Source organism: Uloborus diversus, chromosome 5, assembly GCF_026930045.1.
Source record: "Uloborus diversus isolate 005 chromosome 5, Udiv.v.3.1, whole genome shotgun sequence".
NCBI lineage: Eukaryota > Metazoa > Arthropoda > Arachnida > Araneae > Uloboridae > Uloborus > Uloborus diversus.
The window spans coordinates 88,310,534-88,598,891 of NC_072735.1; the positions used below are offsets into that span (position 1 = coordinate 88,310,534).

General features: G+C 32.9%; 3 protein-coding genes across 4 annotated transcripts; 1 reads left to right on the forward strand and 2 right to left on the reverse strand.

Moving 5' to 3' along the window:
* Positions 1-3,977: 3,977 nt before the first annotated feature.
* LOC129222585 (T-complex protein 11-like protein 1) lies at positions 3,978-26,387 on the reverse strand. The gene is made up of 8 exons (XM_054857099.1): positions 26,272-26,387; positions 21,256-21,376; positions 20,690-20,910; positions 18,759-18,895; positions 15,736-15,902; positions 12,065-12,249; positions 7,585-7,760; positions 3,978-4,296 (listed from the first exon to the last, which is right to left on the reverse strand). The coding sequence occupies exons 1-8, from the start codon at positions 26,337-26,339 to the stop codon at positions 4,100-4,102; spliced, it is 1,272 nt and encodes a 423-aa protein (XP_054713074.1). The 5' UTR covers positions 26,340-26,387; the 3' UTR covers positions 3,978-4,099.
* Positions 26,388-60,414: 34,027 nt separating this feature from the next.
* Positions 60,415-134,661, forward strand: LOC129222999 (Golgi resident protein GCP60-like). Its single transcript, XM_054857563.1, has 8 exons — positions 60,415-60,607; positions 67,047-67,188; positions 73,557-73,697; positions 75,508-75,642; positions 121,491-121,578; positions 123,167-123,350; positions 127,578-127,859; positions 130,695-134,661. The coding sequence occupies exons 1-8, from the start codon at positions 60,415-60,417 to the stop codon at positions 130,913-130,915; spliced, it is 1,386 nt and encodes a 461-aa protein (XP_054713538.1). The 3' UTR covers positions 130,916-134,661.
* A 1,406-nt stretch (positions 134,662-136,067) lies between these two features.
* LOC129223414 (SUMO-activating enzyme subunit 1-like) lies at positions 136,068-207,386 on the reverse strand. Of its 2 annotated transcripts, XM_054858010.1 has the most exons (10): positions 207,331-207,383; positions 207,163-207,253; positions 203,858-203,969; positions 180,062-180,121; positions 169,878-170,134; positions 159,019-159,091; positions 153,239-153,332; positions 150,320-150,464; positions 141,295-141,364; positions 136,068-137,088 (listed from the first exon to the last, which is right to left on the reverse strand). In XM_054858010.1, the coding sequence occupies exons 2-10, from the start codon at positions 207,249-207,251 to the stop codon at positions 136,981-136,983; spliced, it is 1,008 nt and encodes a 335-aa protein (XP_054713985.1). In that variant the 5' UTR covers positions 207,252-207,253; positions 207,331-207,383; the 3' UTR covers positions 136,068-136,980. The 2 variants fall into 2 exon arrangements, with proteins under 2 accessions (XP_054713985.1, XP_054713984.1); XM_054858009.1 differs by having other exon boundaries at positions 207,163-207,386.
* Positions 207,387-288,358: the final 80,972 nt, after the last annotated feature.

Here is a 288,358-nt window from a genome sequence, read left to right on the forward strand (position 1 = left end):
ATGGATGTTGATATAGATTTCAAAGCTTCAAATGGATGGTTTGAGAAGTTCAAGTAAAGGCACGGACTCTCTTTGAAAAAGCTATGCGGTGAGAGTGCGGAAGTCGATACTGCAACAGTCAACGGATGGAGGAAAGAATAATTGAAAACTTTACTTGAAAAATATGAGCCAGACGACATATTTAATGCAGATGAAATGGCTCTCTACTACAAGCTGTTGCCTGATAAAAGTCTGGTACTAAAAAGTAAAGAAAATGCGCACGGAGGAAAACGTTCAAAGCAGCGGTTGACAATACTTCTTGCGGCAAACATGACGGGAACCGAGAAGTTGTCTCTTTTATTAATCGGAAAGTCGGCAAACCCAAGGTGCTTTAAGGGCGTGAAAACTTTACCGATTGAGTACAAAAACAACCAAAAAGCGTGGATGACTAGTGCATTATTCGAAGAATGGATTTGAAAACTTGACCGGAAGATGGCTGCAAGTAAAAGAAAGATTTTGCTGATTGTTGACAACTGCACTGCTCATCCTGCAATTGGCTATTTAAAAGCCATAAAATTGGAATTTCTCCCTCCTAATGTCACCGCAATACTTCAACCCTTAGATCAGGGAGTTATACATTGCTTCAAATCCAACTATCGAAAAATGTTAGAAGAATGATTGCCGCTATGGAAAACAAGAAGACGTACGACATTGATATCCTAGGTGCTACCCATCTAGCCAAATCAGCATAGAATGATGTTCCACAAAACACAATAGCACATTGTTTTCGTCATGCCGGCTTTAAAACGAAAGAAGAATTTCAGAAAGAGTTGGGAAATCAATCAGCTGAATTTCGACCGCTGCCGGAACCCTTATCGCCCGGTGCTCCTGTAGATGAAACTCCAGACACTAATGAAATGACCCAGCTCCTCAGTGTCAAATTTCCGGATCATCAATTATCTTTTGATGAGTATGTTGTGGTAGAGGAAAATTTACAGTGCTGCAAGGAAAATTTGAATGAGGACGATTTTATTGCCCGTATTACCGGAAACAAAGAAATCTGCGATTCTGACGACGGAGAAGAAATTGTCCAAGTTTTTGAAGAAGTGAATGAAAAAGAAGCTTTCAATGCAATCAATGCCTTGCGTCAATATTTTGAAGGAGAATTTAATTCTGAAGATTTCCTTCAAAATCTAACGGATATGGAATCAGTTATAACGAAAAATTCCCAAATGAACTTGAAACAGGCGTCAATCAAAGACTTTTTTTTCAAAAATACAGTAATGGAACAAATAAACACTAGAAGTGTTCTCTAGGTATGTACTGTCGGATCATTTCTTTGCTCATTTTTTAAATTATTTTTTCAATTTGTTACAACGACCTTTCGTTATAACAAGGGCCGTCCGAAGAGCTGACGGCGCCCGGGGCGAATGTTTCTAAGAGACGCCCCCCCCCCCTACACACAGAAAAATCAAGTTAGTTATAACATCAATGCATCACTCGCGTGACTGCGTCATACTTGTTACGCATCAAACATTTTTTAAATATTAATAGACAGAACAATTTTAGGGCTGTAGATCATATAAACTATAACGCAAGCAATGAGTATGTTTTTATTATTTATTAATTAATACCCTGAAAACGATTCAAAAAATGGAAATGTTAAAAATTTAAATATTTATTTTGCAAAATGTTACCCCACAAAATAAAAAAAACAAACAATTAAAACTGAATTACTTTATCATATTGATCAAATTAAGGACACGAATAAATAATTGTAGATTATGTAAAAAGGAAATGTGTGTCTCTCGAAACAAATTAAATCAAAATTACATTTCGATCTGACTTTTTCAATGATTCTTTTCAAGAGTTTTTTGCTTTTACTTGTTCTAACTTAATACCAGCATTGATATGTGTAGAATCAAAGAACGTTTTTTGCATCAAAATTTTATAAGTTTCTGTTCTACATAGCTAGGTTCAGGGTGCCCCAAAAGGTCGGATCCAGAAAGTTTTCAAGGAAGGGGCGGTTCATTTTTATTACTTACTTTTTACAATGTTTTCTGATTTAAAAATAGTGATCGCAAAGGTTTTGGACTTTTAACTCCGAAACAGTTTCGGGATAGGATCATAAACCCAAACCCCATTTCTCCCAACATCAATGAAACTCGTCTAAATTTGCGTTTTTTGAACTTCATTTTCAAAAAATTACCGATGAAGAGTCTCTCAAGGGAGAGGCGATCACCCCTCCCTTCTATCCGTCCCTGGTGCCTCATTACGAATAAGAAAGATGCGACTCAGATTGCAAAATTGCAATTTTTAGAAGGAGCGTTTTCAAGTGAGTTACTTGGTGTTTCAAAGCATTTGAGAGGGGATAGGCACCCCATCCCCCTTACATTTGTAATGAGTTTGCTGAACAAAAATATGTTACCTAATTTGTAGTTTTAGCCGACAGTACCGAACCATCACAAACTGAATAATTTTTATAACTGGCACAAAATAAATCAAATTGATCGTCCTTGGTTTAATATGCACATTAATTTGTGGAGAAGAAAAAAAGTATATATCAATGCGTTACTTTGCTTGTAATTTAAAAGTAGAATGTATATTTGCCATTTTATATTTAAAAAAATTATATCTCAACCACGACCTTAAAAAATACCAAAATGAAGGCTCACTAGCAGAATGGTAATGGTTTTTTGGCTGCAGCCTGTTGCAATCACTGGGGTGAACTGAAAGTATTTTCTTCTTGACGTCATGGGTCAACCTAAAAACATCTTCTGTCTTGTTCCCAATCATGAGCCTCCCCCCCCCCCTACCTCCTGTAAGCAGTGGCCTGCACAGAAATTTTCGGGTTCGTAACAAATGACATTTACGGGCCCCCCTCCATATTGTTTACCTCTACGTCTCTACATATATTTCAGCCCTCATTTTTAAAATCTCGGGCCCCCTTCAGATTCAAGCCCGGGCCAACAGATGTCCCTTCTCCCCCCCCCCCCCCTGTGCAAACCCTGTCTAATAGCCCACGCAGGGACTGAATTCTAAGAAATTTGGTGAGAACTATTCAATTTAGAAGTGCCTTTTGCTTTATTTTAAACAGGTATTTTCTCAGAATTTATATATGCTTCAATAATAAAAAGAAACGAATGTTTTGAAACCTGGGAGAGAAAAATATCTTCGTTCACTGGAAAAAATAGAGAATTATTGCAATGATTCTCTATTTTTGCGGCGCCCCCTCATTTCGTGGCGCCTGGGGCGATTGCCCCGCTCGCCCCCCTCTTCGGACGGCCCTGGTTATAGCCTTATGATGTTGGTCCTGTAGGGGGTCGTTATACCGAGGTTCTACTGTAATAATAATTTCTTTAAGTATACAAAGAAATCAGTGTACAGTGTACTGTGTACATTTCTAAGGATGAATTATGTAGTTACAAAATTGTCACTATTCTTGGCTTGTAGGGATAAAAATTGTTTTAAATTGGGGAATAACACTTAATCAAAGTTGTGCATTTTTTAGTTGCGATATTATCATAGCCAATGTCTGATTATAAAAATGTTTAAAGCGTGATATTTTCAGATGCTGATATAATGGGAAAATTTGCACATTTGGAATACAAATTTGGAGATCTTGAGAGAAGTTTTAGCATGTACGAAGAAATTCTAGTTAAGTATCCTAAAAGAAAAGATCTTAGATCAGTCTATGTGCACCTTTTGAAACAACAAGGACAAAATGAGAGAGCTAATGTTTTAACAAATTTTGTATAAATGTTATTTATTAAATATGTAAATAAATTCTTTTACAAGTATGATAAATATTTTTTGCACTACAATGATTTGCTGCAACACAAAGTTATTGTTTCTGATTTTTAATCATTAGTTAAGCTTTTAAACGCATTAACCAAGTGTACACAAAAGAAGATTTTTGTATTGCAAACTTGTTTTTCAGTAACAAAATTGTTTAGTATTATTATTTTGACTGCAAAACTTCATGCTACAAGATTGAATTAACCGGATACAAAACCAAAGAAAGGTCTGTTACAAAAATACTTTTTTGTGAATGTGTAGCATTTATGAAATTGATAATTCATATCGCCATGTCACCAAAAAGTTTAATTAAAATGTATTACTATAATTTTATGTGTTTTACATCATTAAGAATTCGATCGTAATACTCAATAAAAACAGCAGTATTGTGGCGAACTAAAGACAAAAACTGCCCAGCAAATGATGAAAGTTCTTTTTGTAATGAAGAAAGGCCAGGAGGTATTTTCAGCATTGTTGAAGAATGTAGTGTCAACTCCAAAAACTCTAAAATGCGCTTTGCTAAAAGAAAAAAAAAAGTCATTAGTTACCATATATAAAAAAAACTAACTATCAACAGTCTTTCATGCTTCTTTTTTTTTTTGAAGCAACGATTTAGTGAATGTAGAAATATACACCCACTTTAACTTCATAAATGCAACATCTATATATTTAGACATTCCTATTTCTTTCAGTCCCCTTCCAACTACATTAAACATTTCAAGGTCACTGAGACCTGAATAGTTGAAATATGATTTTACATCTGCAATCTTTGCTTGCGTAAACAAGTCATCCAGAAAATTTTGTTGGAAAAAAACTCGTCTCTCCACTCCTCTACATGATGGATTTAACCTAACATGATCTGTTTCAGTTGCTCCATTTGCTGCATATGTCTGTAATCACCATTTGGCATAATGAGCGATTATTTTTTAATAGAAGTAGGCTATACCTTGAAATAATTTAACAGAAGAGTTACAAAGTTGTAGAATGACAAATTGAGAAAAAGTTCAGAAAAAAATAAATAAACATGTTTGAAGCTGAATAAAAGAATAAGTTTTTAACATTAATACAATAAATTTAATTCAACAGGAAATAAATAAATTTACACTAAATATCCTTCAAATGCATTACATCACTGGAATAAAGTGCCACATTCAAGACAATTTATAGCACAAAGTCAACAAGGCATATCAAAAATTATATAGGGTAGAACCATCTCTTTTCAAGTGCTTAACCCTGCTCAAGCTAAACCATGACGACATGAACTGAACACAGGGTTCGTACGGGTCATGGAAATCCTGGAAAGTCATGGAATTTTTTTAAACAAATTTCAGACCTGGAAAAGTTATGGAAAGCAAATATTTTCATTAAAAGTCATGGAAATTTATTTAAAGTCCTGAAAAAATGTTTTGGGCAATAAGAAAATTACAATAACTAAAAGAGCGCTGGGAATATTGAGCGATTTATTAATATTGGCATATAAATTAAAGGATCTCAAAAACAATTTCGAGTTTTGGAATCCAATTTCATCCGCTTCTGTAACAGCCGCTCGCCATTTTTTGTAATGTGATTTTGCTGCTGGGGCATCATTAACTTAAAACTCACCATTATTTTCAGCATTTCTTATATTTTATTTTCTGTAGTGGTGGACATGCACGTTCTTGATTTTGCCACGCGCCCTCAAAAAGTGTAATTCAATCACATCCGAGTTCGTTTCAACTACTTGTAAAAAATTCATTGTTAAATTTATCAGAGTTAATCTCAATATTTTGAAGGCTGTAAAAAATGAAGGCTTTAGTCATGCAATAGAACATAGTAATAGAGGAATTCTAATACTCAGGTGCCCAACATACAGCTTGCAAATCTAATCCTTGTGGCCAGCTGAAATACATCTGGTTTAAAAAAATGAATTTACTAACAACATGGCATTACTTTTTTACAAATGTACAGTCAATAACATGGGTGATTAGATGCACTATTGACTCCAAAAGGCAATGTTTTTATGAAAAGAATTTATTATTGAAAACTTAGTAATGACTCATTCAATTTTTGTCCAATTCATTACTATTCTGCCCTATTTATTAAATATTTAGTAGACATTTAAACATCAGTGTATTGCATTCATTATATTTTTACTTTACTTAAATTCATATGATAGTGACGAATAAGAATAATTTATTACTTTCTACAGCGTGCACTGATATTTTTTGAGTCACAAGTAAGTGCTCCCATAAGGTAGTGACATTCACATAAAAGTTTTTTTAAAGCCCATTTCCGAAAATTGGCAAGTTTGACATTATAAAGTACTACATTCTTCGTGTAACATTGTCATGAAATTTTTTATGAAGTCATGAAAAATCTTGGAAAAGTCATGGAAATTTTTTATCTAAATTGAGTATGAACCCTGTGAATAGCACATCACAAAAAGTAGAAATCAAGCAAGCTAGAGCATGTATATGTGAGACTTTTAAAACCTTCTTCCCACGTGAAAAAATAATCTTATCATTTATGCGAATAACTAAGTACAACTCTTACCATACAAAAAAACTTTGAAGAATAACAGAATTTCTATAAAATACTAAGCACTTTTCATAATGCACTCAAAAGGACAAAATTACTTTTCTGGGTCAGAGAGGACAATATTTAAGTGTTCCTGTAGTTTTCAATTATTCCAAGAAAATGACTCCACAAATGAGGAAAAGTACAGATCAAGTCAAGTAGAGAATTTTTTATCATTATCTTACTTTCTGTCATAAATTTGAGTGCTGAAACATGCATATTTTTCTGGGAAAGTTTGGTTTGAAATGATTTAAGCTGCACTTTTCCTCGTTTGTGGAGTCATTTTCTTGAAATAATTGATAACTACAGAAATGTTTAAATATTGTCCTTTCTGACCCAGAAAAGTTATTTTGTCTTTTTGAGTGCATTATGAAAAGTGCTTTGTATTTTTGTAGAAATTCTGTTAATTTATTCTTTTTAGTATAAATGTACTTCAGAAATAGAATAATATTACCATCACGAAATTTCACCTTTTTTTTTTATACAAATGCTTCATACTAAAAGGGGGAAAAACTACATATGTGTCTAAAACTTTAAGCATTTGGCGCTAAAAATTAATCTTTGTTCCCCTCTAGGATTTGTTTGTGTGCTAATTTAATTAGAACCATTTAAATATAAAAGGTTTGCAAAATTAATTCATATTTCACGACATACAAGTTACTCCTGATAAATATCCTAATATGCGTCTTTACTTAGCCCCATTTTCGATATTGGTATCGATGATGATAAAAATCCTATGAAACCAATAATAGTCAATAAATTTCATGCTTGCTCCAGAAAAGCCTTGATTCAAAATTTTTATTATGATTACTATTAATATTGCTCTTGTAAAGCAATAAAGTTTGTAACAATAGGTTTTATATGAAAACATTTAATGGGGAAATTGCATGAAATTTGTTGTTTTCCAACATAACCGAAGTAATAATTTTATTTTAGAATTGAACTTTTTAGCACTATTAAGCAAATCGTTCAGTGAAATCCTCAAGTCTCTAAGTGGTCTAGTTGCTGAGATATAAGGAAAATGAGGCCTCAGATTTTTCCGTGACAATCAGGCCAAGTATAATAAAAGTGATTAAAAAGTGGGTTTCTTAGAAAGAGCAAGACATATTTGTTCAGAAAATTTTAATTTTGCTTTTTGATTTTTAATGAAGACATTTTTAAACCAATGAGTAAAACACATTCCCTACGCTTTAAAAGAATATTCTTGAACTGATTCATTAGAAAGAAGATGACAAAATCAGTAATACTTACATAGTAATTGTCGAACACTATGATCTTCTGTAGAAATTTGTTTTATTAGTGATATCAGTGTTTTTTCTTTTTCTTCTTCCAGGGCTGTGTATCCATGTTGATCTAAGCATAAATTAACATCTTTCACAACTTGCAGGGCTACTGTTTCCATTTTTTCTTCCAACTGGCCTACAGAACTAAGTAAATGAATTAATTATGTTAGTTAAAATGGAGACACAATTGGAGTGAAAATTGGAAAGAAAAAAAAAATTTATCACATAAAAACCCACAATAAGTAACAAGAATAAATGAATCAAATTAAAGAGATAGATGAAAGTTAAAATAAAAAAAAAAATTTAACTTTGTTTTTGACAAACGATTTCTAAATTAAGGTATGGAATTTTGAAACATTTACTTATTAACCTTCTTTTTTTCTTTTCCAACTCTATCTTCTGCAGTTGATTACTCTTATGTTTTTAAAAGTTCATTTAATAAATTTCAGACTACTTTTAAGGCTTTTTTATTTACTCTTAAATATTGTACGAAAAGAATACTACTAAATTTAGATTTCATGGTTATGCTAGAATAAGGATACTAAAAGCAGTTCTTTTGTAGCAAATAAATTATTTTATTGTTTACAAACTGGTATTGATGAACATTTTTATGAGTATACTTTAATAGGTATGGAATAAAAATAACACATTTGAAACATTCAGTACCTGCATTTGATCATAAGAATCCTGAAATGGTATTGTGAAATTTGTTTAGTGAAATATAGAGGTCCATACACAGTAGAATATAATCACACAATGATTGTTATTTATCAAAATATTTTTTCTCTAAAAAATATGAAAAAGTAGCATTGCGAAATGCGGCTAAGATTACCCTGACCTTCCTATATGGGACACTAAGTGGTAAAAAATTGCCTCTCTCCTTCTCCTCGTTTGCAAAAATATATTTTGGAACCAACAAGCACTGTGCAACACAAGAAATTTACTGATTGTGAAAAAAGTGACAATTGAGAAGAGTAAAAAACTCTCAAGACGCAATAGTTAAATTTCTTGATAAAAAGATGTGCAAGTTGTTATCCTTCAATTTGCCTCTCACTATAATACTACATGGTAAAAAAATTACAGCAGAATGTTTCAATTCGCTAATTTTCTTACTCCAGTGATTCCCAACTCATCCATTTGTTAAAAGGTATTGAATTTCCAATTGATGAACTGGCCAATTTTACAAAAATGCATATACACAGACATATTTTGAAAAAATGAGACATTAAAGAAAAGTTTAGAGTTTAAATAATGTTTCTATTACAGTAAGTTTTGTCACAGCTTGAATGTAAAATATTTTCTTAGATATCTGATGAGTTTGACATGTGCTTAGTATGTAAGATCCTGAACTTTTTAACTGAAATTTAAAGATATATCAAAATATTGAAAAGGTCAGCTAATTTTGAACATATTCATAAATTATTATCATCAATTAGAGAGCATGTGCAACCTGGGAAAAACTTAAATGTCATTATCTTTCAAAAACCTACAAGTCCTTGGAAATAGGGATAATGTGGAAAAATTTCTGTAAAATTCTTGATTTTTTTCCCTTCTAAATCCTACCAGCCAAGCACATGATGTGGCTAATGTAGGAAAACAAGTGACACATAAAGCTGTTCCCACAAAAGTTTTTTTTTTTTTTTTTTTTTTGTCAAGGGTGGAAATTATCCATATAGACCATTCTGACAAAAATACATTTTCCCAGTTTCTATTAAAGTGGCAAAATAAGTTTCTTACAATATTAAATATGAAGTCAATTTATTGCAGTTTGAATACTGTAATTATGAGCGGCTATGAAACAGGCTTTCACCCTTGTGACTTTGGAGTATCTACAAAAAACACTTCCGAGAACATGACACAGAATTCAGCTACGTTATGACATGGATGGTGTTCATACCAGTGTTTATGACTTTTGAGATTTCGAGGTAACTCGATATAAAAGACATAAAAAGACCATAAAAAAACAAAAGAAAATAAAGGATGGGAAGTGGAGGAGTATATCCACTTCCAGACAATCCTATACATAAGTTTTGTTTTCCTTTTAATTGAACACACTGCATGAAAAATAATTATTAAGGTGATCTGCAACACAGTAGTAAAGTTATGATCACAAAAAGCAATAATTTCAAAAAAAAAAAAAAAAAAAAAAATAGAGAGATTATCATACTTCTTACTACTATTATACATGTGAAAGTTTGTCTGTATGGATGGATTAATATATAGATGTTTGTTACTCTTTCACACAAAAACTGCTGAATGGATTTTTATGAAACTTTACAGTACACAGCTTAGGCACCAGAATAACACATAGGGTAGTTTTCGTCCCGTTATGGAGGGCAAAACCCCCCCACAATGGGGGGGGGGCCATAAAACACAATTTTTGTATAAATTCTCTAATATCGGGATGAAAAAATACTTGCACATATTAACATCATATGTCCATTGAAAGCTCTGGTTTTTCTGCTGAAGATGGCACGTGTTCAAAATTTCTAAGTGGAATAAAAAATGAGTTATGAGCTTTTTAGTTTCATGTTCGAAGGCTTTCCTCAACCCCAATACAGTATTTAGTATATCATCTCAACTCCCTGTCGATAGTGGCAATTGTTGTATTGTTGACTATTTTTGCTTTTCGTCAGACTGTTCACAGCTTTTCTCAAGTCAAATCTTAAAGTAAGATTTTTGCATAAGATTGATGAATAATACATGGATTTGGCTGATTATTTTCCAGTTTAACACAACTTTGAGGCAATTAATGGGGTTTATTTTAATTTGTGTTGACTGGGTATTTGATCGACCAACAGGAATCTCGCCAAACTTTTTTTGTGGAATTATTTTAATAGCTAAGGCATTTGGCAACTTTTTCAATTGTTGCTGTTTTTGAAGCAAAGGACTACTCAATACTGTTTCTCAGTTTTCAATATGTAACCAAGATATCGCAATTTCTTTAGTATTTCTTTCTTTATTAAATCATTTGTTAACATGTAAAATAATCTGCCAACTAAATTAAGCAAATCCATAAACAGCACAAATTTAAGCACAATTTCAAACAATTGACAAATGTTATCACTTATTTCGGAAACATTTCGAATTGCATCATTTTATGGTCACCAGAAGTATTGGCGTATTTGGCAACACTATCTCTTCGATGAAAATTAGTAACACACAGTTTTACAAATGAGCGTTCAAAAACATTGGCGCTACAGCCATTACTAAAGTTGCATTAATATGTAAAAATTTCGCCAGATAAATTTTGGTAAAAAGATCATTAAATACTATGTATAAGGTATTGAAGTTGAAATTAATCTGCCAAATTAGTGAAACAACACACTCAAATAACATTAAAACTACTATTAAAATGTAAATTAATCCATCCATTTTTATCCCCAGTCTCACCAGGCAACTACGTTAGTGCTTTGGCAAATTATTTTAAATTTTAATGAAACTTTGAATTCTCTTTTTCTTTTTTGTGTGTTTTTAAGGATTTATGATGCTAATTAGGATTTTGTGGAATTAATGTCCCTACTTTAATGGCGACAATGGAGAATATTGTTCTTTCTTTCTTTTTGTTTTTTTTATTTTTTAATGTTATCGGACCTGTACTGATGATTTTTGGAATTAATCATGACGAAGATCTTCAGAGGGAGATGTTATTTGAAAACGCTGATATCACCATTCTAAAAGAGACTTTAGGGAATGTTTCTCTTTCCGAAACGAGAAGTCCTCATTTGAATGGGAACTTAAAAAAAAAAAAAAAACTGTTGTGCTTACTCTGATTTTAATGGTATTTTTACTCTTAACTTTTTGGTATTTTAATCAGGACCGTTTACGTTATTTAGAAACAGTTGATTTCCTTCTGATGGGGATTTTAAAGGTTTGATGTTCTCAGTCTAAAGGGGCATTATTAGAATTAGGATTTGTATTGACTGTTGACCCTATTTTGGGACGATTGCTCCAGTAAGAAGCTACACAATAATTTAGATAGCCGGTGTAGCGCTGGACATCATTTGACGGGGATCAGGATTATAAGGGAAATGTTAGACTTTATTTAAGAATTGTTGACCTCATTCAAATTGGAATTTTGAAGAATTACCCAAACTAACTTCTTTACAACTCCTGAATGTTTTCCTGGTTCATATTGTGTGATTTTTTGGGTGTCTTCTAGCTTCGCCGATTTTTCATTTACCCCCCCCCCCGACTTTCAGTTTTAATCATATCTTTCGATATATTAAAGGGGGAGGCTTTTTGAAATGTCGGTAAAACTGGGGACAAACCATTTTTTGGTAACTATTTGAGCTCCGCCTCTTTTGACCATTAACTTGAATCAATTGAAAAAAACTACATCAATTTGAGCGAAGCCGCAGGTAAAAGCTAGTTATCTAATAATTTTAATAACATTAATCATAATCACAGTAAAATAAAGCTATGGTATTTACAATTTTATACTTTACCTAATTTTTTTTATATCCGCAAGAAGTATCTGGACATGGCTTTTGAGAAGTTCTTTAAAATCTGTAATTCCCTGGATAGCAGGACCAACATTAGAATAGGTAACAAGTATCACACTGGCAGTCAGTATCATCACAGTTAAATTTTCTTTCATTTCAATGAAACGAGCATGATCAAGATGCAGTGTCTGAAAGTTTAAATATGAACTTCAGTAAGAATATGGCAAAAAATATATCATTCATTAGAGTTTTATTTAAGCATGCTAGTTCAGAAGTTAATTTAAATATTAATATGATATCAGCAAGAATGTATTTTATACAACAGCAATTTTTTCCATATAATTTTAAACATTACTTTCAAGTAAAGCAATATGTACACACACATTAACATGCATATGCCATGAAAATATGAAGTGTGGTAAAATGTCAACATTAGCCGGTGAATATCAACATTCATATATTAAAGACATCAGTGAAAGGCTGAATATGGTGAAAGGCAACAGTCTCTAATTTCCATCTATCAAGGTAACAAATAAATGGTAACATTCATGCTAATTTAAGGTAACATGTTTATCACAATACATCCAAACCTCTTTTTATGCGATGGATAGGGACTGCATGAAAAAAGTCACGTAGAAAATAACCCACAATGTTATATTTAAACAAAACAGGGTGGCGATGGGAACAGGAAAAAAAAGTTCCCTGACTTTTCCCTGATTTCCCTGATTAAGTTCACCAAATTTCCCTGATTTACATTACCAATGATAATGGTTTTCTTTCTATGCCCTACCTGAAAGGCATTGCATAAAATATTAAATAAAATGCAGTGTTTAAAATGGTTTAAGCTGTTAATTAAAAATACATTTTGAAAAGATGCTTCTTCTTTTTGGTAAAAATAGTTATTAAATTATCGACAGAGAAATATTATAGGAAATCTAAAACAAATACTTCACTTCCAGGAACCAGTTAACATAAGAATTCTGAGAACTTATACAAACCACTCTTAAAGACAAATGTAATCATGATAAAACTAAAAAATTTAAGTGGAAATAATCTTGAACTGAACTTTCTAGTAGTATAATTGTTACTACAAGAGTAACAAGTGATAGTTAAAGTATAGAAGTAATGTAGTTTTACTTACGTAAAAAATACTGCACCGTGTGCAGGTAAACGGCAGTATCTGCAGAAATTAGTTTTCGAGATATTTGAAGAAATGCGTGGTAGATTCGGTATTAACAATGGGAAAATGTTGGAATTAAGACGGTTTTTTTGCGCCTCTTTTTCAGCGGAAACCAAATAAGCGACTTGTACAATAAAGGTAATGATGACGAAAATGCAAAAAGAAAACTGTGCAGTTTCTGCCCTTTATCCTGCCTTTTACCTGCACATGGCAGAATAAACATATTTATGTAAAACAAATTGAAATCTTCCAACAACCAGTCATATTGAGCTATTCTCGAATCAAGAACTTAGGTTTTAATGAATGAATACAGTATTTTAACTATTAAAATATAATAAAAATATTTACTTATGTACACAACTCGATTTCAAATGATTTCATTAGTTGTCAAAAAAAATCTTAGATTACTTTAGTTACAAACAACATTGAAATGCAAAACCAATTATTAATTTAAAAATGTATTTGGTTTTAAAAGAAGAGTTTTAAAGTCTGGAAAAAAAAAACCTTCGAGTAATCTGAAGTAACAGGGAATAATAACATGGCAAAAAAAAATTGATTTTAAGTCAAATTAATTTTAACAATCAAATTAAAAATTCAAGTGATAACTTTAAAGATTTTTTCAGCATTAATTTAAAAAACAAAAATCCTCTTGAAATCGTGATATAACAGTATGCTAATTACTTCAAGACAATGAGTAAAAGCAAGGGAGCAAAGTCATTAATGACGACTTCCTCTTTGCCTGTAGGGTTGTTTATTTTACATAGCATGGAATGGGTGAAGGAAAATCCAAGCTACGTAAAATAAACAACTTTACAGACACAGAATCAATCTTAGGAAGCTCATCCTAAGATTTAATACTTTGACATTGAGGGAAAAAATGCACAAATATTCAGCACTGTATAATCACACCTCAATAATTTTACTTTTTTAAAACAAATAATTGGCGGTAAATTCGTAGGGAATCAAAGTACTTCATTTTTCAAAGAAAATTTTTTTTTTTTTTCATTTGATCAATTTTCCCTGACTTTTTGTTAGTTTTTCGAAATTCCCTGATATTTCCCTGAGTGATAAAGTTCCCTGACTTTTCCCTGATCTCTCTGATTTCCCTGATCTGTCGCCACTCTGCAAAATCAAAATAAACCAAGTGATGATAATTTTGCCGACTCTCAAAAAATTTCCCGAATAAAGAAATTTTTGGGAGGTCACAGTGACTTCCCATCAGGATGTCCCTGTCGTCACTTGAAGATACTACCTTGCACTCGCTTTATAAATAATTTTCATAAACCACACAAAACAAAATCGCACAAAAAAAAATAAGATTGGATGTATGTATTAAAATTCAGCCTTTTTTCCCTAGAATTTAAGATTACAAAACTGACGTAAATATTTACAGCTGATAATTAGAGGTTCAATGAATAATTTAAACAGATATATATGTTTTCTTTTTGTTCCTAAAAAGAAACAAATTTTGCTTACATATTTTTTTTCATATTTAAAATTCTCTTTAGAAAAAAATCTTATAATTGTATTTTAGAGGCCTATGATAAACATATCATTAATATCTATTGACACAGTCAAAGCAAAAATAAAATTAAACCATCGATTCCGCATTTTAATTTTTGACTCATAAAAGAAAATGGAATTCTGTTTAAGAAAACTTGAAATAAGCGTTGTAACACAAATTATTACCGATAAGGCCAAGAGGATCTTTTGGTCTTGCAGGGTGCCATTGGTAATAATTGGGGTTTTTCACCAAAAATCTCTCACTGGGTTTATACTAGAGTAATTGTACCTATGGTTACCTATGGAGCAATTGCATGGAGGGGTAAAACCTGAACTGTAACTGCTGAGGGTTGTATCACCAAAGTACAAAGGATGGCCATTATTGCAATCACTAGTGCTATGAGAACAACTCCTTCCCATAGCGTTGAACTCCTTGCAGGCCTACATCCTCTACATAAGCAAGTGGAGATGGAGACGATCTTGTGTGCATATTTCTTTTAAAGAAACAAACAAGCATTGTATTTATTTGACAGTAATAGCTATTAATCCCTAGCAGGAGTATCACAAGAGCGTCTTTTTTTTTCCTTTTTTTTTTTTTTTTTGTAAAATTAGCAGATCTTGCATAAGCTGATCTCTCTAGCTTAATTTTTCTAAAGATTCCAAAAATTATCAGTTTATACATGGAAATATGTTATTTTGATTTCATATTTGCTCTTTCAATAAACAATTTGTGAAAGATCCATTTTGATTTATCAGAATTTTGAAAAGGGTCCGTTATGGCTGATCAGAATTTTGTGAAAAGTTCTTTTGGTTGATCGAAATTTTGTGAAGGGTCCCTTAATGAACCCAAATTTCCTCTGGCCAGACCCCTAGTATCAAATCAAATTATTAGGAATCATGTTTTAGACAAAATAGAAATAAGTTTGAATTAAGATTTGAAATTGAATGCTTAATTTATGTGCACAAGTAATAGTATTACAGTTAAAATTACCTCAGGAAAATTATCAGTATCCTTCCATTGTAAAATTTTAATGTAAGCTTTTCGTAAAATTAAAGAATTTGGGACCTCGGAAGCATTTGTTTCTTTTGAAATTTCTTGATAAACATTTTGCAACCAAATACGGGTGAATTTAAGGCCATCCACAGGAACAGATAATCCTAAAAAATAACATTTTAAAATTATGATATAATTTAATACTAAGTAAAGTAATATGCATTGCAAAAAGACAATTCGTCAAATAGATTTAATCCTTTAATAACTGTTTAGAATGAATTTCTAGTCTTTAGTTTTTTCAAGTCAAAGAATAACGAAGGTTATCAGGGAGCCTCAAACAAATAGCAAAACTAGAGAAGTTAATAGAGATTTCCTTAATCAGCACTTGAATCAAATTTCTGTTTTTAAATTTTTATCTTCCATTTTTTCTGTAACTTGGTTAAATATTTACTTTGACAAAAGCACTTTTTTCTTAAACTGTTCAATCAAGGATATCTCTTGCTAAAAATATATGCCCCCCCTCCCAATATATGCCAGCTTTCTGGTGGATAGAAACATTTTCCGTTTATCAAGGTACCAAAAAAAAAAAAAAAAGAGTCAGGTAGGTCACTCATTGTTTCGGTAGCCAGCAAAACATTAATTTTTCTTACTTCTTTTTTGTTGTACGAGTTGGAATAGACCTTAAATCTGCATTTACGTTTTCTGCAACTAAAAAGATTAAAACTTCTTTAAAATACAATTACAGAACAGTATCGAATCTAGGAGGGGAACAAGCCTTGGGTGGCAATTTCTAGAGGGCGACAAAATCACCCTATTTCTGTGTTTTTATATTGAAACATGATATAAAATGGGTAAGGGTGCCATTTCAAGATTTTGCTCCAAGATCTGGAACTTACAGAAAACAAAACCAAGGCCTACAACAGAAAATGAGACATTATGAAGTTAATCAGCATGCCTTCTGGATGATAAGGTTGTCACAACACATAATTTAGCTTTGAGTGATCATGCATAAATATTGTCCTAGTAGTTTTTTAACCCCAGACTCACAAAGGAAGGGGGTTATAAGTTTGACACATCTGTGTATCTGTCTGTAGCACTCTAGCACCTAAACGAATAGACCGATTTTGAAAAAAAAAATTTCAAAAGGAGAGTTGATTGAGAGTGTTCGTAGCCAGGTTGAATCTTTGGATGATACTAATTAAAGAAGATATTAATTAAAAACCTCTATAAGGTTTTTTGCCATTTTTACAGTTAAAACATAGTTAAAAATTTTAAAATTTAATACCAAAACTAGCTGCATGCCCGGCATTGCACGGGCTACTTAAAAAATGAAAGAGATGTCCAACTGATGTTTTTGTATTACTCTGACATCAGTTTCTAAAGCGCTAAGGAGTAAATAAATACGCGTAATGCAAGGTTTGCAAAACACCAGTAGAGCATATTTTTGTCAAAAATCTCTTTAACGTCAATCATAGTTATCAATGATACAAGTTATGAGTATTTTCAACTAGCACAAAAGATGAAAATATATGCATCATCAACTATAATCTGTGCTCACGTTAAAATGAATTACATCTGATAGACTATATCTGAAATATTTATATACAATTACAATCAGCTTTTTACATAGAATGACATACTTTTTGGTTAGTTACATGAAACTAAAGCACCAAGACTAAATAACTACCAATAAGCATTAATTTAATACCAAGTCATCAGATTCCAATTTAGCTTTAGTTAAAATCCTTAAAAACAATCTTTTTTGTGAAATTCTGTTTTACAAAGAAATCCAAACAATCTTAATTTAACATGTCTTTTTAATGATATAATCTGTATTTTAAAAATAGAAACAGGAAGGAAAAAGAGAGTTATTACAATTCGAAAACTCAACCATGTGACGGAAAAAAGTCCAACAAAATAAACATAAATAGTCGCCATCCTAAGTGTGCCAAAATATGAGGCCGGTCAATGATAAACTTACACTACAATCAATAAACATAGCTAAAGAAACAACTTTCATATGCTGAAAAGAGTTAAGAACGTTGAATGTAAAAAATAAAAAAAGGACAGACGATAAAATAAAGGCTATGTCCGAAAAGGGCAACCAATTTTAAACTAATTTAAAATGAAATTCTAGATGGAAATGTTGTTTTAAGATTCGGACAGCAGCCGAAAAATCTCTTTTAAAACAATTATTGGAATTTTACTTGCTCACCCATATGCAAAATGGCAACAGGAAGAAATAAAAATTCCTAAATAACGTTATGTTAATTAACGTTTTAATTAATATCTCCACTAATTAAAGTCGCACAATTACGAGATTGGTCCTATTGTTTTCTTTGGAAAATTTCGAATTTATCGGTATCTGGTTTGACTCTCGACTCGCAGCGGTTCTCGAGAAGATCAATCTTCAGACAGACAGACGGACGCGAACAGATTTTAATATTATAGTGGATAAAGATAATTTTTTTCTGCATTTGATAGAATGTGTTTGGAACTTCAATGTTTCACAGAATTTGAGTTATAACGTTTTTTAAAAGCAGATTTTAATAACGGCTAAGCCTTTATTCACGCGCTTGATAACCAAATTATTATTGGCTGACAAGGAAATAAGATGCAATGATTTAAAATTTTTATCTGTTTCCAGTTTCTATTTAATCACAAATAAAATACTTGACATAGATTTTTAATAATACAAGACTTTTAAAAGGATTTTCAATTTTCCCTGTTGATTCTACAGTTGCAACTCAGTCGGGGGTTTCTAAAATTTTTAATTTTATCGTTGCTTGTTAAGTTACTTTTACAGTAGATTTCTGCTGCCATTTATTTTGGCTTTCAGGTTGAAAAAGAAAAGGGATAAACTAACTTAAATTACGGTGTCTCATTATAAATAATCATAATGTTGTATGAAATATTAAGTAATTAAAGTAAAATTTGTTATTGACCAAAATTCACACAAAAAGATCATGCATAAAGCATGGTGAATCTTAATTTTCAAAGCACCTAATGAAAACAAAAACCTTCAAGAGATTTAAGTATTTCTTCAAACTTATTCTTTTCATATTCAATAGAATGTCTCTGTATATGAGGTCGTATGTTGATTAGGGTGTAATTCATAAAATCTATCTTCATCAAGTCCAGAGTTTCCAATATTCCTCTAAAAAAAAAAAAAAAAATCAAGGTTAATTTAAAGATGATATTTTAAGAAAAATTATGCATTGAACAAAATATCCACATGGCATAAACAAAGCTCAATGTATTATTATTTAAACATATTATAATGAATTATTATTTCTCTTGTAAGAAATCTAGTTGATGGTTTGCTTCGCATTAAGTTTATTTGCAGTAGGTACTGTTGACACATGATAACGAAAATAACATTAAATGATTTGAAATGAGGGCGGGTGAAAATTCAGATTTTTTAGGAGGTTAACATTAAAATATGATGTCAGAAATAGGAAAGAGGGGGGGGGGGGTCATGAGCTAAAAACTCAAGCAGAAATACGAGCTCTGGGGATTTTCCATGCTAATTTCTTGAATTTGAAGATCTGGAAATGCAGTTTTAGCCTTTTATCCTTGCTTTAAAAAAATTCTTTTAAACTATGTTTAAGACATCATTCCAATTCAATTGTAGCGAGTAAATATATTTACTCATGACAGGAGTTGCAAAAATCAAAAGATTGGAAAGTAATATTTTTTAACGGAAATCAGCGTCATATGTGGCCACCTGACCCAAATAAATTTATGCTTGATTTGGGAAGAAAAAGGTTGATTTAAAAAAAGTAGTTCCATATTTCAAACTCAGTGTAGTACGGAATCATTACACAGCAAGTGCCACATTTTGCATGGTATGAGGAAGTGAAGCAGAATGACTGGAGTTTTTTCGGTCTTTGGAAAGTACTTCATTCGTACAGTTATTTGAAATATTAACTATAATCAATCAAAATCCACAGCACTTATGCTTCTCATAAATAATTGTCAAAATTTATGATTTTAACTATTCATTTTTTCAAAAATTTTGAACTCATAAGTTGTTTTTTGTGTTGGCCTTTGAAAATATTTAAAAGTACTTTTAAAAGTTTCTTACAAAGTACAAGAATTATGTAAGATAAAAATATATTAGTAAATGTTAAACAGGATATTAAGCCATGCAACAATATTCCTATACCCCCTCCCCCCCCCAAAAAAAAACAATATAAAAAATGATAAATCTGATGTTTGAATAGCTGTTTTCTATTTTCAGTAGTGTTCTTAAGATAAGAGGCAATGAGAAGCAAAGGGTTGTAAGTGCACATTTTTAAGTTTTGAGTAAAACGCATTTAAAGTTCCAGTCATTGAAAAGTTCTAATTCATGCTGTATAGCAGCACCTACCCAGGCTACTAGCAGTGGTGTTCCCATAGGGTATACTCCATATACGCTGTATACTCTCTAATATTTTTTAGACAAAGCGTATACCCTCAAGCTTCATAAATTTTCATATTATGACATACTATGTAAATCACATACACAAATTGTGCGTAATGGATTACTGGGATATACCCTCAGAAAAATTGATGGGAACATGACTGGCTACTAGAACAATCTCTTTTCCCAAAACAGAGGAGAGGCTCCCCTACCATTTGTACTGGTTATCTCCAAATTTTTCATTTTGGCACTTACATCCCTTTACTTCTCACTGGCTCATATATGTTCCTTGTAGCATAATACAAAATCTTTCCACAGTGCAATTTAAGCCGAAAAATTGAAATGTTGCTTAAACTGACATTTGTTCGGTGCTGGTATTCTACACAGCTTCCTTAAATCATATCATAATTAAAAAGTATTCAGTGATTATACTCAATACTCTCTTATTTGAAATAACCTCACATTTTCAATTCAAACTAATATATATTTCTGGCTTAATAAACAGCTTAAATAAAAATCTTGATTACATGTGTAAAAAAATATTACTTGTACAAAGGGACGACATCATTCAGCTGCCGGAGCTTTTGAATATTCTCATCTCTTGCTGGGGCACACAAACGAGCCATCGTCGAAATGATGAACTGGGCGTAACTCCCAATGTCCACTGTCCCTTTTTCTGCCTGCTGTTTCACTAAATCCACATCCAGCACATCATTGATCTCATTCCTCAAACGGGTGCTGTGCGGCATAAGCAAGGACAACAAAATCTAGAACAATATTTATGAAAAGCGCTGAGAGACATTTTTTGAAAAAGTTATGTAAGGATATGTAATGTACGAAATGGCTCATTTAAAGACAAAGTTTACTATTATTTTTCAAAATAGACAGACATTTTTAGTCTCATGATTTTTAAAAGGGCTCTGAGATTTTTGCACTTAAAGCTTTGGATAATATTGCTTAATTATTCTGAACATTTCTACGATTTTAAAAGTTTTGAATGCAACTTGTTATATAACACTTTCCATCTCATATTCGACTTTCAAAACTTATATGTTATGAAAAATTTATTGAAATTAAAAATTTCAAATTTTTGAGCAAAACATTCAACAAACCTCTTTAATCTCTGCTAGTAAAACAATGGCTTGGGAACAATCTGGTGGTGTGCTAGACAACTGTTCTTGCAGAATGTCCCAAAAAGCTTTGTGAAAGATTTCGGTAATTTTTGCTTGAATACTGTAAATCAAAAAAGTAAAAAATTAGGTAATTTTATAAATTAAAACAATAACTATAGCTGGAGTCAAACCTAACCTAGCAGCCAGCATTAGAAATCAGTAAAAATTCCTACTGGTCTTTCGGACCAGTCAACATGAATGTGTACTGGTCCGCAGAAACATCACTGGTCCGTTTTAAATTTAACAGTACCATGTTTGCACTTTATGATTACATTTATTAAGTTAAATACAACTGTTTCATTTTCAACTAATTTATTAAACATTAAGTAAAACACTAAATTGTGGCTATTAATATAGGTATAAGTATGGATACTTGAAAGTGCAAAATTACTGTATTGCAAATTAAGCTCAAAATGGTAATGAAAAACAAATAAGCAAATTGTAAAACATTCTTCTACTGATGAGATATTTTCAATATACTTAATGTTACAAAATTTAAAAATTTTTGTTTGGCAAAGTTTGGTAATAAAACATTTAAATCTGGTGTCTTAATCAGTGAAGTGTAGAGTTAGAAAACCAGTTTCATTAAGCAACCCTTAAAATCGACTACCAAAAATTTGAAAATTTAATTTGTCCATTTTTACTTAGTTTCAGGTTCTAATAAATAGCCAAACATTGGCTGCTAGACTAATGATTTTGAATTTTTTCTAGCCAATTGTGATCAGAAATAGCCAGCAGTTGGTGGTCCAACGAACCACTGATTGTTTTTTATGGTGGTCTGAGGCAAGTTTCACTGGTTCTACTGCTGATCCACTGGTCTCAGCAGTAATTTCTAATGCTGCTAGCAGCATTATGAAGGCTTTGCACACTTTAAGCCTAACATTATGGCAGATTTGTCCCAAGTATAGGTATGAAAAATTTAATAAATAAGAACATTCCACTAACAATTTAAAAAAAAAAACTTTCAAATTTTCGTTTAATGATTGTATAGTCGAGTCTTGAAACTCCAAGGTAATTGTGGCTTACACAACCTTGGATTGCTAAAAATTCGGATATATCACAATTTTTTTCTCTTTTTCAAATGTTACACTGTTAGAGTAACATAGGAGCGTGTACCTTTTGATTCCTTCTTCAAAGATAAGAAGTATTGTCTTCATGAAAAACCTATTTTAATTTAAAATAAGTTCAATTTAATTACTCTTAAGCAAAGCTTGACTGTTTTTCTCTTCCTTCGTTTTTATGACATTTGTACGTATTCATAGGCGAATTTGTAGGAAACAAAAGCAGTGTTTCATTAGAATTACCGGTTATTCCAGAGGGGGGAGGGGGAGAGATCTTATGACAGTTGATGACTTCAGTTGTTTTCATATAACAATCGGCTAGCTCGTGGCTCTATTAGAATGGTTGGTGCTGGTGAGCCCAGGTCGATTGATCATTTTATTCTAACCCAGTCAAACAAATGCTTTTTGCACTAGTATGTAATGTTATGAAATAATATTTCATGTAAATACAATTGGTACTGAGTCAAGTTGTCCATCTCATTTTTGATTGCAATAGGATATTTAGAATGGGATATTTAAATATTCTTTTCGGCAAATCAGAGTTAATTTCAAGTCCTTAACTCAAGTTTTTATTTCCTTAATCCATATGTTATGATGAATAGTTCATGCCACATGGTGGGTGTTAATGATGCCGACCTCTTAATATCTTAATATTACTTATTGCACATGGAAGTTTTAGTATTCTCTTTTTCTATTAAACAGTAAAACCTAAAATATATGCAAAGCACCTTCAATTAAGCAGAACCACAAACTTACAAAACATTACTGTACTTAAGTTTTAACTATTCCCTCTCCACAAATACCCAATTTAAAGAGCGAATATTAGTCTCAGGAAACTTAAAAAGGAACAAAAATGATTTAGTGATTTAGAAGAAGAATCTGATTGGTTTTACTCCTAAATATTTCAGAAATTAACAATTTTTGTGTATTTACATAGCTTATTTATTTTAGTTATACCTTAGCACCAAGAATATTTGATTATTTTTGATACGTACATTGCTAGTTAAATCTTATGATTTCTAACAAGTGAGATGCACATTACTTTATTTCTTTTTTAGCCTACTTTCCCAGTAAAAGTCAGAAAAAGAAGAAAAAAGCATGAAAGAAGGCTTAATGCATCTTAAAAATATCGCGAAAAACAAAAAAAAGTCAAAAATAAACAAAATAATAAAATAAATATTGAAAAATTAAAAATTGGAAAGTAGGGTATTGAGATGGGGAAAAATGTCTGTCGGTCTGTCTGTCGGTCTGTCCCCCCCTAATAACTTTCGAATGAATAGTCCGATTCGAACAAACTTTTTTTTGTTCGAAAGGTCTCAGCGAGGACACCTCATTCCCATATTTCACTTTTTGATTTGAACTATTTTTTGTTTAATTTTAAACAGTTCAAAAAAACTTAACATTAGCGCCTATGGGGAAATTCAAGGCAATTCCGAACTGTGAGGCGAATTTGCTGCAAACAAACTTGGTAGGAAAAAGCTTTTGATGAAAAACTTGTATATAAAATATCTTTTTGATTTGAACAATTTTCCGTTCAATTTTGAACAGTTCAAATCCCTTAACATTAGCGTCTACGGGGAAACTGAAAGTCAATGTAGATTCCGTACTTGAAGACGGTTTTACTTTAAACAAATTTTGTTGGAAATAGCTCTTGATGCCAAACTCCAGACTTCGACTCCGAGAATGTAGGGGCACTTGACTCCGACTCCTGTGCCCGACAATTAATCGGACTCCGACTCCCAGACTTCGACTCTGACTTCGCAGCTTTGGCAAAAATTTATACACGAAGGACAAGTGACTGACTCCGATTCTTAGATATTCGACTCCGACTTCTTTACCCCAAAATGAGATTGACTCCGACTCCGACTCCGCAGCTATGGTTTTGACTGTGAAATAATTATTGTTGATCTGACTTGGTTTTTATTTTTCGCTAAAGTTTTAATTTAGGTATTCGGTTTTCGGCGAATAAACTCGAAGTCATTTATGCTTCTACATAAAGTTATGCGCAGACGTTTTTTTTTGACAATGAAAATTATTTCTTTAAGTTGACATTTTATTGTTTTTATTTATTTTAGTAAGTGCATTAATTCATTTAAAAAATTGTTTTTGGCAACCGGGAAAAAGAAACGATTTTTTTTTTTTTGATATGCTGTATTTATTTTAATGAGCTTATTAATTTTAATTATTATTTTTTCGTTTTGAAAGCTATCAAAGATTTTTTAATGGAAAAAAGTATTAGCTGCTTTGTTTAAAAGTTGCTGCTATTTTATTTGTTCAGTTTTTTTTTTTTTTTTTTTTTTTTTTTTACGCATCTAATTTTTTAGATGAGTGAGGAATATTTTATTCCTAGAAATCAGCTTAAAGTATTTTAAAAATATGTTTGAAAACATTTGCGATTTTAGCTATTTTTGAGAATATTGATCAGGTACTAGAAAGTAGTATGGGTATACGGGAAAGTAGGCTCGTCTAGTTCTAGACAGAACTTCTTGTTAATGCACAAAAAAATCTTCTTATATTACTTATTTTTAACTGAAAAATGTAATATATCAATATGATAAAAATTTCAAGTTATTTTGTCATCAGGATCTGTTCTCCAATGCTCCATTCAAACTATTTCTACTTTTCACCCAATTAAGCAAGTCATGTTGCGAAAGTGACCTACCTCCCCTTTATGAACTGTTAAAGCGCCTTCTCGCGGATGAGCGAGAAAGCTCGGCAGTATGAAACTTGATTTCATAGAGCACGAACATGAGTTTTGAAGCTTGATTCTATAAGAATAGGACTTTAGACTGGAACTTGATTCCATCAGTCTTTTCGATATTATATATTTAATGTGCTTTGTGTATGTGTGAATTGGTAGGGTATTTTAGTGTTTAATCGTTCATTAAAGTATTGTAGAAGTTAATTAGGCTTCATCACTGGACTCAACATGGAAAATATATGCATGACAATTTAGAACAATAACGGGCTACTTTCTCGGAAAAAACATCCAGATACAGAAGTACGGGGATAGATCAGGTAAGAACTTTTTATCTGACTTTCATTTATCCAGTGCTATAAAGTAGGTGCATACGTTAAAAGTCAGACCACTCGGTTTATTTTAATCACTTTGTTAAATTCAGTTAAAGCAAGATTGCTTCCTGTGCTCAACTTCAATAATGCACATCCTTTCAAGTACTATAATGCTGTGAAAAGGTAAAGCACAGTATCAGCAAATTTTTATTTATTTATTTATTTATTTGCATTTTTGTCATCTATTGTACTGTAGTTTTACCGTACAAGCTTTCTTATTCAGTTTCTGCTGAAAATAAAGCACAAAGAAAAAAAAAGGCAAATTTCAACATTTCCTTATTGTTAATATCAAATCTGAAACATGTTTAGTTTCAAATTTCTCAAAATCTCATTTCTGCAGATCCTGCACTTTACTTTCCCATGACAGTATAGAGCACCCAAGAACAAGAAATTCCCCCAAAAATATGAAGAAGTACTTCTAAAACACCCCTGAAAATTCCAATGGAGCAGTCTTTGCCATGTCCGTCCCCCTCCCCCTCTGGTGGACACCCATGATGACAGAAAAAATTCCAATCTTAAAAATTTTACCCTTTGCATTTGATAATATTATTCCTGTGAAACTGGACACATACTTATTTATTTTAAATTAATTTTTGCAGAAAACATTGTTTGACATTTTTTTTTGTTTTAATAAATACAAATGTAAGTTACTTAGCAAAAAAAGTATGCTTTTTACTTTCTCTATTTTCATCTTGAAACTACACGATAATCTTTTATTCAAATTTTATAAACTGAAATTAATTTTTATGACAAATGCATTGCAACAATTACATTAAACCCATTCAAATTTAAAAAAAAAATAAATTAAAAAAAAAAAACTCACTTTGACTCAGGGAGCTTTTGCTGCAGTTTGAAGTCACTATTGACGGCTATTTCATGAGCCAAAGCCATGTTGAATTCTGATTTTGAAACATCTTCCGCAACTTTTAGGATCTCTTCCATGGATACAAAAGAGGGTGGAGATGCTAAAATCAGAAATAAAGTTAGTAAACTGCTGCATTCTTAGAAGATAGAAAAAAAAAAAAAAAAAAACTATTGAGGCTTTTGAAAATAAACAGAATAACACAAGTAAGGATGTTCCATGAAAAGCTTGAAGCAATTAAGCAAAGATAATAAATGAAATTATGTGTGCATTTATGATAGAACTAAAAAGTAATTGAAATTATTTTGAACTAAATTTTCAAACAGTATAACAATTGTTGCAAGAATAACAAGTAATAGTGAACGAATAGAAGTAATGTAGTTATTCTTATAGAACTAATTGACATATTTATGCAAAAAAGATGAAACCATTTGACATCCATTCATAAGGAGCATTTCTCTAATCAAGAATAGATTTTAATGAATGAATACAGCATTTTAACAATAAAAAAATAAAGATATTTATTTAAGTACACAAGTTAACTCTATTTCAAATGATTTCAGTATGTAATGAAAAAAAAATCTTACATTGCTTTTGTAACAAACAACTTTGAAAGTCAAGGGAAAAAAAAAGAAATAAAAAAGCAATTATTTAATTTCTAAATATATAAAAGAAGAAACAACTTGGTTATAAAATAAAAGAATCACTTAAGTCCGAAGAAAAGAAAACCTTTATAATCTGTGGTGACGACAAATAATATAACGACAAAAAACAAAGTTTTTTTTATTGAAAGTTCAATTTTAACAATCAAATTAAAAACGCGAAGAAGTAATAACTTTTAAGCTTTTATAGTATTAATTCAAAAACCAAAGATTTCTTCTTGAAATTGTGATTACAGTATGCTAATTACTTCGAGACAATGGAATAAAGGCAAAGGAGCTAATGCATTAAAGAAGGCTTCCTCTTTGCCTGTATGGTTGTTTATTTTACGTAACATTGAAAGCGTAAAAGGAAATTTCAAGCTAGGTAAAATAAACAACCTAACAGACACAGAAGCAATCTTAGGAAGTTCATCCTGTGGGGAATAAGTAAGATTCAATACTTTGACGTTGAGGAAAAAAGATGCACAAATATGCGGCAGTGTATAATCACACCTCAGTAATTTTACTTTTCTTTGAGCAGATAATTGGCAGAAAATGCATAGGGAATTAAAGTACTTAATTTTGTAAAGCAAAAAAAAATGTTTTTTTTCTTCATAAAATCAATTTTCCCTGATTTTTTATTATCTTTTCAAAATTCCCTGATATTTCCCTGACTTTTCCCTGATTAATAAAGTTCCCTGACTTTTCCCTGATCTTCCTGATCTGTCGCCACCCTGAAAATAGCCGATTTGCCAGAATTGAATGATCCAGTGTAAACCAAAGTACCTAAAAATGTACTTTAGTTTACCTCCTTTAAACTTGGCTTTGCTATTGAGTCAGCATTTTTTGAAATTAATTTAAGTGCATTTGTTTGTGAAATCTTAACTACTTCCTTCCGTACAAGGTTGTAATTGCCAACCACAAAAACCAAAATTAATATTCCCCTTCAAAAAAGGGGTAATTGTTATTCTTGTTGGTAAGAAATATGAATTCTGTGCCAGATGAGGCCAGGAGAAAAAAAAGAAAAGTCCCTTTTACTTATCCTTGGCAATAAATAAGGTCATCCCAACCCATTTGAAAACATTTTTCTATAATTTGGTAGACCTGAGTGAGTTTGAAATTAGAAAAAAAAAAAAAAATCGGCCAATGCTGAACCTTTTTTTTTAACTTTTACATTTTTGGGTCATTCCATACAGATTTAATGGATGAGTACGCTCGACCATTTTAAACTTTTTTGAAACTCATATCCCAAAAAGATGCATATGAATGACGCTTAAAACCACTTTTATTTTTTCTCTAACCTTAACCCTTGATTTTTTAGAGGTCATCAAAAGTCATTTTCGTAGTCAAAAATGGTACTTTTAGACCTTTGCATTTTGGCCCAAATCTAATTGAATAACAATCATGGCAGAACATTTTACATTTTAATGTTAAAGTACATAAGGTAGTAGTCTCACACACTGAGTTTTGTCGCTGTAACTTAATAATTAAAATAATGGCAGCAGGCCAAAGTTCAAGGTCAAATGTAAAGTTTTTACTCATTTCAAAGGGTCATAACTCGCTTAAGGGATAAAAACACAAAGTGAAATATGGCAAAAACTAATCACTGGAGTCATACTAATGAGAAAATATAGCTGTAATTGTGTGTTTGTGTACCCTTTATAAACTACAGCCCCTCAAAGATCAGAAAATTGAGAAAAATGACATTTTTAAACCCCTGTAAACCAAAAGGGGATAGAATTAAAAATGAAATTTCTTGGCCAATTGAATATTACATTTAAGTACTATTCATGTTATATATATTGTTTTGTGTATTTGGTTTTTAAAAAAGATACAGGTCTTTGAAATTGAGCAATTTTGCTAGTTAATTCACACACTAAAACAGAAATAAAAAGTGAAAACTTCATTGCGCTTTCTTAAATTACGTATAGTGTGCTCTATGTAATATATTATACTGGAAAAAGATATTTTAAGTACAAAAATTATTATTTTAATTAGATAACTTAGAAATATTTGGACATAAATGAGTAGTTCATACATGATTGACAGCTTAAGTAGTTAATTTATAGACTACACACACAAATTTTCAATAATACAAACATACGCTCTGTACATTAACTTATGTAATTTGCCTAAACACCTGCAAAAGCATTATCTACATAGTTAAAAGGAAAAAAAAAAGGTGCGTTTTTCATTTCTTGCTTCAATGTAGTTTTAAGAAAATGAACTCACACAGTAGCACTATAGTTCTGGTGGTGACACAGCATGTGGCGTACTGAAATACTTCACTCAAATGCACAACAAAAATAGAAAGAAATTTCTTAATTTATGTAATCACGAAACGGATGTCAACTTGAGAGCTGAATGGCATTTCTATGCAATATCACACAGTAATGGACATTGTAACAGAATCAGAAGAACCGTAAAAAGAATTGATACTACTAAGACTAGCTTGCAAAGAGCTACTAGAAGTCAGATTTTAATTCCTACAGAAATTTATACCTTCTGCATTTTTGCTACTAAACATTGCATGTATCCTTGTGAGCATTCAGTATATTAAACCAGCTGAAAAAATGCAGCAAGAAAGGTTTGACTCTGAAAATAAAATTCCCAATACAACATTTAATCACTGCTTTATGCCACCGTATGTACATATTATATCTAAAATTATTGTCCCCTAGCAATAGGTATGAAGAACAGCGTGTAACTAAAAAGACTATCAAAAGAAAATGCCCATTTTTGTCAGAAAAAGTTATTACATAGCTTGTGTTGATCACTAAATTTAGAACCTCTGTCATTGTCTTGCTCCTAGTACATTTTCAAAGTATCAAATTATGAATGTGCCTTGGTAAAGCATTCTAAAACGCCATATACTTGAGTCACCATTACAACTATAGGACTACTAGGTGAGTTCATTTTTTCAAAACTACACTCAAATAAGAAATAAAAAATGCACTTTTTAAAATTTGAATTTTGTATATATAATGTTTTTGCATATGTTTAAGGCAATTTAGACACGTTAATATACAGAGCATATGCTTGTGTGTATTGAAAATTTGTGTGTGTAGATAATCTATAAATTAACTACTTAAGCTGTCAATCAAGTATGAACTACTCATTCATGTCCAAATATTTCTAAGTTATCAAATTAAAATAGTTTTTTTTTATACTTAAAATATGTTTTTTCAGTATAATATATTATATAGGCCATTTAAGAAAGTGAAATGAAGTTTTTACTTTTTATTTCTGTTTTAGTGCGTAAATTAACTAACAAAATTGCTCAATTTCAAAGACCTGTATCTTTTTTACAAACCAAATACACAAAACAATATATATAACATGTATAGTACTTGAATGGAATATTCAATTGGCCAAGAAATTTCATTTTTAATTCCATCCCTTATGGTTTACAGGGGTCTAAAAATGTCATTTTTCTGATCTTTGAGAGGCTGTAACCAATAAAGGGTAAGCAAACACACATCAACAGTTACATATTCTTATTAGCATGGTTCTAGTGATTAGTTTGTGCCATATTTCATTTTGTGTTTCCGTCCCCTATGCGAGTTATCCCCCTTTAAAATGAGTAAAACTTTTTCATTTGACCTTGAACTTTAACCTGTTGCCATCATTTTAATTATTAATTTACAGCCAAATAACTCAGTATGTAAGACTATCATCTTATGCACTTTAACGTCAAAGCGTAAATTTAACTGCCATAAATGTAATTCAAATAGATTTTGGCCAAAATGCAAGGTCTAAAAGTCCCATTTTTGACTGCGAAAATCACTTTTGATGACCCCTAAAAAATCAAGGGTTAAGGTTAGAGAAAAAATAAAAGTGGTTTTAAACATCATTCATATGCATCTTTTTGGGATATCAGTTTCAAAAAAATTAAAAATGGTCGAGCGCACTCATCCATTGAATCTGTACGGAATGACCCTTTTATAAACTTTTTTTAATCCTTTTTTTACATCGTCGTATTTTTTTACATTTTAGTTGCTTTTAGGCTGAAATAGTAGCAGTTTTGTACGAAATAGTCATTTTTGCCTTAATTTAGGCTAAAATAGTCCTCATAGGTTGCAACTATTTAAAATAGTCGCAATAGTCATTTTTTTAGTCGTCAGTGGCAGCCCTGCTAACATAAAAGGGTAGTTCTCAAAAGGTGGGAATAAAAACGATAAATTCTGTGCCAATTTTGTAAATTCTGAAGTTTGACATCAATTTTGTTTTTATTGCATAGTATGTATATCTAGAACATCATATACAAGCATAAAAAGACAGCAGATATTTATAAAAATTAATAAATAACAAATTTAATGATCAGTCTTTAGTAACAGATTTTAAACATAGTTGTCCAGTTGGTAACAGATTTTGGACAACATCATAATGCAAGTTTCAGTTTTTGAACTTTTCCAATCAAAATGTTATCTATTTTTTTATATTATCTATTTTTTATTTTATCTATTCTGCAATGAAAAATAGAGGATTTATGACGTACTTGAATGATTTTGTTAACTGATTTTTAAATAATAAAACTTTGTTATGGTTTCTTAGAAACCAAAAAAAAAGCCATCCATTTTGCCAGCGCAGGTGATAAAGTCGCCAAAGCTGACGCTGTTCGTGAAAACAGGAATTCCCCGCTGGTAACCCTTTGCTTATCGTACACTGTGAGTTGTTGAAAATCAGGATTTACTTGGCAATTTTTGTGCAAAGAGAGAAATATCTAAATATTGGAACATTGAAAAATTATTAAATAACTGCTGTTTAGATATTGATTTGTTGCCATAATTTGAAAACGTTTTATCCAAAATATCAGTAAGATAACAGATAATCATGTTTGAAATGTTGCAGAGTTACGAGCTGCCACCGTTTTGTTTATTTAAATGCGTTCGTTACAATTGAAACTTGTGTTTCTACTGTTATTTATGTAATGTTCAATGCATAAGGTATTAATTGTGCAAAATACCAATCGATTAAAGAAATGAACATTATAATAGCCTTTTTTTATTAAGGGTACAAGACAGAAGGTCATTTATAATAATGAATAAATGGACAGAATTATCAGCATCTAGATCGTAACGCAATTTGGATATCTCACATGATGATTTTGCTCCAAAGATACTGCATAAAAACATATGAAAACACTTTAAAATAATTAAAAATTGATTTTGAGGATCGAAAAATGCCTTTAAAACATATAAATCATATATTCAATTCTCAAATAATAGCATTGTCCAGATCGTAACTTTTGGACATACATCAAACTTCCAACTTTCTTTTTTTCTAAAATCATAGAAAAAATAAAAGATATGTCTTTCCTTTTGTTATTTGTGGGAAATATTATCAAAAAATTATTCAGTTTGAGATTCATACTGTTACTGTCTTGCAACACATTTTTCTACTTTGTGAGCCATATTGTCTACGCAGTAATAAAAAAGTTCCTGTCATTTCATCCATTTATGTTGTCCTCTAAAAGCATTTTTGAATCAACAGTTACATTGTTGCAGTCATTTCCTGTAGAAGGCATCTTTGCCGCAGTCTCGGAATCTTGAAGTTCTTCTGTTATTCCTTATTGAATCCATTCCTTAGAAACTTTATCATATTTTTCTCGAATTCCTATTTTTTCTAATTTTCTACCAGTAGATTCAAGACTTTTCAACGATAAATTATAATTGTCGCTCAGAATAGCATTATCCATCTTCTATGGTAAATTTACTTCGTATCTGCCATCTTTGTTTTGTTTGACAGTTTTTTGGAAATAATTCCTTACTGCTTTACATCCACCTTCTTCAGAATTTTGTTCATTGGGATCTCTCATTCCGATACTCTCTAAATCCCATGACTTGGATCCTAACACTTCATTTTGTGACAGCAGCGATCATAGTTAAGCTTCTTTTATCATCTGATTTTACAACTGAAGTTTGCAAGATATCCTCTTTGGAAGCCATAGAATGGAACGCATCAACATGTTTCTCTAATTCAGTCATTATCTTCAGAATTTTCCCTAATCTCATTTCTCTTAATATCGGGACACATTATCTCATAATGACGTCTTGAACAGATGCAGCATTTTATGACGCTTCTACATTTATTGGCTAAACCTCTTTTATTAAAACAAATGAAACAGCAACCTAGTTTCATCAGAAAATCTCTTTTTTGATTCATTTGTTTCATCTTAAATTCTTTACTATCTCGTAATAAATGTTTATCATCTTCACAGAAAAAACATTTACCTCTCTTAATTTTTGTTTCGTTCAACAATTCGGACGCAGTTGAAGGGTAATTTTTGCTAGTTTTATGAGACAGTTCTTGAGAATCACGTTTACTATGTACAGGGGGGAAGTGCTCAGTAGGGTGGGCCGAAATAAGCCGAAAATTTTTTTTTCTCGAAATCAATTTTCGGATAGCACGCAAAAGTTGCGTGATGAGCTAATTAGAGCTCACAAAAAATTTCTTGGATATTAAAAAATATCTAGCCGGCGCTATTTGACACTAAAATACGGAAAAAAATAAGAAAAATGAATTTTTGTCAAATTTTTTTTTAAAACTAAATTCCAAATATTTTGCTGGAATGCACCGAAAATGTTATATAATGAGCTAGTTCGAGCCCATAAAATGTTTCATTGATTTTAATGAGCATTTAACCGCTCCTTTCGGACATCAAAAAATTGGAGAAAAACGAAAAAATATTGAATTTTTTTAAAAACCATTGTGAAAATTATTTTTCAAAATTAAATCATAGACTAATTAATTAAATAGCACTATTAATCATAGTAATTATTATCACGCAATAATATCATACATTTTCTAGAATTACATATAAAGATATTAAAATTTTGAAAAAGAAATCTTCAAATTTGATTTATAATACCTCATGATAATGAATATTATTTTTTGGAATAATATTGTCCCTTGTTATCAAATGATGGAAGCTCTTTCCTAGCTTGAAGTTTGGCACGAATGTATCCATCTTGTGCAGTTTCACCACGAACTTATATTGCAGCTTCGGTTATTAGTTTCACACAACGTTTCACAGCTTCCGTGTGACAGGGAAATTTCTCGAAACAGCTGTAAGCTGTTCTTTGCACATTTCTTTCGATTGTTGGTCTTTTAGATGCATTGTAAGAGGTGGCTCTGTTGCAACACAGTTTGCCCAATGAACTAAATCAACATAATCAATGGCTTCAAAATTGAGTTAAGGACGCTTAAAAAATCGTAACCATCCGAGCTCTTCGTCTTCTTATTTCTAGAGTTCAGAATGCACCTAACAGCTAATTCCCCGAATGTATTTTCTGGAGTCAAACAACATTGTCAACAGTAGCTGTTCAGGATGAGCGAAATATGCATTATTTGTTACCTTATCCCCTTTTCCAACAGCCATTTTTCTTACTGTCCTTTGATCAATTAGAAATTGTTTTTCTCTATCAGGGACTTTTGCTTTTTTTCTGCAATTACACGAATATAAATCTGCGCATTTGCAGGCACAAACGTCAAACTAAGTCGTAGCCTCTGCTTCAAATTTGCCTAGCTTTGATTGTAAAAGTTGCGTCTATTTTTAGCATTTTTTGTTGCGCTATTATATTTAGAATAATAAGATAAAATCATGGCAATCACTCTTCTTATCGAAACAAGGGGAAGGGAAGCACGCCCCCTAATATCAATAACTTATTTTGCAACTACAGCGGCCACACTTGCTGAAGATGGTTGTTTACTTCCTTCTCCCTTTATTTGCATCTTAGGGATTTAATAACATCTGATAATGTCCTCATATGTTGGAAGAAATAAAGCATCGGGAGGAGACAAATCTCTTACAGATCCAAATAGAAGACTACTTGTGCTTGCTCGCGTTACTTTCTTTTTTGCACGTTTCTACATAACAGTCGTGTTGTATACCAAAACAAAGATAATACAAATACAAAAGTGACGACCAGCAACAGGCTCTGGGCCCAGCTAGAATGGTCCTAGTCAATTTACAATACCCAGTGAAGATCAATGGCCCTCTTAAAACTATCTACTCCCTTGCTCATTACCACCTCTTCCGGTAAACTGTTCCAAGGTTCCACTACCCTGCTAAAATAATAATTTTTCCTAACATCCATGTTAGCCTGAGATTTAAATAGCTTAAAACAATGACCCCTTGTCCTGCTTTCAGTGCTAAACTTCAGCCCCGTAACATCTTTCATGCAATGACATTTGAAATGTCCGGCTCCCGTTTAAAAAACTTCAGAGGATTCACATTTTTTTAATACTCAAGGGCTCTATTTGTCAAACATATATAAATAGTTATAATATAATCTTAGGAATAATAGAAGCAGTTGAGCGCCGTTTATTATCCAGGAGAAACAATTGGAACCGAAGAGTAAAAAATTAGCATCTTATGTAACTCTTTTTTATTTGAGTGTGTGCATTTTTGAAAATTGGCGAACAAATGTCGCATAGAATTGAATCGAATTTTCACTGTTTTTTCTAAAAAACGTATTGCGTGACATTTCAGTATTTACTTATTTTGAAACTACTTTAATTTTTTTTTTTTCATTTTTCCCATGTGTCGGTCTTAAAGGAGCGTAGCTAAATATTCTACGAAATGTGTAAAAAAGGCTTTGAGGATTTCAACTAATTCACTGACAGATACTTCTAATGTTTGCTGAAACTAGCTTCAAACTTTTATTTTTAACACCCCCCCCCCCCCATTTTCTTTTTTTTTGAAAAAAGTGCATTTTTGCCCTTTTTTTCAGTTTTTCAAGGTCAAATAGCGCCAGCTAAATATTAAACAAATTTAGCCAAATTTTTTATGGGTAATAACGGGTCCATATAGCAACTTTTCTGCACTATCCAAAAACAGATTTCCAAAAAAAGTTTTTTCGGCCCACCCTAGTGCTCAGTGTTCTGCGTACTTGAACTTGAAATTAAAGTTGAGGCCTTTTCCCGACTTATTACTTCGGCTTTTAAAAACTTCATTATTTTTGAAAGCTTCCATTCATCATCTGTGTTGTACTTCTTAGTTATCTCCAATACTATATCGTTTGGCAGTAATCTGATCAGAATCAGACAAAGTAGGGTCCCATAGCTATCTTCTGTTACTCCCAGCGATTCCAAATTTATTATTTCAGTTTGACAAGTGTCAAATAATTTACGCAAGGAAACAACATCATTTGATCTTTTTACTGCATTAAGACTAAGTAACTTATTCAAATGAGAGTTAATAACCATGGTTTTCTTGCCAAAACGGTCTTTTAAGGTGTCGATAGATGATTGATAATTATTATTGGTCAAGCTAAATCCTTTGATTGCATTCGAAGCTGCCCCTTTCAAATATGAACGTAAATAGTTGAATTTGTCTATATTAGAAATATCGGTATAATGGATTGCAGACTCATATTGGTCCCAGAATCTTTGCCAATCTGATGGATCACCATCAAATTTATCGATAATCAGTCGCGGTAGATTAATGTGAGGAGTTTCATTTTCCCGAATCACAATTCTTTGTTCTGTTTCTGAACCATTTAACGTTGCAGTCGGCTCAATGAAATTGGCAGGAACTTCAAATTTTGTTCTGGCACGTTTTACTTTTGATCGCCAAATTACTATGTTAGAGTTGTATTCATCGCATTTTAAAATTTCGTCTTCTAAATCTTTCAAATCAATCGTTTTTTGAATTTCAGTGTCAAGACAATTAAGATCTTTTTCTTTCAAATCTAATTCCGCAAAAAATTGGTCTAAATCCTCTTCATTTATGTTACCTTCTATAAATTTGGCATCAATTTTGTTGATTAATTTTGTTGTTTGCGTTCTAAAAACAGTGCGCTTAACCGCATCCATTATCTATGTATTGCAGTTATCTTAAATCAAAACTTCAGCAAATAAGCACAATATCTTTTATAAATTCAAACAAATCGTATTTTCTGTTTCTTAAAGTATAGTAAGCAATGGTAACTTACTTCTTTTCATCTTGCAGAGGATAACCAAAAGTTCATCCGTCAAATTACATTCCATGGCGACCACGTCATAATAATTCCATCTGTATTACGGAATAGACAAAGCCCACCCGGGGGCGCCAAATGTTACCATCTCGTAACACATTCTTAACTTTGTGAGCTAAATCGTCTACGCAGTAATATATAAAAGTTCATGATGTTCTTCAAAGAAAAAGCTTGAATTCAAAAACACATTTATTTTAGACTATTTACAATATTTACATCTATCTTACTCAACTTCTACTAATAAAAAAATGCCGAATTCTTATCATGTCACCTTCATCTTGATAAACAAAATCTTATTCTATTTTTATGCTGTTGCCACACGTCAAAAGTAAATTTTTTGTTTCCTCGAGGTGGAAAGGATGATCACTACTTGGTTTCAAGGCTTATCTCCATCACATACCCTTAATTTTTTTTGAAACAAATGGAAGCAATTAAAAAAAATTTTTTTTTGATGGAACATTTGCTCAGTTAGTGTTTTGAATGTCCAAAATTGTACCTTTTAGCAAATAATATATTTTTAAAGGGTATTTTAAGAGTATTTTGTCTATAATTTATGTCAATTCTCATTTCTATACAGTATTATAATTTAACTCAAAAATTTCTGAGTTAATTAAAATGAAAGTTATTCGGTGTTAAATCTTCAAAGTTGAGGTCTGTGTTTGCTCCCACCTTTTGAGAACTGCCCCAAAAAGATAATTTTACGGGTTTTCAGTAAAACTGAACTGTTGGGGACAAGTATGGTGTAAGGTTCACATTTTGAACTTACTTTTAACTAATTCAGCAAACTAAGCAATTGTGAGAACATCTCTTTTTCCTTAATCAATGGTATTGCATAGTTTTTAAAAATTATTATCTTCCCATCATCGCATGGATACATGAGAAAGTGAGAGGAGGGTGGGGGGGGGGGGGGGTCATGACTGAGAATTGAACACTGTTGATGCTGGTCATAAGTTTCTACTAGTGCCTTACGCTCATAAAACAAAATTAAAGGTATTCAGAGGCTAAAGTTAAAGAAGCCGTGTGATCTGCCAGAAGGAAACAAATACTTATTCCATTTAGTAAATAAATAACATTTATTTCAAAAATTGATATGTAAACAGGTAAATAAGCTACTGATGAAAATTAATTTCAACTTTGCACCCAAATCCACACTAATACAAAAGTATTCCACATTGATCTGAAACGGAAAAAACGCATCTCTGAAAATGACTAGAGATAAAATGTCACCTCACAGGTATGTCCAAAGTTGGTCAGTCAGTAAACACTAAAAAAGCTTTCACTGAGGAGCACCAAAAGTTGTAATCACAATCAGAAATATAAACAATCCAGCGAATGCAGGCTTTCCCTCATAGCTTCCTTATATCCAGTAAAACAAGCGTCCAAACAGACAGGAGGTTCCGGCCAGGGAATAACACAAGTCATCTAGCAAACAAGAGCTGACAACACCAGAACGCATCAGGGCAGAGAAACAAACACTCCCCAAGGAGCAAACAATAATGGAAAGAAGCAGGTTACAGGAACTGATGCACAGGATTCACGCTGAAAGGCTTTCACTCACTGTCATTTAGCCAGCTTGAGAGGACAACACCGGAACATGGCAGGCCACAGGAATGAACATCCAAAGAGCACACCATTTTCGAAATTGCACGAAGACAAAATTTAACTTGACATGATGAATCTCCAGATACACACATTGCTTGACTTTCTAACAGTGTATGTGAATATGAAGCTTTCGGTTGCTTAAGTCAGGATTCACACTAGGGAAAAAAATAAGGTGGGATTTCCCACTTAGGCCCGAATTTTGAGTCGGATTTTTTAGAATTGAAGTGGGATTTTTAAATTAATTTTTACTTTTTAATTTCTATTTATTTATTTATTTATTATTGCTGTTTAATTTTATATTGTAGCGTTTTAGATAAATATTTATTCAAACAAAATACATGCATATTATGAATCACAAAATTTTTTGAATGAACAAAATGCTGAGAACAGAATCAAGTTTTCCAGAAACAAATTACCACCCAAATTAACATTACCTAAACATTCTTTGAATGTCTGTTACACAGGCAGTATTCTTTTCCTAACCAAGCCATTTACAAAATAGTGCACTAATGTTGCAGTCTCAATTGACACTAACGTTAAGTTACCATCTCAATATTTCAACAACAAAAAAAAGTTTAAAAGTAGTGATCTTGACAAAGAATGTGTTTTGGAGTAGCTTTGGCATTAAATGGGTTAAAAAACTTGATTTGTTTGGTGTAACTTACAGCAAGAAATAAAATCTTAAAGTTACAAAGGCGATTAAACGATCAGTAAAGCAAAGAATAACACTATTCTTGATCTTACATAGATTAACAACATGGCAGTTGAATATTATTTAGCCATTCCATTTATACTTGCCGTCTTCATGAAATAATTTTAAAACATAGAAAAATTTAAGTTGAAATATTTTGTAATCTTTTTCATGCATGTCCACTATAATGATTTTTTTTTTGTGTAAGATTTCAGAAAAAGTTGCGGGAATCCTGCAATCCCGTGTCCTAGGACAAATTTTGGCTTAAAGCTATGCTTTATGCTAGTTGTCACTTGCTTCAATACTACAACAAAAACATAACAAATCACAAGGTTTGGGACATGACCCTCTTTCAGGGGAAAAAAAGAATAGCTGAAACATAATAAGTATCTTAAAGAGAATCATTACAATTTTGTTTAGATATTATAAATAGGATATAAATTGATTTATACTAAATACGTGTGAGCAAATGTATAAGCAACCAAAAAACAATCAAGAAATATTTTGGAAGTCAAATTACAAGGGACAAAAGCCTGGAATGAATTCCCAAGGAAGCTGCCGAATGGCGTATTTCGGCTTTCTGCATCGTGACGAGGAACTGGTTTGGGCTCACTTGCACAGTCTTGCTTTGTTTTTTCCGAGTTGGAATCTTCAGCAAACTCTTTTGGATTATTATCTGCCATGCTGCAGCTGAAATGTACAAGATGTCATTAAAATCTGACACAGATAATGAAAATTTATTTAAAAACAACTATTCCAAATGTATACGTAATTCACTTTTTATTTTGACCTTTATCATATACTAGGGGTCCTGAACTTGTTCGGGTTGAAAAAATCAAAAAATTATATCTTAAATAAATATTTTGCAAATTTTTTTGTTTAAAAATAGCATGGTATACATGTTATCATGGTATACTCGTACACACTTTTTGTTTTGATTTTATGAGGCTTTGAAAGAAATTAACTCACTTCATTTCCAAATCAAGAGAGACCAACCTTTATTCCCCGTGAACAATATAATCTTCCCATACATAACGTTGTACGTATGACCTTCAGTTTTGATGATGGGGACGGGATAAGAAAATTTCCTTGGAAATTGCAATTACCTATATTAGAAATGGAAATGTGCAAGGACCATGAGATTTCGAGAAATATTGCTGCTGATCCAGTAAGAACAATGCGGTAAATCATATTAGTCCGTATTATTTTACTTGGGGTCCAGTTCCATTCCATACATGAGACAAATTAAAGTTTTGTAACAAAATTATTATAATACCGCCTTTAATTTTAATAGAATGAATACGGGCTCTTAAAAGTATTCTTAAGATACAGAAATAGTACAGAGTCCCTAAAAGGAGACGACTTTAAACTGGCTTAAAGTATATCCAGGGGTCTGTCCAGGATTTTTCACAGGGTCCGTTTTTTGTGAAAAATCAAATAATTTTGTGAAAAATCAAATAATTTCGCAAAAAAAAATTTTTTTTTGTTAAAATGAAATTTTAGAATGTAGAGATGGCACAAACTGCATCAATTAAACTTAAAGTTGAGTGTTTGCCTCTTCTATGTCGAGAAAATCATTCTGGAGTGGTCTGATATTTGGCGGGGGGGGGGGGGGGGGGACATCGCTCTCTCAAGTATCAATATTTATATACCATTCTACATTATGTTAAATTATACTAGAAATATTTCGGTACAGTATTTAAAATAATTGTAACAAAAAATAAATTAATAAAATAAAATTCAGAATAGGGTTCAGCATTTAACTTTTTGAACCAAGACACTCTTAAAAAGCACAGAATTTCGTTTAAAACTTATAAATTCCGTGATTTTAACAAAAATAAAAAGATATTTTAATTGTTTACCTCTTAACAAAGCGTAACAATCATCAAAAATTCTAAAAATCGGATTCCCGTAGCGGATGCAAAGAGATCGCAGTTATCAAAGTGAAGGCATCAAAAGTATAAAAACGGCTTGTGAAAGAAATATTTTTGATAAAATTATTTTAAAATTGCATTTTAGAGTCCTATGATAAACATTTCATTAATATCTGTGGACACAGTTGAAGCAAAAAAAATAAATAAATAAATAAAATAAAATAAACCATCTATTCAGCATTTTAATTTTTGACTTAATAACAGAAAATGGAATTTTGCTTTAAAAACTTGAAATGAGAGTTCTAACAGAAATAAAAAGACTTTTCATTTATTTGCATCCTAATAAAGCGAAGTTAGCTTGAAAAAAGAACAAAATATGATTCTCATATCGGATGTTAAAAGATTGCATTTTAAAATGTAGACATCTAAAGAAAAAAGAAACGGTAATTAAAAGAGTTTATTTAAAGTTAATCATCCTTGTTAGCATCGAAAAATCAAAACCCATATAATTTTCTCCCAAAATAACAATTAAACATCGCACCGCACCGTAAAAACGCAAATATTGACAAGCTGGCAAAATGATGAGAATATTTTCTAATCAAGTCATTATAAAGGTTCAACGCCAGACGCTAAGCGGTGATAATTTTGAAGTTGGTAACACTATCTGAAGCGATCATATTTTTTCCTTACCCTTACTATCCCTTTGCAGTTCTAAGTTCATTTCGCAGATATTATTATTGTTTATTTAATCATGAGCGGAGAAAAGTGCTAACAAATGACTTTTCAGAAAAGTTTACAAAAACACCGCTGCTAATTAGCTGTGATAAAACAAACCATTATATTTATTTGGCAGTAGCAATTATTTATCGCTTGAAAGAGCATCGCAAGAGTGCCGATTTTTTTTTTTTTTTTTTTTCAAAATTAGCCGATTTTGTATAATCTGATCCCTCTAATTTGACTTAAAAAAAGGTTCAAAAAATTAGCGGTTTATACACAGAAATATGCGTTATTTTACTTTCAGATTTGCTCTTTCAATAAACAATTTGTGAAAGACCCGATCTTGTTTATCAGAATTTTGTGAAGGGTCTGTTTTGTTTGATCGGGATTTTGTGAAAGGTCCGTTTTGGTTGATCGGATTTTTGTGAAGGGTCCGTTTTGGTTGATCGGATTTTTGTGAAGGGTCCGTTAACGGACCCAAATATCCTCTGGCCAGACCCCCGTATCTGCACGCGTTTATCGAGAAAACCACAGGAATAGTTTGGTAAGAGTCACTGGTAAATGCGAAGATGACACCTCTCTCAATGTTGTCTTAATCTTTTAGTTTGTTTAGAAGCTATAGCTTCTATATACAAACAGTGGCTCATGGAACATTCATAATATATTATGTGGCAGACCTTTTGAAGATGCTATCCAAATGGCCCATTTTTTTCTTATGGAATGTATGGAGTCTTTCTGAAGGGAGCCATTCAAAGTATTTTAAACCTAGATCTGTCAGTTTTTCGATCACTAAGAAAAATTGCTGCAATCAAGTTTAAAAAAAATAAAAATAAATAAATAAACACATCCTTAGTCTGCCTGTTGATTTTGGTTACATTTTTTAAAACTTTTTTCAGTTCCACCAGGTATGCCGATAAACATTAATTTGCTTTCTAGTATCACAGATGAATCGCTGATTGGTTACTAATGGGCAATTCCATTGTGATGGGTGTGACGTTGAGACGCTATTTTTGAGAGTTGTATCTGAGTTTTACCCAGTTAATAACTTAGTAAACACCAACAAAGTTTTAAATGATGTTAACCTATGAATTTGCTTAAATAATTAAGCTAAAATGAAACTGTGGAAGTTTTCAATTTTTTTTAAAAAATATTTTAAATTTTGTGACGGGTGTGACGTTTTTGGGACATGAGTTTTCACTTACCTTTGCATTTGTACAATTTCCTGTGAATTTTTTAATGTTTCATTTCTGTAGCATTTTTTTCTTTTGAATGAGATTCAGATGAAACTTAAAACACAAGATTTATAGCACAATTAAATTTGTTTACCTTGTAGGAATTTTTTTTCTGGCATGATGGGTGTGACAGAATTTGTGACAGGTGTGACAGTGTGCGAAGTTGTGAATTTGAGAAGCTAATTTTTGAAGAACAGTGATCAGTACAACTATTAAACTGGACAATACTTAACATATACTTACATTTTATTGGAAATAACACCTATATAAACATACATACAACTGTTTTAGAACTTTCAGTATCCTGTACTTGTTACAAGGGCTTGTGGAGCAACTTTTTAAAGAAGAGTACAGACAAACAGAAGAATACATACAAATAGTGAGCTTGACAATAGTTAATATTTACTTACATTTTATAAGAAATTAAATCCTATACCTATATGTACCATTGTTTTAGAACTTATAATGGCCTCTACTTGTTACAAGGACTGGTGGAGCAACTTTTTTAATAATTACCGATATTTTTTCAGATGAAATATCTTCTTTTTCTGGACAAATCCAATGAGGTCCACTAGCCTGCATATATTTTAAACTTACTTCTTCTTTCGTGATGTCAATGTCCAAAACAGTAGCATAATAAAATTTATTTATGCAGTGCTTCATACTGCTGCCTGTGGTGGTAAGTGAAACCAAAACAAAATCACCAATTGTAAGCTCAGGTGGTTGTAGGATCCTGCTAGGAGGAAGATCTACTGTTTCAGTTGAAGTGACAGCTACTTTTTTTCAACGTAGACTTAGCAGTCTTTCCAATTAAAAGATTTGTAGAATCGCATACCCAAAAGTGGTGAAACGATTTTACGCCTTCTATTGCGAGAGATTTGTCCCATCTTGATGACAACATTGCCTTTGACTGTAGTATTTGATGAGCTGTGACGTAAAAAGATGTAACATTGAAGAAAAACAGCTTCTGTTGTAGGAAAGAAACTTTGATCTCTTCACCATCAGAATCACAAAAAAACTCTCACAAAGAGATAGAGTTATATGAGATAAAGTTACAGTTTAAAAATGTAAACCACATTTAATTCTATGGCACAGTTATGTCTATATGAAATTAATCTTATAATTTGTATTTATCAGAAAATTTATGAAGAATGAAAGAAAAATGAAAAACTAAATAATTACAATTCTTGCCAAATTCAAATGTTTTGAATTTCAGGATTTATTACTATTTTTTAATCTTTTAATTTTTTGTGAAAAAGAAGTATGTAAACTGTTCTATTAAATTTAGGAATTATTTTGAAATTTAGAAAGTGTTTCAAGTGTTGTCACACCCGTCACAATGATTTTGTCACACCCGTCACAAACTTTTTGTCACACCCGTCACGCCAAAATTTTCATATTAATTTTTTTTAATCAATTTTTTTTTGTGTCATACTTAATCAGATGCACAATAATTAGACTTTTATGAAATTTCATGCTTTTTCATGGAATACTGCATTTGCTATGCTATATTAAGCATCTTTTCTGTGACGGGTGTGACAGACAGACCTTATAAGTATATTTGTATTACAAATGTTCTTTAATGTATTTTAGCAAATATTAAGTACTTTAAAAGATAGTCAAAGGTCAGAAATGACAATAAATGTACACAAAATAAAAATGCTACTGTTTGAAGTATTGTTTCAGAGAGAATGAAAGTACCCTATTTTTTCAAACTGAAAGTTTATGTTGCACTAATTTTAAGCCCCAAAAAATGAAAAACAGTAATTATAATGAAAATATTCTTTATAGTTTCATAACCCTCATATTATTACCTTTAATTTGACATATTATTTATTGCAAAAGGACAATTTTGAAATTTTTACCCTCATGTCCACTTTTTTCGTGGAAATGCCCTAATTTAATTGCTTGATTGGAAGTGTACTCATTCTGTAAGTTGCAATCATGTATTAATCTTCTCTGGAACATATAAGCATACAAAATAAACCCTCTCTCCTTATAATATTAGTACAGATAAAAAACCTGAAATGCGTGCAAAATTATGCTTTTAGAATCACGGATTAACATTATCTATCTGCACTAATTGAATTCAAAAATTAATTTACTCGATGTGAATCCCAGTTATAATTCATTTGAATAAATTTTGACGCATTAACATTTCTGCGAATTGAAATGTTTTGTGATGTCCAAGGTTAATAGAATGCGTTACCTTATCCTCTGCAGCCTGAAATCCATGTATAGGTTATGGCAGTTCTTATGCCATCATCGTTATTTTTTCACTAGTTTGTATTTCTTAGCATTCAGTTCATAGTGAACCTTCAACAATTTTATTAATGCCAGTGCGAGACAATCCATGCTTGTGTTTACGTATATAACAATAGATCAGTACGAAACATAAACTGGTAGCGAGGACAAGCTATCGGTTTTAAAAAGTAGTATAAGTACATATATGCATAATTTATAGCCTATGTCACTCAGTAAGAATGAACCTTTCATATAGTGAAAGAATTTTTCAAATAGCTCCAATGGATCTGGAGATTGCCTCGAACATATAAGCACACAAAAATCCGCCCTCTCTTTTTATAATATTAATATCGATTTGAATAAATTTTGATGCATTAACATTCTGCGAGTCTAAATGTTTTGCGATGTCCAAGGCTAATAGAATGCTATTTACCTTATTCTCTGCAGCCTGAAATACATATGCAGGTTATGGCAGTTCTTATATCATCATCGTTATTTTTTTTCACTTGTTTCTATTCCTTAGCATTCAGTTCATAGGAAACCTTCATCTATTTTATTAATGCAAGTGCGAGACAATCCGCGCTTATGTTTACGTATATAACAATAGATCAGTAAGAAACATAAACTGGTAGCCAAGACAAACTATTGGTTTAAAAAAATATATATAAGTACATATATGCATAATTTATAGCCTATGTCACTCACTAAGAATGCACCTTTCATATAGTGAAAGAATTTTTCAAATAGCTGCAATGGTTCTGGAGATTGCCTTGAATATATAAACACACAAAAATCCGCCCTCTCTTTTTATAATATTAATATAGATTTGAAATAAATTTTTGATGCATGAACATTCTGTGAGTCTAAATGTTTCGCAATGTCCAAGGCTAATAGAATGCTATTTACCTTATTCTCTGCAGCCTGAAATACATGTGCAGGTTATGGCGGTTCTTATATCATCATCGTTACTTCTTTTCACTTGTTTCTATTCCTTAGTATTCAGTTCATAGGGAACCTTCAACTATTTTATTAATGCAAGTGCGAGATAATCGCGCTTATGTTTACGTACATAACAATAGATCAGTACGAAACATAAACTGGTAGCCAAGACAAACTATTGGTTTAAAAAAAAATATAAGTACATATATGCATAATTTATAGCCTATGTCACTCACTAAAAATGCACCTTTCATGTAGTGAAAGAATTTTTCAAATAGCTGCAATGGTTCTGGAGATTACCTCGAACATATAAACACACAAAATTCCGCCCTCTCTCTTTATAATATTAGTATAGATGAAGATTATTCCCTGGAAACATTAGTAGCCAAAATGATGTAGGTAGCCCTAGCTACAGAAAATGAAAATAGCATCTATGAAATAAAAAGCTTTGTTGCTTTATTTTACCTGTCGGGATTTACCAAAGGGGGCTGTCCGTCAATGATATCATTTTTTTTCAACCTTTTGACCCGGCCCCGCCACTCTGTCACACCTTAAGCCTTTTTTTTACAATATTACGATATTTTTCATTAATATTTTGATAAAAAAATGCATGATATCATACTTCTTGTTCTTCCTCTCTCTCTCCGTTGGCACATACTTACAATTTCACAAATTCTCTTCCCCTGAAAGCATGACATAGTTTGTGAACAGCCCCAAAGACCATGTGTTTGCAAGTTGTTCCTCAATATTACACATTTTAAACGAAACCTACTGTTTGCCAGTGGTCAAAATTCAACCATAATTAGCACTAAATATTTGAGGAAAACATATATGAATGTTTAGGTTTCGAACTTTTTAATTTCTACTCTTATACATTTGTTCATTACACATCTCGAAACACAATGTTATGCATACCTACAATACAAAACAGTAATATTTTATTAGATAAAACTTGGCCATTTGCCAGTTCCAAGCTCGGATGAGAAAAGAGGAGGATGCTTAAAGTACCATAGCATGACCGATGCTGGCACAGTCAAGCCCGCTTATTGTTAAAAAGTATTATCCCGATTAATGCAATAAATTTTCAATGTAGCAAAAGGTAGTAATTTGCCATTTTGATCCCGCATTTTGGAAAATCCTGCTTTAGTTTATCGTAGCTATTCCATAAAGTGAGCTTGATTTTAAGTTGAGCCAGAAGGCTCTCGACCAGCCACAAAAGGCAGTCCAAATCCAAGGTGTAAAATACATGCTGAACAGAAGACCATATCATGGCAAACTGGGATTCAAGGTTTTCACAAACGGTCCACATCGTGGTCTGGCGAAATACCATTATATGTTGCCGTCCGTCTGTATTGAGGATTCATTCAGGCAGTGAGAGTTCACCTACTATACTCAACAGCAAGCTTACTTGACAATGGCAAAATAAGCAGAGGCAAAGCAAGTAAATAGTTCCTAGCCCCTTGTCTGGACATTCGGGTGAAATTATGCTCTTCAGTTTAGAAATTGGATTAGTTAGTTAAATCCACATATATGTAACCTTTTTTTTTGTCATAATTTCTGTCAATCATTTAAAATATTTTTAATTTTACCAGCTAAGAGGAGCTCAGCATTTCATCCATTTGAACCAAACAAGCCAGCAATAGCAGCTTATAGACAGGTGGTGATCTCCTCTTATGCATGAAGTAGGTAGGATAGGTAGGATAGGACGTTTTGTCTGTTAACTCAGTTTTTCTTCAGCTCATTGTGACGTCATTGTCAACTTGAGTTGCAAGTAAGTACTCAGTAACATTTGTCATGGAGAAAAGACAAACAAAACCACTGGTTTGGACCATATGGTATTAAAAAAAGCACGAACAAAATTATTCTTTCAAAAGTATTTCACCAACATGAATCTTGATAAAAATTAGTTTTCCAAGACAATCTTTTTTGAAGTGCGAAATTTTTTTTTCTCTTATTTACTTTACTTTTGCATTGTTTTTGACCTTGATATAGGAAAATTAAATGTATAAGGATGACTCAGGTTTTTATACATTTTTTTAACAATGAAAATATGGTGACCACCAAAATAGAGTGAACTGAAATTCCCCCTGTGCCAATGTAAAGCTAAAAACTAAATTATATATTCTAGGTAGAGACTAAATTTACTCCAATACAAATTTTTTTGTATTCTAGGGGGCACCCCAATGGGAGGTCACTGTGACCTCCTAAAAAATTTTTAATTTGCCAAATTTTATCAGATGATTGTCAAAAAATTTGGAGACATAGTTTGCAATACAGTCGGATCCCGAGTTACGCGGGGGGATGCCCTCGTGCAAGTCGAAATTTCGCGTTGTGGAACAACGTAATGTTTAGAAATTCTTTATAAGAATACCCAATTATTTCAGACATGTGTAAACACCTCTCAAATTGTTTCAAACCATTTCTTAACTACATATTCAAGTATTTTTTTTTTATAAAGAACCGACTTCTTACTGTATTTTAGAAAAAGCGTTACTATTTAACATAAACTGCTGTTATGTAGCACAAAATCATTGATTGATGAGTGACATGAAGTAAAACAGTAGAGTACTTACATTATAATAGCACTGAACAGTAGATATTGTAAACTTAATTATAATTATTTAAAATGATGAAGATGATGGTTTATGCAGTGTGGGAACACCCCTCTCTCTGGCCTGTTTGAGCGACAATGAAAGAGCAGCTTCTATTTCCATGATGTTTGTATTTCTCTCAGACTACTCTGTGAGCTTCAGTATTAAAACTAAGTTCTGAACGTTCATGGATTTCCTTTTCTTGACTTTAAGTTGTTTGTATCGCAGATTCACTCATATCCAATTGTCCTACTACTTTCGATTCACTTTTAATTGTTCAAGCATATTGAGAATCTTGACCTTTTTTTGATGGTCAGAATCTCTGGTACAGATGTAATATACCCCCCCCCCCATTTGGCGACATCCGATTTTTTACACAAAATTGAAATATTTTTCTCGCCAATGAGGCAATAACTTTTAAGCATGGCATCTCTGGCTAAACTAACCTGTGTTTGGCAACTCGAAGGCAATCTTAGATCTGTTCAAACTTGTTTACTTGTTAGCGGTCCACGTTATACAGATTCCTGTTTTTCGTGCAAGATATCTTATAGGAAAGCTTATTTTGTGTGTTGGTTTAGATTCAGTAGTTATGTTTTGATGAATAAATATTAGAAAATGCCAGTTTCTTCAAACTTGACCATTAATTAAGAGTAAAATCCAACTTGGGGTGTGTCTTGGTAAGGCGCATTGTTTCATATGTTGTGTTTCAGACTGAGTGTGAGGATTTATACAACAAAAACATAAATTTTTATTTTAGAATTAAAAAAAAAAAAAAAAAAAAAACTCACTTCCGAAATTTTTTATGTTTTTACAAAATCTTGAGGGTTTCTTGCAGTTTTTAGTTTTATATTTACTGCATGTTTGATTGATTGATTTGACTTTTGTTGATTTGTGCCTATCCCGGTAGGGAGGCTTATATCACGGCAGGGAATATCGGGTCGACCCTGTGGGGACAAGGAGCAATAATAATAATTAAAAAAAAAAAAAAAATTAATTCAAAATGTCAAAAACGGCCAGAACGGGACACAAACACGCCGAAAGCGCGAACAGACGAGAAATTGGCACAAATGAGGGAGATAACTAAAGGGAGAAGAGGGACACTCTAGAAAATTTTTAGGGACCGAAAAAGGGACTGACGAGGGAAGTCAAGCGCCGGACAGTGAAGGATAAAATGTTCTGCAGATTCCTCTTGTTTACAGTAAGGGCAAAGGGGGGTGGTTGAACAGCCGAATCGAAACATGTTTTTGTTCACTTGAAGAGTTCCAGTACGGAGGCGAGAAATAAGCACCCTTGTCCTCCTATTTGGCGTCCAGTTAATATACTCGTAGATACTGTTAAGATAGTTCATATTAATTTTATATTTGCTGTTGATCCAATCATTGATTCTTTTTTCTTTAATTTCATTAGATTTCAGTTTAATGATGTCTTCAGTGCTAATATTGTATGGCAGTGACGCAGTGAAAGGTCTGTCTTTGGCAAGTTTATCAGCAAGTTCGTTAACAGGGGATCCAATATGGCCAGGGGACCAGATAATTGTAATTGAATTCGCACGATGGAGAGCTTCAAAGATAGCTTCAACAATGTAGAAGATAGCCGAATGAGATTTGAGGTTAAAAGCCAAAAGAGCTGTGACATTTGACTTACTATCAGTAAATATGACATAGTCTTTGTGGTCGGTAATAAACTCGATAATGGCTAGAGAGATGGCAAGAGCTTCAGCAGTAAAAATAGTAGAATAATTATTGATGAGACACCCTTTGCCGATATTGTCAGAAATGTTGATCGCAGCAATACTGGTCGAGTTGGCACTTTTGGAGGCATCAGTGCTAAGGATGGTGGCATTATTAAAGCGATTCTGAACATAATCGTTGAAAAGAGTGATGGCCATAGCTGGATTAATGTTTTTATCTTGGAATGGAAGACCGTCTGGAATGGTTTTAAGATTGTTAATGGTATTTAGGTCATCCTTGAAATTCTTTTTGATTATGAGGTTGCTGTTAATGTTGTGTTCTGACAAGTAGTCATACAAAATTGGAAAAATATGATGATTGTCTTTTTTATATCTGGTATCTTTAATTATTTCTTTAGTTTTCTTGATGATGGGAGACATGTGATTGAGAGAAATGTGGCGAAGAGTATATTTGATAATCATTAGCGAGCGTCTGTCATTAATTTTACTTGCGTCAGCTTCTTTGTATAGAACTGGGAGTGGAGTCCATCCCGGAAGTCCCATGGGCCATCGGAGACCACTGTTGTAAATGATTTCAAATTTATTAAGGCTAGACTTGCTGGCTGCATCATAGATAACACCATATTCAATTAGACCTCTGATAAGACTGTTGGCTATATTAATAAGATGTTTAGCATTTGTACCTCTTTTATTATTGGCTATGGTTTTTAAGTAATTAAGTCTTTGAACAGCTTTTCTTTGAATGTTATTTATATGAGTATTAAAGAGGAAGTTACTTGTAAAGGTCATCCCTAAATATTTGAATTCGTCACTCCACGGAATTGTATTATTGTTGCATTTGAAGAAAAAGTTAGGAGAATAGTGTTTTCTAGAAAATATAATTGCTGTGCTTTTTTCAGGAGCAATGTTAAGTTTCCAATTCTGAGCCCAGTTAGCAATATGATCAAGGGTTTTTTCTATTTTGGTTTTGGCCAGTTCAGGAGTGTCAGCGCTTGCATAAATAGTAATGTCGTCAGCATAGATTAAGATTTTGGCACCAAAAAATAGGTTTTCGAAAATGTCATATGTATAAATCATGAAAAGGAAGGGAGCTAAAACAGATCCTTGGGTAACTCCAACATTCAACTTGAAGGGAGAAGAAGTAACTCCTCTCCAACGAACTTTAATTTTTCTATTGTGTAAAAGATGGTTGATGGTATTAGCGATTTTGCCACTTATTCCGCATTTGATGAGTTTCCATGTAAGTCCATCTACCCAAACACTTTCATAGGCCGATTTGATGTCTAGTTTGACACTAAAAATATATTGTTTTCTTCTCCGGGCAGTTTGAATATCTTCTGAAAATTTAACCAGACTAGTGTTACAGTCTCTAAAAGGAAGAAGCCCCTATGATTATTGTGGAAATTTTTTTTTTTAAGGACCATTTGATGAGACAATCTAGTATGAGCCGTTCAAAAAGTTTTGCAGTAGTGGATCCTAGGGAAATTAGTCTGTAGGAGGAAATATTATCAGCAGTTTTATTTGGTTTCTTGATAGGGAGGATGATATAGGAATTCCAGTCTTCAGGGATGTTGAAGTTATTCCAGATTTCATTGAGATTATAAAGAAGATTATTGAAAATGTTATCAGGAAGATTTTTAAAATTTTTTGCTGGAATATTGTCTTCTCCAGGAGTAGAATTTTTCATTGAATTAATTGCCTTCTTAAGTTCAGTTTGGCTGAAATTTTTGTCTAGCGTATCATTGCTATTTGTGTTATAATCTAATGGGATGCCAGGGTGGGTGGGTCTGGAACTATAATGAATACAGAAGACGTTAGCTTGGGCTAGAGCAGACGTGATGGACTGTGTGCCGCTTTTTATTATAAGATTGGAATTTGGGATTTCTGTGGATTTGTTTAACGTAATTGCTTTGATAAGATGAAAGGCATTCTTGGAAGATCCCAAGTTGGTGCACTTCTTGTCCCAATAGTCTCTGGAAGCTTTTTTAATTTCTTTTCTGAGTTTGGCAGAGAAATGTTTATAACGAATCCAATCTTCACGCGAGATTTTTTTTTTGGATTTTCTAAGGAATCTTCTTTTTTGGCCCATCAGGAATCTACAATTTTTATTCCACCAAGGAGGGAATTTTTGTTGTGGAAAATTTTTAATGTTGCTATTATTATTAATGGAATTGGTGAAAAGGAGATGAAGATCTTCATAATTAGGGTCCTTTTTAAACTTGTTTGTAAGATCATTATTGACATTGTTCCAGTTTATAAAAGTTTTATTTTCCTTATTCATTTTATTCACATTATAATAGGGGTCTGAAATTTTAATTATAATTGGATAATGGTCTGAATCAAATAAGTCGGGATGAACATAGTAGTTGAGGTGAGGAAATAAATCTACCGAACACAAAGACAGGTCAATTAGGGAGTGGGTGCCGGAGGGGGGTTGCCCTATGGGTCGGTATTTTGTTATTAATGATGCAAATATTATTGTCGATAATAAAGTTGGCTAAAATGCCAGAAAACTTAGAGTTTAGGGTGCTGCCCCAATAGTTATGATGCAAATTAAAGTCTCCTAAGATAATAAACGAAGGGGAGAGTTTTTTTTAAAATTTGTTAAGCCAATTCAAAGAAATTTTTCCTTTAGGGAGGTAAACGTTAACAATGTCAATCTGGTTGTCTTTGATCCAGACACTAATGCCTAAAATTTCTGTATCTGAAGATCTGAAGAACTGTCCAAATTAATGACCCTCGAGGGCAGGAACCTTGGAACCATAGTCATAAGGCCCCCACCCGCACCCACTTCTCTATCTTTACGATAACTGACCAAATTTGCCTAGGAAAAAGATTCGCCTTTTAAAAAAGTCTCTTGAAGTACAAAACTGTTGTCTTTAAGAAAGGGAGAATTATTGAAATAATGGCGCTTGTTGGAGATACTATGACAGTTCCATTGGGTCACTGAGAAGCCCACAGCAACGCAAAAAAGAAAAAACAGGGGAAAGGTCCTCCGGACCATGGGGAAACAAAGCGCCAAAGAAAAAAAAGAGGACAAAAAAGAGAGGGCCCGAAGTCATGGGGGCCCAGAAGAGGGGGGAGGGGAGAGGACCGGGGGAGAAGGGGAAGAAACAGAAGGAGTAGCCGAAACAATTTTTGGGGGGCAAGGGGTTGTATCCATAATATTAGTCGAATTAGATGAGCTAGCAATTTTTCTAGGTCTTTCAGGACTTTGTGCCATATTGGCAAACGCCGTGGACAACATGTTTTGTACGCTGTTGAGTGTAGTAACTATAGCTTTTTCAAACATGGAGGTCTGAATTTCTAACACTTTAGTAAACCTCTCCTCCATCCTATTCAGGGCCCTTAATAGGAACTCCTCCATTTTTGACTGAAGATTTTCTTGAGGGGATAAGTCTGTTTCTACTCTAACAATTTGTGCTAAAGATTTTTTTTGTTCCATTCTAAACCGGCGTCTAGCCTCTGGGAATGAGAGACAGTTCTCGCATTTAAACTTAAGAAAATTTTCTTCTTCCTTATATGTCGGACATCGTTTATCAAAAGCCGAATGATTTCCCTCACATCTGGGGCATTTCACGTTCGCACTCCCACATGAATCACTATTATGATTGCCACTGCAGTGATCGCATATGGGGTCGACTTTGCAGGTGCTTGAAATATGATTAAATTTATGACAATTTTGGCACGATCTTGGTTTGTCAACAAAAAGTTCAATACTTTGTCTGGCATACCATATTTTAACATGGCTTGGAATATTGGTCCCATATATGGTGACCAAAACAGTTTCACTTGCTTTTCGCGATCCCTCTCTAGTAAAAAAAAATCTTCGAAGTTCTTTACTATATATGCCCTGGTCGTAAAGTTCCGCTGCAATTTCATCAAGTTTCGTTACTGTGGAGATGTTCTTAAGTAAGAATCGGGTGGTGGTACCGTCGTTGAGTAATTTAGAATCTATGTCAATTTTAAGAATTTCATTTTTTCCTAGAAGTTCTTTGGCGCAAGCAGCGTTGTACGTTTTGATTATGATTTGGTTTGTCCTCGTAAATTCAATGGATTCAATGGATTTATATAGTTTTTTCTAATTCATGTTTGATGTCTTTTGGTCTGTTACGGGGTAGTCCTGTATTTACACTGTTATTAGCCTGATAAAGAATACTAAATGATTTGCCACCATTCCCTGAAATAGCGTCAATTACCGAAAGCTTGTCAGAAATCGTAGAAAAATAACTAACAATTTCAGTGTCCGCCATGGTAAAGTTATTATCATGAAGGCTGGACGACATCTCCAACAGAAAAAAAGAGCAAAAAAACCTTACCTGAACAGCATAAACGGAAGCACGAGGACACGCACAAAAACTCAAAACACGTGGGAGCAGAACGAACGAGAAAAAAAAACTAGTATGCCCCAAGAAGCACAGGAAAAAAACCAAAGCTCTCCCAGTAGAAACAGGTACATTGCATACAGAGCACAGACACCCTGAGAGCAAAAAGAAAAAAAAGAAAAAAAAATCAAAAAAGAAAAGAAAGCATCATGCTCCCCGTCCCGGGAGGGTCGACCCAATGCTCGTGGGTGCAAAGAACGAAAGAGAAACTACGAAGGAACACACGAGAGTTCTCGAATAACAAACAGTTACAGTCACCGGCATGCAACCCGACATTTACTGCATGTAAATTTATTTTACAAAAAAAGTACAGTTATTTTATTCTAAAAGTTAATTTTTATCGATGCCAGGAACTATTCAAGCATATTCTGTAAACGTGCGTCCTTTAGGTACCTACTGAATTTCTGAAAATAAGTTGACTCTATGACTTTATAAAAATATGAAGGTGTTATTTTATGTAAACTATAGTAGATATTTTTAGTAGGTATTTTGAATAGCAAATTAATGTATGGTATTTTTGTATTGTTTATGTTTGGGATGTTTTGTTGAGACATTTTTACTTTTTATACATAAAAATTTGAATAACTAAGTTTTTTTTTGGCTGAAATAGTTATATTTTGGGGATGTTTTTTGCTTTAAACATTACATATTGAATCGCTTGATCTATTTTAGTAGAGTATGAGAATTGTTTTTGTTCGACGAAATGCATGTTGGAAAATAGCTTTTATTTCTATTGGTACATATTTATTTGGTGAGTTGTGATAGTAATTTGTTAATTTAAGCATTTTAAATACCTACTAAAAATTTTACTCTGTGTACAAAAACTTTCTAGTTTCTGGTATTTTTGAAGCAAATATTCGCAATGTTTTTTGCTGTGGTTTTATGTTGTTTTTATATATATTGTCTTCGGAAGTGCTTTCATCATGTTTTTTTATCTGAAGTTTTCCTGTTGGTGCTAAAAAAGCATTGCTAAGAACGATGTATGACATATGTCGTCATGCATTGTTTTCTTGGTGACGCTTTCATAGCGCCAAGAGGAAAAAGTTGCCAAGGCTGGGGTATATGACATTAGTTCCGAATCTCTTCCCACTTTCGCCAACTTTAGATGCAAAAGCGCGTTTGAGAGTCATTCTATTATATCAACATTCATACATAAAACGGAAAAAAAAAACAACGATAAGAATCGGAGTGGTCATTTGCATAAACTACGGCAAAGCGTTGTTACAGTGAGTGAACTTCCACTTTCAGTGATGCTAAAGGGATGAAAGTCCACTCAAGACTTACAAATACAACAAATACAAATACAAATGTGACGACCAGCAACAGGCACTGGGCCCAGCTAGGCTGGTCCTAGTCAATTAATTAGTCCCCAATGAAGATCAATGGCCCTCTTAAAGCTATCCACTCCCTTGCTCATTACCGCCTCTTCCGGTAAGCTATTCCAAGTGCCCACGACCCTGCTAAAGTAGTAGTTTTTCCTGATTTCCAAGTTAGCCTGAGATTTAAATAGCTTAAAACAATGACCCCTTGTCCTGCTTTCCCCGCAAAAATTTAATCCATTTACATCTTTCATTTTGATAAATTTAAATAACTGAATCATGTCCCCTCTGACTCTTCTTTGCTCCAGGCTATACATGTTAAGCCTATTAAGTCTGGTATCATAATCTAAATCTGAGAGTCCCCTTACTAATTTAGTTACCCTTCTTTGAACTCTTTCCAATACAAAAATATCTTTCTTCAGATAAGGCGACCAAAACTGAACAGTATACTCCAAATGAGGTCTTACTAAACTCCTATATAAAGGCAGAAGAACTTTCTTAGATTTGTTTGAAATAGATCTATTGATGAACCCAAGCATTTTGTTGGCTTTGTTACTAGCAATACTGCACTGTTGACTAAACTTGAAGTCCTGATTTATAAAGACACCCAGATCCATAACATTTTCTGCCTGATTTATGACTGAACCCTGTAAACGATATCTCATACGCTTATTTCCATGACCTAAGTGTAGCACTTGACATTTCCCTACATTAACTGCCATACCCCATTTATCTGCCCACTTAGTAATATGATCTAAATCCTCTTGCAGCTGTTTTACTTGTTCTTCATTTTCGACAATCCCCATAACTTTTACATCGTCAGCAAAACAATTCATGCTTCCAGAAATATTTTCATTGATGTCATTCATAAATATAATAAACAAAAGAGGCCCTAAAACTGATCCCTGAGGAACCCCACTTAAAACATCACTCCAATTAGAATGATTTCCTCTCACAACTACTCTTTGCTTCCTACCAGTAAGCCAATTTCTAACCCAAAGTAAAGTTTTTCCTCCTATTCCAATGTCAGTTAACTTGCTGAGAAGAGCAACATGCGGTACCTTGTCAAAAGCTTTTTGAAAATCAATATAAACAACATCCACACATTTTTTGTTATCTAAAGCTGAGGTAACCTTGTCGTAGAAATGCAATAAATTAGTAGTACAGGATTTACCTTTCCTGAAACCATACTGCAAACTAGTCAACAGACTATTAGTCTCTAAGAACATCATGATCTTAATTTTGATCAAAGTTTCGAAAATCTTACAAATCACCGAAGTCAAACTTACAGGTCTATAATTCCCAGCAATACCTTTAGACCCCTTCTTGAAGAGTGGCGTTATGTTAGCCAGCTTCCAGTCCTCTGGCACCGTCCCCGAGTTATAAGAAGCATTGAAAATATTCAAAATAACATCCACTAATTCCTCTGCACATTCAACTAAAATTTTTGGATAAATATTATCTGGTCCCGGAGCTTTAGTTGCTTTAATCTTTTTCAAATGAAATAAAACCTCCTCCCTGGAAAATACAAAATCCTCAAGCTGTATAATAGCTTGTGTCTTGTTAGTGTCAACTGTTGAAATACAGTTATCGTTAAACACACTGGAAAAAAAGTTATTTAGAACATTTGCAATATCCCTATCGTTTTGGATTAAATTTCCATGCTCATCAACCAAAGGCCCAATTTGACTGTTTCGAGCTTTCCCAGAATTAGCGTAAGCAAAAAACCTCTTAGGGTTCCCATCAATGTCATCTGCCAGCCTTTGCTCCAATTCCCTTTTCTGAATCCGTACCAAATACTTAAAATTTCGCCTTGCCTTACCATACTGGAGCCTATCCGCACTCTGACCAGTTTCTTTAAACTTACGAAAAGTGGCTTGCTTATAATTAAGAGCTTCTTTAGTCTCCCTGAAGAACCACATGGGCCAAATTTTGGTACTAACACCTTTTCTCCTAAATGGAACATAGTCCCCAACGGTTTTAGCAAGTTTATCCTTAAACTCCGTCCACTGCTGATCTACGTCGTTATTTTCCAACCCTGACGAAAAAACCTCTTTCAAGCTCTGCCTAAGTGCAACAAAATTGGTATTTCTGAAATTGGGCACAAACCTAAAATTATCATCTTTGCACACTTCAAATTTAACCCGGAACCTAATGCTGTTATGATCACTATCTCCAATATGCTCCCCTACACTCAACCCCTGAACAAAACTACCTATGTCACAAAAAACTAGATCCAAAATAGCCTCCTCTCGAGTTCCCTGAGTTACAACTTGATCTAAGAAACAGTCACCAATTACTTTTAAAAATTCCTCTTCTTTGCCATTACCAGGATAAAAATTATTCCAATCAATACCCGGAAAATTGAAATCCCCCATTATGATAACGGATCCCTTACTAGACATGTCACTAATAATACGGTACATCTGTTCATCTTGTCCCTGGTTTGAATTAGGTGGCCTATAAATGTTTCCAAAGCGTAGCTTTATGCCCTTACTGCTCATCAACTCCAGCCAAACCATATCAATATCAGTAGGCTTATCATTTATGACCAATTCATTGCAAATAAAATTGTCTCTAACATAAAATAAAACCCCACCACCTCTTTTATCTACTCTATCCTGTCTGAATAAATTATACCCAGCAATATGTAATAACTCTGCATCAGATTCGGTAGCCCATGTCTCTGTAATTCCGATAACATCCAACTTCTCATCCATAACTATGCTTTTCAATTCATCCATCTTGTTCCTAATACTGCGAGCATTGGTATAGAAAACTTTAAGCATGCCTAAGTTGCTTTTATTTAACACCCTGAAATTTCCTAAATTACAATTGCTAACATTACTACTCTTGTTTGTCACTTTATTTCCATTTCTAGCAATACCCAAAAACATTTCATTCTCTCGATACCTGGTGCTTGAACCATGCCCCCCATTCCAACTTAGTTTTTTGACTCCGAAGCCCTTAAAATTAATCCACTAACCATTTTGACCCCTGTAGAGCTCAGATGCAGGCCATCCCTAGCAATCCAATCCCGTTTACAGTGACTCCATACATCAATGAACCTGATACTGCGCTTTTCGCAAATTGACTTCAGTAGCAAGTTCATACACCTCGCACGTTGATTTAGCCAGCTCCTATGCACTCCATACCTGGGAAGCAAACCAACCACTTGGACATTCGTCGAAAAGCTGGTTGCTTTATCCAACAGGGATTCCCATTCCCTAGAAAACTCCTCATTTTTACTGTGGCCTACATCATTTGTTCCCACCCACAAAGTAACCATGTCCTCCTTATTCAATACTCCCTTCTTTTCAGCAACCATATTATTCTAACGCTCCGCCGCTCCAAAAAGTTTCATGTTGGAGACGAGCAATTTGTGTTTATAATAAAAAATGAAAACGCATGAAAAACTCGCGTCATAGAAATTTCGCGTTAGTCGGATCCGACTGTATTAAAATTTTTAAATGCCCCCTATTCAGTTAGATGTACTTATGTGTGCATACGCGCATTTAATCGTTCGGAAAATCGAGAATTTCCTCCCTCCCAAAAGTTTTTCGTTAGAGGAGCTGCTGGTTTGTATCACAGGAGTATTTATTGAAATAAGCCTAAAAAATAATGCAATAATTATGTTTAATTCAAGTACAGATTTAGAGAAACAAAATGCGGTAATCTAAACCCGTTTTCTCTTAAAAAAGCAAAACTTTACGTTTCACACAGGTCAAGTAAAATTGCCGTAATACATCAAATCAATATACAGTATTGAAATTTTTTTAAATGAAACTGATTTTTTACTTTACTTCCTATCAAAGTACCATCTTATTCATTTTTATAATGATTTCGAATCAATTGTTCAGAACTTAAAAAAAGAATTTTGACCAAATTTGGCTTTTTTCACAATTTCACAACAGACAAGAGAATTGATAGAAGCAGTACAAGTTTCTGTTTCTCAAACCAAATCACTGCCAAATCCAAATTATTAATTTTCTCACTGAGGCATCGAATCATATTCTTCTTCCTTTTTAAAATAAACTATAAGTATTTCTTTCTATATTATAACAAGTTTTTTTCAATAAAGATTTTGTTCATCAATTCTGTAGGACTCACAGATCCTTCCATTGCAGAAGCAAAAAAAAAAAAATGTTTATTTTGCTTTAATTACTTTGTTTAAGTTGGCAATAAAATAATAGCTAAAGATGGCCGCCACCGTGAACGGTGTTGTTGACAGCGAAGAAAACTGTTCTAAAAATGACATTTGTGATACGGAATCAATTACTTGTAACTCATTAAATTCCTCTATTTCCTGTAATGGACTGGGTGATGAGTTTTCAGTGTCATGGGGGTTCAACATTAATGAATTATTTGCATTAGCAACTACTTTTTTAAAAGGTATGTGCCGTGTTTACCGATGATGTGGATATCATGAGTCGGCGATAAATACTTCTTCTGTAGTGCAATTTTTCCAATAGTAATGTTTTGTGATCTGTCATCATAATTTGTCATTACAGCGTGTATTCTTTTTTTTTTTCAATGTTCTTCCAATTCATGTTCTCCGATTAACACGTCAATTTTTACTTGTCAAATAAATTTTGTACACCACATTCAATGTATTGAGGAATCATTTTATTCACTTTGATAAATGCAAAAATTGTGATAAATCAAAATAAATTGTCGTTATTATCCTGGATTTTGTTTCAAATGTTAACAATATCTTTTTTTGTTGTAAATCTGAGTAAGTAAAAGTATCTCTATTTATTAGTGAAATGTTTCCAGATCAATATTAAAAAAAAATATTTCATTGAATGTTTTTCAATGTTCGGTCTCCACTGTTCCCTAAGAAATATTTTCCACCAGAACCTATCTCCTGACAAAGGCTGGGCGGCTATAACCAAGGCCGTCCGAAGAGCTGATGGTGCCCAGGGCTAAAGTTTCCTGACGCCCCCCCCCCTTAATACACACAGAAAAATCAAGTTAGTTATAACATCAGTGCATAATATGCAAGAACGCATTATACTGGATTTTTTTTAACATATTAATGAATAGAACATTCAGAGGGCTATGCATAATACATATAATTATTTATCCACTAGATTAAAAAAAAAAAATAATTAAAACTGAATCAGTTTTTTATATTGATCAAACTAAGAACACAAATAAATAATTTGCTGATTATAAATAGAAAATATATTCATCAAAGTTAAATGCATCAAAATTAAATATCAATCTGGACTCATTGAATGATTCTTTTCAAGAATTTTTTGGTTTTACCTATACCAACTCAATACCAACTTCTGTATGTGTTAAGAACAAAGATGTCATTCCTTTGCATCAAATATTTGTAAGTTTTAGGGGAAAGCCCACAAGTACTCAACAATATCGAAAATCACTCAGAATTGCGTTTTTGGAGCTTTCCGTTTTTCGATTTCGAAAAATCACTGGTCCTAATATTACAAAATATGGCCTTACAATTACGTTTTAAGATTTGAGTTCAATAAAATATTCATGCAAGGGTCCCCATATGGTTTTTCCTTAATATCACAAGCAATAAGTTTTTTAAATGACACTTACATTTAAGTGGAATAGTCCCTGAATGTAAAACATTGCTTAAATTTTTTTAAGCATAATTTTGAACAATTTTCCAGGGAAATGCTCCAGATCCTCCTATCCATTAAATCTTCGAAGTTGGTCTAAAGTTTCATTTTTAGAACTTCAATTTCGAAAACTGCAGGGGGTTAAAGGATTGATTTCAATCTGTTTAGAAATATAATCGATCAGAAACAGTCTCTGAACTCCCTCCCTTACCCTAATGTCAATAAACATGGCCTATAATCGCGTTTTTAAGGCTAAAATTGGGTTTTTAAACCTAAAAGTTTCAACATTTTGGCCGGGTACCTTTGGACCTTTTTCCTATCCAAATGAAAAAAAAAAATTTTTGTTTTTTGTTCTTTCAATGTTCCCTCCTAAAACTTTTTTCTGGTTTTGTCACTGTAAGCAGGGACAGAATTCAAGCAAATTTGGTGGGAACTAGACAAAGGAGAAGTACCTTTTGTTTGATTCGAAACAGTTATATTCTGAGAAATTGTATCTGCTTAAATCATACAAGGGCAGTTCTCAAAAGGTGGGAGCAAACACAGACCTTAACTTTGAAGCTTTAACACGAAATAACTTTCATTTTAATTGACTCCAAAATTTTTGAGTTAAATAATAACACTGTTTAGAGACAAGAATTGACATAAATTATGGAAAAAATGCTTTTCAAATACCCTTAAAAAAATATTTTCTTTGCTAAAAGGCACAATTTTGGACTTTCAAAACGTTAACTGAGTTTTTAATTATTTCCAAACGTTTCAAAAAAAAATTAAGGGTATGAATCTCAAACTGAATATTTTTTTGATAATATTTTCTACAAATTAAAAAATTAAAGACAGATTTTTTATTGTGTTTAAAGTTTTAGAAAAAAAGGAAGTTGGAAGTTTGATGTATGTCCAAAAGTTACGATCTAGACAATGCTATTATTTGAGTACTAAATATATGATTTATATGTTTTAAAGGTATTTTTCGATCCTCAATATCAATTGTTAATCATTTTAAAGTGTTTTCATTTGTTTTTATGCAGTATCTGTGAAGCAAAATCATTTTTCTTAAACATATATGTGAGATGTCCAAATTGCATTACTATCTAAACGCCGATAATTCTGTCAATTTATTCAATATTATAATATGATCTTCTGTCTTTAACCTTAATAAAAAATGCTATTATAATGTTAATTTCTTTAATCCATTGGTATTTTGCACAATTAATACGTTATGCTTTGAACATTACATAAATAACAGTAGAAACTCAACTTATGATCGTAACGAATAGTAAACAAAAGCGGCAAAAATCGCCAAGCAAACACCGATTGGCGACAACTCACAGTGTACCATAAGCAAAGGGTTATCAGAGAGGAATTCAGGTTTTCGCCAACAGCGTCAGTTTTGGTGACTTTATCACTTGCGCTGGCAAAAAGGATGGTTTTTTTTTTCGGATTCTACGAAACCATAACAAAATTTTATTATTTTAAGACCAGTATATAAGATCATTCATGTACTTCATAAATCCTCTATTTTTCATTGCGGAATTTAAAAATAGATAAAATTTTCATTGAAAAAGTTCAAAAACTGAAACTTACACTATGATGATGTCCAAAATCTGTTACCTACTGGACAACTGTACGAGGGGGGACCCAAAAGAAATCGGACTAATGGTGCGATGCCAATCCTAGATGTAGTAGAGTTCTCCAGCTAGATGGCTCAAGTAGAAACCTTCACAAACCAGCTGTGCAAGTGGCGTCAGTTTAATTGATACCGTCTGATCGTAGGGTTGTTTTTCTTAGGTGCTGTTTCTTTCCGCTTGCGAACTCATTACATGGCAGATTTAAAAGAACAAACTAAACTTGAAATTTTGCTTCTCCTGCTTGAAAAGTTGGCAACCGATTAGCTTACCAAATGTTTCAACAAGCTTTCAAGACTGATGCTATGAGCTGTACATAAGTTTTCAAGTGGTTTGGGCGCTTTAAATGCGGTAGCATGAATGTTGAAGATCGAGCTCGCTCTGACCGCCCTTCAGCGTCTCGAAATGTTGAAAACGTTGAAAAAATCTGCCAAAAAATCAACAAGAGCGGTCATTTTACGATTTACGAAAATTTAGAAGAAACAAGAGTGAGTTGAAGCTCGCTAGGGCGATTGGAAGGATGGTTCCTTCACAATGATAACGCTCCCGTACGCACATCCTTTACTATTAACCGCTAATTGGCCTCTCAGCGGTGGCCAGTCGTTCTTCGACCCCGGTATTCAACAGACCTAGCCCCCTGTGATCTTTTTCTGTTCTCGAAGATGAAAAAAAATCTGAAAATGAAGCGTTTTGATGATGTAGAGGCTGTAAAAACTACTTCGCAAAGGGCACTGGACATGGTCAAAGTTAGAGAGTTCCAGGGGAGGTTCTAACAGTGGAAAAAAGGAATTAACAAGTGTATTGCATCTAAGGGTTAACACTTTAAAGAAGACAAAAGAAATTTTGTGAATAAACTAATATATAAATATTTTAGAACAAAAATCCGGTTACTTTTGGGTCCCCTTTCGTATGTCCAAAATCTGTTACCTACAGCCCGATCGTTAAATTTGCTATTTATTAATTTTTATAAATACCTGCTGTCTTTTTATGTTTGTGTATGATGTTCTAGGTGTACATGCTATGCAATAAAAGCAAAATTAATTTCAAATTCCTAAATTTTAAAAATGACTCAAAAGTAACGTTTTTGTTCCCACCTTATGAGAACTACCCAAATATAGAGATCGAAAAAGGTAGATTGTCAGTAAGAGATAGATAGGCCCGTATTTAAGGAACCTCAACTATTTAAGTCACTTCAACGGGTGATTAGTGCCCCCCCCCTCCCCCCGACTTTGAAAAAAATTTAGCATTGCTATAAAAGTTGATGTTTTTTTTGTTATTTTCTGACAAAATGGGCATTGAGAGTACACCTTCCGCCTCCCCCCCCCCTGCTTTCGGGCTGCTTGCATAGAAAGGTGCACCAACTGGTCGCCAAAGGCGGAGGCTATCTTTTTATGTGTTTTAGCATATAGTTTTAAATTTTAAAGAGCATTTAATGAATTTTTGAAAAGGTGTATGCATTTTAGTTGAACAAAAATGATCTTTTCACATCAAAGGTGGGGGGAGGGGGGGCATTGATTTTATTCTATTCAACGAACTTCCTTTAAATTCTTAGCTTAGGCATCGTCGCATGTCTCCTGCTAGTGTCGTATAAATAGTTAGGGGTATCAAAACTGTTCAATCCAGTTTTCAATGTAGTTCTGATTAAATTTTTAATGATTTAAACAATTGGTTGTTTTTTTAAAAAATAAGTCCATGTCAGGATTCATGCAACGTCTTTTCTTTTTGAGTAAAAGTAAACACTAAGTTGATCTGCACTCAATGGTTATTTATAAATTATCTAAATATTTTTGACAATTCTATTTATTTTCTTTTAAATAACTTCTTTCGTTAATCATTAACTGATACAAATCTCATATGTTCATAAGTGTGCTAATATTTGTTTTGAAATACAACCCAATTTATGTAAGTTTCTAATAGCTTTTGAAGCTGATTGTGTACTAGATATCCTGAAGGTTACATCTCAGTTCAGGGTGTATCAGCAAGTGCTATATATAATTTATGCTAATTCAAATACATACGTTTTCACGTTGCAGAATTAAAAAAATCTCATAAGTTGTTCAAGATTTGCTAATAGGTTTCTAAAGGATTACTAGAGTTGTTAAATATTGCAACAAACCCTGAACTGCCTGAAAATTTGAGCTGATTTTGATATGTTGAATGTTATAAGAGTAAACACAAAATATGTATAAAAAAAAACTCGAATCTGACTGTCATTATTTCAGAAGAAAAAGAGCAATTAATATAAATCGTTGTCACAGATACACTATTTACAAACTCAATCTCTTAACCCAACTAATCCTTATTCAAGCACAAAAGTTCATACATATCCAGATAAGTTCAAACAAAAATAGCCGTTGGTAAATACAGTAAACTCCCGATTATCCGCGGAATAGGGTGGCATGGTAGCCGCGGATAACCGAAAACCGCGGATAATCCGAATAATAGTTAAAATACGGTACTACTGTATACAATAACTAAAAAATATGAATAACACTTACACATAAATTTGAATTTTTACTAAAAACATTGCTACATTGCATCTACTATCATTGAATGTAAAAAATATACATATGTAAAAGCTAAAAGCGAACAAAAACACAATCATAAGTTTAAAAAACATTTAATGACCGTTAAAAAAATTAGTGAAAAGACCCGCGGATAATACGAGCCGCGGATAAACCGACCGCCGATAATCGGGAGTTTACTGTATGTTACAAAACAGTTCAAGATGAAAATTTGTTTTGTATCACATTTAAAGAGTTCATACATATCATAGAAATATGAGAAAATTGGAGCTTTACTTAGCATGGTATGAAAAATGTTTCCCCTTTTTTCTCTCTCCCTCTCCTTTTTTTTTTCTGATATAGCAGTAATAAAAGACTATTGTTGGAAATTCAGGTTGCTTTGAAATAATGGCCATTTTACATCTAGCAATTTTGTTGTCAGCCTCTTAACCCCTTCCCTCTCGCTCCCGTGAATATGCCGGGCTGGGGTTTGGTTCTTCATTTCTCGTGCCTGGGATATTGCCGTCCTGAGGCGTACAATATTAACGTGACGAAACGATTAAGATCAATTCATTTCTAAGACCCGGAATACATTTTATTTCTTTTTCTGTATACTTGATGGCAGCAGCAGTCAATTTTAAACGTAATTGCAGAGATGCAGGAAGGAATTTTGGTACTAATTTACCAGATTGTGACGTTGGCCTTTGAAATTTACCACACAAGAAAAATTTACTTATCTTTACTTATATTACACAAAAGATTAATAATATTCTTTTTTAATGCTTAAAAGAAGGGTTTCTTAAATTTTTGCTGCTTGCTTGGGCTTGCTTGTTGACTTTTCATAAAATTTTAATTTTTTTTTTTAAATTTCAATCTAAAAAAAATATTGAAAATGAAAAATTGAATGCACATGTTGTTCATACACTTATTTTTATACAATTTTCTTAAATAAAAAAAATTAGACACTTTTATGACCGTTTTCTTGAAAATGATCCGATTGTTAAGGGGTTAAAATGCTCTATTGCTTATATGTTATGTGAAATCACCTACCCACATAGTAGTTTTATTTATTATTATTATTATTATCATCATTATTATTATTTTTTTGCAGAGAAGGAAGGTAAAGCTTTTCACATATCCTACAAAGACAAATTATCCTTGGTTGCCTTTACCCAACAAGTGCTACATGGAAAATATGTGGAAGAGAAAGCACCACCACTTGGATATTTGGATGTGATTGGAAGGGACAGAAGGTATTTCTTGCGTAACGCTTATTTGTCATTGCATTCACTAAAATACAGTCACTTCGCGAAAACTTGAAGTCCAATAACTCGAATATTACTATAACTCAAAGTTTTTATCAAGTCCTGACCACTTTGCTTTAATTCTTTGCTAATTGTTCTCAATAACTCGAAATTTATTTCGAAAGAACGAAAAAAAAAAAAGAAAGAAAGAAGTGACTATGATAAAATAATTATTTCACCTTCACTTGCAATTCCTGCACAATAGACCTTTAAAGCAAGAAGAGCACCTGTTGAGTCAATGTGCAATAAAGGAATTACACATACAGAAATGAGTTAGCTTGTTTTCTTGTGTTCTACTGTACTGTTTACACTTGTTGCTGAACTACGAATTTGCGTTTAAGCTGTCAAGTCCCATGATTGGGCTGAACTAACTTAAGATGAATTAACTTAAGAACCCCTTCGTTCTTTAGTTCGATCATTTGCTGATTAGTTCCAGAGAGACAGAGAGAGTTTTCTTTACTATTAGATTTCTACTAAGATTTCTAAGTAAGCATACTCTGTCAATGATATTAAAAGAAAATGAGAAACTTCTAAAGGGGTTCAGGGTTGGCCGGATTGGACCCAATTGGGTTGGACCCAATGGGTTTTTTTGAAAAAACCCATTTAAAAAAACCCATTATTTAGCCCACTTTTGGGTTTTTTAAAATTTTCTGAGAACTTTTTTTTAAAAAATAATTAATTTAAATACTTTTACAATTTAAACTTCTTTTTTATTTCTTCTTCACAATAGGCAATGGACATAAAAAATGAATTTTGAACTTTAATAGTACTTCTTAACTCTTAAGGGCATTAAAAAATGCTTCAAAGATTTTAAATAAATATATTTGACTTTTTCCTTCAACTGGTCAATAAGGAACTCAAATTATCTTGACTAAGTCCTGTCACGTCAGATTTTCTCGGTATTTGCAGATTGTACAAAGGATACTACTTTAGCTAAAAGGCTCTCATGTGAATTATTTTCTGCAAACCAACACGTCACAAAACTCGAATAAACAAGGTATATTTTTTAGAAGTTAACAGGTTTTACAAATGGTCGGACAGAAAACGGAATATTATGTACAGTATTTTCATTATCTTACGAAAAAGTTTAATATTTCTTACTCTGTACACAGAAATAGAAAAACAGGCAACATAAAATTCAAAGAAATGTCTTAATTAAGCTGGAATTCAGTAAAAACGGATTTAAACTACTTGAGGTTCTACAGTAGTTTTTCATAACAAAATGAAATACAAAAAAGTAAAATACAAAAAAAAAATGTCGCAATAAAAAACGAACAAATAAACAATAGATTTTATCACTGAAGAAGTAACTTTGCCTTAACTGTTGGTAATCATGGAAACTAAAAAAATCTGAAACTTCACCATTCTTGAATTTTGTCGTCTTTTATACCCTTCTTCAGAAAACGCTGAATTTTCCAGCTTTTTTTATCAAGACAATTTTTGTGCTTTGTCCATATACTTATGCTACAATATGCTACGAGTACCCCACCTTTCCCCTAAAAGAAGACAAAAAAACCCACATTTCTTTTAAAAAAACCCCAGCTTTAGTTGGGTTTTTTTGGGTTTTATTTAAAAAAACCCAAAAAACCCTGGGTCCATGGGCTTTTTTAAAAAAACCCGGATTTTTGCCAACCCTGGGTAGAATACAGGAATCCCAATTTGAAATGAATGAAGATGTGCACCTTTCCTGAAGTAGAATCAGCTCTATTCAAGTGGTTCCAGCAGACACTTTAATCAACAACACACTTTTACACTTAAACACTTTAATCAGACAATCGAAATCAAAACCATGCTTTTGATTTTTTTTCTTTCAATATATTTCATTAAACTGTTCATATTGTGCTTAAAAACTTTTAAGTTCTGTAATTTTGTCTGTTATATTAATACAAGTACATATTAATTAAAGTATTCGATGGTTTTTAATCTTAAAATATCGAAAATTGAAACTAGTGTTAACACGAACTTCCGATAAGTAGAAGTTTTTTGTCTTGCCCTTTACATTCGAGTTGTCGCAAACTGGCTGTAATTTCCTTGTTAGAGCAAAGAAATGACTTTTGTGTGAAAAACTAACTGTAAAATCAACCACATTGAGCTCAGCAAACAGTCACAGAGACATGATTGAGGGCTGCAAGGAACTCTTTTTTACTTTCTTCTATATCTAATATATAGAAGAAAGTATTGGATTCGTGCAAATTTTCGAAGTTTGACGGATTCGAACGTTTTGAGGTGTGCTGAGTCCATTTTTAATGGTGAATCTGAAGAGATCAGATAGATAAGAGAAACAATAAACAGTTTGTATACTGAATGGATTAGCAGGACAGCCAATGAGAGAAATTAGAAACCTATTAAGAACCAATTTTGACACAGATGGTTCCAGTTTAATTAGCGATCTTAAGACAATTCCTTATTGTTTGCCGTTTGGCTCTCATCTTTATAGTTTGTTCTTTTTTTTTTTTCACTTTTTGTTATTTATAAATTTTCATTTTTTTGGGGTTTTTTTTTCTTATTTTAAAGTGTAATAGGGGCTTTCTAGTTTTGTTTTAAAATTGTATGGTATTTATGATGTAGTTCATAACTTTCTCCTCTTTTATGAGGCAACGCATATAAATACAAGTCAATACAAAATATACAAAAATACATGATTATCCACATTCATTTTTTTTTTCATTTGTCTCTAATATTCATTTTTATTATGTGTTTTTCTTTATTTGTATCCCTAAAATATCTTTTGTTCATTTCGTTATGAATTTCAAAATTTTTTCTTCATTCTGTATTATTTTTTCCGTTAACAGTTTGCAGTTTTCTGGGTCAACCCAGGTTTTTGATTTTAAGTCTGCATTTTGTTTAAAAAAAAAAAGTGAACTTTTCTCTTTTAGTGGAGAAAAAAACTAATTTTAGAGCATTTTTCCATCACTTATTGTGAAAAAATCCTGTCATGATGTGTGCAGCATGTTTAGCTATCATCAATCTAATCTGAAATCCCTTAGGCCTAAGAACTTCACTGAGAATTCCTTGGAAGCAGGAGTTTTTTTTATATATATATATATTTTGCTTTCAGACAAATTGATTGTGCTTAGAAGAGAACTAACTTTTACAAATGAAATTTTGTGAAAGGTCTAATTTTAAAATATGAAGTTTTGTGAAGAGTGGTTGCTTTTGCTATGTAGAGTTACGTGAAAGGGTCTCAAAACGGACACAATTTACATTTCAGGGCTCCTAAATGGTCCGCTTTTCCTACCAAAGTCTGTTTTTGACCGCTCTTTAACACTTTGCTCCGTTTAGTCCGCTTTTATATTGTTTTTACTTAAAAATCAGATTTTTAAAGTTTTCATTACACTAACAGATAGTGTGTGCTGATGTTTGTTATGCCAAACACGCGTCCCTGTCCCCTTGTTTTTGTTTCTATTCAACCTGACTTTCCCGTATTATTTTGCTTCAGATTGACATCATTACTCCTCCTTCAACTGTTGGAGCACAGAAATCTGGCAAATGGAGAGGTTTGAGGGAGAAGTTATGACTTCTTCGTACGCTTGAAAAAAAATTAATTTTCAAGTGCTTGAAAAAAATCAAGCATTAAAAGGTTTTTTTAGTGCTTGAAATCGGTACGAAATCATTGAATTGTGCTTAAATATTTCTATTTTCTGAACTTGTGTTCTATATGCAGCATTGTGCAAAAAATATTATAAATTCCTGTGTTTGCGAGTTCTATCTTTTTGCATCTTGTTAATACTATGATATTTTTACAGTCAGAAATTATTTTAACATACATTACAGATAATGAAGTACTTTTGGAACCACAGCAACATCAAACTTTCTCGTTCTTTGCAAAAATTGCTTGTTGAGTTTGAGATTTCAATCACTTTGCATCTTGTTAATATTTTGACATTTTGGGCAATCAGTAGTTATTTTGACTCTCGGCATCTTTGATTGGCTTATTTTATGCTTAATTTTGATAGATAATAAACTTTCTTACTTTTGAAACCATGGCAACATTTCACTTACTCAGATTTTGGAAAATTGCTTGTCGTGTTTCAGACTTCAATCTTTTTGCATCTCCTAAATAATTTGATATTTTTGGCAATCGTAAGTTATTTCAACATGCGCCACCATAGATTAACTTATTTCCTGTTACTAATAGACAATAAATTTTCTCATTTTTGGAATATGGCAGCATTGCACTTGCTCGAACTTCGCAAAAAATTGCTTCTTGTGTTTGAGATTTCAATCTCTTTGCATCTTGTAGATATTTTAATATTTTGGGCAATCAAATGTAATTTTTACAAAGACTATCTTAGAATAGCATATTTTTAAGTTTAATTTTTGTTCATAATTGAAAAATTTATTTTTGGAAAACATGCCAATAGTGAACGTACTACGCAAAAATTTGATACTCTTGTTTTGGTTTTAATCCTTTTGTATCTTGGAATTATTTTAATATTTTTGGAAACTGGAAGCTATTTTGACATGTGCTACCACAGATTATATTATTTAGTTTTATTTTGAAAGCTAAAAACTAAATTATTTTGTGTTTCTTTGTATCCTTATTTGTTATTAAAAATACTCATAATGAGTATTTTCAGTTTGAAAATATCGCTCTATGAATCTGAACTTGCACATTAAATGATTACATTAAGTTATTCAGTTAATCAGGCTTGAATTTACCTTCAGTGTATTTATCATTTGAGCAGCATTTGCATATTTTTGGATGTGACCACTTCAATAAAACATTTTCTTTCTTAGTAACTTTTATATTTACTTGAAGACAGTTACAATACCTTGGTGGCAGAAAACTTAATGCATACATATGAAGCATACTAATAAATGATTTGCAAATCTTCAATATTTTTGAGCTTAGGCAGTAGCAAAGCGAGACATTACCTCCTGCGTTGGGTGTTTGATCATAAACTCTCATATGTATATAAACTACCATATTAGGGTTGGAAATATATGTTAAAAATAAGGGTGGGGGGGGGGAACTCAAGGCCTCTAAACTATATCTTTTTGTCTTGAAGTACCTTATATCAAAATGAATTCTGTTTAAACTGGTTACGTGAAAAATTTTGTAAATGACTATGTGCTAAGATGTTTATTGCAAAAACTATCTAAAAGGTCTTAACTAGGTGTGCACTGATTCATCAGTCACTGAGCTGATTATTTATAATTAGGCAGTTTTCACCAATTAATTAGCAGAAAATTCATTTTTCAGTTAAACTTACTCTGTAAGATTGTTAGTTACATGCTTGCTTGTCACCCCCCACCCCCCAAATATTTGTAAATAATGTAATTCTATGGATAAAATGTTCAGTTATCTTCACGGATTTAGCACCAGGCAGATAATTTGCCTTTGGTGCTTCCCTGGGTTTAACTGTGAATGGTCCTCCCAAGGTCCTCTTTTTAATCCTAACTGGTCCTTTTTAGTCCCCTTTTTGATTGAAAATGATCTTTTTCCCTTTTCTATGGCTAAAATGTGTTGGAAGCCCTGCATTTGAATCAACTCCTGGTTATTGATACTGTCCCTTCCTGTTTTGACTTTAACACCTTACTTTTCCCACCTATTTTGTTCTTTTGTTTTATCTTTTCTGTCCAAATAAAGTTATTCTGACTTTATCGCATTCTTATGAAAAAAAGTTTCAAACATTGTTTGAGTTCTTTTTGACTCTTCGATAGGTTTCTTTCTCCTTGATTGTTTGATTGACCCTCTGTTTTTACTTTTAAAACTGTTTATCATTTCACATTGTTGCTATTTTCCGACATCCATAAACCCTCTTTGTATTGAAAAATAGGTTTCTTGTAACCCCCAAACACATATCTGCTTTTTCAGCTGATTTGTTCTGTTTAAGCATTGTTGATTTACTTTTACATCATTTACTGTAATATTCGTACTTTTTAAAAACTCTTAATTTTATCAAGCAAAATTAAGATTAATAAAGCGCCCATAAAAAGTCGGGAATAAAAGGGCAGGATCCATTGAAAGTTAACTTAAATGGGACAGGGTGAGCACCCTCCTAAAAATGCCTTGGAGTAGCACTATTAAATGTGTACCACAAATATTTCTGTAAAGCACTCCTTTTCTCAGATCCTACCAGTGATAAGACTAAGGGTGTAAAAATTCAACTGGAAAGATATTTTTTTTTAATATTTTGGTGTCCAAAAAAGAAAAAAAAAATTTTTTTTGTTACTTACTATCCACTTGGATAATCATTTATTTTGATGCATTTTGTTTAAATATTTATATGTATTGACTTTTTTTATCATAAATTTATCTTTTTATTTATTGTACAATATTGTAAAGCAAAATGATTTATGCTAATTTTCAGGCAAGCATGGCAAGCATTAGGTGATATGTCTGAAAAGGATGCCAAAAAAGGTTTCATAAATTTATTGAACAGTATTTGCCCACTCTTCCGTCCATTTGTGTTGGCTCACAAGTGTCACTTAGAAGAATTGGAACGGAAAAGGTAAGTTATCTTACATTTTGAAAATGAAGTTTACTTATTTAAGTTCAGAATCAATGCTGAATAACTTTCGTCTCATTATTAATAGTAGTAATAGAGAATCTTTTTGATGTATTTACTAATTCAGCAAAAACCAGTTAAATACGAAATCTCTTTATATCAAAATTCATACCTTATTACTGTACTTAAGCCGACATTCCACACAGAGTGAGGTTTAACAGCATGCTGGAAAATTCATATTTTATAAATATTTTGGGGTTTATTTTGCCACAAAAAACCTACTTAAAAAGTTATTTATTCAATTAAGCGTTTAAAATATTTAACCTTAAACATGAAGAAAGCTAAAATTAGTATGTGTTTAATGTTAATGTAGGTCATTCATTATGGATTTAGTTATATAGCATATACCAATACAATTATTGACTCGGAAACAATTATAATTCATTTGTGATTTTTTTTAAATATTTTTTTTTCTTGGGAGTACAGACAGAAGTTTATTTATTCTTTATGTAAGTGTGAAATATTATAATTTAAAGACTACAAATGTTTGCTTCACTTTAATTACATTTTAAATAAAATTATTAACTATTAGTTAATTTTACCAGAATAAAACAGTAATATTGTTAATTAATATTTTAATAATATTAAATCATTTATTAATATTAGTAAGGTAAGGTATAGAACTCACATTTTTTATGTTACACAGATATTATATTAAATTAAATTTAAAAATTAATGAATGAATTAATTTAATATTGCTATCCTCGTTTTCCCCGGCATGCCAGGAAGGAGGACCCAAAGATTATTGAAATCCTAGTGAACCACAAATTGTCTGGCATGCTGCCTATTGCAGGGCATTGAAATCCTAAAAGTGCGAACCTATGCCTTCTTGATTAAAGCTAGGGCACCAGCAGTTACTTGAGGAAAAAATTGTCGAAACGTAATTTTAACCTATTGCAGTGGTTTTGAGAGGAGGAGGTCAAGAATTCTGGTGCATCTTACACTTGAAGTTAATATCAAAATTTCTTGTGTTCAATTTAAAGTTGCTTCCATTCTTTTAATTGTCAGTTTAGATGACGATTTTCTCAGTTTTAGTTTAAAAATCTGCCTATTTTTTTTTTTTTATTTTTTTTTTATGAACTAATTTTTTTAAATATATTCTTTTTTCCTGGCTTTGCAATCTAATTATGAAGGTTTTAAGTCATTTTTCTTTGAAAAAAAAAAAAAAAAAACTAAGGCGTGTTCGTGTAATCCATAACAAGTAAATGTATATTTCATGGCTAGCTAACTTTTTTGAGGTGCTTAATTTATTTTAAAAAGATCCTTAAAAACTCTTTTCTTATTTTGTTATTTTTGTTTTCAAGACGCGGGAACCCAATTATCCACTTTAAAGTTTTTATTTTATGCCCTCAAACTTTGTTTTGAATTGAGACAGTGAGAAGCAAAAGGATGCAAGTGCAAAATTAAAAATTTGGAGATAACCAGTACAAATGGTAGGTGAACATCTGTTCTGTTTTGGGGCAAGATATAATGCTAGTAGCCCTGGTGTTATATACAGCATGATTGAAAAAAACTTTTCAATGAGAGCCTATCTATCATCTTATCTTTTAACGCATTTTACTTAAAACTTGAAAATGTCCACTTTTATCCCTTTGTTTCTCACTGTCTCAATTGTGAATAGAAGAATTAATTTTGTGCAATGAAAAAATTATAGAAATGATTGGAAAACTGCTGCTACTGCAGTTCTAAATAGTGAGAATTGTGGAAGGTTTACTTTGCAGTACTGATTTTCTCAATTAATTCTGCTATATAGAAAAGAAGAGGAAGAAATGAAAAGACTGGAAGAAGAAGAAGAGAGAAGGATGCTGCTTGAAGAAGAAAAGTTGAAGTTAGAAGAAGAAGAGAAGCAAAGGTTAGAGAAAGAGAGACAAAAGCAAAGCCATCAAAAGTAAGTTTTCGTTTCTTAGAATTGTTTTTACGATTTTCAGGTTAGGATGTTCTTCTAAAAGTGAACATTGTGAACCATTTAAACTGCATTAGAATCCTATATATTTCATAAATGCAAGGAGAAAGTTTTGCTTTAAACATAACTAGGCTAATAAATTAGGAATTCTATCAGTTACTTACAAAGGCTTTTTTGACATTATGGGATTCTATCTTCTTCAAATGTAAGTTTTGTTCTCTCAACATGTTATTTCTTATCATACAATCAAAATGTTGAAAAAATAACATAAAACAAAAACATGCTTAAAGTATTGGAGACTAAAGTTAATTGAAGCAGAGGGCGGTTGAAACAACCTTAACATTATGATGAGTATCGTCAATAGAGGGGAAAGTGTTAGAATAACAGAAGCAACTTTCATGTCAGAATGTGAACTGCTTATTGTTTGGAATAGTTCAAAGTCCATCATGCAAGTCCCTGAAGAATTGTTTGGTCTTTCCCTGTAGAAGTAAGTAATTTTGTTAATGTTTGTTTGTATTTTAATTCAAAATAATACTAGTTATAATTACCATTGTTTTTGATGTAAGAAATATGGTTACTGCAGTTCAACTGAGTGTAGTTTTTGTTTATCTAACTTGTGTATTACAAATGTTATGATGAGTTTCTTAAAAGTTGTACCGGGCACAGAAAAAAAATTCCAATGTCAATTTAAATGTTCAAACCAACCTCATTTCAATTCCCTCCACGATCACTGAAGTTTTTCACATAAATTGTTAAAGCCTGCAGCTTAGACTAATTAAACTGTCAAGGGAAAAAAAGAAAGAAAAGAAAAGCGTTACAGAAGAAAGTTGACCAAAAAAAGTGGGGGGGGGGGATTCAAGAAAAGTTAAATTTAATTTAAGCAAAAAACTGAAACGTTTTTAGTCCAAATTTAGACACATAGAACCTAAAGGGCATAAAAGTTCCTAAGATGATGACAAAAAGGGTCATTGCTTCTGTGTTAAAGGGCGTCCATAAAGGAGGTCACTCTTTGAGGGGAATAGGGTGAAATTGACAGTTTATGGCAAAAGGAAGTAGAGGTAATAAGTGTGACACCACACTTTTTTTATAACAATATGGCTTTGAAAAATGGCATAATATGTGACAAGGGGAGAAAGGTAGGGTAGAACAGAGTGACAAAAGAGAGGGAAAGGGCCAAACATTTGCTCTTTGAGGGGAATAGGGTAAAATCGACAGTTTGTGGCAAGGTGAAGTAGCGGTAACAAGTGTGACACCACACTTTATTTATAACAATATGCTTATGAAAAACAGCACAAAATGTCACAAAGGGAGGAAGGACGGGTAGAACAGTGACAAAAAGAAGGGAAGGGGCAAAATCTATTTAGAAAATGACATCATTTATGAACAGCCCCTTAAATTTTATAGCACTTGCCATTAGCAGGTTTTTATGAACCTTTGTACCTTACGCAGCTGTTAATCTCAGTTACATACTGTTTATCTAATGTTTCATATGACCTCAGTCTCTGTTTCAACCACTCCAAGCTTGATATTGGTTAAAACAGTTTCTCTGATTGTTTTAAATTACCTTTGTATATTTCTGTGATGCATATAATGTGAATAAAAGCTCATCCATTTGTAGCTACTTAACTTAGGGACACTTAAGGTGTACTATTAAATATGCTAATGTTATAATACTTCCCAGGAGCAATTATATCATGAATGGTTCAACCATCCCCACTTTTCCCTTCAGCTTTGTTCATTTTAAATGGTCAGTGAAAAATTTTCTCTGAAATGGGTAGGTATGTAACTCTGTTATCATTTCATTTGCAATTAGTTGTTTTTTAAATTTTAATATCCACAAAACTACATTGTAGAAGCAGAATGGGGGGGGGGGGGCAACTGCGAAAGACAGTGTGAATAATGTATAGGTTCATATAAACTAGGACAAGTAACAGCTTACTTTGAAAAATGATTTAAAAAAAAAATCTGTTATTATGATAAATTTATTTTAATTTCTAAACAAAAATTGGCATTATTATTAAGCAGCAAATAAATTTTATCTAATTAACTTCACGTTTGATGAAAAATTGACCATTTTAAATAGTGATGAATTTTCAACAGTATAAAGCACAAAAACAATGATACTTAACAAATTTCAGGATATAAAATGTGTACTTTTCACCCGGTCGGCATGTCTTTTTGAAGTTATGTGCTTGCAGCAACTATCACGACCACCATATTCAACTGAAAAGTCGCTATTGCGAATAGTACATCTTGCATAACCAGTCTTTGAAGATGAAACTAGGAATGGCTTAGTGCTTTTATATTCTTCAAGGAATTTTTGGCAGTTTTTTTGCTGAAGATTCAATGACAGGATCAGTTTTGCGATCCATCTTTACACCATACAACTTGAGTAGAGTGATGTGTTTTACAGTTACTGTGAGATGAAACAAGAAGTTCTCACGTTATATGCACAATGAATGTGGGAAGAGACGTAGCTAAACGCATAGCTTGCGTCTTCTGCACTCGCTGACTGACCTTACGTTTTATGCATTTGTTTTTTTCTTGCGATTACGAAAAAAAACCCAGAACATTGTAAGTTTTTGACACATTCTCGTAGTATCGTAGTTCGTAGAAACTACGATTTTTTTTGTAGCAGTTAGCAGCTCTGGGTATATTTAAAAAATCCTTCCACTTTCTTCTGGGTATAAAAGAATCTTCTCATTTTTGACTTGAAGAAGTTGGGTGGGAGGGGATGCAGTAAACCTTGATACCTATGATCTCTGCAAAGTATTAAACATTGCTATATGATCGAAGAAGATGACCTATCTATTTTTGTGAAATTGCACGTCTTGCCATCCTAATAAATCCACACTGACACAAATTTAGCCATTTGTCATTTACAAGTCAGAGCCCAGAGTAACACCTGTAGGGTACATGAAATCAAAGTTTGTGTTAATAAAAAACTGTTTCATATGTGTGAGGGAATTGAAAGTGCTTGAATAAAGCACTAAAATGATTGGAAATCTTTTGTAAAAGGTTTATTTTTTAATGCGTTTGTCATGTTTATGTAATGACGATTGTAGTATGGTCAGTGCTATGGGTGACTTTGTCACCAATGTTGGAGGTTATGAAACTGGTATCTGACAGGAAATTTTTTTGATGAAATACATATCAAATATGCAAGCGAATAAAATAGGTGTGTATGGCAATAATTTGCTTGAAATTTTTTAATATTCATTTGAGAATGATATCTATTTGCAAACTTAACAAATTTCTGTTTTGAAAACTTTAAGATTATATTTCAGTAATTTGAACAGTAATTGAGAACAAACCTGTGTTCATTATAGTAATTTCCTTTGTTCACATCTCACACTTTGTTTTTTGCAACTTATTGTTTCCCCTTAAAATTTTAATTGTGAGTTATATTCCAAATGGTCATTGTAATTTACTTCAGTAGTAGTAGTACTTCCGAATAGTGGATAGTCCAGAACCAGATGTTTTGTTCGTTATTAGGAGGCATTCGTTATTAGGAAGAATTATTTAAGGATTTTATTTTTTGAGCTTATAACACAAAAACTGCAATCTTTACTAATATAAAGAGAGAGCGGATTTTTGTGTGTTTATATGTTCGAGGTAATCTCCGGAACCACTGCACCTATTTGAAAAATTCTTTCACTACATGAAAGGTGCTTTCTTACTGAGTAACATAGGCTATAATAGAAAAAAATCCGATTAATAGTTCGTTTTTTATTCAAATTTAGGCCCAAATTTCACGTGAATTGCCTATTATTGGCTATTAAAGGGGTGAAAAATTACTTGCACATATTAATATTATATATCGTTAAAAAGGGCAGAATTTTCTGCCTTCTAAACAATTCATTTCAATACTCTAACTTAATTACGGCGAGAGTAATTTGCGTTTTTAGCTCGAACTTTTTTAGGTCTGAAATTTAGGCAATACTTTCTTCTTTTAAATCTATCAGTAAAAAGTGAAAAAATTGTCCAACAGTTTTCTTTTTTGACAGCATTGGAAAAAGCGAGATTTTTTACTCCAGATTTCTCTCGACCTATGGTCGAAAAAATTAGCTTCAATCTTCAAAGGAAAAAAAGTTACAAGCGTTTTTAAATCAATTTCGAAATATGTCATTTTGATTCAGGTTGTCAATTATTTTATTTTTGTGTTTCCATGGTTATGCTTTTGGAATCCATTATTTATTTGCTTATTTTGCATTCCCTAAAACTTATTTTATTTCATGTTTCCATGGTTACGCTTTTAAAATCCATCTTTCGCATTTTAATTTCTTAAAAGTATTTTAATATCTGTCGTCATTGTTTGGAAGAGTAATTTTGCATCATGTTTTGTTTCTTTTAGTTAAGTTATTCTTTAAATTATTAAGTTATTCTTTTAATTAATTGTTGAATATATGTCGCTTGACACAATTTTTGTTCTCAAGGTAAACCGGGCAGAGCCGGGCAACGCAGCTCTTAATATATGAAGATTTGAAAGCTACTGTTAATGTTATTTTATACCTTTTCGTTTGTTTGGCGAAACATTTATTATTGCCAAAGAAAAAAACATCCACTTCACTCGCAAAAGGGCTGGGTTTCGGTAGAGTGGTCGCTTGGCACGTTAGGCGGCACTGAGCAGTTCAGTCTAGGATTATTGTTTTAAGGCAACTGTTAATGTAATTCATTGTTTTGGCGATTTGTTTTGAAAGAAAAGAAAACTTGATTTTTTTTTATCCGAGTGAAATTGTACGACATTTTCTTCTTTTTTTCTGACGATGATTTTTGAATGTTCCATGGGATGTTTTTTTGCTTTTCGTTAGATGGATGGATTATGATAGCGTGGTTGCTGGGCAAGTTTGGTGATAATCAATAGGTCTGCGGAATTATTTTTACATTTGAACGATATTATTTGATGTCTTTTTTGTTCATTTGGCGAAATATCTTAAATTGCAGTAAAAACCGCTTCACTCGCTAAATAGAGTTTTAAAGCAACTGTAAATCTAATTTAATGATTTGACGAAAAGTGTTTAATTCCAAAGAAACTTAAATAGTTTTTTTTTTTTTGAAAAGGTGTGTACTCATTTTATACAAAGAAAAACGATCATTTCACATCAGAGGGGAAGGGGGCGTAAATTTTTTTCATTCAAAGGACTTCTATTAAATTTTTAGCACAGGCATCGCTGTGCAGGTACTGCTAGTATATATTAATAAAAATAAGTACTATTTTCATTGTGCTCTAAAAGACATATCATAATTAGGTATTATTTACAGTATTTTATTTTCTAAGTGTATGTACTCATTTCGTGTTGCATAAAAAAAAGATAATGCCCTTTCGATAGACTCAAATTTATATGGCTAAAATATTCATGTAACAGATTTTCCATCTTTTTATCATTGAGAATATATTTTTCAATTTATAAATATTAAAATTTTTACATGAATCTCTATCTTCAAAAAAAAAAAAAAAAAAAAAAAAAAAAAGAAAAGAAAGAGAAAAAAACTTGACCTTTTACTGCACTTGTTTCAGAAAATTACTAATTTTTTAAGCATCATTCCCATTTTTCAGGTATTGAGTAATTCACAGGTATAAGAGCAAATTGCTTAATTGTGCTTCTAGAAACAAAACTTATACACTTAAACCATGATCCACGTTTAACTCATTTCATCTGTCCTTTAAAAGCTTAGAAAATGTTCCAAGTTGAAGAATTTTAGGCAGACAATGCATTTTTGGGCGAGCTTTTCTTTTTCATCATCGTTCAGAACATCAATCAGTCCTACTGTGAACCCTTTTTGATGCCATTTATCTTGTACTTTTGTACTAAACTAATCGGCTCAGTTTTAAAAAAGTTCCAAACAACTGCAGTGGAAAAAACATATCAAAACAGATTCAAGTGGAGAAACAAATTAGGGGAAGAAATGTTATGGGGAGCAGAGTTGAAAATCCAAAAGTAAGGATCGCAAACAGGATTTGAAAAGCCACTTAGTGCCCCCCCCCCCCCCCTCCCCAGAGGTCGCCCGGCAACCTACGTTCAAGCCGTCCGGAACTTCCAGTGACGTCTATTTCTCCTTCACGAGAAGGGAGGATCGCTGAGAAAATAGTTGGTTGCAACATTTTGTGCTACATTCAAACACCCTAGTGAGAATTTTCTCCCCTTCGCCCTGCAACTCGAGACGGGGAAACGATTAACCAATTGAATGACTCCATATCTCACCTCACTAGTGTTTATCCAAACAGATATACGTTTTGTATTAGTTTAACTTAGTCAACTTTATTTCTCTGTAATGGTGAATCACAAAGGCGCATTTTAAAATGAGGGCGGGGGGGGGGGCATCCCCCCTTACACAGTGATAAATTATTTTTTCATTTACTATTTTTCAGTTGACTCCTCTGTGACATGAAGAATTTTTTTTAGTTATTTAAAAAGAGCGCACTACACAAAGCATATTCGGATGAAAGCATTTTTCTTTGCTAAAGAAGTGATACTGGAGTCATTGGGAGTAACAAAATACATACTTAACTCAACGGTTGCGAACTCAAGGGAAGGTAATATCACGGTTTGTCCAGTAATTTTTCGTTGATGGGATCAAAAATTTACATTTTTAAAAATATGTGTATAAGAACCTAGAAGAGCCATATCGATCCGAAGCTATTTGTGAAATGCTAGATTTATTTCTCAGCTTATAAAAAATGCAAAATGAAAAAAATCAAATGTAATTTCTTGTTAATGCAAACGGTATGTAGTATCAAAATATCTCAACTGTATCATGACTTTAAAGACAAATCAGCAACTGCTTTGAAATTCGCAAACAAATAGTTTCTGAATTCTTCAATTAAGCTTATATGTTATGAAGCTATGATTTTCTCAATTACATAATATTTCATGGTTAAAATATAAATAAATTAAAAAAAAACTCAAATTAGGTATGAGTTTCTTTAATAATAGACTTGCCAGATTTCTGAAATGTTCAACCGGGATACTGAAATGGATGGTCCCCCCCCCCCCATGTCAAGTATTCAAAAGGGTACACACCTGTGGCTGATTTTTGGAGTGTACGGCAGTTTATTTTCAATGCTATGAAAAAACGGCTACTAACTATGAACATAAAACAGATGCAATAAAAAATGACATAAGCAGATAAACTTTGAACATTTTATTTCCGAGATCTAAATATTTACAACTTATTTGAGCTAGAAGAACAACTTGAATGAGGAATAAAAAGTTGAACACTATTTAGATATACTTTTCATTTTATCACTTTTTTAAAGTCTTTTTTGGTTTATATCTTGTTGTAAAAATCCTCACAATCCGGTTCTAATTTTGTAAGTCAATGTTACAAATGATAAAGAGTAATCTTTCTAAATAATCCTTCACACTCAATTATTTTTAAACCTTTTTGGTGATTTATAAACAAATTTATCTTTTATCAGGACATGAAGTAAACTGGTTGGGACTGCGGAATTTTGTCTGAAAACCGGAACCGTTCCGGTCAAACCGGGACGTCTGGCAAGCCTATTTAATAACCATGCCCTTGTGTTATAATCATTATTACTTCTTCATCAGCACAACAGCCTGGTGCAGGCCAAGGCTTTCTCCATCTGCTCCCTCCAGGCGGTACGACACGTTGCCAGGTTTCTCCACCTGTTCACTCCCAAAATTTCTAGGTCCTTCTCAACACTATCCAGCCACCTTGTTGCTGGTCTTCCCCTTCTCCTTGTACCCTCAATCTTCAAAAAAGTAAGCTTTTTAACCGGGTCCAGATCTGCACGCATAAATACGTGCCCCAGCCATCTGATTCTATTGGCTTTAATTACTCTTAAGATGTTGGGTTGTCTGTATTTATGGTATACTTCAAAGTTATATAAACTTCTCCAAGCATCATTTTCTTTTGCTGCTCCAAAAATTGACCAAAGGATCTTTCTTTCAAAAATGAGAAGTCTGTTTTCCTCTGTTTTATTAATTACCCATGTCTCACTACCGTATAAAATGATTGGTCTTATGAGGGTTTTGTATAGATTAATTATTATAACAATGTTCCTGATTAAAACAGCTCATTTTATAGCATCTCGTGAAAGTATACAGGGTTTAGCATTTAATTTTTTTGAAATGTTGAAGATATTTTACACCCCTATTCAAATTATATCAGTGAATAATAAAATTTATGTACTTAAAAGTATATTAATCGGTCTTAATCGGATCTTCAAAATCATCTAAAAAGTAAAGTCATGAAAACTTGTTAGTCAAACAGTGTAAGGACAAGGGGAAGGGGCACTTTTCAACTTCTGGGGACCCCTTCAAAAAATTTTTGTATATCCCCCCCCCCCCCACCAGTGAATCAGCGACACTTTTATCATAAAAATGGACAGAAAGAAATGTCAGAATCAACAAGGACGTCACCAGATTTTTGTATCAGGGAGGGTTTTGCCAACACATTTCTCGTTTAACCTATATGAGACTTATAAAATTTGATTTTGTTCATATTATATTGGTTTTTGTTACAATGTGTTATTTAAATGAGGGTAAGGGTATTAGTATAAGCAAATATAAACTGGGACTTTTCAATTAAATGGAAAAAAAATTATGTAACAACCCCCATTAAATATTCGATGTCTATTTAAAAAATCAAAAAAAAAGGGGGGGGGGAGAGAAAAAAAACAGATGCGTGTACTCCTGTATGCGCATTCAAACTGATACTTTTTAAATTTATACTTTTTGACACTTTAAAAAGTGTAAACTGTAGAGTTTAGCTCTTGTAAATTAAAAAATCTTTGATGTTTTTGTTAGCATCAGGTATTCAAATCTGAAGAAAACTAATCTTTTAAAAGAAATGATATTCACAATGATAATAATAAAAATAAAGACTGCAGAAAAGGCACTTAGTTTGTACAAATTCGTTAAAAAATAGTTATTTTTTAAAATTGAATTAAAAAAATAATAAAATAATAAAAAGAAGTTTTCAGCAAAACAGTTTTATAAAAACCATATTTTTGCTTTGTTTGGAAATTTTTTTTGAGGGGATTTGAACCCTAAAACCTGCTTCTTAATTATGGCCATGAGAATCAAGAAACATCAGTTTAAAGTTATTAGTCAGAAATGGAAAACAATAACTACTTAAATGTGAATAAATTAACTGCAGAATATTAAGCATTAAATCGGCAGAGAGACTAGACACGATTAGTTGAAAAACTAAACGCTGCAGGGGGTGTTAAAAAAAAGTAAAATCTTTTGCAAAAGATAAATTATTTTTTATTATTACTACCGTTTTTAAATGCACTCATTTTCTAAGAGTCAAATAATGTTATCAGTTTTAAATTTGTAGCTTAAGTCAAGATATATTTATTAAACTACTTTATAGATGAACAACAGTGGCTTTCAGTCTATTTATAATTACATTACTTAGATGGAAAAAGTACTTAAAAGGTGCACAATTTTATTTCCATTAATGTTTGAATTTGATAGCATTTTATTTAGCTATTTGTTTATATTTGTCATATAAAGCTAAAAAAAATTCTTGTGGGTTAAAGGTCAGTTGGTCAGTTATAAATAACTGACTATTTGGAATTCTATACTGAAGTTCAAGTTTTAAAAAGCTTTTAAATCATGACGCAGAGTACTTTGCTTAATAATTTTCATCAAAAGCGAGTCAGTCAAAGCGAGAGATCAGCGTAAACAAACAGTTCTCTCTGCCGAGACAGAGAACTCACCAGCTTTTTACCCGTCTAGAACTACTCACTAGTCAAACAAGGTACCGACACGTAAACGTGCCTTAGAACGTAGTGCAAAATTCTAGCTCTCAAGTAGTGACGTCATGCAGGAGAAAAAACTGCTTTTCTCTCTAGCGAGTTTCTTCTGGATAATTTGAACGTAGATCGCCCAAAGAGAAATGAGAAAAACACGATCACCTGACTCATTCGCCGCCACGTGGATAAGATTCACTCAACCCGGAAATTATGTAAGCAGCAGATGAGCCTGGCTCACCACATAGTATCCCCCCCCCCCCCATGAGCAACACATTTATTACAGCATATTGTAACAGGACATTGAATACAAGAAAATTTAGTGATGTAATGATACAATTACTTAATGCAAAATAATTTATATGACAATTGCAAGTCTTTTGGGGAGATGTGCATGATGGCCACTACAAGTTGTACGTGTGATGGACTCTTTTTCCGGAATTTCTTGTTGCATAGAAGATCATGATACAGAAGTGTTTTTTGAGTCTTGTTCTTTTAACATATATGCAGGCTTTAGTCTGTCAATTGAAATTGTGATATTTTTGTCTTTAATTTTAATCACAAAGGTTTTAATTTCACAAGAGATATACGGGGTGAGGTCCTGTATATGACGGAGTGAGAGGTGACTTAACACTGTCCGTATGTAAAAATACATGAATACAAGTTTGTAATGAAGGATTGTGATATAAATGGCTTGATTTCCATGTCGGAATGGTAAAGTAGGAGTTAAAGATTGCATAAGTGATTTTAATTTGAACACTTAAGTTTCGTAGGAGATAAACAACTAGTACTATAATGCAAAATATCCAAAAGTAGTCGTAGTGTTGTACCGTAACTAGTTCTGCACATGTAATGTTCATGTCAGTTTTGATGGCAGATCAAAGACCAATATAGGATGTATTTCGGTCCATTTTACATGATTATTTCCTCTTGAGCTTCTAATCAAAAATGGTCCAACAAAATCAATACCTGTGTTTCGAAATACTGTAGAAGGACAAACTCTGGATTCTGGAAGATCTCCCATGAACTGTTGAGCCACCTTTGGATGATTTCGGAAACATGGAACACGTCTGTGTATGACCTTTCTCACAGCATTTTTAGCTGAAAGCACCCAGAATTTTTCTCGCATTGCTGCTTGAAGGAGTTCCGAGTCTGAATGAAGTAAGGTTAAATGGTAGTGAGTAATAATCAAGTCTGCTAAGAAGTCATTTTTGGGAAGCAAAATGGGATGCTTTCATTCTTCTTGAAGATTAGAATTCTTCAATCTGCCTCCCACAAGTAGTATTCCAAATTCATCGATAAATGGTGTCAGCGGAACGATTCTGCTGCCGGAAAGAAGCTGTTTTCCGGCACTCAAACACGAAAGTTCTGCAGACAATGAATTTTTTGAATGTATTTCACGGTTGTCTTTTCCGCGTTGTCTAATTGTTCAACTGTCAAACAAGACTCTTTTTTCTGCCAAGTACAGACAATTAATGGAAAATCTTCGCCACCATGCTATAACTCGTTTAAATTTATTCCAAGAAGAATATTTCTGAAATACTTCAGTTATGAAAGTATCATTGATCGTTTGTGCAACAGCAATTTTGAAGGTTTTCTTCTCTTCCTTAAGAAATTCTTCTGGCAGTGGTTGATCTTCCTCATGCCTTGTGTAGGGTATAGGAAGATCACTTAACCATTTTGGGCCATTGAACCACAAGTCACAGTTTACAAATTTGGATGGAAATAGGCCTCTTGTTACGCAATCTGCTGGATTTTGTAGTCTGCTCATGAAATTCCACTGAATATCTGGAACCAATTCTTGTATTTGGGCTACTCTGTTAGCAACAAAAGGTTGCCATCTTCTTGGTTCTGAGTAAATCCACGCTAGAGCAATTTTTTAATCGGACCAGGCACATTTCAATTTGATAGGAAAGTTCAAATGTGGAAGAGTGGAATGACACAAATTAGCGAGCAGAAGAACTGTACAGAGCTAAAGTCGTGGAAGAGATTGCACCTTTAGAGGAGCCACTCGGGGTTTTGATGTCATAAGAGTGACTCAAACCGAAGAATTCGAAACACAGCGCATGTAAATTACAGCACAGTAAGCCTTCTCAGAACTATCGCAGAATACATGTAACTCAAATTCACTCTGAGACTGTAGCACATATCTGGGGACGGTAACTTGCTCAAAAAGATGTAGTTCCTCCAGAAACGATCTCCAACGTTTCCAAAATTCAGCAGTAAGAGCTTGATCCCAAGAGAATTTCCCTTGCCAAAGCTCTTGCAACAAAATTTTCATGAAAGTTACACATGGTGACAAAAGCCCCAACGGATCAAATACACGGGTTATTTGTGAGAGTATTTCTCGTTTGGTGTACGTGAATTTTATGTCTACTGGTGCTATTGAGAACTGAAGCACATCTAACTTTGGCGAGGACTCAATTCCGCGAGAACCTTGCAATCATTGACGTCTTCAAACTGAACTGCATCATTTTTTGCGCGTCAATTGAAGCATCACGAAAAATAGAGGGATCATTAGAATGCCACTTTCGAAGATTGAAGACTCCTTTTCGCATCATCTCTTGTAATTCGATTACAAGTTGTACTGCTTTTTCTCTTGTAGAAGCTCCACTCAAAAGACCGTCGACGAAGAAATTCCGAATTGTTGCGCTAGAAGCTAATGGTTAGGATTTCTGTATAACTAGTGCAAGCTGGTGTAAAGTTCTTGCTGCAAGGAATGGCGCTCAGGAAGTTCCATACGTAACAGTGACAAGACGATATTCTGTAATAGAATCTTCTCGGGTGAATTTCTTCATAAGACTCTTTGCCAATCAGTGTCATCTGAACTCTTTAACTGACGAAACATTTTTTCGAGATCAGCGCAAAGGGCAAATTGAAAGTTTCTAAATTGAATAAGTATTGCTAACAGTTCTGGTTGTACTCTAGGGCCAACCATGAGAAGGTCATTTAGCGATATGCCTGATAACGTTTTGCTTGATGCATCGAAAACAACTCTAAGTTTAGTCGTAGTACTCAACTCTCTTAGAACAGCATGACAGTGTTGCCAGATTGGGGGAAATTTCCCCATTTTAGGGAAATCCGGTGCTCTCTGGCGAAATTTCGGGGAAATGGATTTTAGGGGAATTCTTTGGGGAAAATTTTTTTTCTTGGGGAAAACCAAGGGGAAAAAAACCTCAAGGAAAAAAAAATTCGTATTTAGATTCGCGTCAAGAAGTAGTAATTACATTGTTTGTATCAAACAGCGTTGGTTTAGCTTTGCTCAACTTTATGGATTTCGCATTATGTGGAATATTATGCTATGGAATTCGCATTAATGTTCTGCGTGAGTAACTAGTTGATACGTGAAACGGGAAAAAATAAGTGATGAAGAATGTTCTTGGATAAATATATACAAAAATCATGGTTTAAATAACATACAGAAGCAGAGTAGTAAATGCAAGTAGAAAAAAAAAGAAAACATTTGGCTATTTCTTATCTCTCGGTCAGACGCTTGTATTTATGACTAGTGGCACCCGCATCGCTTTGCCCGTAGTAGAAAATTAAAAGGTCTTTTGGTTCCCCTGTATATTTACAAATAATGCATGATGAATTTCTCGCCAATTGGCATGCTCACGTTACGGTTCCACGTTATGATAGCTTGGTAATTTTTTATCTTATGATAATTTTGCTCGGGAAAATGTTCTTAAAATTGGAATAGAAAAAGAAAAAAATCAAATTTTCGAAAAATCACTTAAAAGTGCACATCCCCATGCTACAAACTAATTCTTTGCCAAATTTCATGAAAATCGGCCATACGGTCTAGGCGCTATGCGCGTCACAAAGATCCTGACAGACAGAGAGATATCCAGACAGAGAGACTTTCAGCTTTATTATTAGTACAGGTAAAGAAAGATAAAGATAAAGAAGACAAATAAAAAAAAAAGCGAAAATAGGAAGAAAAAAAAAGTTGGGGAATTTTGTAAGAAAATTTGGCTATTTGGGGAAAACAAATTTTTCAAGAGACAAAAATATTAGAGGAAGTCGATTCATTTTCTGAAAATATTAGTGGAAAAATAATTTTTGAATTTGGGGAATTTTGGGAGAAAATTGGAAGGGAATTGTGAAATCTGGATTTGACCATCTGGCAACACTGCAGCATGATGAGGCAAATAATATGAACTCATCTTGTTATATTCTGAAATTGGAAGAAGAATATCAACTGGACTACTAACATGAGACCCTGGATCAGCCAAAGTGAGATCCATAAACATTTCCGAGTACGACGCAGCTAAATTACACTAGGGAAGCAAACCCACAATTTTATTTACCACATATACCGACGCCGTAAATGAAGAACGAGATAGAAAATGCGATGTGAATTGAATTTGAGACATTCCATTAGTTGGTGTGTCTGACGCATAGATCTTAAAATAGAATAGATGTGCCTTCTCCCCACTTTTCTCCTCAGAGCGCGTGCCAACATCCCCCGTTGGACATCACGTGATCAAGGGACACCCCGCACAAGAAACTGTTTCCCTTATCGAAGAGACTCACTTTGCGCTGCGATCATTTGCCCAATTAAGGGAAATTAAAGCATTTAACCCATGTGTTAAATGCTTTAAGCATGGGTTAAACCCCCCTTTAAGCATGGATTAAATTAAAGCATTTAACCCATTATTAAAGAAAAGGGAACACAATGTCCCTCACGTAACACCTCATATTTTTCACTAAAATGATAACTTAAAAAGGTACCTTTTTTTTTCATTAAGAAATCGCAAATGTATTTGTTGTACTTTTTCAAAAAATGTTCTTTGTTACCTTTTTAAGTTATTACTTTTTAATGAAATGCGGGACAAAATGACAGCTTTTTCATGAAATAGTCCATTAGATATTTTCCCATCATAACTTTTGAAGCAGGCGCACAAGCTATTTAAACTTTTTTTCAAGCTCTTTAAATACTGAGTAGAAATCGACGTCTTCAAAAATCTTAAACAAAAATTGACCTTATAAATTTTCTTTTATTTTAATCAAATTTTTCAAATACAGATAAATAGTTTCAATGCGTGCTTTTCCCCACAACTTTTGAAGCCAGTGCAACAACTTAACATAAAACCTGATCTAAAACCATAAACCAATTAGAAATACAAATGTAAATAGTATCGAATATCAACTCAATTAAATAATATTCTAATATTCGCATGCGTTTCGCACCAACACGATATTAGCCAAACCAATAACTTTGGTTTGTTCCTAATTTTTAAGCAACTTCAGTGTTTTTTTTTTTTTTTTGAGTACTCAGAAAATAAATTATTTGCAATTATAAACTACATGAATGGTCATTTGACTTCCGCCCCCTCCACAATTTTTCTTTTCTTCTTTTTTTCGTTCCATAGAATATGATAATTTTGACAATTTAAACTCGAGGGTGAAGAAAACTAGTGATTATTGTCCCTTAACAATATTATTTTTTTTTACTTTCCAACTTATTGGTCTTTGTGAATTATTTTCATTGTTTGAATTGACTGCGCGATACATTCTAACGCTTAAATATTTAGTAACAATTGATTTTATAAACTTGTTAACGAGAAAATCTGCTGCTTCTGTTTCCAACATATGCTTATTTAAACTTAGAAAAACGGAATTCGAAATTTTTCTCATAACTCTTGTGGTTTCATGAGTAACATTATATTTTTGTGTTGTACTCCTAAAACTTTTTCACATTCTCTCTCAGTTGTTCTTCACGAATGTACATATTTCAATGGCTGCAATCTTGGAATAAGTTATCATACTTGAATGTGTCCCAAAATACTTAAATTTTATTAGGCCTATTTTTTGGTTTGTTGTAGTTGAGCCTGCGTTGCAGTCGTCGCAGTTCACAACAGAGTGCACTTGCCGGACAAAAAATCCAGCGTAGTCAGAAACATCATTAATATACAGAGTCATGTTAATTGAGATGATTTCTGAATTTTCCAAATCGTCGTCACAGGAATCGGAAGAAAAGGTTTTCTTTCAAAGCATTTTTGTTACGCTTCAAATTTAATCTTAGCATTTGAAGGTTTTCAAAATCAGCGCAATTTGAAGAACTGGGATCGATTAAGGCCTATCTATCCCTTTTTAAGATCTATGGTCATGACCCCCATGACCCCCCCCCCTTTGTATCCGCCATTGCTCCAGAGCATATTTATGATCAAAAGCGACTCTTTAATTTCCGCATGAATGAATAATTTTTTTTTCGCACTTCGAAATTGTCCGACGGTTATTGTTGAATCCCCCCTCACAACCTGATGGCACTGAAAAAAGTTTCAAGGTGATCCTGAGTAAGCTTATATGTCATTACGCAGTTTAGAACTGGAATTCGGGCACCTACATACTTTTCATGTGTTCCCAGCACACTTTTCATAGAAATTAGGGAACCTAAAAATCCAGTTTTTCTCCGACATACTATAACTAATTTCCCATCGCTAGTTTTTAGTGATTTAATATAATGCTCGGCATCTGCAGTAAATTGTTTAAAATATTCTTAATTTCGATTCTGCATGGGGACTTTTTTTGCCTTTAGCAGAAAGAAAGATTTCTGCTACTCACTATGTCTTTATTTTTTAATAAAATTGGCACAGCATTGCATTCATCAAACCCTCTTTCGCTAGAAAATCTCAGATTCACACATATAGAGATTTCTCACATGTATAATGAAAATCTTCAGACAATCCTAGACTTTTAATGACGCTTCACATTGTTAGATCACTGCTGCCCGAGAAGAGGGAGACACGATGTCCCTTGATCACGTGATTCTCGGAAGAATCATGATGACCCCACTTTCACCGGGCGAAATACGCTGCGCTGTAGGAGAAAGGCCTATCTATCCCTTTTTAAGATCTATGGTCTGACGCTCCTAAACACGAAATACGCACATTAGCTTTTTGTGTGCTTAAACCTATAGTCTTTCAGTACACTCGGTAGTCAGGGGCGTAGCTAAGGGGGGGGGGTTTGAGGACAACCCCCCCCCCCGAAACGTTAGTCTCAAAGAAAAAAAGAGAAAGAAGAGGGAAGAGAAAGAAAGAAAAAGAAAAAAAATCAAAATGACTTTTTTCTGAGTAACAAAGGTCAAAAATTCACTTCGCTTCCCCCCCCCCCCAATGCCATTGAAAATCTGCTCCATGTGTGACCCTCAAGCATAAAGACGTCTCCCTCTGCTGCGACAATTCTACGATTTTCCTTTTTTCATCACTTGAAAAAAACTTATACTTTCTTTTCACTCCTATCAATTCGGTTTTCTAAGGAATCACAATTTTAAGAAAGAGAGCAACCAAAGAACAGTACTAATCCAGATAACAGCGAAATGGCTTTTAACTTGAAGGACCTTTAACCATGAACTTGAAATGTTCATATGTCAAACCTGTGAATTTCACCCCTTTACTCTTCTTCCAAGAAAGTGCGCGAAACGACTGTCCTTTTGTTAATCTTCCTGGAAAGCCTATTCGTGGAACGCATTTCTAACTTTTTTCCACTGCCTCCTCAGCTCTTGAAGACAATTTCTCTGTTTCTGAGTTGAAGAAAAATTTTTTGTTTGCTGCTTTGAAGATCATTGTACTTCGAATCCAAAAATGATAGCATAACCGGAATTCGAGACGGTAGAGGTTTTTGTTGGTCTGGTCTCGTGTGTAGCATAGGTCATAGTCAAAACGACCTTTGCTAACCAGAGTATCCATTGCAATCACATTGATTTTTCAGCCAGTATTTATTGCGTTTTCTTTTGGAAACGTACAGTCTGTTTAAAATAGTACATTCTAAGTGAAAGTTGTTGCATAACGAAGCGAAAAAAAACCGATAACAAGCTTTTTTCAATCCAAAGAAAAAAATTAAAATGCCGAAAAAGATTGCTCTAAAAAGAGAAAGTAAGTCGTGTGAAGAAAACGAAGTACAGTCTGCAAAGCAGCATTAGTCCCATCGGACCCTTCTGAAGGTAATTTTATTTTAATTCAAAAGAAAAACTGCATAGCAGTACATGAATAAAATGTTTAAAAACGAAATGAATCTAGATTATTTATATTAGCTTGGTTCGGATTAAAAAGTAGAAAATAAAAAAGACTTCTGTTTATAATGCCCGAAATTGCTGTTGCTCTCTCAAAAAGATATTTATGTAAATTCTAAAGCAGCTAATAAAATTAAAAATAAAGACTTGAAAGGAGATCTGATGGTATGATGTTGAGCGAATAACTTTCTACCGCCTATATTTCTTCCCTAACTTTTTTATTCAAAATTTATTAACTGCTTTAGAATTAGCATAAATGTAAATACATAAAAAGCAACATATAAATATAACGATATGAAAAGCAATTTCATTTTTTGCGGAAAAATTCAAGAAGTCTTTTTTTATTTTGTTTCATACTTTTAGTGCAAACCAAGTTAGTAAAAATAGTCTTTATAGTCTGACCATCAATGAGATTGAAAGTCAAACATCTAGTTTACAGGCGGAAATGGAAGTATCTATTAGCTTTCAGGGATGCCAGCTTTTGTAGATGTGTGTTAGCCTCTAAATTAAGCAGTCACACTGAAATGAACGGAACACGCTCATCAGACATTTGATTTCCCCCTGATTTGGATAGACTGGTTTTGACAAGACGTTGCTATAAAATTTCACTTTAAATTAAATGGAGGGAAAAGAAAAAAAAGTTGAATTTTCCACAACATTAAAAAAATAAATTCTTTGCTTTCGTTTTGTTTGATACAAGTATCGGAATTGGTGCACCCCATTCCTAAGTATGTAAGATTCACCTCCCTCTTATTTTTTGTAATACTAAAAAATGTACATATGTATTACATACATATATATATATACATACACACACACACACACACATATATATATATAGAGAGAGAGAGAAAGAGAAAAGAAGACCCCCCCCCCCCGAAAGTCGGGTCTAGCTACGCCTCTGTCGGTAGTAATCAGTGAAGCTTTACCACTGTCGAGCAAATATCGGCACGTCTGAAAATTGCCCCGAATATCTCTTACACGAATTAAAGCTGTACACAGAAGAATTTGCACATCAGGGTCAACATTTGACAAACAAGATGTAACATCTACTACCTTGGGAACACCACACGGTTTATCGGAAACATTTTCACTTGAGGCATCAAGCATATTCGGGCTCAAACACGGGAGCATTTATTGAAAGTTCACTTCCTACTGAATGTTTTCCCTTACAATTCGAAAATTCATAGTGTAGCGAAGTATGATGCGGTTTTTTACACGTACGACATCTATATTTACTTCTACATATTTTGATTCCGTGGAATTGCTTTAAGCAATTGAAACAAACATTATTTGATTTTACGACTTCCGTACGCTTTGAAGCTGACAGTTTTAAAAACGCCTCACGAGCCATTCCATTTCAGATCAGGCAGGGTCTGTCACATGACCATCACCGATTTTTTTGAAAAAATTACAGTAGTTACAACTAAGGGACATATGGAATATCCCAAAAGGATTTTGCAAGAAAATTTTTTTTTCTTCAGTTACAGCCTATTAAAATTCTGCACAAAATCCGCCATTTTGGGAAAAAACGGCAAAACACTCCATTTGAAATGGACACTATTTCAAAAGTATTTAACCCATTTGAATAATTCTTTTTTCTAAGTATAAATAAGGACCCATATATCCTCTAGACATCATTTTTGAAAGTTTAGTTAGATTTTTTGATAAAGAAAAAAATTCATTTTTGCCGCGAAAAAACTGCATTTTTACCGATTTCATGATTTTTTTTCTCCATGAAAAAAAAGTTTTTTTTACTAAACGGAGATGGCAGTCTAAAGCCCTTATATGATAGTTTCATAATATATTCTATTAGAATCCTTGGATGCATACAGCCTCGGAAATAAAATTTGAAATTTTGAAAATTTTCAAAAATTAGCGATTTTTGAAGTGATTTTACTCGAAAAACCCATTTTTTAAAAATCTAAAAATTGGCTCATTTGAACCCCATATAATGCTTAACAAGTGGATAGACACCGCATCCAGTATTTTTTCCCATAAAATGTTTTATGATTTTTTGAAAGTGACCTTATCGCCCATGGCATGCATGTAAAATAAAAAATTTCTAATAATTTCAGTCACTGAAAATCTGATCATATTAATGAATTAATGCCTAATAGCTACAATGATAGTGCACTTTATCAGCAACAAATAAAATTTTACTGACTTTTAATAATATAGCAATATCAAACCGCTTTTGATGATCCAGTCAATTCGTCTTTTTGTAAGACTCTGTGTGTAACCTTTAGATAGAAGAGCCTTTGGTTATTATATTAATGACTAATTCAGTGGCTCCCAAAAGCGTTCTTACACCTTGAAATTTTGTAGTAAAACCAAAATAACGCAAAACTGAATTCGAATATGAAGTCCAATTTTTTTTCACATCATTCCTATGCCATTCTGAATAAAACCCAGCAGTTTTTTTTTTTTTTTTTTTTTTTAATATCTGATGACCCAGTCAATTCGCCTTTTTGTATTTCGTTATATAAATATATTTTTCTGTTGATCAGCGCCTAATTGCTATGGGAGCTGAGCTCCCATACTTCCTTATTTGTTTTACTCGAATTTTTGTATTTTTGACCGAATTCAGGCCACTTAAGCATTAAAACAAGTTCTGAAGACTATAGGGAGCCTGCACTTCTTTTGTTAGAAATTGGATCCCTGGCTATAATAGTCACCTTTAGTGAGATCTGTTTGGTTACCTCAACTTACAACCATGTTCAATTGATTAATTCTCTTATAAAACAGGTGGGCTTTTTAAATTCTTAAACTACAAGTGAGTTTTACGGTTTGAATTTAGTATAAATATTCTTACGTATAAAAGTAATCATACGAGGTAGGATCCAAAAATTATGTGACAACATTCGCCAATGACAACCAAAGCACGAAATTAAAATTAATCGTTTTAAATGCATTGTATTGTTCTTCCCTTTGATGATTTCCCCTGTCGTGTAATTGAGTTGAAGAGAATGACTATTGAAATAGAAAAAATATGATTTGTTGCTGCATATGAAAGTAACGGTGAATGCATAGCTTTGAAGACGAAATAAACTAATATTTATTTTTTAAAAAAGGAAAGATTTTAACTGTTACTGATAAAGTACATCATTATCATAGCTAGTCATTAATATAATCACCAAAGGCTCTTCTACCTATAAACTACACACAGAGTCTTACAAAAAGACGAATTGACTGGATCATCAAAAGCAGTTTGTTACTGATATATTATTAAAAGTCAGTAAGATTTTAGTTTTTCCTGATAAAGTGCACCGTTTTTGTAGCTATTAGGCATTATATAATCAGATTTTCAGTGACTGAAATTATTAGACATTTTTATTTTACATGCATGCCATGGGCGATAAGGTCACTTTCAAAAAATCATAAAACATTTTATGGGACAAAATACCGGATGCGGTGTCTATCCACTAGTTAAGCATTATATGGGGTACAAATGAGCCAATTTTTAGCTTTTTAAAAAATGGGTTTTTTGAGTAAAATCACTTCAAAAATCGCCAATTTTTGAAAATTTTCAAAATTTCAAATTTTATTTACGGTTGTATGTTCTCAAGGATTCTAATAAAATATGTTATGAAACTATCATATAAGGGCTTTAGACTGCCATCTCCGTTTAGTAAAAAAAACTTTTTTTTTCATGGAGAAAAAAAATCATAAAATTAGTAAAAATGCAGTTTTTTGGCGGCAAAAATGAATTTTTTTCTTTATCAAAAAACCTAACTAAACTTTCAAAAACGATGTCTAGAGAATATATGGGTCCTTATTTATTTTTAGAAAAAAGAATTATTCGAATAGGTTAAATACTTTTGAAATAGTGTCCCTTTCAAATGGGTTCTTTCATACCAAGTCCTGGTGTTCGGATCAAGTTTAAGCATAACTAAGAACATTAAAATAGTATCCGCCGTTTTATCGAACTTAAATTCTAACGATTCTAAGGTCCGCACAAAGAATCGATCAAATTCAACATTTGATTGTGGTGTGACCTACCATTTAATGGTGTCATGTTCATAAATTTCTTCATTTGCGATGACATTATTTCCCTCTTGTTAAGCTATCTTTCAACTAAAAGGTCCCACGCAATTTTGAAATTACTATCAGTCATTGGTAATGAATGAACAATTTTTAAAGCATCTGCTCTTAAAACCCTTTAAATATTGTAATTTCTGAGCTTCAGTTAAATTTGGATTATCTGACACCGCAGCACGAAACAAATCTGAAAATGTTAACCATTCATGTTTCCCCATAAAAAGTTGGAAGAGATAACGTAGAGTTTAACATCTGCCGATTCGGAAGGTTTTGAAGCAAGACTTTTCTACTGTTCAACTTCAGAACACTTAGCAATACTCCTACCAATTAGAACCAGGATTTGTTCAAACCCGTCAAGTAAATCCCCCTTTTCAATACAATAAGCATCAGTTTCTTTATCTTCGCATACATTCATTATTAAATTTAAAATCCTTTCAACCTCATCCCTCAATCGAATAAATCGATTTTCGCCTAACTGCTAATTCAGTAAGATCTAAATTTTCAACATCCCTTTCAGTTTTTGTTTTAAGACGAGTAATAGCTGCTTTTGCAATCTTCTTTTGATTAAGTAATGCTTTTAGGTCCATCTTGAAAAAAAATTGATGCAGTCAATCACATACGTTGAAAAAAAAAAAAAAAAAAAAAAACTGACTAAAACAAATTACTTAAAATAAACCCCTAACGTATTTACGAAACAAACTCAACACAGTAGTAAATTAACATTGGAATGGCAGATACACGGAAAGGAACTATTTCAATACGCACAAGTTCAGACATTTGCACATGTAAATTGAAACTTAAACACTTCATAAAGTTTCACTAATTTCAATAGCAATTTGAATTATAACTGAATTTATGAAAATGCCTTCCTCAATTGAAGGAATAGTTCTAAATGAAACACTTTGAATTCAGTTGCAACAAGAAAGTCCATATGCGAACTTGACTATGGATGGAGCAGAATGCACACTAAGAAAGCATCAAGGCTTAAAATTCCGGGTAGATAGGACTAGAGGCTAGCGTCGGACTGGCTATGCGGGCGTTTGGGTAAATGTCCGGTGCGCCGCTCCAAAAGGCGCCGATCATCTGTAGTCTTTTTTCTTACGGAAAATTGTATTGTATTAATTTTTGTCAGTTGAAAAATGAAGGATTTTTCTGCTTGCAATAGAAAATATCGGAAAGGAAAAAAAGCTATCCTTAGACTTCTCGTAATTCATTTCCTCTTAGCACCCCATGAGGGAAGTTGCAACCTATTAAATGTTCATATTTTGGCTATTGGATATTGTTAATTGATCCTAAAAACTAAAAAATTCACCATCGCCGAATTTTAAAATACCGTGGTTGATTTTTAATGAATTTTTAAAAATGCGCGCTTTTGAAACGTCACGAGCCTACGTCACAGGGCGCGAATGTGCAGCCTTCCGCCGAAGATCCCTTGTTTTCGCTAGGAACATTTTGAGCGCGCTGATATTTTTATTTTTTAGAAATTCAATAATCCTTTTGAACACACTATGGAGACCGGATTCGTAAAAGCACAATCTAAATAATCTTCCTCGTGTAACATCAATGATTTTATTCGAATATTTCCGAGAGGATGAGAGGTTTAATGTTCCAGAAACGCGAGAAGTTAAATGCGAGGAGATAAGCCTTTTACGTTTCGTCTTCGAAGTCGAATGCGTGACCTTCGGCTTCTCCCCTATCGGAAGAGGGCATGACGTCACTTCCTATGCCATTTGACGTCACAAAAGCTTGAACTTTAAAAATTAATTTAAAAAAAAACTGCTTATCGTATCGCAAAATTTTTTCCACCAATGATGTTCATAAATGTTACTCTATCATATAAAAATAAAATTGAAAAATCGAAAACTTCCCTATTTTCCTGATAACCATTGTAGGAAAAGACGGGACGGAGTAGAGATGGCCCTGGGGCTGATGATTTCATTTCCCTTCACACCATAAGCAAATGAGTCACACCCCATCTGTTTTTTATTCATCAACAGGGGAAAATTGCCCCGCTTTTGCTGATAACGATGTAGTAGTACTACGAGGGACTTTAAGTAGTACAATGTGCACTGTGCAGTACTCAAACTGAATTATCAACTCACATGGAACATCTTGCTGTTTTTGTTTCCGAAAGTGTGTTCAATTGAACTTTATGCTTAGGGCCCTTCAGTAGGACGCCGTGTTTTGAGATTTCTAGGGTTCGCGTTCACCCAAAATAAGGTTTCATTTTAGCTCTTTGACACAAATGACGAGGACCATGTGCATGTGTTTGCTTTCGTAAAACTTTTCCCAAATGTGTTAAGCGTATTTAACTTGATTGTGCATCAATTGGTTGGAAGTACTTTGAAATGTAAGTAAAAAGAATAGTATATTACTTATAAATACAGTAAAACCCCTCTACGCGGACACTAAAGGGACAGTATTTTTTGTCCGCTATAGGGGGGTGTCCGCAGGACAGGGGTTTGATAATGTTATTTGCCTTGAAATCGGGGAATTAAAAATTGTCCGCATAAGAAAGGTGTCCGCATTTGAGGGGTGTCCGTTAGGAGGGGTTTTACTGTATATTAATTGATTTATTGTAACTATATATTATAATAATTGGTTTTGTACTATCTTGTTAACAGCATGCTTTGTTAAGATTTGTTAGCGGTCGATTTTTCTTGTTGGTGTTGTAAAAACGATCCGTTCACTAATGCTTCGCAAAAAAATGCTGTTTTTTATTATTACATAGAAGGATGCAGTGGCGTACTCAGGGGGTGGATTGATAGAGCTGCAGCCTCTAAAATTAATTTCTGGGTATGCCACTGGAACATGCAACATGCTATTTATTTAACTTCTTTTCTTTGGCTAGTATTCATTTCCAATTTGGAAACATTGAACATTCTTAACTCTTTTCATAACTCTTAAGTTAAAAAAAGGGAGCGAAATTGCAAAACTGCATCAAATAAGGAGTCTTGTGATTAAACTAAATAATAAAATATGCTAACTAGTTAATACGAGTACTATCTGTTTTTTTATTTTATTTTATTTTTTAACATTTTACATTCTAATAAGGCTCTGCTAACAGAAAAGAAAAATTTTAAATGTGAAAAATTGCTACATTGATGTTTTCGAGCTGAAAAATGTTCATGTGCAGGGAGAGCGGGGACCTTAATTAGAAAAAAAAAAAAAATCAGTTGAAGTATGAGATTATTCAGCAAAGTTACTTTTGTGTTAAACTAGTTGTCCCATGCGATCGAGCTCGATTCCCATTATGGAAAGAATTATACCACATATCTTCCGACTAGTAACTCAGCATAATAGATTGAGGATTGAGTAGCAGGGAGTTAGGGTCGCGGCCGTCGCGAAGTCAAAAAAAAAAAAAAAGAGAGAGAGTGTATAAAATTGGCGGCTAATTAGTTTTTTTTTTCCATTTTAAATATAGATATATGTGTATATACAGCACGAAAGAGAGAGAAGAGGAGGAAGATTCAGCTTATGGTTTAAGAGGAGGTCATTAGTCCTTATTGAATCTAAGTATTCACTCAGAAATTGGAAGTTCGGGTGTTTCTCAATCCAGAATTTTTCTATTTTTCAGCCTTAAAAATATATTACACGAACTTAGATAATTCTAGGAGAAGAAAAGGTTGGGATGTACTCCCCCGTTCATTTTTCAAAATCGAAACTTTACAAAAGTATAGTTGTTGTCATATTATTTTAGAGGGTTAAAACGTCCTTCCCCGGAAATGTTTGAAGTTGTAGCGCTAAAAACGCAATTTTAGAAGAACTTTGGTGATGTTAGAGTTCATGGGGCCCACTTACGGGGGGGGGGGGGGAATGGTTTGAATTTGTAGTCTTAAAACCGCCTTTTAGGCGATCTTTGGTAAAATGAAAGGAAACGAATTTCGATGAAAAACCTGAATTTTGATGACATTTTAAATAACTTAGCAAGAAAAAATACACTGTTGAAATCTCTCCTTAATGTTTAATGTGCTGAACCTTTTGTCCCCCTTTACTTCCGACAAATCATTAATATTGTAAGTAAATGTAGCAATTTTTCACATATTAAGCTATTTTTTAACTTTATTTTTATAGGAAAGATTTTATCACTGATCGTTTTACTATATCATCATTCATTATATTTTTACTTTGAAATAGCAATAAACCTCTATGAAAATTATTAACACGGAGTTTTTCTCATTATTAGCTCTGTACTAGGGCTTCCCAAACTTTATAGTCCAGGGTTCGTACGCTCCGGGAATTCCGGGAAAACCGGGAATTGTCAGGGAAAATGACACTGTCAAAAATGTCAGGGAAAAGTCAGGGAGATTTCAAATTTTGTCCTCCAAAAATTTTTTTTTCCCAAGGAATTAAGTACCATGTGGTCTAGTCTTCGTTTTTATTGTGATTTCACGAAAAAAATTGTAAATTTTTATCTAAACCGACTGGCACTTAAAAACTGCAATCGAAAAATGAACGTTTTTTTCACAACGAAAAATGCGCCAAAAGAGCGAAGATTTTCTTGCATGGAGTCAGTGAGGGGATCGCATTTCTTTCTACTGCCTAAAGTTATAGATGGGTTGCCACAACATTCTATTCGGTTCAGGGTTCGTACGCTTCGGGAAAACTTAAAATTATCATTTAAAATGACATAGTCAAAAATGTCAGGGAATTTTCCAAATGTGTCCCCAAAATTTTTCTTTTCCCAATTTTTCCCCAGGGAATTTGGTTTTATGAGATCTAATCTTCATTTTTATCGATGTATTTAAAAAAAATTGTAACAATTTTATAGCAATGAAAAAAGTGGCGACCCAAAAAATCTTCAGCAGCCGCCATTTTTGGCTCTCAGTAGTTCCCAAGGGGAAAAAAAAATCAGGTGAACAGCAATTATGCACAAACTCAAAAGGAGAGAAGACAATTTACTGCTTCGGAAGCACAACCTGTAGATGGGAGGGTCGATCGGGGAAAATCGTTTTTATTATTTTTTTTGATCGAAAATCATTTCAGCTACGTGTGAAACGTAGTCGCCATCTTTGGTCATTCACAAGATGGAAGTAGATACGACCCTAAAATGCCTAAGTTTCTAAAAACAAAGCAGAATTGGATGTTTTCTTTAATTGAAAACTGATGAAAATAACAAAAAATGGTCCACAAATTGTTTTTCTATAGTTATTTAAAATAATTTTCTTGAGAAATGAAAAATTTTGTTCTTAAAACTTAATCTTATCCTCACTGCCTCGGACGCAAATGTGATAAAAACTTTTCAATGAATTGTAGTTTCATGAAGATTTATTATTTTTTAATTGTCTTCATGCGACAAATTAAAAAAGCTATTTCTTATTTTTGGGCATAGCCGCCATATTTGGTCATTCCCAAGATGGAAGTACACAAGACTTTTTAAGTGCCTAAGTTCCCGAAAACGGCATTGGATGTTAATTGCAATGCAAACGAAAACAACACAAATTGTGCCTTTTTTTTCCGGATAATTTGTAATCATTTTCTGGAAAAATGCAAAATTTAATCTTCATAACATTTTTTGTTTTAATTGATTTAGACTCTTATGTGCTAAATACTGACTATTTTGCTTTTATTGTAGCTTTTTAAGGATTATTAATTATTTATTACTACTTTTATACTACAAATCCAAAAATCTACTTATTATTTTAAATTTTTCACTTTGTCGCCATATTTGATCGTTTGCACAATGGAAGTAGACTTAAACTTCCAGAAACAGAATTGGATGTTTATATCAATGAGTAACATTGAAAATAACATTAAATGTGCAAAAAGTTATGAATTTTTGAAAATTAACTTTTACTTTCTGGAAAAGAAAATTTGAAATTTTAATGTAAGCGTCCTTTAATATGTGAAAAAAAAAAAAAAAAAAGATTATTGGCATTGGCCTATGATCGGCGGATGTTGATTTTTGTTACTATGCATTACATGGTATGCCGATTGATGCAACAAGTTAACCATATTTATACTGAAATTTAGCTTTGCATTTTGCTCAATATGTTTTGTGTAACCTACTTATAAGAAAATAAAAAGTATTGTAAACCAAAAGCGGATGCTAAAAGGTTGCTGCAGGACTACAGCAAAACGCTATAATATTACGCGTGACATCAAAGAAACGCTAAAATAAGTTGAAAGTACTCTGTTTTCAACAAATAGTAAACAAATTAAAACAATTTTGAACAAAATGTTTAAAGAAAACTTAAAATTTTGACAGAGAAAACAAAGGAAAAAAATCCTTTTTTTTTTTTTTTTAATCTAAGGGGAGAAGTTTCAGTTCTTCTGCATTGCTACTTTAAACAATTTTAATTATTTTGAAAATATTATTATTTAAACTTAAATTTTGAATGAAGCGAGTAACCTGGAATTTTCTAAAAAACAACCTGGAAAACCTGGAAAAGTCAGGGAACTTTTTTTAACCAAAAGTGTATGAACCCTGTAGTCAGTTAACCCATTTCATTGACCAATATTTAGAACGGACCCCTGACATTAGGGTGAATAGATATTTGTAGTTAGTAGTTAATACGGTGTCGAAAATCATGCATAACACAAAGAGAAGAAACAAAACCATTCCAGATAATTTTATAGTCTATTTCTCACTAACATGACACTAATGCAAAATCAGTCAACAATTCAGTCTAAACACTAACTTGAATACATCGAAAAACATATATTATTAGGCAGAAAAATCGTTACGATGGATTCAAATTTCGCGCTCTTGTACAATATTACTCGCCCCTCACAGCGGATGCCTCCGTGTCTAAAAACGTTCTTTAAAGGTCCCAAAACAAGAATCTAAAGCGAAATTGCTTTTACCCCGAAGTGCACAATCCGCCTAAAATTTGTCGTTCTGCCTCCGAACTAATATGATAAAAACGAATATGAATAATTTATTAGTTTCTGCAGTGTGCACTGATATTTTTTCAGTTACAAAAGTAAGTGCTCCCATGAGGTAGTGGCATTCTGGTAAAAGTTATTCTAAAGCCCATTTCCGAAAATTGGCAAGGTTTAAATTAAATAGTACTACATTCTTCGTGTAACAAGGTCATGAAAATTTTTATGAAGCCATGAAAAAGTCATGGAACATTTTTATCCAAATTGAGTATGAACCCTGGTAATAATAAAATGCTGCACTTTTATAGTACTGTACAGTAGATACAGCAACAGTATTTATGAATAGTATTTCAATATTGAAACTTAAGTTCTGAATTTTCGCAAATATCTTTTTTCTTAAATTGTACGTATGGAAGTTTCACGAAAACTTACTATCGTGCTGCCTTCAACGCATTTTTTAGTTCACATCAAAAACCTTAAGCTTCTCTTTATTTGTCAGAAACTTTCTTTTTCTTTCCATCTTCAAGCTTTAGATGAAACAGCGTGACAAGGTGTTATTACATTTTATAAACTTAAATATTTGGAATGAATGAAATAAATGAAAAATACTGAGTATTTATATGATTCACTAACTAATAAAGCGCTATGTAGACTAACATGGTGTGGCAACTTCTGCTGTCATGGATGCTAAAGGGATACACGTCCATTCACAAAATCAATACTTAGTAGCCAATAACGAAGCTGATACTTGTTTCCAAAAAATTTCGTGTTGCGGTGGAGGAATTCGAATACGAAAGTTCGTTACTGGTGAAAAACTCGCATTATAGCCATTTCTCGTAAGCCGAATCGCATTGTAGCGGGAGTCGACGGTATTAGAAATTGATTAGAAAAAAAAAAAATTGGTTTTCGACCCACCCCAATGTCCACCCAAAACTTTCCGAAGTCAAATCGTAAAAATGCTTAGGTTTTCTTTGGTTATGTAGGGGAACTGAAAGTCAACAATTTTAAACGGAAAACGGACTTTTCTTTGTTGATGACCCCTTTTTTTAGTGTTTTTAAATAAACTAAAAATTGTCTAGGAATGAAAGAAATATAGTTGTGACCGGATCAGAAACCTGGCTGTTAGAGGAATAGGAGAAAATTTTTATTTGAGCGGGGAAAAGTCGGGGAAAATGATTTAGCTCTAACTGTGGCCATCCGCTTGCAATTTCAGATACCAACAAATAGCAAATTTCTTGAAACCTGAGAGTAACGTTAATCACATTTTATATTATCGGTGCCTGAGAATTTATAAAAAGAAATTAAATAAGTAAAAAAATAAAAATTCATTTAAAAAATATGCGTTTAAGAATTCATTTTAGTGTGCGTGCGTGAATACGCTCCCATTTCGTTTTAGTTGTTAAAAATACGGATAATTTAATAGGCGCAATGATATAGTACCTAGGCAAAGGGTTGTGTCTATGTCAGATTCCTCCCCCCCCCCCAATGGGTTGCCTCTCAAAATGGAAGATAGTTTTACTATTGTTGTGGTATGCCACTCAATGTATTTTATTGGGGAAAAACAACAAAATACATACAAATGCATCGTTATACATTCTTATATTAATCGAAGAGCAGTTGATCCCTCTGATTGCCTAAATAACGGGCCTGTCCCTTCCTGCTCTGATGTTTGCCATTGCTCTCCCCTTTCATTTTGAGCTGGATACGCCCTTGCATCCTTCCAATAGTTTTGCTCAGCGTAGTCAATGTGTGCCAAAAAATTCAATTCAACCCATCAACCAACCTTGATCAATAAGTTGTAAATTTTTTTAATCATGGGTAAAATTAATAGTTTTTGTAATAAGCGTATGCTTTTATGTATTTCAAAACCTATACAAAGGAAATTTATGTGCGATGATTGCTACGTAACATTTTACAACAAATGCGTGTTATTGATCATTGTTTCAATTTAATTAATTTAACGTCTGCTACTTTCCATCTGCTGTATTGGGCAGTATTTTCAAGAATAACCTAACAAAAATAAAATATTTTCAATGTTTTCATGGAGTTATTCAGTACACCCCCACGCCTCTTCTTTCTTCAAAAGTAAAATGTAATAAATATCCAATCACTTACGGAAATTGTTCTTCCCGGATTTTGCAGATCGATGTTTGCTGAGATTCGTTTATTGCGTGATCAATCGCTGGCTGTAATATAAGTAACTGCAGAGAAAACATTATCTCTTGATGTTCCTGACTGCTTTCTTTGTCCATCATGTGCGATAAGTTCCATTGATTTTTACAATGTTGCTGTTCGACTGGCCTTTCAGCCAACACCTGTTTGAGCTTATGTGGCTTCTAATGAGGTCATCGATTTTTTGGAATCCAGATCAATATCGAATCACTTAGTGACATATTAAATTCTGAAATTTGTAAGAAGCGTTAGTTCACTTTGTAAAAGTCGTGGTTGCTATTGATTGCAATCAGAATAAAGCTGCTTATCTGTAAGGGATGAAGCAGAAGTGCAAACGGCTCTTGTAGATAAAAAAGAGTTTTGTTGTTCAAATTCTGTGTCGTAACGTTTTTAGTAAGTTCAAATTTGCTGGGAATTAAGTGACCAGGAGGTTAAGTAAGCAGCCAGTTTCTTTTTAATAAATGAGTTTTGTACTCAAAAAGAAGCAAGAGCAAGAACCAGATGGATCTTTTTTTTTTTTTTTTTTAAGTTCACAAATATTTAATATTGGTGTTACTGAGTGATTCTGAGTTTAAAAGAATATTTGTTCGGTGTTTTGTTCCATGAAATAAGAAAAAAGCAAGGGGAGGGAGGGGTAGTGTCAACCACGGCAAACTCCACAACAAATCGTGTAATCCATTTAGGGCAGTAACTTTGCCTTGATATGCAAAATGTAAATCTTTTACTTTATTATTAGTTATGTGTTCCGTGTGGCAAATTAATGAATGAATTTAAGTCATTTGTTTTATCTAAAGATCTTTATCTAAAGATATTTGTTACTTTTAGATATTTCTTACTGACTAAAGTGCTGGCGAAAAATATCGTTAAGCTTCAAATTCAAAATAACAGAATACTTTTCATTTTTCGGGAAAAGTTCAATCTAACAAAATATAAAAGCAAAGTAGGTATTTTAATGAATGTGTCGCCTTTTTTAGACTTTAAAGTGTGCAAAACATTTCAATATACTTCACTTAAAATAATCTTAAACAGAATTATCTAAAAATTTATGGTGATGACGGTTTACATAGAGTCAAAAAATTAGAATATTAAAACTTAAAGATTAAGAAACGTTTTCAAGCGGAACAATAACAATACTTAATCTTGTCACTTTTTAGTAGAAGCACAACTCTAATCGTTTCAGACATGGATTCCACCAGCTGAATACATTCATCGCTGCTAGTGCTGTTAAATGTCCTTTTCAGTGATGCAAGTCCAGTTTTGTCGTTGGGAACTAGGTCTTGAACCTATCTCTTTAGATTTGATGATGCCATAAATTCTCGATCATTTTGAGATTGGATGAGTTTTGCTTGGCCAGTTTAATACCTGAATCCGTCTTTTTGTTTTCTATATACGAGAAATGTGACAGGAAGCGGAATCTTGCTGAAAGATGAACTTGTCACTGCATGCGTTACTGCTGTACCTCAGAAAAGAGTATCACGCAGTAATCCAGTATATCCTAATAGGCTCCATATACATAATTTTCTAGTTGAAAAGGTTTATGCATAGTATCAAAAAAGAAAGAAAAAGAAAAAAACATGCCCACACATATGAGTTCATTAATTTTTCGGAGCTGGGGGGGGGGTAATTTCCTCATCCTGAATTTCTTAAATGACGGATCTGCTTTAGGCCACACTAAATCCAGAGAAATGAGGTTGGTACCGTACTTGTTTTCATCGATTAATAGAAATCGAACGAGGCGTTTAGTATCAAAATCAGCTTATTTTACTCTTTTAATATTTTACAGGAGAGACAAAAAATATTCGTGGATTGTGTTGTTTTTCATAGAAAACCGAATCTCCCCCCCCCCTTTTGGCAGCAGCTTCCGATCTGAGTGAGATGGATTCATTCCAAATCGCTTCGTAGCGTGATAGTATCCACCAAAAAGTACCTTAATTATGTATTATTATTATTTTTAATTCTTGGATTGAGTTGGTTTTGACACTACTGAACACCTGAAATAGTAATGGAACCAAAAATTAGGGACATAAATACGATATGACATACGATATCGCATTAGGGTGGGCCGAAAAAACTCTTTTTTTTTATTTGGAAGTTGTAATAGCGCGGAAAAGTTGCAAATTATAAAGACAAACAGAGGAAAAAAATAAATAATGGAAATCGGTTGACATCTTCCGTTCGCGCATGTGACCTAAAGTTGAACACAAACAGTAACAAAATATGAAACAAAACATCATTTTTGAGATGTTTTTTAAAAATGTTTAATTAGATGTTTTCTTAAGTAATAGTTTGTAACGTCTTTAAAAAGAGCCTCAAAACATTGTTTTAAAATTTGGTTTCGATCAGCTAATATCTTTCGGTCGCGCATGAGCCCCAAAAATTTCCAAAATAATGACAAACTAATCGACCCGTGCGGAACTCCGCACTTTGCTTCGAATTGTTTCATAAGGCATTTCGCTCTTTAAAAATTTCAAAGAATGAGAAGATGAAATTATGAAGAAGAACCAGAATGACCGAAAAAAGTAAACGGAAAAAAAGTAAGCGCACAAGAGAAGGCATGTAATTTGAAGACATCAGTAACAAAACCTCGTTAAATACAACGTTGTGATAATTTGATCATCGCTCACCTTTTGGTTGCACGTATTTTCAACTCAAATATAAAGATTATTAAAAGTGAGGATGAGTGACTCGTGAAAATGCAGTAATTTTGCATGTGAAAAAACAGGTTGTGGCAAATACAGTCCTGCCCATGTGAGCATCTGACGGGAAAAAAATAAACATTAAAGAGATATTTATTGGCACGGATTCGAACTGGCGCCATTCTGATTAACAGCACGACGCTCCAACAAACCTAGCAATTGCGCCTTCCTTTTCGAATGCTATTCATTGAAGGAATGCGTAATAAAAAACAGCAAAAAAAAAAAAAATTTGCCGAAAAAAAAATAAAATCATGCGTCTATGTTTTGTCATTAGCGAGCATAATACGATTTAAAATTATTCGTAAAACATGAAATTTGATTAAAGAATGAGGAAGTACTCACGTAGCGATTGAAACAAACATTCTAGAGAAGTAATAAATTCGATTGAAATTAAGTGTTTCTATTTTTGAATATTGAACAATTTCCCATAGCAGGCTGCTTTAACCATTACGGCTTAAATGCCAGCACATGTTTTTCTTTTAATCGAACACTTAAAATTCAAAACCAAAACCAGTTGAACTGAGTCAGTTTTTTAAGTGTAGTTTTTGAACGTAGACAAAATTTATTTATTTTTTTTTTTTAGCCGAAAGCAGAGGAGTAGAAAATGATTTCTTACTAATGAAGTTGATAACAATTTTAATGTTTTATTTCGTATTCGAATAAAAAATTAAAGGTTTACTGGGTGAATCTCGTAATTTCAATTTGGCGTAGTATTTTTTCGTTTGTACAAAACGTCGAACACTGCTATTAGAAAAATCTACATTTCAGCATACAATGAAAATGTTTTTTTGCACAAAAAGGATTCTCTTGAGGTAAATCTAATACTTTTTTTATGCTTACACTATGCTTTGTGGTCTGGACGGAGACAAAGCTTTAAAAAATAGTAAGAACACCCTTCGATTAACAGTCAACTTATCTGAATGATAACTATAGCCTGCATAAAGAAGTCGAAACACCAAGTAGCATTCCCACTGCATTTATTTTATTACGTGTGTTATCTGTTGTACGTTATGAGTACATGTAATGCGTAATATTAATGTAAATTTGCTATTATGTCGGACAGCCCGAGCTTGCCCGAAGTTCGGATAGTTTATAGAAGAACACTCTACCGAAAAAAGCTTATCAATTTAACCGAAGAGCTAAGTCCAGTGCTTTTAACCTTTGTTTAAAAATAAAAAAAAAACCACATAGGTAAAATTTTTTTTCTTGCCGAAAGCGACGCAAAAAATTGGAAAATTGTATTTGAACTTTGCTTTAAAAAATTGCATAAGAACTATTGGCTGCATCAAGGTTTTACAACAGCAAGGGGCGTTTCCGAAAACTTGATTTTTAGACCGTAAGTGTATTTTTCGTCCTTAGCCAGCCTGATAAATTTTAAAATGAGGGGGGGGGGGAGTTTCTTCAAGACATAAGAAAGATCTCGCATACTGACCGAAAATAATCCACAGAAATAATTTATAAGATAAGATATTGAAGAGAAGTATTTTTATTTTTGAAAATTTTTACAATTTGTTATCGCAGGCTGCTTGAACCGTTATGGCTTAGATGGCAGCACGTGTTCATCATTTAACAGCGCGGTTAAAGTACAAAATAATTTGAACGAAGTTCTTTTTTAAGCGTAGCTCTTCGAATGTTGTAAAAATATGATAAGCTATTTGTTTTTTTTTTTTTTTTTTGCAAATAGAATACAAAATATGTATTTTACCCCTCAAATTGAGGTAGTAATTTTTTAATTTGTACAAAGAGTCAAAAACTCATTAGAAGAATCTATATTTCAATATACGATTTATTATTTTATCTGAACAAAAAACAATTCCATTGTAATCTGAAATCTTAAACCTGATACTTATATTTTCGCTTACATTATCTTTAATTTTCTTACCGGAGCCAAAGCTTTAAAAACAAAAAATACCTTACAATTAAGAATCAATTTAGCTCCATTTTACATCAAGTTTTCATAACAGCAAGGAGCGTTTCCATCTCATCTATTCCCTCATATGTGGTATTTATTGTTCATGTAGCGCGATATTTCGCTAATTTTATGATGCAGATAGTCCGGACATGGGCCCGAACACTCATTCTCCTGGTTACCAGGAGAACGCTCTGCCGATCAAGCTATTCAGCTCTGCCGGTCACAGTGCAAGTTAAAGTTATAAATTTAACCGAAAACCTCATTCTGGTTCTTTAAAACAAGTTTTTTGACAGAAAAAAAAAGAAAAACAATTTTTAGACCGTGGGTCTATTTTTCGTCAGTAGCCAGCACGATAAGCTTTAAAATAAGGTGTAAATCAAAGAAATCGATCAAGAATTGAGGAAGATCTCGCGTAGAAACAAAAAAAAAAAAAAAAAAAAAAAAGGCTACAGAAATAATATATAAGGATTTGCATTTTTATGGGTTTTCGGTACTTGATGAATAATCAGTATTTAAATGTAATAGACGAAGTATTTTTTCGGTAAAACTGAAAATGTGATACGGAAAAAAAAAGTCAGGTTCAGTCAATGTTTTCCGGTAGCGCAAAGCCTTATAAACTCACGTGCGCAGACGTCGGACAGCAATCCAGACAACGTCACTCGCCTGTCTGGGGGCAAGCATCAAATTAGTCTTTGGGTCAAGCCTCCCTAGTTAGCTTAGGTCAAAGCTCCCTAGGTAGCTTTCTTTTGTTTACCTTAATTTTTTTTACAACTTAGATTAATAAACTACTACATATCAGTATATAGCTAGATAGGTGATAAAACATGTATACTTTAAAAATTCATTTCCCTCAAAATTCGACGTTAAAATTTTAACGAATCCCAAAATCTTCAAACTTCACTGAAAGATGCAGTATCATATAACACGGAATTTCTTGAAAACCACTCACGATCTGAAATGACTTCGCCCTGTAAAATACTGTAGCGTGATTGATCAACCAATAATATGACTAAATTTTCCCTGAATTTCCTTTTCATGGAAAAAATCCCCATGGGTCAAGTCTCCTTATGGGTCAAACCTCCCTAGTTTCCCCTCATACTTTTTTTCTGTGTTCAATATCCCACATGAAAGCATTAACTTTGCTAATGCAAACTCTTAGATGATTTAATTTCCATGTGCACCAAAATATTATTTGTTACTTTTTTACAGGGAGGTAGAAGGGAGGAGATAAATCTTTCCTACTTAGAAGTGGCAACGATTGTTCACTTTTTTAGAGGGCGCTGTCGGCGAACCGCTCCCGTCAATCGCAGCAGATCAATGTAAATGATGCTGAGTTTATCATTTTTTTAGGGGCAGCTATTTAAAAAAAAAAAAATACTGGAAATTGGTTGTAATAAAAAGCTAATATAGTAGACGATGTACGGGTTTCGTCCACAGGAAGTTTGCACAGTATTTTGATGGAAAAATTAATTTTATTTTTCATCACCAACTTGCCGAATTCGTCTGCTATTAATATTGCGCTGTTTTTTTTTTTTTTTTTACGAGTTGGAATGTTAATTAAATTAAAAATTTTTTACCTTGGAACGCTTTTTTAAGATATTTGTGGGATTTTCTGTTGAAATTAATCAAGTTTTCAAAAATTAAAATTTACTCTTTTTGTACATGTATTTTTTTAATGAATAAGGTTTCTCGATTTTTTTTTCCATTTGGTTGTCGAAATAAATGCAATAATGAAAAAAATAATGATAACAATTATGTTTAAGCAGTGAGTAAATGCATGAATAAAATTATTATAATCAATATCAGCTTGAAGTTAAGTAAACAGAACATTAACATTTATTTTTATCTGTTAAAGGTCGTGAAAGTAAAAGTTATTTCGCTTTAATTAGTTCTCGAAACATGTCACGAAATTTACAAGTAATTAAAAAAAAGTATTTACGTAATTTATTCTACTATATTCTCATTTCGTCAATTATTTACAGGAATAGAAACATTCCAACTCGTAAAAAAAAAGAACATCGCACAGCGCAACATTAATAGCAGACGAATTCGGCAAGTTGGTGATGAAAAATAAAATTAATTTTTCCATCAAAATGCTGTGCAAACTTCCTGTGGACGAAACCCGTACATCGTCCACTATATTAGCCCTTTATTACAACCAATTTCCAGTAGTACTTTTCTTTTTTTTGCTTTAATAGCTGCCTCTAAAAAATGAGAAAATTAGCATCATTTACATTGATCTGCTGCTATTGATGGGAGCGGTTCGCCGACAGCGCCCTCTAAAAAAGTGAACAATCGTTGCCACTTTTACACTAGCAAACCCGTAGGACATTTCTCTCCTTCTTCCTACTCCGTGCTTTTTCATCAACGCTGTTAAAGATATAAACATAACAGAATTAGTACACCGATTGTGGAAATGTTTAGATAAACACTTTGCTATATTTTTGTTGCACGCACATGTGAATGTGCATGTAACATTTTTTTTTCTTTTTTTTTTCAAAAAAGGACCTTTCAGTTTAAAATCTCGTAATTTGCAAAAAAAATGAAAAAAAGGTTATCTGCAGAAAAATTTGATTTAAGCAATTTACAAAAATCAAAATTTTCTAAAAATTAACGGCTGATTGGTGATTTGACTTGTTTATATACGATATTTTTGTTTTGGACAAAAAAAAAATCTGGCTGTTTTTTTCCTAACAGTAAAAGTTTTATGCCAATTTCTGCTTAAAAAAAAGAAAAAGAAAAAAATCAGATTGCGTATATTTTTTATACGTTCTTATCATTTTTTAATGTTTTCGTAGAAAATATAACTTTTAAATACATTTTTTGTACAAAAAATCTTTTTTTTCCCCAATTTCTCCGAAAAAAAACTTTTGCTTTTTTTTCTCACTTCAAAATTTCCGGATATTTTATTATTGTTCGGCAATTGTTACAACATAAAAGCTTTCCGCATTCCTCTCCCATGCTCAATTTCTGACTGTGAACTGAATTTCTGTGAAAAAGCATAACTCAACAAGCGACAGTCAACAGTGTGCTTTCACAATCGTCTGGTTTTTGAACTTCTGTAATTGTTTCGTATTAAGGTTGTGCATTCGATCAAGGTTTACAGAGTGTAATAATCCGTATAGTATTGTTATAATTGCATAATACGGAACCATGAATTAAAAAAGATTTTTATCCTGAAATAAATTAAATGTTTCTAAAGGACCGTGCTATGGTAGTGGAAATGCAATTTGAGATGTATCAATTAAATATTTGTATAATGGTTACATATGCAAATATGTTACTGTGAAAGACCGAAACCTGGTAAATGTCAACACTTGCCGTTGAATGTCATAGTAACTCAAACTAAGTCTTACGAGTACGGTAGACGGATTAGTAATTGGCCGGCCAGAGTTAGGAAAACAACGGCGAAGTATAGCATTAAATAATTCAGTAATGGGGTTGTTTCCTTAAGTCAAAAGTAGTACTTTTTGTCACTGAAATTAAAAGAATAAGCAAAAAAATAAAAATAAAAAAAATAATAAGAATACATGGACCTAGAAAATACTTTTATTTTCCCAACAGTTATTTTTTTATTAATTTTTTAAAATGTCCGATTTTTCAAACAAGGCGTGGTATTAATGACGTCACAAATGAAGCTCTTTGGTGCATCTTTCTATCACGCTTCCACGTTTTGATAATCAAGAAGCGAATTAAAATTGCTCTCTACGCTTGCTATCAACCATACCGTTGCCAATACACGTGAGTAAAGATACGAATTAAATATTTTGCTCCGTGAATAGCATTTCATTATTTGTGATGTCATCAGACAGAAGCATAAACAATGAAAGCGCACTGATTTAAATATATTTTTTTAAATATTAAACTTAAACAAATTATTTAAAAAATGGTCAGATCCTATGTTTTTAAGCGTGCTCTTTCAGAAAAAAAATGCTTTAAAAATTTTGAAAACGACCCCATTCTCAACGTGTGGTCCGCGGGCAATTCTCCTGTTGTCCACGAACAACTGGTAAAATTAATCTTGAATCTGAGGGGCGTTAACTAATCACATGCACTTTTGGATTCTGTTGTGAATCATATCTAGTCCGATTAGGTTTCGATAGTGGTTTCTTTTAGTAGCTACATTCATCATAATTAGATTAGGGAAGAAGCGGCGTTTAGCCCCAAGATGGCGGGCATTTCTACTTAAGCCGCGATTTACGGATTTAGGTCTTAGTAGTGAAAAGGCTGGAAAAAAAGGGGCAAAAATCGGCCTCTACAAATACGGTTAACGAGTAAAGACAGATAGACTAGTTTTGTACTCCTTTCCTTCTGGTGGTCGTTCATGTTGTCGAGTGCTTCACTAGCTTCATGTCTTTCTTTTCCCCACAAAACTTTGATTCGTTCTTCTCTTCTCACCCCTTTTTTGAAATTATAAAAACAATTTTTGTGCTGAGTTTGTTTTCAAATTTAGGAACTTATATGTACTTATTCATTTAGTAGTAAATGTTTATAATATAAGGACAGCACTTAAAACCATAAGTAAACCAATAAATTGGAAGTAAATGTATAGTTTGGCCCCGATAAGTTGAAGTTTGACTTTGGCAATGTTTACTACTTTTTAGGGAATTCAATGTAAAATGCAAGTGTTGTTGGAGCGGAATCGAGTTGGAATACATTCTCAAAACTACCTACAAAAGTAACTAACTCGACTCTGCTATAATAACCCTTCACAATTACCTCATTAAGAAGCAAACATTGTCGAAATCAAGCTTCATCTTATCAAAGCCACTCTACGATAATTTTTTTCGATAATTGCACTCTAGATTTGTTCACTTAAGTATGATCTATTTACAACCTGTTTCTCTAACATGCGTTTACATGGATATTGTTAATTTTTTTAGCTATGCTGAAGAAGCAGTTAGATTTTCCGGATTACAATGACAGCAGGTGTGTCTAAATATTTGAATTTTCATGTCTAGTTAACAGCTGAATATAATTTTATTAACTAATAAGAAAATTGAGTTACAGAACTTGAACAAAATTCAAAGCATTATTTTAAGGAAAGTTATAAAAATAGAAAAACACCAATCATTTTGCTTACAGAAATAAACTATTTTCTCTGATTAACTATTATTTCTAAAGTTCCGAAATTGTAATTGAAACAAACAAACAAAAATGTTTGATGTAAAATTGTAGCATTAAAAATCATTAACATTATAATTAATCGGCATCAGTCGATTATCTTTAGGTGATTAATTGGTAATCGGTCAATTTGCTTATCGGCGCATTCGTAATACCTACTAAAACCAATCACTGATTAGTGAATGGTTATGCATAAAAGTGTGTCGATTTCTGATTGAATCTGCGTTTGTTAAAAAGTCGACTGATGAGGAACGGTTTTTTGCAAACACAATGGACAAATATTTAAGAGCAAAATCCTATTCTGGCTACTATCGGAACTCCAGGTATTTTTGCAGCCCTGGACAAAACTCAGGGCAGCACTTATAAAAACCAGGACCGTCCTATCTAATCCTTAATGTATGGTAAATATTTGAATAATACGAATGATAGCTGATAAGCCAGTGATTTTGACGCATTGAATGATTTTAATACAATCGTTTGTGTTTTATGTGTTTTACTTTTTATAGTGCTCGCGATTTTCTATGTGCTAAATCATATTTATTGAATTTACAAATTAGGCATTATTAGTTTACTTTTGAAATAGTTTATTGAAGATCTGGTTTTTTTCATTTACCCCAAAAGATTTATAATCCTAACCATTTAAAAATGTTGGATGGAAGGAAGAAAAGCTCTCTTCCTATTTTAAATATGAAATTTAGCTGCTGATTGGTACCCACAGAGTTCAGTTGACATACACTACAAGTGGGACTGCGATTTTATTTTTATGTCTCAAGGGTCGTCCACGAATGAAGTCACGCTTTGAGGGAAACGGGGCTGGGAAAATTGTGAGGTTATGACAAGGTTGAGGGAGGGGGGTAACAAGAACTGTGACATCACACATTTTGGTTAAATTAAAACTATCTTTGTAAAATATAGTGTCACATGTGGGAAAGAGAGGAAATATGGGGTAGGGTGACACTTTTTCACAGAAATGGGGTGTGGGTCAAATATGTTGAAAAAAAAAGAAGTGTGACATCATTTATGGACAGCCCTCAATTCAGATGACCTATCATTTGTTTAACTTTAAGGTGCTCAGGCAAGTGTGAGGTCTTAGTCAGGCGATCTTTGCCGAATTGATTCTAAACCGATCTTTATTGAACTCTTGTTTTGACAAAAAATGCTGATGAGTCCATTATTTATTCTTCAGAAAGACAGGAGTTTGAACGAGCTCATTTGCTTGCTTCTATGACCATCCTCAAAATTTTGCTTCATAGCCCCTCCCCTCTTTTTTTGTTCGAAGCTGGCAAGGATTCCTTATTCATTTCGTAATACTGTTTTGATGAACATGATGTACAAGAGATTTTTTGGTGGAAGATTCTTTTGACTATAATGAAAGGAATTTTAATACTTCGCATGATGTTAAGAAAAAGTCCCCTAAGTTTTTAAACATTGTGTTTCACTTTTCTGAAACACTTATTTTACAATCGTCTTCCGGTAGTAATACTCACAACCGACTATCTTGACCGAAATGTCCCTATGGATCGCTGATAGACCTCCGAACCTTCGAAACAAGATCAAAAGAAGTCCACAATGATTAATAACACTCATTGAGAAGAACTCGAGTTTTTTGCTTTACCGTTTATGTCACTTCCTTCATTCCACAAAAATGGACTGCATGTAATTACTATACTCGTAATCGGAGTACGTTAAGGTTAAATCCATGAGTTCGAAAGTTCTCTGAAGAGTCGCTAGTAATTATCGTAAGGGCTTAGTTGCAGTACACTTTCCCTCAAGTGCTATGCCTAAATTACACAGATGTTGCTGCCCTGCCATGTATCAACGCCCCATCAAGGGTTCGCTGGAAACGTTTCCTTTTGTCTTAAATCAATAGTTATTGTCTTAAAACACTAATGTACGCGAATGGAGCTTGGGTCACCCAATAAGCAGAAAAGCAACATCAACAACATTATGAAATTAAAATGTCATTAAATGATTGGCAAATTTTCTAAAGATCGCTTGACGAAAAATCATTATTTTGTACTGCCATAAAATCAGTTTTGGGGCTGGTCCATTTATGATGTCACTTTTTTCAACAGACTTGATACCCCTCTCCCCTGTGTCACACTGCACTTTAACCCCCCCCCCCCCCTTCGTTTCACATTTCACGCTGTTTTTTGTATGCATATTGCAAAACAAAAAAAATGGGCTGTCAGACTTCTTGTTTACCCCTCTCCCTCCGTTATAATTTTATGACCCCTCCCCCTCAAAGTGTGACATCATTTGTAAACGATCCCTGGGGTTGAAAATGACCTCTTTGTCTCGCGACAATTCAGTTTGTTTGATAACAATCTCCTCGCGAGCGCGCCCTCTGCCGGCAAAAAGGCGATATTCAGAATGGATATCATCGATCGCGCGGCTGGAAACCGAAACGTCCCTTGGCTCCGAAGACCATTCAGATGTCGCGTCTCGTAGAACGCCCATGAGCACTAACTTCTCTTCGTTTTATTTTCTGTGCAGTGATGCCGTCTCGATTCATGGAAGGCTTCGTATACGTTCTAAAATGCAGCTAACAGGTGCTATGAAAATAATCACTTTTTTGAGTTTGCTGGAGCTCTGAAGTTCGTGCATGGGGCCTATTATATATTGCCGATTTTCTCATGCGATGTATATTTTCTATTAATATTTGCTAATGTGAGGCAGCAAATTTTAGCTATGAAGTACTCCTGTTTTCTCTCGAAATTCCTACCGTTTCGGAAATTGGAAGATTTTTGTTGCAGATGTGATAGTCTTATAGCAATTTGTGACACTTTTTTGCAATAAATTATTTGCTCGAAATGGACATCGTAAAATTGCTAATGCACTAATTAGGACATCACCGTTTACCTAATTTGCTCAAAGTAAGATTTAGTCAAAATCTGAAAAATTTGCATGGATGTTGAAAATCAGTTTAAGTGATAACGCTGTAATGTCGCAACTTAATAAGCATGTTTAACTTTTGATATGTGCTAGAGTTGCATGATTAAACATTTCTTCTTCTTTTTCTTCTGTTAAATCCTCAAATCTGGGGTAATTTTATTAATTGTGCATACTATCGACGCTCATGTTTTGAGCCTAATGTTTTCTTATTTCATTTTACTCATATCCTTCTACTTATTTGTTATTTATTATTTTTGTCCCAGTCACGTTTTGATTAAATCAAGATTAATTAAAAACTTTTTATTCGTGGGAATAAAATGTTAAGCGATATCTGGAGGCGAAAAATTGTGCAACATTAACACTCTAGATTAACACTTGAAAATGGTATAACAAGATTTTTTTATTTATTTATTTATTTTTTTGCAGAATTTTTTTTTTTACTGATGAATGCTACTGATCCGTTTTGGAAATCAATAGTTGAAACTCTACATTTTGTTGTTAAAATAAGTTTCACATGCTAGAAGCTCAATTTTGTTGATAACATCACTAGAACACCCAAAAATAAACTTTTACATTTTATGTAGAGGTAAAATTATTGTTTAAAAATGTTTTTGTAGCAATACTAGAAAGTTTTTAAAAAATCTATTAATTTGATCAACGGTGATTGCAAGCACCATACGTAAGTATAACTAACATTTTTGTTTGATCTTAAAGTAATTAGAAGAAATTTAGTTACCAAACAAATGAAAAGAAAAACAAACTTGGGTGCTTCATATTAGTTGTCGAAAATTTCATCCTAATGCTTTTTTTTACATTAAAATAATTATTTAATCATGATTTATTCGTATCATTTTAAGAACAATTAAAAAAAAGTAAATTGTGATAAGGCATCCTAATTTTGTCTTTCTTTTTTAGGGAGGTGGGGGGATGTTTTTAGTACACCAGATTGTTGTAAGAGACTGTTGATTTTTTTTTTTTAATTATTATTATAAATTATTTTTAGGGTCAGATTGTTAAAAAGTTTTTGTATTATAATTTTATTAAAATATAGCGATTTCTGTGATGCAATAATTAAGTCACTTTTCTCTAACTAATTCTCTTTCAAGTGGTATGAAAGTTTAAAATGTGAGCATTTTGTTCGTTTTTATGAGAGAATTGAGTGAGAGAAAAAAACACCTTGACATTTCTTGAAAAATTGAACTAAAAGAGTTTATTGATCCTGTTCTAATTTACTTAGAAATAATCAACAAATTTCATCTAGTTCGAAAAGAAACGGGTATTTTGATTGATCTACAATGTTAATATACGCAAGAAATATAGCCATCAAGGCTGAACCATCATTTTTTTAAAATGTTTATGTATGTTTGCAAAATTTAGTCTGAAAGGGGGTGAAAAATGAATTGGAGTACATTCTTACATACAAGTCGATGATTGTTTTAAGAAGACTGATAACTACTAAAAATAACGAACTGTAGAGCTAGTCTAGTCTAAAGCCCTGAATCAGCGACACGTCCGCCATCTTGCGGCAAAATACCGCTTTCTTTCTGTGCCTACTATAATGAAGGAGCGTGTTTTGCTTCTTGGTGGTAGTGCTTTTCGATTGTGGATTAATATGGAATTAATAAGAAACCACAATCAAGAAGCAAAACATTTTACTTCACCATAATAGACATAGAAAGAAATCATCATTTAGCCCCAAGATGGCGGACGTGAGGCTACTTATTCTGTGATTCAGGGCTTTAGTCTAGCCAAAGTTGGAAGTTCAAAACTAGTTAATGTGCGCGGTTCAACTATGCTAATTTTGTAATGTTTTTCTTTTCTTTGTAGTTTTTTAAGGACTAATGTAAAAATCACGACGCTGCAAAAAATTAGCCAATTGCTTACTGAAAAAATGTCTCCATAAATCGAAAGTTAAAAAAAGAAAAGGACAAAAGTCTCTTCTACAAATGAGGTTTTGCTTTGAAAGTGGCGGTTCATGAAATTGTGACAAGGGGGAAGGAGAGGTAACAAGAAGTGTGACACACATTTCGGTTAAAATAAAACTTTCATAACAATATGTTAGTAAAACATAGCGTGACATGTGACAAGAGAAGGGGGGTGTCAAATATGTTGAGAAAAAAGCGTGACGCAACATTTGACAGCTTTAGAGTCATATTTCTCAGAAAATCTTTCAAACCTTTTTTTCACCTCATTTAAAAAAATCTGTTGCATTGTCTCAGCTCCTCTCCTTTATTTACTTTTAAACTCTTAAGCCATTTCCAAGCTGCAAACTTATGAAAAAAAAGTATTTGCGTTGCATTGTGCGGTCTAACAGGTGTATTGACTATATATTACTGATGTAGTTATTATGCTGTGTTATGGAGTATTCTGTAATTTTCATTTTAACGAAAATTTCTCTTTCTTAATAGTATTTTTTGTACATTGCAGGCGACTCATACAAGAAGCTTTGAACAGACAGACTTTCCATCAGTTTAAGAGTTATGCAGAGAAGCAGTACCCTGGAGATCCCGAGCGGGTAGGTCATGTCAAATCATGCAACTTAAGACCTTATTCAACGGGCAGCTCGAAACTTCCCCTTAATTACAGCAGAATGCATATCTACCAACTAGGGAAATCTTCATGTGCAAATCACTAATAATATTTCAGTTTTAAAAATTCTACTAACTGCGTGCAACATACTTAATTTTCAAAACACTTCTTAATAATCCTTGCGTTTGAGTAACTCGCTAATTTTTCCAGTCTGCAGCTTAATTCTTTCCAGAGAAGAATAGAACTATCCTTGACTTCCTTCGATATCTATCGCCATATTAAACATCTTTCTTATTAAAAAAAAAAAAACATTTTTTTTTTCTGAAAATCTTATCAATTTTATTTGAAGAAAGCCTGAATAAAAGTAAAATTCCATTCGGGAGAAAATCACATAGAAAGCGGAAATTCGCGGAAAATTAAAGAATTCTCATCCCAGCAATGCAAGGGCTCTGGATGTGATATCTAGGCAGTTCGGTACTTCCATACGTGCCAACTTCTGCGCATTACGCGTAAAATGTACGCATTTTTAATATTTTTCCGCTTTTAAGCCCAAGTGCCGATTTTTTTTTTTTTTTTACATTTCGAAATCTAATTCCATCCTCTTCCTCAACACTCGCTTATTTTTGTCTACTTAGCGATTCTACTGCTTAGACATTAATAACTTTATGCTGACCCTTATTTTCAACCCATCCTGTATTTTATTTTTTGTTGATAACTTCCACGCTCATCTTTTCACCATGTCCATTCGAAAGTTTCCATCCTATTGCATCTGAGTTAATTCAAGCTAACACCATTCGCAAAATTTAGCACTGATGATTACCAGACTTAACTAAGATATAGCTTATAAAGAAAGATTATGATTAATAAAGTAAATTTTATCTAATTTTTATAAACGTTTAGAATGGCAATGTATTTCTGTCAAGGGACTTGATGAAAAATACTGGCAGAGCTTCAGGATGTTTGAGTTCCTTTTAAATGCAAGGGTTATATTCAGCGTTTCTTAAACTTTTGACAATTACATCGGTTATTTTAATTTTGAAATTATGGTCAGTTTACTAACAATAGTAGCTTTAAAAACATTTTGTTAGAACATCTTTTAGATAATGTTTTTGAGTAATTATAAAAAATAGTAATTTTGATGAAGAAACAAACTGAAATAAAACTTGAAAAATGAAGAGTTTTTGAAAATTAAACAACCTAAAAATTACGTTTGAAGCACCTCTGCCACTTTTTGATAATGAAACCAAGGACCTCCCGAACCAGAAACTAGATCTACCCATGGTTACCATCATAGGGAAATGAATGATTTAAGGTTAGTGGTCACATGGATTTTTTTTCTCTTTTAAACATTTTTCAAACCTTTTTTGAAATCCTGATCAACGGACTGACTTCATATTTATTTATCAAAAACATTAATTTCTGCATAATGCAATGATTTTATCTGCTAAACTGTTTTTTTAGATCTGATTTGGCAGGATGTTTTCAAATTAGTGTATAAGTTTTTTATTCTTATGTAAGGTTCTTTAGTTATGCTGTATTTACAATCAAGTTCCTTTTTTGGCTCCACCTTTCAGCAAGGCGTCTTGATTCGGCAATTGCAAGAACAACACTATCAGCAATACATGCAACAGGTGCTTCAGGAGCAACTTTCTGGGAGCCAAAATCACAAAACAGAGCCCATGAACATCACAGAAATGGAAAGTCAGGCGGAGGCCTCTTTTGAAACAACCCCAGAAGCATCAGAGGAAGAAATAAGTGGTAACTTCTCAACATTTCTGTTCTATGCTAATTGATGCCCATGGCTATTCAGAGATTGCTAAAAAATGCAATTCAAAAGGAAGGAATAAGTAATTAAAACAAAGACCTGGAACCATCCTTTTCTCTCGGGGCATAATCATGACAGTAGTTATAGACATTATCTAAAATTTGATTTTCAATTTTACTGAAATTATATACAATAGTTCATCTGAATAGGACTAACTCAGTCACAGGACTAAATGTTTTGTCAGTTATTGGGAGGTGTCCGCTGTTAGGGAAGATTACTTTTCGAATTTTGCTTTTTAAGCTTATAGCAATCAATTTAAGAAATAATACGTTATTAATTAAAAGTACTATTATCATGATCTAAGACATCATAATTGCGTATTATTTACTATATTTGATTTTCAAAGAAATTAATCATCTTGTCTTGAATAAAATAAAGGTAATGTACATTAGGTAGGAACTAATATAAATAACCAATTCATTCATATATTATATAAAAATCTTCTGTGCGGACGTTTGTCACCATAAGGCTTTTAAACGGCTGGACCGATTTTGGTCAAATTTTTTGTCTGTAATTGAGTTGTGACAATCATGGTTTCGAAGCGCGATGGATCAAATCGGAAAAGTTTTTGTTAATTAATTAATTAATTTAAACATTGGATGGTTATATCTCTCAAATCATTAATATCTATTTTAACTTATTGTTGAGCAAGAATTTAAATAAATGATGATCAAGATAACCTGTTGCCAAAGGACAATAAGAAAGCCAGCTCTGCTTTTTGTAATGAAATTTCCTACTGTGATATGAGCCGCTCAGAAGCCAATGCGGTTAAGTCCATTTTTTGATATTTTCTGATTTTCGGAAATTTTGATGAAATAAATAACAATCTTCTTAGTTATTAAAGGATTTACTCTTTGGTTACTTTTTTCTAGGTTGGACAGCCCTTTTTTTAATAGCTTCTGAATGTATTGTATAATAATTTCAGAAGCCTTTGTGAATAAGTCCACTTTTATCAACATTTTTTTACATAAACTTTAAAATAAAAATTAAATTCTTCTTCTTCTTTCGATATTTGTTGGCAACACTGAAAAACAAGAAATTCATAGTAACTGTAACCGTTACCTTCTAATTATAATTTTTTGAGTTTTGATGCATGTGCGTCAGAACACAAAAATATTACGTTGAAGTGTTTGCGAAAATTATTAAGTTATCAAAAACATTAAATAAATTTTCTTCAATAACTGTAAAAACTCTGACTTTTTAAAATAATAAAAAATATTTATTATAAGGGAATAAAAACTAAAAATGTCAATGGAAATAGAACATAGTGAAAGTAATACGATATTTCATTCTAATTCAAGGAGAATTAACTATATTGATTCTGATACATAGATAACGAAGATATAGAAAATAATCAAAATAACGAAAAGTTGGTAGAAAACGCAGCAGGAATCCTGGCTGAACCAACCAACGATCTGTTACCAACAGAAAAGAATCAACAAGTGGACTAACAGTCAGTTGGCTTAATATGAGATGGATAAAATTGGAAAGGTCAAACCCAAGCAGCATTAAGTTCAAACATAATTTTGACGAGGGTGATATATTTCATGTAATTGATATAAAAAAAAGCAAAAATAGGTAGGCCAGTAAATTTAAAAAATATAATTCATTCTATATTATATCCTAATGGCAGAACAATTTCAAGAGAAACAAAAAAAGACATCATATGTTTATTAAAGTATATACCTCAAATTAAACACGACTTTTACAGGACATTAAGGACAACACGTAGAGATCAAGATTTACATTTAAATAACTCGGAAGAAGATGATGTTTGTTATGATGAATAAACATAAAACATGACAATAAATGTTATTTTATATTTTGTTCACAAATTTCTTATCTTTTTCAGCTGCCAAAAGGTATAAGTCCTAAACTTTTTAAGATGCTGTCATAATTTGAATAAATATTTACGTTTTTATTTACACATCCTGTACATATCTTGTTTTTTTTGTAGAGTTTATACCTCTAAAAAAGTCATTATACACTTTTTTAATTAAATTAATAAACCAGAAATTTTAAAAACTAATGTATCAAAAAACATTAATTTTCTCAATTTTTTTGTTTTGGACTTAACCGCATTGGCTTCTGAGCGGCTCATATGTCAATTAAGAAAAGATAAAACTTAGAGAGAGAGAGAGTGAAGCCTTCATTTCTCTTGAAAGCAACGGTTTTAGATCCCGTGATATATTTTAAAGTATAAAGTACTGGAAGGCTCACGCAAAACGTGTGCTCTGCCGTCGTAGACGGTCTTTGGTTGAACCATGTGACCGGATTGGTGCTTTAGGTTTTCCTAACCAAATAATCAGAAAGTATCGTACCTAGCAACATTTGTTTCTCGGCTCAAATCCATCTGAGTTTTGGCACCAATGTCAAGAAGATTTTAAGGATTATCTAACTAATCTGTACATTATTAAAGGAAAAGAAGATGGAATTTAAAGACGAAACAAATTTTATTTTCGTCCAGATAAATTACAACAGGGTAGTTCTGTATATAAAAGATCAGTGCAGTGGAAGATCTTTATCTTTGGTGGAAAGAACAAACTCGGCAATATATGAAGTTTAAAAAGTTTTCCTTCAAGAGATCAGGCCGCTAATCGGTCGGAGTTGGCTTCGCACACTGATCGGCTGGATTACAGTAACGTGGTGGCTTGGCGACTTTGGCTTTAAACAATAGAGTTGTGTGATCATTTGTTTATATTTTAGAGCAACTTTTAATGTAACTAATTTTTTGTTTATTTGGCGAAATATTTCAAATTGCAAAGAATTGGTTTTTCGTTTTTATAGAGCTTTTAGTCATTTCAGTTGAAGAATGTTTATTTTACATCGGGAGGGGGGAGGGAGGGATGAGTGATTTTCGCTCAGAGAACTGGTTTTACCTTTATCATTTTTCTAAACGATATCCTTTCGATTGTTTCATTCTTTTTCATATGGGGGATGTTGCAGCGGGATTTCCAGTTTGTTCTAGATGGGTAGTTAGAGTTTTACACTTAATATCTAAGGACGCTTTTTAGCCTTTGAGTATGGCTGAAGGAACAAACCAGCAAGTACGGGAGAAAATATAGTTAATAAAACAACTGCTCAGTGGGCATTAGATAAATCAAGTTGTAATAAATATAAGCAGTCTGTCACCATAGCAGCTTAAAACATTTTTTTTAACCTATTTTTTTCAACAGAACGGTTCAAACACTTGGATAGTTTATTGAAATTTTTTGTCTTTTCAATTTACAAAGTTTGAACAGAACAACGTCTGTCGGGTCCTCTAGTATTCCTATAAGATTTTATAGATTTAACCACCTTTTTATCTTAAGGATATGTTTCTCCGATATAAATACTAAAACTGTTGCATGAATCTCTCTGTAGTCTATCCCCTCCCCCTTCAAAAAAAAAAAAAAAAAAAAAAAAGAGCACATTTTACTGCATGTGTTTGGAAAAACCCTAATTTCCATTCCAATATTCTAATCCTCATCATTGTCCAAAAGAGAAAATTGTTCATTTGGTCTTCTAGTAATAAATCTCGTAACATTCAGCTATGATCCACATTTTGCTAAATTTGTCTGTCCTCTTAAAGTTTTAAAAAAAATTTCAACTAGAAAAGTTTTGGGCAGACAGTGCATCATTAACTTTGCTTTTTTCACGATACTCCAGAGCATCAATTTGTCCTTTTAATGTCAACCTGTTTAGATTCTATTTCAACCTGTACTTTTACACTAAATTGACTCATTTTTAGAAAAGCTACACAGGGCTACTTGAAGCAGCTACTGCAGAAAAAAAAAAAAAAAAATCTCCAAAACAGATTTGAACAGGGAAATAAATGATACGGGGGGGGGGGGGAGAGCACAGTTTAAAATTTTGTCAAAAAGTACAAAAAGAATAAGTTTTTGTTCAAATAACTCTGTTATTTGGTGTGCTTGCTATTTAAAGTAAATTGTATAGAAAAACCTATCTTAAGGGACTGGGACTCTTTCAAGTCCTCAATATTTTCCTCTTTCTGAAACATTTTTTGTCAAAGCACTAAACATTTTTTGTTCAAATAACACACTGACAATGTTCAAAAATTGAATACTTGACCTGTAGTTGAGTTTTGAATAGTTTTTCTTTCTGTAGTGTATATGGAGGTCCAACTGTAATTTAAATTTGTTTTTCTTTTTGCTTCCTAGATCCTCTTCCTCTGGCCGCAGCTTCAATGTGGACTCGTAGGGACATTTCTGAGTTCAAAGAGGCGATACGCAAGGAGGGAGGGGATGGCATCATCAAAGTGGGCCATGGTGAGACTGTGACTGTACGAGTTCCCACCCACAGCGATGGGACTTGCCTCTTCTGGGAATTTGCTACTGATAGTTATGACTTGGGCTTTGGCGTCTACTTTGAGTGGAACGGCAACCCAGACACACAAGTCACCGTGCACATCAGTGAAAGTGAAGATGAGGATGACGATGAAGGTAAGGCAGTGCTTTCCAAACCTTTTATTCCTGCATCCTCCTTCTTTTCATACAGAAATTATTCTGCCCTAACAATTTTCTTACTAGTTTTAATTTCATATATGCTATACTGGTGCTACAATTCATTTAATGTGTTAGAGAAACAATACCATATTTTAAATAAAGTGGCGTATATGTTCTGGTATAAGTCAAGAAATTTAGTACAAAAAGCAGGTTTGAAGTTGGCAGGGTTCGTCGATTTAAATCAAGTGTTTTTTTTAAACAAAATCATTGATTAAAATCAGTTGATTTTATTTTTATAAATTAATTTTGCATTTTTAGATTGTGTTGATTTAAAGTTAACTATACTGCATTAAACAATCTTAACTTCAACTGGCAAAACTACATAGATCCCTCTTTCTGTGTGTAACATATTTTCAGACTCTTGCAATATTGCTTTTTCTCCAAAATTAGTGGACTTATACACAGGGCAGAATTTCCTAAAATTTTTCTCCCAACTATTCTGGGAAGAAAAACACTTAGATTTTCCCGATTTTAGTCCAAGGTTTTTCATTAAACTCTATTTACTACTATAAATTTATATCATCCGGCTGTGAAAAAAAGACTTAATAATTACAGTAAAAGACAGACAACTCAAAAAGTGCCGGAAGTGCCAATTTTCCCCTATAATTGGTCAGCTTTGGTCTGGTATAATTAATCAGCTGGTGCTCATTAAAAGTAAAACAAATGCAATATTGTTAAGACAAATTTTTTAATATTAGTTACAAATAAAAGCATCAACTAAAAAAAAATCCTATTTCCGAAAACGAAGCCTTTACAAAAATCGTGATCAAAACAAAAAAGAAACTTTTGAACAAAAAAGTCCCATTTTGATCATAAACATATTCTTTACTCTTCATTTTCCTTCTTTATTCAAAATCATAAAAACCTATCCAGATTTTTTTTGGAAAGTAGAAGGCTGGGCTTTCCATTTTTCCCTGATTTCCTCCATAAAGGTGGGGAGTTGTCTTATACATGGTAATATAGAGTAGTTTTATGCACCTGAACATATTTAATTGAAATGACTATTCACAGTTTTACTACACTTTACAAATTTTGAAAATTACAGGAAAACACGCTTAACACTCAACACACAACAACACTTAATGCAATTGCAGACAATGATATGTGTCCAATTGTTTATGCCGATGGCGAAGAAATAGAAATTCTGAATTGCAGCTCAATTAACAATGGTGATCATAACAAAACAGTTTGTGAACTGACAGTACAACTTGTACTAAAGTACAACCTACTTCTACCATAGCTGGTCAAACAACCGATTGTAGTAGAAACAAAAAATAGACAAAATAAATTTAAAAACAATAAAACATTAACTATATTATTTGTAGAAAAAGTCATGAAGTCAAATATACAAAAATAAAGGATGCTGTGTGCAGTTTCAATGAAAAAGTTTTTAACTGGTTAGTGATTTGCTTTAGTGGTGCGACATCGATGTCAATGTTTTCGAAACATAGATCAAATAATTAAAGCTTGAGGGTTGATATTTTTCTTTGTCAATGTTTTATATTTGAACCAAAAAATGTGAATATATTTACAGTCTATGATGAAAGTTTTTGTTACAGTTGAACATGGATGATTCAAAGTGCAAACTGCTAAACTTTGAAATATATTGTTATTTTACAAATTAAAAAAATACCTACAATGTAATAAGTAATATGTAAATTCACGAACCCAGTTCCCCTCAAAGCATGACATCATTAGTGGATGTCCTAAATAAAGATAGTCCCTAAGAGCTTACAGTTGCAAACAAAACCTCATTTTATTCCAGTCTCATTTTCACAAACAAAAAAGTGTTTATACAATGATCATTGCTTATTATTATTATTTTGTCAAAAGCGTTTCATACCTGCATGCAGTACCAAATCCAGGATTTTGACCTAGGGGCGGCCGAGGTCATTTAAATTTTATGCCTGCTGACATCACGAAAATTGATTGAAGTAAACAAAGCATTTTTAAAAACTATATAATTTTAAATTGGGTATTCAGGGGTAAAATTTAAGAATGTAAGTCTGTGTGTGTGTATATATATATATATACATACAGTGGGGGGGAGAGAGAGAGGGGGGGAGGGAGAGAGAGAGAGACGTTTTTTAAATTGGTCCCCTGGAGTCTAATATACATTAACCTATACCAATTATACATTGTTTCATTTGTACGCTTTTTCATACAGTCCCTTCAAAAACGTATAAACGGTGCTTTACTGTATATATAAAAAATCATGCATTTTAGACAGCATTGATAAGCAATTTGAAGAAAAAATCTTCAATTCTTGCTACGAATACAATAAAAAAACACATGGGAATTGTAGGTGGTGTAAACAAAATAGAAGAAAAGCTGAAAAATCGTTAACTAACAGTTAAAAACAGCGAGAAAGGCGACAAAATTTTAGGAATCGATACTTAACGTGAAAAAAAAAGAGATAAAAAGAAAAAGAAACAAAAAAAAAAGTAACTATGAGCTCTGCGCTTTTTTCTCCTTTCCTTCTTTTAGAGTTATGAATAGAATTTTGGAAAAAGTTGAGCAAAATTTCCGAAATTCAGAAGAAAATTTCAGAAAGCTAACATCTTTTACTGTCAAATTCATGTATCAACCTTAAAGAAGAGCAAAAACAAATTAAATTATAAAGATTGGATGGATGTAAAAAAATATATTGTTTCTTTAAAATATAGTTTGAGTCTGGGGATGGCTGCAGCCTCACAGCTGTCCCCCCGGATTTGCCACTGCTTGCATGATACAGTTTTATTACTTTTTATAAATTCTCCTATTCTTTTCCAGACTTAGAACAAGCCAGACACGACATAGAGAAAGGAGTTTCGCTTACGGACAAGCCTCCCCTCAGTGTAGTTATACCAGTGTACAGAAGGGACTGCCATGAAGAAGTTTATGCTGGAAGCCATAATTATCCAGGCCAAGGAGTTTATCAGCTGAAATTTGATAATTCATACTCTTTATGGCGCTCCAAAACTTTATATTATAGAGTATATTATACGCGATAAAACTATTTTAGATTATCACCAGAAAATATATCTAAGCAGTTGTGCTAAAAGCTGATATTAGTGCACTATTTATGTTGGCTTGAACAGTGATTTCTTTCAATTTTAATGCTGAAAACATTTGCCCATATGTACAGGTATACACATGAGGCTTTTTAAAAGTCAGATAGGAACTATATTTTTCAAAAATTAATCTTGTTAGATTCGAAACTGCGCCATAACATTGATGCAAATTGAAATGACAAAAGTAGAAACTGTTTTGCTTAAGCCTTTGGAACAAAGAAAAGTTTCAACAAAATTTGAAATTTTCAAGAATTTTGAACTTGTATTCAAATTAAAAACTTGTAACAAAATGTTTGTCTAGTCATTCACAGGGAACTTGAGATACGATACTTCAGTTTGAGTCGGGACTGTTTCTATTGGATTATTGTTTATTGTCATCTTCTAGTTTTCTGAATTTTTGCGTGATTAAAATTTTTGTAGTGAAAACATTCAGAGTTACTTCAATAAAATTCTGATCGAAATTTTGAAAAGAAAAATAAGGTATTTTAAATCAAAAGTTTGTACAAGTACTAAGATATTTATAGAATTCTCGGTCATGCAGTTTTGATATTGGTGTTTTTAAAGGTAAATTTACACCCAAGTTTTGAGTTAAAATAAAATGATGTTTTACTTTGAAATGTGATTTATCTTTTACTTTTCGAAATCGCTTAAAGGTTCGAACATGTATTTTGAAGTTATTTAGATGTGTTTTCTTCTGTTTTTTTTTTTTTTTTTTTTTTTTTTTTTGGAAAAAATAAGATTTTTTAAAGCCCTCAAATGTGTATAACTCTACCATATTTTCTGTGCATATTTCTAAACTATTTTTTTACTTGTAAGGATTAAGTATACAAATGTAATTTCCTTTATATGAGAGAACATGTTTAACATTTTAATCCATAGGCAAAGAAACATAGTTCCGTAACAAATTAAACATTAGACAGATTGAAATGTCTTGAATGCTGAAATAGCTTTGATATAAAAGAGAAAATTGTAAGTTCATTAACAAGCCATCATTGTAGCAGATTCACCATTAAGTTTTTAAATGTATTAGTAAACTTTTCTTAATGTCTTTCTTAGATTTTTTTAGCTTTTACTAGAAGTTGAAAATAAACAATAATGTTTTGAATAAAATGTTGTTTTGTGTAATGATGACTGTCTTGAAAGTTAAATCAAAATATCAAGTTCTGTGGAAAAACTCAAAAATTTGTTTTTAAAATCATATAGAGATCAAAAATCTTTGTGTTGCAGTTACTTCTTTAATTAAACCCTAAGACACAAAATAATAACTTACGAAAATACAGTCAAAAATTAAAAGCAGGTTAAAAGTTGTTTAAAAAATATTGACAATAACATATTGCATCCTTATGTTTAAAATTTCAAGAACATATACATATATATTTTGAAAAAGATTTTTTTTATTAATTTCAATGTAATTGATAAACAGCATTTTTAATATGTAAGATTTGAAATCAACTTATAAAACTTGTTTTCAGAATTTAAAGGACAATTTTTTTTTTTTTTTGATTTAATGAAATTTTAATTTTAAGAGAAAAATAACAGGTTTTCCAAAATAAAAGATTTTCTGGAGTGAATATACCCTTTTGTATTATACTGTGAATGAAGTGCACTGAATGAAATGACAGAAATATTTTTGTACTGAGAGAAACATACTATGCATCAACTTGATGCACTGCACATTGCTAACACAATGATCAAAAACTTTAATCCTTGTGAAATTTTGACTCTTACTAAAATGGTAAAAACACAGGGATGTAAGTGGGACATTTTCAAGTTTTGAGTGAAAGGCATTAAAATGTAGCAGCCGTAGTTAGTAATGACAAAAATTAAATCCGTTTATTTTAGCATCGTTTAAATTTTTTTATTGAAAGCACAATGCTGGAAAAAAAAAAATCCAAGTGTTGACTTGCAGATTTTTATGTAGTGACCTCCTGAATCCAAATACAACATGTTTTCTCCGTTATCTAGTTTCTGGGGGACTTTTCCCCAGCATTTTTTGCTACTCAATAATTTTATAGTCATGATTTTCATTTCGGTAGGGGAAAAGTATTTTAAATGTTAAATGTCTTCTGAAAGGTTAACAGGATGAAATATTTAAAAAATAAACATTTATATCGAGGAGAAAGGCTTTATATAATATATATCAAACTCTCATGATGGAGAAGAGCTTGAAACATTTATTATTATTTTTAAATTTTATTATTTTTTTTTACAGTAATACTGGCAAGATAAATTTTTGCAATTAATTTGAATATAATTTTAGCTCCCCTCTGCATTTTTATTTTTTTTTTTCAAAATAAATTATCCCCCCCCCCCACCAAAGTTGAGAGCAATATTCTTATTTAAAAAAAAAAAAAAAAAACAGATCATTATGATTAAATAATTTTTAAAAAGAATGACATGCTTAAACTGTCTAAAAAATTCTTCAATTACAGTATTTTTTTTTTTAATGAAATAATTATTTTTAAAATTCCACCAGAATTTAAAAACTACATGTAGCTTGTAAACTAATGAGGCATAAGTGTACATAATTTGGTTTGTATCAAAGATTGTTTTGTACATATTTTGATTTGATGCATTATTTCACATGAAATCTGAAGTAGCAATGCATACAGGATGCAATTTTTTTCAAGGCTTGGTGAATATGCAATTTTGTTTTTTGTGCTGGTGAAGTCTGCAGTTGTGTATGTCTGCTGTGCAGATAACAAAGATGTTTTGTTATTGTATTATAAAACTATTTAATAAATCATTCTTTATTGAAAGCATGATTTGTTTCAATTTTAAATAAGTTGCTACTAAAACATACAGATATACAGTCGACTTGTGCTACTACGCCAAATGGCTACAACACGAGATTTTCATGAGTAACAAATTTTAGAGCTAATGTGAATACCTAGTCCTAAACATGAATCTTTTTGAAAGGGAATCACAAGGCTTAAGTATCGGCTTTGTTATTGGCTACTAAATATTTGCTTCTTGAACGGATTTTCCCTTTAGCATCGCAGAAGCCCTACACACTACACTATTCTCAACATATAGCTTTGTTAGTTTCAACAACTAACCACTTGGAGTCTTCTGGTTTTTTTTTTTTTTTTTTTCATTCTAAGTTGATGAAATATAATTTCACCTGAGCATGCTCTCATTGAGAAGGAATAGATGGAGAGGGTGCAACCCTGCTACTGTCTGACCACGGATTGTATGGAAAGACAAACATCCGTTTTACAGCCAGAAATGGACAAATCTATCACTTTTAGCGATGTCAGCTTTTGCAGAAGCAGAGTCTCATTCAAACGAGCGGAATACACGCATCAAATTTTTACTTTTCTCCCTCATTCAGATAGATTTGTCTCATCTGGATGTTTGAAAATTCCATACAATACGTGGTTGAACAGTATCCTGATATGGCAATAGTACCATATGACCTGACAACTTCGCGTTTACCGTAACCGCTGAAGAAGAGTTTATTAGCTGAAGCCAGGAATGACAAAAGCATTTAACTGTAGAAGGGAAAAATTTCAGCAGCTGCATCAATTCGTTGAATCTGTCAAGCATTTGGGGACAGGGCTGTGAGTGAACGTACATCAAGGCAATGATTCCAAAAATTCAGAACTGGAGTTTTGTTCTCCTGGAGCATGAATGAAGAATGGCTTTCACTGTAACAAAACTGTTAAAGAAGTAAAAGCACTTAAATGCAGAAATTCAACACGAAAAAATCTTTTATTACTGAAAACAGTGTAGATAAAAAACAGTTGAAAGTGCAGGCAGAAATTTTCTGCACATCTATCTCTTCTTAGTTATTTGTTGACTTCTGTGCTATTTTACCTAAATTTTTTCTGCAGCTGCACAATTTTTATTATTTTTTTGATTTGCGAGCCCATACTGCCGTTATTTTTTACTGCCCCTATTTCCATTCTAGCGGGTGCTAGATTGAAAGACATTAGAACTCGGTGATTCATCAAGTCAAGTGATCAATATTTAACAGTAACAAGTCAAAAATGCAGCAACACTTGCCCATAAGCATTTTAAACTAGCTTCTGGTTTTTCTGATTCTTTTCAGAATTCCGAATTTTATCGAACCTTCAAAATCCCCGATAGTTCCCGGTATGCGGACGCCCTTTGCTCCAGTCCCATACAGTCATTACGTTAGTGTAAAAATTCTATCACATCAGCAATTACTCTGAACTGGCGATTCAGATTCAACATTTAAGAGCGCACATGGTTTTTGTTTATGCATGTAAAGTTCAGGGGGGAAAATGCAAATAAATAAGAAAAAGTGAAAGGAGGATCAAAAATAGTGAGCGAAAAGAATCTCCTTTAAATGGAGACAAAACGAGATTAATTTTAAAAATCTGTGAGAATAGCGAGCAACTCCAGTCTGCAATGCCAGTCGATGAAAATTAGTGGTTATGAAAGGGTGTAAAGATTGAAGCATATTTTCAAACACCCAATTTCTCTTCTTTTTTTTAAAGCAAACACTGAAGAAAAGTCATAGAACTTCTTTCCATCCCGTCCTCTGTCTCGGAAATGTTTATCAAGACCAAAATCTGCCCTGAGATGGAAGGTCCAGCACCCATGATTATGACTCCTACTGTACTTAACTTGGAAATTCTAAACAAATATTAAACACAGAAAAATTTGTTCTTTCGGTTAGTGCCAATATTTTTAACTTAAAGGTAAGCTCTCACTATTAAAATGTGTAAAACGCTAAACCGATTTTTAATTAATATCTCCGGTAATTAAAGTTTTACGAAGAACACTTTTGATCAAGTCACCTTTGGAAAGAAAAAAGAACTAACAAAAATTGGTTCACAAGGTGCAATAATGCCTCAGAAAAATACACAGATATACATGTCAAACTTGTTATCACCTTCCTTGTTGCGTCAGGAGTTAAAAATTTGACTTTGTAATTTTGGTACTGATACCTTGTAATTTAAATAAATAAAAAAAATTCATTTAATTGAAATTTAAAAGTGTATTCCTATCTATATTTAGAATTCAATCTATCTATATTAATACCTATCTATATTTAGAATTCAAATATGTGTTGTAATTTAAAAACATAAAAGATCCATCAGAAACATAGCAGATACGGATCTTTATTTTTCCGCAGATATGGATACAGATATCTGGCACATTGCTAGTGGAGCAATATGAAACAATGAAAGCCAGTCCCTGAGTTCCACAGGTCTGTTGGGGGGAGGGGGTGTCACTAGCTTTGCAAGTGATGAGGAGCCAATATGCAGTCCCATTAGAGACAAATAACAAAGAACACATTTTTTGATGCATTCAACGTATCTTTAAACATTGCAATTTTGGTTAATCATTGACAAATTATGGCAAATTATTCAAAAGTTTTTCACCACAGTTCAGGGTTTAAGCTGAGTTTAAAACTTCTTTAGCATAAAAGCTAACGTTAGTAAAATAAGTTTAGCAAAATGCTAAAACATCGACATTTAATGAAGTCCAAAAATTCATTTATTAGGAGGTCAGATTGCAAATAAAGACTCAGTACTGGCTGTTGAACTTAATAGTAATTGAAACATTTTCTGAACTAAGAATTGTAATATGATTAAGTTGAGTATCGCTGTTCTTGTTTAATAATCTCTCGGATCATGCTTCATGCATAGTTTTGTTTTTTAAATTCTTTATTTCTGTACTTTTTTATTTGAGCAAAAAAGCGAAAACGCCTTGTTTTATTTTCGCAATTTAAATAGGTTTTTCGCATTTTGCGAAAAATGCGACCGTAGCGGAAACCCTGCCACAGTTCAAGATTTGGCAATTAAAAAAGTCCAGAATCACGGGGTCAGCCAGAAATAGTTTCACCCCAACACTTGCTTCAGGCAACTAAATTTGAGGTGTGCTTCCATGATGTAAAAGTAAAATAAAAAAATCAAAATTTACAAATAGGAAGGAAAAGTAAAATACGAGCTAGTCTTTGTCAGCATTTCTGATTGAATAACACAATTATCAATGAATGAGTGAAATTTTAATGAAATAGACAAAAGTGATTATTTTTTATGTTCATCAGGAGGAATAAATGCTTCTACAACTCCATTGCAATCTTCACCATTGAACAGGAAAAAATTGTACATCAAATTAACATGGTTTGAAAGACTCTGAAATAGATGACACACATATGCATTAGTACACATGAAGTTAGAGTTAATAATTATTTTCAGCACTTGGGTACAGACATTTTTTAAACAGGTACATTAGTAGGGTATGTGCGTTCTGGTCAGTGGTCGGAAAAACTATTTTTTTCACAGTGTGAACTACAACTATTTTATTTAAAAAAGTAGTTAACTACAACTAAGGTAAACACACTGGTAGTGACCAGTGCTTTCAGAGTGCTTCAGTAATGGTCACTGCAAGGCTTATATTTGGAAAAAAATAGGATTCCAGGTTTCCCAATGGATTCAAAGGTGAAGGAGATGATACCTCCAGCACATCTGATGCAATTTTGAATACAGTGGGAGACCTGAAATTCTACTTTTTAAATATAATTTTGTAGAAGTCTTGACTTTTATCATAAAAGCGCTCTTTCAACCTTGAAGACATCAGCTGGTTTATTTTTCTTAAATGACCAAATACTTCTAAATTAAATATATTCTACAAAACGGACTTGCCCCGTAAAAGTCATTAGAAATCATGGATTTCAACTATAATTGAATTTGGTAATAAAAAGTTAGGATTTTCAGCAAAAAAAGAAAAAAAATGTTCAAAAAGTTTCATATCAGATATATTTCTGAGGGAAAAAAAAACTTGTATACATTTAAATTTTTAACTGTTACACATAGGGTTGGTAGGGGGAAGTAGGTCACTGGGGTAAGTGGGTCACCCCCCTTAAACTGAAGTTGGATAAAGTTTGCAAATTTTTTTGCACTGATCATGTTAATCATGTGTTTCATCACAGTGATTGGTTTTCAAAGAATTTTTTTCTAGGTTATAGTACTTAGTCAGAAAAAAAATCAAACACATTTTTATGAATTCAAGCAACGTTTTTCAAAGAATTGTTTCCAGGATAGCTTTTACTATTTTTTTATGATCTTTAATTTTTCACATAAAGTTTAGCTTAAAGTTCATACAGCAACAAGAATTTTTGCATAAAATATTATTAATAAGTGTTTTAGAGGACCCACTTACCCCATAAATTTTTGCTATAAGGAGTAAGTGGGTCCACCTATAATAATGGGAATTTCAAAATCAAAAGCAACTATGATTAAATATTTGTATTAGTGAAATACAAGATAACTATCATAACCTAGTAGAAATTGATAGTTAAGCTACGAAAACTGCTAAAGCTGGCGATTATGTATTTGTTAAACTTACATCAAAGTAAACCATAAAGTATTATGTAGGTCTAATGTTGGAAGTTGATCATATAAATTAAAAAAGAAAGAAATATTGTTGCAAGAACGAATAGAAATCAGGGTTGGCCGAATTGGACCCAATTGGGTTGGACCCAATGGGTTTTTTTGAAAAAACCCATTCAAAAAAACCCATTATTTTACCCACTTTTGGGTTTTTTAAATTTTCTGAGAATTTTTTTAAAAAATTGATTAATTTAAATACTTTCACAATTTAAACTTATTTTTTATTTGTTCTTCACCACAGACAATGAACATGAAAAATGGATTTTGAGCTTTAATAGTATTTCTTAACTCTTAACGGCATTAAAAATATACTTCAAAGATTTTAAATAAATGTATTTAACTTTTTCTTTAACTGGTCAATAAATAACTCAAATTATCTTGACCAAGTCCTGTCACGTCTGATTTTCTCAATATTTGTAGATTGTACAGAAGAAACTAATGTAGTTAAAAGGCTTTCATGTAAATTATTTTCTGCTAACCAACACGTCACAAATCTCGAATAAACACAAGGTAAATTTTTTAGAAATAAACAGATTTTTCAAACGGTCGACAGAAAACAGAACAGGTACAGTATTTTCATTATTTTACAAAAAAGTTTAATATTTCTTACCCTGTACACAGAAATAGAAAAACACGCAACATAAAATTTAAAAAAATGTCTTGATTAAGCTGGAATTCAGTAAAAAGGGATTTAAACTAATTGAAGTTCTACAGTAGTTTTGCACAACAAAATGAAATACTATAAAGTAAAATGCAAAAAAAAAATGTAGTAATTAAAAAACGAACCATAGATTTTATCATTCGAGAAGTAACTTTGCCTTAACTGTTGGTAATAATGAAAATTAAAAAATCTGAAACTTAAACATTCTTGGGTTTTTCGTCTTTTATACTTTTCTTCATAAAACTCTGAATTTTAACTAGGTTTCCAGCTTTTTATCCGAAGATAATCTTTGCACTTTGTCCATATACTTATGCTACAATATGCTACAAGTACCCCACATTTTCCCTAAAAAAAGACAAAAAAACCCACATTTCTTTTAAAAAACCCAACTTTAGTTGGGTTTTTTTGGGTTTTATTTAAAAAAAACCAAAAAAACCCTGGGTCCATGGGCTTTTTTAAAAAAACCCGGGTTTTTGCCAACCCTGATAGAAATGGCAAATTTTTATTGGCATGATGCAGAGAATGTTTGAATTATTACTGAGGATGAAGTCCAGTATGATGATAGTTCTTCCTTAGCACACTTTAAATAGTCACAGTCATTTAGTGTTTACAATTTCTTTTTCAGCTTATAGTTTTGGTTAATTTACCGAGATTGACCTTAATCAACTGTATTAGTTTAATGAACACACCTTTATATGTTAAAAGTAAAATATGTACCTATAGGCTTTCAATAAATTTCACAGATGTTTTCAAAATTTCTGTCATACAGATTTAAAAGACAGTAAATATCTCATAAATAGATGCATTTACAAAAATATAATTCATACTCAAAATTCATACTTTATCAAGTGAAGCCTCCTTACCCCTTTCTTACAGGGTTCCCACTCTTCCAGCACATTAAAATATAGGGAATATAGGGCCTTCATATGACCTTTTTCAGGCACATTTCTAACTATATATATTGCGACTTAAGGCCAGTGGCGTAGCAAAAAATTTTCATGGTGAAAAGAGTTTCACTTATTAACATATAAATAGGCACACATACACACAAAGACATGTTGTAGCGCTTCATTAGGAGGGGAGTTATTCATAATGCCCCCCCCCCTGCTCCAAAACTATACAACACATCATTACTTTCAATTTTAAAGCTTTAAAATGTTTGAATTTCTTAACATGCAGTTAAAACTTGTTACAACGAATACCAATACAAAAAAATATCCGTTTCAACAAAATACATTTTCAGTGCCGTTTTAATTTCCATTACATAGCTTAAATTCTACTACAACAAAACTCCTGTTACAATGAGAAAAATTTGTGATCGGTTGAAGCTTGTTGTAACAGGATTTCAATGTATTTTAATGAATACACCCAAAACTTTTCAAAGTGGGATCATGATGAGATCATCAGTTGCAACAAATAACATAGTGACACTATATCAATTTTTGCTAGAATTTTTTAATAACTGCGGAACCCTTCATGATCCCACTCTGAAAATTTCTGTACGTATTGATATATATGTAAGTATCTGAACGTATTGATGTATTAAAATATATTAAATATCATATAGGTCTTTCAAAAACTTTAAATGCTACTATCTCAAAAAATTTTGAATTTTAAAATTTTGGTTTTTATTCCTCAAAAATCATTTAAGTTAAAGATCAGACCAACCAAAGTACAGGCAATTCTCTTTAAAATGAGCTATTATAAAGACATGTCTTTTCATCCATAAGCTCATTTCTTTGGCATTGAAAAAGGCATTCCTTGTAATGCCAACACTGTGTGTATGCAGTAATCTACAATTTGTGCTTTTTGACGTTGTTATTTCTTATTTTACTAGATATGGCCTTTTGAGGGAACCCTACAAACAAATTTGAAAATAGGGCCTTTTGAGGGCCCGTGGGAACCTTGGATATGCTTGATTTAAATTTAGATAAAATGAAGGTGACCTACTTACCCCTTATTACGGGGTAAGTGAGATACCCATCTGATTTTTATTTTTTTAAATACAATTGTCAAGAAGATTTAAAGCATTATTTTTTTTAAAAAAGATGAACATTAGCTCATGAATAATGTCCAAGATAAAATTAGACAATAAGTTTACATTTTTTTGTTTCAAAACTTTTGTGTAAGGTTTCAGAAACAAACTGTTTTCAAAAGGGGTCCCACTTATCCCAACCAACCCTATTTTTTAATTTGCTGTTCCTTCACCTTGATACTCTAAAAAGTTAACAAAAAAAAAAAAAAAAAAAAAAAAAAAAAAAAAAAAAAAAAAAACAAGAAAGACATACTTTAATAATTTCATTTGCATAAACTCCACCAACGATAGCACAAACAGGGCTTAGTTCACCAAATGATGAGCTAGAAGAGAAACATTTAAAAAATTTCAATAAAAATCAACAAAAATATCAGTTTCCAACTTGTGAAAAATCTTAATGTGTAAAAATGTAAATCAAGTCTTAAAAGTTCAACTAATGGCATGTAACATACTTGCAAATGTTCAGTTTTTTAAAAATAAAATATTTTCTTAAGGTTTACTGCGCTATTTTTTTATTAAAAAATTTTTTACAATCCCCAGAAAACATCAATCTTGCCATCGCCCAAGAAAAGATTTTTTTTTTTTTGATAAAGCATTTTTAGAGCAAATATTATTAACAAAATGACCATATTTCATAGTTACAATTACCAGTATGATTGTCAAAACTTTGAGAAAGGTCAAAAATAATTCTTGTATTTGCATACAATTCACAATTTTCCAGGCTTTTGCCTAATTTCCTAGGCAGGTATGAAATTTATGCTTTTGAATTGAATAGAAAGGAGAATTTTAAGTTGATTTTCTCAGGCATGGAAACAGAGTCCTGAAAATTCAAGAAGCAAACGCTTCTTTAGCAATCTGAAATTCAAATACCAAACGAGTTTCTTGATAAAATTGATTCATAAAAAATATCTGATAAATGTTATGGCAACTTTGAGTGTGAAATAAAACATAAAATAAAATACACTAGAATTGTTATCAGATAGAGATCATCAACATAAATCAGTTTTTCTAAAAGATCTGATGCACTACAAGTTTTAATTCCATGGGAGTACTTTTGAGGTAAGTTTTTTCTACAAAATTATTTATATTTTTGTAACTATTTTAACAGCTGATTGCCACTAGTTTAAGCTTAAGGCATCCTTATGCAAAGAACTTTGCATTAAATCCTGGGTGATGATGAAATTTTCTAAAATCATAGATTTTAAATTCATTCAGTTTACTAGTCATATAGAAATAGAGTTGGCCTTTAATGTCAAAAACTGGTTTAAAGTGTCAAAAACCCAAATTGATGTTAAAGAAATGATGAAAGGTGAATATTTGTATGTAAAGAAATTTTTCAGCATTTTATCAATATACATTAAATACATATTATCAATTAATATAAACATTAATGCTATAAAAAGTAACTTTTTTCTAATGGACAACAACAGCATTTTTTGTTTTAAATTTTAATACAATCAGAATGCTTTAAAAACGACAGGAAACATTTTTTTGTCTTATCTCAGAGTGATATTTTAAAAGTTATCTACAACTAAAAATAAATTAGTTTCGTTTTTCACTGAAACGGAGAGTCACGTGACTCTCAGAGAAGTGTCGTGGTATGTGCCTCGCTTTGCAATTGCTTAACGTCTTCCTTCAATGTCCATGTACTTTAGTAGGGTGCTTTAGGCATTCCTGTGTTTAGTTCGGGTATTTATTTAGGTAATTTTTGTATTTATTTTTCTGTCAAAAATATGGTTTTTGTGATCATTACATGTTGAATGTTATCAGTTCTCAAACCACATCTTAACTTCCAAAAAAAAAACATCTACTGTATATTCAGAAGGAACTATTCCATTTTTTCCTTCTGCTTGCTTAAGCTATGGTTCAAATTTTCAAGAATTCTCCCAATTTCCCCTAGGGGAAGCGAATGGCCTATGTCCCATTAAGGTTACTTATTTTTCAAAGTTCTCACAACTTCAACAATAACTTTTTTTATAGGCCTTTTCTTACATTTTTATAAATATTAATTTGTGTACTTTTTTAATTATTTTTTTTAATGAATTTTAAGAACCGAAAACATTGTGCAAAAATTCTTTTAAAGAAATTATACCTTTAAAATACTCAAGCTTCAAGTTATATTTTCATTCAATTTTAGTTTTTCTTTGAAATTATTACTATTAGTAATATTTTAAAATTGATATTTCCAACAAATGCTCTTAGGGTAAATTAGAATCGGGGGAAAAAAACTATTTAAATTTTCTGTAAGCTTGGAAATATAGACTCTGTAAGAACACTAAAATGTTTGCAATTTATTCAAAATGCAAATTTTTTCAAAAACATTTTAAAAATTTAACAGTATTGTACTTATTTTGTTCTTGTATAATTTGCCCACAATATGCAGCTTTTTCTTTTTTTTTTTTTTTTTTTGAATAAGTTGAATATTTTAAAAAGAAATTGAAGTAGAGAACTGATTGAAGCATCACATTTTGCATCAAACAACATCTCAGATACTCTATTGTACTTTTTCTACATCTTTTTTTTTCGGCGTACATGTTTTTGACATTAAAATAATGTGTTTGGTTTTTCTTAATTTGTTTACAAATTTTTCTGAGTTAGCAGCAATATTGAAACGGATTTTGCAATTAATCAGTGCCATAAATTTTCAAATTTAACTTTTAAAACATTGTATTTGAATTGAAAGGGAAGATTAAAATCACGTGCGCACTGCATTCCATCCATCTTAGGTCAGTCAAACCACGAACTTATTAACTCTACAGCCCATCCGCTTCTATTTTCTCATTTATAATTATCCTGAGTTATTAAGCGCTAACTTAAAAAATAAACCAAAAAATCACACCTCTGAGCTTCCATATACATTTCGGATTTCAGCTGAAGAAAAAAAAAGTGCTGGTTTGTAACATTTTATTTTCTGCAAATTATGGATGTCAGATTTCTAGAGTCCTTGTTCCAATGCACAATCATCTTTGAAAATCGAAAATGTATTCAAAATACTAAATGTATATAACAAAATAAAGAAATTTAGAAGAGCATCAGCATTAAACTTCCATTGAAAAATGTATTGCAAGGGGAAAGGGGCGTCTTGCACTGTGGCACAAATGACGTCAGGCCAATCAGGGGTCGTTTCTTCTCGCAGCGCTTTTAGGGCAATTACAATGCTTAATAAGTAATTGATGAATTTTTTGTGCAGAAAAAGAATTGGATTTTCGGGGTCAGGAGATCATTTTTGATAAATTAACATAAAAATTTGAAAAATTTACGAGATGCTGTTGTTGTCCATTGGCTTCATTGATATTTAATTAAGATCAAGATATTAGTTGGATGCTACTTAACTGCAGTGTTATTCAATCTTTATTCACAAAATAGCAAGCAATCACAAATACATTAGGAGAGACTGGAGACATTTGATCTCCTTTTTAGCTGAAGCTTATAACTTATTTTAATCAATGCACAAATACAATCTCGCATTACATATTTAGAAGTCTATCTCTCATCAAAATGCTATGCCATTTTTTGTACTGGTAAAACTATAATTTTAAGAAAAAACAAAATTAGGAAAAAAGGATCCCAAGTCTCCTTTATACAAGGAGACTTAATCAGGTGACTAATATTCAGAACACTTGATCCTGGAGGGGAAAAGTGTCCTTATAAGTGTTTTAGAAACAAGTCAAAAATTTATTATTGCAACCTGTTTGTTATTCATTCACAAAAAAACCCAAAACTGTTCATGTGAAATTTAAAAAATAATAGTAAACAAAACAAAAGCAATAGCTGTTAAAACTAGCATTTAACAATCAAAATCAGCTCTAATAGGAAATACACTCTAGAACAAAAAAAATCGAAGCACCAAGAAGCAACCATTCGATTGCTTTGAAATTTTGTATGTATAAGTGTTATGACCAGATATGCAAATGATTAAAACTTGGTGTCCAATGAATAAAGAGTTTGAACTCCAGCGCATCGAAACTGCGCATCCAGCAGATGTATATAAAGAGCTGTTCTTCAACAGTTGCTAAAACTTTCAGTTTTATTGCGATTCAGATTACCTTTCAACAACTTAAAAATGCCTCGCCGAAAGGTTCGTGCTAATTACGATTAACTGTCAGAGTTAAAAAGAGGTCGTATCATTGGATTGAAAGAGGCTGGTTGGGCAAATCGGAGAATCGCTCGTCATTTGAGTCGAAGTGATGTGGCGATTCGAAAATGCTGGCAAGGATGGGTGGAAAACGGCAGAGTTGATCGTCAGGATGGTAGTGGTCGACCTAGGGTCACAACAGATCGTGACGACAGAGTGATTGTCCGATCAGCTATCACAGCGCTTTCTTCATCTCTATGAACCATCAGACGTTCAGCCCAAACACCAGTGTTTATCATGACCATTTACAGACGGTTGGGGCAACGAAATCTAGGCTTCCGCCGACCGTTACGCCACCTGCCACTGACGCCTACAGACTGTCGAGCCAGATTACAGTGGTGCATAGCTCGATCAGGTTGGAATGGTGCCGACTGTGGACGTATAATATTTAGCGACGAATACTGCTTCCAACTGTGCCATTACGATCATCGAAGACATGTTTGGAGACACCCAGGGCAGAGGGAGGATCCTAGTTTTACTTTTGCAAGCCACACTGACCCTCAACAAGGCATTATGATCTGGGATGCCACTCCCTTTGATAACTGGATCCCTTTGGCCGTAATTAGAGGTACACTTACTGCACAGTGGTAAGTGGACGACATTCTAAGATCTGTTTAGCTGCCGTTCCTTTTGCAGTACCCTCGGCTGGTTTTCAGCAGGACAATGCCAGATAACGTACGGCACGTGTTGCCATGAACTGTCTGTAAGCTTGTAAAACACTTCCATGGCCTGCCAGATCTCACTCCCATTGACCATGTCTGGGATATGATGGGATGGTGATTGGATCTGCAAGGAATATTGATAACCTTGTGTGACAATTGGAGTGAATTCCGTTGGCAATACTGCAGGACACCCTCCGGGAGCTTTATCGGTGTTTGCCACGCCATGCTTCAGCTTGTATCCAGGCTAGAGGCGGGTCAATACCTTATTGAACTTGTTACTGTAACTCTGACATAAATTATTCAATTGTTCTGAGAATACTATTCTGTTCATTGTCTTCATATCCACCAATTTTCGTCTCAATCGGATCACTCCTTCTTGGTGTGTCAATTTTTTTGTTAATAGAGTGTAACTAACATGCTAAAGGAACTTATAACTTTTCTATTGGTCTTGATCAAATATTGAGTGGAAGGTGAGAAATAAATATTTAAAAAGACATTTTAAATGTAAACGTATATACAGTAACCGCCACTTATAAAATCACTGGATTATATAAAATCAGCCGCTTTTTAAAATCAATTCTGGAAGGACAGAATCATTACAATACCAAAGTGTGTTAAAACCATCCTTTAATAAAATCACTATTTCTGTTTTATAAAATCAAGTATTTAGAAAGTATTTGATAGAAATTTTAAAAGACAATTATAATAATGTTAAAAATTGCAACAGACATAATAAATTCCAAAGTAATGTCACACCAAAAAGTGGAGGAATCAGTTTCGGAAGATGAGGAAATTGAAGTGCCAAATTTGCCCTCTTCAATAGATGTCAGAAAAACGCTTGATGCCGTACAATAGATACACTTTAGAACTAAGAGAAAGTAATGATAAAATTTTCATAATCTTCTATGAACTTTCAACTAATGTTGAATCTGTATTTCAAATTCTGTTAATCAAACAAAAATCAGCCAATATTTTCAGACCTTTGTGTTAACAAAAACCCCTCATGCATGTTTAATCAAAATGTCAACTGTGTTTTGAAACACTAAAAATAAAATATAAATAACCGCAATTTATTATTTTTAGAATATTTTAATTTTAAATCCTTTTTTTTTCTTAAGCGTAGCTATGCCGGTTAATAAAATCAGTCGCTTTATAAAATCAGATGTGCTCAGAATGAATGTGGTTTTAATAAGAGGCGGGCACTAACTATAATCGACAAGCAATTGTAGTATTTTTACATCAGAAACTATAAAATGTCTTGTAGTTAAGATTAACAATATTTTCAACAACAATTTTGGAGAAGTAAAACATCCAATAAGCTTAATAGTAGATTTAAAAGTGGTAATGTAACACTTCCTCCTAACTCAAATCAATATGGGATTTAATTTAGCTGCAGGCTGTATATTTTAATGTAATGGCATTTCTGCTAAACAATAAGTAGGATAAAAAGCATATACTTTTGTGTATAATCTTATTACAAGATATTTGATTTCATATTAAGTCTCATTGGCTCGAAAGAATCAAGTACACCCAAGTATACTTTTCATGCATAATTTAAAATTACAGCAAAAAAAGTTTGATGTTAGCTTTACTTCAGGGGCGGATTCAGACAGAATTCTTGGAGGGGGAGATTTGGAAAAATACGATGTTTTGGAAATTTGTTAATTTTTCATATATTAATATAGCCCACCTTTAGCTAGAGCATTTTTTGAGTAATTTTCACTAGGCGACGCAAGTTTAACATAAAGGCTGTAACCTTCCCAGTAATTTTCCTCTTTTCTTAACAAACGTATGCATACATTGTGATCTCAAAGTGGTACTCCTGTAATCACTAGTGTTCTAAGGCAACTGTATAGGACTTCTGATTTAAGAGAAAGCCAATATGAACCATCTGTAAGTATAATATTAACTCCGAAGTAAGGAGGTCTGGAGTTTCTCAACCGGAAAATTTTCGAATTTGAAGTCTTAAAAACGTATTTTAGACGATCTTTGGTAATGTTAGGGGAGTAGAGGTCCGATGGCGTTCCCCTTTCTATTTTTCGAAATAGTAGCTCTAAGAATAGTTTTGGACGATCTTTGATGATGTTAGAGAGAGGAGAGATTTGAGGGCCCATCTAAGGAAATTTTTCTGATTTGTAATCTTCGAAATGCAGTTCAGTTTTACTGTCTTTCGTAACATTTTAGGGCTGGGGTGTGACCCTCCCCGCCCCCCTCACCCGCCCATATTATTATCTCTAATAATGTTAAGAAGAAAGAGGTTCGGGGGTTTCTCCAACGGATTTTTTTTTGCCATTGTAGAGCCAAAAAGGCAGTTTAATACGATCTTTTCGAAATGATACGTGAAGGAGAAATTCCTGGGCCTACACCAAGAAATTTTTGTAATTTGCAGTCTTAAAGATGCATTCTAATTATCTTCGGTAATGGTAGGGGAGAACAGGTTTGGAGGTCTCCCTCCAAAATTGTAGCTCTAAAAGGCTGTTTTTGACAATTTTTGGAGATGTTAAGGGGAGGAGAGATTAAAAGGCCCATCCCAGGAAATTTTACTAATTTATAGACTTAAAAATGCATTTAGGGGTTGGAGAGATTCTGAGGTTCACTCCAAAAATTTTTCAAAAATGAACTCTTTAAATTGCAAATGTAGGCAATCTATGATTCATGAGTAACTTGTAGAGGACCAGCAATTTTGTGGAATTGAAGCTCTAGAAACGTAATTGTTGAAGACTTTCAATGATGATAGGGAGAAAGGAGTTCTCCCCCAGAAACATTTAGAAACTGAAGATTTTATAACAAAATTTAGGCCGATCTTAAACGATGTTGGAGAAAATGAGAAGTGAGAGACCTTCCCCTGGAAACTTTTACAAGTTATTTTTTAAAACGTGGTTTTGCTTATGATCTTTGGTAATATTAACAAGTGGAAGAGGAGTTGTTTGGAGGGTCCCATATTAAAAAGGGAATGAAGAATAATTACATAGCACTGCATAAAGCCAGGTAAAACTTAAATCTAACGTAATGCGCAATCATTAAATGTATATCATTTATCGGACACTTACTAACACATATCCCTTTTCTTTCCCCCATGGGGGAAGTAAACGCATCTAACAAGATGAGCCCATTGTGCTAAACAAACCCAAATATTTGGTATACACTTGATTTTTTGAAATTTTCGTGCGATAGCCATCCCTCCCTCCGGCATTATTGTTTTCATTCTTGTTAGACTTCATACGAATTACAATGAAGTTTTTTTTCAATTTAAGCTATGAAAGAGGGTTTTAAAAACTATACTTGAAACTTCTTCAGTGTGGTTTTATGGCTCCCCGGAGTGGTTTTTATATTCTTGTCAGGACTTCGAGAATAATAAGGATTTTTTTATATTTAGCTCTAAAAAAGGTGTTTGACTATTTTTTAAACTTTTTCAGGGTAGCCATGGCCCTCCTCTCATTGTTAGACTTTGCATGTATCATAAAGGAAATTTTTTGTTCCAAAAAAAGGGGGATTTTAACTATTCTTGAAATTTTCTCAGAGGAGCCCATGGACCCTATGGCCCCTCCCTGGATCCGCCCATGCTTTACTTATTCATTATCATTGGCTAATTCACATTTCTTGTGGTGTGATGTTATTAGAGTTAAAATTCTGCAATTTCATTTGGAGTTAAACAAATAGATAAATAAAACTGTCAATGTTAACTTTAAATCCTGAATGTTGCTTCATAGCAATATAATTCTCAGTTGTAATGTGCATCATAATGAATGTATAAAACAAATAGAAAAAAAATCCACTGCAAATTATTTAACTGTATTATACAAGAAAAAAAAGAGAGAGAGAGTCAGAGCAAATGTCCTGTTTACTCCAACAATAGAGCAAATTTTATTTTGTGACAGTATAGTTCTTGATTTTTCCAATTAACTAAATCACAAACAATTAAAAATAATAGTTTTCATTGAACCCTCTTCAGAAGCTAAATCAACATAATACAGTTTTTGAAATTTTTTCATACTTCAACTTTGGAAGTAAAGTACAAATAAAGTTAAACGTATAAAAAGTAAAAATAGAATTATTGGTCAGATTGACCTGAAATTTGAGCCTATTATATATAGTGAAGAAGGGGATGGAAAAAAAAAATAGTTTGAAACTTTAGCTAAGAAGAGAGAGCTTTGCTCATTTTTAAACTAATTTAATTAACCTTTGAATAAATGATGTGATTAATTCATGAATTACAGATTAAACCATATATTTCACTAAGCTCTTGATAAATAAATATGTAATCACATGTCAGCAGTAATTGTAACACAAGTGGCTTTCTTTTATCACAATTAAATTCTTGGAAGAAAACTTCCCGTCTTCATTGGTTTTCTCAATTTCTCACACTATGGAATTGACAATTTTTCATACACACAGTGGAATAACACAATAATCTCTAAATATACTAAGCACTCTTAGTATAACAACTTAGGGACACTAAGTTTTTTTCAAATTTTTTTTACCAGAGCATGTCATCTCCAACTCTTCCTTCATCGCATCCAACAGCTTGAGTTACTTCAGCTCTTAATTTCTGAAGTTCCAAAATGTCTGCTTCCCTAGATTGTGGAGAGGGGTTTCTTTTATGAAGTTGCTGGTACCTGAAGAGGACTGAAGCAATAGAGAATCAGTATTACAACAAATGCATACATATTGATAATTGCCACCAACAAAAACTTAAATACTCAACTTGCAGGTTTTTTTTTTCTTTTCTTTTTCTGTAATTTGTAACTGAATTAAATTTGCACTTTTAACACCCTATTTGCTGTGAAAAATAATTTAGACCTGAGCTAAATTCTGCTGGTTTTTTTTTTTTTTTTTTGCATATGTCATTACAAAGCTCACAAGGTTGTTTACATATGAAAGTTCTTTTCATTTTGATAAATTTTACGTCAATGTCATCATTAAGTGATCTCAATCTTATTTGTTTATTTCCTGATATTTTGTTCTCTTAGTATTGGAACATATAATTATGTGCTATATGTCATAAAATTGCGTTTGCTTGAATGGAGCCTTCTCTTTCGCCTCACCTTAGATAAGTCTACATTACTTTGTTTTGATGTTCTCTTTGTAAACAATGCATAGTTAAGTTTTTGAACTTTAAGAGGGGAAACCAGTTTAGACCGGTCAAAAAATCTTTTTTTAATGTCATAAAATGTTAGTAAAACTATTTAAGAATATGTTGCCAAAATATCAGCGATAAATTCCGATGGTATCAGCAATTTAAGTGACTATGGTGATTTGAAAACGTTCACCGCATTTTTTTTTCAAACGCGTTTTTTTCGAAACAACTTTTTACAACTGGTGGGCATTCTAGCTCAAAGAGTTATTGACCAATCAATTTGAAAATTTGTGTGTACATTATTTATATAATTATAAACCTAACTTTTTGATTATATTATTATTTAAAAAAAAATTAATGCAAGAAATGTGGGGAAGAAAATGGTAGAAAAACATAAAATTGTAATCAAACACCCGAAAAACGTGCAATTTTCAACTTTTTTGATCACAATTAGGTTTATATTCTTAGGAAATACGTTGTTTACGAGAAAGAAAAATTGTAAGGATTAAAGACAAATATTGTGGTTTCCGTAATGCCCACCAGCAACAACCTCTCATGGTGACTGCTCATGGACAGCAGCTTCTCTCCACTAATTCTGTTGAAAGTGACTTCAAAAAATTACAAGGTGTACTTCAAAAGATGAATAAAATATCCTCTAAGTTTAAAGAAATTCTGATTAGTTTTTTCCCATTAAAAAAGTCATGAAAAACACTAAAATTTTAGTCTCTTAAATTTGTTTCCTCTCTGGTTTTTAAAAGTCAGAGAGAATTATTGTTACATATTTAATTAGCATTACCATAAAATTAAAAGATGTTTTGGTTTCATTAAGGGAGAAGGCATTAGCCTACTAATATGTCAAAGAGTTAACTTTTTGCTTTTTTTTTTTTTTTTTTTTTGTGTTTTAAATTGGAGATTACTGAGGCCTGCTCAGGATTTTTACCACAATCCTGTTTTTGTGAAAAAACAGTTCAGTATGCCAAGAACCAAAATTTTGTTAAACATATTTTTTATATTAATCAGGGGTTATCCTGCTCCCACTGCAATTTTCTGCTGGTCCCTAAAAAAGGCTATACTGATAATGTTAAAATATTCTGGATTCTTTTTTAGAAAGTCCGCTTAATACATTTTTCCACAAACAAATCAAAATAATTTTCATCTACAAGACCAAGACTTTTTTAGATTTCTTTACATTTTTTTTCAAGAATTATTTATTTATTTATTTATTTATTTATTTTTTGTTCTGTCTTATTGTCCTCTGTCTGCAAGAGAGGTTTCCTCAGATCTTCCAGTCTTCCTTCGCAAAAATTAAGGACTAGACCTGCTAACCCTATTTATTAAAAGATAATGTACAAACAGAACAAAATGCTTCAAATTCCTCTTTTTCTGCACATTATTATATCCTTTATTATTTTATTTCTATCTATTTTTTTGCTGAAGAGGAATGACTGCAGGAGTTTTGAAATATAGATAAAACAAACAGCTTTATATTGAGCATATGTTTTGGTTAACTGCATCCCTCTTTCTCAAAAAAAAAAAAAAAAAAAAAAAAGCAGCAGTGACATAGATTTTTCTTTCTTTTTCACAAAAAATTTCTCAGGGTTGACCAAGTTTATTTTACAGTAAAATATAGGCCTACCATCATGAAAAGTTTCATTTTGAGATTGAATTTTCTTTTGCTGCTTAAGTATGGAATAAAATAATGAAATTTTTAGGACAACTCCTACTCCTGAACGGACAACAAAAGAAATATTCAATTTCAGGCCTTGCAAAGTTATGGTGCATTGGCAATCACTTCAATTTTTCTGTTATGTCATACAGACTATTATTTATTGTTTCCATAAATATAAATTTTATAAATCGAAGGAAATTTAATCTCGATTTTTATTCTCCTACTGCTTGGTGAAATGATTTAGTGTTGAAGTAATAGTAAAATGTAACTTTTTTCTAAGTGATATTATTTTCCTCATGGGAAATAGCATGGCTGTTGCTATCTTTTTTTCCCAAGTACTATCATCTACTAAAAAAATTAACTGCACTGACACATTTTATTCGCCTTGGGGGCATTTTTTGCAAGTGTTATTTAGTATCTCCTACAGGCGATACCAGGACTGAAGCGGTCATAATCAGTGCTGTCAATGCATTCTACGAGGGTGAGTTTGGCTGTAAACATTTCTTGTGCATAAAAAAAGTGGTTTAACATGACTTTCATGGCAATACATGAAAAAAATGTAAAATATGGTAATTTTAAACAGACAGAGAGATGTAAAAGATATACGTTTACTATTTATAAATCATTTCAATATGCAAATTTCAAACCACTTACTTTGGAGAAGTAAGAAAACTGGATTAACTTTCTTTTTCAAACCAGCATTTACCTTCAGACTGAAAGCACTTTCTAATAGGCAATACTCATTAACCTGAAATTGTAAATACATTAAAAATATAAATGATACAGACCATGAGCATAAAAAAAATACATTTGTAATTCATAATGAAGAAAAATCATGTAATTGAATTACCTTCTATTGTAACTTTTAAGTATTAGTTAATTGAGCAGACATTACCATGTACAAAATTCCTCTGCATCAACTTTTGCTTTAAATTTAACTGATATTTTTTCTACATTTCTTGAAAACTAAACAATTAAAACATGTATGATGTTGAAGATGAAATAATCACTTTTTATTTAATTGAAAACATTGGGGTTTAAGGTGGTATAAAATTTAAAGGGATTAAGTAAAATTTTTTAATGTAGAAAACACAGCAATTTTATTTAGTACCACCCCTACTAGGTGAATTCTGCTGCACCAAATATTTGTCGGGTTTTGGGGGTCAAATGCCTGAATCTTTTATTTTACCATATATTGGCAATCTTAGAATGGTAGTTTACGTACACATAAGGAGAGATCATCCCCTTTCCCTTGGTAAAAATTCTAGATCAGGCCTACCACTGAAATCCGCAGTTGCTTCAGTAGCAGGGTTTAAGCTGAGTTCAAAAGATTGTTAGTAAAAAGCTAAAATTGAAAAAAAAAAAAAAAGCTTTAGCAAAATGCTAAAATATCAAAGGTTCTAATATCTTTCTAAATGCCTCGATTTGTTTCATCTACTCAACAGTTGGAAACTAAATTCATTCAGTGTTAAGATATTTTTACACTATGTATCACTTCAATGGTACATAATCTATCTCAATAAATCTTAAATAATCAAGCAAATTAGGTAGTATATGAAGTTTTGGTCAAAATATGCTTTTTGGACTATTTTGAAATGCAAAAGATTGAAAAATAATAATTTAAAAATTATAAAAAAACTACTTGGATTTTTCTTCTATGTAATTTCAGACAAGCTTAGTTGGTCTGCCTTGTATATTTATGTACCTAATAGGAAAGCTGCATAGCTTTAAAAAAAGAAAATAAATAAATAATAATTAATTTGAATTTTGACATCTTGTATTCAAATTATGTTTCTAGCAATCACAAGTGTGTGTGTGTAGTCATGTGTGTTTGTGTCTGTGTGCAGGCATGAGTATGGGAATGCATGTATGTGTGTTTGTGTGTGTATGTGTGGGCACATGTGTGTGTGTGTGCAGGCATGAGTGTGTGTATGTGCCCTTGTGTGTGAGTATGCGTGTGTGTATGTGTGCGTGTGTATTTGTGTATGTCTGTAGATATGTGTGTGTGCAGGGGCGAACTGGCTGATTTCGGCCCAGTCGGCGAAAGAATATTTCGGCACACTTCTGTAAATTAATCGAGCAAAGACATTAAATTACTACTGGTTCCTATTTTTCTTTAAGTTCCTAAATCAAGATTTAAAGTTCTAAAATAGGAAATTGTGAAATGTAAAATAATAGCTAACACTGACACATTTTTTATATGCCTTGAAAGGATACTTATGGTTATAAGCCTGAAAAGGCACATCTTTAGGCTTCTATATACTGACAACATAGGAAGGACACGAGGAAAAAGATGAGGAACCAGGTAAATCCCCCGGATATTTTTTGAAATTGGTTGATCTATATAGGCCTAAGAAAAGAATTGGGACACTGGGTTCTAGTTCCCTTCCAAGCGATATTTTCAAAGTTGATGTCAAAAAACGCAATTTTACAATTTTCGGTAGCATTAAAAAAGAAGGAAAACAAGGGGTTCCCCCACAATTTTGTTTTCTTAACTTTTTTTTAAAATTGAAATCCATTTTAGTCTATCTTTGTTTACAATAGAATGTCCGGGGGCTCCTCCCAGAAATTCTCCAAAATGGGAAGTTTTAGAAATGCAATTTTAAGCTACTCTTAGCAAAATTAATGGAACAGCATAGGGAGCTGTCTACAAAAACGTTTAGAGTTTGAACTATTAAAAAACACAAAACTAACTAACTTTGGTCCCATTTGAGAGAATAGGAGAGTCAGTGATCTCATTTGGAAGCTTTTAAAAACTGAAGTATACTTGACCCAATTTTAAACTACATTTCGTTACTCTAGGGAATCTGGCGACTCTCCTTTGAAATTTTCCGACATTGGAATTTTAAAAATATAATCGTATAATATGCTTTGAAATTGAAAGGAAAAGAGAAAGGTTTCCCCCCAAGATTTTTTAGAAGGGCACCCCTGCCCTTCCGCTTTTAAGCTAACCTTCGACTCCTGTCCTTGAAACGTCATTCTTTCATTTCAATCATTTATCCACAAGAATCTGATTAGAATATATCTGAATTTTTTTCGCATTACCTTTATAACTAAACACCAAAAAGCTTTTTAATATTTTAAAAATAATTACTATACAAAACACTTGAACTTTGTATGTACCTAGTATACCAAAAAGTGAAAGAAACACCTTTTTTATTCAACGAAACTTCTCTACTTTTTTATCCCTTTTATACGAAAGCGCACTGCCCCTTTTTTTGGTCTGGAGGAAACACTAGTTCTCTCTGTGCTTTTTTTCCGAAACTGAAATCAATTTTTGACTATAGTGCAAATAAAAGGCTTACGAAACTCTCCCATAAAAATTTCTATAAGTGAAATTCTAAGCTATCTTTAGTGACCGTAAGGGAATGCCTAATCTTCGAAGACTGGCAATTTTTTTATATTTAAGGGGGTCCGGGAAAAAAATGTGTCAAATGTTGCATTTTTTAAAAATCATTTAAAAATCTTCTGTGTTTTTCTGCTTAAAAGGACGTTTGAATCTTGTTTCTATATTAATTAGAACGAAAGATATAATTATTTTTGTTGCATTCTTTTAACTACTCCTGTTTGTGAAAATTGCAACACCACGAAGGACTTACGCGAGTGAGCTGAAAATTGCAGGAAATGTAAAGTAGGGCATGATATGTAAATGATTAGAATTGCAGACCAGTGCGTATGCTTAGCAGCGCCCTCTGAACGGCAGATTGAACCGAATATAAATAGACGGCTGTAGCAAGGCGTGTATGATTATCGGTGGTTATATAGAGTAAACGTTAACTGAATCTTTACTATGCTCTTCTACGAGAGAAAGCGAAATTTGAGCTAATTTCGGACTTTGAACGGGGCAGAATCGTCTGCCTCCGTGAAGCTGGATTGTCTTATCGTGCAGTAGCCGCTCGTGTGCAGCGTAACAGCAGCACAATCATGCATTTGAAAGCAGTGGACGGACGAGGGTCGGACAGCTCGGAAATCCGGGAGTGAACCCCGAAATGTGACGTCAGCTCGCGATGACAGACACCTGGTGCATATGAGGCTGACGAACCGCAAAGCTTCTTCTAGACAATTGGCAGCACAGTGGTCAACAGCTACAGATGTTTCATTGTGCGCTTCATCAATTCGGAGACGTCTGCTGCAGCGTGGACTGCACGCAAGGATTCCTTTATACAGGATTCCTCTCACATAAAACCATCGCCACCTGCGGCTACAATGGGACAATGTGCATAGGAGCTGGCGTGCTGATTGGCAGCAGGTCGTCTTTTCTGACGAATCCCGCTTCAATTTGTTGCACCATGATGGCCGAATTCGTGACAGGCGCTATGCCGGTGAACGGCACATTCCGGGGTGCATTATCGAACCCCACAGTGGACGAACACCCAGAGTTATGGTCTGGGGTGCCGTAGCATATCATTTTCGATCACAATTGGTACGAATTGTGGGCAATTTTCACAGTACCCGATACATAAATGAAGTTTTACAGCCCCAAGCTATTCCTTTCCTGAAAGGATTGCCAGGGGCTGTATTCCAGCAGGATATGCACGTCCACATGTCGCCAGGGCTGTCAAATCGTACCTTGATTCGCAGCAGGTACAGCTTCTTCCTCGGCCAGCATATTCCCCGGATATGTCACCGATTGAACATGTGTGGGATTTCGTTGGGCGGCGTCTCGCTCGTGAACCTTGTTCTGTTACTTCGACAGACGAACTTTGGTTGCGCATACAAACAATATGGAATGCTCTTCCGCAGGCAAATATTCAAACTTTGTTTCACTCCATGCCGAGTCATGTAGCAGCTCTTATTGCGGCGAGTGGTGGCCACACAAAATACTAATTTCTATCTTTTTTATTGTTTATTTGGTTTCAAAATGTAATCATTTATTTCTACCATTACCACTCAACTGTGTATTAAATTTCATTCAATTATGATGCTTCTTTCATGGTGTTGCAATTTTCACAAACAGGGGTGTATAATTAACTTTAAAATTTTAAATGCGTTTCTCTCCATGATGAAATTTTTCCAGATTTTTCGCATTCAAACTCTTATAAGTCAAGAACTGATAAAGATAAAGTAATAAAATTTGAAGCATATCTTTTTTAAACAATTTACTTTGATTTTTATACGATGAATTTGAAAAAAACCATTACACTTCAAAAAATATGATTTTCTTTTTTAAAGTATCTTTGAATTTTTCTTCAAATACTGTTTTTATTGAATTAATATTTTTTAAATCGTCGAATAAAAATTAAAACTTAGATATTTGAGCATAGTTTTTTGAAAAAAATTGAAAATTAACCAAGAATATTTTGAGTTTTAGCAATTTAAAGCAACCTCATTTTTTTTTTAAAAGAAAACAATAACTAAATTTAAATATATATATATTTTTAATATTTATGTTATGATGTTGTGAATCAAACTGATGGTGAATCAGTGCAAAAAAATTCAAAACTCTAAAAATGAAATCGATTGCCAACTGACAGCATTTAGTTGAATCTTCCGCAACCAGTGAATACCAAATCAGGGGCGTGTACAGAAATTTTTGAGACCCGTCACAAATGACTTTTACGTGCCCCCATCCATTTTGTTTACCACTACGTCCCTACTGTATATTTCACCCCTCATTTAAAAAATCTCCGTCCCCCTTCAGGCTCGGAACCGGGCCAACAGATGTTCCTCCCCCCCCCCCGGACCTTATGTCTGCCGCTGCTTGTGTATAAACACTCCAAAGCATGACCCACACATTTTTAGCAGGGCCGGGGCAGCTTTATCTAGTGGTGCAGGCAATTGTTGTTAATAGACGTACTAATATAAGATTTTGAAAGCTCTTTTTTCGTTCCGGGCCCTTTTTCAGGCTGCGCCGGACTCTAATTTCTCTGACCCCCTCCCGTTTCCTCAATGAGGGAGCCATGGACCCCAGAGTTCTAAAAACTAGAGAAAAAGTTGAAAAAAAGAGGAAAGCATTCGCACCTGTGGACTTCGGCTATTTACTTTGGCCCCGGGGGGAGGGGGGGAAACTAAGGATGGGAGAAAAATAAACCTACTTTCAAACACTTTTTTCTCATAGAGTGAATAAATTTTATTTTTTATTCTATTTTTACGCTTTAAAAAATGTTAGATGTGAATTAAATGTGTACACCACAGATGTTCCGCTTACGTGGTCTGCAGAAAGCGAAATCTTAAAGTGGAGTCTAATTCCGAAGCAAGCTAGGTACTTATTACAACTCACTGAAAGGATAAAACACTGAGTCAACAGTATTCAACTTGGGAATAGAACCCAGGTCTGCAACATGAAAGTGCAAAGCACTACCACTAAACCAGTGGGCTGAAAACCGATTATTAGAAAATTCAGTTAAATGGAAGCCAAAAAATGAGTTAATTCCTCCAGTACTAAATTTCAATGTTTTTCAAGCACTTGGAAATGAAACCATCGACTCACTTACTTCCTCAATTTCTCTCACTGGCTTAAAATGGACATTATCTGGATGATCTGCTGCTGGCCGTACTTCAATGTTCCTGATAATGACAAAGAACGAAATGATCAAAAAAAAAAAAAAAAAAAAATGAATAAAACACAAATAAAACACCAAGAACATTTGAGATTTTCAAGGGACTAAAGATATCTTTTTTCTAGCGACTAGACTATTGGTTCCCAACTGGTGATTTGCAAACCCCTAAGGGTTTGTGAGAGGTATAAAGGAGGTTCGCGAAAACAACACAGTAAATTCCCGATTATCCGCGGAATAGGGTGACATGGTAACCGCCGATAATCTGAATAGTAGGTAAAAAACTATATTTAGTGTATGCAATAGATTAAAAATATTAATGACAATCACACATTCATTTAAATTATAACTAAAAACATTGCTTCATTGCATCTACTAACATTGAATTAAAAAAATATAGGTAAAATCTAAAAGAGAACAACACAGTCATAAGTTTCAAAAAAGAAAAAAAAATGAAAAAAACCCGCGGATAATTCGACCGCCGATAATCGGGAGTTTACTGGATGTAAGGGCAGAATTTTGATATTTTTGCTCAAGCATTTTCTGTTTATCATTTATTCGTTTATCCCTAACATACTCTTTGGACGCAAATGTTAGCGTACTTGCTAACATAATTTGGAGATTTCAAGAATTTAGCCTGTTATTACGAGAAACAGATTTTTACCATTTTCATTAAGCATATGATAGACAGGGGTGATTGTAATTACATGAAAAAATACCTGAACTCTTTTTTCCAAGAAGAAAAAGTGTTTTGATCGGCATATATATACACATTACGTGTATGTACACATCATATTACTGTACATACTGTATTACTGTACTGTATATAAATAATTTAGATACATAGTTATTTGTTGGGGCTAAAACTCGAAGTTTTAATTGGATTTCATACGTCCATGTGCTTGGTGGGAATTAAATTCTTTTAATTTTTCTCATTTCTTAAAAGTTTTCAAAGAATGTTTTATTTTCATCCTTTGCATCTGAATCCTTAACCACTAATTACATTCATTTACTAATACACTAAAGCCTAATACACCAGCATTTTTTACTGATTCCCGGTTTCTTTTATGAGTATTTGTAGAAGAATGTTGCATTGCAATAATGCCATCACACCATCATTAGCATATGTAAAGGGCTTGTTGCAAGAAACACAAAACCAAAATCCAGCCCTATCAATTTTTTTACACTATATTTCCATCTTTTCATTGTAGGAATCCACTCTGTTTAACCATTCCCAATTAAACTTGTTCTTCTTTCCTGCATCGATGGAACAAATATCTTCAGAATTATCCAGATACCTCATTTTTTAAATGAGAACTTGCAAAGTTCAAATGAATAAATTTATCAAACAAAAAAAGTAGCAAAATGAAAAGTAAGAGTTAACTAGTAAAATTTAATTAAACAAACTAATTTATATTTACGAGGAGCATATTAATAACGATAAAGTATAATCAGAATTAGCTCAGTAACAACAGAACGCACGCAGATAAAGATCATACACCAGAATATAAAATAAAGAAAATATTTGCATACGATCAATTCCTCCAACTGCCATAAAGAACAAAGACAGGAGTCGAAGCTCTTATCACTTTTCTCTTCCTACCTTCCCCCAGTTTACAAAACATGACCGTAATCAATTGGATTCAATTTGGATTTTTTGTTTCATTAAACATCGCCCTAAATTTTACTAAAGTAGGTTTTTCTGAAAATATAGAAGTTCCGGTATTTTCGAAGATGAAGATACCGGAATTCAAGATGAAGATACCGGAAATCCGGTAAAATACCGGAACACAATCACCCCTGGATAGAATTAAAGCCACTTTGAAAAAGGTCAACTTTTGAATACAATGAGAGCATACGAATGCTTCGGTTTTCTCTGTAGCGTTTGATCAGAAAACTCGATTAAATTTGATAGAAATATTTCATGGAGGATGCGCTAACCTCTGAAACTTATATCGTTAATTTTCAATATTTAGTTTCTTCATTTGAGTGTGACGAAGAGCCACCGCTCTTCTTTTGTGGTGTACCGAAAATACGCAGAAGTGCGATTTTGCTACTGTTTGTTACTGAAATTTTCATATTACATAGATTACAATGTACTTCAAACTTTAATGATGAAGGAATAGTCAGCAACCCAAAATTGCCTTGAGAGGTGTGGGAACCCCTTTTTTTTTACTTGCGACACTGTGAAGTTCTCAACATGGTAAAAAATCAATGAAATTAGACCCTGCAACTTGAATTTTCCCTGCATGTCTAAAAGGAATTCATGAAAATTGTGCAAAAAACTTTTTTTTTAGCCAAAATTACTTTTTGTTTGATAATTAGGATTATTTATAGGCATTTTTAATGTTTTTAAAAATGAAAAAAAAAAGAATAACTATGCATTTTTGGTATAAGCCACACTTTTGGTATAAAGACAGGAAAATTCTTCGGCCACTCAAACGATTAATGTACACAGAATATTTCTATCTAACAAGTATACTCATAGTTCTTTTCAAGGAGCTATATACCTATGAGACCTTTTTTATTTTACTGCCAGAAAAAAGATCATTTAGTTAATCCAAAGCTATTTTCTAAAAGGTATGTTTAAAGATCATTCCTTAATTGACTTCTGATTTAGTGTTACCAATAAATACACTGTTGTGTCAGAAAAAAAAAAAAAACACTGTTGTGTCAGAAAAAAAAAAACATTTTGAATTTCATTACCTTTATGGACAACGTTACTATCTGAAAAAGAATTTTCAATGGACACAGAGAAAACCAGGAGAAATAAAATCTAAATAATCTAAATTTTAGAGAAAACCAGGAGAAATTGATACTTAAAATGTAAAACCAGGAGAAATTGACAGAAAATGGGAGTCTTCCGTGAAAAACAGGAGAGTTGGAAGGTATGTTTCATGCACATTTTTAAGATTTAGGTCATTTGAAACCTTGGAATTTTTTGCATAAGATAAAGTTTGTTTATACATAGAAGTAAATTAAATGCAGAATTTAATTCAGGACTGAAACTATCAGATATTTCAGCCAAACCTTGAGCTTCTTTTTTCCACAACCATCCCATTAAGTTTTTTTTTTTTTTTTTCAAAGTTGACTGAAGATACACAAAAAATAATCACTGGGTTTGTTTTTAGTTGAATTTGTTTTGCATTCATTTTCTAACTATCACTATAGTTTGTAGCACTGTTTGTACTTATATATTTTGTAGTTATATTTTTGTTCTTGTTATAAACTATAGAGCAGCATTCAACTAAAAATGCTCCTAAATGTTATTGAGAGTGAGATATTAAAATTTTTTTATTGTTATTCATTACTTATTGCACAAGGGGTTTGCTTCCCTTCGGATTTTGAAAGGAGTTTGCAAGGGATAAAAGGTTGGGGAACCGCTGGCCTAGACAGTTCAGCCAATTTTCATGGAATTTGACGAAGTCCAAGGAAATCCCCCAGGATTAGAAAACCGATTTCCTTTTAACAAACATAAACAGGGTTCATACACTTTTGGTTAAAAAAAGTTCCCTGACTTTTCCAGGTTTTCCAGGTTGTTTTTTAGAAAATTCCAGGTTACTCGCTTCATTCAAAATTTAAGTTTAAATAGTAATATTTTCAAAATAATTAAAATTGTTTAAAGTAGCAATGCAGAAGAACTGAAACTTCTCCCCTTAGATTTAAAAAAAAAAAAAAAAGGATTTTTTTCCTTTGTTTTCTCTGTCAAAATTTTAAGTTTTCTTTAAACATTTTGTTCAAAATTGTTTTAATTTGTTTACTATTTGTTGAAAACAGAGTACTTTCAACTTATTTTAGCGTTTCTTTGATGTCACGCGTAATATTATAGCGTTTTGCTGTAGTCCTGCAGCAACCTTTTAGCATCCGCTTTTGGTTTACAATACTTTTTATTTTCTTATAAGTAGGTTACACAAAACATATTGAGCAAAATGCAAAGCTAAATTTCAGTATAAATATGGTTAACTTGTTGCATCAATCGGCATACCATGTAATGCATAGTAACAAAAATCAACATCCGCCGATCATAGGCCAATGCCAATAATCTTTTTTTTTTTTTTTTTCACATATTAAAGGACGCTTACATTAAAATTTCAAATTTTCTTTTCCAGAAAGTAAAAGTTAATTTTCAAAAATTCATAACTTTTTGCACATTTAATGTTATTTTCAATGTTACTCATTGATATAAACATCCAATTCTGTTTCTGGAAGTTTAAGTCTACTTCCATTGTGCAAACGATCAAATATGGCGACAAAGTGAAAAATTTAAAATAATAAGTAGATTTTTGGATTTGTAGTATAAAAGTAGTAATAAATAATTAATAATCCTTAAAAAGCTACAATAAAAGCAAAATAGTCAGTATTTAGCACATAAGAGTCTAAATCAATTAAAACAAAAAATGTTATGAAGATTAAATTTTGCATTTTTCCAGAAAATGATTACAAATTATCCGGAAAAAAAAGGCACAATTTGTGTTGTTTTCGTTTGCATTGCAATTAACATCCAATGCCGTTTTCGGGAACTTAGGCACTTAAAAAGTCTTGTGTACTTCCATCTTGGGAATGACCAAATATGGCGGCTATGCCCAAAAATAAGAAATAGCTTTTTTAATTTGTCGCATGAAGACAATTAAAAAATAATAAATCTTCATGAAACTACAATTCATTGAAAAGTTTTTATCACATTTGCGTCCGAGGCAGTGAGGATAAGATTAAGTTTTAAGAACAAAATTTTTCATTTCTCAAGAAAATTATTTTAAATAACTATAGAAAAAACAATTTGTGGACCATTTTTTGTTATTTTCATCAGTTTTCAATTAAAGAAAACATCCAATTCTGCTTTGTTTTTAGAAACTTAGGCATTTTAGGGTCGTATCTACTTCCATCTTGTGAATGACCAAAGATGGCGACTACGTTTCACACGTAGCTGAAATGATTTTCGATCAAAAAAAATAATAAAAACGATTTTCCCCGATCGACCCTCCCATCTACAGGTTGTGCTTCCGAAGCAGTAAATTGTCTTCTCTCCTTTTGAGTTTGTGCATAATTGCTGTTCACCTGATTTTTTTTTTCCCCTTGGGAACTACTGAGAGCCAAAAATGGCGGCTGCTGAAGATTTTTTGGGTCGCCACTTTTTTCATTGCTATAAAATTGTTACAATTTTTTTTAAATACATCGATAAAAATGAAGATTAGATCTCATAAAACCAAATTCCCTGGGGAAAAATTGGGAAAAGAAAAATTTTGGGGACACATTTGGAAAATTCCCTGACATTTTTGACTATGTCATTTTAAATGATAATTTTAAGTTTTCCCGAAGCGTACGAACCCTGAACCGAATAGAATGTTGTGGCAACCCATCTATAACTTTAGGCAGTAGAAAGAAATGCGATCCCCTCACTGACTCCATGCAAGAAAATCTTCGCTCTTTTGGCGCATTTTTCGTTGTGAAAAAAACGTTCATTTTTCGATTGCAGTTTTTAAGTGCCAGTCGGTTTAGATAAAAATTTACAATTTTTTTCGTGAAATCACAATAAAAACGAAGACAGACAGACCCTAGCCACCCACATGGTACTTAATTCCTTGGGAAAAAAAAATTTTTGGAGGACAAAATTTGAAATCTCCCTGACTTTTCCCTGACATTTTTGACAGTGTCATTTTCCCTGACAATTCCCGGTTTTCCCGGAATTCCCGGAGCGTACGAACCCTGATAAATCTTGATAAAGTATGATAAAATGATGATGAAATAAAAATTTTAGAGAAAACCAGGAGAAATTGGTGCTTAAAATGTAAAACCGGGAGAAATCGACAGAAAACGGGAGTCTTCCGTGAAAAAAAGGAGAGTTGGAAGGTATGTTTCATGCACATTTTTAAGATTTAGGTCATTTGAAACCTTGGAATTTTTTGCATAAGATAAAGTTTGTTTATAGTTAGAATTAAAAGAAGCTGTAAGAATTCTTTTAAGAAAATCGGAATTCAAAGCTTACCTTAAGCAAACTAAACGATTCTAAATGATTAAGTTTGAGAATAAAATCAAAAATTAAAGATAAATAGAATTATTTTCATAACCGATATTAACTTTTGCATGCTATTATGGTAACGTCTTTGATTGTTTCATCGGCTTTTTTTTTTTTAAACATTTTAAAAAACATACTTATTTTTGAGATCCAAACACTTTTCTTTTCTTGAAAAGGATTTAATTTTAAATACCTTAACTGTTACGAAAATTTCTTCTGTTTTTATTTTGTCTGTTTTTATGGAATTATGTCCAGCAAATTATTAAAATATTGCTATTACAATGTACTTTCTACAGTGTTTCATTTTGGAAAAATGTCTTATTTTGTGTTTTAAAGCCGAAAATCATGCGCCAAATGCAGTGACTAAAGCACAACGTACATCAGCACATGCAACCATGTTTTTGATTTTTTTGACTTTATTTTCTAAAAAACAAACAAACAGTTGTCGTAATATTGACTAATCAACTGAAATTGTATAACAAAGTTTTCAAATCTGCCAAAATATAAGAGATCTTAGAATATATATAATATATATATATATATATATTTATATATATATATATATATATATATTTATATATATATATATATTTGGTGTTATGCTTGTAGTCCACCTCCAGGCGTCTACAGTAAGTGCAAAATAACAACAAATTGAAAAAAAAATTTTTTGAACAAGATATGCAAAACCAACAAATTGAACACAACTACATTAAAAATTAACTGGGTGGGCACTGCTTCGTCGACAGAGAGCGAGAGCAGTGGTTGTACATAAAAGTTTGCAGGTTTCTGAAACGGTTGGCAGCGCACGAGTTAACATTGAAAGTTTAATTTTTGTTTATTAGAAAGTCTTAAAAAAAATAACACTTCTGCCAACTTGTGCAAACCCCCCCCCCCCCCCCCGCTCTGACCTGCAAATAAAGGAAAACAGATTACTCACCCAGTTTCAAAAATACAAGTTTTTGATCCAAATGCAGGTCAAATTCGTTCCAGTCAATACGGTAGCCAAACCTCACATCCACTGAATACCTCCTTGAATCGGATTTCAGTACTACATATCATCAGAGTTGAATGGATAACCGTTGCCATTAAGTAGTTGCATGGGCGAAAAAACCTGCAAACTTTTATGTACAACCACTGCTCCCGCTCTCCGTTGACGATGCAGTGCCCACCCAGTTAATTTTTAACGTAGTTGTGTTCAGTCAGTTTTGCATATCTTGTTCAAAATTTTTTTTTCAATTTGTTGTTATTTCGTTATTTGACACTTATTGTGCATGCCTAGAGGTTGACTACAAGCATAACACCAAATATTTAAAATACATTTAATGCTTTAGCCGCAATTATGCACTGGTTGAATGTAGAATATATTATTTTTCACATTCCCCCATTATATATATACACACACAGTGAAACCTCCGAATAGCGGACAGTCAAGAGACCAGAAGTTTTGTCCATTATTGGGAGGTGTCCGCTATTAGGAGGAACTACTTAATTTACCTTTTTCAAAATGGGCTGTTGTTCCCTTTGTAGAAAACAATCGAAACAATTGCGAAAGGTTTACTACATTTTACGTCAAGTGTTATTAATCTGTTTTTTCTTAATAAAAGTATACTGACAGCACACACTTGTCTTAAAAAGCATTTAATCAATTAAAGTAATCAGTTAAAATAGTTTGACATCTCTTTTTTGCATTACAAGCCCGTTTCTCAATATAAATATTTAAATCATTTACCTTAGCAAGTCCTTCAGTGTCCCCTTTGCTCAGGAAAAAGTTTTTCAATTCTTTACTGTATTTCAGTGCTTCCGAAAAGTCACTAATTGTGCAAACATCATCTTCAATCACAGGAAGTTCATCTTCATCATTGTCAGAAAGGACACATAGTTCAGTTGTGTTGTGAGAAATGAAATTGAAACGTTCAAGTTCTCTTCCTCAATCCACAAGTCTTCATCAATTTGAACATAGTCTTCAGCACTGACTTTTGAATCCAAATGAACCAGTAGCTCATTAAGTTCTTTTTCCTCTTCCGCTCTTTCTAATGTGCACTGTCAGGTATCATTTCCCTCCTGAACGAAAATCCTGCCTTTTTAAAACATTTTAAAACGCTCCTGGGTTCCACTTTTTTGAGAGCTGACGTGATCCACGAAACAGCATCCAAAACTGTTACAGATTTTGCTAATTCTTCACTAGATTTACAAGAAGAAATCTGGAAAGAATGTGCCTGAGTAAAAGCTTTCTGTAACCTACTTTAAAACTCCGAATAATACCCTGATCCAAGGGTTGTAATACAGAGGTGGTGTTCGGTGGCAAAAATTGTAACTTAACATTTTGCAATTTTAAGTCATCAGGATGAGATGTGGCGTTATCCAGAAAGAGAATTATTTTTCTAGCTTTCGTCTTCATCCTTTTATCCAAATCCACTAACCAATCTTTCATTATTTCAGTCATCATCTATGCTTTCTTATTTGATTTAAAGGACACCCCTAAGTTTATCTGCATCAATGTTTTTGAAACATCTCGGTTTTCCTCGCTTTTCTGATAACAAGAGGAGTTTCAAACTCGCCGATCATATTGCAACACAGCAAAACAGTGAGATGTTCTTTAGATTTCTTTCCTCCACTACATTTGTCTCCCTTTAAGCATAAGGTTTTCTTTGGAAGAATGCGATAAAAAAGACCAGTTTCGTCGACATTGAAAATATTTTTCTCATCATATCCTTCGCACACCGATTTCAATTTCTTTATCCAATCCATGACATGAGCTGGGTCTACGGACTTCTCTTCGCCACAAATGGATTTAAAAGAAATGTTGTGCTGTGCTCGGAATTTTTCAAGCCATCCATTTGACACCTTAAAAGAGTCTATCCCAAAGTTTTCCTGACTTCTCTGGCTTTCTCTTGGAGTAATACCCCGCTTATTGGGACGTTCTTTGCACGAGCAGCTCTGAACTATTTCATGACAACCTCGTTGATTTCACTAATTTCTTTCTGTTTTGCGAAACTTTACATTTTTGAAATTTTTATTCAAACTCACAATCCACAATTTTCTAATTTCGTCTTTATCTTTTAAAATTTCGCTGATTTGAGTTTTCTCAACTTAAAAACAATCGGCAAGACAACACACACACTTATTTTTTTCTTTTTCGGCAACATCCAAAACATTAATTTTTTCTTTCAGTGTCAGTCTCTTTCTTTTAGTTGCCATTTTAAAACTCAAATACTGTCCGTTCTCGAAAGCAAAGACTACCACTTAGGACAGATTCTATTTACAAAAAGGGGTGATAGGTTGAGGATGGGCACTTACCACTCGCACTTGCTGTCTTTGAACACGTTATTTTGCACCTTTTACTTGCGGGTTTCCCTCCCTATTTAGATAAAATCACAGCAGACCTGACGCATGCGCAAATTGGCACTAAGTCTCGGCATAGGAAAACAAACTATAATATGGTCACACAAAAAAAATAAACTAAATCAACACGCCTTTAGGAAAGTTTGCAACTGCAAAGCTACGATTGCTGCATCAAAAGCAGGTTTGCTTGCCTCTCAATGCATCTCAGAGTATGAATATCCCATTACCAACAGCGGCGAAACGGCGAAGCAACCCCCCCCCCCCCACACACTTTTTATGGTTAATTTATTTTTTTTATCTCGAGTATCACTATAGCATGATTGACAGTTGGCAATATGACCTTGAATATGGGCAAATCTTTTTCATGTCTAAAAATTAAACAACCCAACGAAACCACAGCACCATAAAGCCGACTACTACCGGCGCCGGTCTGCTCAATTGCATCTCCCGAGAGCCCCAGTTAGAAAAAGCGCCCAGTTTCCTCTTTTTTATCTTAACTTTTAAATAGTTATTGTGTACAAAATTCATTAAAATCTTAAGAATAACGTATGTTAATTGTTAGACTGATATCAATTTTCACTTATCTGCTTCAATACTCTCAAAACTAGCCGTAACAAAATTATGACTTTTTTTTTCTTTTTCATTTTTTGCTAACCGCAAAAAGTGCCAAGTCTTTTAGTTCTTTTTTTTTTTTTTGCCCCCAACTTTTAAGCCCCAATCGATGCCTCTGCCCATTATCACCCTTTTAATTCCAAGAAACAGTGATAAGGAAACGATGGGGGAAAAGAATATCAGTTGTGGAGGATGAAAAGATTTGTAAGGCAAGCAGTTACTAAGATATTCTGTGAAAAGAAAAAAAACTGAAGTGCTACAATCGCAAGGGAAATTTTTGTGAAATAACTGTCCGTTATTCAGAGTGCCCGTTATTCAGAGTGAATTACATGGAAACGCATCTATTGAGGGACTGGGACTTGCAAAAATGTCTGTTAATTAGAGGTGTCCGTTATTCGGGAGTGTCCATTAAGGGAGGTTTCACTGTATATACTTAATGCATAGTAGACATTAACTTTAAATATAGAGAAAATCAAATAATTCTTTAATTTTCTACTACGGGCAAAGTCATGCGGATACCACTAGTTAAAAAATAAAGCAATTTTCAGTTTTAAGTATTACTCAATAAAACAAAAAAATCTGTCCCTCAAATTCATTGAACTATTCTAAAAAACCAGATATTATTCAAAATTAACAGTTGAATGGTGATTAGAACAATTTGGATAACTTTTAGCGTTTTGAACAAAGAAAGCCTGATTTCAAATAAGTTGAAAAGCTTGGTGTACAAGTCTGTTAAAAGAAAATAATATGGATTGCATACATATTTTTCACTATTTAGCGTTTTTAAAGCTTTCAAAGAAAATATAAAAAGGAGGGGAAAAAAACTAACCTTGTATAAGTGATAGTTTCTGTGTCTACAAAACAGTAGCCATGAAGACCAAATGTGCTCCCAGAGAAGAATGTTACATTCAGCTCCCTGCACTTTCTGTTCACTTTAAAAATAACATCTGGAGTACAGTCACAGGCACATACAACATTGAATGATTTGATGAAAGACTCCGACTTTGAGTCAAATTCCTCTTTGTCAATGATAACTTCCACATTAGGATTTAGCTCTTGAATAGCAGCTTTAGATGCCTCAGCACGCTGCAAAGGTGACAAAAATATGCATTTAGTACTTTTAGATGATTTCCACGTTCATAGTTTGAACACAACAAGAATTGGCAAGAATAAAAACGAATTAAATACTATTTAGATATAATAATACAGTAAAAGATTGTTATAACACACATCTTAGAATTGGAGGTTTTGCATTTTTATAGATATCAAATTTATAAAATAACACTCAGATTACAGTCAATTAAAAACTTGGACTTCTTATCGGAAGTTTGACTTACTGCTAGTTTCCATTTTCGACATTTTAAAATTAAAAACCATCAAAAATTTTAATTAATACTTACATATAACTGACAAAATTACAGAGCTTAAAAGTTCTTAAGAACAATATGCACAGTTTAATTTCAAATATTAGGAGAAAATAATCAAAAGTATGGTTTTGATTTTGATACTGCTGGAACTACTTGAAAAGAGCCGATTCTACTTTAGGAAAGGTGCACATCTTCATGGTTTCAAATTCCGATTCTACCGCTTTAGAAGTTTATCTTTTTCTTTTAATATCATTGACAGAGCACTTGCTTAGACATTTTTAATAGTAAAGAAAACTCACTCTGTCTCTCAGGAACTTATCAGCAAATGATCAAACTAAAAGATGAAGGGGAATGCATCTTAACTTAGGTCGGCCTTTGAAAGTTATAATCAGTTGACTTGACAACTTGGCAGCTTAAAAGCAAATTTGTAGTCCAGCCAACATGTCACAATGTAAACAGTACAGTACACAGCTAAAGAAAACAAACTAACTCATTTCTGCACGTGAAACTTATTTATTGCACATTGGCTCAACAGGTGCTCTTCTTGCTTTAGAGGTCTGTTGTGCAGGAATTGCACACGAAGGTAAATTAATTTTTCTCTCATTGTCACTTCTTTCTTTCTTTTTTGTTGTTCTTTCGAAATAAACTTCCAGTCATCTTTTATAAAACTTCCAGTTAAAGGAAGTTAACTTTGAGTTATTGAGAATAATTAGCAAGGAATTAAAGACAAAAGGGTTGGGACTTGATAAAAACTTTGAGTTACAGTAATATTTGAGTTATTGGACTTCAAGTTATTGGGAATTGACTGTGTATCAATATATTAGGGCTCGGCAATGCATCTCAATTTTTTCTCTGAACTGATGCATCGACACCGCACTGACTATAAATCCAAACACCAATGTTTAGACAATCACTTATTTTCGAGCTTTATTTACCTCTATTGAAAAATTAATTTAAGCTCTTAAAATATGGCTTAGTTGTGGTGTCGTAGTTTGCAGCAACAGATGGAATACTTGGTGGTATTTTGGGCTGACCAATCGTTATTCAAATAGGGGTGCTTATATGAATGAAAATCTTTTCTCTTTGAGTGTAGGAGCTATAGATTTTTTTCTAAATGGATATTCTAATTAAATTATTTTTTCATTGTATGGAAAGGGAACTTTTGTTTGCTCCATAACTTGATTTAAATTTTTATTTTCACATGAGGGAGGGGGGATATCTTTTTTGCTTTTCAGGCATAGAGTATTTTAATAAAATCCTTTTTTTCTGGGGGGTGGTTGAATTTTTGATTTGTTCTTACTAAAATGTATTTCAATTAAATTTATTTTCCTTTGGGGGGGGATACTTTGCTTGTAATATTGTGTATTGCATATATTAATAGAGGTTTTTTATGATAGGGTGACCTTTATTCATTCATTTCCCCCCCCCCCCCAAATTACATGCATGTTTTAGTTTTTTTTTTCAAACTGTAATGCATATTTTAATTGAATTCATTTTCATTTGGGGGGGGGAGGGATACTTCGTTATAATTGTGCAATGCCTATTTTAATTTAGTTTTTTTTTCATGAGAGGAGGCTGGGTGATCCTTGTTTTTCCAAATCACATATATGTTTTAATTTTTTTTTCTTTGGGGAAGGGCTTTTTCCCCCAACTGTAATGCATATTTTAATTTAAAAATATTTTTACTTCAGATCTTATATTTCTTGGAATATTGAATAGATGTTGCATCTGTATTTTTCTGGTTTTTAGAACCAGGGCTGCGGAGTCTAAAGAGAAATGGCCGACTCCGAATCCTGGATTTTGAAACGTCCGACTCCGACTCCAACTCTTGGCTTAATTACTTATTTATTTTGTTTTTCAAATCCCCCACCCTCATGGGACGGGGGAAAACCACTAAACAGAGAAAGATTGAAATATTAATTTCTTTTTATGAGATTTTTTGCGTTGTATTTTACTAGAACTTTAGATGCATATAAAATTAGAAATTCAATTCGAAAATCAAATTATCCAATAGTTGCGATTTCTGAAGTGAGATTACATAAAAATCCCTTTTTTTTTTCTTTTTCTTTTTTTTTTTTTTTGACTGGGAAGGATTAATTTGCTCCCCTTTAATTTTCAACAAATAGATGTTGATCAAATCCTGTACTTTCAATTTTTGGAAGCTGTAACTTGAGAGAAAAAAAAAACTTTTTTGCTAAGTCAAAAAAATTTTTTTAGAGGGGGTGACCCCCTCCCTGTCCTGGGTGACACCCATCTTGTGGGTAACACCTCAACTTAATTTCAGAGTTTATAAAAATTTATATACTTTAATTATGAAAAATTTCCTGAACAATAAATCTTCAACTTCATCTTAAAAATTTCAACGAAAATATTGCACTATATTGTGAGGAGTGGTCGGGTACATGTACGTCTGGAGCAAATTTCACTTAAAATGCGGCGGTATACAGCTTTGTACAAATAGCTTTCAATACCTAACTACCTTGGCTCAAATTTTAATTTTAGTTTTATTGGCAGCTTTAGAATCAACCTTAATAAGATAATTTAAGGATTAACTACAGTTATTGAGTTTTGTAACCAAGAAATCATGTACTGATTTTATTTTGAACTTTTTAGTGAGAACCAAGCTTTCTTAGAAAAGTTTTTAGATTTAAAAAAAAAATTATATTTTATCAGATCTTTTGGATTTGCACTTTCGGGCCAAGACAACACTTATTTGAGTTTACCAAGCACCCTCAGAAGTTTCCCAACTTGGTCAAGCGATTCATACATTCCTTTTAATATTTTATAACTGCGATCGAGGGAAAAAATATATTATTATTTTTATTTGAAAGTGATTACTTAGAAAAAGTTAAGCAGCAAATCCGTTTGCTGACAGCTTTTATAAGTGAAAAAACAAGCAAACTAGGTGATGGCGTAGACAGAGTCTATTACAGAGGGAGGGTTCTATAAACAAGCAATCCGGTTGGTTGCCAATGACAGTTATTTTGTTATTATTGGGCCTTAATACATCTAATCAAACCAATTGGTAGTCAGTTTTTTTAAAAAATACAAGGAGAGTCAGTGAAAATTAAAGAAAACAAAGAAACCCAGAGTCGGAGTCTGCATCTTTCCGAATGACTCTGACTCCTTTACCACAAAATCAGTCTGACTTCGACTCCGACTCCACAGCCCTGTTTAGAACTACTGATACTGATAAGTGCTAAAAGATTAAGACTGAAAACTTAAATATGAGAGTGGAATCTCTGTTTCAGCAATCACCCTATAATTTAACATAATAATTTAAATTAGCATTACATAAAGTAGCATAATAATTTACCTTGCTTTTGGTTAGATTTGATTTTTCCCCTCCACTTACCAATTGCTGTTACTATGGTGTTAATATTGTTACCCATATAGATTTAGATCAAGGTCACTTTTTTTCTCGAGCGAAAACTGAAAATCTGTTAGAAGCCCTGATACTGAGCTTTAATGCTTTTCGTTTGTGCATAAATAATTTTACTTAAACAAGAAGTTGTGCGAAATTTTTTAATACATAAATAAATTTTTCACTTTTGAAATGAATTGCACTTCAGTTTGTCCATTACTTCATTTTTCACTTCACGGAGCATTCTTGCCGAAAAAAATTTGTCGCAGAAAGTAAAATAAAATTCTGCCACAGGGAATACAAGCAGATGAGACTGTTTCCATGAGCTCACATCTTTTTGCATTGAAAAAATTGGTTCATTGTAATCTCAAAACACATGTCTGTAATATTTATTCTTGCACTTTCAACTTTTTTTTTTGACAATTTATTGCTGATGTTCGAATGTTTGCAGTATCGGGGGTAATTTATATTTTTTCATCTTGGATACATTACGTAAAACTTAAACTAGCAGTTATAAGCTCTTAAGAAAAAAACATTGTGATGCAGTCCAACATCGCGATGTAAAGTTGGAGATGCAACACAATGTAGAAATTCCTACATTGCCCAGCCCTACAATACATATTTGCAAATTCCAATAAGCCTTAACTGGAGTATTAAAACTCAAATTATACAATTTAATTATCATCCAGAAGAAATATGTGTAATCATTAGCACCGTCATTGTTTACCTTTTGGACATGCAACAGTCCTTTTACATGTAACATGCCTATTGGCAATCTATGCAAAACCATGGACTGTGGAGGTGACCCCCCCTTCACCAAACCACCACTAGCTGCATTACTGTGCTTAATAATCAAAAGTAAAGAACTATTGTGGTTTGATAGTCAGCACACTACAAGATCTCTGAATATTTACAAAAATCTCAGTAATTGGTAGCCATCTAAGATTTTTTTTTTTAAATTAAGTCTGTCAACAAGAATTACAAAACCAAAAGCATTGAGGCAAAACTGCTTTTTGTATGCATTTTTTTTTTTAAATTAAATATTAGCCGTGTTAAAAGTTAAAAAAAAAAAAAAAACCTTTGATATTCTTCACTAAATCTATATCCCAAGCTGACCTCATAATATTTTGTCAAAGTATTTTTCCCATCATAAAGTATAATAATTAAAGTATTTTTCCCATCTCTTTCATGTGGACAAGTTAAATTCTAATCTGTGATATGAAATCGGTTCAAATTTGATTTTTTGAAAATTGTTTAACAAATTGAGGTTGCCTAATTTTTGTAATTATTTTCTAGTTAACAAATGTATGGTTCACCACACATGAATAATACCAATGTCATGAATTGGTCATCCCTAAGTACAGACTTAAATACAATGGAAAACGGAGGGAACATCTAGCAAGAAAATTATAAGAAAATGGGAGCCAATATGTTTCAACCCAGGACCTAAAAGCAGTGATACGGAAGACTTGGTATGAACCACTCCCCATAATGTAACACAAAACTTGGTACTTTAGATGGAAAACCACGTGTTAAGTAATTAGAGGTGTTGGAAACGCAATTTCATATTCACATTTGTAACTGTACCTGAATCTTTAATATACTACAGTAGGCTCTCTGTTTAACGACTTTCAAGGGACCACTAAAAATCGTCCTTAAGAAGAAAGCGTCATTAAATAGAATGCTTTTAACATAATAGTGGACCATCTGGGACCGTGAAAAGCCGTCGTTAAATAGGGAAAGTCGTTAAATGGAGCGTCGTTAAACAGAGAGCCAACTGTATATAAATTAAAAAATTTATGGGATACTCTATTTTCTGCTTTTCTAAACAAATTCAACTTATGATATTTTTTCACATAAATTAACCCTAACTTGTGTTTCATGTACTATTTATTATTATACACATAAGAAACAAAAATCCCTCCATTCTTACTTTTATGATGAATTGTATTTTATGCCTGTGCCTATACATTTTTGGAACAGGCTCTATGAAGAAAAAAGTGAAAACTAATTTCTAAGAAAAGTAACCAAAAGTGAACAGGACTAATAGTTCAGAGGCATAAGGAAAAGATTGTGCATTTTGAGGTAAAAGCAATTTTTTTTAAAACTTATGTTTTAGGGTCATTAAGGATCATTTTTAGCCAAGGAGGCATTTGCTAAGCCATTTGGATTGTTTTTTATAACATCTCAAAGTTTCATCTTACCCGCGGATAGGTCTTACCTTAGCTAATTTGTTAAACAGATGTATTTCAGACAATAATGTGTGTAATTCCACATATCCTGTCGCCTTATAATAAATATTGTTAAAAGCAGCGAGTACCAAGTGTGCTTGGGAACTAAACAATGGGGGTTCCGAGTTTGGCTGACCATCTAATCGGAACATATGCCTAGCACCCCAGAGCCCTTGGTCAGGAAGATTGAGATGAGCAAAGTAGGCCTTGGCACCCATGAGCTGTCATGCCACTGGGTTTGATCAAAAGCAGCAATAGAAAGGCACTAAAAAATTTGGTTCCTGAAAATGTGTCTCAAAATATAGCACTAATAATCTTCTACTAAACTTTTTCAAAAATAACCGAATATCAGGCAAAGACGTTTTAAATTGTGATCAATTAGGTGTTTTTTTTTTCAAAAGCAGAGTTTAAACGTTAGTGGGACATATCTCAGCAAGTCTCATCATTTTCACAAGAACATTTGCACGAAGTGCAAGGGAGACCAGCTTTTCCACATCGGCATCGACAGTTACTACACTTGGTCTTGCGATTATTTCCCGACAGGCTTCAGAAGCAGAATAGAACTCCATTCAACCTGAAAATTTGATTTTGGTTGTATTATTACAGTAAAACGTTAAAGTTAATATAAAGTTAAACGAAAGGAAAAGAAAATATAGGTGTATCTTCCAAGTTGCAGCCATTCACTAGATTTTATTCAACCATACTCTTGAGGGTAAGGAAGACTGGAGTTACTTCTAGACGCTTCTTCAATATATGCCCTTCTTGAAGCGAAGTCCGAAGAGCATAATTATTAGTGCGTTCTGAGTTGGGGGAATGTTTTCAATTTTCCTTTGAGAACAGTACAATGTTTTCCCGTGAGAAGTTGACTTTATCCTCTTCACTGCATCTACCGTATAGTTTTATGACGCACTTTTCCAGCCCATATACAATATACAGTACCTCTTCTGGAGTAAGGGGTGAAAAAGATTTAAACACGTCGTTGACTGCAGATAAGGCTTGCCATGCTGCCAAAGCTGGTTTTTCTTTGTTTCTGCAAGACGAGGTTGAGTCATAACCTGCAAAAGCGTGTAAAGCCATAAGTCCGGCACACTTTTCCGTACCAAGTCCCAGCTCTATGGCGCAGATATCGAAGATTCGGTGCGATTTTCCAGTGTCTAACCTAATCCACAGCAGCTGAACCCTTGAGGTTTTGCAGAAGCGCAGAGGTCTAACTTCATTGTCTACTGTCCTGATGAAAACTTGGGTGTAACCATGAGATGCACTATGTGCACATGGAACAGCATTCTATTGTCAGCGTCTGAGTAAGGCATTAAGCCTGTCAAATCAAAATCACCATTACAAAGGACCTGTGACGAGTGACAATAACAACTTTTGTTGAAAATTGATTGTGCTGAAAGATCCTCCATGCATTCAAATAGTTCCTGCTTAATTGAGTCATTTCTCAAAAATTCAGATCAGTTTTTAAGAACTTGTTCTGTAACCTTCATTTTCGGCGATGAGAACCTTTTCAATATTAATGCAGATTTTAGAGAAGCAGGTATGTACTCATCAAATGCTACATCCATTCTCTGTGCCTTATCGAAATGTGGACTGTTCAAATAAGCAACGAATTTCATTTCATAGTCAGAAAACATGCTTCTCGACTCTGGGCGAAGGTCATTGACAGTTGCTGCTCCATCCACCACCACCATATAGAAATTCTGAGATTGCTGCTTTGTGTTGTCTTCGTCAGGCTACAAACAGCGGAAATATCAGCTTTCTTTCCAAATCAAAATTCGACGTTTTCATAAAATGATGGAGGGTAAATATGATAATCGGGACTGGAAAAGGCATCCTAATTCCCATGACGTACTTGACAAGCAATGTAAAAGAGCCTGCAAAAAACTCTGCAGTCTTTTATATGGCAGCAAACTGTCCCTTTTTCTCAGATTAGGACTTCACTAAAACGCTGTTAAATACTGCCAACTTGTTTTTCTGTATTGGTGTGTCAATAGAAATGGATCAATCAATGAGTCTTTTTTGAAAAAACTTATTTGTTTGAGATGGGCCAAGTATTTTCATACCGTGCCAATTGGATGCTGTTTCAGAATTTACAAGTAATCGTGAGTCCAAAGTCATGAGGTCATCACTTGGTTCTAAGAACAGGTTGCTTATTTCATTCAGAATATCAATCATACCCTCAACGCTGTTGATGAATGAAGTTGTTTTGCATCAGAAATTTCATGGTGAGTGCTTCTCTCACCTCTGCTGGTCTTATTTAAGAATATTACTGAATTTATGAATTAGTCGTGAAACTTCGGGTCCTGCAACCATCTCGCTGAGCATAGCAGACCGTCAATTGACATTCCCGAAAATACCGTTCTTGTCTTCCCAGACTTTCCAACCTTATGAAAAGAAAAAACGGGAGATCCAGTCAAAGCTTTAAGGGAGAAAAAGGGAGATTTTAAACGATGCTATAATAAGTAAAAAACACTGTTATAACAAGTATTTATTTGATTTTTTTATGAAAGAGAATTCACTCGTATAATCGCTCTTATAAGTTTGTAGATATTTCTTTTTTTTCAGACATCGCTAAAGATGAATGTTAAACTACAACGCACGCTGTAGATCAAGTAGCAAGATGAAAACACGCAGCGCAGTTAGCATGTGTCTGAAAACTGAACGATACCGCGAAAACAGCAACGGCGCATGCGTGAGATAAAAGTGGAAATGCGAAGTTAACCAAAACACCATCTCCGGAAGCATTTCGGTCGAAACTCCGAACGCACCCATCGGATGTTTGCCGCTCACCTTGCGTTCGACGAGCCTCACCGGTCGACCGGTAAGTAACCGGTTACTAACCGCAGCGTTCTATGATGAACCGGTTACCGCATCCATTACCATTCTAAGCAGTTGATTGGAGCAAGTGATCATAAGCTGTCACGTGATTAACTAACCGGTAGCAACGCCATCTATTAGGGCTGTGAGTAACTATTTTAAGGAAGAAAATTAAGTTTAATTTTAAAAAAAAGAAAAAAACCCGAAAAGAATAAAAAAAACGGGAGCAATGGATACTCAAACGAACAACCGGGAGAATGGAGTAAAAAACGGGAGTCTCCCGTGAAAAACGGGAGAGTTGGCAGGTCTGTCTTCCTTACCATGAAATTTCCTTTGCAAAATTTGGAATAGATATGAGGTAGACGATCCTTCGAAGACAGCATGTTCACAGTGAGAGCGTAGCTCGTCCGATCAAGGGAGAAGAACATCCACTTTAAATTCGAATGAACTTGCACGTAGAGTTTGAAATTTCCAGGATGAGTTGACAAGAATAGAACTGAACTTTCCTCTTTTCTGAATAGCTATCAATCGTTTTCATCTGTAGCTTTCAGACTGTCCTCTCATTGATTTTTATATTCTCTGCAAAGGCTTTTTTGCACAACACAAATAACGCACATGCCGTCATTTGATGAGCCGGGCGACTTTTTTTTTTTTGATGTGAAAAGCCACTAAGAATGACTTGACTGTGCCACTGGATGAGACACTTTAAGACCTGTAAAAAACAATCCAAATGACGTAGCAAATGCCATTATGGCTAAATAAGCTCCTTGATGACCCCAAAACATATATAAGAAAAGAAATTGCTTTTACCTCAAAATGCATTCTCGTTATGCCGCCGGACTATGGTGGCAAAAGAGATCTTCGGTTGTTTTGTGGCTAAATGTCAAACACGCGGCGTTTTGGATAAAGCAAGTGGATGTTTCCAGTTTTATACAGTTTACAATGATTATTTTGGTTTAATTGTAAGTGTATCTGTGCAGTTCTTTTTTATAGTATTTTAAAAATATTTGATTTTTCCACTGTTGGCAGCTCTGAAAAATCAGCGCTTCTCGCATTTTTGAACTTATAAAACTTAATTTTTCAGTAAAAGATGTATCCTCTACATTCTCTATCTCTGATTATTGCATTCAGCCTCAACAGTAACTATGTATAAGTTTACGAGATAATCTAACAAGTTTCAGAGATAAGTTAAAAGTTTAAATATTCAAAACAAACAAGCGAAAGGAAAGCTTACATTTATTCCAACTTCACTCCCAGCTGCAAAAAACTGAGCAGTAGCGTCAGAAGGCTTGACCTGTTAAAAAGAAAAAAATAAATAAATAAAATGAAGAATTAAAATTTCATTTTTGCATAATAAATAAGAGACCTTATTTTGAGTTTTTAAACAAACTATCCTAATGACTGCAATAACAAAAAGTTTTGATTCCTATTTTGAAGCAATTCCACTAAAAGTGAAACCAGTAGGTCAAAATTTCATGTTGCAATTATGCTGCTATATTATACATCATTGTAAATCTTGAAATGTGTATTTTCAGAATACAGTCGACTCCCACTACAACGCGATTCGACTTACGCAAAATGGCTATAATGCGAATTTTTCACAATGAACGAATTTTAGAGCTAACGCGAGTTTTTCGTCGAGAACACGAATTGTTTAGAAAGGAAGTATCGGCTTTGTTATTGGCAATTAAATATTAATTTTGTGAGTGTTATTACATCCCTAAAAGCATCACTGACAGGTAAAGTTCCTACACCAAATTAGTCGACGTCGACGCATCGAGTTGTTAATGCAACAAATAACCTTCTTTCAGTTATTTATTTTTTCATTCTAAATATGAAAGTTGATGAAATATAATATCACCTTCACCTAAAGTTTGTAAAGATGGGAAGAAAAAGAAAATTTCTGACTAAAAAAAAGGCTAAGATTCTCGATATGCTTGAACAACTGCAAAAAGTCAAAGGTAGCGCGACAATAGGTATGAATGAATCTTTCATACGTACAGTTAAAAGTCAAAACAAAAAGATATCTGTAAAAGTTCAGAACTTAGCTTCAATATTGAAGCTTGCAGAGTAGTCTATCAAAGTAAATATTATGAAAATGGAAGCTGCTTTTTTATTGTGGAATAAAGAGATCAGAAAGTGGGGTTGTTGCCATAAATTGAAACGTTATAAATGAAAAGCTGAAGCAACAGTATTTAAACAAGCTGATGTATGCATCAATGACTTGCTTTTTCTCCAATTTAATGTCATTTCCCCATTACTGGCAATTTTCATGTGATTCAATAGTTTACTCTCTAAATATCACCAACAGTGGCCAAATTGAAACAAATTCAAAAAAAAAAAAAAATCGCCAAATTTATCGCCAAGTTGGCGACCAAAAGACTGGTGATATATCGCCAAGTGTCCGCCAAATTATAACACCACTTGAGTTTATATCAAAATTAACAATGATTTCCCCCCAAAAAGGGACTAAAGACCCCTTTAGAAACACCCGAATGCAACCAAAAGGGGAGATGCACAACTTGATCCCGCTAAGAGTCTACGTACCAAATTTCAACTTTCTAGGACTTACCGTTCTTGAGTTATGAGATACATACGCATATACACACATACAGATGTCACAAGAAAATTTGTTGTAATTAATTCAGGAATCGTCATTATGGATATTTCGTGTCTATATGTTCTTATGCACTTATCCACGTGTGGTCGAGTCGAAAAAAAAAACTCAATATTCATTCGGGGGTGAGTACAATAGAAATTAAAGTCAATTTTTGAGTGAAAATCTTTTCCCAAATACAATTTCCTTTTTTGCAAAAGGAAGTAAAAATTTATTAGATAAGAATAACAATCTGACCATAGAGCATAAATCATTGTTATTTTCATTTTTTAGCTCATAAATATTGTTACTGTATCTACTGTACAGTACTATTATAGTGCAGCATTTTATTATTACTACATAACATATCATGTTGTTCTATTTTATGTCTTTCCTTCCAATTGATCATTTATTTTGTGCATCTTAAAGTATTTCATGTTGAATAAAACAGTTTTTTATTTTTTAAATACAATAAAAGTTCAGTTTTTTAAGTAAGAAACTAGTGTATAGTTGAGGAATGCTTTAAAGCAGTTTGAGGGGTGTCGACAAGTGTCTAAAAGAATTTGGTATGCTTCTTAAAAAATTGTATACTTATATTTTTCCACAACGAGATATTTCGACTTACACGAGGAGTCTTTGAACGCATCCCTTGCATAAGTCGGGACACGACTGTATTGCATTGCTTTTTTAATAAAAATTAAATAACAATTTCTTTTCCTAGTAGGAAGTATGATAGTCAAGTCTTCAAAACAATCAGAAAAAAATACCACAATTTCAGACGCTTATTTCAAATAGCAAAATAAAAATAAACAAAATTAATTGCAGTATAGTTTAAACTATTAACATAATACTATAATAACATGCATTTATTTTAAATTTTTTACAAAATAAAATTAGACAATTTAAATTTTAGAAAAATGAAGTTCAATGTTACGTCTGTAACAAAAATTTAGCAAAAGTTGTCGTTACTTCCTAAAAGTCAAAATTAAAAGAAATCCTTTTTTGTCCTTTTAGCAATTCATCAGAGTAATTGTTTATCATAGTTTAAAACCTTAGAAGTTCTTTAGTTTTTAAAAAATGGCGTTACAGACTTAACATTTTTGTTACGGACGTAACAAAAAGCAGTATGTTACGCCTGTAACACATGTATATTTCTAATTAAAAAGAAAAAAAGTACAGGATGGGCGATGAAAATATAGTGTATGACATGTAATATGATATAACAAAACTTTCTGATACTCTGATGTTTAAATTTTTGTAAATATTAGTGGATATTTAATCTTATTTTTAAAAAATTATTGAAATACACATCGTCGCCTCAGAGCAACATTAAGACATCTAATCTCAGGAATAACACTAAGATATCCTACTGTTGCTCTGAGGCGACAACATGTGTTCCTCTCAAGGTAAGATTTCTTATCCTCCAAATCATGCAATAAATTCAATTGGTGTTCATAATTCTAGATTAGCAATTAATGCTTAATATCTTGCATAAAAATATTCTAGAGGGTTCCTTAATTTCTCAAACTTTGCTTCATCAATGCACTTTATTTGAAGAGTTAAATATATATATATATATATATATATATATATATATATATATATATATATATATATATATATATATATATGTGACACAAAAAAATAGTGCTCTCCAAGTAGATTTTTGTGAAAATTACTCGATCATTTAACATGATGAAATCCAAAGCATTTTGTGCATAATTTTAATTAATAAAGTTTTTTTTTTTTTTTTTCAAAAATTTATACAGTAGAAGACCGTTATAACGCACACCTTGGGACCAGAGCTTTTGCGTTATACAGGTTTTTGCGTTATATAGATCATTTCACAAATTTTGAAACTAATATTCAGAATATATCATATATTAGCACTTCAGAATGAGTTTTATCTGCAATGAGTATTAAAGCACCAATATTACAATTAGTTATTCGCAAATAAATATGTTTCACAATCAAAAGAAAGTGCATCATCCTGCACTTTTGTTGGTTCATGGTTTGCATAACAACTGCATTTTCAAGAGCCATCTGGTATTTTCTCTTTACTGTAAGTACCAGGGTTCATACTCTATTTGGATGAAAAAATTCCATGACTTTTCCAAGACTTTTTCATGACTTCAATGAAAATTTTCATGACCTTGTTACACGAAGAGAATAGCACTATTTAATCTCAAACTTGGCAATATTTGGAAATGAGCATTAGCAAAACATCTATATGAATGCCACAGCCTCATTGAAGCACTTACTCGTAATTTAAAAAATATAAGTGCACACTTAAAAAACTAAACTATTCTTATTTGTCTTCATCATATAAATTTAAGTAAATCAAAAATGCAGTGAAGCGAATATGATGATGCTAAAATGTCTGATATTTTTTTTAAACAGACAGAATGATATTGAATGGGATAAGGTTGATTGAGTCATCACTAAGTTTCAATAAATTTCCTCCAAAAGTTACCTTTTGGTATCAACAGTGCCTTTAATCATCCACGTAACTTGACAGTATTTTGGTTCTTTGAAGTAAAGCCACATAGTTTAGTTCTTTATGTTTCTAAACCAGATCTTTTTTGAAAAAACCATTCAGTAATGAATCAATCTTCTGATTCAAAAGTATATTTGTTTTGTTTTCAAATTTGCATACTTTCAAATCCATATAAATTAATAGGTTCAGAAATTCAGGAACACGTTTAATTCCCGACATTGAACATAGCAGTGGGTCGCATGGATTAGTTTTGCGTGCCGTATATTGAGCACTACTGGTTTAGAGCATTAGAATTCCTCTTTTTCTGTATTCTGTCGCCTGACGTAAGATCTTTATTTTCTAAAACATTTAATAAATTAAGATAAACTCTAATAAATATAATAATAAAGTCCTTACGAGTGATGGAATCGAACTTGCATACAATTGAACTGCTTTTTTTTTTTTTTGAGTGGGCGTGGCAAAACTAAGAACATGAGATTTTGCTACTACAGAATATGAAACATAAGAAGTGTTGAAAATAACAGAAAATTCAAAATAAGTGATGTTCAGGCAGGAAAATCACATCGCAAAAAATGGCTGCGACAGAAGTAGATGCAATGAGATTTCAAAATTCAGATTTGATTTTTGGATTGTTCAATTTTCCACTTTTAATAGCTTTTTTGTGCTATACTGTTAAATCACTCAAAATTTCTAATGCTCCTTTAGCTACTCTTCCTTTCTCTTTGTCCAGGAAATTTTTCCATGGCTTGAAATAAATTTCCATGACTTTCAATGAAAATTTCAATTTTCCATGACTTTTCCAGGTCTGAAATTTTGTTATTTTTTTTCCATGACTTTCCAGGATTTCCATGATCCGTACGAACCCTGAAGTACTAATTTTCTCTTAAAAGTTTTGAATTAAGATGGAAAGATGAGAAACTATTTCAAAATTTGATTTTCCTTACAATTTTAGTGCTTGCAAAGCAAAACAGAGGGATTTTTTAAACTTCAAAACATATTGTTTACTTCTGAAAAGTTGTGCGTTTTATAGAGAATTGCGTTATATAGGTCGGCGTTATAACGGTCTTCTACTGTATTACATATATTAATTATAGTTTTTCTCTTCAAACTTCTATCATTCTGAAAGCATAGCCAAATTGATAATACTTCTTATTTAAAAACTTAGAGATAAGAATTTGTCCTGTTATTTAATAGTTTAAAACAAAGTTACTGAGTTACTTTATTGTTATTTACTCTCCACAAAATTTAATATTTAGATTACTGTTTCATTGATGCATTGAATATTTTATAGTTTTAGAACTTAAATTAAAAAGCATAATTAGATTAGAGTTAAAAATACTAAACTAGCTACATGATCCTCAGATAAAGCACATTTAGTTTTGAAGCAAGATTTAGATTACTTAGGCTGTAAGGCAAATGTTGGCCAAAATACATTTTTCTGATGTCAGTTTCGACCGTTTTTTTCCACCTTTGGCAAAAACGTGCGAATTCTATTAAAAAGGAGATCGAAATCAAAGGCAACTGTTAAACTTTAAAAGAAATTTGACAGTTAATATGTTGGTTGAGAGATAGAAAAAATCATCGAAAACTCAAACTGTAGAAGTATTCCCAGGGTAGAAGTACAGGGGCGGCAGACAGGGGGTCAAGAGGGGGCAGTCGCACCCCCAAATTTTTTGAGCAGAATGATAGAAAATGGGTGAATTCAATTTAGGGAAGTCGGTAATAAATGTTCATTAAAAAACGCACTGGTTTTCAGTAACTATTTGAAGAAACTCGACACATTCCCAGACTAGAAAAAGTGCTTTTCGTTATTTGGATGATGACTTAGAAAATTCATGAAGTATTTTCCGACCTTTTTAGAACATAGAAAACTGATGGAGAACCATGGTTAATTTTGACTGAAAAAGACATTTCCTCATATAGGCTAAATATTTCATACTTGTGTGTCCAGTGTATCGGTGGTATGTCCAATATGAGAGGCTCGTGCAAAGTGGTGTGGCTGCATGGATTTTTACAAGAAAATTCCTTGATATTTTACATTCACTTTTATGCTGATGTTTTTTAAGTGTATATTTATTTAATGAGTGTTCATCGCTTTCTTTTGCTAGAAACACGTTTCAACTGCTCATGCATTATATGCTTTCACAGAAACTTCTTAAAAATGCATGTGGTTATTGAATTAAAAAAAACATATCAACGAATACCTTTTATGAGGCTCTATAATTATGCAATCTTGGAGTGACACAAAGTGCTCTTCAAAAGTGACAAAAATCCACATGATGATGTGAAGTAAAACATTGATTTTTTAATATTTGTATGAAGTAATAGATTCAGTTTCGATTAACACAAGATTTGATGATAATTATTTTTTTAGTATGGTTGGCTCTATATTATCTGGATTGGATTTTGAAAACAAAAAATAAAATGTTTCAATTATGAGTAAAATTTTTAGCATGAGGCAAGAAAAATTACAAGCAATATACCGACAGACCGGTTATCACATCCAGAGACTGCAGTTTTGTTCTTGTTATGGACTCATTATCAGTCTGGAATCGTGAATAACAGAACTGGAGGCGGATGACATCTCATTGAAGCTGAGAGCACCGACAAAACTAGATTATTCAATGATGAAAAATTAAGCCCCTCACAATTTTTGAAGTTGCCTGGGTGATTTTGAAGAGCAAGATATAAAAAGTGTTTTCATACATAACTTTATTACTTCAATTATTTTTTAAATATTCCAATCAGCTCAGCTAGTAGAGAAAGTTTTTTTATGTCTCAGGAGGTTAGAGAATTATTTTTGAAGTAAAAATAAAACCCAAAAGTTATAAAAACTTTAGTATCAAGATGTTTTGTATGATATCTTTTTTCAAGTGAATAAAAATTTTAATTGTTTCTAAACACAAATTTTTATTCATATTAAACCGATTTTATGACCACTTCCTCTTAGCTAATGTGTGTTTGGAACCGCACTGTTGCAATACATATTTAAGAAACTCGACCCCCCAAAGAGAATGCTAAAATGCTGCCCCAGCTATTCTAGAAGTCCCCCCCCCTCCCTCCATGTTCATGTTAAAAATTTGAAAAATTTATTTGTAACTGAATAATTCCACTTTTGTTTTTCTTAATTTCCTCTTGGATAATTTTACTTCTCATGATGCACCAATTTATTTTTTACATATTTATTTACATTGGTGGTATATGCAGGAAGCCCTGCCCCCTACCTCCCCAAATCTTTGAGAACTATTAAGGTATATCTTAAAGTCAAAATAATGTGTTGGAGGTCTCCAAACTTTTTCACTCGAGGGCCACATTATAAATTTTTGGTGACGAGGCGGGCCGGTCCAACAATATTTTAGCTCAGATGATCTATTTATTGTCCCCCCCCCCCTCCACCTATACATTGCGAACACACACATATATATTTATTTGGCTGATTTTGAAACTGGCTTTTACACAGGTTCGTTTTGTTGATATTGCTTGGTAAAGATTTGTTTTGTGAGTTTTGAAAGGGAATTTTTCAAAGAAGCAATTTTATCCTCTCGTAGTTTACCAGTTAAATTGTAAAATTTCCTCGTGTTTTGTATCATAAGGTCTACGGACATTAAATTCTTTCACAACAACGACAATCTCTTTGAAAATAAAACACAATGCTTTATTATTTTTGTCGATCATAAAATAATCGCGTGTCCACTGTTTATTAAAAGTACGGCACTCAACTTTCCGTTTTTTAAAAGAAGTCATTGTAATACTAAATAACACTAAAAATAAAAGACACTATCTACGATCATTACACACTTTGTACGGCGTGTGAAACATCAATTTACATTTCTACACCAGGATTGACAGATAAAAATTTAGAAAAACGAGCCAAACCGCTCGTGATATTAGCAAATAAAAAAGCCAATCTGAGCGAAAACCATCTTCTTTTTTAGATAGATTTTTTAAGGGGTTGGGAATTCACTTTCCCATTTAAGGGTAAAAAATGACTAAAAAATGATTTAAATTAATGGTAAAAGGAATTTAAATAATTATTTGTAATTAAAAATAATGTCTCAATTATATTTCAAATGAGACTGTCTCTGTTTCGGAAAAAAAAAATGGTCGTAAACTTCCTGCGGGCCGGACAAAATCTGTTCGCGGGCCGTAGGTTGGAGAGCCCTGATTTATACCATTGCATTCTCTCAACAAAAATTATTAGTATATCTAAGCTTTTATTTGCTTTGTACAATCAGCATATCAAACACGTTATGTCCATAACTTTGTTAGGTCCGTAACAAATATATTAATTTTTACCATAAATTTTACAAACAATATCTATAAAAACTTTATGGTTTTAGAAAGATTGAAATCTCTAAAACAAGTATATAAAAGAAAATTTTAGAAATCTATGAATAATTCACAGGAATATTGGCAATTGTATGACAAAGTATACATTTTGCTGTTCTCCGAGTTACATCCGTAACAGGCAGTTTTAATGTCTTGTTACTTTTTGTAATCAAGCAATCTAAACCCAAATTTTTGCTTGCATAAATAACACCAAACTATACAACAGAATTTTTTTTTTGTAGCTTTTAATGAAACCAAATTAAAATTATGTGTATTTAAAGTCTGTGATTGTGTGAACTTGTGCCTAATGGTTTTTGGCGCCAAGAGCAATGGGAAGTTTCTTGAGTTATTGTGCCTGCCATTACCAGAAAGTAACAGGCAGAATCAAACAAAATTTGGTTCGAATGTTGCCCCTGACAGGAACAGGTGCTGACTCAATTTTGGTGCCAATAGCTCAAACGGGGGTTGAGCTATAGAACGTTTTTTGTCGTAAATTGTGACAGCTGTCAGGGGTCTGGTCAGAGGATATTTGGGTCGGTTAATGGACCCTTCACAAAAATCCGATCAACCAAAACGGACCTTTCACAAAATCAGGATCCACCAAAACGGACCTTTCACAAAATTCTGATAAACAAGAACGGATCTTTCACAAATTGTTTATTGAAAGAGCAAACATGAAAGCAAAGTAACGCATATTTCCATGTATAAAATACATAATTTTTGGGACCTTTTTTAAAGTCAAATCAGAAGGATCAACTTATACAAAGTCTACTCATTTTGCAAAGAAAAAAAAATCTGCACTCTTATGATGCTCCTGCAAGGGATAAATAATTGCTATTGCCAAATGAGTATAATGCTTGTTGTTTGTTTCTTGGAAAGCAATTAACAGCTGAAAATAAGTTTAGTTTTCAATAATTTTGTTTGTTTTATCATAGCTAATTAGCAGCAGTGTTGTTGTAAACTTTTTTGAAAAGGCACTGCTCATGATTTAATAAACAATAATAATAATAATATATATCAGCAAAATGAACTTGGAACTGCAAAGGGATACTAGTAAGGGTGGGAGAAAAGTATGATCGCTTCAGATAGGGTTACCAACTTCAAAATTATCGCCACTCAGCGTCTGGCGTTAAACCTTTATAATGACTTGATCAGAAAATATTCTCATCACTTTACCAGCTTGTCAATATTTGCGTTTTTATGGTGCGGGTGCGATGTTTAACAGTTATTTTGAAAGAAAACTATATGGGTTTGATTTTTCGATGCTAACAAGAATAATTAATTTTAGATAAACTCTTTTACTTACTGTTTTTTTTCTTTAAATGTCTACATTTAAAAAAATGAAAATCTTTTAACATCCGATATGAGAATCATATTTTGTTCTTTTTTCAAGCTAACTTCACTTTATTAAGATGCAAATCAATGGAAAGCTCTTCATTTTTTTTAGAATGCTCATTTCAAGTTTTTAAAGCAAAATTCCATTTTCTTTTGTGAGTCAAAAATTAAAATGCTGAATGGATGGTTTAATTTTTATTTTTTTTCTCCCTTTTTGCTTCAACTGTGTCTACAGATATCAATGATATGTTTATCATAGGACTCTAAAATGCAATTTTAAAATAATTTTAGGAAAAATATTTCTTTTACAAGCCGTTTTTATACTTTTGATGCCTTCACTTTGATTGCGATCTCTTTGCATCCGCTATGGGAATTCAATTTTTCGAATCTTTGATGTTTAGTAAGCTTTGTTAAGAGGTAAACAAATAAAATCTATTTTTATTTTTGTTTAAATCACAGAATTTATAAGTTTTAAAAGAAATTTTGTGCTTTTAAAGAGTGTCTTGGGTTAAAAAGTTAAATGCTGAACCCTTGTCTGAATTTTATTTATTCATTTATTTTATTTATTTTTTGTTACAATTATTTTAAATGCTGTACAGAAATACTTCTAGTATAATTTAACATAATGGTGCAGGGACAGATTTGGAACTGTGGAGGCCCCGGGGCAACGAACGAGTGGAGGCCCTTAATCAGGGTGCGAAAAGATCATCATATTTTCGAAAATATCAGATACTTCGATATACATCCGAAAATTTTGATATATATGCATATATCCGATATTTTTCATTAAAAAAAAATTTCCATTCAAGTCATTTCGTCAAATAATTTTTTAATTTTGGAGCTCAAGAAGCAAGAAGCTGTTAGGATGACCTGCAAAGTTAACCATTTTTCGGATTTTTTTACTTACTTGATTTCTTTTTAACTCATAGGTACAAATTACAAATTAAATGAATTTAAAAAAATGTATTGCCACTGAAATGCTCGATGACATAAAAAATTGATAGTAAATGGATACTTGCAATCAGGGCTTTCTGATATATCAATAATATTATTTTTGTGAAAGCATTCTTTGTAGAAATACCAAAAAAAAAAAAAAAGTCTGGGAGAAAAAACGTAAAATTTGCTGACCCGTGAAAGCTAGGATATTTTGTAAAAATTTTATAGTGTATTATTATACCCCTTTGTTGTGGAGGCCACGGGGCAGTAGCCTCACCTGCCCTCCCCTAATTCCGGCCCTGATAATGTGGAATGGTAGCTAAATATTAATACTAAAAAGAGTGATGCGCCCGCCCCCCCCCCCCTTAAATAGTAGATAAACATCCTAAAATGATATTCTCAATATAGAAGAGGAAAACACTCAACTTTAAGTCTAAATAATGCAGTTTGTGCCACCTCTAAATTCTAAAATTACGTTTTAACAAAAAAATTTTCCTGAAATTATTTGATTTTTCACAAAATTAATTCATTTTTCACAAAATTATTTGATTTTTCACAAAAAATGGATCCTGTGAAAAATCCTGGACAGACCCCTGGCTGTATCTCAAGAAATAATGAACGGAATAAAACAAAAATTTATGAACAAGTAGCCCTTAGACCCTTAGAGGGTATAAGAGCTGATTCAATTTTGGTTTCAACAGCTGAAAAGGGGGTGGCGCAATCGAACGTCCTTTTTTTATATTGTGAGTGAAATATCTCAAGAAGTAATGCTACGTTCTGGATGAAATTTGGAATAAATGTGAATCCACATGTAAACAGGTGTTGGTTCAATTTTGGCACCAATCGCTACAAAAGGAGCTGATTTTTTTTTTTTTTTTTTTTTTGCGAATAAAACTAGCTCATGATTTTCATTGTATGGAAATGATCGTAAATATTATCTCAATGATTGATTTAAAATTTTTAACTGTTGCCATCTTAGTTTGTTAACAAATAAAATTTTTGTAATTTATTCAAACAAGGCTTTTAAAATAACTTTCAATTTTCACTCTTTGCTTTGCTTTTGCGATAATTCAGACATTGGAATGGTCGTCAAGTTTTTGCATGCGTAATTTTGTTTTTGTTGGGAATATTGTTTCCTTGTCAAGCATGGGGAGGGATCAGAATTATAAGAAAGATTTAGAAAAAAGTTCCGTGATGGCCACAACATACTAGTTTTCTTTAGATGCCTACCTTTTGAAAAATGCAATCTTTTTACATCTGATATGAGAATCATATTTTATTCTTGTTTCAAGTTAACCTCGCTTTATTACGATACAAATAAATGAAAAGTCTCTTTATTTTTGTTGCAATGCTTATTTAAAGTATTTAAAGCGAAATTCCATTTTCTAGTATGAGTCAAAAATTAAAATGCTGAATCGATGGTGTAATTTTATTTTTTGCTGTGTCGAAATACAAAACATATAACATTTCTACAAAAATTTACCACAAAGTGAATGGTGAATAAATATTGATACTTGAGGTGTGCACATCTCCCAGAGAGCGATGTCGCCTGCCTGCCCCCCCCCCCCCCAATACAAGAAAGACACTCAATAATAATATTCTCAACAGAAAAGAGGAAAACACTCAACTTTAAGTTTCAGTAATGCAGTATTCGCGCCATTGAAATTCTGAAATTTCGTTTTTACAAAATTATTTGATTTTTCCCAAAAAAACGGACTTTGTGAAAAATCTTGGACAGAACTCTGCAGGTTAGGCTCGCTACAACTGTAGACAGCACATAGTGACTGTTTTACCACTATATGATTTAAAACTCAAAACTTAAGAAAAATCATAGAATCACACTACTTTTTATTTGTCTTAAGCTTTGCTCTTCCTCTTTTAATTCTTAATCTAGAACAATACAGTTCTATCTAACGTCTTTTTTCAAAAGTAGCTTTGATCCCAATAATGCTATTGAATAAAAATGAATATTACTTGAATATGAAACACAATACTTAAATATGAACAACATAGCAAAATTACATAACCTTAAATATCAAAATAAAAAAACTATATTAAAAAATTGGCACTTTCAACGTCTTGTCTGAATTAAAAGAATGCTTGTGATTCTGTCACAGCTCTGACAATGGGAAAGGATGATTTTGTTTTTATTTCCTCGGGGGAGGGGGGGGGGGGAACCAATATCATGTTGATAAATAACTCATTGTCTTTGGCCCTCAGCTCTGTTACAACTCCTCTAGAATGTACACCTCAAGATTCAGAAAATTTTCAAGTGGCGAATGGCAACTAGACTCAAAAAACTTGGTGGCCACCAGTTTTACCGGGTTTCGAAAACAGCGCTTCAGTACGAGAATGGGGGGGAGGGAGATTTCAATTTGTATTTTTTGAAACAAATATTATGAAATTGATGCTAAAGGAATGCTAACAAGAAATATAAATTATATTAATCATGGAAATATAAGAGTCATTGGGTGAAGGTTGGGAGCTCCTGAAATCAATGGTTCATTCCACACATTTTAAAGTTTCATAAGAAAAAAAATCATTAAACCAAAAATAAAGTAGTGTACACAGTACCATGGTCCCACAGTGAAAAAAAAAAGTATTTCCCATAAAAACAACAACAAATTCCTTTAAAATCTTTCTGTAAATCATTGCAAACGCCATGGCAGTAAAAATCAACATGCACTTTTCAGGTAGCTAGTTTAATGAAAAGAATTAACTGTAAGAAAATTAGCACGAAGGGAATAGAAAAAATATTAGATAAACATGTGATTTGGAATTTTTTTAATAATCGAGATTGCTTAAAAAAAGTACAAAGCAAAGTACAAACATATTGAGCAAAGTACAAAGCTATTTTTCAGTATAAATATGATTAACTTGTTGCATCGATGGGCATACCATATAATGCATTCTAACAAAAGTCAACATCCGTCGATCATAGGCCAATGTCAATAATCAGTTTTTTTTTTCCTTTTGCTTATAAAGGATGCTTGCATTAAAATTAAAATTTTTCATTTTTGTGCATTTGCTTTCAATAGACATTGAGATAAACATCTAATTATGTTTTTGTAAATTTTTGTCTACTTCCATCTCGCAAACGACCAAATATGGCGACTAAGTAAAAAATTTAAGAAATGAGTAAAGTTTTGAATTTATAGCATAAAAGTAGTTATAAATAATAATTAATGCTTAAAAAACTACAATTAAGACAAAATAGTCAGTTTTTAGCACATAAGCGTACATAGAATAAATCAATTAGAATTTTTAAAAAAATGTTCTGGAGACATAATTTCACATTTTTTCCAGAAAATAATTACGAATTACCATGAAAAAAGGGCACATTTTGCATTGTTATCAATAGTTTGCATTGCAATAAACATCCAATGCCATTTTCGGAAACTTAGGCACTTAAAAAGTCTTGTGTACTGCCATCTTGGGAATGACCAAATATGGTGGCTACGACAAAAATTAAGAAATAATTTTTTGAATTTGTAGCATGAAAACAATTTAAAAATAATAAATCTTCGTGAAACTACAATTCAGTTGAAAAGTTTTTAGCACATTTGCGTCCAAGGCAATGCGGATAAGATGAAGTTTTAAGAACAAAAATTTTCCTTTCTCAAGAAAATTACATATTTGAAATAAAATAAAAAAAAAACAAGTTGCAGCACATTTGCGTTGTTTTAATTAGTTTGCAGTCAAAGAAAACATCCAATTCTGCTTTGTTTTTGGAAACTTAGGCATTTAATGATCGTGTCTACTTCCATCTTATGAATGACCAAAAATGGCGACTGTTTCATTCGTAGCTGAAAAGACTTTTCGATTAAAAAACGATTTTCCCAATTGACCCTACCATCCGCAGGCTTGTGCTTTAGATGCAGGAAAATGTTCTTCTCCCGTTAAATTTGTGCATAATTCCTGTTCACCCTAGGAGTTTTTTTCTTTGGAACTATTGAGGGGCAAAAATGGCGTCCGTGGAAGTTTTTACTTTCTTCTATATCTAATATATAGAAGAAAGTATTGGATTCGTGCAAATTTTCGAATTTCGAATTTTGACGGATTCGAACGTTTTGAGGTGTGCTGAGTCCATTTCGACCATTTTTGGAAAATGTCTGTCTGTCTGTGTGTGTGTGTGTGTATGTGTGTGTATGTATGTGTGTCACGTCTGTGTGTGACCAGTTTTTTGTGGCCGCTCTACAACAAAAACTACCGCATGAAATCGAACGAAATTTAGTACACATATGTGCCCCTATGTGAACTTGTGCCCATTAGTTTTTGGCGCGAATTCCTCCAAGGGGGGTGGAGCAATGGGACGTTTTTCGAGTTACGCGTGCTTGCTATTCCTCAGGAAGTTACTGACGGAATCAAACAAAATTTGGTCCATATGTTGGTATTAACAGGAACAGGTGCTGATTCAATTTTGGTGTCAATAACTCAAACGGGGGTTGAGCTATAGAACGTTTTTTGTCGTCAATTGTGACTGCTGTATCTCAAGAAATAATGAACGGAATGAAAGAAAAATTTATCGGCAAGTAGCCCTTAGTGGGTATAAGAACTGATTTTATTTTTGTGTCACCAGCTAAAAAGGGGGTAGCGCAATCACCCGTTCTTTTTTTCCATTTTGAGTGCCCTATCTCAAGAAGTAATGCTACGTTCTGGTTGAAATTTGGAATATATGTGAATCCATATGTAAACAGGCTTTGGTTCTATTTTGACGCCGATCGCTCCAAGAGGTGTTGATTTTTTTTTTTTTTTTGCGAATAAAAATATTTTTATTAATGCAACAATAAGAAAGATAAATCTTAATAGATTGTAGTCTGCGTATTTCTCGTGATTTTAATTGTATGGAAATGATCGGAAATATTATCTCAATGATTTAAAATTTTTAACTGTTGCCATCTTATGTTTGTTAACAAATAAAATATTTGTAATTAATTCAAGCAAGGCTTTTAAAATAACTTTCAATTTTCGCTCTTTGCTTTGCTTTTGCAATAATTCAGACATTGGGATGGTAGTCAAGTTTTTGCATGTGTAATTTTGTTTTTGTTGGGAATATTGCTTCCTCGTCAAGCATGGGGAGGGATCAGAAAAAAAAGAAGAAAAATATAGAAGAAAGTTTCGTGATGGCCACAACATACTAGTTTTTTCTTGGGTCGCCTTTTTTATTTTATTGCCAGCACCATTTTGCCTCAAAACTTTTACATTTTTTTTTTCAGGAAACATCGATAAAAACGAAAATTTGAACTCAAGGTACAAAATTCCATGGGAAAAAATTGGAAAAAAAATTTTTTGTGGCAAAATTTGAAATTTCCCTGACAATTAAAGGTTTTCCCGGGGCGTACGAACCCTGTTTAATTTTCCTGTGTATTATCCGTGGGCGGCCTATAACGTGCAGGTTCTAAAATGGGCCTGAAGACAAAAAAAAAGCTTCGTATAATAGGAGGCGGTGTTTAATACGATGTAAAAGAATGATGTTTTAATTTAATATATACCATTTCAGCAGCTAAACTAAAAACGTGAAAAGGAAATTACTTTGAAGGCATAATCAAAATTAACCTGAAACATAATCTAAAATATGATTTCTTCTTGAAATCATGATTATAGAACGCTAATTACTTGAAAAACAAAGAGTCAAGAGAAAGGAGAAAACGCTCTAATATTGTGCAAATGGCTTCCTAATTCACTGTATTCTTGCTTATTTTTTATGGCCTGAATCGCGTAAGAGGAACATTCAAGCAACGTAAAATAACCAACATACAGGCAGGCAGTGAGAAAGAACATGCAAGCTTTGTAAAATAAACGACATTCAGTCGGAGTACGGTCTGTATCGGTGAATCCTTATTGTAATGATGCATCTGTGGAGTGGTGTGGAATTCTTTTCTTGGGATTAAAAAAAAAATAACCCCCCAAAAAAGTTGGTGAGTGTAGAAATTTTTTGGGAAAGTTGGTGAGTGTAGAAATTTTTTGGGATCGCCAATTTTGAAAACTGAGTCGCCACGTGGCGAGTGGCGACCGTAAATCTTGACCTTTACCAGAATGATGAGTGCAAAACAAAAAAGAAATCTAGACACTGTAATGAGTTATTCGGTATTTACTTATGAGTTTTTATTTTTCAAAATTTCGACATTATTTTGTAATGTCTGCACAATCTTGGTATCGTGGAACATTATATTTTCAAAATTTTGGTAACAGCATGGAAAATCTAGAGTAGCCGTGCCAGTCACCAACGGGAGACCATTTCATTTCAAATGGCTACCCAAAAAAGTCTTAGTCACCAAAAGTGGTGATCAGGTATTATTTTATTTGCAAAAATTCATCTTGTACACGCTACGATGTGTTGCTACAACAGGTCGTGTACTACGACAATGATGTTCAGTGCATCGGTCGACTAAATTTTGGCAACGTAATTCAGAGCTAACTCCCATAAGGCTTTTTTTTTGTGCTGAATGCAAATTTTTTTTTTTTTTTTAATTGTTACCAAGAATCAAAAGTGGCTATCATTTTTTGACTGTATTAAGCAATGGCTACTATTCAGAATTTCTAGTTTAGAGCTTTAGCCCTGAAAGTAATTTTTAATTAAAAAAATCTTATTCATAAAGATATTAATACAAAAACTTTAGTTTCTACCAATCAACAGTTTACTTATTATGTTTTCAGTATAAACAATTGAAATTTAATTCAGGTTTGAGATATTTTAAAAAAATTTTAGGTCTTTACCAATTGAACCCATATTGGACCACTGTCATATAAATAGGACACCTGAAATAAACAAGTATAAATCACAAGTAAATAGACCGATTTATATAAACTTTGTCATAGACTTTTTCTGACTTAGGTGTGTATAATATACAAGCAAAAGTTTGACGAATAAATTTAATTTAAATTGAGAAATAACGATCAAACTAAAACTTAATAAACATGTATTATTTTATTATAAATTAAAAATTATACATTCATTTTAAAAAGAAATTTATGGATTTATTTTTGAAGTAGAAGAACAGTGCTTTTGCTATAAATAATAAAATTCAAGAAAACAATTATATTTTATAGGTTTATTTAGCGAAATATTCGGGTGTCCTAAAAACAGGACAACAGTCCAATACCGACCCTCATTTTCTTCTGATTCACATTACCAACAAAAATAATCCTGAACCAAGCTGTATTTATACAATAACAAACCAAGGTCAAGTGGGTGGAGTTTTAAGGTGGAAGGGTGTCCAATTGATTGGCAGAAGCTTCCCCCTTCCCCCACTAGTTATTTTTTTGTATATACAAGATATGTAAAGATTTACATTCCTTGAAACGAGATCTTTTGTATGTGTACATCTCTTCTCTTTAGAGAAATCATTCTGAAATTTAGGATTCCTTTCAGAGCATAGTACCAATTGCTTTTTGGTTCGCTTTGCAGTGCATGGTGTTTCTCAGATGATATGTGAAATATTGAGATTTTTATAAAATGGTAAAAAAATTTCTGACAGTTGAGGAAGCTCTTGATTATATGAATTCTCTCTCTGATGACACTGATGAACCAGAAGTGATTACTATTCCTCCCGAACCCGATTTAGTTCGTGACGAAGAAGAAAGAGATGACTCTTTCACAAATTGTCATACACCAGCATTGAATGAAAAATCTGATGTACAAGATGCTGCTGGACTGTAGAAATTTCACATTTGTTTTTCACAGAAAAACAAATGTGATGTGCCTATTTTTGAAATGAAGGATGTGAAGTGGAAAAAATGTGAACCAAAATTCGATCTCAGCTCTAAATCTATTCCTTTTCAAAAACACCAAAATATAACAGATATTGTTTCTGGTAAAAGTCCTATTGAACATTTTCATATGATGGCTGAAGACATGATATCACACACCGTTAGAGAGACGAACTAATATGCTTCCCAAAAGAATTATCATTTTTTCAGTATCTCTGAGAGTGAATTCAAGCTGTTCCTAGGTGTTATGTTTTATAGCGGTTATCACATTTTACCTCGTGAAAAAATGTATTGGGAAAATTTTCCCGATATAGGCACAACATTAGTTAGTAATGCTATATCAAGAAAAAATACAGTGACATCAAACATTATCTTCATTTCAATGACAATTCCACAATCGACAAACAAGATCATTATTACGAAATTCGACCATTGTTTGAAAAACTTAATGTTGCTTTGCAGCAGTTTGGAGTTTTTTTCAGAGAATCTAACAATTGATGAAAGAATGGTGGTTTTTTTTTTTTTTTGGTAAACATGGCTGTAAGATGTTCATGAAAAACAAGCCAATAAAATTCGGATATAAATTATGGATGCTGGCATCTTAACATGGATACCCAATCTTTCCCTACAAAGGAACTCATGAAAAATGTAACGAACCACTTTCTCAACGCGTTGTTGAAAATTTACTATTGTGAAAAATCCTACATTTTATAAGGTATACATGGATAACTTTTTTACCTCCAATGGTTTACTTATTCGCTTGAAGCAAAGGGAATTTTGTGCAACTGGGACTGTAAGAGTCAATAGGATGGCAAAATGTCCATTGAAGTCTGAAAGATTTGTCTAAGACAGAAAGAGGTACTTCCAACACAGCATTTGACGCTGCCAACAAAATTGCTGATGTATGCTGGAATGATAATCGGGTCGTTTCTTTTATGAGCAATTTTGAAGATACAAAAGTAAAAAACAAAGTAGAACGCGGGGTCAAGGGAGGCAAAAAAGAAGTCAATGTGCCATATTGTGTCACCACCATAGACTAATAATAAGAATACACCAAGCTATGGCAACCCTTTTGCTGCTCATAAACCAAACCATGTGACTGGTGGATATCCTAGCAACGGCAGGCGTTGATCGTAGCCGACGATCAACGCCCGTGAGAAATAAAATAAATAGAATTGATGGAACACGGTAGAATGATCTTTCATGGAGTCCGATTTGTTAATTTGTTATTCTAAGTTGTAGATATTTTGTTAATGTAGTGAGTTTTTTGTTTATATAGTAAGCAGTTAAAGATGCAAGGGCCCAAAAAGAATCGCAAATGGTAAGATTTTTACCTACAATTTCAATTTAAGATACTGATTAGTACATTCTCCCCGATGGTGTTTCTGCCTTGAAGGGGAGGTGGAGCTTGCGTGCACTGATGACCCGGAAAGCTATGCCGGCGGTAGCTTTGCTACTGGTAGGGTCTCCCAAGCCGGACAGGTCGAAGAGTAGGTGCCAGACTAAAAGGAACACCCTCGTCCTCCAGGTTGGGGGTAGGGCGCAAGGCCAACAACCTCACCCCGGAAAACATATCTTGTTCAGAAATCTCAAGAAGCTAAATCCGGACGGAATCGACGAAGACGACATGGAATGAATATGGATTTGAAAATTGGGACATGGAACTTACGTACCCTATATAGGGGTGGAGCACTGAAGAACCTAATAGAAGTGTTTACTTCTTATAATATTGATCATTTGGCAGTGCAGGAGATAAGATGGTTAGGACATGGTATTCTGGAAAAGAGGAATTATAGCTTTTATTACAGCTGTCATGACTCGCAACATCAGTTTGGCACGGGTTTTGTTGTGTCCAAAAAGTTAAGAGAGAGAGTAGTGGACTTGTTGCCGGTGAATGAACGAATATGTAAATTAAGATTGAGGGGTAAGCTACACAATATTAGTATTATTTGTGTACATGCACCTACGGAGGAAAAACCTGAAGTTGAGAAGGATAGTTTTTATGACAGGCTGGAAAACGTCTTCTCTGGATGTCACTCAAATGACATTAAAATAGTGGTTGGAGATTTTAATGCCAAGGTTGGGAAAGATCATAGCTTGAAGGAGTTTATAGGAAATAATAGCCTTCATGATGATTTCAACGATAATGGCACAAGACTGGCAGATTTTGCTTCTGCAAATGATCAAGTTGTTGGAGGAACTATATTTCCTCATAAAAATGCGCAAAGGCATACTTGGAGGTCTCCGGATGGCCTGACATTTAATCAGATAGATCATATTTTGATTGACAAAAGACATCGAAGTAGTCTAATTGATGTGCGCAGTTATAGAGGGGCAAATGTGGACTCTTACCATTTTTTGGTGCTGTCTAAAGTGAGAGCTAAGATTAGCAGATTATTCACAAGGAGGGAGCGCAAGGGGGTTAAGAAATTAGATTACAATGAATTAAAGAAACCTGAAACCCTAAAGAGATATAGGAATTGTTTAAAGAAAAGTTTTACCAGTAGAGACTATGTAGAAAATGAAAGACACCAGTGGAAGGATGTCGTCACGGTGATTAACAATGCAGCGAATGTGACCATACCAGAGCTTAAGAAAAATAAAAGGGAAAATGACTGGTATGATGAGGAGTGTGAAGAACTGACTAATAGAAAAAACCAAGCTTACAGGGTTATGATTGGAAGACACTCTACTAGAAATTCAACTGAATTATATAAGGAGTTGAGAAGGGAAGAAAAAAGGATGCATAAGAAAAAGAAAAGAATCTTTATGGAAAACAAATACAAAGATATAGAAAATATGAAGACCCAGAGAGAAGCACGAAAATTTTATCAATTGGTTAATGATATTAGGAAAGATTTTAACTCTAGAACTACAACTATCAGAAAGAGAAATGGTGAATTGACTTGTAATAACACAGAAACAATGATTAGATGGAGAGAGCATTTTAAAGAGGTGCTGTTTGGTAATGACAGCCCGGTTGATGAAACTGTTACTTTTGAAGTACCTAGTACCCTTAGACAAACACAAGATATGCCTGTACCTACCTTAAGGGAATTGGAGTATACCTTAAAAAATCTTACTAGAAACAGGGCCCCTGGCCCAGATGGCATTAAAGCCGAGCTACTTATTGTCAATGCACCGGAGTTGAACAATGAGCTTTTAAAGATCATTAGTGATGTGTGGAACCAGGAACAGATGCCCATTGTGGGAAGAGGGTTCAATTTTCACCATCCACAAAAAAGGAGACAGGTTGGACTGTCGCAACTACCGTGGTATCACACTTCTGAATGTGGTTTTTAAGATTTTTTCAAACATCCTATTTCGTAGACTTCTTCCGTATGTTTCAAAAGTTGTAGGAAACTATCAATGTAGCTTCCTGGAGGGGAAGTCTACCATAGACCAAATTCACTCTATAAGACAAATCCTAGAAAATACCAAGGAGTACGGAATTGATACCTACCATCTGTTCATTGACTTCAAGGCAGCATATGATTGTATCAACACGAATAAATTGTTCAAGGCGATGTACGAATTCGGAATCCCTCCTAAGCTTATCAATCTTGTCAAAATGACTTTGCGAAGCGTAAAATGCAGAATTAAGACCATGTCCGAAGTATCGGAGGTCTTCTATACAGAGAGAGGCCTCAGACAAGGAGACTCTCTGTCTTGCATTTTGTTCAATTTAGCCCTTGAAAAGGTTATACGAGACTCGGGTATCAACACTAGAGGCACAATCCTGCAGAGAACTATACAGATATTGGCATACGCGGACGATATCGACATCGTTGGGCGAAGAAAACAGGATGTGATCGAGGCATTTGTTGCCCTTGAGAGCGCTGCCAAGGAATTGGGCTTGACTGTAAACGAGGAAAAAACTAAGTTTTTGGTTGCGAGCACTAGAATACAAGATGTGCAGCCGCTTAATATTGGAAACTATACTTTTGAAGGAGTCACCCAGTTTAAATACTTGGGTGCACTTATTACCAGTAAGAATGAGTTTAAAGTTGAAATCGGAAATCGAATTTTGATGGCAAATAGATGCTACTTTGGCTTAAAGAGCCAATTAAAATCTAAGCTCCTTTCCATTAATACAAAAATAAACCTATACAAAACCCTCATAAGACCGATCATTTTATACGGTAGTCAGACATGGGCAATTAATAAAACAGAGGAAAATAGACTTCTCATTTTTGAAAGAAAGATCCTTCGGGCAATTTTCGGAGCACTAAAAGAAAATGACACTTGGAGAAGTTTATATAACTTTGAAATATACCGTAAATACCGACAACCCAACATCTTAAGAGTAATTAAAGCCAATAGAATCAGATGGCTGGGGCATATATTTAGGCGTGAAGATCTGGACCCGGTTAAAAAGCTAACTTTTTCAAGGATTGAGGGTACAAGGAGAAGGGGAAGACCAGCAACAAGGTGGCTGGATAGTGTTGAGAGGACCTTAAAATTTTGGGAGTGAACAGGTGGAGAAACCTGGCAACGTGTTGTACCGCCTGGAGGAAGCAGACGGAGAATGCCTTGGCCTGCACCAGGCTGTTGTGCTGATGAAGAAGAAGATTAGTACATTTTTGCCTTAACGCAAAACGTTTACGCCATTACGTTCACGCCAACGCTGACGTAGCAGTTTCAAATGAAATAAAAGTTACTGAAAACTGTGATCAAAAACTAATTACTAATGTCAAAATAATGCATAACTAAAAGAAAAACAGTTCAATCTCTGCACCTGGAAAAAAATTATAATGAAAACACATTACGTCTTAAAATACATGTCAAGTGCCAAACTATAGATAATGTTGCCATCTAGCGCCATCTTGGCGAAAACATGCTGCCAATGTTTTCGCCAAGCCTCTCACCAGTCACATGATGTATCCATGAACCAATTTTTTCATCAGCAAGTCTGGGAAAGCTTGGTCTACTCTTATTATTAGTCTATGGTCACCACCTATAACCAAATATAAAAATGGAGGAGACATTTTTGATAGTCATGCTGAAGTTTATTTTGCTTCAATCCAAGGAAAAAAGTGGTATTGGTCACTTTTCTTGAACTGCTTTGAAACAGCTCTTGCTGCAGTCTGGAAGCTTTCTAAATTATTTTGTCTGCGTGAAGCATAAGATATATTAACCTTCCGAAGATCAGTAACTATCAGTTACTTAGGTGAATCAATTCCAAGGAATAAAAAAAGACAGCGCAGTTTCTTACAAAATAACAAAGAACTCCTTCATCTCAACAATGAGCATATACTGGTAAAACATACCGATGGTCGCCAAAGAAGATGCCATTTGAAAAATTGCAAGAGAAAACCAACAACTATATGCCAAAAATGCAATGATGGACTTTGTATAGTATGTTTTCCAAAGTTTCATCTGTATTTTTTTCCTCAGAAGGTAAGATAAAAATTTGAGATTTTTGTAGTGCTTTGGACCGTTGTCCTATTTATAGGACAGCTTGTATTTTTTAAAATATAAAAGATATTTTTAAAAAAATTTTGTTTTATAAGTCTAAACACATCCTAGTAATAACGTAGTTACAATTTTTAAAAAAATTGATGTTGCGTTCTATGAGTGGTCCAATATGGGTTAAGGTTGATGTAACGAAAAGAAGTACCACTTACAGGCTCATTGTCCATGATGACAATTCTTTTTACTCCACTGAGTGTCAAATTCTTTACCACTTCTGCTCCAAGTCCATTCAGTCCAAGAACGAGAATTTTGCCATCTCGAATGCTTCAGAAATAAAGAAAACTAATCAACACAAAAAGATTAAATGATTTAAAATAAATTTTAAACTAATTTCATAAAGAAATTCAGAAACTTTAAAAATAATCCTTACCAACTGTAAGACTTTCATGACTAATTGTTCTTTTTGGAGAAGAATTTTTAGGTACACAGCATTTGGGAATGACACACACCCAAAACTGGAAAATGTATCGTTTTAATGAAAGAGAATCGCTATCGCTTTTGTCTCTTTGAAAATGCTTTTCAAAACCAAACTAACGTAGGTCAAAAAATTTGCAATTTTCCGTTTTTTGTGCATTATATGTAAAATCCTAGTTCGCATCGAGCTATGTGAACGTTATTCTATGAAAAAAAAAGAGCTAAAATGCACCAGACAAACATTTTCCATCTCTTCTGTAGAGTAGTGATTATGTGACTTTAGTATGGCTCTGAGGCACAGAAAAGAGAAAAACTTTCTAATTCTTATTTTCTAGCTCCCTCACAGAAAATATTCTAAGGGTGCTTCATAAGTGCTGGTTATAATGCTAACAGTAAGACAAAATTTTTGAACTGTACCAGTACCATTTTTTGATGACAGCCACTTAGTATCCAAACTGCAAGATGGTACTTTTGCATTGTATGCCAGCCAGTTACTGGCCTGCTTCCGGTTTAAATTCAAATGGCTTGGTCTGCAGAATGCAGATGGTGCTCTAAATATTACCTTAACTTGGTGGTGTGTGAGATCGATTTACAGAAAACTTTACCAACAACTGTGGGCTCAAAACCTTTTCTGCATTGAAAATAATTTATGTCTAATCCCGAAATATGTATATGGAAGAACTGCGATGCACCTTGGAAGCTGGAAAGGCCTGTATTGCTTTTCTTCCAAGATGTTTTGAGTTTCTGATGCATCTTAGCTAAAATAACTTAACAAGAAATGAATTTGTAATATCATAGAATGGTGTTTCAAGTCAAAATTAATTTCTCTGCCAAAGAAGAATTGCTTTTGTTCTGAAGGTCAGCTGTCTCAAATGTTTTGCGTTTGGAATTCCAATATATAGGAATACATTGATAACTTTACTGAAGCCATAAAAAAGATCCTTTTCAATTCAATTAAATTTCCAAATATTTTGCAATACATTGGATCCCTGATCTATTCTTTTTCACTGGATACATGGAAAAACACGATAAATATCTTTTAAATGCAAGAAAATTTTGGGGAAATATTTTGATAAAATGCCTGTCACGGCTAGAAAAATCTTTAAAATTTTATTTGCCCTGCCGAGCATGTTTGTGTAAAAAATACATGCCCGAATAAAAATTTTGCATGTTCAGTTTTTTTTATTGTATTAACAAAAATATTTGAATTTGTCGTATAGCATTAATCAGACAAAAAATTCAACAGCTTTATATCTAAAACAAGAATCATTTCAATATAAAACAGAAATAGAAGTTTAAATATACTACATAATAAGTCGCCATTAAAATTACCAATACTCAATAAAAAAAAAACATAATTACATGCCCAGCCGGGCATGTAAGGGTAAAAGATTCACGCCCAATCAGAATTTTTATATGCCCCGGGCATGTAGGGCAATATAATTTTAGAGCCTTGCTACAGTAATAGACAAAGTGATACAACACACTATTCAGAAGAATAAATCACAGTGCCAATTGGTTGCTCTTTTAGTTTTTATCTTAAAATATTTTAGGTTGGAAAACAATGCAGCATTGATGCCACTAACTACTTTTCATCATTTTTTTTTTAATGAAAAACAATTATTAAACTATAAAAATAACAAATCAAAGTTTAGGAGACAAAGTGTATTTATTTGAAAAAAAAAAAAAATCTGTGTAGGAGTAGTTTAAATGAAAAATAAGTTTCTACATACAAAAGTTTAAAGTTTTAAATGGCATAATTTCACATAAAATATGAAAAATGTTTTTCCGGGTTTATGACTAAAAGATATTTTCAACAATGAATGTAGAACTTTGTTTAAAAACATTTACATGCAAATTTTGTTATGTTATAATTTGTGCAAAGGATCTTTGAAATTAAACAATAATGCCTGAAAAGGATGGATATGAGAAAGATAGATTAGCCTGGAGCAAAGGAGAGTCAGAGGGGACATGATTCAGTTATTTAAATTTATCAAAATGAAAGATGTAAATGGATTAAATTTTTGCGGGGAAAGCAGGACAAGGGGTCATTTTAAGCTATTTAAATCTCAGGCTAACTTGGAAATTAGGAAAAACTACTACTTTAGCAGGGTCGTGGGCACTTGGAATAGTGGTCTCGCGCCCACTTTTTTCCTTTTCATTTTTGAAACAAACTAGTTTTAATCTGAATAAAATATGACAACGTATATAAAGTACAAATTCAACAAATGGGGCATTTATAGTGTTTCCTGCCAGTGCAAATTGGCCTACATTGGGCAGACTCGACGATCCCTCAAATTCCGGATAAAAGAACACGAAAACTACGTCAAAAAACAGGATCTCAAACGCTCCTCTATTGCTCAACATTGTTGGTCTTGTGGCCATAATTTTATTTTTTCTTCCGCCAAAGTTATTCACGAGTGTTCGTCCATTCATGATTTAGATTTTTGGGAGTCATATTACATATGGAAAAATGCTAATTTAATCGTCAATGATTTGTCTAGCACTCCCCCTTTTCCTAATGTTTGGAAGTCTGTTATTTGATTTATTTTTTGTCCGTGACGTTTTCTCCTGATTGCAACTGTCCTCTGTAGTTCTGACGTAACCTTGACGTCATCGTTTCCAGGTACTGCTCTCATATCTTTTACAACTCGTCTCTCATTCCAATGTTCGCCTCGACTGTGTTTTAGTCGGGTTGAACCTGTCTTCGTTTTTAATTGCACTGATGATGGCACTTGTATTTTAGAGTGCCGAAACAGCTGTTTGCTGGTTTTTTAACCTTTTTTCATTTTGAATTTGTACTTTATATACGTTGTCATATTTTATTCACTATGCAGTACAAAGTTTTCGACTACTTTTTATGTAGTTTTAATCTGACTTAACAAAATGATTTTAATAACAATTCTATTTTGAGATTTCAAGGATGGAACTAGTCTCGTTCACTTTTTTAAGTTCTTAAAATGGGGAAGATAACTCAAAATTTTCTTCGAAAGTTAAGTAAGGGTAGTAACAACAAATATCCACACTATTAAGAACATCTTACCGTTTTTGACACTCTAATCCCCATAAACGGATTTGACGATCATATAAGGCAGCTTCATCTTCAGAGATAGTATCAGTTTGGGCAGACATACCTGCAGAATCCAAATTTCTCTTTACTCCCATTCAAAAACGCATTTAAATGTTTTAACAATTATTGAAATTTATTTACCGGCGTATATTCCATACAATGCCGCGAACCGCGAATAAATTAAAAAGCAAGAAATAGAAAAGAAAGCAACAGAATGCTGTGTTGCCAACTAAATGTTTATTACCGTTAAAAAAAATTCAGAGGCCGTGGTAGCCTGATCGGTAAGGCATTGGACTCGGGACCGGAGGGCCTCGGGTTCGATCCTCGCTGGTCGAAGACCCACCGTCGTCATTAATGGGGACTGGGCGACGTTAAATATGCTCATGGTCTCAATGTCCTCCAAGTGAAACGATACCTCTGGGGGTGCTAGTACTAGGTAGCTATTAGCTCCTGGACTAGTTCAAAATTCTCACTAACTGTTCGATCCGGTGATGGTGCTGCCATCTATCGGTATATAAAAATAATGGAGGCAAGGCACTTAGTATGCAGTCCTCGACATAAATACAGTTGAAGTCAGTTGTGACTCTTGAATAGAATAGAATAGAAAAAAAATTCAAGTGGCTTTTCCGAAATATAGAGCCCTATTCCAATTTTAAGAACATTTTACCGAGCGAATTATCATAACATGGATGAGTAAATTATCATAACGTGGGTCCATAACATAGGCGGGCAAATTGGCGAGAAATTCATCATCCAATACAGGAGAACCAAATGACCTTTTGATTCTCTACTACAGGCGAGGCCGTGAGGATACTAGTAGTGTAAAATAAAAACCAGAAGTTAAAAAAAAATTCTGTATTATTATTTACCAAAGTTGAAAAACCTGTATTTTATGACCATTTACCCCATCCCTCTGGCAGTGTTTCCATTCACATGAATTACAACGAAGTTCTTTTTCTTTCTTTCTTTTTTTTTTTTTTTTAATTTAAGCTAAGAAAGAGAGTTTAAAAAAATGAAAATAAATAATTTTCCTTATTGTAATACTTTGTATATATTATAAGCAGGGGTGCCCACCTAGGTGCAGGGTCATGGAGCAGATTGCGCCAATAATTTTTTTGGGGCTAACAGTGGGGGGTCTATGCGATATTCGAGCACCCTTGCCCTTAGGGGGCACTAAGGACTCTGGGGGGGACCCCTGTTATAAGAGTTTTTTTTTTTTTTGCATTTTTGCTCAAAAAAGGGGATTTTAACTATTCTTGAAATTTTTTCGAGGGAAGCATATGGCCCCCATGGCCCCCTGCCTGGATCCGTCCATGCCCCTAGTTGCATGTCCTATTTCGGGGCCGTAGCTAGGCATTCAAGCCCGGCTCTATAAATTTTGCCCCCCTTCCCCTTGCAACAAAATCTGTAGGAATCCTCTCCTGAGGTGAGGTCAGCAGTGTGTATTTGCAACGTTAAAAATCTAAGTGCTAGTTTTTTTCAATTCTTTTTTTTTCTTCGCTTAAGGACGTGCATCCACCCACCCACGCGCTGCGGGGTCTGCGGTAATGCAGATCCGGGCATGTAGGCATTGATACAAGGTATAGAGCGCTTGACTTACATATGACAGGGTACTCTATAAACTTTTATGGGCGGGGCCGAGACCCACGTGATAACAGGCCAGACAACTCCTCCCCCCCCCCGCTTCGTTACGCCACCAGTCGTCGATCTATGAACTTGGCGCGAAACTTTGAAAGTAGTGCAGTTTACCAGTAAACAGTAGGTAGTGCTGCTTGCTCTGGTTGAAGTAGATGAAATAGGAAATATGTAACTTCGGATGCACATTTTTGAATACAATACTGTTGGATTTATCTCATCCTTTCCACGTACCGGAATGTAGAGGCAATTAAAAATATATATACATATAATTAAGTCTTGTATGTGTCTGCTGAGTGAAAGTGAGTCAGCGATTTCAGCTTTCGAACAACCTGCATGCGAAAAAAAAAGTTGGGCTCCTCATGGAATAAATTTTTAAGTTCGGGGGTAAGTACTTTTCTCAGATAAACAAATTTACATTTTATGCTTTCGAGTTCATGCAGTTAAGGTTACTTAATTTTTCTCCATTACACAAACAATTGTCAGTTTCCTTTCTGATAGCTTTGTCTGTAATTTGTAATTTCAGCGTACTGCTTTAATATTTGAAATGGTTAACTTGCAACTTTTTATTTCTTTATTTTTTCAACCTTGTACACGCATTTATTCGAAATGGATTTTCCAAGCTGACAATATACATATATCAAAATTTTCTGCAAATATACTTGTTGCTATCAGAAGCAACGTAACTTGGTATTGGTATTCAGTTAATATATATGTAAACAAGTTTATTGAAACAGGCTTTTAACTGAACTAATCTTATATTTTCGGTTTCGATTAAATTGTTTCATACGCTAGCATGTGTTATTTTGATCAAAAAAGATTCCTTGATGGGCTTCCGTAGTTCTGAGGTAGAAGATTAGCTTTGAACGCCGGAGGTCGTGGGTTCGATACTCAAACATTTCCCCCCAACTACGCCCCTGCAATGTTATTCAAACAAGCTGGTTCTGTGCGTAAATTTAAAATATATATATATGTTTTTTCCACTCTTGTCTTTCAGTTTTATGATATTTATGCACAAATTGTGGTTGAGCTAAAGGTATTCATAATTTCTGGACTTACGAAAGATTACTTTTGAGCAGTGGATACGCAACGTGTTTTTGCCAAATGCTCCATGCTTGTTTGTTTATGCTTAAAAAAGGCAAAATGTCTTGAACTACATATTTTTTGAACTCCTTGGGTTTTCTATTAATAAGCTTTCAGGAACTCTGAAACTAACATAAATTGAATTAAAGGGCTGTCCATAAAGTATGTTGCAAAATTTCGAACAAATCCCCCCCCCCCTCCTTGTTACATGTAACGCTGTTCAACATGAGCATATTGTTATAAACAACGCGAGATGCAGGCTCGGATTGGCCCGCCTGCCAACCTGCCCGAGGGCAGGTGCGCCCTTCCTACTCTTTAAGATGAAATGCAATACAAACGCCTTCGCTGAAAAAAAAAAAAAAATTGTCTTGCAAAATCAGAACGAAGTTTTCTAATTGATTCGAAAGCTCCCATACCTTCCCCTCATTTTTAAGTTTCGAAAATTTTTCTCCGAGCCCGGTTTCCCTAATGTTATCGTCTAAAATTTTCCGTCTTTTGAGTTTCAATTTCGAAAAATTGCCGGGAAAAGTTCCTTCTATCCCATCTCCCCTCCCTTTCCGTAATTTTTCCAAAGATGATCAACAAGAGCGTTTTTAAGACTCTTATTTCAAAAAAAAGTAAAGGGAGAGACCTGCGAATCTTCAATCAAAAAGACTGCCTATTCTGGAGCTTCGATTTCGAAAACGTTCTGGAAGAAAGTTTCGAATCGCATTTTTTTCCCCTAATGTCATTAAAGATGGACGCCAATAGCGTTTTAAGATTGAAATTAAAAACAATTTCTGGAGATGAGGCCACTAGACTTTCTCTCTTTATCTTCTAACATCATCGAAGTTAGTCTAAAACTGCATTTTTGAATTACATGAACAAGTTTATTATTGTTGGTAAAATCGGTAGGGGTTGCCGTTTGAATGCAGTTGTCTAGGCGTTTGTCAGTGAGTTTTTCTACACTTAGTTTTAATGAATTTCATAGGGGAAAAGTTGAATTTCGTATAGATATGTTGCAGTGCATTTTTTAACATAATGACCACTTGACATCAATGTCGCCTAGTGAAAAAAAATCTCTTTCAGAAGATGCGAAATCAAACCACTGGGCGACTTCAGAAATTCGGGATGTACTTATTCATTATTTTTTCTAAATTGCCGTTTTTGGCACTTGATTGAAAAAACTAGTGAAACGTGCTTTCCCCTAAAAGTTAACAAAGATGTCCTACAGTCAAGTTTTTACAATTTCAATGGGAAGTCCACAAAATCTCTCCTCTCCCAAATAAACAAAAATCGTCTAAAATTGTGTTAAAAAAATTCCGGGAAAAGGTCACCAAAGTTCCTCAACTCCCTCTCTCCAATGCTATCGAAGATTATCAAAACTTTTGAATTTTTGGAGCTTCAATTTCGAAAAAATCACCGGAATCGAAAACGTTATCGAAAATGTCGTTAATGAGGGCTTTCAATTACGTTTTTAGAACTTCAGTTCCAAAAACATTCCAGGGGAGAACCCTCAATCTCGAGTCCTTCTCCTAACGTCAATGAAGACCCACTAACTTATGTTTTTGAAGTTTCAATATTGAAAATTTGAGGGTTTACTCCGGACTCAATCCCTTCCCTTTACGCTACCAAAGATGGCTAACCATCGTATTTCAAAGCTCCAAACAATTTCCGATGGAAAGTTCCAAACCCCGTTCCTTCCCCCCACGTCATAAAAATTGGCTTACAACTGCGTTTTTGAGACTTCAAGTTCAAAAAATTCCGGAGAGGAGCACCATGTCTTTCTTTCCTCATCTTTCAACATCATTCAAAGATTGTCTAAAACAGCGTTTTTGGAATTCCTAACATCGAAAAGTTTCTGTTGAAAAGTTCTGAACCCCATGTCTTCTGCTACGTCATTAAAGATGGTCTACAATTGCGTTTTTAGGAGTTCAAAATTACAAAAAAAATTTCCGGGGGCCCCCGAACCCCCTGGTTTTTAGTAACACTAAAATTGCGTTTTTGAAGCTATCATAAAACAACTGGGGAGAACTCATGTCTCTCATCTTTTCCTTCAAGAACACAAAGATAGCATTTAATTGTGTTTTCGAAAATATACCCTTAAATTTAAAAAAAAATCCGGAACGGGATCCCCAAACCTCCCTTTTACTTGTTAACCTCCAAATAGTCTAAAAATGCGTTCCGAACAAAAATTTTCGGGAGAAAGCCTGCAAACACTCCTTCCTTTGTGCGAATATTAAACAAAACTCAATCAGCAAACAAATCCAAGACTATCTTCAAATTTTATTTAAATACAATTTTAGTATTTCATTATGTTCGGTACGTAAACTGGTAAAAAGAGATGCCATTTTGTTGCTGCAACCTTTTTTTTATAAGGAAAAAAAAAAAAAAACAATTGGGGACCTGAATAACAACTGAAAAAAACTTCACGAGTTTTCAAACGAATCAAAAGTTAAAGGTTTTAATTTAGATAATAGATCCAGAATATTAGTAGAAACTCTTTTTTCAGTTTTTTTATTCTTGTGTGTGTGATACTCGAAACACTTATAACTTTCATTCAATCTCTTTGAACGAAGCACATTACACATTAATTCGGAGAAAAAAAACATGCTACAAATTTTTAACTTTTTAAATAATTTTATTTTTATTAGTCCACCCTCCCCCCCCCCTAATGAATTAAGCAATCGCCCCTCTCAACAGGATCGTCTGGATCCGCCACTGATCGCTCCTCTAAAATGATCGTCTATATCCTTTCCGCGGTCCCCCCCCCCCCATTGGCATGCGCCTTCAGAAAAATTGGGGTATACGCCTTTTTGAGGACCCAGTCCGACCCTGGCGTGATGTCACACTTCTTGTGATACCCTCCCTTCCCCCTGTCACAAAACTGTAACACTGAATTCCTAAAAGAGCATACTCAGCAAAATGTTGATCTAAATTTAACATATAGGGTCTGGTGTGGTAAAGTGGTCATAAATTCGTAGGTTTTCAACTTTGGTGGATAATAAATACAACAAATTATTTAAACACTTCAACTTTTTTTGTTGTTATTTTACATTGCATTATTAAAGAACATAATACATTGAAGTTTAGAAAAAAATATATTGATTTAATTAGTTTTATAACACTTTCTTTTCCCTTTGTGTTTATGACCACTTTACCCCATGGGATGGGGGAAAGTGGTCATAGCATGGGGTAAAGTGGTCATAGTTAAAAACAAATGCAAAACCATATTAAATAACCCTAATATTTGTATATTTCAGTTATGTTTATAGTTACAAGTATATGCACTAATATTTGTGTGTATACACGAATATATACGTGTCGTGTAAATATGAAGAAACACGCTCATATATGAGTAGATACATGTATACATCAGATACAAGCATGCACTTGCCTACTTAAGTATATACGTGTATACACGAGTATATAAGCATGTATACGTGATTACCTAAAGGAGTGTTGACGTATCTACACGAGTATATATGTGTCATGTTTATATACGTGTCACGTATATATACGCGTATAAACGAACGTCATATGCATGTATGCACTTGCATCTCGAGTATACACGTGCATACCTGAGTATATACGTGAATAGTAGATGTATATACGCATACATGTACAAGTGTACATGTGGACACATACATAAGTGTACATAAATGTTTTTACGGATATACATGAATTCGTGGATGAATCCAGTGCGTGTTTGTACGTTTTTACTCACATATATACATGTATATATGGAAGCACGAGTATGTACGTATGTATACGTGTAAACACAATTATATACCTGAAAAGACGTATATATGTACATTTACGTGTATACACCAGTACATATATGTATACACGAGTATATACGCTTATATACATGTATGCCTAGAGAGTGAATCCAAGCTCTTGAGCAAAAATCTAAGGGGTGTGAGAGGTTAGGATAAGAAGCAAAGAATAATAAGGAGCTTATGGTCGCTGACGCGCTACATGCACACAAAGCCAGAAACTGGTGGATGCAAAACAGGTCACAAATTTTTTACACAAAGATGATTTTACTCAAAATTTTAGTTTTTAGATAATATTTAGAGTACTTGTTAAAAACTACGACCCGTACTAGTCACACGCATCGCAACAAAGGCGCAGCGACGGATGAAAGTTTTTCAAAAGTCTCGTTATTAAAACAGAGAGTGCTTTGTGATTGCGGCGCATGTATTACAGCTGTAGGCCGCAAATTTCTTCAATCGCTGTAAAACTTTCTTACGACCTAAAATGTTGTGTAAAATTGTTTGAGTGTAACAAATTTGTGACCTGTTTTGCATCCATCAGTCTTAGGCTTTGCGTACATGTAGTGCGTCAGCATTGTGTTTGTGAACATATGTTCCTTATCATTCTAGCTTCTTATCTTCCCCTCTAACACCTTTTAAAATATTTCCCAAGAGTTTAAACTCACCCTCTGTACTTGTATATCATATGCTTGTATGTAAGTGTTTACTCGAGTACGCACGTGTATATACGTGTCTACCTGAGCATTTAAGTGTTTGTATACATACGAGTAAAAGCAAGTATATACGTGTATAGTCGAATGTATATCTGCATAGATAAAAAATACCTATATCGCAGATACCCATATACATATTTATTGGTGCATGTATGTGAAACGTTTATATACGCGCCTACACGAGTATATGCGTATGCATACGTATATACTCGTATATTTAATCCCATTTACTGTAAAAACAATACATATTAAGTGGAATTAATATTTAATTTATATCTGCTTTGTACCTCACTATTAAGTGACATTAGAAGAACAATATTCGTTAAGCCTAATATTATGACCACTTTACCCCATCTTACTGAAATTGTTCTAAAAAATTATCTAAAATATATTCAGCTAACTGCTAATGAGTAAGCGATCTTAAGACATGTAGGAAGCTTCCTGTACCGTCAATCTGTTCATAATTCTAACAAACAAAATTTCCCAAAGAAGTTAAAAGAGGTGTTTAGATTTTTAAAATTTTCATATTAACAGAAAATATTTTTTTTTTACCAAATAAAATTTTGCGAGTTTTAAAATTTTGTATTCAAAATGTAGTTTCTAACTCCTTGAACCTAAAATAAAATTTTCACATTCATTCGAACATTTATTTCCAAGTTATAGTCGTTTATTTGACGTATGACCACTTTACCCCATTGACCACTTTCCCCCACCAGACCCTATGAGGTTTTAAGTATTGAAGAAAGTTGCTAAAATGGTCATGAAAAGTGTTTTGAAAAAGGTTACTTTGTCATCAATTAATGCTTTTTAAAATAATTTTTCAAAAGCCTAAAATGATGAACTATTGAAGCCCCCCCCCCCCCCACAAGAATCATTAGCAGCAGAAAAAGCTGAAAATGGAAAAGTAGCCAAATTCCAAAAAAAAAAAAAAAAAGGCTGCTTAGATATTGAAGACATTTTTTAGATGTACAACATACAGTATTCATGATGTTGTATTATTCATTCTTTAATTAACGTTTTTCAAGTTGAATTCCTGTGTAATTTTTCTAGAGTGCCCACCTAAGGGGGGGGGGGCGGAATCATAGTCTCATAGTAATGATAGCTTTTCAACGGCTATAGTTAAATAACTGTGCCCTTAAAATTTTAAGAGAGATGGGGGAGATGTTTTTTGGGGTATTTTTCTTGAAGTTTTCATAATTGAAGGGGGTAGGGCAGCGTTTACTTTGGGGGATGGCACCCAAGCATTCATGTCTTTTTAAAAGCATAAATTTGCTCAGCTAAGTTAACATTAATAATCTGGTATTATGTACTTTAATTTGATGTTATGTCTTTGAAACATATTGCAGTCATGTTTCCCATTTACTTAAGCAAAAATGTTTATTTATTTTTTTAAAATTTCATTTAATTCTTTTTCAAATACAATGGTAAAATTATTTTTTGTTCTGATGTAATTGTAAAATGAAAGTTCATTTATTTATTTGAATACTTCTTAAGAGTTAATGTTTCAATACAATATACAAGTAGTTAAAATGCGATTAGTTAAAAAAAATTCAAATGAAAAATAATACTGTGTTTATTTATCACTTTGTTTTATCATGATTGTAAAATAAAATCGTGTTTAGTTATTTGAATACTTTGTAAGATTTATAAATGTTTTTATGTAAAATACTATGAATTAAGCTCAGTATATTTTTTAATGTATGATTATCGGTTCCTTTTTATGTTTTCAAATGCAAAAGTAGAACTTTTAATGCTACTAAAATAATAGAAGACAATAATTAATAAACCAAATAGTTTAATTAAACCAAAATACTAATCGAAGTGCTCACTTCCCAATATCATTGTGGATCGACGAACGATGACGTCATTTGCTAGTTGGATGGCCTTTCTATCTCGAAGGCCTCGGCAGGGCAGGGCAGTCACAAGGTTAAAAAATGGTGAATGACTTTGGCAATTTCTTTTTTTTTCTTAAAAATATATATACTTCGGTAAATATGATAAATTGGTGATTGTGTATAATTACCGGTGATTGTACACAATCACCAATAAACTTGGTAAATGTGATCAATTATTCAATATTTATCACATTTACCGGTTTATTTATACAATCCCCGACTCGTGATGGGGAATGTAATAAATTTGAATAATCGTGTAAAGTTACAAGGGTTTAATTCCAAAAAAATTAATATTTTCAACACTAAAAATTACTTTTGCAATTTAAACAAGATTTGATATCTATCAAAGCATTAAAAAAAATATTTCAGTCAAAAAAAAAAAAAAAAAAGCAATAATATTGGTTTTACTTTGCTTTACTTTAATTAAATATCTTAGAACAAACAAATTAGATATCATAAATGCTGTAGAGCGATTCTCGAAAAAATGTCCCGTGCGTAACGCTAAGTTTTGTATTTTATTCAAGTAACTATTATTAATTAAATATGGGATGAACTGTTATGCTTTCATAGTATATTAAAGCATGTATTATTCCTCAACAGCATTATTTTTTGAAGGCTTTGGTTAGCTGGAAAATATAAAAAATTTAACGTTACGCACGGGACATTTTTTCGGGAATCGCCCTGCGGAAGCGTCACTACAGGTAGGGGAAGTAGGGAGTGTCCACTCCAGACTTTTCCTTTCTGGGGAGGGGGGAGGACGGTGAAACTCAAAATAGTCAGAGCTTATGTAAAAAAAAAAAAAAAATACAAATATTGCAATTCTGATAAATTTCCTTGAAAACATCTTTGATGACGTCAGCGAAGAAAATGTATCAGATGGCAAATGTTTACCAAAAGCTTAAAATACTTTCCAGGACACCTATTAAACTTTTGTGTTAAAATATTCTCCCAGTTCAAACTTTCTGCATAAGTATTGAACATTTATGAGTGCTACGGGCGGCCATCTTTGATGACGTCGTAGTAGGAAAATGTACCAAGTGGAAGATGTCCAACCAAGTGCAAAATACTTTCTAGGGCACCAATTGAACATTTTTGAAAAATAAACTTCCTACTCAAATTTTCCAAACGTGTGCTGTCAGATTCTGGACTTAAGTAGCGAAAATTAGAAGATTAAAAATAAAGCACCCATATCTGAATCCTGAACTCGTTTTCGGAAAAAAAGGGGGAGAGGGTTTTTAATTGCAGTTTGTGTTACGGTGTATTTCCGTTTTAACAATAAATAAATAAATAAATGAATAAATAAATAAATAAATAAAATCATGCTGACATGCTTAGTATAAAGTGAATTTTTAATCAAACCCTTTCGTACTTTACAGTTTATTAAAAAACTGAATTGCAACTTGATTCAAAAAAATTAAAGCAAATGGATTTGTGGGGGGGGTGGGGGTGGGAGGGCATTTTGAAGCTTTGCCCCACCTCGGAAACTTTCTAGATCCGGCACTGTGAAGTGTGAACAATCATCGAGGATTGTACAAAATCACCGGATTTATCACATTTACCGTAACATATATAAACACTAAACAGGAGAAACGTTGGAGCTAATCTCGCTTTTAATTTAGTGTGAGGTCATAAACATAATATGAGAACACAAATCAGGAGAATTGCGTTGTGTATATATCCGAAAAAAGAGAATTAGTAATATGAACTAAGATGCAAAGTAATATTCGTGCAAAAACAGGGGTAAAGGTACTGTTTCTCCGAAAATTATCGAAATCGGAGCTTTAAAAACGAAATTTCAAGCGATTTTTGGTTATGTTTAGGGGAAAGAAGGTCTAGAACCCCTTTCTAGCAAAAGTCTTAATCATGCGGTTGTAGACCACAGGAATTTGCTTTGAAAGGGGCTCCAGCTAAATACCATTGTGAGAACTTTCCAAAATTGTTTGGAAACATAAAAATCCTTACTCACAGTGAGTAAGTAGCTTCAAAATTATTTCGGGAGGAGCTCTGTCCCCTTCCGCTCACTCCTTAAATTCACTCTTGGTACTACCATCCATAAAACAACAAGATTCAAGGAATGTATCCTAAAATGTTTTTGAAATTGAAGGTGAAAAACAGCAATTTAATTTTTGTTCGATGATAAACTATAAGAAAATTCTGAAAAATCAGGGATTACTTTCAGCAACATTTTGGGACTTTACGAGTTACCCATGAAAAACAAATATATTTGCTAAAACGTTCGTTTCCTGAATTGCCACAAGTTGCATGAATGAAGATTTTTCAATGTTGTTAAAAATATATTCATCTGCTAGTATAAAGATATGTTCATTTTCTTTACAACATGTTTCGCCTACAGTTCTGTTACCTTTCCAGATTGACTGAGCCCAAAACGAAGGAGAATCGCAGTCTCAGACTACTTCTTCTTTGCAAGAGTTGCAGGCAAGTAAGCTGCTTGCAATCGTGACCTAGCTGAAATCTTCGGCCATATTTTCTAAACTGCTCTAGGATCCTTTCTGGTAAATCGGGAAGGGGAAAAGCTGCTACTGTGAATGTATCTAAAAGTTTTCGTGGAAAGCGTCCTGATTTTATTAGGAAGATTCCAGGTTGATTTAGAAAGGCTGACTTTTAGCGGGGGGGGGGGGGGTATAGGGATGTTGGCAGAAAATTGCATATATTTATTGATAACGAATGAGTTCATTGTTTTGTTTCTTGTTGAAGCTTAAAAAATTTTTTTTGTACTTAAAAAAATTATATTGGAAAATATTTCCCCCGCCGATTTATCGACAAAATTTGTTATAAATATTCGGCAAAGTGACCGATTAATTGGTACTGTCAATTAATCAGCCCATGCCTAGTTGTCAATTCACTATTTGTGAAGAATATGGTATGCAAGGATTATTTATAGTGTTTTTTTTTGAATAAAATTTATAAAAAATTATCTTAACTAAATAAAAATATCTTACTGATCTTGCTAGGTTTTTATGTTTGATAAGAACAATTACGTAAGAAAACTAGGTATATGTATGCTGCAGAGGGCAGATAAACAGCAGTATCTGCAGAAATGAGTTTTCTAGATATTTGAAGAAATGCGTTTTGGATTCAATACTAACGATAGGGATATGTTGGAATTAAAGGATTTTTTCGCCTTTTTTTTCAGCGGAAACCAAAGGAGCAAGCTAGTAAAATAAAGCTAACGTACGATAGATGACAAAAATGAAAAAAAAAAAAAAAAAAAAAAAAGTTACTGCCCTTTACCTGCAGGCAGGCTTTGCTTACACGGCAGTATGTAGTAAATACATATTAATCTCTATGAATCGTATTTCGACGTATACGCATTATATCATATTTTTTTGCGTGTTCTAAGGTTTTTGGTTTCTTTTGGCGAATGTGTTTATGTTTATTAATTAAAAATCAGTCTCATTCTTTGTTCATTTCATTCATTATTTATTCACATGACTAGATAATAAATTCATGAAATTTTTGTTGAACATATTTACAAAATATGGTACAAGGATTAACTTTGAAACAAATGTATACAAAACTATGACAAGGCATGAGGATGATTTTTAAATTTTCAAATACACAAAATGATTATGGCATGAAAAAAAAGGAGTGGTGCTAACAAGAAGACTGGCTGGAAATTCTATAAAAGAAAGATTTGAAATGTTTCCAAACTCCATGAACTGTTTTAAAAAGTCATTAAAAGGCAATAGTTATTTTACTAAATTAATGACATGTTTCAGATTAAACTGTTTCATATTTTAATGCTTATTATTAACAGTATTAAAATCTAGGGCCCTTGGTCTATAAATGTAAGGAAAAAAATTACTCCTGTCCCTGGCAGCGGATTTTCTTTCGACCGTCTGCAGAACAAATTGAAAGTCCCAAAATAATCTGCAAGATAAATCGACATTCGAATAATCAAAAAATTCTAAACGAGCACCGCGAAATGCTGAAAAATAAGATGCTTAACTTAAAAAATACAAGTACATGTGCTGCTACCTGCGAATTATATACCCCCCCCCCAAAAAAAAAAGTTACAGATCTTCGCTACCTGAAATTTATAGTGTTTTTTTAAATTTTCTTTTTAAAATTTTACGTTTTTTCCCGCGCCCTACTGAGAAACATTCTGCAAATTTTCTCAAAAATCTGCATCGTATGTCGCAGGGTGCACTGTTTCTTCTATTGGGCTCCTGGAAGCCGATAAAGCAAATAGCTACGTGCTCAAGTCAAGCTTATATTAAGTCAAGTAGTAGAATTGGAAATTACTTTTAGAATTCCTGTTCCGAAGAGATTGACGTCTATAAGGAAAAGCAGGACACTTAAAAATTCAAGAGACTTTTATGGTAAATATTACTGTAAAATTGAGTGTTTACAGTACAGGAAAAAATTTACAGTAAATTGTACCGAAAAAAGTAAACGATTGCAGCGCAAATTGACACACCACCTGACTTTAAGTGCGAAGCACATATAACTGCATTTCCTTCTACTCGGTGTGCCCCAACTTGCATGGTGGTCAGCAAAGTCACCTGCCATTAAGAAGGTCTCGAGCTCGAACCTGCTGCTCGCTTTTTTTTTTTGAGTTTTTTAACTCTCGTTTATTCTACCGTGAAATTTTACCGTAAAAATAGGATTTTACGGTAAAAGTTGGCAACATGGATGACAGTAACTTTTACCGTAAAATTTCAGGATTCTTTTAACAGTAGATGAAAGAAAACTAAACTTCTGCTTTTTAAAAACTTTCCTCAGAACTGTTTCTTATGGAAAAAAAAAGATAGGAAATTGTAAGTAAAGGATTTAAAGAGCAATGAAGTAAAAATCAATCAATGCTTAAATTAATCTTGCTAGTCATTTGATAGATAATTTCAAACGAATTAGCAAAGCAAATTTCTCCTGGTTTGAGCTGTTTTTCAAAACTTTTTATCTCTTGGGTCATTCCATAGAAATGTCAACCTTAACCTCAGAAAAAAAATTTCCACAAAGCCTTAATTGTGACCTATCATTTCATTCACCATACTTTCTAGTACATAAATCCAGTAACAGTTTGCAAAAATTTCATTCGGTGTTTTTCTTCTGGCTCTAAACGTGCGAGGTTGTAGAAAAGGCTTAGCATGTGCAAAAAAACATGCGTCTACGTTTTCTTGTGTAATGTAAAATGTTTTGCAAATTTTTAAAAGAGCTATGTTTATTCTAAATGATTAAATGTTTGCCCAATAAAATTGACTCTTATTTTTGCATACATTATAAGATAAGTATTTTAATTAGTTTGGTTATTTCACTGAAAATATTTATGTTACGTTAGTCACGAAAATGTACTATTTTCTGCTTAAAAACTAAACCCGATGATTGAACCAAACAGCACTTTTTATTTTCTTACATCTGTGTCATATCTACTTAAAAAGTGCAAAATATTTATTTCAGTATCAGTAGATATAAAATAATTAGTGTGACTAACGTAACATTTGAGCTGTGACAAACGTAACAGTTTGCATGAGACTAACGTAACATTTAAAAAATGACTGCTAATATTTAAAACTTATTTAATTTAATGTACATTTTCATGAACAATTTTGAATATGTAGGCATTCTATATTGATTAAAAATATAAAGGGTGAAAAATACCAGTAAAATTACATTGATTAGAGCTTCTGTTTACTTAGAAAAATACTTTTTTAAAGGTCTTTATAAAGATACTTCCAATTTAAAGAATTATTAAAAAGTAAAAAAGGCGAGTAAAACAAAATGAGTACTCTGCTGAATGTGCATTCAACACAAGAGTCCAAGCTTAAGAATTAAGTTAATGGAAATACAGTCTTAAGAAAGGAGAACGTCTCTATTTTTTAGACCTATTTTTCCACCTATTATTAAAATGAAGTAATGACTGCTCGTTGAAAACATTTGAAGATGTTACATGATACAGTGACAATAAGCGCTGTTGTCATAGATTTCAGAAAATGCAAGAATGATCATTTAGAAATTCAAACATTTGCGGTGATACCTGGAATTAAAATGCATTTTGCAAAAACGTTCGAATATTTTTTTTTTCAATATTACATTTTAATTGAAAAGCATGCACAACACTATTCGTTCGATGAATCAGTAAACCTTAAAAAATAATATGCCATTAAAAACTACTACGGAGTTTATTATGACGATAGCCAGTATATCGGCAGAAGACTAGAATTCGGTGAAACTATCAATTTGCATAGCTAATTTTTTAAAAGAGAGATATTTAGGATTTAATTAGCCCAAGAATCATGTTATTCAGTTTGTAAAAGCAGTTTTTTTTTATTTGTTTATTTTTTTTCCCACATTCAAATTGAGTTAATTGAACTGAATCCTTCCATTCAATTTCTTACACTAATATGGAAAAAAAGTAAAGAAAGAACCATAATGCAACACAAAGAAGGTTCCTAAAATGGGTAAAAGTAATATAGGAGCAAGAAATTAATTATAAAAAGTTTATTATATGCATTCATTGCTTGTTATTCGGTGGTTACGTTACATTAGTCACACACAGGTTTTCGTAAAAGTACCATTAAGGGCCGAAAAAGATTCATCTGTAACAAATCTGTAGTACATTTTTAAAAATAGATTGTTTACCCCTTACAAATATATCGGCCAATTTTAAATGCCTGCGTAAGTTTCAGAAAAAATTGCCTCGTAACATAAGCATTGTTTCTCAGGGTTGCAAAAATGTTACGTTAGTCACGATGCCTTTTTTGGTGAAAAAACACATGCCAGCGCTTGTTTTGCTTCAAATTCTTGGTAGAAATGAAAAATAGTCACCTTGTACATTTTAAATCTGCATATTAAATCAAAAAATTTATTTTTACTCCCGGTGTAAGTAAAAAGAGTTTGAAAATCAGCTACGAATGTTACGTTAGTCACTATGGAATGACCCTCTTTCTTTTCAGAATCCATCTCTCGGAAAAACAATGCTGCTGTTCTTGAATAGAGAACTGCATAATTTAAGAATGTGAGCTATTCCTGATAAATCAATAAAAATAATGTTTTTTTGTTACAATTTTCTTTTCAAATTTTATACATTAAATAGAGTTTGAATAATTTCTGCTACGCCCATCCATTTCAAATGTTTTAGCACCACTCCTGCTCAGTGATGTTCCCATCAATTTTGCTGAGGGTATGCTCCCAGTAATCCATTACGCACAATTTGTGTATGTGATCATATACATAGTATGTCATAATATGAAAATTTATGATGCTTGAGGGTATACGCTATATGTCTAAAAAATGTTTGAGAGTATACGGCATATATGGAGTATACCCTATGAGAACACCACTGCTTCAGCTACGAAAAGAGATTAAAAAGCTTGAAAAATGAAATGACATTTACACATGTAAAGTATAATTTCTACCCTTTCTGAATAAAATGTTATTTACATCCACTTATTTACAAAACTGGTTCTTCTCACGTTTCTAAAAATGAGCTGAAATGCTGTTTCTGACTTTGTGCGCTTAAGATTTTCCTCTCGAAACATACATACAAATATATTAATACTGTCCTACCACGAATTGCATGGAATTTTCAAACGTCCAGATAAGATGAATCTATCTGAATGAGGGGGAAAAGTAAAAATTTGATGCCGGTATTCCGCTCATTTGAATGAGACTCTGCTTCTGCAAAAGCTGGCATCGGTAAAAAATAATAGATTCGTCCATTTCCGACTGTAAAACGGATGTTTGTCTTTCCATACAATACGTGGTCAGACAGTATGCATAAGTGCAACCTCTTCTACTCCATTTGATTTTTAAAAAATGCTTTAAATGTTTTCCTTCAATCTTTGATTATCAATGATGCTCTATAACGTGGAAATTTGTTTTACTTGAAAAATACAATGCTTAATATAAAACACTTTTGTTACATAAATGCATTCAAACCACATCTAAAAATACTTTTAAATTGTAACATATCATGTCACAACATAGTTCAAGTCTTTGAAGAAAGCATTAAAAATTTATGCTATATGTTTAGCTTTGTTGGAACATATTGCTGCAGTAAAAATTCTCACATTAGCACGAAAATAAAATACGTTTAAAAAATGGACGCTTGCTTCTTACTTATAATGTTATATTAATTAAAGTACACATTCTGAAAACTTTGGTATTTCCTTAAAAGAGTACGATAATAAAACCTTCTTTCTCTTAAGTATAAAATGGTTTAAAAATGTATAAAATATTTTTCTCCCCTAAGTAAATATAAAACAGTGTTCTAAAAATGGTATTTTCCCCATGCTCTAATATAAAATGTGTATTAATGTCTCTGCTTAAAGTTGAAAGATACTTCCCTCTATCCTAACCAGTTCTTTAAAGACAAAATTTCTGAATTGGATAACAATCCTGTTTAAATTAGGATTATCTATTGGAGCAAATTTGTAAATTCTCCCACGTTAAAAACATTTTTGAGCACGTTTTCCTTTTTTATCCTGTAGGAAAATTTCCTTCATTTTCATTACTTCATACTCAAAGATTATTTACTGTTTTCTTGAAGTCTACTAAACTATTGACATTTCAATTTAGATGCAACACTTGAAACTTGTGACTATTAATTGATTGCAACTTAAAGGAAGTAAGTTTTAGTACTTGTAGAACGTAGCCGGAACTTGAACTTTAGAAAAGTGATGAAGAAAATGTTTTCTTCCAGAAAAAAACTGAGCACTTGCTCTATGTAGTTTTACCGTCTCGGGGCTAGAAATCTACTAATCAAGAACTTGTTGGTATACATGTACATTCTAATGTCACTTTAAAACGGACGCGAGAAACATTTTCTGAAGAAAAAGAAAAATTATATAAATAACTAAATGAACTTGGAGTTAACAGGTTTAACTTGTAAGTGACTCAAATATTGTTTCTTGTTTCCAATTTATACAAAGAGTAACCAAAGTGGTTGTATATAATTCAAAAAATACAACTATTCTAACTCATTTACTTCAATGTGAAAAATATATTCAGGAATCCTTTCATTATAAATTTTACCAACCATGCGGACGTTATATATCCTTTTTTTCACAATAGACATCCAAGATTTTCCGGAACAATTGCAAAGTAAAGAGTTTAGAACAGTCTTGTGGTAAAACAATCCACATAATTGGCAGTGAGCTTATGTTGAAATGCTGATTGCCAAGTAAACATCGTAGCTGAAGATTCAGGGCGAATTATTGCAAGAGGCCCAAATATTTCCTCGAGCCTCTGGAATGATTTTAAATGGATCCTTAGATTGATTTCATTTTCGACAAGTTTTTACATTCTCTTTACTCATTTAATCTGGTAGGGTGAAACTCCTGGGAATATAGAAATTAAGAATTTCAACTTGTCTCGATTGCTGCTCCCAAAACTCCTGCCAGCATTTCAGTAAGTAACGTGAAATTGTTTTAATCAATCGTAAGTATTATTGCTGCTTATGTCATCGATTCCTTAAGTACTTCTGTATTGTTTGTAGAAGGTAGGAGAAAAACACACAAGAAACTGACGCCAGTCCGAATGGTAGATGAGCTTCTTCTTCCTTTTGACTTCAGGCTCTAAAAAGATTTAAAGGATCAGTTAGCAATCATTAGTTTATCAATCATTCCAAAAAATATCAAATAATTTTCAGAAAATGTTATGCTGTCTTAAACAAATTTAACTTATAATTAATGAAAAGAGTTTCAATTTTATCAATGTTAATATAACAACAATGGATGATAAAAAACCTAAATTTGTCAATCAAATTTTAGATAAAATCACTAAAATTTACGTTTGCGCAAGTTTGGCATTGGTTTTAAAGAGGAAATGTACTAATAATAAAAATAAATAAAGAAAACGGATACCGAAAGTTGAGCATCCGAGCCTTTTCAAGAAAATTTCAAACGGAGAATTTAGTTAGCACTAGCAATGAAGTAAATAATTATCTCTCCTACTATAGGCAAAAAAAAAAAAAAAAAAAAAAAAAAAAAAAAAAAACACATTTATAAACCAGTTTTTTTGTTTTTGAGATGTACGTATACAAATATATATTTTATACTTTCAAAAATGGAAAAGATTTATTCAAATAAAAATTTTACCTTGTTTACGATTTTTCTCTAACCCAGTGGTTCTCAATCCTTTCACTACTGACCAGGAAACATCACGATCAAGGAAATTCAAAAAAATTCGAAATTGGTGGCATTCGAAAGAGCATTGGAAAACATGTTTATGGCACTGAAACTACGTGCCCTCGTGACCACGTTATCGAAATATGATGTCTTAAAAATTGCCGAAATTTTTAGTAAAGTCGCCAAATTTAGCGAGTTTTGTTCAGAAATGGAAGGTACGGCGCGAATTCAACATCTGCATCTGACAAGACATTTCACTTCCATATTTGGTCACCACGAAAGCGCGTGAGAAATATCGCATTAATTCTTTACTCGGGGTGACTACCATGGCGCGGGGTGTCGTGGTACAGACTGCGGCATTGAAATTTTTAGGGGCTTGTGTTCCGGGATATTAACGTGCAACTGTATAGGGGAAAACGCCACAGCCCGAAATATTTGTTTTATTTTATTGTAAAAACAATGGAATTTTTTGTTATTCTTAAGACTGTCTGTTAAAAAAAAAACTGATGTTTAAAACTTTTATGCTTCTGCGGGTGAAATATTTCCACTGAAAGAGTTTATTCGATGATGAAACTGTTTTTTTAAAAAAAATATGATAACCGTAGAGAAACGGTAAACACACTTTAAAGTCTTTTTTTTTCTTTTTTTTTGAAAAGTCGTAAATCTGAAGTCTTCAACAGTATCTAAATACGAAGAAAACGACATTTTTAAAGATTTCAAACCATGTTCTCAAATTAAAAGAAAAACGATTTCTGTCAGTTATTTCCAGTGTGTTTTTCGTTATGTGTATCGTTTTCAAGTTATGTGTAAACCCTCTAACAAGTCAAATAAAAAAAAAAAACTATTAATTTTTATTTTGCTTGTATTTGAATTCCCTTTTAACGTGAAACATAATTGGTAAAAGAGACTTCAGTATTTTTAAAAATGACTAAATAACATGCAATATTATGTGCATCTACGTTATAGCGACTTTCAATTGCAGTGACACTTTTTCGAACTACAGGGGTTGTTGTAATGAACGTCGACTATAAAATTTTTGATAAGAATCTGTTATGAAGTAATTTCTGACATCGTTAGTTTTGCTGTGCAAATTTTTGACATTTACTATCCGTTGTTTTCTTTTTTTTTAATTATTATTTTTTTCGATTTTAAATTAAACATTTTCGCTAGCAGTGGTCAGACAATAAAACTTCATGAATGATAATAACTTTTGAAAAAATAAATAAGAGCTGGGATACTACAATCCATGATCATGTTCTTTCAACATCAAAAACTATCCATTTTATTTTCAATATATAAGATTTAATAAGCATGTTTTTTTTACTTATTCATATTAATTCTCGTACATAATTATTAATTACTTACAACACATTTCATTACAAGAGTACAAACTTAAATTAGTTAAGTAAAACACACTTGAAATGCACTTAAATTCTGAAATGCATTATTATCACGATTACAAAGTTAAATCTTACGTTCAATTTCGTTATAAAGTTGTAGCTCCTCTGGATAAAGCTCTCTAGTTTCCATTTCACAGGCTTCATAGTTACTTTTTAATTTTACCCACACAAGTAAAGGGTTAATTCGAAACATCGTTTACGCGCTTTGCAGATGACCAGAAATGGAAATGAGAGTCTTGCTAGACGCAGGCGATGAAATCACGTGGTATTTTCCATTTCTTGCCAAGTCTTTAAATTTGGCGAATTTTCGCAAGATTTCGACAGACTTTGACCCCCCATATCTCAAAAACAAAAGGACGAGGGCACACAATATTTGGGTCAAATTTTTTTCTAAAGATACTCTTTCGAATGCGACCATTTTTAACTTTTTTCATGATTACTGAACTCGTGATGTTTCCTGGTGAGTATCAATTGGTAGCCTCCAAAGTTCTAAACTGACCACAAGCGATAGAAGTAGTATTTTCACAACAATTAATATTAGGGGAAATGAGATTAGTCCAAAAGTTTTCTTTAATAAACTAAATTAAAACTGTAAAAATGACATAGATTAATTTTCATTGGTTATTTACGCACTATGTGAAAACTGCTCGCGACCATGGGTTGAGTACCATTGCTCTAACAAAAAAAAAAAAAAAAAATGTGAATTTTATCTGACAGTTATTTTATTTATCTTTTTTTTTTTTTGAATATTAGCTCAAAAAATTTCCCGAAATATTGAGTACTTTAGAAATTTTGCATACTGTATGATCCTTAAGAGGTTTTTCATATTTTTCTTTATTCTCTGCACAAGTAAGTGTACTAATATTCACAACATATATTTCATTGCATTTTAAATGCTAACCCAACAAAAGATTTTTTTTTTTTTTTGGACCAGACCTTAGTATTTTAGGATACAAAAACTAAGCATGGTACTGATACTTAAATTCTTATTATCTTGCGTAGTACTCTAGACCTAGAATTTTTCTTAAATTTCCATGGTTTTGGGCATATTTTCTGGCTCTTGTACGTGGTGAAGAGAATAATTTGAAGTAATGTAACAAAGAAATTTCTTTGAAGGTGGAAAGACATTCATGATTTGTCAAGTGTTTCGGCTTCTAGGTAAATCTTTTCGTTTTTCTAATTAAATGAATGATAGACACTAAAACTTCCCTCTTATGAATTAACTTTGAGGAATTCTACTTAACACTTCATTGAGACAAAAATATTCTTCAGTAAATTTTCCATTAATTATATAGAAAATATTAAAATTATTATCATCATCATCATCATCATCACATTATCATCATCATCATCATCATTATTATTATTATTATTATTATTATTATTATTATTATTATTATTATTATTATTATTATTATTATTATTATTATTATTATTATTATTAATGATGTTGTTGCTACTATTGTCTTATTTATGTTGTTCTTAGCATTTTAGAGAATGAAAAACGCTTCTGAGCTAAAGTGTTCTTAATTTTGGAAAGGGAAGCACTTGAATAGTGGTTCCACTACTTTATTAATTACCTCAGGAGTACTTTTTTATATTCTATTCGATTTCTCTGTCTCTTTCCAGGAAGTTTAAAAAGAGGATACGTAGCTTCGGTTTTATTTCGAACCATCTTTGCTGTTCAGATTCCTTTGTATGAATTTCGGTTGAGAATCTTAACTTCTCAATTCATGAATACGTCAACACGTACTATCATGTTCATGTTCAAGCAGAATTACATTTAAAGTCCACACAATTTTTTCATTTTTAAAATATTTTTTTCTTAGTTTCGTCTTTTTTTTACTTCTGTCTCTATATTACGTATGAAGAACACGTATTGTTCGATATTCGAATAAAGCCTTCAACATGTCTTGGATCTGCCTGACACGTTTGTTTTTCATTGTTGAGGAACAGGTACAGTTTGGAACGGCATGAACCCTACTTAATTGACTCGAAAGATATCTATTTATTTTTCATTGGAACTAGCTTTTTTTTTTTGTGCCCGTACTTTGACAAGTTATTGAAGCGGAATAACGCTGAAATATTTACCCATAAAAAGCTTCTAATTATTCTTTGATGGGGTAGTTTTTTCCTCCCAATTATTCGTCATTTGGTGAAAATATATTCTGCCCATGATGGATGCGAATCTGTCGTGAAATTCCAGTGTTGAAAATCAAAGACTTTCCAAAATTTGAAGCTCTCTCGGCAAACGAAATTAATCTCCCCAATAAACCAATACCACTTACTGGCGACTGAGTAGTCACGCTACAACAGCGACTAGTCACGCTTCAGTGACAGAACAGACCTCCGATGAAGAGGAATCTTTTGTTCAAAATGAATGGGGACACCCTCCGCAGATCGCGTGTGTCAGTGTCTCCGATTACAGGTGGCCCTTCTTGCTCACAAGCATAAAAGAAGTTTGTCCGTAGAGCTAATATTTTCATCGCAAATGGGATGATCCACCCCATAATCGTATTCTTTTCTGTTGATTGAGCGCGGTGAACGGTGGTGGTGTAGGCATCGGTGTAGCCAGGGGCTGACACCTACACGACCCCCTTGTAAATGGGTGGCTATTGCTATTCCTTTCCAACCAAAAGGTTTTATTGAATGACTAGTAGAACAGATCTCATACCAATCCAACTGCGTTCTTCTAAAGTTCAAAGAAGCTTGAAGAACCGGCACTATGATGAAGGGTCATTCCATAGTGACTAACGTAACATTCGTAGCTGATTTTCAAACTCTTTTTACTTACACCGGGAGTAAAAATAAATTTTTTGATTTAATATGCAGATTTAAAATGTACAAGGTGACTATTTTTCATTTCTACCAAGAATTTGAAGCAAAACAAGCGCTGGCATGTGTTTTTTCACCAAAAAAGGCATCGTGACTAACGTAACATTTTTGCAACCCTGAGAAACAATGCTTATGTTACGAGGCAATTTTTTCTGAAACTTACGCAGGCATTTAAAATTGGCCGATATATTTGTAAGGGGTAAACAATCTATTTTTAAAAATGTACTACAGATTTGTTACAGATGAATCTTTTTCGGCCCTTAATGGTACTTTTACGAAAACCTGTGTGTGACTAATGTAACGTAACCACCGAATAACAAGCAATGAATGCATATAATAAACTTTTTATAATTAATTTCTTGCTCCTATATTACTTTTACCCATTTTAGGAACCTTCTTTGTGTTGCATTATGGTTCTTTCTTTACTTTTTTTCCATATTAGTGTAAGAAATTGAATGGAAGGATTCAGTTCAATTAACTCAATTTGAATGTGGGAAAAAAAATAAACAAATAAAAAAAAACTGCTTTTACAAACTGAATAACATGATTCTTGGGCTAATTAAATCCTAAATATCTCTCTTTTAAAAAATTAGCTATGCAAATTGATAGTTTCACCGAATTCTAGTCTTCTGCCGATATACTGGCTATCGTCATAATAAACTCCGTAGTAGTTTTTAATGGCATATTATTTTTTAAGGTTTACTGATTCATCGAACGAATAGTGTTGTGCATGCTTTTCAATTAAAATGTAATATTAAAAAAAAAAAATATTCGAACGTTTTTGCAAAATGCATTTTAATTCCAGGTATCACCGCAAATGTTTGAATTTCTAAATGATCATTCTTGCATTTTCTGAAATCTATGACAACAGCGCTTATTGTCACTGTATCATGTAACATCTTCAAATGTTTTCAACGAGCAGTCATTACTTCATTTTAATAATAGGTGGAAAAATAGGTCTAAAAAATAGAGACGTTCTCCTTTCTTAAGACTGTATTTCCATTAACTTAATTCTTAAGCTTGGACTCTTGTGTTGAATGCACATTCAGCAGAGTACTCATTTTGTTTTACTCGCCTTTTTTACTTTTTAATAATTCTTTAAATTGGAAGTATCTTTATAAAGACCTTTAAAAAAGTATTTTTCTAAGTAAACAGAAGCTCTAATCAATGTAATTTTACTGGTATTTTTCACCCTTTATATTTTTAATCAATATAGAATGCCTACATATTCAAAATTGTTCATGAAAATGTACATTAAATTAAATAAGTTTTAAATATTAGCAGTCATTTTTTAAATGTTACGTTAGTCTCATGCAAACTGTTACGTTTGTCACAGCTCAAATGTTACGTTAGTCACACTAATTATTTTATATCTACTGATACTGAAATAAATATTTTGCACTTTTTAAGTAGATATGACACAGATGTAAGAAAATAAAAAGTGCTGTTTGGTTCAATCATCGGGTTTAGTTTTTAAGCAGAAAATAGTACATTTTCGTGACTAACGTAACATAAATATTTTCAGTGAAATAACCAAACTAATTAAAATACTTATCTTATAATGTATGCAAAAATAAGAGTCAATTTTATTGGGCAAACATTTAATCATTTAGAATAAACATAGCTCTTTTAAAAATTTGCAAAACATTTTACATTACACAAGAAAACGTAGACGCATGTTTTTTGCACATGCTAAGCCTTTTCTACAACCTCGCACGTTTAGAGCCAGAAGAAAAACACCGAATGAAATTTTTGCAAACTGTTACTGGATTTATGTACTAGAAAGTATGGTGAATGAAATGATAGGTCACAATTAAGGCTTTGTGGAAATTTTTTTTCTGAGGTTAAGGTTGACATTTCTATGGAATGACCCTTGAACACTTTCAAAATATTTCCTTTCCTTTTTAAAATAAAATGCAACATTAAATTCCATTACAAGTTAAAAGTATACTTTTGTGGCAAAAGTCAAAGAAAAATGTTCAAAAATGCATAAATAGCAGTCCGAACTGCAGGCTTGTGTTTCGGGGATACAGAAAATCCCTTTTTCAACGTAAAAAAAATCCTTTATGATGAAAAGACTGGTTATCACTGCTTTGAAATGAACATGGAGTTCTTTGAAACCACAAAACACGTCTCTGCAATTCTAAATTCTGATTGAGTAATTTCAACGTTCCTACCGGCATGTAGTTAATTCCTTTTTTAGCTGCCTTTAAGCACTCTGATTTCTTTGTAAAAAAATATGTTTACAAAAAGAGGTTAACAATTCACTTCGCTATTTGAAACTTGAGTGATAATTTACTGATATTGAGTTGGAAAATATTTGGCAAGTTGAACTGCTTATGTGGGACATTTAAATAAATAAATAAATAAATAAAAAAGCAAAGATGCACGTAAAAAATGTAATCTAAATATTTCTCATGAGTTATTCTTCCAAAACTCCTTTCCATGCTTGAATTTGTGTCAGAGGCGATTCAAAAGGAGTATAAATAAATATGCACTGGATAACAAATGCGTAACAGCATAATTGTATTGAGACGTCTCCTGGGAAGGCCTAATGAAGACCCGTCACGTGGTCCTTTTCCCAGGCACCGTGTGTTGCATACGGATGATACACAGATAGGGAGGCATGACGAATTTGTACTCCCTATTATGTACTTCTTAATCCCCACTATGCATCGTCTTGGGAGGGAGAAGGGAGTCATAACAGGCGTTCTAAATGCTTCTCACAGCACACCCGAAGACCAAAACCAAATGGCCCGTATAACGTGGTGATGCGGAGGAGAAAAAACTGAAACCATCCCACTGTTGGAAATGACATTAACGCTTTTATGACGGGTCGTTTCCATTTTTGCCGTTAAAAACCATCTAGCTCGTTGAAAAGGGGAAGGGAGTTTGGAAGCGATAAATTACGGCAATAAAGAGACGGGAATGAGTGGCCGTGGAGAACAGGCGATAAAAATGTGGAATTTGGTTGTCAGCATGATCTGGATAGCGTCAATCAATCGGGGTGGTAGTTGTGGTCATTCAATTTCGTGAAATAATTTCAAATTAGGGGGACTATTTTTCATTGATAAGTTATAGCTCAGTATCAGTAAAAAGTTAATATTTGTAAAATATTCTTGTTCTTATGCTGAAATATGTACAGCTAGTCATTCCAAATAGTTTCTCTTTGTTTGTTGCCCTGTTTCGAAAATTTTTTGCACTAAGCTTTTTCAGCAATGCTCTGATTTGGACATGCCTATTGCCATTTACACTCCAATTTTTTTCACGAACTTAATTAAGCTCATACATTAATCTAAACAATTATAAAATGTAAGGCTTCGCATTCAGTACTTCATTATTAGCTTTTTTTTCAACTTCTGCTAAAGATATCCTAATTATCTTCCCTTCTATTTCTTTTCAAACCTAAAATAAATTATGTTTGCTTAGAAATATATTTTCAAAAAAGTTCTAAATCAAACTTCACAGAGCTTATCCGCCTCTGAGAATTCTGCTCCTGCTAGTTTTGTCATTTCTTTTTTTCGAAAAAAAAATATTTTTCCGTTTTATTTTTGAAATTTATTATTTTTGTGAAACATATTTATTGCCTAAAATTATCCGTAAAGAAATTTACTTCAAAACTGTTGACTCGTAAAAATCGGAGCGAAAGAGAATTCGAGAGTTGAATAAAATGCAATATTCATCCGTGGTGGTTTTTGAATCGGAAAAAAAAAATTCGACGTGGAAAAGTCAGTGATTATGTGACTAAATTTGCCATGAGTTTCATTTTAAGTAAAAGCAACTTTCGCACATAAGGCATCACATTTACTTACTATCAGCTAAGCGCTGCTTATAGTACTGCTATTGCGTTTGTAGGAAGGGTACAGAAAAGACCATGAATAGAAAAGAGCAAAAAATACAGAAATAATAGAAAATCTCAAATTAAGCACGTATAAATGTATAAGTTGAAGCTTGCGTTATGTTAGCATTCAGATGTACTAACTCTTGCCTGGATGAAAAAGAAGTTTTTTTTTTCTTTAAACGCGATCAGTGATATGACTCAGTAAAAGAAATCTAGTGACATCGAACTTCAAGGGGCTGCAAACCTTGCTCGTTGTAACGGAAATTTCGCTGAAATGGAATTTAAGTAATGTAATGGAAAGTAAATCGGGACTGAAAATTTATTTCGTTGTAGCGGGGTTTTGCTGTATAGTTATTTATATTACACCTCGTACAGTTTCCGGTGCGATACAGTCTCCTGTTGTCCTTTTGGTGCGCCTTTGCATCCTTTTGATGCGTTTAATTGTCCTTCACCATAAAATAGTCCTTTTTTTTAGATACAGTCGCCTTGCCCTTTGTCATTTCCAGGGAAATTTCTGTACTACATGACAGGGGCAGGTACAGAAATAAATTTTGGAGGAGGCACAGGAGAGTAAAAGTAAAAAATCGCATGCAATTCATACAATTTTTCATAACCAAAAACCAAAGTTCGTTTTAAATGCTTTTTTAGGCTCTCATGCTGTTGATTGCCAATTCTATTAGAGAATGTTTGGACAAATCGCGACTTTTTGTACCTTTAAATCCTAAGCCAGAGAATTAATGCAGTTAAATATATTCTTTCACACTGAGCTCTTATTCAAATGTTACTCAAAAGTGATTTTATTCAAATATGCTGTGAGTTTATTTAAATAATAGTTTAAAGAATTTGATTTGTTCTTTTTGTATATAAGTTAAAGAACATTTAATGAGATAGTCAAAATGATTTTATGCCCTTGGGAGGGGCCCGAGCTGCCCTTTAAAATCCGCTATTGTTACATTATCGTAATATATTCATATGCAAACGATATGTACACTATATTAACACTCTTCCTTCAAAAGTTTGGTTTTTTGTCTCTTATTTAATGTTCGTCCTTATATGTCCTTGATTTTGCTTGTCTTTGTTTTGTTAGTAACATTTTTTATATTGCTCAAAATTGTATCTCAGTTATTCCTTTCGGCTCGTCATTCAAAATTTAAAACTTCGTTTATGTGTTTATTTTGGCAAATGTTTCAAAATTCTAGAAGTTTCACGTCCTTTGCTATTTTATAAAAATTACTTTTTCGGCTCTTTTTCTACTATTTTAATAATCGTTTGGCGTAGTATGATCTACTAAGGCTCTTGCGCCCAAAGACCCAAGCAAACCAACCAATGATATTAACATTTTTATTGAAAGAGACGCATAGAGCTTATAAGCCTCAGAATAATATCATTCCTTTGTGTGATCACATCGACTTCATTACCATAACATCAATCGCATTCTTTTATGATCGTCGAAAATCAAGATAAAATATTTTAAAAGGGATCAGCGATCCCAATTAGTTCCTATTAGCAGAGTTGTGATCGTTCACCTGAATCGCACCGTTTTTTTAGAACACCCTCTAAAATGATCCCTCCACATTCATATTCACGTTCAAATTGATAGCGAAAACTTTCGTCTGTCAGTTCGAAATGTAGTGCGAGAAACCCCCCGTCGGTCCTGTTCTCTGAGAGTAGTTTTATTGTAGTATTGAATTCTGATTTTCCGCGCCATTATTTTCGTGTGGAAGCTTTTCGAACGTCGGGGGGACTTTCGAAAGGATGAGCGCGGCATACGTCAGTGTCGTCGCCACCTGCGGAGCCAGTGGTTGTCTCTCGCCACTTCTAAACTTTATTAATATCTTCCCGGCATTCCCCGTCTTGTCCCATCATTTCCTGATGGGTTTATCGTTTCGCGCTTAGACAATAGTTGGGGAGCGCTGCAATAAATAAAATTCCCCGGTGCCCGGTTTGAAAGATTGTAAAACGAGGTTTTATTTGTTCGAGGCCTATTGCCCGGATAGAGTTTATGGAAAAGGGAGGGGGATTCGGTACAGTAATCGGTGCTGCATGATCCTAACAGATAATGATCGGTTTTCTTTAAAAAATAAAAAAGAAAAGCAGGAAAAAATACGCAGTACAAAAAGTAATCCAGCAAAAATAAAACACCTACACAGAAAAAAAAAAGGTTAGAGGTTTTTTTTTTTGCTATTGAACAGGACCACTAGCGCAACCAGAGATGCCTTCTGGAGGGGGTTTTTTGAGCAAAAATATCTCCTGGAGGGTTTTTCTTTTTTTTTGGATCAAAAATACCTTCTAAAAGAGTTTTTTTGATTAAAAATACCTTTTGAAGGAGGTTTTTTGATAAAAAAATTACCTTCTGAAAGGGGCTTTTTGAACAAAACAGCCCTTTCATATGCATAAACTGCTGCATTAGAATTTGCATTTGTGTTGAAAACAGTGCCTCTAGGGGGTGTTTTCACCCCCAAAACCCCCATCTTTGCTGCGCCACTGAACAAGACGCAAGCAGATTGCGATATGACTATCTTAACATAACTTATTCAAGCAAGCAGAAAAATTTGTAGTACTTTGCATTTCAGAAAAATGAACTTAAATACAAATTTATGCAAATAAAAGAGCTTGTATGTGTGTTTATGTATAGGTCATCTCTTGGCCAGAAGAAAATGTCTAAAATGACAAAATTTCGGTTGCAGGACCTCGAGTGAGGTCCTGATGCCACTCGAAGCGTTTTCTCTAAACTTCAAATACATTCTTTTTCAATTTTATTTTAAAACATGACGCAAAAACAATCAAATTAAATGTTTCTGAGGAAAAGGAATAATCGTATCATTTCGACTTTAGTACCGTTGAAAAACTTAAAAATCCCGATTCGAAATTTTTCTGTGCGCCTAAATTGTTTACGAAAGGAGAATTATAAGCATTTTTGAGTTAAACTTTTTTTTTTATCTTCATATAAAGGCATATCTCATTTTTGTCCGCCCTGCGAGCGAGTTATAATCATCGTGATAAAATGACCGACGAAAAAAGGAATTCACTTGTTTCAATTTTCACTGTTTAATAATAGTCGTCTGCTCCCCTCTTCACGATTTTTATAGAATTATTCTCAATTCAAAAAAAAAAAAAAAAAGAGGTGCTAGAGTCCCCCTGGCTAATGGGTATTAAAAGATGTGAAGCCAAGACCGGTCCATTTACATTGACGATAAAACATCCATGTTGAGGGCTTTTCCCCTAAACCTTCCCTCACTATTCCCGTGATATCAATGATATCAATATATAGTTCCGTGAATCAGGGATATTCAAACTATGTTTAAACAATAGCAGTCATGTGTTATAATATGGATATATTTTAAGAATCCACGTGTGTTCTATTTATGCATTATGTTAATTCTGTGTTGTCTCTATCATCCTCTTTTTACAATTAAATCTTATTTTGTGATTTAAAAACATAATTATGGAAATTCAAGACTTTTATCTTCAACATGTTAAATGCTTTCAATGGTATTAACACGAATAAAAAAAATCGAAATCTAGAACCTGCAATCGTCGCGGCTCATCAGCAGCGGGACATTTGCATTTATTGGGGCGGCGAAAGTTTTTACGAGAGCGGGGCTCTGCGTTTTATGGGTAAGCCGGTAATCCCCCCTTAAGCCCGTAGAACGAGTCGGCGTGGGTGCCGCCAACTCTTATTCTCTTTTTCCGGTTTCGCTTATTGAGGAAAAGTTTTCGGTTCCTTTCTGCGCCGCGATTAACTCGATCCGAATATCTTGGTTTGGATCTAATCAGGCTGCTGTGAACGAAGACAGGGGTTGGTGGAAAAGGAAGAAATGTTTATTTGGAGGATGGAAAAAATTTCCATGCTTACAGCCCTATTTGTTACAAAGGGTAAATATTTACTTCATAACTTGTTAGTTTTCCTTAAATGAATTCATTGTCGCACTTATCAATAGAGGTACACAAGGAAGAGTTGCGAGCAATGGGATGACGAAAGAATAGAACTACTCGCTTATGCAAAGAAAAAAAAATTAATTTTGAGATTTTGAATTTAAAAAATGTTTTCTGCAATCACGAATTGCAATAGGATTCTGCTCGTTAGGTTTCTTGTTTCTACTAATGGCTTTTAGCGCAACCATAATTTTTATTCTAGTCGTCAAAATTCAAATGAATGCCAGGGGCTGGATGTTGTGTAATGGATACTGTTTTCTCGTAAAAATGATGGTTTATAAATAATTCGATTCCCCAAGGCACATGAACGCTTGCATTATAAGCATAGAAAAATAAAAGTCAAACGATGCGGACGTTATAAAACTGTCAAGTGAAAACAATAAGCAATTCGTAATTTCTCAAAAAAAAAAAAAAAAAGTTTTATCTTGTCCTTTAGATGTAGCATCCTTCTATTCTTCCTTGACTCTAAATCAGTTAAAGCTACTGGAGAAGCTGGAAACATTTTTTTTTCACATTTTATTTGGGAGTGAATATAGCAGTCCTATTCTTCTTGTCGTATCACTTGCCCTAACTCTACTTTACTGTTAGCACAGAGAAGCATTTAGGTGTCAGATATCAAGGCTGCAACTTATATGCTTGCATCACGAAGTTATTGAGAAGTTTACTTAAACTTATTTTAATATTGTACGTTATGTTTTAATATCAATTAATTACTCAAAAACTGTTTTAATCACTAAAAATGTTATTCAATGTTAGTATCTATAATAATGATAAAGATGAACGTCTCTCTGTCTGGAAATCTGTCAGGATATCTATAACGCGCATAGCGCCTAGACTGTTCGGCCGATTTTTATGAAATTTGGCACAAAATTAGTTTGTAGCATGGGGGTTTGCACCTCGAAGCGATTTTTCGAAAATTCGATTTTATTCTTTTTCTATTCCAATTATAAGAACATTTTCTTGAGCAAAATTATCATAAGATGGATGAGTAATTTACCAAGTTATCATAACGTGGAACCGTTACGTGGGCAAGACAATTGGCGAGAAATTCACCACACATCATTTGTAAATATACAGGCGAACCAAAAGACCTTTTAATTTTATACTACGGGCAAAACCGTGCGGCTACCACTAGTTTGGAATAAAATTAATAAATAAAGCACTACCCGAACTTAGCACTCTTTTTCAGTTAGTTTATTCGAAATATTGTACTTAGGAAATCCGTTTAATGCTTCCAGTTGTTTTGTTTTCAACCCGTCATTTCATCAATTTTTAAACATTATATTGTAAACCTTTCCCCCAGTTCAAAATAATTTAAAAAAAAAAAATCTGAAATTTTCCTTGAAAAATTTCCTAATCAGCATCAAAGCAAAAAAAAAAAAAAAACTTTCAAATTTTTAAAATTAATTTGAATTCTGAAATTTTGAATTCAAATTATGTTTTTCGCAATCACGAGTTGCGACAGGACGCTACTCATTGGTTGCTACCCCATTCGCTTGTTTCTAGAAATGGTTTCTGTCCCTGCTCTTGGGCGATTACGTGTGTATAGTTGTGTATGTGTAGGCTTGTGTGTGGGCGTAAACCTGTGTGTATGGACGTTGGCGTATGTGTAAGTGTGTAAAGGCGCGTGTGTGTGTATGAGCGTGCGTGTGTGTAGGACATGGACGCCACCGTCCAGAAGCAGCGGCTACCGGGAGGAGCCACGCCTGCAGAGGACGGGTGGGGTTGAAAAAGGAACCGGACAACAAGGATGGTCAAATGAAAACTATTAGCAATCGTGATAGCTCAAAAAATCAAATTCATAGCAAACATAATTCTTAAATGCTTTTGTACATTTCAAGAGAAAAACTTTCTTGTATCTTGTTTTTATGATCTCTGCTTTTTTTTTTCTAAGCTGTCACCTGCTTTGATTGGCAAAATCCGCCACAGTTCATAAGAGTATTTTGACTGATTTTGAAAGACGCCAGCTGAATCTACTGATAATATTTTTGTTTTAAGATTCTTCCACAATGTGGGGTGGGTCCCTTCATCTTCCTCATCTGAGATAAGCACTGTAGGCATCCTTGATAAGGCAAGACGGAAAATTCCCATCGAAAAGGAGCTTTTATGAAGACATAAAATTTCTTCTCACCTTTGCCAGTTCTAGCGACACCTATGCAAATGAATGCGTAAATATTGCACAGACGGGAGGGGGAGGAACTATTATTCGGGAGTTGCACCTAAAAGAAGTTTTAACTCCTCAATCCCCTCGGGAGTCGATTTACTTCTAATTCTTCCTAAAGCTCCCGCTTTTCCAAGAGACGTAAAAGCGTGGAAAGAGACATTTGTATGCAGATTTTACGCTGTCCGGAAGCCGAGCAAGTCTAACTTTTGTTTCTGTGAAATTTATCAGGAGTCGATATGGACGAGCCGATGCGGGTTTTAGGGTCGACTTCCTCTTCGTATTGTTCCAGAAATTTGATTTTGATGTTTTTGATTGGAGAAAGCTTTTAAGAGCATGCCGCGAACAATAAACCTTGATGCAGAATTTTTCGCTCGGTTGAGGAAACATGATTTTTAAATAATCGGAGGGTTGTTGCGAAAAGGGTCTGAAGTTATAAGTATTTTTAAAATTTGCTTTCAAACTTTGCTATAGTTGAGACTGGTTTTGGAAAAGGGCTATAGAAACTAGATCATAGGGTCTATCATTCAGATGGATAGATAAAACTTGAGGAAAAGTATATAGTTTAATTATATTTCTCCTTATCCCGGCAGAAATAGACGATATTTAAAAAATGGTTAGGGTGTAATTTTAAAGTATCTTCGGTGACGATTTTTTTTTTATTTTATCTTTGAACACTCAACAGGTTCTATTTAGTTAAGCGATGTTTACTTGGGAAAGTTGCGTACTTGAAATATTTTTACTTGCTTTGCGAATTAAATCGAACAAGAGAATCAATGAAAAAAATCTTGCAACATTACTCCATAAAATCAGTGGCAGCTTAGCTACCTCCACTATTCTGGAGTAACTTAACTGATATAACTGGTGTAAAGTTACACATCAGTTGTTGAAGGTTACACCATGGTAATGTAAATATAGCGTAACGTCTCACTCATTTCTGCGTAAGGTTACACCAGAATTTTCTGTACGCTTACAAAAATTTTGCTTTCATCCGACTTTCTTGAACGATTTATCAAGTTCATGCTTCTTAACCCCCCCCCAACCAATGTACGCTAATTATTTATTTATTTTAATTTATAAATAAGGCATTTTTATTGCACTAAGAGAGGAAATGAACTGAGTGGATTCCGAACCCAGAACGCAAATCCCGGATAGGTCGCAAAGCAAAAGCTTATACCTCTCAGCCACCAAGGACGGTTTTTGCTTCGCTAATAAGAGTTTGCCTGCTCTGACGGATTCAGATCTTTACTCATGCGCTTTGAATTCTACTGAAACCATAGTGCTAGGTTCCTCCAACAATTTGAGCATTTAAAACAATGATGCTACACACTTAAGCAGTCGTGTAACGTTACACCCATTAATACTGGTAACTTTACACATTTTTTTTTTACAGTGATCTGTCAAATAACTTGATCATACAACCACCAGCTCCACAGTTCTCAAATCAATGATTATAATAGTAGAGTATGGGACTTTCTGGTTTTGATCTAAATGCAGAATCGTTGGGCCACGAGCTTTCTGTATTTCAACAAAAGGTGAACTGGCAGTTTCTTGCAAATCCATAAGTGACAAGTACGTGTATTTTTATAACCATCGATTAAACTTTTACGTTCATTCTGCAAGTGACCCGGAAATATTTACTGGACTTTGCATTTCTTTTTTTAAGCTACGCAATTACCCAAATACAATTTCCTGACTTCTCTGAGGAAAAATCATTTCTTGTCCTATAAATTTCGCTGTTTCTAATTTAAATGACGTAACACGCTTTTAATACTTTTGCAGTTACTTTTGCTAAAACTTTTATGAAGTTTAAGTTATATAGTTATTTATAAGTCAGTATATTTCATTTGTTTTATGACAGGTTTAGATTTTGTCCTCCTAGTTTATTTTCTTCATTTTACGAGTCATTCATTTATAATTTAATTTTTTGTTTGCTTTTTCAATGTTAACTGGGAATGAAATATATGTAGAGTTCATTGTAAACTTTATGTTAAGTGTGACTGGTAATAGAAAAAAAAATGTTTCCTTTCGTTTTCTTTCTATTCAACGCTTGATCTAATATAGAATATTTGATAATTATTCCACAATTTGAAATTGAACATATTTTTGTTTTGTACTACGTAGGGCTTTTTAAATCTAGTAAAAAGTAAAAAAAAAGGGAGGGGGGGGGGGGTAGGCTAAAAATGCCTGAATGTTCGGGAGGAATTATGTATGAAAATTTTTTATGAAGTAATTATAAATAATGTTCTTCTTCTTCTTTTTTTTTAATTGAAAACGTTATTAAATGAATTTTGATATTTAATGCTTCTGTTGCAAATATATTCCGCAAAAGAACATTTGCTAAAAATAAATTTTCGAGTTTGCATGGGTTTTGTTGGGTAGCATCTCAGATGCATTAAGGATGAAAATTCAGTCCGTTGTGAAGTTTCATTTAAAAATTCAAATAAATAAATAAATAAGTAAATAAAAGTAAAGAAAAAAATAAAAATAAAAGTAAAAAGTCATTTACAAATCACAATTCTTGAAACTGTTGATTTTCAAGTTTCTTTCCTGAAGTGTATTCGAAATATTGGTTCATCCTTTACGAACTCACCTACTGCGACACGAGTGCTTAAATAAATACCTCCTTACAAGAAAATATATGCTTTCATTTAACTTAGAATATGAAAGTTACCCAGCCCAGAATTTGCGGCATTGTATCATCCAAATTAAAGTTCCACAATGGAATGAAATGATTCATCCTTTTATTCCACATAATCTCTCTGCAGACGAAATTAGCAAAGTCAATAACGCGGGCCGTCTTTAAACAATAAGGCCGGGGGGCGATTGTCGCGCGCATTTGCCTAATCCCCTCCGACTTGAGAAAGTGGTTGTTGACAGAACCAGCGACAAACAAGTCCGCCGCAGCCGATATGCAAATGAAAATCACTCAGGGCCTTTGCTCATCAGGAGCTCATAATTTCATCAAAGGGGTGGGGGGTGACTGGCAAACCGATTATGACCGTAAACAGATTAATAAGAGGGTCTACGCATCTTCCCTCTCCGACAGACATCGAGAGGCGAGTCTCCACACTCTCTTCTCTTGGTACAGGAATCGACAATTAATTTTGTTTTCATTCTAATTGGACGAAAGTGCTCATCTCTCTTCCCCCGGTATCCCTTTTTACCCGCGAGTACATGAAAACGCGGTCATTGTTTTGCGAAGGTCTTTGTTTTCTTGAGCGTGTGATGTCGTTCATTCATTATGTCCTTCTTTTTACTTAGTTAATTTCTTTTTGGAGGAGAAGTGTGGAGAAGCGAAAATGCATTGGTTTTTTGGAACGGTCTTTTCTAAACCCCGGAATTGTATGAATTTAAAGGCTTAATCGAATCAATTAAAATGGAAATTAATTCAAATATTTTTATCAGGCACATCTTTCAAGGATGAAAAGAAAAGAAAAGAAAATAATCAGAATAACTCATTTTCTTTTCTTAACGTAAAAGCGAATTAGTATCTCTATTCATTTGTGCTGAGCAGAATCATCATCATCTGCTATTATTATGATCTTGTATTATTTCCATACACGTGATTATGGAGTTTTATATTAGACCACAGTTCATTTTTTTCAAGAAGTCCTGAGTGCTACAACTAAATAATTTTTCTCTGCTAGTGCAAAATTTCCCCAGCAACAAACAATTCTTCTTTTTACGAATTTGATTGCAGCAAAACGTTAATTATTTCTTCTTATTGTTTATTGCACTTCATTTACTAAATCATTTGCAAATAAATTTCTTATATTTTCGAAAAAGTAAAATCTTATGAAGATGAAATTTCTGCACCTTTCGTATAGTTTTTTTCTTCGAGATAAGACCAAACTTGGTTGCTTACACTTTACGGTGAGTTATTATGCACAATTTTATTGCATTATATTTCAAAGATATTATGATGTGAAAATAAATGTTGCTGTGATATTATCATTTTTGCATCCATTCTTTACCCCTATAAATAGGATTCTATTAAAAATAGGCTTATGCTTATACGTTTAACATACCCACAATGTACAAATAAGAGAAGCTAAGAAACAAAAGCAATTACCTTAGATTTAAAAACAAAAGTGAAAAACCAGCGTTTAAAAAGCTCAAATACTGCAAGCATCGTGTTTCCAAAAATAAATATCGAAATTATCAGATATCATGATAATTTTAAAATAAACGTCGGATTTATATGTACTAATATAGCAGCAAACCCTGCGAAAACAGGAGGGAATAAAAAGAACTAAAATGTTTTTAGAATGTAGAAGCCAATTGATTCAAAAGTTCACACTATCAGATCAGAAAAAAAGGTCAAACGTACATTTGCTAATGGTTTTAAAGCAACAACTTTATTATATAAATCACGTAAAAGAGAATCCTTTAATTATCCAGCTTTGTTTGTTTGTAAATACAAACTTTTTAACATTGAGTACAGTAACCTGATTGGCGCGTGTTTAAATCCCGAATGTCGCCAAAGCATGCTTTTTTCATGAATCGGAAAATCCAGCATTAAAACTAATATTACAGGAAAGAAAACACTATGAATTTCGAGAGAAAGTAAGTTAACACATTAAAGTATATCCTAAATGTATTGGTTTGCCATCAAAGTCGAAAATATCGCTTAGGATACAAGAAACAAAACCTTAAACGTAAGCCTGGCAAAACAAAACAATTTTTCAGAAATTCCTGGGGAAATTTTCTCCTTAGTGAAGGCAAGATTTAGGTAACCAACACATCAAAGAATGTAAAACCAAAAATTAAATTGCATAGTTTTCCGTATTTTAAAAGGAATCCACCTTTTTTCTTTGAGCGCGAGTTGCGCGCAATGCAAATCCTATGGACGGGAACTTGAGCGTTGGACGGTTTTTGCCAGTGACCAATCAGCGCGCAGTACGCCTGTGTCGCATCTCTCAGTATAAAGGGTCGCTACGTGTTTCTGGTGTAGAAGAAACTCCAAAAGAGGAGTTTGTAAAAGTTTCAAAACATGAACTTAAACATCCCTTTTTTTTAAATTTATAAAAGTAAATTTTTTACAGGATCAAATTCTTTGAATGAGTTTATACTTTAGAAAAGTTTAGAACTATGAACTTTGGAAACTTAAAATGATAAAATAATAGTCTTTTGGTTTTTTTCAAACTATTGACTAACTTTGAGAACAGCTTTATGTGCAGTGTCGGGGATCAGAACTATCTTTCGGCAAAAGAATGGGTGGAAAAAAAATAAAGGCAAGTATGGATAGAGGAAGAAAACACCACGTAAATGAATGAATGAATAAATAAAAAGTTTAAATTAGTCCGTGAGATTGCAAAACTTCATTAAAAGAAAGGGTAAGATGGTTCAGAATGCCAAAATAAACTTACACAAGAAAATTTTCATAATAAAGAATGGTAGTGTCATAGACAGCTAAGTAACGCGAACGAAGAAAAGAAATCCAAATTAAGCATGAAGTAATGGTGATTACGCATTTATTCTAATGAGGTGACAAAACTCGGTGAAAGTGAGAACAAAAGCCATGAATTTTAATCATTATTTTTCTTAAACACCTTTCCCACCAAAAAACTTTTCAAGAACGACCAAAATAGCGTAAACGTTTATTCCCTATGCTTGAATGGTTTCTTAGCAGGTTGTTGCATGGACCGCTCCCTGACACCTCTCCGGATGAAGTTCAGAGAGTGCCTAATGAAATAAAGGGGTGTTGAATCCCTCTGCTAGTAGAAAGATGGAGGAAGCGCTAATGCTTTGCTCTTCACTCACGACTCACGTGGATGGAAGTGGTGAAGTTGTAGATGACAGTTGTTTTGTCATATGCTGGAATTTGGCGAAAGCACATTCTTTCTCAAGCTCAGAGTTAAATATATTTTTAAAAAAAATGTTATTTTTAACTCAATGCTCTAGCTTAATCTGCGAAGTAAGATTCTGTTTAGAGAAAATAGATAATAACCGTTTCAACTGAAAAAGAAAAAAAACGGAAGAAATGAAGAGCTAACTCCTAATGTTGATTCTCATGTTGATTACTAATTTTGCGCTACATTTGAAGTGCTTTTATTGATCTGAGAGTTGTTACGCGTTATTGCACCATGTTTTACTGTTATTATGAATTTACTTTCATCAAGGGTCGTAACAGAAGGGTTTCGGGTTCGATGCCAGCCGGTCGAAGATCCTCCGCGTAAGCTGATGTTGACTCAGGCATGTTTGTATGTGTCGTAGTCCACCAAGTGAATCAATACCTCAGGGAGTGTTGAACCAAAAGTTGTTCGGCTTCTGGTTTGATTTATAATTATTGAAAATTTTCTTCCATCTATTGTATGCTCTCTGAACTAAATCGGACTTTCACCTTAGTGATGTTCTGTAAACGGAAGCCTAAACCGGGTAGCATTGCTTACTCGGGCAGAGATATTTGAGTGGTTTCAGCAACAGCATTACTTTCATCGACGCTTCAGGTAGTTATGTCAACAGCGCCATTGTTTGAGTTTCTAGACTTTTTACAGAAGTCTCAATAAGCTGAGAGAGTGGGATTGGAATGTTCTGGGTGGTTCGGAAATGAAAAAGTGGCAGATTGCCTTGAATTGCATGATGTAGCTACAAAAGTAGGGACAAAGTCCGAAAAGTGTCCAACATAATTAGAAATCCCCTCGAAAGAATTCCAAAACAAACCCTTTAGTCAGGTGTATTTGATCTGGAAGATCACATCTTTTACTTTGCAAAAAGGATTTTTTTTTGTAACCCCAGAACATATCTTTCCAATGTTTTGCAAATTTGCACTTTTTTGACGCTGTTTTTTTATATTTTTAGCTCATCAATGTTCCTCTTTTGATTCATATTTTTTTCTTAACAATCAGCTATTAAAAGGTCTAACTATAAATATTTCAGCCCATTACTAGCAGCTTTTAGCAAGTTATAAATTCTCGCATTTTTATAATTCAAAATTAGTAAACATAAACACAATGTTTTGTGTTAATTTTGCATGTATTTCGATTTGTACTTTTTTGTTAATTACCCGTGTAGACATTAAATAGAGGTACTGTGCGAAAAATTCTCTTTTCAAGCTGATCCCAGCAGATGTAGAACAAAAATATTTAAACCATATTGAAAATTTTTGAAGTAGTAACGATTCAATAAAGGTATAAGTCTTTCCATAATTATAACGCCTGTTCTTTTATTAAATTAGCAAAAGAAAAGTCTCAATATGCATTGAAATGATTTTAACTAACCAGTGTTTCATAAGGTTCTATTAAATTGGAGCACTGCAATGAAATATGATTATTATTTCTCGAAATTTAGCTTAAATATTTCCCACATTTTAGTAGAAAAATGTCAGTTGTTCAAAATTACTCGATTTACTTGGGAAGTAGAGCAAGAACGTTAAAGCTTGAACTCTTTTTTGGTAAAAAAAAAAAAAAAAAAAAAAAAAAAAAAAAAAAAAAAAAAAAAAAAAAAAAAAAAAAACAATGCGAACAATTTAACCACAACAATTTCGTATTTTAAACTTTATCGCTATTGAAAAAGGAATACATTACAGTGTGCAATACATCTCCTCAAAATTTGTCTTAAGTCTTTCTAAATTTCCTATAAACTGCAGATATCTGTTGAAATACATTATTATTTAAGAAATAGGTGCTTCATTACATTGCATACTGGACGTTTGCTGCGAAAATATAGCTAAAAGGAACATTATCCTGTCATATGTAATAATGTCGGGTGTATGTCAGAAAAGAGTGGGGGAGAGAAGAGTTGATTCAGATTTCCATTTCCATCTCCATATTTCCGCCCACCTTTGTGACACTGATATAATTACGATTTATTTCTTATGTGGAACCCCGACCTGACGCAATTTGGAATCAAAAGGGAGGCGCGTGGTCATGGTCGAGATAACAACTGGTGGCACTTTGTTCGGACATCCCTCCCACTTAATCTAATAACTGAACTGTCTCTGCGGGAAAGAATATGGAGTACAATTTCGTTAGTCATCTTATTGGGCATTTTTCCAGTTTTTATCCTTTTTTCTTTCTGGAAGATTAGAGAGAAAGTTTTAGTTGTTTGTCCTAAAGATACATTTGACTTACATAACACATTTAGGGATAAATGGGAAAAAACTCATTTTGTTTCTCAGCGTCGCTATTTGCTCACTCATTTGTAGTTCTTTTGTAAAACTCAAGTCTCCCTGAATTCAAAACAATCAATCTCTTTCCTATCGGCTGCAACCCAATTTTGTGGGTGTAAATTTCAATGCGTAGAAATAAAGTTATGTACTTAACATAAAGAGCTAGCATATTAAGAATAACAACACTAATGGTAATAATAAATAAGAATAATAATTATAATAAAAATAAAAATAAATAATAATAATGACAATAATAATAAGAATAAATAATTATAATGAGTAGTGTTAATAATAAATAATAATAACAATAATAATAAATAATTATAATAAGTAATAATAATAATAACAATAAGGAGAAGAATAATTACCATAATAATGATGATGAGGAAGAAAGAAAGAAAAAGCAGTTTTCTACCAGTTAATTGCTATTTGTATGTTACTTACGTTGTTGTACCATCATGATTTTTAAAATTATTTTCAGACGTCAATTCGTGTTGCAAAATTTGTCTGCTCAAGGTTCTGTTAATGTGGGGATTTTTCCAGTAAACATAGTGTCCCTGTGTACGCAAACATAACGTAAGGGAGGGGATTCGAACCATTTTGAAATAGTTAATCATGAAGTTGTAAGTAGGAATAATAAATATTTTAAAGTCGTGTTGGTTTACTTTTATGAGGTTATTGTACATAAAAATTTATGCGGTAGAAGACATTTTTTAGTGAATAGATTCAGGCACGTTTCTAGAAAAGACCAGGTGCTAGAAAAAATATTTCTTACACTGTGAACGGTAATAGTGGTAATCGTGGCTCACTCTTTTAGAATGGTTTTTAAAATTAGTTACAGAAATAAAGGTGTTGATAACATTTATTTTCTCCGGGTGAAATAGCAAAATTTAATTGCCGTCTAAAGGCTTCAAAGATGCTCAGTTTCTTAAGCTTTGATATTTAGGTTTTTGGAGGTTAACGGTTGAATTTCTGTTGAAAAAATTAGTCTCTGAACGTCAGAGAGATTAATTGCATTTCGTTTTCTGTTTATCATTAGTCTTCAATTTTATTTTATTTATCAGTGTTTTCTTTTTTTGGGGTATGCTTATTTAATGTAGATGCATTTACTTATTTACATCTATTTATCACAATATGGGTTTCAAATCAGTTTTGACACAGATCATTCATCTCTGCCAAAAATATTTAAGTTTTCAGTTGTGAAACAAAAGATAAGTAGTAAATATTAAGAAAACCCATGTCAACAAATGAGTTACACTGATTTCTCTAACGAACACATTCTGTTTTTGAAATGGAACATAAACGTAGATTCGGACGACACATAAATTAAAATTAATGATGTGAAACATTTGCAACTAATGTCCTTAAACGCAATTTTCTATAAATCACCTATGACGGGATTTAACAAATTCGGTTTATTCCCAAACACAAATCTCTCAAACGAGTATTAATTGTCCGACATTTCATAGGGCACAGCGGGAGCCAGCACATCCGAAACAACAACTCGCCTGTTGAACAATGTAACCCTCTTTTCACACAACAGACTTTAGATATTGCTCCGAAATTCATTTATCCCGCCTTCTCATTAACGTCTTTCTCTTTACACAATAAACGCTTATTAACTTCGATGGAAGAGAATACGGTTCGCGAACAAATTACGGGCCGGAAAAGCGAACTAATCCACACGCTATCGAAGTGCCTTAGGCAAGAAATAGGCGCCGTGGCGGGATGCCACGGAAAAGTCCCGGGGAAGTCCCACCCCCGCCCCTTTGACAGCAGGCGCGATCTTTGGGTGATTAATGATGGTCCCAGAGAGATGCCTACAGCCAGAGTGATTTGCCAAACTCAGGCCAATCTTCGAAGTTTTTGCGGCGACCCTGAGATGGATATTGATGAGCTCGTGGCTAATCCGGAGAGGAATTGCTTTTAAGTTGCTTCCGGAAAACTCGTGTGTTCCCGGAGAAGGGATGTTCTTTACACAAAAGTCATTTTCTTTGGCTCATGAATGAGATTTTTGTGGAAAAAATCGTGTTGTCATTACATTAATTGGGGCGGTGTTCTCGAATGTTGTGGCACATCACGATATGGATTTGTAATGCGAGAGAGCAAGATCAGGAAATGGGGTAGAGAACTAAATAGTTTTCTAATGGAAATAATAAAAAGTGGAATATCATCAGGAACATTTATTCCTTTTCACCTACTTTGAGAGTCCAAAATTACGCATTTAAGTTTGACATTGTTTTGATATGCTTTTCGACTTACAACATCTATATTCAGAATAAAAGAGCAAATTTTAAAGAAATATAGCCTAAGATAGTAAAAAAATGACAATGCTTAGTCATTATTTTTCGAAAACACTGGAAACTCCTTCCCTGACTAGAAATTTTCGTTCACCAGTTAAAAATTCTTACGCACTGTTTGATTTTTCTCGTTTTAAATTTCACACCATACATTTTGTATTATAACTTACTAGCACCCGGAGTCTTATGCCGGATATTATTGGAAGGTGCAAAGAAAAAAAAAAAGGATTCGTAGGAAGAACAGAGCTGTGTCATTAATCTACTAAAAGCTAAATCACTGCTAGAATCTGAGAAGACAAGAGTTCCTGTTTGAAGAGGAGTAATGAAGATAATAGACCTTATAGGAATTGTTGTTTTATCATCAACATTTTCCACATTAAGGTTTGCTTGCTGAATGGGCCTTTCTGTTCGAGTTGAATGAAGATAAATTGGGTGGTTTTTTAAAAAAAGATTTCTTTAGTTATTGATTACAATTAAAACAAAGCTTTCACACGTATGAAATTCACGAAAAAGGAAAACTCATCCCTTCTTCTTTCAGAGGACATCAGCTTTTAAAAAAAATTTCATTTTTAGTTGAACTTTAGAAACAAACCACGAAAAGAAAAAGAAAAATTTTATGCCTCCAAAAAGGGTTATTTAAGGGGTTCTTTTTCCTGTTTTCCCAGCGCCAAACAGACAATTGTATTGCCAATTGCTACAATGGTTTGTTTTACCTCCGCTATCATTTTTCGTGAACTAAGCTATACAAGAGAAATACCATGTACTTACTTATAAAATTAGTAATTCTCGTTTTATGTATTCAACAGAAAGACTTTATTTAACTTCTTAGTAATAAATATAAAACTTCATAAAAGAAAAGGAATACACTATGATGTCTGAACAAATTCATGCATATTTATATATAGGAAATAATTGGGAGGAAGGAGACGGCGGGAGGAATGAAGCATTGCGCATAATGTGAAGAGTATTTCCAGCTTATCCAGTAGAGTAGATGTTGCATATTAAAATCAAACAAGAGTCGAAAGCTGTGACATCTACTGGGACAAGCTAGACATAATTATTCACATTTTATTTTGATCTAAATGCAGTTGTCAATTCCGTTCGATTTTAGAAAGATAGAGTCGAAATGCAACAAACCAAAAAACAACGGGGAAAATTTCAATGCTCAATCAATAAACGACATTCCGTCTACACAGTTGGATAATAAGGATAAGAAAACTTTTGTCTTTATGGGAACAAAAGGAAATGACATGGTGTGAACGAAACAATTGGCATGTAAATGAAGTTGAAGCTCCCCTTTAGGTATAACGTGCCGTAATCTTATCATACCGTTTATGTCCCTCTGGTCTTTTACTAAAACTGACATTTATGTGCGTATTTATATGTATTTAGAATTTAATAAATATAAGACAAATAAAATATATGTCAAAATGCAACATGATAAAAAACAACTACGGGAATTCTAAAAACCCAATCAACACATTCCATTCCATCTACACAGCAGTTGGGTAATAAGGACGAGACAGGTTTTGTTTCTATGGGAAACAAAAGGAAATGAAATGGGTTAAATGAAACTATGGCATGTAAGTGAAAACTGAAGATCCCTTCAGGTACTGTGTGCAGTAATCCTATCACTCCGCCTATGTCCCTGTGACCTTTTACAGAAACTGATTTGATGCAAGTACTTATGTGTTTAAAAGATAATAAATAAAAGACGTGTAAAATAAAACTTGAAATGCAAACAAGCCAAAAAAAAAGACGACGAGAAGTCCAGTATCCAATCAACCCATGACATTCCGTCTACACAGTTGGGTAATAAGGATGAGAAAGGTTTTGTCTCTACGGGAACAAAAGGAAATGAAATGGGTTAAATGAAACTATGGCATGTAAGTGAAGCTGAAGATCCCTTCAGGTACTGTGTGCAGTAATCCTATCACTCCGTCTATGTCCCTGTGGCCTTTTACAGAAACTGGGACTTGCACACAATTAGTGTAACCCCTTCTCCCTCCAGGAACGAAGATTAATCGAAGGAAAGGGAGCAGGGGCTTGATCCGTGGCGGGAAGCGAAACCTAGTGTAAAATGAGATTTCGTCTTGTGCGTGGACCGGACTGCCTAAGTACAATTCCATTATTCTTAAAGATGCGGGATGGTACGCTGCTAATGAGCGTCCGTCTGCCTCCTCCGGACAAGTGACCACCAGCGGCCAGCGGTCATTGGCTCGCATTAGTGCACCTCTCTGACGTTTAAGTGGGATTCATGGGAATCGAGTTACGACGCTTGTCGGGCCCGATTGTCCGTTATTGTTGACGAGGCTTGTGTGGTCATTTCCCGTCATGCATCTCGCATTCAAAATGACGAGTTTTAAACCGATGAAGAATGGCTTTCTAAATGGGAGTCCATCAGGAATGTCCGAGCGTGAATTGTTTCGGATGCGTTCTGTTCCCGTCCATTTCCCCTTCCCATTTTGGATGACCGTTTCCCACCGCTCATTTTAATCAAGGTTTGTCTGATGGATGATTTTGAAAATCATCTATCAGACTCATTCTTCAAAAACTATAAATGCCTCTTTCTAAAATTTAAATATGTGATAGTGAGAACATTTCACCCTCTTCAGAAAAAAAAAAGTTTTCAAAAATGCGCAATAGTTTTTGTTTTACAATATTTTTAATGCAGAACACGACGCAAGTAGTACGCTTTGCCGGCTATGTTCCGAACTTACCTCATCACGTGACCTAACTGAAATCGTTTGCTTTTCTTTACTTTTTTTTACATTTAAGATTTCATTTCTTTATTCTTCCAACTTTTCTTTTCTTTTCCTGAACGTTTTGTTATTGTTTATTTTTGGTCAATTTTTGGTCAATTTTTGGTCAATAGCGCTACTTTTTGCACACTGCAGGAAACATAGAGCCATTTTTTTGCGTGCTATTTTGAATGAATAAATAAAGCCAGCGGTTTTTATCATGATCTTTGTTTTTGTTAGGGGTTGGTGGTTGGGTTAGGTAGATAGAGAGATAAATAGATATTGAGGGGACAAAATATTTTTTTCGAATTAATACTTAAATTTATAGAGAAAGATTGGTTATTACCATGAGAGGTAGAAATGCATAGATCGTATATATATATATATATATATATAATATATATATATATATATATATATATATATATATATATATATATATATATAAATATATATATATATATATATATATATATATATATATATATATATATATATATATATATATATATATATATATATATATATATATATATATATATATATATATATATATATATATATATATATATATATATATATATATATATATATATATATATAGAGAGAGAGAGAGAGAGAGAGAGAGAGAGAGAGAGGAGAGAGAGAGAGAGAGAGAGAGAGAGAGAGAGAGAGAGAGAGAGAGTTTGATATAGCAGTTGAACAGTAAGAAATAGACCGGCCCGACATTTAAAGAACTTCAACGAGGGAGGGGGGAGGGGGTGAAAACAGATTTTTAAAGTTTTTTAATTTTAAATCAACAAATTATTGCCGATTTTTATCTGAGGAATATGTTTGCAACGGAACTTTACCAATAATGTTTTCAAAATGTGATGTTCATATCGTAAATCTTGTGTTCACATTAAATAAACAATTCCTTAGCACGCATTTTGAGGTAGAAGAGTTTGAAACCATTTACATATTGATGTTAGAAACTACAAATAATTTTTTACACCCCTTTCTTGCTACATACAATAAGCACATAGGTTTTGAATTTTATTAATTTAACATAATATTATTCCGTAAATGTATTGACACTTAGAGTAACTTGTATTGTTTATGTTTCTAAAATATGAACATTATACTGGCATATCTTTTGTTTTGTTCCGGAAAAATGACGTTCCTCTACTTGCATTCTGCCTTAGTTTGAACTTAGTTTATTCGTAATTCTAGGATAGGAATACGCTAACTTGCGGTGATTTAAGAAACTATTGTAAGAGGTAAAACACGTTCCTCCTTTTGAAGTATATAAGCTTCAGATAAATTGTAATGTAGATGTAACTTTAAGAGAATTAAATAAATTTAAAAAAATAATAAAATTAATTTGAATTTTGACACCTTGAATTCAAATTATGTTTTTCGAAATCACGAGTGTGTGTGTATGTGTAGGCGTGTGTGTTTTTGCATGTGCGTGTGTTTGTGTGTAGGCATGAGTGTGTGTGTGCATGTGTGTATGTGTGTGTAGGTGTGTATGCGTGTGGGTTTGTGTCTGTGTGCATGCATGAGTGTGTTTGTGTCTGTGTGTGTGTATGCATGCATGTGTGTTTGTGACTGTTTGCAGGCATGAGTGTGAGGGTATGTATGTGTGTGTGCGTAAGTGTGTATGTATGCGCATGTTTGTAGGATATGGACGTAACCTGGAGATGGTTTTTGCTAGAGGAGCAGCATCGTGAGGCAGATCGACGGTGGTGCTGCAGAGGGAGGCGGGGGGAAAATAAAATCATAGGACATCAAAATCGTTAAGTGGGAACAATAAGCAATGTGATTACTCAATAATAAATTAAAAAAAAGAAGCCCCTATAAACACAAAGAAAAATTCATTCACTAATATTAAAAGTAGATTGTAAGTTACGGCCATTTGTTTATTTTACCTATTTTTGCTGCCAATAGCCTGAGACCACAGCGACTTTTAAAGTTTAGTGGAATGGGGTCTTTTCCGAAATTTTGAAAGTATTTTTTTCCTGAAAGAGCATGTTGAAAAACATAGGATTTGACTGCTTTTTTTTTTCAATAATTTGACACAGTTTACTATTTTAAAACTAATATTTAAATCGGTGCGCAGACTTAATTTCACTTTTTACACTTCTGCGCATGACACCACAAATGATGAACTGCTATTCACTGTTGCCATTAGCGCAGAGAGCAATATTTAATTCGCTTCTTTACTCATATGTCGTGGCAAAGATATGGTTGACACCAAGCGTAGAACGCAATGTTTAATTCGCTTCTGAAGCATCATAACCTGGAAACGCAGTAGACAGCAAGTGTAAACATTCAACGCGCCAGTGGAGTAGCACCAAAGAACATCATTTGTGACGACATAAAGACCACGCCTTGCTTGAAAAATCGGACATTTAAAAAAATTAAAAAAATAACTGTAGGGAAAATGTAGGTATGTTCTGGGTCCATGTTTTTTTTTTCTCCTTCTATCAACTTCAGTGACTAAAAGTAGAACTTTGACTGAAGGAAACAACCCCATTGCGAATATACTCCCTTCAAAACATTTATTTCTTCTACAGAAAGATTTATCTATAGTATATTTCAATGGTTCTATTTGTTTGTCGTCTATACAACAATATTAGCTACAAATATAATAATATCAAGGATAATATCTGTATCTCAGAACCAGAAGGACGAAGCCCTAATTAGCGATTTTCTGTTCATTAGTGCATTGTATGTAAAAGCCTATCCCGCATCGAGTCATGTGAGCGTAATTCTTTAAAAAAAATCCTTCTCAATTTTTTACTAGGGTTAAAAGAGCGTGCGTCCCACCCTTTGCATGCGCCAGAAAAAAAGTTTTTCCTCTCTACTGTAAAATTACCATAAAGTGACTTACTTTCCTTTGACTCTGAGGTACAGATATAACGATTAATAGTGTAAATCGTGAGCCTGCCGCTATATCATCCTCAATTACAATATTATCTTGGATATTAAGATATTCATTGATAGAGAAATGGGTAATGTTGTGTTCATGGGTGAAGTTTCTATTCTAATGACGAAACAAAAGAATGAGAGCCCCATGTCTGTCATTTCCTGTTCGATTCCTCCCTTGGGAGTGAATCCCCCTGCGCTTTCCTCCGTCACAGTGGGGGTGATCGCGTTTAAGATGCGAGTCGCGGCAAATGGAGGGCATTCATCAAAGACTGGTGTGCTCAATCCTTTGCCGCCACAAGTGGCATCTATCCTTGTACCCTTCCCTCTCTTTCCTTTCCGGCACGCCACTTCCGGCTCAGGGAGCGTCGCATCAAGTGGTTGGGATGGGAGTTGCCAGATCGAATCATTTAGAGAGGCGAGGGATTCATCTGGTGGGATGCGGAGGGCGACAAAACAAAGCGAGAGAAGAGAAGTTTTTTTGTGGGGCAGTTGTACAGGGAAGAAAAAGGGAAATTAGATTTGTGTAATTTGGTTTTTAGTGTCGTTGTTTTTAACAGGTCAAAGTTTAAATCTCTGAGATTTTTTGCAGCTGATTTTGCTTTGCCGCTGCAAATCAAGGTACAGATGGGGAGGAATTACTACCTATTTGCATGGTAGATAATAACGATAGTGGTTTACAGATGCTTAAAATTGAGTGGATCGAACTTACTTTTTGAGTCTGATCTGACTTCTGAAAAGCTGAAGTATATTTTAAAGATAACGATACTAACAAATGACAGAAGCACACTGGATTTAGTTATGAATTTGTGCGTTGTTTCATTGTACTTCTAAAAATGGCTGTAAGTAAGCATGCCGGAAGTAGTTGTCATTATGATAGAACTTAATTGCCTTAAGAATAAAGTTTGAATCTTTGCAAGCCATAAATTGTTTTGAAGAACTTAAAATTTTTTAATATTTGACAAATAGAAACTATATAGTGATTTATGGGGACCTGAGGTTCACTAATATAATTATTAAATAAATATAGCTCGTTAAAATGTGTGTAAAAACTAGGAAATTATTTTGTTTGGCCCTCAGGCACGTCAATCTGAAAATAATTTGAAAGAAGGAGAAATTCATCGTCTCAGAACTGATATTTACATTAAATTTTAATGTCATAAATCAAGAGAATATATTGCAAGTTATTGATACATTCTTATTTTTAGCATGATATTTATAGAGTAATTAGATTCCTGTCGTTTAAAAGTTTTTCCTGTACTGAAAAAAAAAAAAAAAAAAAAAAAAAAAAAAACTGAACTACATTGAAACTTCAGAAATCTGTTCGGTGGCAAGAAACGTTTTGTAAATAATTCTTTTTGATTGAAGATTAAAGAGATAGACAATTTTATAATCAACAAAGAATATCGACCTCATCTATCGATTTTTCTTTTATGATTTCAATTTATTTTATTGTATTCTAAATAGCTTTACAGTTTTCTATGTTTTTGTATCAGTGATGTAAAAAAAAATTTTGAAAAAAAAATAGAACCGACTTCAAAATTGCTCTAAAAAGTGAAAAATAATTTTATTCTTTAAACACCATCGATAATGCTTTTAAACATAATTTTTGAAGTTGGCGCAAAAACAAAACCTAAAATCCAGTGTAACCATTCTTCGTATGTGATAGTGAAGAAACTGGTCCTGGTTAAATTTATAGTTGTATTTGAGGTATGACTGTGAATGATTTTATTTATCGTTTTTGCGCCAACTTCAAAAATTATGTTTAAAAGCATTATCGATGGTGTTTAAAGAATAAAATTATTTTTCACTTTTTAGAGCAATTTTGAAGTCGGTTCTATTTTTTTTTCAAAATTTTTTTATCTAGGAAATCCCCAGTCCAAACCACATTCCTCCTTTATTGTTTCTTGCAAGAGCTGCTGCTTCTTCGGGGGGGGGGGATTGTAAAAAGTGCTATTAATTCTCAAATTAGATAGTGGCGAAACCCAATCCTAACTTTGCAAAAAATTTTTGCTCTCAAAATCTACTGTAGCCACTATTTGGAAGAACCGTGATGCAATTGTTTCTTCCTATGAAAGAAACATAAGCGACTGTTTATGTTTCTTTCATGCGAAAGCAGAAAGGGGAAATGTAGACGAAGCGTTATTTAAGTGGTTCACTCTGCAGAGGAACAGAAATTTACCAATAACGGGAGCCATTCTACAGGCAAAGGCAAATGAATTTGCCGAACATTTTAATGAAAAAGGTTTTGTCTGTATTAACCGAATTTTGACTATGTTTTTGGAAAATCGGATATAGCGAACCCCCGGTTATAGCGATCTCTCAAGTCGGTCCGTTGAGGGTTCGTTATAACGGGGTTTGACTGTATATATATTTGGGTGGTCACAAGGTTCATGGGGAAAAACTTTTTTCAATTAATCTTTTGCGGCACCCACCTAAAATGTGCCAATAGATTGGTAAATGTGATTTGCAAAGTTTCAAGTCATTTCGATGATATTAACACGTGCCACAAAGAGGCTAAAGTTACAAAAAATAGCAATTTTTAGCAAAAAATCGTAGTTTTTCATCTGTAAAACCAAAACTATTCATTCTAGAAACTTCGTTCTGGTTTCATTTTATAGGGAATTTTATTTTCTTTAAGTCCAATTTCATTTAAATTCCTGTAAAAATTGATTGAACATTATTCAGGATTTTCCAAGTCAGGTCGTAGCTAATATCCTCAAAATCGCTTAAAAAGAATGAATCATTAAAAAATAAATTGTATTAGTTATTTTAGTTAATGGTTATAACCCCCTTACAATGCTAAGTAATCAGAACAAAAGCAGCAATATTATCAGAAATCTATAGAGTGAAACCCCATTACAACGAATACCGATACAACGAAATATCCGATTTAACGAAAGAAATTTTCAGCCCTGATTTGGTTTCCATTACGTTGCTTGAATTTCATTACTACTAAAACCTCGTTACAACTAAAAGTTCTGGTAATTCGAAATTCGTTGTAACAGGATTTCACTGTACAATAGTTATGTCGGTTCTATTTTTTTTTCAAAATTTTTTTATTTCATTCTTTTTAGTGTAAATGTAAGTATTTCAGAAATAATAAGAAGTTACCATCACGAAACTTCACATTTTTTTCTTAAAAATGCTCCATACTAAAAAAAAAAAAAAAAAACTATTGACACGCGTTAAACTTTAAGCGATTGGCACTAAAAACTTATCTTTGTTCCTCTCTGGAAATCATGTGTAGTTAATTTAATTATAACCATTTAAGTATTATGTTTTTCCTAACTAATTTACATTCCACAGCATCTAAGTTGCTCATGATGCAATCCTGTATTTTCTTACTTAGCCCCGATCATCTGTTATCGGCATAGGTGATAACGATAAAAATACTACAGAGTAGTTGAGTCAAACCTAATGGTAGCATTGTGAAGGCTAAGCAGATCCTAATCACTTCATCACCTCGCTTCCAGGTTAGGTTTACCCCTACTATGGAGCAATAGCACTGAAGAAAGGAAGATTTTGATAATTCACATAGGATTACTATAAATCAGCAGGGTTACTAAAATAAAATTATTTACGCCTAAAATGAGACGACAGCGCCAGATTCCCCATTATCGAAGTATCCCTTGAAGAAATTTGATGCTTGTTTCAGAGAAGATTTCATTCAAAATTATCATTACAATTACTATTAATGTTACTGTTATATGGCACCAAACTTTTATAACAATGAATTTCATTTTGTCGCGTAGATGAAGATAGCGAAGACAATGTGAAAGCCAAATGAAGCGAATACTCTTTAGTCTCAACTCGAGATCTTTATTCAGAACCACGAATAAACGTTACATCTCCTTATATACAACTTGAGAAAGTGCTGGAACTTTCCAGACTTGGAAAGATACAGAAATTAATAGAAGATTCGAGAAAATACGGGAAACAGTAGAAACGAAATTTTAGTAAAATTCACTTTGTCCTAGTCGGGATTTGAACCCGGGTCGCTTGTGTGGGAGGTGAGAATTCTACCATTGAGCCACCGTTATCCACGGATGAAAAGTGTGAACTTCTCTACAATATCATTTTAATCATTTAATAGGGAAATTGCATAAAATTTACTGTTTTTTGCCCATAACTTTTTTTCTAAAGAACAAATATGGTCAAACAAAGTAATGGGACCTAATTTGAGCCATCCCCTATCCATTAAAAAAAGAATCATCAAAATCGGTTCACTAGGTGAGACGCTATGAGTGGACAAACAAACAAAAAAAAAACATACATACGGTATGAATTGATAACCGCCTCCTTTTTGAAGTCGGTTAAAAACCACGTTCACGCATTCTAAACAACCAATTGTAAGTTGGTTAACCTATCAAAGCTCAAAAAATGGCATAATGTTTTAAGAAGAGGAGTTGAAGAAGTCAAATATGCTTGATGTTGCGTGCGGTCTTTATTGAAGTCTTGAGAAAATTACCTCAGCTTGAAAGCGCAAGTTGGCCATGATAGTCCAAGTCCATGTAGGGTAATTAAAAGTTTAAGTCCGGAAATACTTTCAAACCCACAGATATGCTGATCATAATATTGTGTCTCGATTAAAGCGGCTGTCAATAAATGACGGATAACATGTTGAGCATTCGTTAGAAAGAACATCGCGTTTACTATCAGGTGAATTTTAATACCTACCACCTTTTTTGCTACGTCTAACCTAGAATCATTAAGCAGCAAGCTATCTCCCTTAAGACAGGGAGGCAGAACTACATACAATATAGTGACAGATCGGCTATCATATCCAGAGACTGCTGTTTCGTCCTTGTTGTAGATACATCAGTTTAGAATAGTGAATAGTGAGTGAATAGATACGCTAGTCTGGAATAGTGGAATAAAGGAGATATTTGCTGAAACTCTCAAACTCAATGAAATGACATCTGCCTAGACCTCGGTTGTTCTTCTGTTCCAAGATTGATGCGTTCACAAGAAGGACGAAACGGCAGTCTCTGGATACGATAGCCGGGATGTCGGTATATTGCACTGTCATTGGTTGGTTAGTTCTTTAATTTCTACTATATTTTTACTAGTATAATCCACTTTTTTTCAAACGTGTGGTACTTACTTTCATCTCACTACCTATGGTTTCCGATGAATTAATCGATTTGCGAATTTCAGTCAACTTGGATAACCCTGCACAACATGCATTAACTGCAAGAAGAATTCAACTAAAAGACTTAAAAGCAAATGGCTTTACTACTTATTCAAAGGTTTGTATAGGAAGGCAAAATTTAATTGTCTTCCCTACCATTAGTTTCTTTTTGGGCACGCATTCATTAGCTCGATCTAACATTTAATGAAGCGAAAATGTAAATGAATGTTGATTAAAGGAATCTGCATGGAGGCACTGTTAGAAAAAAAAATGAATTCGTTCTTCGGTTTAAGCTGGCCAATGAATTACTTAGCGTCGGCCGTTTCTTCCGAGTGCGTCATTCATTATCCAGAAAGGGTTGCGTCTAGGATCGGGCTTAAAGGGTTGTTTCTCAATGAGAAATACAGCAGCGCTGCTTTTTTAGGTTTTCAAAATAGTGGTATGAGTCTGATGTGAGATAAAAAACGTTGTAATCCACAAAAACTACTCTGAAATATTACCGCGGGCAGGTAACAGGCAGTAATTAAGAAAGTTTTCCCTTTTTTAAGCGTTTGATATATGAAAGAACAATGTTGAAACCAACAAAAATCTGCAAAATAATTTTGTAAATATGGCGTTTGTGGGTAAAAAGAGCCTTTTCATCAACGCAAAAATATGTGACGTAATTACTTATATAGCAATTCGAGAAAAAGTTTTGCTTGATTACTTATGTCCCAAAGCACACATTCTTTTTAATCTGATACTGATTTGCTTGCAACTTCGAAACAAGTGCCTGGAGTTTATTTTGTAGATCTTAGCTGATGGCTACAACTTCATCACATAGACTAAACGTCTATTTAGTACTTAAATTGGCAGCAAACTAATCGAATACTTGATTCGGCATGAGTCAGCACCGCGTCAAAGGTCAAACGACATTCAATGCGACATCATTCCTATTCAACCCTTGATTGAGCACTAGTTCAATTCGCAACGTCTGACAATTCATGATTCCAGAACAAATCTATGATTTGGAACAACAACGATCGATGTAAAAAATATCAGTTTTACGAAAATTGGTTGCTAAGTTTCTTAATTATATTTAGACTTTACCTAAATTTTGCGTCCGAAGCCAGTGAAATTTTGAACATTTCAAGATATTGTTGGCTCATGCTTCATCAGGAATGTATTACATTAAATTAAGTTGAACTATATTTGAATTACGAGTGACGTTGATTGTTTTAGCTCTAAATAAAAATACTGATTGTGGAAAGACAAAAACTTAAGGATTAAGTTTTAAGTGGAAAGACAAAAACTTCAGGATTAGTGTATTACAGTAACTCAAGACTAGAACACTGTATCACATTGACTGTTGTTGCACAGAAAATTTTACTACTTCGTGGGCACATTTCTATCCTAAATTAAATACTACCATATACAGTGAAACCTGTGTAAGTTGACCACTTGCGGTGCAGTACTTTGGTGGTCAACTTAGACAGGTGGTCAACTTATAAAGGGGGTAATGATTTTTTTTTTTGTCATTTCTTGCACCATGTATTCATTTTTTGACTAATTGACACTTACTCTTTCCGTTCAACTCACTTTCATTGCTTAACATTACTTTGAAACAATAATTTAAAATGTTATTCAAATATTTTAGGAGGTTATTTTCTCAGAATGACGTATAATGTGTCATGTAAATTTAAAATTTCAGTAAATTGATCAAAAAAAAAAAAATCATTGTTTATAAAAAGTTATTTGATATTAATAGTTCCTAAAAATTCATAGCTAATCAAAAATAACAAATTTTTCGCTTTTTTTTCTCATATACATTTAATACATTTATAACCATGATGATCTACTTTTCAACAAAATAACTCCTTATTGAAATTTGGTGCACTAATTAGACACTAGTTTTGGAAATTCCATATGTGTCAGCTAATTTTCTCTGGAATTCTCCCTTTCAATTAATTTTAATATCTGGAAAAAATACTTTGAACTTTTCTACTGACACATGTTTTCATTGAACAGAGTACAAAAGGTAATCTCAAATAGAACAACAAAAGAAAAACAATTTTTTAGAATAAAAGGGTTCTTAGTAGTTTTTCAATGTGGGGGTTAAACTTAAAAGGAGGTTTAGTTATGCTGCTGTTTTATTTAGCTGGTAAAATGCTGGTCTGGCATCAAAAATATTCTTGGAAAGATATAAGAAAAATAATAATAAAATAAAATAATTTGCTAAATTAAGTTTTAAAAAATAAACCAAGTGGTCAACTTACAAAGGGTTTTTTACAATACTCCAAACCAAATTTGGGGTACATTAGTGGTCAAGATAGACAGGTGGTCAAGATAGAAAGGTGGTCAAGTTACAGAGGTTTTCCTTCATTATACAAGATAGGACTAATTCCGTTCCTGTCAAAAGCGGTCAACATAGACAGGTGGTCAACTTACAAAGGTGGTCAACTTTACAGGTTTTACTGTAAATTGTATTTTTCGTAGGAGCAGATAAGATATATTTATTGGTACAGTATCTGACTCTGCTTCCGTTTTCAGGATATCATAAGTCTCACACGACTTCAATAGGCTTAACAATATTTTGTCATCATTTAAATCTTGCATGTTTTGAAAATTTGCTGACAAAAGCCAAACATCACTCGTTATTTATGTTTGTAATGCCTTAAAAGTAAAATAAAAATTCTCTCGAAATTAATAAATGGGAGAGAAGTATGTGAATCATGATTGTCTGTCGGCAGCAATAACATTTGCATCTTTCCAAAAGCCTTTGTTTTCAGAAAACTCTAGCTGAGACAGGATACTTTTATATTCTGACAAACTATATATTTTGCTAATTTTAAGCAAAAATGTGCTATAAAATGGTATTTTTATAGTATGTTATTCAATATTTTCACCGACATTGAAAATAAAAGGCAGTAATTATCCTCTGTCTCCAGGCTAAGCCCGATGCTACTATGTCACCTACTTTTATTAGATAATAGACGAGTATTTTACGACACATTTACCCCGTATTTATGACTTCAGGACTATTATATTAAGCGTTTTATGGATAGTTTCAGAATTAAACTTCGTATTTTAAAGTCTGAAATCCGAGACTGACTCACTCCACTTGTTCCTGACACGAGTGGCAAAGGCTTTAATTACCCCAAAAAGATCGTCTGAGAGGGGGTGGAGGATAGAGTGCACAAATGTTTTAAAAAGTTCCCCTCGTCTCAAATTTCCGGTTTAGCTGAGAAGACAATTGATTCTGACCGACCCAATTGTTTTCATCTTGCTTTTATTCTGAAAGTGGGGCGGGATGGATGAGGCCTCCGACCATTTGTAGATTCTCTCCAACCCATCGGTTGCTTTTTGATGTTGAATTTCCGGATGTTCGTATTGGGTCGGTTAGCGGAAAGCGCCCCAGTCATTGATCGCTTGAGTGAAAGTGGTTGAAGAGCCATTAGCTGAGCTGAAGTGGATTTCGGAAAGAAGGTTAGGTACCTTAATCCAGGCATGCAGCCCCAAAACAGAAGTTTTTCTGCCTGTCTGCGGCCTCAATGATAAAAAACTACAATTTATACGTATTTTTTAAAAGGCCCGTATAATCAGTCATATGGCGCGCGTTAGAAGTTATCTAAAAAAATCATACTTATATATTAACTTCAAATTCCCAGGAATTTTTAATTAAGGTGAGAGTAGCTTCAACGAGCAACGGACACTGTTAATGCAACAAATGGTGTAAAGCCTTTTTTTTTGCGGGATTTTTTTGTGCAAAGTGATTTTGTTTTGAGTATAATAATAACAATAATAATAAAAATAAAAATGGTACAACTAGCTGTTAAGATGTATTTTCTTTCTTCTAAGTCTTTAGTACGATATTTACGTTATTTTTGTTTGGTAAAGATTCAAGTAAATAATTTTTTTTGAAAAGTAAAGTACTCAATCAAAGTTTTAATAGATTCTGTATTTAGCAGTAAAATTATGATATGAAAATTATTATTCATTTTTCACCAGTTTTACTCATCGATTCATTTTAAAATTTCATATAGATTACAAAATATTTGCTGCATTTAGTTTTCAATTTTTTTTGCAAACATATTGGAGCACTGTTCTTCAATATAAAATACTTGACTGCTGAAATCCTTTATAATTAAAATTAAAAACAAAACAAAACAAATCAAAACGAACAGTAGAAAGAAAAAAAATAGTAAAAGAAATGTGTGACTCTACATCAATAAATAATTTCTCCGACTGTTTGGAGGTTTATGCTTCCTGTACAAAGTTTGGGATGTAATCTGATAAGAAATGAAGATTTTAACACTTTGAACTAGAAAATAAACATTTAAATGCAAGAGAATGAATGAAGCTCTCTCGTTCGATAATAACTCAACAACATTTTTTGTAACTTTTTATAGGATAGGAAGGTCGCTAATTATTATTTGTACGATTTTGACTGAAAGAAAAGTTTTTTCAAGGTAAAATGTTTTCAAATGGACAATATTGGCTGCTCACTTCTGTGTTAAACCAGGTGAAAGTAATTGAGTTACTCTGGAAAAATTTATTAAGTATGAAAAGGGAAATGGCAATATGTTTTTGCTTGGGGTAAGTTTTCTGTAATGTGTAACATTAAATCATCAAAAAAAAAAAAAAAAAAAGATAGAAAAGCGCAATTTTTTTTTTGGTGACTATAAACATTTAAATAATGATCCACATCGAAAATATTTAAACTTATATGCAACAGAAAACGACCATCGACCAGTAAAAGATATTCATTCTCCGCGAACCTTCAAAACAAGCAATCATCGGATGATTTCTAAAAGTACTAAAGATTATCTGGCAGATTTTGAGAGCTAATCTCCCGATAGGAAGTGCAGATTTAATTCCTCCCAATCTTGATCTTTCCGGCTGGCTTTGTACAAAACCGCTGACTTTCTCTTTGGGGCAGAAGAGAAGTCTATCTGCTGAAGATCTAACACCGGACGACGACATGCGGTCATCGGAGAGAGAGAGTGAAGAATTGGCAGCAGGGAGGGATGTCCAAGAACGAGGGGGGGGGGGATAGGCCTAATGGCTGATGAATGATTCTCGTCCACCGAGAGGATGCAGATGAATCGTTCGGCCATTCGGGAGTGCGGAAGGACCCCAGGTGAATGGTCAGCGCGTTTCTCGACAGCTCTGGCCATAAATCTTTGGGTCCACACTAAAGAGGACTTGAATATTCAGAACGTGACCGGCCGGCGTGTGTGTGGGGGGGGGGGATTGGGGTATTTCAAAGGAAGAACACTCATTAGGAAGCTTCTGTTTAAAATGCAAACCCTATATATCTTGGCACTCTTGTAGGGGATCTGATCATTTGTTCAGAGCATGGAATGGCGATTTTGGCGCCGAGAGTTTAAAGAAATGAGTTATAAGGTTTTGATTGGGAAGATAACGTCATGGGGTAGTAATGGATATTTTCAACATTACCATTCTTCGTCCATTATGCGGTGTTGACTCATTAAGGTATGTGCTGAATCATATCACCATCTCTTATTTTGAGCAAGTTAGTCAGGTTTCAATGGGCTCTCAAATCAGTTGAAATATAGTATTATAAAATATTTTATCTGGAAATTTTGTTTTCATGGATTTATATTTATTGATTGATCAAAAGCATTAAATTAATCACAAAAATTAGAAACATTTAATTTCATACAGTTACTGCAATGCTACAGTAATGTATACAGTTGCTGTGAACATACAGAAATTATAAATAGTAAAAACTTTTTAATTTCCATTCAAAACATACAGGGTGGTTATAAAATAACGTGAGGTGTTTAGAACCTTCTAGCGATTGAAGTATTGGGCGAAACATTGCCAAATTTCGTGGGCGTACACAGTAGACCCTGGGATTTCGATTTCTAAAATTAAAAAAAAAAGTACCCAAAATCGTCACCAGGGGAAATTTTGGCGTTGAAAAGATGCATTACTGAGAATATTGAAAGACTAAATGCTAACGGAAAAAATATGCATCAATTTTATTAGCAAAATATGAGTTTTACCAACAAATGAGGAGCAATATGACCAACATTGAGGTACTTTACATGTACTGCATACAAAGCACAATATTTTCCACACATGGGGGTGGGGTAAGGGAAGGATTAATTTCTCCTACCTGTAATCTGATTCGAGTTTTCAAAGTTGGGATATCGGGAAGATGTCGTAGGGAAACAACACCATTATATATGAAATCCCCATGGCAAAACGTTACGTGAAAAATCGGGTGACTACGGTGGCCATACCGCTAGAAATGTATGACTAATAAAACTGCTATCAAAGAAATGTTGCTGCCATACCCTCAGTACTTAAAGTCAGACGTGGGGTGGTGCACCATCCTACATAAACATTATTCAAGAAAGAAATCCTAGCTTCCGCGCCGAAATTTCTTCCTGACGACTATTGGTATTATTCTTCTCTTGTTACAAATTGAAATTTCGTGTTAGTTTTACTGAGTCTCATTTTCAAGCAACAAGTATTTGTAGTAAAAAACTTGATGTGTGCTGCTTTTTTTAGCATTTAATTCCTCAGTATTCGCAAGTAATACCCTTTTGCAGAGTCAAAATTCCCCCTGGTGGTGACTTTTGGTACAATTTTTTTTATTGCAGAAATCGAAATCCCATGGTCTGCTATGTACGCCGACGAAATTTGGTAATGTTTCGTGCAATACTTCTTTTGCTAGAGAGCTCTGAACACCTTATGTTATTGTATAACCACCTTGTATATTATTTTTAGTAGACTATATGGAACCAAGCTAATTGTTTATTTCTGTATAAAAGAAGACTTCGTTAATTGCCTTCACAGCCATGACCGATAAGAAATAACGGGATCTGGACCAATTAAGGGCAAAACGAATTGTAAATTGTAAATTACTTTCTTAAGAATTTTCTCTTGAAGCGATAATGTCATAACATACGAAACAGTTCTCAGCGAAACTTTTAACCTCTTACTAATACTAAATAGAAACTATAACAAATGCATCTGGTTTTTTGAGGTACTCTACTAGGTAGAAATGAAAATTCTTTTCAAATTTTCCAGTTTTCAGTACAGGAGTGGAAGATTTACATATCATTATTTAGAGGGAAACATATCCTTTCATTACTAGGATGAAAGGATATTTTTCCCTCTAAATAATGTTCAATATGTATTTGTCATTTTATTACATGTTTATTTAAATGAGATTTGATTTCGCACAATTCAGAAGAATATTTTATTCTAAACTAGTGGCACCCGCATAGCTTTGCCCGTAGTAGAAAATTAAAAGTTCTTTTGGTTTGCCTGTATATTTACAAATAATGTATGATGAATTTCTCGCCGATTGGCTTGCCCATACTACGGTTCCACGTTATGATAACTTTGTATTTGACTCGTTCATCTTATGATAATTTTGCTCGGGAAAATGTTCTTAAAATTGGAATTGAAAAAGAACAATATCGAATTTTCGAAAAATCTCTTCGAAGTGCACACCCCCATGTTACAAACTATTTCTGTGCCAAATTTCATGAAAATTGGCCACACGGTCTAGGCGCTATGCGCGTCACAAAGATCCTGACAGATAGAGATCCGGACAGAGAGACTTTCAGCTTTATTATTAGCAAAGATAAAGATAAAGAAGGCAAATTGAGGCAGTGAGAAGCAAAGGGATGTAAGTGGCCAAATTAAAAATTTGAAGATAACCAGTACAAATAGTAAGGGAACTTCTCCTCTGTCTTGGGGTAAGATATATTACTAGTAGCCCTGATAAGTGCTGCTGTACAGCATAATTTAGAAAAGAAAAATCAATGAAAGCTTACTTAGGACGTTATCTTTAAACGCGTTTCGCTCAAAACTTGAAAATGTCCACTTACAGCCCTTTGCTTCTCACTGCGTCAATTGCACTTCATGTATTTTATACAATACTCTCATGACAAATGATTCTCGTTGATTGTGCTGAAAAAGTAACCCCACTCTTGCGATACAAAAAGAATATGGGAGTGATTTGATCGAACTTCACTGTCAGAACTAATAAACTCTTCGAAAACGAAATGTGCTCATTATGGATAGTCCGTATGACAGTCAATGATCTGGACTCAACTACAACGAGGTGTTGCTCTTCGAACGTATTTTTTTATATTCCAAATCGTGACCCCGGTCTGGAAATCACGTTCCTCCGAAGGACAAATTAGTTGTGACCACCGCTTTGATTCCGGTCTCGTGCCTTCTGAAAATCGTGTTTCCAGATCTGTAAATAATCATAATGCTCGCTTCCCAAAACGTGAGATTTTTCTCACCGCAGTAACGACACTGGCCCACAAATGCATCTTTTTTTATTTTTTAGCTTTTGACGAAGTGCACCGGAGGGGGAGGCTCAACACGTGTCTCCCTTTTCATCGCGCGGTCATAAAAAAGTCTTCATCATGAACACACCGGGGGAGTTTTAACTGGTGGCACGTGTATCTTTTTTACGAACGATTCTCGACTTTGTAAAAGCGCTGCCCTGTGAAAAAAAGCAAGCGACCGGGCATAATCGGGCATCGAAATAATGATTTACTGAGACTTTTCTAACAATATTCTTGTCATTTCTTCTTTTTTTTCATTTCTTTTTACGTACAAATCATTTTGTTTTTGAAAAAGTAAAATGAAACTGATAATCATATTGATAAGTTTATTGGTCGAAATCTTAATCTCAAACTCAAGGTTAACTAAAAAGGTATTATAGAAAAGTGTTACGCTGTAGAATTTGCATTGAAGTTAGTCTTCGCACACTGTTCGAAACACTAAAAAGAGATTGAAATTTATACTTTTGAGTATCAAGGATAATTTAAAATAATAAACGTATTGAATTCTAATTTTTAACGAGTTTATTAATTAATGGGTATTTTTAAAGGGTTTTAAGCTTATAAGTGAAATATTATACGCACACAGGGTTTTTTTCCCTCGCATCATTGTTTCTGTTTAGTACTGGAACTTGATCCTGCCCTACATTTTTCCCCTGGGAGACTTATTTAAATGCTATACTATTGTATCTCAAAATACATTGAAACCGAAGTGTGGATAGTTTTCCTAATTAAAAAGTATTAGCATATTAAAAGTTTCCATAAAATTAATACAATTTTAAATGTTATACTTTTGCTAAGTATACTTCAGACAGTAACTGCGGATTGCCAAAAATTAAAATAAGTTTGACATGGAAGAAGATGAAACTTACCTTCTGAACTTTCAAGTGTTCGAAATGGGCTGCCATGTGCTTAAGAATTCTTCCGGTTTCTTTTGCGGTTATTTTAGATCTTTTGGAACAACAACTAAGGACGACGTCAGGAAGTTGAGAGCAATGACGGTGATCTATGGAATTCCTTCTTCGCTCAAGAACATTTCGCTCGTCTTTCAACGGACCTGTTGAAAATAACTATCTTTTATCGACAAAACTTTTTTTAATTGTTCATTTTCAATAATAACTGCATGGTAATAATATAATTACAATCATCATTATATAATTATGTATAATTGTATAATAATCATTTAAACTGAAGTATTTGGGGACATACGACTATCAATCTCGAAAATTTTCAATTTTTTGGGGAAAAATATATTATATATATATTGTTCTCCAGTCTTTCATGCATAATTTAAAACAAACCGTTTTGAAAAGTTCCCATCGTTAAGAAAACTGTGAGAGAAAACGTATCAGCTTATTTCAGTACTTCACAGGAAAAAATAATTTAAAAGCCATTTTTCTCAAAATGTGTGTTTTTTTTTTTATATTATGTGCATGATAACTTAAAAACTAAGAAATATTTTTGCATGAAATTTTTACTTAACATGTATAATGCTTTGTTTTACAAAATGAACCTCAATTTGGGAACAATTTCTGACGTGAAAAATTATGTAGGGTATAAGATGGATGAAATTTTGATCCCTATTTAAATTACCATAAAAAATAGAAATCACACATAAATGTAAAAAAAAAAAAAAAAAAAAAAAAAACTGGTTCAGTTTATTACACTAAGAGTTTGAATTATTTAGATACTAAAAATTTTCTGTCATAATTAATATTTTTTTTGTAATCATGCGCAGAAGGTGACTAATGCAATTTTATATAAAAAAATGTGCTCATATTAATAACTCACTTAAATAAGCGCTTAACAATATTTAGGTTTAAAAAAATACATGCAGTAGCAGAAAGAACATACATTTTTCTAGAAAAGAAAAATGACTATCACAAATGTATTCCTTCAGAGTTATAGGGTATCGAATTCGACCGTTTTTAACACATTTCTGCAAAGTTTAAGAGTCGTATTTACCATAAAAGCTACTTCATGTTTGAATTTTATTTTCCACACTATATTTGAAATAATAATAATAATAATAATAAAAACATTTGCTGGTAATACACCTTTTAAAACATTGATGCAATGGAGGAGGAATTGTTGTTAAACATTTTTAAGAAAGGATTAACGTTTATTTTCTTGGAATTTTTCACTAGGCTAATGGGCGTGTCACATAAAATTATGGGCAACACTTAAGAAATCCACCCGAGTTCTCAGAAGGAAATAGAACACAAAACAAGTTTTTAAGTTAAAAAAAACTGAGAGTCCAAGCGAAATACTCACTCAATTAGAAATCGTAGACAGGTATAAGTATTCATAAAGAAAATATTTTTTATGAAAACAAATTGCCGTCTTAAGGCATTTATAGTATACTCCCTTCTACTGCACTAATGAGGAGAAAATAGCTTACTAACCACCTTAGCTACTTTGAATTTTGATTGCATTTAATGCTGGGAGCGCTTTACGAATTTAAAGTACTCATTATCTGTCTCTTTCCGTGTATGATTTTTAAGAAACTAGATACAGAGTTCAGCAAAGCATCTTGCTATGTAGGGTATGAATGAAAAACTCACAGCGAATGAACAATTCATATATATATATATTTTAAATTGGAGTTTCAAAGGTTTTTCTTTGGTGAATTGGTAACTGTAACCTTTTTATAGACAATATCAAAAAGGATATGAGCAGAAAATGATGTGGATGTCCACTGGTTGAGGGTATTTATTTACTAGCTTGGTGCACTATTCTTTATGTAAGTATGCCAAAATATCTGAAGAGATTCATAAAAGCGCTCTCGTTTTTTTTTTGCTAACAGTTACTCATATTAATAAAAATGTTTTTGATGTTGTGCACCATGTAACTCAGCTTTTAATGATATTATAAATTTCAGAAAAGGATACTGTGCTTAGGCGTTCATTCACTGTTCGCCCTGCACTGCCGCAATACCCTATATCTAACTGTCGGTCAAGATTTTAATTACGTTTTAATGCTAGCTTCTAAAAACGAATAAAAATGTATCCTCTTGTGAAAACACACATTTTCACTTATGGAATTGTATTTTAATTAGTGTTCGTCAAATTTATACATACGGAAACTGGTAAATATAATGTGGGATCCTAGTTCAGAGATTAAAAAATTGCCTCCTTAATTATTTATCAAAAAAACTCAGAAATATTTCATTAACAATAACCTAGCAATACACGAAGAAAGTATTTACGTCAAAGAGATAGAGGGGAGCATATGTAAAGCAATAAGGGGGAGTCGTATGACGCTACGTAACTTTAAAAGTGTTGCGCTTAGAAATGCTATCAAATGTTATAAAATATCTTTTATTAGTTTAATAAATAAATCATTTGATTGCAAAATTTTCTTTCGGAATGTCAGTTGCGCTTATGCAGTAAGCAGCTGGTCTGGATAATGCTTCTGCGATACATAAAATTAAATATCTATGCATTTTCTATCACCAGATTTTTCAAAACATATTTCTGTTGGTACAGGGTCTTTATTAAGTAACAAAGAGTAAAATGCCCCCAATTAGAGAGTAAACACTAAATCTTTGAGTTATCTGCGAAATATTTCTGTGAATATAAATATTGCAAAATATTGGCAAATAGCTGTTCATTGATAGCAGTTGAAGCAGAGCAGATTGAGTAACTACGTGAAGCTCTACTGCGAAGTAACTCTTATAAAGGAAAAGCAACATTTACAGAGTCAAAGACTAAAACCGGGGAAGAATTTAAACAGTTGATCCTGTAAGTTGCTACAGAAGTCAAGAAGTCGAAATAAAATAGAATGCTGCACTTATGTAGTACTAAGAACTTTACCTGTAAAGTATTATTGCAATACTACAGGCATTATTTTTTTTTAAATATACATTTTTAAAACATAAAAATATTAAATTTCATTGCGTCATAAAATACTTTTTCAATGGTGTTAAGCATCATACCTTATATTAAATCAATGTTTTTTTTGCTCTATGATATAAATTTTCACAAAAGTAATCAAACAAATATATTGGAAAATTAATGATTTGAAATTTTTAAATTTAGTTAATCAGATATCATTTGAAAATATTACAGGTCATTACCAACATTTTTGCTTTGATTGTTTAACAGCTGTACTATATAAAAAGACACGTTGACGAGGCATTTGGTAAATCCAAAATGTCAAAAGAAATGTTTCTCTCCTTTTTTTCATGAAAATGTTATTTTAATGATTTCCATACATAAAGTTTTTCGCTTAAAAAAAAAAAAAATTGTAGATTGATGTTTTGAAGCAACTACGACTTTTCAGCAAACCTGTTTTGTATAGTATGATAATAAGAGGTAAATAAAAAGTCAACCTAATGATTTAACAAAACTGTTCTTTCTGCTTTAAGGAGACAAACCTTTTGCGATTTTTTGCGATACCTTTAGATTACATTGATTGAAAGTTAATAATTTTAGTTTCAATTCATAGAAGCATATTGTATAAGAATAAAAAGCAGCTAAATGTTTTTTTTCTTTTGGAAATCATTAAAAAAATAGGGTGTAGAAAGCAAAAAAAAAAAATACTGATAACAGACACTATTACTAATTAAGACATTTAATTTTCGTAGCCATGGAGCAGGTTTTAACTTGTATGAGTAATTCCATGAGTCTAAAACACGTGTGAAATAAATTACAAAATCAGCTTATAATTTATTAAAGTGCTCAATAAAATTCAATTTGTTTTCTGATGTAGAAGTGTGAAAGGTTTAAATATTTCTGTTTGCGTCATTGTTGTTATGCCTAAGTTCATTTTGGTTGTTAAGCATTCAAATGAATGAATCATTGCATATTTTTAATTTTAAAAGAAAAGCTACTATCAAATAAAAACATACGGTCAACAAAAGTCATCCCTTTCAGCAATAACATTTCTGATGTGTAAAATAAACAGCAATTTCAGCAGTCGTAACAAATCGTTAAGTACAAGTTATAAATTTTGTCTCAAAGGTCCCCATTCTTGATTTCAATTAGTTTACTGAAATAACTGTTGTTTTACAAAATATGCTTACATATATTTTCTTTCATTCGTTTCAAACTCTCTTCCATGCTGCTCTTGAAAGCACAACAGTAAATCATCTAATGCTCCTCAATTTTCTTACGTACATTATTACTGTATTATTAATATTAGAATGATTATTGTTTTATTTCCCCCCCTTACATTGAAGTGCTTTGCCTTTTGATGAATACGGCATATGTTAATTCGCGCTTTCGATAAGTGATTTTAAAAATTTACCTAATGATGTTCATAATTTTTGTTGCCTAGTAAGAGAGGTGTGATGATTAAAAAAGGGTTTCATAAAATTGATTAGGCGGTAGATTTAAAAGTAGTAGACTAATATCTCTTTTGTTTTTAAGCAGCCGTCCATCGGCATTAGAATCAGAACAAATGACAGCGAGAAATTCTACTGCGAAGCAACACTTGTAAAGGAAAAGCAACATTTACAGAGCCAGGGACCGAAGAAGAACAGAGGAAAAGGGAAATATAGTCGTTTATTAGTAGTAGATGAAACAGGATAGAAGACTAAGTGACTACACAAAACTCTACAGTGAAGCAACACTAATAAAAGAAAAACAACACTTAGTGTTAGGGACACTTAGAAAGGAGGAAAATTTTATTCGTGGGTTTATTCCCCAAGAACCTGACATTTTTCAATCACTGATTCTTTAAGCATGAAAATGCTTTATAAAACTTAAAAAAAAAAAAAAAAAAGCTTTTTATTAGGAACTTATTCAGAAAAATTGATGGCTGCAGTTTTTATTAATCAATTGACAAATTTAGCTAAATTTTGATCATAGTCCTATTTTCTAACTAAAGTATTGAAAATAAAATTTTCTGTTCTACTATGTATTACTAGCATTTTAAAAATAGTCCAAGGAGAGTGACTTTGATTTTTGCACCAAGAGTGACATTTTTTTGCTCTAAGATTGTGACATTTTCCTTACACAAGGCTGTTTATCTAGGCAAAGAATTATCTTCAAGGTTGAGAATGTTATTTTTATAGTCTAACCTCTTAATTTAATTACACACTACAGGTAGAATAATCATTTCTTAAAAACATAAAACACAAGTGTTGTACAAGAGAATGACAGCAAACCTCAGTTTTGAGCTTCAAGATTGTAAAGAAGAAAAGAAGGCAAATATTATTAACAAAATACTCTAGAAATCCAACAAAATGACAAGAATAAATAGTGTTGTGGTATAGCAGATTCCAAATTCTTTTTTTAACCTATAATAATTGAACAAATTCTATGACCGGGAAAGTGACACGAAAACCTTAAGACTTTCTTTAAAACGATGTGCCTTGATTATTTAAGGAAAAATAAATTTAAACAATATTGTTTTACACCTGTAAGTAGCATAACTTTTTACTACTTAAGCATAATTTAGCACTACAAATTGAATTTGAGAAATGTTGATATATTTTTTAAAATCATTTTAAGTACATTTAAGAAGCTTATTCGGACGCGACAGGAGAGTGAGTTACTGGTAATTGAAAATTTTTTTAGGTAAAAATAAATGAGCTATCGTTTTAATTTGAATGGGATAATATTTAAACAATTATTTCTAACAATTAAAAAAAATGAAACAACTTTCCAGGTTAAACAATTCTTCTGTTAACCTTCTCGAACATGATAGTGTTGAGATTTCGGAGAATAACCTTTATACTTTTTAAAACCTTACTTTTATTTTAATATTATTCATCTAATTAAATTTTATTATTTTTCTTACATAATTACTACTTCTGATGCACTATTAAGAATATGCATATGTTACATCCAGTTCCGCTCCAAGTAGTTTGAGGTAAATGTCAGTAAAGTGAAGGCTTGCTTTTTGCAATTAAATGAAGTGATTGCGATAGTCTTATTAAGTTCTCAAGCCCAGGAAAAAAGTATGAATAAGTTTATCGTGAATGATTTCATGAAATTTAACGCGAAAAATTTTATTTGAAAACCAATATTTCTTTGCTAGATAGATTACAAAATGAAATGATAAAATGTTAGTTGTGTTCTGCTTTGAGTAACAGTGAAATATTTCTGTGAATATAAATATTGGAAAATATTGGCAAATAGCTGTTCATTGATAGCAGATGAAGCAGAGCAGATTGAGTAACTACGTGAAGCTCTACTGCGAAGCAACTCTTGTAAAGGAAAAGCAATATTTACAGAGCCAGAGACGCTTTAAAACCGGGGAAGAATTTAGACAGTTGATCATGTAAAATGCAAAAGAAGTCGAAATAAAATAGAATGCTGCGTTTATGTAATAGATACTAATTTTCATGAAATATACGGTTCTGACATATTTAAGATGCATTAATTTAGTTTTTACATCTGTATGCAATAATTCTTGGAAAAACAACAAATTAATAAAGTGAAAGAACGTTCGTAACATTTGCAATAGCTACTCAGTCTTTGAGATGCAAAACTAATAAATAGTGTTAAAATAATTTATAGGAGAAATATGAAAGCAAATATTTAAATAAACTAAAACCAGAAACATTTTAGAGATTTTTTTCAAGGCATGGAAATTTTCCTTTTACATTTTTGGACGCGTGAAATATATGAAAGAAGTGAAGACTTCTAACAGTAAAAGTTTTTAAGATACAAAATCAATCATCTAAAAACAATACATAAAAGAGAAAATGAAAGCAAATATTGAAATAAACTGAAACCCGATATATTTCTAGAATTTTAAGGCGTGAAAATTCTCTTTGACATTTTTGAACGAGTGAAATTTTCGAAAACCGAACAGACAATAATATTGGTCAACTCTGTAAAAAAAAAAAGAAAATAATAATAATTTTCTTAGGATGCGATGGAAAATGGAAGGGATAGAAAAGATGTGAGCCGTTTTGGTTTTTTAAACTTTAGTATGTTATTTTAAGTTAAAAAAAATTGAAAACATTCAGCTGAAATATTTTAAAAGTTCGAAATTGCTTTTTATCCCCCTTTACGAAATACTAAATTTTTGTTTATGATATAAAGCGTAAAAACACGCTTGACGAAACTGAGACTTGAGAAATTGCTTGTATTCAGGAAGTATTTTTGACTTTAAACATGTGAAATAGTTTTGTGAGGATGTTAAAAATATGTAACTTAAACTATCACAAGATATCGCACACCGAAAAAGAAAGTGACACAAAGAAAATAAAATTATTTGGTATTGATTTAAAATCTCAATTTAAATACTCTTTATTGCCATAAAACGAGCACAAAGTTATCTCTCAGAACTGGTGCGTGGTGGCATAAAAACAATACAATCAATAGTGACACATCGTTAAATTGTTAAAGAAAATTTTCTGAACTTCAAGTGTGCACTATTAATTTACATAACATACACTAACCAGTAAATAACACATTATAAATTTTTTTGCGCGTATTTTAATATTTGAGACGCAATTGCTTAAAACTACTATTGCGTAAATCCCTGGTTTTCTCCAAAGCTGTGTTTTTTAGTCGTGTCACTTTCCAAGCTCATTTTTCTATCAATATTTTCATGAAAGAACTTTCCATTTTGAACTTTGAACTTTTCCACCACTTTTGAACTTTTCTACCACCAAATTCATAAGAGACAGTGTACTAAACAGCACGAAAGCTTCTTGCATAATATTTAAGGCGAACCTCTTAAAAAGTGTCAGTTGACAAAATATTTTTACTGTCACTCACCAGAAAGTCTGTCTTGCACATCTTCCCCCGGTAAAGATTTCGCGCTCCACATTTTCAGCGCATCAGGTTGTAGGGACTCCCTCCCAGAAGAATCTTTTCGCAGATACATAACCCCTCAGTCAGTCCTAGGACGGAGAAACACTCTTTCTCTCTCTCAATATTCCCACTCAATCAGCGGACATTCCAATCTGACTCGGGAAACGATTCCAAAATAATGTGGTCCAGAAAGAGTTTGCCGGCGGAAGACCCGCGGAGGGAGTAAGGGCGCATGCGTAACCCCCTCCTCCCCTTTCTGTCCAATCGGAGGGGATGGCATTGCGTGGGAGGGAGAATTGTTTTGTGTTGTCTTTGTTGTCACTATTTTCTCACGCGGTGAAAGTGTTCCAAACATTCGACTTTTCGCACCGATGTTTTATTTTGTCCCTTTTGAGAGGTTTGACATTGAACAAAGTTGAATTCATTTTTTTTTAAATGCACTTGAAGTCTTAAGGGAAAGTGTTGGGAAAAATATTTTTATTTATTTATTTATTTTTTTCACGAATAAGTGTTATTCAAAAAGTTCAACTTAGCTGTTGCGTTTGATTTTTTTTCCATTGCACCATTAATTGCAACTGTTAATTCAAATTAGTTTTAAATGCTTGCTTTGAACACATTTGGGTATTGTTTTTCCTATTACTATTCATTCCAATTCCTATTTCATGAAAAACGTAAATTTTTAATTAAAAATTTAATTGAAAGCAAGAGAGAAATTCATAAATTCAATAAATAAAATTTCAATCTATTAGCTACTTTTATTTCATCCTGCATTTTAAGTTGAATTTCATTCCAAAAATTATTTTGCAAGCATTTCACACAGTTCATTTTCAAAATGTACTTAGGAGAATATTATCTTTGTTCACTTCGTAGCTATCATATTGCTCTAATGGCGTACCATCGTATGTTGCAATATGTTTGCAACATTTTAGTATTGGAAAATCTTAGACTGCTTTGCTAATATTTGCAGCAAAGTTTAAAAACTCTATTATTGGAACTTGCTATTAAAGAAGTGCCTTTCATTATTTCTGACCAAAACGTAAAAAATGAATTATGATTCAACTTTTCATAGATTTCACCAAGTTTGAAATATGAATCAATTATGAAACAAGAAGTTTAATATAAGAGACTGAATCGAATTTTTTGATAAAAGAGATTTTCAAGCAATGCAATCTGAAGTTTTCTTCTCATTGAATTTCTTAAATTCATCTTTAAGACAGTTCTCTTGAAAGATGTGCTGTTCCTGACTAAGATCATAAATCGAAAAGATGATTTTTAAACTACTATTCCCAACATAATTTAAAAAAAAAGATGTAATTATATGCAACACTAGGCGGATAATTTTAACTATCTGGAAATATTTTGCTAGTAATTGAGTTTTTGAAATAATAAACGCACAGACATTGTTTCTTTTAAATAAAAATGTTAAAAACATTCTTCGTTATTTAACCCTTGAAATGCGTAAAGGAAATTATCTGGAAAGTTTAAATCAACGATGTCTATTAATTCGTTGCTCCTCATTAGGTTTTGCAACCATGAAACTGGTGTTATAGATGTATACTGTTAAAACATATACATCTCAAATTTTACATAATACTAAACATTTCTAAAGTTGATTGAACACAGCTTTTGTTTACACTATTACACACTTTAAGCGATCCCAATGTAATGTTATAAATCGTTTCTCTCACGTAAGATTCCAACTTCAAAATGAAAAAAAAAGAAAGAAAAAAATACAGTTGTATGAGTTTCAAATGTTATTAATTCCTTTCACAATGTTATTAAACTTACAAATGTTAGTGCTGTACAACTATAGAAAAGAAAAAAAAAACTTAAAGGAAAAAAAAACAACTACTTCTGAAATTAACTTTCTGAAAACTGAGTAGCATTTTTGTTTTAGTATATGAATTGTTATAGTATATGAATATTTATTAATGAAATATTTCATCAGTTACGTATGAAATATTTATTATCGTTTAAGAATGTTTCTAACAAAAGTTGAAATTAAATAAACACATTCACTTTCATTCAAATGCTTCAGTACGTGGAAAATTTTCATATGGCATTGATATAATTTATGTTTTACATTTCATTTGGCGTTAGGATGTAGCCGAAGGTAGCCACCAAACTTATAGAGTTGTAAGAGGTTTTTGAATATAGATAAAAAATTAACTTATGTTGTCATGATTCGTATTAAAGGATAAATTCATGTTGGCATGCTTCATACTAAAGGATAAGTTCTTGTTGACTTTGATTCATACTAAGGGAAAAACTCATGCTGACATGATTCACACTAAGTCATAAATTTATGTTGTAGTTCATTTTAAATGATACATTGTGCAGAAAACTACTTTTTTAAGATTTAGAAAATAACTTAAAATTTGATTCTACAGAATTTCAGGTTTTTTGTTTGGGAGGTGAACGAAAAGCACAAGTCTAGCAGATAAGTTCTCCTTCTTGTACTTTTGAAGGATGAACAATAAAATACCTGATCGTATGTTTACTTTCTATAACTGCGAATTTATCTTCCATTGGCTTTCTCTGAGACACTTGTCAGCTTTATTTTTCTTCTTTGGTGGCATACAATTACAGGAATGATAGAAAAGAAGTTGTATCCTTTTCGGTTCCTGAAAGATTGATTTGATTCCCCTGCGGGTTTCAAGTTCTTGAGAAGCACTTAGCGAAAATCCATAAAAAAAACACCTTTGCAGGTAATTTCAGAAGCAACTAACTCAGTAAAATAATAAACAGAATAATCTATCAGATTGTTCCTGTTTTTCATGCCGGCGAGGCTAATGCACGACTGTCAAGTTTATTTCCTAGGTTCACCCAACTTGAACTCATGCTTTCCATTTCATGCATTAACTACAATGTGGTGCAAAAGTAATGTCATAATTTGAATTGATCGCCATTTTTGCAGATGGTGCAAATGTAACTGTACTTTGATATTTATGATGTAGATATATGGTGAATTAGTTGTTAACAAGCCATGGAGCGATACACAACTCAAGAACGTGTATTTATTGTTACTGCTTGTTTGAAAAATTTTAAGTCTATTGTTTTAACGCAACGTGATTTTCGTCGTCGTTTTCCCTGTCGAACAATTAAGGGGTTTACCACAAAAACCACGAACCTTGGAAGCTTGAAAGCTAACATTGAAGAAGCAATCGCCAATTTGGAGCCAGATGCTTTGCGAGAAACGATTGAAAATGCTGCAAAACGAGCGCAATTATGCATCAATTCAGGAGGTCGCCATTTGAGCGATATAAGTTTTTCCAAGTAATGTCACCCATTTTACACTTTCAAATTAACTTTTGATGAAAACAGAGCTCTTTTTTTCATTTATAACAAAATGGCATCCAGTTCAAAATATGACATTACCTTTTCGCCACCTAGTGTATTTTGTGGACTTTTTAGTCTGTTTTGTTCGTAAATATGACATTTTTCGATGAGTTAAAGGTTAGATAAAATCATCACCTGAACAGAGTTAGGAATATATTCTTTCCTGAGAGTGGGAGATAAAATTATTTTTCTAAGAGAAAATAGTATTGATAAATAGCTGAAAAGGTGATGGAGAAATTTAATTTCCCCAGAAAAAGGTGTTACTCAGCTTAGTTTTTACGGGGAAATTTTGAATTAAAGTTTAAACTTATCAAGGGTGAAATTTATTTGTACACAACTAAAAGGGTAAGGGTAACGAAAACATTTACCTCTTGCATGCTGAAAGATAGGTAACAGCTTGAAAATGTTTGAGAAATATTGTTTAAAAATAGTGAAATTTATTACATACATACAGCAATAATAATAAACAAATCTTGTTTTAATAATCATAACTGTTGATTTTACTTTGAATTTAGGAAATATTTTATGCAATTATTACTATGCGTTGGACTTTCTTTCCGTACAAAAAATAAAATAAACTATGCCAAAGAGCACACGTTAAGAGCAGCGTACGTTGCGAAAACTAACCTAATTATTGTCGTGGTTAGAATAAAAAAGGTGTAAGTGACTCTAACAGTTCCAAGTAAATTCAAATTTGTGAAAATATCTTCCAAAAAGTCAAAGCTGCATTAATTTCGACTAAAGAGTGGATTGGTGTTTAAACATAAGGGCAAAGTGACGTTAAGTTAAATATGTAGGGCAAAGTGAAATGGTGAAATAGTTACTCTGCTTTTAGCACCCCTATGTGGTAGTATTTTAACTATGTGGTAACACGTGTAGTCTATTCCAGTGAGGAAAATGTTATATTTAAATATCAAAGCAAATAATAATGCGATCAATTTTCGAAATTTGATGCTCATATTGTATGTGAAATTTTTTTTGGCTTCTATAAAATGATAGAGCTTTCTTTATCAACGTTTTAAATATTAATTGAGACCTACTAATACTTGGTGCGATATTTATTTATTTAACATTAAGCCATTTTTTTAATTTAAATGTTTTGTACAATTAGTCAAGTGCAAAGCGGATGGAGCAAAATGAAAAAGTTTATTTCGTTCACTTATTCAGTCATTTATAAAACCACTTGCGTATTCATTTACTGATTAATTCATTTTTTAAATTTAATATTTCACTTATTTATCAATTCATTTATTTGTTTTCTTATTCATTTCCTACTTTACTGACTCATTAATGAATTCTTATATATTACTCAAATAATTAATTTATTTGTTCCTTTATAGTTTCATTATCCAATCAGTGAGTTATTCATTCATTCACTTGATCAAAAATATTTCTAATAACTTAATAAAAAATATTTCATATGATAAATATTTTATTTTTCACTTTACCCCATGAATTTTTAAAGTGAAAAAATTTTACTTTGTTTTTGAAAGTACAAGTATTCTGCCAATAATTTAAAAAAAGAAAAAAAAAATCAACACAAGTTTCATTTTAAATACATTGTTCTATCTATATGTCTTGCAATTTTCAAAACAAATGCACGATTCGTTTATTTTGAAAAAAAGTTAACTATTGCACTTTACCCAACATTCCTCTACTTCTTCTACTATTACGAATCAATTTTTATCAAAATCTTCTTGTAACTTGCGCTAAAGTAACTTTAAATGACTTAGAGGTATTTTTACATCTAGAATAGTTTTACTAGAAGAATGTAAATAAATGCTGGGACCGTCATAAGTTAAAAGATAGCAAAAAATTTTGCCTGCTTGTCCAATAAGTGGCGTAAAAATTGACTTACATCACTATCATTCTAACCAGAACAGGAGTTCAGTTTACTGCACAACATTAGCACCCTACTCTAGAACAATATATGTTTTAGTATTTTTTTTACTCCAATTGGTACACTTAATTGATGGAATAAAGAGCAACAGAAATCTGTGCTTAACTCAAGTTGAAAAAAATTCGACTTGTACCACTATAATTTTAACATCTAAATATGAATTGAAGTAGTCAAAATTTTATTTCATTTATATTTTTATTGATATGTAAAATCAAATTAGATTTTAGCCCCATTATTTATATTTAAATGTATGCTATGCGGCAATAATTTGAGCAGTTTACATTAAAAGTATAAATTTCTTAAACATTTTTACTTCATGATGAAATATGTTTTTGATAAAATTTCAAAGTTTTGCGACATTCATTTCATTTATTTTTCTCAACTGCAGACAAACATTTGCATGAGTTTTGAATAATTCGCATTTAAAATGATAAGAAGACTCGACAATAACTACGATACAGATTTATTTTTGTGGTTAACTTTTACATATTTGAGAAGCAAAGCTTCAGCTCAATAAAAGACAGAAGAGAGACGGAAAGCTATCAGTTCACCTTCCTTTTCATTTCTGGCTTTTAAGAAAATTGACAGAAAAAGAAAGTGAAACTGACATTTTCTTTAAATTGGGCGATGGAATGAGTGTTTACTCATTTAAAGTCATTTCTCTGTGTAAGACTTAGGGTAAAGTTATTTTCCTTTGTATTTCTACTAAATGTTATCACACAATCTGCTGTTTATCCTAGATACGTTCTTTATATATTTCATAGACAGTTTTACTTAATGTCACCCCTTGATAATTCGAATGTTTTAAGAACGGGAGTTTGAAAATTTAATATGTAGTTTAGATCGGGGTAGGATACAAGCGATACGGCTCAAAGAAAGAAATTAGCAATGCAGAAGAAAGGTTTAGTTTTATCTATGGAAAGGGAAAAATTATCAGATAAATACATATCGAAGAAAACTCCCCAAACGATTTGTCCTAATGGCTTTTCTTATTTAAATTTTGAAGTGTACTGATTGTTAGAACAGATATTTCTATCATAACTGTTGTGCAATAATGCAAGAAAAGAAAACTATTTTTAGTTTGCAGCTTCAAGTTATTTTCTATTTCTTCCAAAGGTTAATAAATAATCATTTTGAAAATTTGAATTATCACTCAGAGCATGACAACTTAAATACTGGAAGATATTTAACTTTTTAAACTGAAAAATTAAGAAAATAATGAATAGAAGTTGTACTTGGTCCACCATGTGACATTAAAACATGCATTTAGAGTTTTTTTTTTGAAAAACAATTTTATGTTTATTCACGGAGTTGTCTGAAGGGCTATTAAGAAAAAAGCAAATCTTAAAATCAAATCGGATTAAATTTTGCAGTCTATTTAAAAATTTTCTTTTGAAGAATGCGTGTTAAATTTATAATAAGATTATATCAATTTTAGCATATTTGAAAAATCTTTCTTTGCGTATCTAAAGAGTATTGGATAATATGAGAATTTCGTGAACAGTGCAAGAATTTTTCGTCATCAAAGTCAGAATATTATTTAAAATAAATAAATTTTGCTTTGCAAGTTCAGTAAGATTGGTCATTTAAATTTTAATCTTATTATAGCAACTAAATCTGTTATATACTTTATAAAACCTACAAGAAGATGAATTTCATTTGTACTGCTTTTACAGATTACTTTTGATACGTAAATAATCTCTGCAGTGTAACTTAGATAATTCGATCACGCATAAAACGAATCACTGCTAATACGAAACACATTCGCAATCTCCGTCCTATTGTACTTACGCATAACGCAATTTATTTGTTTCTCGGATAAGACGAACTACGGTTGAGATAAATTAATTTTAAAGGTTTCCCTGTGTTCGTTTTTACGAACGCACTGCGACCCACTGGTTCGACTCCATTGTTAAATTATAATTTAAGTTATAATCCACTTTACAAAAATTAAATAAAATTGAAAAAAAAAAACCCCTAAAACTGCTTTAACTGTTGCAAGTTTGAAGCAAGGTACCAATATGTAAAGTTAATAATTTTATGTCCTGCATCTAGCACAGTGGCTTACAAGGTTGGCATGATTTAAATCAATTGATTTAAATTATGATTTATGTCTAGATTTAAATCAGTTGATTCTTTTTGAAAAAATCATTGATTTAAATTATTTTTTAGTTTGGACTTAATTTTTAAAAATCAAAATATTGGATAAGAATCAAATAGGTACATAAATACCACAAAAGATACGAATAAGCAATTTACAGGGTTTGTCCGGAAAGTAATAGGACTGATTTTTTCCGCCGCGACTGTACTTCGGAACGTGCACGCGCCGACTGGATTCAGTAGAGGGCATTCCTAGCTAACGAACGAGTGGCTAGTCGGTTGTCTCCGAGCTCCTGGAGAGTCAGGACAGGCATTTTCGCGCGACGTGTTTCTGTGAGTGGTGCAAGCCGAAAATGCAGCGTTCGTTAAAGCAGAGCTACGCGATTAAATTCTGAGTGAAACTCGGTAAATCTGCGACAGAGACGCTTGATATGATTAAGCAGGTTTACCCAGATGTTGCTTTAGCAAGACGTGATGTGTTTCGGTGGCACCAGGTCTTTTTGGCGGGCCGGGAAGAGGTCGCCGATGAAGACAGTGCTGGAAGACCTTCGACTTCGACAAACACCGACAATGTGACTCGTGTGCGCAAAGTTTTGAACTCAGACCGTCGACTAAGTATTCGTTTAATTGCCCAAATGTTAAATTTACCAAAATCTGTGGTTCATGACATTGTGACGGTGCATTTGAACATGCGCAAGGCGTGCGCGAAGTTGGTCCCACAAGTGCCCACTGACGACCAGAAATTGCGGCGAGTGGAAGTGTGCCGAGAAAATTTGAACATGTGTGAAAGTGACCCCCAAGCCCCCCGGACGTTTTTTTGTTTCCTCGCCTGAAAAGGCCAATGAAAGGCAAGCATTTTGAGACGACAGTGGGGATCCAAGCAGCATGCACCGCGGCTCTCAAGGCTATTCCGGAGAATGCCTACCGTGACGCCTTCAATGCTTCGAAATCGCGCTGGCAGCGCTGCATCGACGCAGAAGGAGCCTATTTTGAAAGTTTTTAAATAATTGCAACAATTGACTCAATAAATTTTTTTTAATCGACTCAGTCCTATTACTTTTCGGGCAAACCCTGTATGCATGCCATTGGGCAGGAGTTTTGCTAAGCCCCTCTGACTTAAATCGAAATGAAATTTCAATTAGTGTAGATGAAAATAATCAAAGTTTTGAATTTATTAAAGAAATATGTCCATTTCTTATCAGCATTGTAGCCAATTTCCAAACAAGTGGCCCATTTCAAAAATCAGCATTGATTGATAAAAATGTAACTGATAAAATGACCGATTATGACTGGTGGGGATCATTTTATACAATGGGAGTTAGAGAGAGTATCACTGAACCAGAAATCCAGTTCTTACACCAAATAACAACAGTCGTATAGAGATCCTAAATACGGAGAGATTGGACAACTTCAGAACGGCGGTCATCTTATGTCCAAAGATGCTCACTGCCCGTAGACCGTAATGCATCTTCTGCCCCAAGTGTCACTGTACATTGTATCGAAAAAATTAGAGGCTAGTTTTGATATTATGAAATGAAATGTGCAGATCACAAATATATCTTTGTTTTCTATCTTTATGAACAAATTTTTTAGAAAAATTTTGTTCTTTGTAAGCGCTATGACGATACGAAACGATTGGCGACGGATTTCCAGACTTTGAACTCACTTAGTTTAATGAAAATACGAGGAGAAAAAAAAAAGTCTCTACTTAAAAGATTTAATGTCCTATATTCCGTGGGAAAGCTAAAAAATCCCACAGCGCAGCATTTCGAGCTGATAACACTTGGACTAAACATGGCGGATAGCGGCGCGCTGTTGTCCAATATCTCCGTATATAGGATCTCTACAGTCGTAGCTTCATCTGCTGGAATAGAAAGACAGTTTTTATCTTTTAGTTTTGTTTATTCTAGCCTCAGAAACAATTTATTAGTGACAAAGCATCAAAACTAACGTTTTTATGCAGACAATTAACTCCTCAGAATTCATTTTCTTAAAAAATGTTGTATTAATTGTGATTGTTTTATTTTAATAAAAAGTTAAACATTAAATATTTAATTCGTTCCTTAAAATTTCCTGTAATTTAGCTTGAATTTTCCAACAACAAAAAAAGGAAAAAAAAAATAGAGTTCCTGTAAGTTAAAGTATAGAAATAAATATTTAAATTTTAATATAATATTTTGTGCGGATTCTATCTATTTGAGTAAAATATTCCATATATTAAAGGTCTTTTTTTATAACAAACTGTTTCA

Bases quoted from the DNA above. Each gene is read 5' to 3' on its own strand.
- LOC129222585 (XM_054857099.1), bottom strand. From the start codon at position 26,339: ATGGCTTTGGCTCATGAAATAGCCGTCAATAGTGACTTCAAACTGCAG. The intron at 21,377-26,271 runs GTGAGTTTTTTT...TTTGATTTACAG, and splicing joins CAAAAGCTCCCTGAGTCAAA to TATTCAAGCAAAAATTACCG. The intron at 12,250-15,735 runs GTAATTTTAACT...TTAAACTTTCAG, and splicing joins ATACTGATAATTTTCCTGAG to ACACTGCATCTTGATCATGC.
- LOC129222999 (XM_054857563.1), top strand. From the start codon at position 60,415: ATGGCCGCCACCGTGAACGGTGTTGTTGACAGCGAAGAAAACTGTTCT. The intron at 60,608-67,046 runs GTATGTGCCGTG...ATTTTTTTGCAG, and splicing joins AGCAACTACTTTTTTAAAAG to AGAAGGAAGGTAAAGCTTTT. The intron at 121,579-123,166 runs GTAGGTCATGTC...TCCACCTTTCAG, and splicing joins ACCCTGGAGATCCCGAGCGG to CAAGGCGTCTTGATTCGGCA.
- LOC129223414 (XM_054858009.1), bottom strand. From the start codon at position 207,284: ATGGGAGTAAAGAGAAATTTGGATTCTGCAGGTATGTCTGCCCAAACT. The intron at 141,365-150,319 runs GTAAAAAAAATT...TTTCTCTTCTAG, and splicing joins GTTGGAGATGACATGCTCTG to CTCATCATTTGGTGAACTAA. The intron at 137,089-141,294 runs GTATGTCTTTCT...CATCTATTTCAG, and splicing joins ATGCAAATGAAATTATTAAA to AGTCTTTCAAACCATGTTAA.